General features: G+C 51.5%; 15 protein-coding genes, 1 long non-coding RNA gene and 2 other non-coding genes across 50 annotated transcripts; 11 read left to right on the top strand and 7 right to left on the bottom strand.

Moving 5' to 3' along the window:
• The first annotated feature begins 443 nt into the window (after nucleotides 1–443).
• TSNAXIP1 (translin associated factor X interacting protein 1) lies at nucleotides 444–8309 on the top strand. 3 transcript variants are annotated; one of them, XM_037408984.1, is made up of 6 exons: nucleotides 444–648; nucleotides 1535–1582; nucleotides 2341–2517; nucleotides 5208–5338; nucleotides 6783–6889; nucleotides 8050–8309. In XM_037408984.1, the coding sequence occupies exons 1-6, from the start codon at nucleotides 459–461 to the stop codon at nucleotides 8267–8269; spliced, it is 873 nt and encodes a 290-aa protein (XP_037264881.1). In that variant the 5' UTR covers nucleotides 444–458; the 3' UTR covers nucleotides 8270–8309. The 3 variants fall into 3 exon arrangements, with proteins under 3 accessions (XP_037264881.1, XP_037264880.1, XP_037264878.1); XM_037408983.1 differs by lacking the exon at nucleotides 1535–1582 and having other exon boundaries at nucleotides 444–711; nucleotides 2341–2502; XM_037408981.1 differs by lacking the exon at nucleotides 1535–1582 and having other exon boundaries at nucleotides 444–711.
• On the top strand, nucleotides 2548–3556 carry LOC119157761. The gene is made up of 2 exons (XR_005107642.1): nucleotides 2548–2913; nucleotides 3421–3556. It is a non-coding gene; the product is annotated as an uncharacterized LOC119157761 (long non-coding RNA).
• Nucleotides 8310–10871: 2562 nt separating the features above from the next.
• Nucleotides 10872–40377, bottom strand: CENPT (centromere protein T). Of its 8 annotated transcripts, XM_037408973.1 has the most exons (14): nucleotides 40317–40375; nucleotides 33040–35870; nucleotides 31730–31856; nucleotides 31323–31416; nucleotides 29189–29322; nucleotides 27712–27748; nucleotides 26399–26541; nucleotides 25555–25965; nucleotides 21664–21840; nucleotides 20682–20882; nucleotides 18505–18634; nucleotides 15698–15862; nucleotides 14861–14965; nucleotides 10872–11186 (listed from the first exon to the last, which is right to left on the bottom strand). In XM_037408973.1, exons 2-14 carry the CDS (start codon nucleotides 33508–33510, stop codon nucleotides 10964–10966), a joined length of 2418 nt encoding a protein of 805 aa, XP_037264870.1. In that variant the 5' UTR covers nucleotides 33511–35870; nucleotides 40317–40375; the 3' UTR covers nucleotides 10872–10963. The 8 variants fall into 8 exon arrangements, with proteins under 8 accessions (XP_037264870.1, XP_037264874.1, XP_037264871.1 ...); XM_037408977.1 differs by lacking the exon at nucleotides 21664–21840 and having other exon boundaries at nucleotides 40317–40377; XM_037408974.1 differs by lacking the exon at nucleotides 40317–40375 and having other exon boundaries at nucleotides 18544–18634.
• Nucleotides 40378–40791: 414 nt separating this feature from the next.
• Nucleotides 40792–67199, top strand: NUTF2 (nuclear transport factor 2). 5 transcript variants are annotated; one of them, XM_037408989.1, is made up of 6 exons: nucleotides 40832–40894; nucleotides 42856–42910; nucleotides 51059–51183; nucleotides 54610–54681; nucleotides 58660–58758; nucleotides 66674–67199. In XM_037408989.1, the coding sequence occupies exons 3-6, from the start codon at nucleotides 51085–51087 to the stop codon at nucleotides 66785–66787; spliced, it is 384 nt and encodes a 127-aa protein (XP_037264886.1). In that variant the 5' UTR covers nucleotides 40832–40894; nucleotides 42856–42910; nucleotides 51059–51084; the 3' UTR covers nucleotides 66788–67199. The 5 variants fall into 5 exon arrangements, with proteins under 5 accessions (XP_037264883.1, XP_037264886.1, XP_037264884.1 ...); XM_037408987.1 differs by lacking the exon at nucleotides 40832–40894 and adding an exon at nucleotides 41913–42053; XM_037408986.1 differs by lacking the exon at nucleotides 42856–42910 and having other exon boundaries at nucleotides 40792–40894.
• Nucleotides 67200–69646: 2447 nt separating this feature from the next.
• Nucleotides 69647–105194, top strand: EDC4 (enhancer of mRNA decapping 4). Its single transcript, XM_037409144.1, has 29 exons — nucleotides 69647–69797; nucleotides 73945–74101; nucleotides 75192–75303; nucleotides 76465–76564; nucleotides 77994–78183; nucleotides 79201–79348; nucleotides 79888–79992; nucleotides 80925–81034; nucleotides 81619–81702; nucleotides 82230–82325; nucleotides 83353–83455; nucleotides 83930–84110; nucleotides 84855–84927; nucleotides 85371–85462; nucleotides 86117–86313; nucleotides 88540–88628; nucleotides 89443–89596; nucleotides 90275–90738; nucleotides 92401–92502; nucleotides 93495–93647; nucleotides 95029–95065; nucleotides 96036–96216; nucleotides 98157–98312; nucleotides 99067–99182; nucleotides 99844–100009; nucleotides 101210–101396; nucleotides 102651–102870; nucleotides 103576–103739; nucleotides 104828–105194. The coding sequence occupies exons 1-29, from the start codon at nucleotides 69722–69724 to the stop codon at nucleotides 105018–105020; spliced, it is 4206 nt and encodes a 1401-aa protein (XP_037265041.1). The 5' UTR covers nucleotides 69647–69721; the 3' UTR covers nucleotides 105021–105194.
• A 762-nt stretch (nucleotides 105195–105956) lies between these two features.
• On the top strand, nucleotides 105957–109176 carry NRN1L (neuritin 1 like). The gene is made up of 3 exons (XM_037409602.1): nucleotides 105957–106089; nucleotides 108074–108233; nucleotides 108326–109176. Exons 1-3 carry the CDS (start codon nucleotides 106032–106034, stop codon nucleotides 108588–108590), a joined length of 483 nt encoding a protein of 160 aa, XP_037265499.1. The 5' UTR covers nucleotides 105957–106031; the 3' UTR covers nucleotides 108591–109176.
• Nucleotides 109177–116045: 6869 nt separating this feature from the next.
• Nucleotides 116046–154412, top strand: PSKH1 (protein serine kinase H1). Of its 5 annotated transcripts, none has more exons than XR_005107664.1 (5): nucleotides 116046–116090; nucleotides 117848–118002; nucleotides 119124–120155; nucleotides 147588–151289; nucleotides 151655–154412. XR_005107664.1 is itself a non-coding variant. In XM_037409034.1 (5 exons), the coding sequence occupies exons 3-4, from the start codon at nucleotides 119211–119213 to the stop codon at nucleotides 121458–121460; spliced, it is 1029 nt and encodes a 342-aa protein (XP_037264931.1). In that variant the 5' UTR covers nucleotides 116046–116090; nucleotides 117848–118002; nucleotides 119124–119210; the 3' UTR covers nucleotides 121461–121494; nucleotides 147588–147666. The 5 variants fall into 5 exon arrangements, 4 of the variants coding, with proteins under 4 accessions (XP_037264931.1, XP_037264927.1, XP_037264929.1 ...); XM_037409034.1 differs by lacking the exon at nucleotides 151655–154412 and adding an exon at nucleotides 121377–121494 and having other exon boundaries at nucleotides 147588–147666; XM_037409030.1 differs by having other exon boundaries at nucleotides 147588–154412.
• CTRL (chymotrypsin like) lies at nucleotides 153716–159456 on the bottom strand. The gene is made up of 7 exons (XM_037409035.1): nucleotides 158643–159456; nucleotides 158384–158487; nucleotides 158121–158200; nucleotides 157785–157866; nucleotides 157501–157681; nucleotides 156989–157122; nucleotides 153716–156828 (listed from the first exon to the last, which is right to left on the bottom strand). The coding sequence occupies exons 1-7, from the start codon at nucleotides 158752–158754 to the stop codon at nucleotides 156667–156669; spliced, it is 855 nt and encodes a 284-aa protein (XP_037264932.1). The 5' UTR covers nucleotides 158755–159456; the 3' UTR covers nucleotides 153716–156666.
• A 123-nt stretch (nucleotides 159457–159579) lies between these two features.
• EXOC3L1 (exocyst complex component 3 like 1) lies at nucleotides 159580–168810 on the bottom strand. 3 transcript variants are annotated; one of them, XM_037409021.1, is made up of 13 exons: nucleotides 168702–168810; nucleotides 167582–167742; nucleotides 166142–166361; nucleotides 165174–165834; nucleotides 164880–164997; nucleotides 164564–164689; nucleotides 164351–164451; nucleotides 163801–163911; nucleotides 163535–163664; nucleotides 162376–162498; nucleotides 161880–162035; nucleotides 161330–161454; nucleotides 159580–160831 (listed from the first exon to the last, which is right to left on the bottom strand). In XM_037409021.1, exons 1-13 carry the CDS (start codon nucleotides 168742–168744, stop codon nucleotides 160645–160647), a joined length of 2262 nt encoding a protein of 753 aa, XP_037264918.1. In that variant the 5' UTR covers nucleotides 168745–168810; the 3' UTR covers nucleotides 159580–160644. The 3 variants fall into 3 exon arrangements, 2 of the variants coding, with proteins under 2 accessions (XP_037264918.1, XP_037264919.1); XR_005107662.1 differs by lacking the exon at nucleotides 159580–160831 and adding an exon at nucleotides 161589–161759 and having other exon boundaries at nucleotides 161369–161454; XM_037409022.1 differs by lacking the exons at nucleotides 167582–167742; nucleotides 168702–168810 and having other exon boundaries at nucleotides 165174–165805; nucleotides 166142–166302.
• Nucleotides 168811–169306: 496 nt separating this feature from the next.
• On the top strand, nucleotides 169307–183970 carry E2F4 (E2F transcription factor 4). Of its 2 annotated transcripts, none has more exons than XR_005107663.1 (10): nucleotides 169307–169752; nucleotides 171473–171582; nucleotides 172067–172228; nucleotides 172755–172798; nucleotides 175492–175553; nucleotides 175885–176170; nucleotides 177248–177439; nucleotides 178603–178650; nucleotides 179483–181298; nucleotides 181643–181720. XR_005107663.1 is itself a non-coding variant. In XM_037409029.1 (10 exons), the coding sequence occupies exons 1-10, from the start codon at nucleotides 169333–169335 to the stop codon at nucleotides 181756–181758; spliced, it is 1485 nt and encodes a 494-aa protein (XP_037264926.1). In that variant the 5' UTR covers nucleotides 169307–169332; the 3' UTR covers nucleotides 181759–183970. The 2 variants fall into 2 exon arrangements, 1 of the variants encoding a protein (XP_037264926.1); XM_037409029.1 differs by having other exon boundaries at nucleotides 181254–181298; nucleotides 181643–183970.
• Nucleotides 183971–184073: 103 nt separating this feature from the next.
• Nucleotides 184074–193299, top strand: ELMO3 (engulfment and cell motility 3). Of its 6 annotated transcripts, XM_037409023.1 has the most exons (20): nucleotides 184074–184371; nucleotides 184442–184482; nucleotides 184568–184640; nucleotides 184715–184765; nucleotides 185249–185418; nucleotides 186291–186390; nucleotides 186495–186646; nucleotides 187447–187525; nucleotides 188175–188225; nucleotides 188570–188692; nucleotides 188869–189000; nucleotides 189273–189377; nucleotides 189923–190031; nucleotides 190238–190374; nucleotides 190487–190650; nucleotides 190767–190879; nucleotides 191137–191241; nucleotides 191508–191590; nucleotides 191832–191912; nucleotides 192085–193299. In XM_037409023.1, the coding sequence occupies exons 1-20, from the start codon at nucleotides 184294–184296 to the stop codon at nucleotides 192295–192297; spliced, it is 2160 nt and encodes a 719-aa protein (XP_037264920.1). In that variant the 5' UTR covers nucleotides 184074–184293; the 3' UTR covers nucleotides 192298–193299. The 6 variants fall into 6 exon arrangements, with proteins under 6 accessions (XP_037264920.1, XP_037264921.1, XP_037264922.1 ...); XM_037409024.1 differs by lacking the exon at nucleotides 184715–184765; XM_037409025.1 differs by lacking the exon at nucleotides 189923–190031 and having other exon boundaries at nucleotides 190282–190374.
• A 719-nt stretch (nucleotides 193300–194018) lies between these two features.
• Nucleotides 194019–199562, top strand: TMEM208 (transmembrane protein 208). Of its 2 annotated transcripts, XM_037409018.1 has the most exons (6): nucleotides 194019–194113; nucleotides 194194–194289; nucleotides 194386–194445; nucleotides 194620–194756; nucleotides 198021–198105; nucleotides 199125–199562. In XM_037409018.1, exons 1-6 carry the CDS (start codon nucleotides 194108–194110, stop codon nucleotides 199260–199262), a joined length of 522 nt encoding a protein of 173 aa, XP_037264915.1. In that variant the 5' UTR covers nucleotides 194019–194107; the 3' UTR covers nucleotides 199263–199562. The 2 variants fall into 2 exon arrangements, with proteins under 2 accessions (XP_037264915.1, XP_037264916.1); XM_037409019.1 differs by lacking the exon at nucleotides 194386–194445 and having other exon boundaries at nucleotides 199125–199561.
• Nucleotides 199563–200030: 468 nt separating this feature from the next.
• LOC119157771 (uncharacterized protein KIAA0895-like) lies at nucleotides 200031–214203 on the bottom strand. Of its 2 annotated transcripts, none has more exons than XM_037409016.1 (6): nucleotides 213735–214203; nucleotides 210040–210183; nucleotides 203149–203281; nucleotides 202425–202730; nucleotides 201638–201735; nucleotides 200031–201116 (listed from the first exon to the last, which is right to left on the bottom strand). In XM_037409016.1, exons 1-6 carry the CDS (start codon nucleotides 214146–214148, stop codon nucleotides 200952–200954), a joined length of 1260 nt encoding a protein of 419 aa, XP_037264913.1. In that variant the 5' UTR covers nucleotides 214149–214203; the 3' UTR covers nucleotides 200031–200951. The 2 variants fall into 2 exon arrangements, with proteins under 2 accessions (XP_037264913.1, XP_037264914.1); XM_037409017.1 differs by lacking the exon at nucleotides 213735–214203 and adding an exon at nucleotides 212915–213689.
• Nucleotides 214204–214896: 693 nt separating this feature from the next.
• On the bottom strand, nucleotides 214897–222178 carry LCAT (lecithin-cholesterol acyltransferase). Its single transcript, XM_037409307.1, has 6 exons — nucleotides 221939–222178; nucleotides 218867–219023; nucleotides 218295–218410; nucleotides 217880–217975; nucleotides 217385–217609; nucleotides 214897–216068 (listed from the first exon to the last, which is right to left on the bottom strand). The coding sequence occupies exons 1-6, from the start codon at nucleotides 222084–222086 to the stop codon at nucleotides 215446–215448; spliced, it is 1365 nt and encodes a 454-aa protein (XP_037265204.1). The 5' UTR covers nucleotides 222087–222178; the 3' UTR covers nucleotides 214897–215445.
• Nucleotides 222179–225002: 2824 nt separating this feature from the next.
• Nucleotides 225003–225075, top strand: TRNAK-UUU. Its single transcript has one exon. It is a non-coding gene; the product is annotated as a tRNA-Lys (tRNA).
• Nucleotides 225076–227170: 2095 nt separating this feature from the next.
• Nucleotides 227171–227242, bottom strand: TRNAH-GUG. Its single transcript has one exon. It is a non-coding gene; the product is annotated as a tRNA-His (tRNA).
• Nucleotides 227243–229201: 1959 nt separating this feature from the next.
• On the bottom strand, nucleotides 229202–236687 carry LOC119157858 (C-factor-like). Of its 6 annotated transcripts, none has more exons than XM_037409212.1 (8): nucleotides 236519–236687; nucleotides 235956–236034; nucleotides 231508–231663; nucleotides 230847–230898; nucleotides 230415–230602; nucleotides 229984–230142; nucleotides 229634–229753; nucleotides 229202–229396 (listed from the first exon to the last, which is right to left on the bottom strand). In XM_037409212.1, exons 3-8 carry the CDS (start codon nucleotides 231607–231609, stop codon nucleotides 229283–229285), a joined length of 735 nt encoding a protein of 244 aa, XP_037265109.1. In that variant the 5' UTR covers nucleotides 231610–231663; nucleotides 235956–236034; nucleotides 236519–236687; the 3' UTR covers nucleotides 229202–229282. The 6 variants fall into 6 exon arrangements, with proteins under 6 accessions (XP_037265109.1, XP_037265108.1, XP_037265111.1 ...); XM_037409211.1 differs by having other exon boundaries at nucleotides 231508–231646; XM_037409214.1 differs by lacking the exon at nucleotides 235956–236034.
• A 2586-nt stretch (nucleotides 236688–239273) lies between these two features.
• On the top strand, nucleotides 239274–244429 carry LOC119157860 (C-factor-like). The gene is made up of 6 exons (XM_037409217.1): nucleotides 239274–239449; nucleotides 241564–241615; nucleotides 242377–242567; nucleotides 242888–243046; nucleotides 243344–243454; nucleotides 244144–244429. Exons 1-6 carry the CDS (start codon nucleotides 239303–239305, stop codon nucleotides 244255–244257), a joined length of 774 nt encoding a protein of 257 aa, XP_037265114.1. The 5' UTR covers nucleotides 239274–239302; the 3' UTR covers nucleotides 244258–244429.
• Nucleotides 244430–256521: the final 12092 nt, after the last annotated feature.

Raw genomic sequence — 256521 nt, 5'->3', positions numbered from 1 at the left:
GGAAAAAAAAGCGTATGCCTGGTCTCTCGAGTGATTATTATTTTTTATTTTTTTTTTTTATTTTTCTCTAGACTAGTGGAATCGAGAATGTTCGCTGTAAGAACTTCATCCACCGGGATGGGAAGCCAGGCAACTTCCGAACGGGCCGTGGGCAGAGTTCCCTTCTTGATGCCGTGCCTCTAATAAACTGTGCAGTCTCGTTAGCTAGACGGGCTGCAGTACCCAATTTTTTTCGCCAGGTGGCAGCGCGGCCTCCCAGGCGGAGTAAGGGCAGCGCATGCGCAGACGCGGCTTGGCGCCGAAGGGGCGGGGCTTCCGGCCCCGTGCGTCTGGGCCGATGACGCAATCCCGCTTTGGCGCATGCGCAGAAGGGCTGTCTGGCCAAGGAAGGTCGGCGCATGCGCAGAAGCGGCTTTGACCCTTAGGGGCGGGGCTTCCGGCCCCCTGCGTCTGGGCCGATGACGCAATCCGGGTTTGGCGCATGCGCAGAAGCCTTTCTGGCCGACCGAGGGCGGCGCATGCGCAGAAGCGGCTTTGACCCCCTAGGGGCGGGGCTTCCGGCCTCGTGCGTAGGGGCAGATGGCGCATCCGGCCCGGGAAAGGTGGGTTCACTCCCGGCCCGCGCGGCGCGCTGGAGCGGCCGTGGAGGTGCGGAGCCTTCGCCGGGAGCCCGGAAGACTTTCGGGCCGGGACGTGCGGCGGCGCGCTCGGGCTGAAGGGCGGCCGGGGGCCGGCGGGCAGCGGCCCGGTCGGGGGGGATGTGGCGGCCCGGCGCTCGGCCGCGGCAGGGAGCGCCTGGTGCCGGCGGCGGGCGGGCTGAGGCAGGCGGGCGGCCCGGCCCGGGACCGGCGGGGCTGCCGCCGGTTCTCGTCTCCCCGGCAGGGACGGTGGTCAGCGGGCTCCTCACGGGGCTGCCCTTTTTTGGGTGGGTTTTTTTTTGGTTTTTTTTTTTTTTTGTGTCTCTCGGAGCCGCGCCGCTACCTCGGCGAGGAGCGGCGGCAGGCAGGGCGGCCCCGGTGCTCGCTCGTGGCGGCGGCGCCCGGGAGAGGGGTCGGCCCGCGCCGCCCCGCCGCCCACCCGCCGCCGCCTGCGGGCTGCCCGGGCAGCCGCCGCAGCCCTGCGCGGGGCTTTGTCTTTCCCCCAGCCGCTGGCCTGAGCCGTGGCAGGCGGCTGGGGCTGCCGGCCCCCGCGGGCCGCAGAGAGGCTGCCTCGGGGCCTGCGGTAACGCTGTCGCGGGGGGGGGGGGGGGTGTGTGTGTGTGTGTGTGTGGCTCAGGAGCCTCTTCCCGCCCCTGCGAGCGGGCCAGAGCAAGAAAAGTCAGCCGGCAGCGGAATCCCCAGCCGTCGCCCCCGACTGCTGCTTTCTCCGCAAGCCTTTTAACTGCCGGGGAGGGCTGGGAGGCAGCGGCAGCTCAGGTGTCTGGCTGATCTTGTGTCGTGACAGTCAGCTCCGGGGCCGGAGCAGCCGAGGGGAAGAGGCCTTTTGGTTTGCTTCCCAGCGAAACGGGGGTCTTTTGTTTTCCCTTTGTCCCTAGGTTCGTCCGGAAGCGTCCGTCGACAAGTCAAGGGGAGCGGAACCGAAGGTCGCTGGAGATGTTACTTTGCCACGCGTGCCTCGTGCTTGCGAGTCGGACTGCTGACTACGGAGGGATCACTTTTGTAGCCGCCGAGGGCCCGCGAGGCTCCGTGTGCCCGCCGCTGCCGAGTGCTGCGCTGCGGCTCGGGCAACGGCCGGGGAGGAATTGTCGGTCCCTCGTGGTAACGCAGCCGGGCCTGCTAGGCGCTTAGAGCCGCGCGTCCGGCCGGGCAGTATTGTTTTCCGAGGCTGTAAAGGAGCCCGAGGTATAAACCCGCTTGACGTTTCCGTACGGCGGTGCGCTTTGTCGGAGAGCTCGGCCGTACTGACGGAGCTGGCACAGGGTTCCCGCGGGACTCCGGCTTTGCCCGTCTCGTGGAAAGGCTCCAGAGCCTGCTTGGGAAGCCGCTTGACAAGGCACGGCTTTGCCGTGATTTTTACGCCGGAATTCCGACGGTAACGCCAATGCCACGTGTTAGCCTTTCTCCAGCAGCTCTTCAAAGCAGAGTGAGCCTTAAGAATCGGATTGCCTTTTAACGAAATTCGAAACAAAGCGGCGGGGTGAAGCGGCTGGAAGCGTCCTGCCAGTCTGCCGTGGGTATCGCTGCCGTGCGTGTTACCTGCCTGTCTGCCGATCGCTCCTGCCTCTTGTTGTGGCCCGGTAATTCCTCTGGGGAAGGCGTTGGGCTCTGACTGCAGCGCACCCCGACTCCCTCCTGACCCCGGCGAGACGTGATGGGTGTTTGCCTTCCTCCCCTTTCACAGGGCCTCGGCTGTTGCGTGCAGAGAAGCTGTCAGCCTTGCGAGAGAGCACGCCGCCGGCAAGCGCATCGTGGTGCTTCGGTACCGAGCTGAGGCCGCAGGCGTCCGTCTTTTGTTTGCGGAAAGGGATCGCGAGGAAAGGTTGCTGGCCTCGGAGGGGGAGAGGTGGCGGGGGAACAGGTAGGAGGCAGCTCTTTCAACCGGTTTTAGGCTTAACTCCTGGGTGCCTGAGCACGGTTCTGGGCTTCGGGGGGTTGGCTTTCGGCTTTTCGCCTTCAGCGCGTCCTCCGTCACCGCTGTCGGCGCGCGCTGAGCTGCGGCTCAGGGGACTGCGGCGATACAGGCCGTGTGCGTGCCAGCCGTCCTCGAGGCTAGAGCTGTATTCTGCTTGTTACCCTGATGAAAGCGTTTCTTTTTTTCTAGGGGGCGTTCCCACAAGGCAGTGGTGTGGAGCCGAAGGGGACTGCGATGGAACGGTGACGGAGCCGTTTGGACCGAGTCTTGAAGATAGATCGCTCGGGTTTTTGTCCGAGGAAACTTCGTCTCGAGACGGTCCTATCGCTCGCTGGCAACGTGGTAGGAAACTGCTTTGTTGATCTTGACGGCGCAGTGTGTTGGGAGTATTAAGATTCCTCGAGAGATCAGAAGCGAGTAGGTTGTTTCTCTAAGGGAAAGGGGAATAGGCCTGTATCGTTAAAGGAAAGACTCAGAGTGGGTTTTGTTTCTCTTAAGTACAAAGCGCCCCATCTCAAGGGATTGCAAAGTCTGAAACGATGGTTCAAAAGCAGACTTGTGCTGTTTGCAAAGCGTCTGTTGCACTGCTCAAAGACAAAAGACGCTCACCCGAGAAAGTTTTTGGAAACCGATGTCCGATAGGCACGGGGAAAGAGCTGGAGAGGTTTACGTATCGTCTGTCGAATTCTGTTCTCTTTCGTGCCCTTCCATTTTACAATAAAAACTTTCGTGACCCCTTTTCCCGTTCAGGCACTGTTGCTAGTGTTTTTATAAGGGGGGAAAAAAAAAGCGTATGCCTGGTCTCTCGAGTGATTATTATTTTTTATTTTTTTTTTTATTTTTCTCTAGACTAGTGGAATCGAGAATGTTCGCTGTAAGAACTTCATCCACCGGGATGGGAAGCCAGGCAACTTCCGAACGGGCCGTGGGCAGAGTTCCCTTCTTGATGCCGTGCCTCTAATAAACTGTGCAGTCTCGTTAGCTAGACGGGCTGCAGTACCCAATTTTTTTCGCCAGGTGTCAGCGCGGCCTCCCAGGCGGAGTAAGGGCAGCGCATGCGCAGACGCGGCTTGGCGCCGAAGGGGCGGGGCTTCCGGCCCCGTGCGTCTGGGCCGATGACGCAATCCCGCTTTGGCGCATGCGCAGAAGGGCTGTCTGGCCAAGGAAGGTCGGCGCATGCGCAGAAGCGGCTTTGACCCTTAGGGGCGGGGCTTCCGGCCCCCTGCGTCTGGGCCGATGACGCAATCCGGGTTTGGCGCATGCGCAGAAGCCTTTCTGGCCGACCGAGGGCGGCGCATGCGCAGAAGCGGCTTTGACCCCCTAGGGGCGGGGCTTCCGGCCTCGTGCGTAGGGGCAGATGGCGCATCCGGCCCGGGAAAGGTGGGTTCACTCCCGGCCCGCGCGGCGCGCTGGAGCGGCCGTGGAGGTGCGGAGCCTTCGCCGGGAGCCCGGAAGACTTTCGGGCCGGGACGTGCGGCGGCGCGCTCGGGCTGAAGGGCGGCCGGGGGCCGGCGGGCAGCGGCCCGGTCGGGGGGGATGTGGCGGCCCGGCGCTCGGCCGCGGCAGGGAGCGCCTGGTGCCGGCGGCGGGCGGGCTGAGGCAGGCGGGCGGCCCGGCCCGGGACCGGCGGGGCTGCCGCCGGTTCTCGTCTCCCCGGCAGGGACGGTGGTCAGCGGGCTCCTCATGGGGCTGCCCTTTTTTGGGTGGGTTTTTTTTTGGGTTTTTTTTTTTTTTGTGTCTCTCGGAGCCGCGCCGCTACCTCGGCGAGGAGCGGCGGCAGGCAGGGCGGCCCCGGTGCTCGCTCGTGGCGGCGGCGCCCGGGAGAGGGGTCGGCCCGCGCCGCCCCGCCGCCCACCCGCCGCCGCCTGCGGGCTGCCCGGGCAGCCGCCGCAGCCCTGCGCGGGGCTTTGTCTTTCCCCCAGCCGCTGGCCTGAGCCGTGGCAGGCGGCTGGGGCTGCCGGCCCCCGCGGGCCGCAGAGAGGCTGCCTCGGGGCCTGCGGTAACGCTGTCGCGGGGGGGGGGGTGTGTGTGTGTGTCTGTGTGTGGCTCAGGAGCCTCTTCCCGCCCCTGCGAGCGGGCCAGAGCAAGAAAAGTCAGCCGGCAGCGGAATCCCCAGCCGTCGCCCCCGACTGCTGCTTTCTCCGCAAGCCTTTTAACTGCCGGGGAGGGCTGGGAGGCAGCGGCAGCTCAGGTGTCTGGCTGATCTTGTGTCGTGACAGTCAGCTCCGGGGCCGGAGCAGCCGAGGGGAAGAGGCCTTTTGGTTTGCTTCCCAGCGAAACGTGTGCGTGCCAACCGTCCTCAAGGCTAGAGCTGTATTCTACCCTAAGAGAAACTTTCCATAATACTATGCTTCCGTTAGGACGCAATTTTCTCGAGTTCCCCCCACCTCAGGGTGATTTTCCCACACCCCTAACCCCAACCCCTAAGCCCACCTGCAACACCCCATTTTCTCCTAGGCTTTTAGGAGTGCCCTGAGAGGTGCTTGCAGGGTGTTCCATTTTGCCTTAGACAGCTTAGGAGACCAACCAAATGCCTGGAGATCTGTATCTATCGTTAGGCTCCTAGTGGGATTCACACAAAACCAGTATGTGTGGGCACGTTCTCCTAGCAGCTCGGTGTCTTTTTGCTGTTGCAGCGGTGATTCCAGGCGGAGCTGACCAGTGGGGTTCTCTGGCTGAGGGGAAGACCAGCAGTCAGCTGGTGGATGTTCTTCTGGAAGAAATAGCAACGGGAGCTCTAAGAGAGAGAAATGGCTTCCCTGCATGGGTATGTGGAAGCTTTCTTCACTGCTTGTTTCCACTGAGATTAATTGGTAATAAATACCCATTAGGAAGGTGGGAGAATTACTTTCACAGCCGGTGTCTTCAATATTCACCTTCTTCTTAGTGTAAACACTGAAAACTTTAAAGCCAGGGAAACTCAGGTGCACTAGAAAAGCTGAAACGGTGAGCATACTGAAGACATAGCTGAAGTAGCCACACTTTACAATGATGCCACGTGAACCACCGGACATGCAGGTATTTCTAGTGGGCTCGAGCCCCTGCTAATGCTGCGCTATATGGCCAAGTCAAAGGAACAGCTTCCTGCTGCTGAAAAGCCTCATCCTCCTCCCCTCTCCCTGCCCCGGTACTGGTGGCCGTGACCGGGAAGTGTCCAGCAGAGCAGTATTTGGGTTTTCCCGGGTTACTTCTCTGCTGACGAGATTAATGCAGACAAGCGCCAGAATGACTAAGTAGCAAGACTACATTGTAAGGAATGACTGCTTCTTGTGGCATGAGGAAGTTCATTCAACTCACAATGTCCCATTGCACCGTACCCCAGCACATGGGGGAAGCAGGCAATGATACAGGGACAAGGAAGCGTTGCAAGAATTCTTCACGTCATACTAAGCACGACTGTATCCAGAGGTTCTCTCTGGGATAGAGTAGCATTTCTTTGATCCTTCGACATCTTTTCCTCAGCCTTTCCAGAAGCTTGAACTGTTTTCCCTGCCATTCCTGAAAGGTATTTCCAAGGAAGATCTTTCCTTTTCTGGTTTTGTTGGGCAGAACCTCTCAGAGAGTCCCATTTTTTTTCCACCCTGGAGCACTCGAGACAAGTTGCAAAGGTGCTGACAGATGTGTTTTGTAGTACTGCGAGACCCACACAAATGACCTATCCCTAATTTAATCCCTAAGGTGCTGACAGATGTGTTTTGTAGTACTGCGAGACCCACACAAATGACCTATCCCTAATTTAATCCCTAAATCCCTAAAAGAAATGTAATCCTTAATTAAATCTCTACTTTAATCCCTAAAATTTAAGTAACGTCAGTTTAATTCTTTGAATAAGGATAAGTTGTCAATGAGGTCTTCAGTGCTGTACCTGCTTGCATCAACTAGTTCTTGGATTGGCTCTTTCCTTTTCAGGAGAATGGGATTAAATTAGGGATTAAATTAGTTTTATCAGACTAGCTAGGTTTATCAGACTAACAAAGCTGGAGTGCCCACCACAAGCTCTAACACCTGAAGGCCCTCTGCAGACAATGGCAGTGCAAGCTTGTGCCTTTTCTGTGATGGGAGTTTTTCCCATGTTCTTTCTCTTTATTTCCACTTTTCACGTGGAAATTCCATTTCTAGGAGAGCCGCGTTATTTTCGTGCACATTGAGAGGCAGCTCCTATGCAGACCGGAACACATGTTCGGTGCTAACACAGCTGTAATTTCTTTCAGGAGGAGGAGGGGAGCGCTGAAGCTTTCGTGGCCAAGCCCCGGAGCCAGGATGTCGGGGAGAAGCAGGAGTATCTGAGCCAGCTGAAGAACAAGCTGGGAGATCTACTGTAAGTATGGAGGGAAGGGGCTGATGGGGACAGTAGCTCAGGACCGCGCGTGCAGAGGGAACCCCGCAGTGGACGCAGTGTGCGTGGCCAGCGCAGGCCTCCCTGCGCTACAGGGCTGTGCCCGTTGCAGTGAATGCCGAGACCTGGCTGAGCCCGGCTCTGCGGAACACTGCGAGCAGCAGTCCCCGACCCAAAGAACTTTGGCGTGGCAGACAGCGAGCAGAGATCCGTTGTACCACTAATCCCCTTCGGTACAGTGCTCCTCTGTCGCGACGGAGGGAAGACACAGTCAATCAATATGAGTGATCAGCAGACTTCGTTTATTGTACCTTACAGTCACCTTTTATGCCTTGTTATAATTAGCTCATACGTATTACAAAAGTTAAGCTCATTATTGGTGAGTTGCCTAAATATCAAGCCCACCCCTAGTTTCTCTTCTGTAGTTATCTGTTCCCACCTGCAACATTCTTTTCCCACCGAAATCTTCCTGTTATTGTGTAACAAGAACAGCCAAAGGCAGCGTATTTGTGCTTTACTTCAGATAAGCTGAGAGCGATGCGCATTTTTGTCCAGCCAGCTAGACTATGTTTATGTGAACTTTTCCAGCTAGCCAGTTATCCACACTCCTCAGCTCTCCAAAAATAGCGGTAAAATCCTGTACATCTTCAGAGACTGGTTCTGAGGAGTGGGAAGAGCAAATAGGACTGACAACGGGTGCAAATCTGAGAAATAATTCCACCTCAAAACAAGAGGCAATTACTGCATTGAAAAAAAGTCTGGTGCCACACCGAGCACCGAGGAGAACGCCAGAGGTGGGCAGGTGCCTGTGAAGTGAAATCCTGTCCAACGTGGGCACTGGATTAGCAAGAAGTACAGTTCTGTAATAAGGGATATCAATGCACAATAGAGTGAAATTAAGGTCTTCCCAGGTTATCATCAATCTAAGATTTCTTAACTTCCATTCAGTTTGACGTTTAGCATTCACCAGTCTTTATTGCACATGTGTTTAACAACGGGATGCTAGTAGAGGCAGAGATGACTGTATTAAAAGACATCTCTGCTCTGCATTTCGGGCAGCATGGATTCTCACTGTGACACAAGTAAGTAAATGTTCTTTTCACATACCACAACGTAATGGTGACTGTGTTGTTTTGGAACAGAGAGGGGAAGGCAGATGATCTGAAGACTGCTTTCTGTGCGATTGATCCCGGTATCGACGATCAGACGCTAGATACCTACATTGACCTGCCAGACCAAGAAGATGTGCCTGTGGAAACTGCACTCGAGAGGCTGCTTGCTGGATATGCGAGACGAGTAGGGCCCTCGCCCAGGGAGGGAAGCACGACAGGCTTTGGAGGGGAGGAAGGAGACTTCCAATAATAAGAATAAATGGACTGTTTGATCTACAGGTTTGGGTGCCAAGCCGAGAGTTGGAGTTACTGCGTTAAATACTTCTTCCCATGGCATATGGAGGTACAGCTCGTAAGAGCTGAGTGGGCGGGCTAGCTTGAGCTATCGGAAGCACTTTCATCTTAAGCAGCACAGCACTCCAGGACAATTTTACAGCCTCTGCAGAGTCATTTTAGCTCAGCAAGACCTGTGGTGGGAGGCTGCCTGATCCCCAGACAGAGGCTTCACACCCCCGGGGCGCCGAGGCACTTCAGGGTGTCAGGCGCTCTGCTTGGTGACACAAGAGCTGTGCTCCACAGCCATTGCTGGAACCTGAGAAGCCACCGTCAGGCTCCAGGCTGCAGCGTCGCTGCTTTGGCCCTTGGCCCTTACAGTCCCTTGTCTCAAAGAAAGAGGGTTTCAAAGATTCCTTTGCAAAATAAGGTGCCGGTTGCAAGCAAAAGGTGAGGTCAGCCCACACGAAGTCTGCTATCGTGTCTGTCCCCGAGGAGACTTTTGTCTTGGTGTGGCTGCTGTTGTCCAGTATGGAATCACTCAACAGACGTTCAAGTGCTGCCCCACGAGTAGATTTAACCAAACTCTGAGCTGCAAAAGTCATCCAAGCATAGAAAAACTGAAATCAGTCCCTTGCTTCGAGGAAGGCACCACGTGCCCTTTGGTAACTTTACTCAGTTGTCCCTACTCATAGTGTCCGCTTTGCCCTGCACATAGCCCTCTCTAGGGAGAGGAGGGAGGGTTCTGGAAACAAAAAAGACTGTAGGAAAACAGCTCTGCTGTGGTCATGCCTGAATTGCCAAGTAACTGGAGCAAACCTGAGAAGCAAAACCCTTTCTTCTTCTTGCGATGTAGGCATATGAAAAGTAGAAAGGGGTAAGCTGAAACCCAAAGACACCTTCCTGATAAAGCACTAGTTTTGTAAACTTGCCAAAACTGATTGCATTTGTAAAGCGGGAAGGCACCACAGCTGGTGTGGCACAGCATGTGCCACCCAGAGGTACGAGGCCCTGGGGCTTTCTGCCTTAATACTAGAACCTGGTGCCAGGCATTTCCAACACAAGTCACAAAATAGCAGGAAAGGAGCTAGAAAAGGATTGAAAGGGAGATGCATCGTCTGGCTAGAAATCAAATGGCCTAACTGCGGGTATCTCTAGGAGTACTCTGAAAGGAGCAGGTGGAATACAGCACAATTCAGTGTATCTAAAAAGGACAGGGCACTGAACCACCACAGAAGTGTTTGGTAGGTGAACATCAAATCTGCAAAGCTTTTCAAGCAAGCCTGTGATGGGGAGGCAGAGAAGGCAGTGGGCTACGGACAGCAGAGCCACTCGTTCTGCTTCACCCAGAGGACTTTAGATGCCAAAAGTTCACAGCTGTTCACTGTGCAGGCATCTCTTTCTTTTGCCCTTCCAGTTAACGTTAGGACTTGAACAATGTGTCCCTAAAAGTCTTGAGTCTGGTTAATCCTGACTTCAGTGCAGCTAGAAGCTGAACACATCTCGGGAGAAGACAAAGACCAGGTGGGGAGTCTCACCTCCCTCAGCACTCCCAGCTCTCAAAGCCCCTTCGTCCACCTTCATCTGGAAGCCAAGCAGGGCAGGACCCTGGCCACCAACATGTGTCCCAGCAGCACGGCTGCAGGAGGTGGTGGCAACAACGGAGGGAGAAGAGGAAACCAGCAGTTTCCTGGGAAGTTCTCTCCTTAGGAAGCGCAGGTTCTCAGGGTGCTTCAGCGACAGAGAAAAGGAGGTGCAAACTTCATTACTACTTCAGATCAACATTTTCAAACTCAGGCATGCAAAGCCTCGAGGACACACTTGAAATATCCCATAGTATCCAAAAATGTATTTTAAAAAGTACAAATTTTGCAGCATGTTTGTCCCAAACAACAAAGCCATTTCCTTTGGGGAAGGAGGGGGGGGGGGGGGGGGGCGGGAATACCCTTTGTTGTGGAATTCTGGTTTTTAAAAAAATACTTGAAAAATGACTGACCTTCGTATTGGTATGGCCTGCCAAAGAGGTTTTAACTGTGTTGGCCATCATTTCCTTCAGTGTTGTGCAAAACCCGCGTAACTTGCAAGTGTTGCTGCCAAGAGCTGGGCTGGATTTCCAGGGGTCCTTATGAACAGCGCCACTTGGCCCTTTGTGCCATCATGGTTTTAGGAACCTGCACCGTGCGCGCAGCTTAGTCCAGAGACAAGTGTCCATATCGTAGTGGGATTTAGGACAGGGCTACGATGGGGAAAAGCAGCAACTGGAGGCTGGCAGGCGTGCTGTGTGACCAGCCGCCCGGCTGCACCGATGGTCCTGCCTCGGAGCCTTGGAAGAGGCAGCAGCAGGATGATGTTTGCGCAGAGCTCCGAGTTACCCCAATGGGGCGTGCCGCCCATGCTCGGCCCTGCTCTGCCTGACCGAGGGAGGCTGCAGAGCTGCAGCCTTGAGCTGTCCCTTCTGCACAGACATCTGGAAATTAATCAATCCATTTGAATTTGAATCCATTTGACTCAAGTCTAAGTCAAATTAATCAATTTAAAGGATCAAGGTTTTTCATCTTCAAGACAAGAGATCGCAAGAATCAGGAGAAAAAATAACATTAATTTTTCTCAGAAATTAAGCATCATGTCTCTCCTTGGAAATAACAGACTAGCTAAATAAAAGGAAACCGCGCTAGTGTGTTAGGCTGCCCCCCCTGGAAAGACAGCAGAGAAAGCACGCCGATGAAGAGCGCGCAAGTGGAGGTCTGATATCTGCATCCGTCCCTCCGAATGTGGAACATGTGATCGTTGTCATTCCTTCCTTACCAGCTTCTGAAGGGTTTTCCAAAGTCACAGTCCTTTGCACCCAAAGTCTTTGCTGTGGCTGACCTTGTTCCTGGCATGGTTTAGGTTCGCTGTAAGCAGTAAAATCACACACAACAATTTTGCTTTAATCATTGCCCTACTTGAGGGACATGAGGGAGCACAGCACGGAGCAGCTCCTCTGTGCAGCAACTGCTGTATGAAAGCGTGGGTGGGAAGCTGAGCGGCACCATGGCTCATGGCGGGCGCAGAGTGGCAGAAACCACCCAGGTGCATCAAATGCACAGAGGGTTCATTTCCACTTGTCACTAGCAGAGTCACTGTGTGGGTCTCACAGCTTTGGATCATGACACGGGACACTACTGCACCCACGGAGTGCAACCAGACCTCGCTTCACAGGGAGCTGGTGGTCACCCGCCGTCTTGGTGGCACCGCCAGGCAGGAGGTGGCTTCCCGGATACATTTCTGTACCTGGAGCTGGGGGCAGCACCAGGGCTGGCAGGAAACAGCTGGGGAAGCCCAAGGTGGTGGTTTAGCCACAGCTGGCGGCCAGTCACCCACCCAGCTGCTCTTGCCCTCCTCAACAGGATGACGGGAAAAAATTAGATGGAAAAATCTTACGGGTTGAGATGAAGGCAGGGAGATCGGTCAGTGGGTATCGTCACAGGCAACATAGGCTTGACTTGGGCATGATCAGTTTAATTTATTGCCAATTAAGAATCAAGTAGGACAGTAAGAAACAAAACTAAAAGGATCTTCCCCCCACCCCTCCTTCCCAGGCTCAGCTCCTCGCTGCCAAGCGGGGCAGAGGGGATGTGGAACCACAGCTGTCAGTCAGCCCCTCGTCTCTGCTGCCCTCTCCTCACACTCTCCCCGTGGGGTCCCTTCCATGGGACACAATCCTTCAGGAGCCATTCCGGCACGGGTCCCCAGGGTCCCTGCCAGCAAACCTGCACAGGCTCCAGCCTCCTACAGGGCAGGTCTGCCTGCTGGCACGGGGTCCTGGTGGGCTGCAGGGAGCCACCCCACTTCCCCACCATGCCACGGGCCACAGCAGGGTCTCCACCCCAGCACCTCCTCCCCGCAGCCTCGGTGCTGCAGGGTTGTTTCTCTCTGTTTTCTCCTGACTCCTCCCTCCGACAGCTGCTATGCAGCATTTTTGCCCTTTCTTAGACAACCCCCCCAACCCACTACCACAGCCTGGGCACAAAACCCAGCACAGTGGCAACTCCAGCTGAGTCAGTCCCTCCCAGTCTGCCTACCACGCGGTACACCAGAGCACTTCATCTCTCAAACAGTTTTAAATTACTGCTTGCTAATTCCCCGTAAGTTTTAGTTACATATATAAATTAAGTATAAAGTGTATTGTGCCGTTTCAGTTTACCTCAGCAAACAGCTGTGGTCACAGGGGGACTATGACCGGCTCCTGGTACAGGAGACCAGACCTATGCAGGGGGCCAAAGCCCCTGCCCTAGAAAAAAACACAGCTGTAACAAGGATCTGCTCCTTTCTGGAAGGTAGCACATAGCTCTTCTTTGAGCAAACAACTAATTGGTACAAAGAGCACCACCACAGCTGAGTGTCTGTTAGGAACACTCTGAACACCACAATGCAGCACCAGGGAACACAGAATTCCTCAGAATATATACAATACTTTATTTATCAGAGCTGTACAAGTATTCAGTGGTAATATAAAAAAAGTCAGGGTGGTCAAAATTACTTGTAATAACGGTTGGTGAGACCCAGCAGGCGGGTGTGAGAGCCACAGCCCAGCCTGCACTGGTTCAAGATGACGTCAACCACTTATCGCCCCACTAGTTACTCGTATGAAACCACCACAGGGAGCAATTCCATGGAATAACCCACAGGCAGCCTTGGCCAGGAGAGTGGCCTCACACCCATGGGGGCCATCCCCACCAGAGGGGCATGTTCATTTGCTGGGGATCACTTTATTTCCACTCGCAGCAACTGGAATCAGGAGCTTCCTGTACTCCAGGGGGAAGTAACGCTCGATCAGCACATGCAGCGGCATCTTGTCTGTCACTAGCCCTTGTCTGGTCATAAAGGGGAGAGCAGAGAACAAACACAGCTGTTAATGAAAAGTGTTTGCACTCAAACTTGCCATCAGGGTAATGTTTTTTGTTTTCTTGCAGGGACATTTTTGCATTTAACAGCTGAAACGCTGTGGCTGCTTGTGACAGAAGAGCTGCAGACTTCTATTTGCAGGCAGCCCCCTTGGGTGACACATTTGGTTCTGTGCGGCGCGGGCACCAGGCTTGCCTACAGGTGAAAGCTGAGCAGGAGGGTTACAGCAGAGCAGCCCCCCACGGAGGCAAGTGCTTATCACAGCGAGAGTCCCCACACCAACCTAGACCAAAGTATATACTCGCTGCTTTTTAAATTCACAAGCCACCTGCCATGGGATACATTTTACCATGTAAAGACACACGCAGAATAATGCAACAGAAGCAAATAGCTCATTACTCGGCAGATTTTTTACATTCACAGTTCAGAGGTGGCTGGCATTATCCAATGCAGTTTTCTAGTACACCATGTAGCTGATGGCCCCGAAAACATCAGCATCTCCTAGCCTTGTAGGGAGACAAAAAAAAAAAAAAAAAAAAGCAGGACCGATTCATGCTTTCCTCACAGAAGGAACAGAAATACTGTTATTCACAAACCAGCAACAATTACTGATCCCTTTATGAGGCTGTGGAAAGGCATAAGGACATCTAGAAAAAGGTAAAGTGAGCATACAGAATCCTCAGACCCGGCCAACTAAACCATCGTGCCTCTCAGCCTGTTCACACCAACTTCAGCCCACACCTGTCAGGTAGGAAAATGCAAATCTCTGGCTCGAGACAGCAACAGATTCTTAAGCAGCAGCACCAGCTCCACCTACACGAAGCCCATGCAGAACCTGTGCCTTTAATCAGGTGTGCCTGCACAATCCCTCCAATGCCTTTAACATCACACCTGGAACTCTGCCAGTGGAAAGAGACAAGGAGTAACAACCCAGAGCACTGACTCTCAACAAGGAGTGATGAATTTGTTTCAGGCCCCACAGAGTTTTACAGAGGACTCCCAAGCCAAGAACAAATCCCTTGTGTTCTGGTCACGGGCCAAATTAAATTCAGGCACCAGATGGGGCAGCTGAGGGAGCCCACAGGAAAGACCAGCAATGAGAAGACTCTGAGAACAGTTCAGCCAGGCTGCTGGCGAGCAGAAAACCGTTGTTAGAAGCCAGCCCTGGCCTGTCAGGCTGGAGGCTCCTTCTCCTGCTCTGGAGAGGAACTGTCAGCTTGAACCCCAAGTCCCAGCTTCCGCAGAAGCAGGAAGAATATTGCAGGAAGAGTATTTTATTTGGAAGAGTAAGGAATCAAAACAGACCACAAAGCATGTGAAAATGCTCATGCTATTTCAGTTGCAAGTGCTTTTAGCAAAGAGAGATTGCTCCGGGATGCAAATGGTGCAGCCTAGCCTTGTGACCATTACTCTGCTTCTACTGACGCTACTCATTTCCCAGTCATAACTGCTTCATACCTTCCTCTTGGACCTCCACCACCGTCATCATGGAGTATAAAACCCCAAGCCCACAAATGCCCTCCTGCGATGGAAGGCCAAGTGGCATCATGCCAAGTAAATCACAAGACACCACACTTACTGCAGAAGTATTGCTAGCGCACACCCTGACGGCGCATCTTACCAGGCTGTCAATGCCCCACTGGACATTAACTACACAGGTTAATAAAAACCCTCCCTTTACCTTCTCATGAGGACTTCCAGGTCCTCCATCTCCACTGTCTTCCTGCCCGCATGGTGGATGTAAGCTTCCAGATCGTTGCTTAGCTGCATGAAATATTTCTCTGAGCTGAAGGAGGATTGAAGAGGGAAATAAAATCAGACTGTGGAGTGGGCAAACACCAGCTTCTCGCCCGCTTCTGTAGGGCAAGCTGCACTAGAGCTGCTCACTGTGCAGGTCACAGCCTGCCAGCAAAAAACATGGGAGAAGAAACTCCCCAGCCCACAAACAAAGTCTGGCTTCTCAGCCTGGGCTCCCAGGAACTTCACAGTCAAGGCAGCTGTGGAACAGCTGCACAGCTGACAAGCAAAACCTTTCCCAAACTTCCCACACATGCAAGAACAGGGGTTGGCACCAGCAAAAAATCAACACTGAGGCTTAGACTATCGTGACACTGTTCCAACAATCCACGGATTTCACTCGTGAAGGTAACATGGGTCTACAGATTCAGGAGGCTGAGAAGCCTGGATTCAGAGGTAACACTGCCCAGCTGGAACACCTGCACCCTGCCCAGCACAACCACCATTCTCCCGAGCCGTCCTGCTCACAGGGAATGCTAGTGATGAGGAGACTGTGAGTGGTGCAATTTGTACTGGCCCGGGAGCACCTAGCACGTTTCTGTCCTAGTTTCAATCAGACCTCCTGTGACTCTCCCCAGCTGAACAGGGAGGGCTGTCAGCTTGCAGCAAGTGCTCCTGACAGGTTTGTTATTTCAGGAGAGAAAAGAAAGGAAAAAAAAGACTAAATAGAGCAGGGAGAATCATAGAATCATAGGAAGAGGAGCAGTTTGTTGCTGCTTACCATTTCTGAACAATTTTGAGGGCATCTCTGGCCACTGGCATTTTCACATAATGGCTAAATATCTTCTTTATCAAACTGCTTGCTATTTCAGGCTCACTTGTTTTCCTCTGTGACACACCCGAGCCCTTTGGAACACGGTTAGCCTGCAGCGGCTGCTGGGGAGACCTTTGAGGAAAAAAATGAAAATTCACACATCAAATGAACGCCCACAAGGAAAGCCAGAGACCACCAGGCTGAATCTGGGCAAACCTTACACCAAATTACAAGAGGCAAGAACTACCTCAAGCTCTAATTCTTTCTCCCTCACAATTCTTCAAAACCCTCACACCTATGAAGTGCAGTCTGCAAACAGTTCACATGGCATCATGGGAGAAGCAATCCAGGCTCGTTTCCTTGAGAGAAGCATGCTAGCTAGCATCACAAGTAGTCAACAAGGTCTAATTCTCTCCAACACATAAATGGAATTTTCCCTGCATCCCTGTAGTACTTGCTCTCCAGGAGTCCACAGACTTTGAGACATCCACAGGTCACCTCTGTATCTGCAGACAGAAGAGTCTGGTCTGCAGCACAGACTTTTACGCTATTACAAACATTTTGTTTAGCAGGTGTTTTTTGTGGGTTTTGGGTTTTAGTTGGTTGTTTTGTTGGTGAGTTATTGTGGGGTCTTTTTTCCTCAAACAAGACTGTGAGCCTCTGTTTTCCATTCTAAAAAGGGAAAATCATAATATAAAAAAAGGGAAGTGAAAGCCCTGGATTCACTCATAGACAAGTGGAAAATATCTAGAATCTCAGGCCAACGCATGCAAAGCCTACAGAGGGGGTGCATGTATCATTCAGTTCCCCCTGCAGCCCACCTGCATGTTTTCCTGTTAGAACCTCAGGGGCAGGCCAAAGAGGTCAGCCCCAGAGAGGAAGTACGTGTTGCAATGAGACAAAACAATCATGATTTGAGTCATCTTGGCTACAGCTTCTGTGCCTCCCTTTACCTGTTTGTGAATGATTCTATACAGGAATGTTCAGTTTGCAGAATCAGGGCAAAACCTTTGAAGTTTAGCAACTTCAGTGCTGGGCTCCCCAGTTCACGAGAGACAGGGAACTGCTGGAGGGGGGCAGGGGAGGCTACAAAGATGATGAGGGGACAGGAGAATCTCCCTGATGAGGAAAGGCTGAGAGAGCTGGGGCTGTTCAGCCTGGGGAAGAGAAGGCTGAGAGGGGACCTCATCAATGCCTGCAAATATCTCAAGGGCCAGTGTCAGGAGGACGGGGCCAGGCTCTTTTCAGTGGCACCCAGCGACAGGACAAGGGGCAGCGGGCACAAACGGCAACACAAGAAGTTCCTTCTGAATATGAGGAAGAAGAACTTTACCTTGAGGGTGACGGAGCCCTGGCACAGGCTGCCCAGAGAGGCTGTGCCGTCTCCTTCTCTGGAGATATTCAAACTTGCCTGGATGCAGCTCTGGAGAACTGCTTCAGCAGGGGCTAGGCTGGGGGGGGGGCTCCAGGGGTCCCTTCCAGCCCCCACCATGCTGTGATTCTACGTGACTGTATGAGACTGCGGTGTTTCTAAATGAAAATTTCTGTGGCACTAATCTGGTATAGTTGATCACAGTAGAATTGTACCAGCATAGATTATTTTATAGCAAGATGCCTTAACTGTAGGTCTCTCACAGTTATGGCTCCACTAAATAACCTAGAGTATTCCTTTAACCCAAGTACTGCTATCTCAGGAAGCACGCAGGCCAAGTCAGAGCCAGACTGTATTCCATAAAGCACTAAAAAACATGGACTTGTGCAACGGCATCCTTTAATTGAGGCTCTGAACCTGTAATTATGACCATCTGTTGCCTCAGCACAGCTTGAAAACCTGAAAAATCTGTCAGTCCAGAAATTCCTGTACAGCGCATGCATCCAAATACATGGACTTCTTTTGCCAACGAGGACTAGCACTCTCTACAGAGCAATTAGTATTCAGACATTCCCTATATATGAAGGGCACATCCCAGTGCAAAATCCCAAAACAAATCCACATTCCCTCAGTTATAACACCGCTCCACTTTGGCAGAGTTATTAGAGACTCCTGTTTCTATTTTATAAATGTATTTTACTATTCATGATGACAGCAATCATCCAGCACCTTCTGTTTACAGCAGTAAAGGGCACAAGAATTTGGTTTTATTGTTTATTCCTTCATCTAGAGTCATGGGCTAGAAAAATTCCTTCTGTTCCCTAGGACCCCCTGTTAGTGGTTCTGACAAAGCTTCACCAAATTTCTAGTTAAGAGGGTGACAACTGTTAATTAATTTGGAATACTGCAGGGGACTGGTTCACTTTCTGCCTCTAGACGAACTTCATTTTATACTCAGCACATGGCAACTGCATACAGCTTTAGGCTTCTAAAATCAGCGCAAATATGCCATTTCGTAAGATCAGTGTAACATAATCCATCAATCCCCCTCTTCCGTGAGGGCCTCTGCATCCCATGCTGCAGTCTATGGGTCCAGAGTAGCTTACCAGTTTAAAAACTCCTAGGAAAAGATTTTGGCCTTCAGCACAAGAAACTATTACAAGAATGCTCATTGGAAAGACTTGAGGCATCACATCTGCTCTGGGAGAGTACTGACATCCACTTGATAGAACTCTTTATTCAGCTGCTAAGGCAGTGAACTAACTAAAGGCTTCAGGGCTGCTTACTGCCCGCTACAGCTGACAAAGCACAAAACAGCCGACAAAGCTGGGCTCGGCTCCCTCCCCTACACTTACACCCCAGGTACGCCACCAGGCCGCTGCTGAAGGTGCCTTACACTTACCTGGCAGCAGCAGGTTTTGCAGGACGTGGAGCTGACAACTTGGGAGCAGCAGGTTTTGCAGGATGTGGAGTTGACAGTAGTGGCTTGTAGGCTACAGCACGGACAAATGTGGGTGTCTTCATGGAATCCCCTAGGGGAAAAAAGAAAGGTACGTGAGGAACTGAGCTCTGTTTTCAGAGTTCTTGCAGCAAGCAGCGCTGTAGCACAGACAGAAGCCCAGCCAGCTTTTTGCATCTGTCTGGTGCCGCAGTGCCGGTGCTCAGGCTGTGGCTCCAAGGCACCCTGAGCCAGCACGACTGCTGGCTGTGCCATCCCACCCTCCACACCTCCTGCCACAATGGCTGGTGGCTTCCCTTGAGCCCTGTGCTGGGCCAGCAGGCTGGGCAGGGTGTAGGAACACACACCCGGGGCCGGGCTGGGGCTGACAGCTGGGTTGACTTAGGCTGCAGCCTCTTTTCCCAGAAAGAACTTCAAAGTCTGCAAGATACCTTATTGCCATCCTGCTAAATCAGTGGCAAATTCTCCTGAACACAGGGACAAGTAGAGCAACAGAATCACAAGACCAGCACCAATCAATGTGCATCTCCCGTATTCACAGATTTTTCATAAACTCCCTCCAGCTAAGGCTCAGGCTCACCTCTTCTCTGCTGTAAACTAACCATAGCAGTTTCCTCCAAGTCTAATCTGCATCTTCTAACTCTACTCTTGAACTTTTAAAGTTCTTAACAAGCGAGTCCAGGAAAGAAAAGAATGTTAACAGAACTGAAATACTGAGCAGCACCCTGTCTAGAAGAGGAGTGGTCATGGAGGGCTTCCTGCCTGCCAGCTTCCCTTGCAAGCCAAGGACAGAGCAAGAACCCAGCATATCTGGTAATGGTGTCAACTTTGCAACCCCCCCCGTAAGAACCAGGCCATCCGCCCTGTTACAGAAGACAAGCCCAGCTACCAGAGGCCTCGGGTACCGAGAGTTAAACTCCACAACTGAGAGGGTCAGGGGTCTCTCAAACAAAGCAGGGCTGGGTGAACTACCATGGTCCCTCGCATTAGCTTCTTCTGAGGAAGCATTTCTGTGCACTGGAGGAACTGGGAGCATGATGCAGGGGAAGAGATTAGTTATGCTGAGGTTTCTGAGATAAGTTTTATGACTTATGAAGAGTGCATAATTTCTCATCTTCCAGCTTTTTCTTCTTCTCTTTGTCCAACAAGACCTGTGAGATGCTACTCTTACTGCTCTACCCTATCAGCAGAGATCTCTTCATCAACATCTTTCCATTTCTTCTTCATACAGCTGTGGTAAAGATAAGCACACTGACACACTACTGTTGACACTATAAGAACACCTACAAATTTCCTCATGGCAAAAGTGTACCAGATCATGTGTCACCTTTCGCCCTTCCACACTGCAGAAATACATACAGGCATTGGTGTTTTCACTACAGGTGAATTTCCCCACAAAGCCTCAAATCCTGGCAACGGGATTCTTTTAGGATGCCCTTAGTTCACCTTTTTATTTCAGGGTGTATCGTACGTCACAGAACTGTTAAGATCAGACCCAAAAGACGCCACTAAAACACACTCCGAGCATTCTCAAATGTGGCCTTGATCAAAGAGAACTCAGTCTGATGTATACATTCTTCCAAAAGGCTTAAGCACTCTTGGGGAAACAGAGCAGACTGATCCAGCATCTGAAGACCTGTTCAGAAACAGACACTTCCTCCTGGCTTTCTGGAAAACCAGCCTATGCTTTTGGTTAACTGGGAAGTTAAGTTTGTAACTACAAAATAGGGGTTCTAAATTAGGTTTCAAGTCTGGAGTCATATACATGGCTGTGTAAAGAGAAGTTAAACGTTAAGACATTAAAAAGTCTGCATGAAGTTAGAAGTCAAGCAGGAAGGAAGAATAAAATGAAGGATATCCCTATGTCACTGCGTAAAAACAGTTTTGCCTATTTGTGTGCTTCCATTACCTTCACCTCAAAAGTATGAGATGATCTAGGTCCCTGAAGCACCTGATGAGCCAGTAAGAATCTGGCCCTAGGAAGTGCAGCCAACAGCTTCCCCTCCACTGACATACTAAATAGTTAACAACATTATTAACCTACATTGTTCCTCAATCAAGATGTAACAGGGAAAAATTTCTCCAACTGCTTTCTGCTACTTCTGCAATAGTTTTCTTACCTTCACTCTCAGGGTCTTCAGCTTCATCCTCAGTGGGCCCTTCTTCCATACCATCCAATTCTATCTTGATAGCCTGGTCCTCTAGCTCATCTGCTTGTTCAACAGCTTCCTTCAATAACTTCATCCCAGATTTTTCAGAGGAGGAAGTGTGGGAATGCCTGTCCAGACTTTCACCTCCAACACTTTTGGTGATCTCATGTTCTAGATTTCCAAAACAGGACAGACACATCACTGAAACAAGTATCACAGCCAAAGTTTCAGAGCACTCATAAGAAAAAAAACCATCTTTCCATTCCTGGCAACATTGCCACTTATCATATTCCTGTCTCCAAGGATTAGGGTGTCCATACACTAAGCCAGATAAACTAAAGTACTGATGACTTCTCAACTTTTCCCTCTGTTACATCTAGGCATGCAGAGGTCCCACAAAAAAAAAAAAAAAAAAAAAAAAAAAGCACTTGGTAGAAGCCCAGGAAGTTTGAGTAAAATGTTTATCTGAGCTCCTTTTAAATGAACTTCCTTTCATAAGTATTTTTATCTCAAAAGAAGTCTTACCAAAGCCTTATGCAGCATGTTGAACACAGAAGACCTAGCAATTCAGGAAAAGTAACTTAAGAGATGCCAACTCGCCAACATAATCAGAGGGTCTCCAATTTTATCAATTGATAAAATTGGCCAATATTTTATCAACTGCTAAAACTGATTTGATTCTAGAACTTCCATTACTAAATTTTAATTAAAGATGCCTTCTGCAATTATATATTTCTAAACACTACTGCCAATGCAATTTTAGTTTCCGTTTGCACAGAACACAGTCCTTTCAGCTTAATATGCCAAATTTAGTCTGTTTTCCCAGTATTTAGCCCAGATTCCAGAATGCAAAGAGAGTTAACAAGTCCCTCTCCCAGCACTGATGCCAATAATGCAGCTTGAGAGGCCTCTGGCATTAGAGACACTCTGTAGTATTAGAGGTTGTCCTCACCAGCTTTGGGAGAGCCTGGGTGTTCAACACTGCCTTCTGCTATTCCCCCTTCTTCTGAAGAGGACACTTCTGGTTCAGCTCTGGCATCCTGTGCCACAGTTATCTGCAATTCTCCTTTCTCCCTCAGTGTCTTCTCCAAATCTTCAGAATATCCAGCATTTGCATGATGCTCTGCAGCTAAAATAGGAAATTCTATCATCGACCTTAGCTATAAAAAAACCCTCTCAATCAACCACCTGCATACAGTTTAAAAGACGTTGAAACTGACTCATGATAAGCAAATGGCGACAACCATAAGCTATAAGGGAAGCAGATGCAGTTCCCAAAAGTTTACAGCTAAGAAATGAACAACTTCTCCAGCATCTACTCTACAGCCACCTAACTAGCGTGCACATTAGATCCCAGCGCAGGAATTTTACTTTTCAGTAAGCAGAGCTTCTCCAGATCCGTCATCTCTACATCTATTCTCACTCTTGGCAATTGTGCAAAAGAGCAATTTCTTTTCCTTTAGGTCTAGCAATATGCTGAGTTTGTGCTCAGCTTCTCCTCCCCATTTCCTCGGCTTTTCTGAATAAACCATTTTATTCAGCCTTTCTGAATAAACCATGCAGAGATACACTGCAGTATAAAGACGAGAGCGCCCAGCAGTGGTTTTAGCCATCCCAGACAAGCCTCTGGCAGGAAGAATGAGGAGAAATAAATGGATACACAATTTGCATGTCTTTAGATGACTTCAGCTACCAAAGTAGCTACTTACTGAAGAGTACTTTAGTACTCCTTTTCCCTGCGTACTAAGTCTATAGTCTGCATGTCTGTTACCATGTAGCTCAATTCCAGCAGAAACCCACACAGGTAATTATTTGGAGAAATCTTACTGGGAACTCTCATAGTACTGTTGCTTGCTGACAGGTTTGGAAATCTTGGCTGAATCCAGAACCAGAAGCTGTAAAAGTGGATTTTTACCACCCCCTCCAGTGACTGGGAGTTTTCACACTCAAAAGTACAAGTGTCAAAGTCTTGCAAGCCCCAAGCCCCAGTGAAGGGGACAAGGAAGTCTGGCCAAAGGTGGTGCAAAAGATCAGTAATACCAATCTCACTAACCAGAACATAGGGCTCGCTACACCAATGCAGGGCAGTATCTTGCCTAGTTACATGAAATATTAACTAGCTTTGTGAGGGGAAGACAAAAGCTCAACTCAACACTAAGTCTGCCTAAGGCAGACAGGCACCAGTGCTTCTCCCACAATACTGCATCACTGCTGGGATCCAGTACTCCATCAGTAGCATCTGGTACTCCACTGTTACATTCAAGCATGATTTTTACCGATTTCTTTACTTGTTGCTAGTAGCAATACCTCCTGTAGTTTGGTATAACCTGCCAGCCTTTAGTGCCAGTTGCTCCTCTCGAATTTCTGCGCTGACAGACCAGGAAGCTGCTTGGCTGAATCATCTCCTTCAATGCTGCCCATGGCTTTTCTTTTTAAACCTCTTGTATTTCACTACCACTGTCCTTTTTCCGGGCTGAGCAGTTCTTAGCTTTAGTTATCCAAGACTGCAGACACTACTCCACATATTTGATTATTGCTAATGGTAAAACTGTTTTTCTCTGCACCTTCTTTCTCCAGTTCTGTTAAATCTATTTAGAGATGGAGAGGTTAGAACTGCTTGCAGTATTCGAAAGGTGAGCATGACAATTATTTCAGCAGTGGCACGGTGACGTTTCATCATCTTCCTTTCATAAGAATTTTTACATGTTACTTGCTTTCCTGACCATCCCCCCCAAGCTCTGAGCTGGTGTTCACAGAACTAACAATACTGAGGTGACTTTCATCAGTCTCAAGAGTCACAGCCCATTTAAACTCCACAGGTGCACCCAAGTAAAACTGTAACAGGACAACAGATTCAAGAAAGATTACAGGATGCCAAGCTTACACAACTGTAAATTTAGAACTGAAGAATATCTGCTGCCTTAATGAACTACTCTCAAAGAACTGTTTAGAACAAAAGGCTGTATCTTCATAATAAAAAAACATAACTAATTTTGCTGATACACCTGGTATGTGCAAGCAATTACTTATGGGCACTGCAAGTATTCAGTTTCAAATTCTAATAACAAAACTGTTGGTGCTACAGTGTGTTCAGTTTCCATACTGACATAAGGTAATTCATACGAAGCTTTAGACATAGTTAAGCCCCAGGCAAGTTAAACTGCATGACAATGGTCTTCTCATTTCCGGACACTGTCAAAGGAACACTGGGAAAGACTTAAAAAGGATCCTAAACTGGAGTCTAGAAAGTGAAATTCAACAAAACACGCAACTTTTGTCCACATATACCCAAAGCTTTATGTAATGACTGGGTAACACCTGCCACCCTCAGCATCCATGCAGAGCTTTTACCATACTTTTCCCTTGCAACACGGAAAGCACTTCTTACCCTCTCTGAAAATCCCCTCCTGTTACGCTTTGTTCATTGCATTAGCCACCTCTTCTTCTGTATTGCTTACATCTAGGTCTTCAGTTATATGGGACACAACTTCCTTCAAAGATAGGCTGAAAGATCTCTCAGGCTTTAGAGTGACTGAGGATCCCAAACATTTACTTCAACTTCTGGACGGCAAAGAGCAGCTCTGGAGAGGACTTGTCAGAAGAGGACTAATCTTTTTCTGTTGATCTCTTCCCTTATCCTTTCCAAACAACTGTTCCCACCAAGCTTGCCACAGACAACACTCTAGAAGCAGAGTATGGTGCAACAGTCCACCAGGCTTTAATTAATTTCAAAGCTTTCTACAGCAAGAACTCTTCTCCTGACCTGAGCAGTACTGAATACACCAACCATTCTTTAAATACAGTTTCTGTGGCCCTTCTGACATAGGATCATATAAAATCCTGAATGAAAAAGAAACAGTAGTTGTTCATACTTCATGGCAAGCATTGGGAGTTTTGATATAAGAACTGCATGAAGCTATTTACTACAGCAGATCCTATCCTGGCTAGCCGCCTCAGGTCACTAAGCAGAAAATTTTAGGGTTACAACTGTGCCTCGGGACCTGGTCTATGCAATATGAAGAAAATGTGATCCTATTTACAGGGAAATAAATGCAGAAGAGAGATACCAGGCACCTGAGAAAAACTGGCAAGTGACAGGGCTTGCAAAGCATTGCTACAGTGACCAGGGACGTGATTAACTCTGTCCAAGGGATTTTTAAAGCCCTGGAGGCAACAAGGCAGTTAGCTGTGAAATATAAATGACCGTATCAGGGTAAAAGTTTAGATTAGTAACCTCCTGACACTCCAAACTGTCAACAATTCCTACATTTTATCTCCTTATCTCACCATATTTGTGACCAATTTACGGCGTCCACTTCTGGGCTCCCCAGTACAAGAGAGAGATGGACGTACTGGAGAGTGTCCAGCAAAGGGCCATGAGAAACTTAAGGGACTGGAGCACCTCTCATAGGAGGAAAGGCTGAAGGAGCCAGACTGTTCAGCCCGGAGAAGAGAAGGCTCAGGGAAGATCTCACCAATATAGGCAGGTACCTGGGGGAAGGGTGTCAAGCAGATGGAGCCAGGCTCTTTTAGTGGTGTCCAGTGCCAGGAGAAGAGGCAACGGGCACAGACTAGAAGACAGGAGGCTCTGTCTGAACATAAGGAAACTCTTTTCACTGTGAGGGTGACTGAGCACTGGCAAAGGTGGCCCAGGGTTTGCAGTCTCCATCCTTGGAGACACGTAAAAGCTGCCTGGATGCAGCCCTGGGGAATCTGCTCCAGGTGGCCCTGCTTGAGCAGAGGGGCTGGAGAAGATGGCCTCCCAAGGTCCTTTCTTACCTCAACCCTTCTGTGATTTCAGGTAATACCTGCTAAGCCCCAAGCCCTAACCCATAGTACTCACTGCCAACTGCCACCTCTTCTGAAACAGAAAGCTGTTTCATTGGGTTACTCTGCTGGGAATGACTGTGCTTATCTTCTTGCTGGTTTGCAGGTGTTCCTGGAGAAAGAGGAGTCATTCTGCCAGCATGCTCATGATCAAGGATTAAGTTCTCAGAATTTCTTGGTGTCCTTCTTGTATCTGTGCCCACCAGCCTTGTTTCCTCTTGAGCAGCATCAGAAATCTTGCTTCTCTGTGCTGAAGTTTTTGAATTCAATAGCTGTGGTTCAAGAACAGAAAGCTTATTTTGGCTCTGATCATCAAACTGAGGCTGAACAAAGAGCTCTGTGTTACTCAGCATGATTTCCACGTCACTGGTCAGCACGGTGGTTTGAATCTCAGATGCTGTTTGTGAGTCCACAAGATACTTCTGTGCTGTTTAGGAAGTTTTAAAACAAATTCTATGTGAAAAACTGTTCAAGGCCACAGGGACACACATTTATTACCAGGACTTGCATAATTCAACCAAATTTTATTCTTCCTCCAGAGATCAAACACTGAAACCGTATCACCACACTTCGGTGCCCCTAACTTTCTCTACAAACCATCTCCCCCATACCCAGTTATGAACACCATCCCAAACGATTCCTGTAGTATAAATCACCAAACTGGGTAGGGCGCACATTTAAGTGCATAGAATCAAAGCAACCACAGATGCAGAACCTCATTCTAATCTTGCATCCCAAATTACACTGGACTTCTGTGAACGTGCTAGTAGCATTCAAATCGTACAATACAGACCACTACTTCTAAAAGCCACCTTATATAAGGCCCACCCTCCCAAAACAGGTAGTAACACAAAAGAAACCTTTTCTTTTCAGCATGTTCTGTTCCACTCCACCTTCAAAAGCTTCTATGTCAATAGCTCTGCGATTTTTTGGCCTCCGGAGCAAGCCTCTCTTTTCAACAGTGTCTGGTGGGATCACGGTACCAAGAGACATGCTAAGAGACCTGTGAAAAAAGAGAAGGAAAGAAATGATTTTCCGAACTTACACACTCCTCTTTTACCCTCAAATTACAGACACAGTGCCACTAACAGACATTTCACAAATCCCTTCACTAGGAGGAATTTCCCAAAAATACCTTTGAAGAATGCATGCCAGTCTACTTTAAACAAATAGTTTAATTTCATGATACCACCTAACATCAGGATATGTATAACAGAGATCAGGAAACAGACATTTTATAGCCTCCTACCTCAAGAGTGCTGCAACAATATCTGTCAAAAGGTTCAGAAATTTTAAACATTTTAAATAGCAAAAAAAGAAAAAGGAAAATAAAACATTTCAGAGTAAAGACATCCTCTAGATGACAGCAGGGTGGTAGGAGGACTTCAGAACAAGTCTAAGAAGCTGCTTAGTATCAGTATTCACAGCAAAGTACAGCTACCAACACCCTGTTAACTTCTTTGAGATGGGAGCTAAGACAGCAACAGGCAAAGTACAGGAAAAAATGTATCTCATTGTATGTATTTTGCATCCTAAAGAGACTGGCCATGCTCAGCTACCTCCTGTCACTCTCCCTAGGCAGTCTGATCAAAAAAGGGGGTTCAAAGGATTCAGGGATAGGAAGTACAGAACGCAGCCCTATAAATCACCTTGCTTGGCACTGCAGGCAAGGGCTGCAGTAAGAAAGGTGAAATAAATTGCTCACCATGGCTAAGATCAATAGCAAATTATACAGGCAACACAGGAAAATAAGTTCTTTGACTTGCTAAAAAACTTTTAAAGTCCAAGAAAGTTGGACTAAAGACTGTGTAGATGCAACTGATGTGATGGGTCAAATAACAGGCAGAGGTAATAGTCTAAGGTATATTGTGTACTGATTTATTGCTGGAAACATTAGAATGAAAGGAAAAAGAGAACAATCCTAGTAAGTAAAGAGGAGCAACAGTAGCGATACCAGCTAGACCAAACTGGGCATACAGAGCCACATTTTCTGAAAACCACAAGGTTTAACATCTTCAAATTCCATCACCAGAGTGGGAGACGATTGCGTTCGTAATAACACAAGTCTTTATCCTGAACCTAGGTATCTGGGTTCTTCACACTACAGAGGTGATGAATCAAGGCATCTATAGTTAGGACAGCAAGAATTTAAGACGTTTTAGTTCAAACTCACCGAGCCAAAGCGGTGCTGCTGTCCAGCGTTGACCGAGCTAGAAAAAGTTGGTGACGCATTAGCTGAGAACTTACCCTCTACACAGCAGGCGACAACAATACCTCAATGTATCTTCCTCTTTCTAGAATCAGTTATACTACAATCCTCAAAAGTAACATTTTGGTGAGAACAAAATTAAGGTGACAGGTTTGCTTTGCAATTGCTTGTCTGTGTTTCAGAACTGCATATTAGAATTCTAATAAGCGATTTCTGAAAGGGTAATAAAACAGTTATTTCGAAGAAAATTTGATATGGTACATGCCCTCATACTCAGTAATACTAATCTTACCACGTTAATAGCAAGATGCTAGACTAGGGCCTCAGTCACAACCACCCTTCAGCAATCCAAGTCAAACATTAAAGCATCTGGAAGCTTTAGAAGTACAGATAATTGCTCCACAGACTGTTGGTGAAACTGGAACTCAAACCTTGCTTACTCACAAAATCGCAAAAATCCAAAAGCAGATCTGGAGAGCAGGGACATAATCATGCTCATATTAGAAAATACTAGAGCATGCACCTTCTGGTTTTGCAGAGCTGCCCGCAGCTTATCAGAAGATATTCAGATTGGGTACCAGGCTAAAAAAAAGACAAGTTGATTTCTTGACCAGAAGTGAGGCCAGGTGGGATCCAACTCCAGATTAAACCATCCGAACACAGCTGTCTATATTCCCATTAGTCAAGCACAATTAATCCAATGTAGGCATCTGCTTTAGGGTGAGCTGAATCGCCCTCCATACTCCACCAACTAGATCACCCCTGAACTTCAGCAGGACTTCAGTTGCACGTACACACAGACCCAGAGCATCTATAACTCGGAGCTGAGGTACTGGTGTGTGTAATCTGGAGCTGAATCCCACCCTTGAAATGTACTCCAGTTGCTACTGCCAATAGGATATGGAAACCAAGGTGAGGTGTTTTAACTGCCTCTGTTAAACTGCAACTAAAATGAAAGTTGTATTTACCAAATTTGCAAATTTATGTTTAAAGGGAAGACTTACTGCAATACTACATTATTCCTTTCATAAAACTGCAAGACACTTTTTTCCTCAAGCAAGAACTTTATAACTTATTTGATATAATTGCAATGAAAAGTATGCAGCCTGTTGTATTTTCAAGTTTCTGCGATTGAGGGGAAGACAGAGATTGCTTCTTTTGGAGACACTCCAAAACTCAAAGAGTATCAAGTTGCAAAAATATTCCAGAAGGTATATACGGTTAAGGGAGAGCCTGTAACTTGGCTCAAAAAGGCTTATTTTAATTTGATAGGAGGAGCTTTTACCTCCTCCGCTAACGCCTTCACAAAAAACAGTGCAATCTTACTTCCAAACATGCAACTGCCCAGCTGAGAAGCTACTAAGAACTAAACTGCAGCAGATGAAAATTAGTTGACAGCAAACACAGAGCTGAACAAGGTGATTTTTTACTGCAGCCTTGCCTTGGTTCTGGGGAAGCCGTTCATCTGCTGCTCTCTCAAATTCAGAAACGCTGATTTTCCTTCTCTTCTTAGTCATACGGAATGTGGCAATAGATGCATCCTCAGGAACAAGGTCTGGCAGTTGCATTTCCCCCCTACCAATACAAAGCAAGCCTTTAACAAAGGACAGCATTATTCCTTAGCTACCTTTGAAAGGTCCCTGTAACATCACTGAAAAGCAAATTAAAATTATTTGACCTTGCTGCAGCAGAAGTAAGGAACTAATCCGTGATTAGCTCAGCAAAGCAAGAACGTGTGTCATTCCCTCCTACTAAATCAAAGTAAATGCTCAAAAGAGAATCAAAACTTGAGTGGTTATTCAGAACAACAGGGCTGAGAAAGGTCAGACTAAGAGTAAAAGCTTGGACTTCCAAGAAGCTCCATCCATAGCTCTCCTTCTAACAGCACACAGGGGCTATTAGGCTTGCCAATCATTACAATGTAAATAAAGTCATCATCACCATGAAACATTACGTACCACCAAGCGCACTGGCACATAGAACAGGCACATAATACCCCAGTCAGGCACCGGGATCAGTATCAGAAAGCGAGTTTCTGAGTTGTTTTCCCCTCACTGAGCACTTCCAAGAATCCCCTCTAATCAACGTCACATTCAGGCAGCAAGCTGCTGCCTGCACGCCACACCACGTCCCACAGAACTAGAGCAGAGCGTCCCTCCCAACAGCCAGGACCTGCATGCAGCAGATGCAGCATTCTGTATCCTTTTGGTACAAACAAGGTGGCTTCAAGATAGCAAGAACTGTAAGGGACTCCCTGTTTACAGGTCTTTTCCCCTTACAAAATAGGTTTTTTACTACTCACAAATGCAGCTAGGTTTTGTTTCTTACCATGAGTATAATGTAAGCCTAAGCATTAGAATTAACTGGCTTGTAATGGGGAACAAATGTAAAGCAGTGGGAAAGGGGAAAAAAAAAAAAATTTGCTCATTTTTTCACATCTGTCCTGGAACATGCTATTACAACCAGGGAAAGCAGTGACTTCCCAAATTCAAGAAAGTTCACGTCAACTAAAAGGCGGCTGTGAGGAAGGTTTTGAAACAAGTCTACACCTGTTTACAGCTAGCTAACGTATGGAATATAAAACCCTGCAAAGACCCAACCGTCTTGTCTTTTCATTTAAGAAAGGTTGATGAGAAGCACAAAAACCTTCAAGAACTACAAAAAGAAAAATCAATAAAGAATTAAAATAACATTACTCATCTAGTCTGAATTAAAAAAACACACAAATAAACAAGCCGCCCCACTTAACAGAAAACTCAGATGTCTACTCCTCTACTAAAAAAAATGTGAAAGACAGAAGTTTGCTTAATATTTTATATGGTCTGTTTAAGGCTACTTACAGTCAATGCAAAAGGTTTAGCTATAAAATCACATTATTTGGAAGTCTATTTTGCAGTACACAAAAACAAGCCCTACCACTTCCTTCTATTTCATAACGAAGTGGAAGTAAATGAACCACACTTCAGCCTCTCCAGTCCAGTCAGGCCTATAAAATATTAATGGCCGCTAAACACAAATAAGAGCATCTGAGCCTCAGGCAAACCTCACCTCTGAGCTACCCTACAGGAAGGAAGTTAAACCACGCACCCCAAAACAAGGACAACCAAGAAGTAGTAATACCATGAAAAGCTGCAGCAGCCTGTGTTTTAAATACAAAACACAGCCATCACTCATTTATGCCCCTGCATTGTCAGTACATGGCCTGTAGCCTTGGGGAAATCCAAGAATTTCTGTCTTAGTCTCTGTCACAGACAGCTAAGAAAAGTATGCTTCCATCAGGAGCCTTACTTTAATCAGCACTTCTGCCACAACAATTTTATTAAAAGCCTGCATTTAAGAAAGGGGACAAGCAAATACTTGCAGTATTTCCTATTTGGTCCCTCAGTCCCAGTGATTCCTATGTGACTTTTAAAGCTGGAAAATTATTTTTGAAAATCCCACCTGACAGAATGTAATTCTGATCACTGAAACAGCAGTAGAGAAATCCTGCTCCCCAATCCCATTGTAGGAACTGCACTGTACCTGGTAGTGTAAAAAACAGGAAGTAAAAATGAAAATTTAAAAAAAGTACTTACATGTTGGAAATCCTCTTAGCTGGGAGTTCCCATACAGGTCCTTCTGTTTCTTCATGTTTAGATATCCTAAGTGCCAGAGGTGAAACTTGTGGCTCTGCCAACAAATGAAAACATTTCCTTTCCACAATTCAATCCAGCAAGAATGCCAAAACGCAGCAGACTGTCAGATCTACGCTACATTTTGTAACTTACATTTACTAATCGGTTAAAATACTGACTTGGTAAAAACTATTTGGGTTCTAACTCCCAGGAAGGCTGGCATGTACAGTGACAAAGCCAGCAGTACAGACAAACGGCAGCACGGCGGTTCCACGAGCCACAGCAGACCTGAGCTGAAGTTCACAACAGCACGTGCCTCTAATTACACTGTCCTTCTGTTCTCTGCTTTCCTGAAAAACAGTACTTACGGGTCTGGATGATTCTCTTGAGCATATTCCGTGGGGTGTCATTGTCAAGATCAGGGAACACAGCTGGTCTCTGCTTCACCAAGGTGCTTCTGCCAGAATTCTTGTCCTTTCCTGAACCAGGTATGTTCTGAAGAGAGAAATCACAGAGACACATAGTTCCAAACTTGTACCTTCCATCATTACAAAGCAACCTTGACATCAAAAGCATTCATCATCTGTCTCCTAATAAAAATCTAAGCTAGCTAACACAAAACATTTTCGAAATACACTTTCTAAAAAGAAATCATGCACGTGCACTGCACACTTTGGTTTTGGACAGAAGACAATTCACAACAGTGTATCGTTGAGGCGGGTTTCAGTGAGCAACTCAGGCAAAAGCCTGAGGGACTTGAAAGCACAGCCCCCGGCCCTGCTGCACCTCACGGCCCTCCAACCCTCACAGCCCCCCGGCCGCCCCCCTCACGGCTCCTCCGGCCCCGTCTAGTCTCCAACCTAAAGCAACCCAAAACTGCGCAACGGAGCCGCCCAGCCGAGGCGCGGGGCGGTAAGGGCCCTGGCTGCGGGGCGAGCACCGAACTGCGCGGTTTGGGCCCACGCCCCGGTTTAACGGCAAACGAGAACAAGGCAGCGTCCGCCGGCTAGCCCCAAGGGCCGCGCCCCGCCGCGGCCCCCCCGCCGCGGAACCGCCGGGCCCTGCCCGCCACCTTGGCCGCTGCCCGCGCCGTGAGGTGGCCACTGCGGCGGGCCCGAGGGGGCCTGTCGGCCATCGCTGGGTAACGGCCGCGCCGTCCGGCCGTGCCACCTCTCGCGAGATCAGGGCGGGGCGGGGCGGGGCGGTGCCTCCGGGAGCGGTGGGCGGCGGGGGCGGGGGCGCAGCGCAGTGTGGGGCGAGTAGTTCCGGCGCCGTGCCGCCGCCGCGGTGCATTGTGGTCCGCGTAGTTCCGGTGCGGCCGCGGCGGGCGGCGTTGGCGGGCGGCGAGAGGCCGCCGTTGGCCTTGTGGGATCTGTAGTTCCGCGGGGGCCCCCCGCGCCCGCTCTCCCCGCCGCCGGGGCTGCCCAGGGGTCCCCCCGGCAGCTCGGGAGGCCGCCCCGCCATGCCGGGCTTCACCTGCTGCGTGCCGGGCTGCTACAACAACTCGCACCGCGACAAGGCGCTGCACTTCTACACCTTCCCCAAGGACGAGGAGCTGCGGCGCCTCTGGCTGAAGAACGTCTCCCGGGCGGGCGTCAGCGGCTGCTTCAGCACCTTCCAGCCCACCACGGGCCACCGCGTCTGCAGCGAGCACTTCCAGGGCGGCCGCAAGTCCTACCTGGTGCGGGTCCCCACCATATTCCCGCTGCGCGGCGTCAACGAGCGCAAGGCGCAGCGGGCCGCCCGCCGCCCCCGCCCCGCCGCCGCTGCTGCTGCCACCGCCGCCCAGGGCCCCGGTGCTGCCGCCCCCACCGAGGCCCCGGCAGGGGGCGCGGCCGAAGATGTGAAGCCCATCGACCTGACGGTGCAGGTGGAGCTCGGGTCCGGGGCGACCGCTGGGCCCGGCCCCGGGAGGCTCCCGGCGGCGGTGGGGGAGGAGGGCCCGGTGGAGGGCGGCCCCCCGGACCACTCGTACTCGCTGTCGTCGGGCACCACGTCGGAGGAGCTGCTGAGGAAGTTGAATGAGCAGCGCGACATCATTGCGCTGCTGGAGGTGAAGATGAAGGAGATGAAGGGCAGCATCCGCCGCCTGCGCCTGGCCGAGGCCCAGCTCCGTGAGGAGATTCGCGAGAAGGACCGGCTGCTCCATGCCGCCAGCGCTGGCACCCGCAAGCGCCACGGCCTCTGAGGGCTGCCGGGGCCCGGCCTGGCCCAGGGCTCCGCACCTCCGAGCCCCTGCCGCCCTCTGCCAGGTTCCCGGACAGAACGGAGATGGGGCCCCTGGCTCGCGCTGCCCGCTCCCTCTTGCCCCATCAAAGCAGCCCACCGCTGGGCCAGCCCGTGCCACTGGATTTCCCTGCCTAGATGGGGCGGCCACTGTCAGCTCAGTGCTGAGCCCCTTTATCAATCCGACGTTACCCCAGAGCTAGTGCTGCTGGCACCCTGTCCCTGCCGGACCTAGCAGCGCTCCCCCCATGCCAGCAGTGGCAGAAAGCGCTTCTCTCAGTGTGGATGGGACCCGTGTCACCACTAAGCAGACGCAGGGTACCGGTTTTCAGCAAGTAAACTTGCTCTGCGTTACATAAAGTAGAGGCAACACTACCCCCTGGAGAAGGCGTGTTGGGAAGCGCAGTTGGCACCGTACCCTTCCTAGGATCGAACAACGATGCCGCACATGGCCTCGCTTAGCAGAGGCACGAGGAAAGCTTTAGAAACCCTCTCAGGGTAATGTGTTTCTTCAGTAAATTACTGATGCCATAAAAGACTGCTGTTTCTAGCGTGAAAGAATCCTCAGATTAAAGTAGTACTTGTACTGTGTAGTTTCTGCTTTCTTCGCAGTACATACGTATTTGTTACAGATGTCTCGATGCTCTCAACACTAGTAAGGATTACAATCTGGTACAAAGAACTCGGTGGCATTTGACAGCTGTAGTTTATCTCATTGGCTTAAGAACTCTCTCTAATGAAACGGAGGCTTTGTAACACGTTGGAATTTAAATCCTTGGCTTTCTTTCAGAGAACTGGGATGAAACAGAAGCGAAGCAAGTTTCTCTGCAGTGGTTGCAAACCCTTGCTGTCTAATCCTAAACTAGTTGGCATGACTAATAATCTGTACATTAGGCAAGACCTTACTGAAACATGTTTGCGTGTTCTAAACCAAGATTTTTAAGAATATTGTAACAAATTATGTGGAATGATTGTGTAGTTTCTATTTCTAGCCAGCATTAGTCCCCTTACTTTTCAGGAACAGGAAACCAAATCAGTGTTGGCTGGAAAGAGGGTTGGAGTGAGGGCAGCAAGGCTACTAATTTGGCTTGAATATGTACTTCCAGGTTAGCCAGTGGAGCAGATACATCCACTTTGGTATCTGGCGCTTTGGAGGAGGAGGAGGAAGAGGAGGGTATCTGGTGCACCTGCATAGTAGCTATATGGCGATGTGTACTTAGCGGGTACAGCTTCAGGAGTGATGGAGGTGGAAAACAAAAGGCAGTTCACCACGATGTGCCCGTAATTACATTCAAGGGAGGAATGCCCAGGTGTCTTCTGGGTCTCTGAGAGCTTTCTCCTGTAATCAGAGTGCGTTGCAGTCAGTAGATCAGGATGTCAGTTTTACTGAATTTTATAGAAGTTATTTTCTAAATGTAGAAAGTATCTTTAGTTTGAAAATAATGTAATCTTTGTAACACTGGCTAATGTAGCTTTACAACTGTAAGTTTCGTACTCTGTATAACGGAACAAAAGGGCACAGCGCAATTTGGTAGCTGCAGGTTTATCGATCTTGTAGCCCGTTCAGCTAAAGGCATTGGTTGTCACAGCCTGCTGTGTGATGCATGGGTCATTTTTCTATTAACGTGTGTACTGAGTTGGATGGTTGACTGTAAGGATACTACAGGTCTATTCATGTACTAAGTATTTCTCATTATTTCATTTTAATTTATTTGCTCCAGTCTAGATACGTAGCTTTTCACTTCAGCTCCATGGTATACTGATTTTCCTGCGAGTCAAGTAAGCAGCAATTTTTTTTTTTCTTGGTTGGTTGGTTGGTTTGATTTTTCTTTTTTTGTAGGGAAGGCAGGTACCTGCTACACCATCTGATTTAACATATGTAATTGGTCCAGCAGATCTATAGGCTCCCATCAAGACAATAGGCAGCACAACATCCCTCCTCACAAATGAGACTGGTTGTGCGTCCTAGCTTCTTGAGAATGTGCGTGTCGTAACAGTCGTGGTACTTTTTCTACCATTGGAATGCACTTCAGGATGTTCAGCCATTTGGCCTGCTGGACTGGTTAACTGCTGGACTGTTCAGCTTCTCCAGGTTACACTGAGGTGCTAACATGCTTAATTTTAATAAAGTATATTTTGTTTTGTTATGTTTCCTGCTTCCGTGCTGTGTATGTGTATATATATTTCTGAAAGGTCAGTGGCTGTAGCTTGTCTTCTCTTTTGCACCATTTGTTTATTCTTCATGAATTCCACAGCTGTAACAGCACAAATATCTTTACATTCCTGTAGGGTGAGGAAGAGAAGTTAGAGTTCTGTTCAGGGTGTTACATTCCTGCCCACACAGGGGTTACACACACAGGAGTTACAGCTGTTCCTATGAGCAAAGGGCTGTTAGGACAGGATTTCTATCTAAATAGCCAGGAGGAATTTGAGCAGTGAAAACCAGGCTTCCCTTCCTTCCGCTGGAGGGACAACAGGACTCTCCCACATTATGTGTAGTGGAGGAAGGAGAAGGGACAGCCTCTGTGAAGCAGCCTAGCGCAGGGAAGAGCTAGCACATAGTATCTCTGAATTTGTAACTCCACTTCTCAGAGTTCCTAATTTCAGATTGTTTTAGAGCTATTAGTCTTGAACAATCGTAAGCAGCAAAAAAATTCAGCTGGGCCTCAAGCATCACATTTTCAGGTTGAACTGGGAATATTACGTGAAGCAGTGTGGCAAAAGCAAACACTTTTTCTCATGCACACTTCCCTGTTTGCCACTAAATTAAGGCAAGCGAGTAATGGTACTGGCAGTGAATTAAGAGGCTAATTCTGTAGGAAAGCTTCTTAGTATGCTAACAGACTGCATTACTGCTCTATGCAAATGCTTTTTCTGCCACTTCAGCTCCTCACCTTTCTGCATCCTGTATTCTAATCTTACCTATATCCTCGCCATATTTTTCTTCTACCAGCTTCAGCTATTGTTGGTTGCCACATTCCTCTGTGTGTATATTATCAAACGTTAGCCCTCCAAGGGGAGTTGAAGAATCTTTAAAATAGCTTTTATGGTTCTAAGGGAAAACCTTGATTTCATGTTTATAACAGTCAATCACTCCTAAAGATTAATAGTAATGTCCTTTCTGGGTTCTGTGCCTATTTTTAATTTTTTCTGTAGTAACAGGGTAGCCTTTAACCTAGAGGGTTAATAATTTTATTTTACTTAAGACGATGCATTCTTGCTCATCGTCCTCAAGCTGTAGGGCTCAAGTGCTAAACAAGTCACATGTTCCCTAAGTAGCCTGTATCCAGTGTCATGATACAAGCTCACCAACCAGTTCAGCTTTCCAGTTACACAAGAAATCTAGAAATATAACTCCATCTATGGCACATTTGGCCACGCACTCCTAAACTCCTGACAGCATGGATGAGGCTAACGCAGGATGCCTATAATGGGGAGAGCTGCTAGTCAGGCTATCAGCTGGCTGATGGCATTTTCGACATCTGTAGAAAGTTCCTGGTTGTTCCTTCCCTGGTTTCCCAAACCAGCTGACAAAATCACACCATGACTGGTTGAAGCTCAGGCTACACTGAGTAAAAACAGCATTCTAACATTCACAGTCTTCACCTAATGGCTCTATGCATGTATGCAAGCTATGCGATCCAAACGTCCAGATTAAACAGAAGAACTGTTTTTCCAAAGGTGGCGTTACCTCATCACCTGGCTCTACCTGAAGCATTTGCACTTCCAAGGACTAAGGTTTTTGAACTTTAATAAGGTAAAAATCAGACTTTGTGAGAACGGAGGATAAAAAGAGTTTTGGCGATGGGGCCCTGTGAGAGCAAGGTGGTGAGCTGTAGCCTGAGCTCTGTGTTAAGTTCTTCATGATCAGATATGGATGGGAAAGGACAGAGGGGCTCTTATGTGACAAGAAAAGTTAACAAGCTGAACCAAATGGGAGAAAGACAGAGAAGCTTCTCTCCAATGCAAACCACTCTTCTGTAGGTGAAATCCTAACCAATTTCTTTGCACATGCACAAGGCTTGCTCAGTTCACCTTTATTTCAGAGATCAGGATCACTCCCATTACATTTTGGGCAGACAACTATTTTCATGACTTCTAACACAGCATCTTTCGCAGGGTGAGTTTCTCCATGAGGACTATCCTTTGGTGTTCTGCCCAAACTCTTCACCTGCAGTTCTTCTCTGCCATTGTTGGAAGCCATTGTGTTGGAGGTCAGTGTGTTCCCATGCCAGCTCCACCTCTGTCTCCCCATCTTGAATCCTGCCTCCAGCTTCAGAAACTGCCTCCTCTTACAGCCCTTCCCACTGTTCCTACCTTTGCCCAGGGCCCTGATGTGACAGGGCAGAAATTACTGTGCCAGTGAACATCATTATGCAGAGGCTGGGGACTCCTCTGGGAACTAGTGTGCTAGAAAGCATAGACTGATAGACTGGATGGCAGATATCTCTCTGATACAGCCTCAGACCTCTCTGCTCTCTATACAGACAGCAGAAATGCTGAAATTCTGGGCTAAATCAGGGATAAATTGAGACAAACAGTGCCACCAACCCCAACCTTCTGCTCCTTGTTCTTACTTTCCTTCTCTGCATCTCACATGGCCTTTTTTTTACCCTCATTACAAGGGCTGTTGAGGCCCATTCTTGGGGCTGGCTCCCCTCGCTATTCTTGATCAGAGCCCAGGTAGTCTGGTGGGCTCATTGTATCATTCCCAGATCCAGAAAGCAGCAGCTGCTGCCTCCCAGGACCAACAGTAAAGGAGGAAGCATCCAAAGCTTTCACATTCCTCCTGAGCAGAACACGGGAGCACTCCCAGGATCCCAGTGTCACAAATTCATCACTATCTAAGGGCTGGGTGAGAACCAGGCAATGAAAATTTGCTCCACTCTGATCAGGATGGATGCTACTGAGCCAAGTGTACACTTCTGTCATGCACTTCATAGCACAGTCCCATCTTCATTGCCTTGATGATTCTATGGTTTTTCGATTGCAAGATTTTTAGGGTAAAAAATGTCTCTCTTGTCCACTTACAGTGACCAGCAAAGCAGGGCTTTGAAGCTGCCTGGGCTCCTAAGTGATACCCCTCTTAATCTCTGCTAAAAAAATAAAGAATCGGCATCATTCAGCTGCTGGCCTATCAGTTCTCACTTCAAAAGGCTGGTTGTTTCCCCACAGAAATACAACAGTTCAGATAGGGGTGCTGGGACAGCCCAGAGACCAGATGGGCAACCACAAGGCACCAGCTGCATCTGTGCCTGTTCCACAACTCATCTGGAAATCACTGTGTGGGAAAAGGAGAAAAATGGCGTGCTCTTGCAGGCAGCGAGGTTACCATCTGCTGACGGACCTTCACCACTTCCCTTCTCTCTGGAAACACACTTTCTGATGGAATATGATTTAGGAACGGCTCTCACACAAGCAAAACATTCCTAAACCCAGCTACCTTCTCCTCAGGATGCTCCATTCAGCCCCCAGCATCTCATTTCTACTTTTCTTCCCAAATCATACAGCAATTCTCCCTCAAAAAATTAAAAACAACACTGCACAGAGCAGAAAGGGGCAACTAGCAATACCTACTGCACTGTAGTGGCAACTACAGGAACAGCAGAAGGAAAATCAACACGATGCTATCCTAAAGCCTGCAAGTTCCAGGCCTGAGTCCTATGTTTGGAACAGACTCTGCAACACATCAGCTAGAAGAAGGGACGCCGGGAGGTCCATATCATGCAAATCCTTCTCATGTCTTTTCATCTGGTCAGGCTGGCCGTGCACAAACTCTGTAAATAACACCTGTGTAAATGTCACTGGCTCTACAATTTAAAAATTTAAAAAAAAGAGTTTGTTCATGATACAAATCCTTGAGCTGAGTCCACAAAGAACTGTGATCAGGACAATGCCAGTCATTCCACCGACATCTTCCCCCCGCTGTGGGAGAGACATCAGTCACAGCCACAAGGTACAGAGCACCTGAACGCATCTCAGACTGGCAGCTGGAGATCTGACAATGCCATGACAAAGGCAATGAAAAAGCTTAGCATTTTCTCCCAGACTTGAACCAGCACCTCAGTCATAAAAAATGTCAGAGAGAAGGGGGGCGGTGGGGGGAAATCACTTATTTCTTGTTCAGCTTCTCTTCACCTGGGCTCAGTGGAGTATCAGCTGCCTGCAGTCTCTGTTTCCAGGCCATGTGGGATAAGAAGCCATGAGATAGTGACCAACAGAGTGTTGGCAATCAGGTTTGCCTTTTTCCAACAGGACAAACTTGTTGGAAGACAGTGCAACATCAAGAGTCCAAGAAGGAGGCTCAGTGTCCACCACCTCCATCTCCTTCCCAGCACTGCTTTCAGCAGCAAGTCTGGGCAGATGCTCTGCCGACCCATCTCTGTGCAGGGCTGCGCAGTGCCAGCGCTCTATGGAGCAGACAGGTACCGCTTGGGTTTGCCAGCAGGACCTGGGGACCTCCCAAGCTGGGCCAAAGCACCAGGACAGGGCAGCTGCTGCCCTTCCAGGCACGGCCCTGTGAGCTAAACCACAAGGAAAGCTGTGGCACCCCAGAGCGCCCGGGGCTGCTGCTGGGGTGGGCGCGCAGGCTTCCAGGAGGCCCAATAATCAGGATTTATCTGAAGGCATTTTTCTACAACCCAACACCTCCAGTGCTAACTTCTTTCACTGCAAACAAGCCAAGCGCGTACTTTAAAAAAAAAAAAAAAAATATTTTCTTCCACCCACTGTATAGCTCTTGTTAGGAGAGCTACAGCTCCCTCGGGACGTGGAGTTGTGGCCGCGGCTCGTTGCCCGCTTCCTCGCCCCGGGCCGCTGGGCCGCCGCGGCGGAAGCCCTTCCGGGGGCAGGGGAAGGAGCCCTGCCCAGGGGCAGCCCCTCACCGCCACAGGCCCTAGGCGGGCTGCGTGTCCCCGCAAGCCGCCAAGGCCCTCTTACAGAGCGGCGGCGGCAGCGGTTACCCGCCTGGCACGCGGTACCCCTCTAAAGCGGGGACGCTCGCCTTCCCCGCCCCCGCCCTTCCCTGCTCCGCCACCATCCCACAGTGCTCCGGGACGCCTCCGGCGGGGCCAGCACCGCACGGTCCCTTTTCCCTTCATTCAAATGAGGCGAGGCGGACGGCGGCGCGGGGGACGCCGGGAGGTGTAGTCCTCTTCGCCCCTCCCGGCGCGCTGCGACGGCCGGCGAGAGCTCGCTGTCCCGGCATGCGGCGGGGCGGGCGGGGCGGGGCGGAGAGCGCGGGCGAGTGAGGCTGAGGGGGTTCGCGCCGCGCACGGTGCCGCCGCCGCCATAGTGGGAGCCGCGGGGTGAGTACGCGGGGGCGGGGCGGCGGCGGGAGCGGGCTCGACTGCCCGCCGCTCGGCACATGGCGCCGCTCTACTCCGCGCTCTCTGGCCGCGGGGGACCCCGTGGCGCGGCCACAGCGCTGCCGCGGGCAGCCGTGGGCTAGGCTTTGGGTGGCAGCCGACGGCCGGAGCCGCCCTGACCTTCCCCGTCTTTGAGGCGCCGGCAGCGCGGGGCCCCCAGGGGCGGCGGCCGTGGCCCGGCGCCCGCACCTACGGGCTGAGGGAGCCGCGGTGCCGCCCGGGGCTGTGGGGGCCCGGGCGGGGCCCCGCCGGCGGGCGGTGGGCTGAGGCGGGTGGGGAGGCCCGCGGGCCGGCCCCTCCGGGCGGGACGCGAGGCCTCTACCGGGACGAGCCCGGGCTGCGGGCTGAGGGAGCGGAGCCCCGCGGCGGGGCCCGGACGGTGAAGGCTGAGCCTCAGCAGCCACCGGCAGTTCCCTGCCGGCCGCCCCGGTGTGCCCGGGCTGGGCCGGCGGCAGCGGGCCGGCCGCCCGTCGCCGCTCCTGCCTGCCTGCCGGCGGCAGGGTTCGATGCCCGGCGGTGGAGGGGGAGCGGCTGGGGGCGGTTCGTGCGGCCTGAGCGCGGCCCCTGGGCCTCGGTGCCCCGCGGTGTCGGTGGCCTGGCTGTGGGGCCGGCTGCCGGCAGGCTGTGCGAGGGACGGGCTTCATCTGGTGTGGTTGAATCACTTTGTCACGTAGAAAACGAAAGGGTCCGCGCTTTCTCGGAGCAAAATGAGCAAAACTGCTTGTGCTCAGCGACCTGCCATAGCCGTCTGTTTTTTTCCTTGGAGTTGCCAGTTTGATTCTACAAGAGATTATTGTTTTCTGCCATCTCTATAGCTGTTGTCGCTTTTCAGCTTTAAAACCGATCAAAACCAGCAAAAAACTGCAGCAGCAAGGAGCATATGTTGCATTTCGTTAATATACAGTAGCTTTCTGAAGACGTTGCGTCCCAAGACCCTGTTCTTGCATTTCAAATATAGCTTCCTGTCGAAGGCGGGCTGTAACAGTGCTTCAGCTGTTCGGTCTCGTTTGAAGCCCATCATTTCCAGTGTGAATGTATCTTCTAGAGCTGGATTTGTGGCATACACGTTGTATTCCAGTTGAACTCAAACAAAACCCAGGTAAATGCTTGAAATTGAATTGGTTGCAGAAGTGTTGCTCAGAAGTCAAATCTGATTCATTAATCAGCTGCCTGCTGAAGTTGATCATCTTGGTTTCACTTTTTTTTCTGGGAGGAGTTGAATTTAGGCAATGCTTTCTGTGTTTGTGTGTGGTGAGTCGTAAGTTTTCTTATAGCAGCAACAAAAGAGAAAGGTGTTTCACAGATCTCTGTGTAGAAGTAGAGGAATTACTGTATATAGTATCATTATCAGTGAAACATGTAATCTAATTTGAAATGCAATGATATTTTGGCTCACTTTTGGGCTGTTAACACTGGGGTCCCAATTGTTACTTCACGTTCTTCTCTAAAAAGGCTGCAAGTTGCCTGGTAGATGGTTTGAAATGTATTTGTTTTTAACACCTGTGTTTGCTCAGTTCTTCATGAAATGCAAATAGCAACAACTTTCTGCAGTTTTCTCTGCTGGGTTTTCTTTTGTCTCTGTCATGAATAATAGTGTTGTCTGGTGGTGTAGAGTATGTCTTGTGTAAGGATTGCAATATATCCTAATAGCTTGCAATGTTGTAAATATAATTTCTTTCAGTTCTAGATATTGTGGCTTCACAGATGGTTTTGATATTCATATTTGTGTGTGACCAGTTTGTGCACTTACATACCATGTTTTTGGACACAGGACTATTGTGTGTTGCAGCGGGGTGGGGGAAGGAAGCAAAACAGGAGGGAAAATGTGTGGGTTTTGGAAGTGTAAGGTTAGTTTGGTAGATACCATAGGAAAGGTTTCGGCGATATTTTTTTTTCCCCAGGTGTATCTTGGAAATTTGGAGCTCAAGCAAAGACCATGATACCAGTTGTATGGAGGTGAGGTACAACAAGCCTTGCTTACACACATGGAAAGCTTGCAGATCGTAGAGCATGTTGGAGATAATTTTTTATATTTTGAATGCTGCCAATCAATAATAGAGAACGCTGTGGCTAAACCTTAAGTTATGGGGCAGTATACATATATCATTATCTTGGTCCTCTCGCATTTAACCCTGCACTAGTTTAATTTACCTAGAGTTACATTTTCAGATGTGGCTGCCCTTGTGCTAATTTGGAGCTGTTTTTTCACAATGGCTACTTTGACAAAAGTACAACAGTGGTTGTTTTCAAATGTGCCAAACTTTAGTTGTGAACCACAAGAGAACTTGCAAGGGCTAAGTTGCAGTTGTTGTTGGAAATTCTATTTAGAATAAAAATTATTACTGTATATTCTTTTGCTTCTGAGTTCATGAAGGAACCTGTTTAAGTTTTAAGTAATGATTTGATAGAGAAGAACAGATTATAACAAAAATATGGTGTATTTGCTTCTATAACTTTAAAATTGGCTCCTAATTTTCTTTTAACCTGAAACAGTTGTTGTGATAGTTGGATAGATAGAAATATCTTTTATTCTGCTGTTTCCTGGAGATTAAATGTTATGTTACTGTTCCTGTAAGGTAAAGAAAAATGTGGTGCAGCAGTTCTCCCTTTCAGCTCCCCAGTGCCTCCTCTGTTACTATAAAACTGAGCAGTCTTGGGTTCATCCCGAGGAAAAGAAATGCGACTTAAGCCTTGTGCACTTGAGTTCAGTTTCTGGCTTGCATAAAGAATACTGTGGGAAAAATGGCAGATGTATATAGCATTGTGGCTATTGCTTAACAACAAAACATTATGCCTTCCTCTCCAATTATATGTAACATGTGACTCTCAAATATATAGACAAATATTACCTGGACTAACTTTGTGACTCTGTTGGCTTGCCACGTTGCAGATAGGATGAGCATCAAGCTGTAGGCACAGTGAAAGATTTTCCAGAGTCCTCCCTGTATATTTGGTTTACAAATGGCCTTGTCCTTGCTGACATCTGTAACCAAAAAAATATACTTTGGGTTGGCATAATTCCTGCATTAATTTGGTTTAATGAAGTAGGAGCAGAGGAATAAAAAGACTGAGAAAGGGAAAGTCAATTTATTTTCCATATTTTTCAGAGGGAAACAGTCTGCATCTTGTCATTCATTCCTTCCCTTTCTGGCCTTCCACTGTTTGCATATCTAGACTTAATTATTTTTAGATCTGAAAGTGTCTTTAGAATAATGTAATTTCTCACAGCGTAGCCCTTAGCAATTACGATATGAAGGTCTTTGTTGAATTTTCGGATTGCTAGCCTCTGTGGATCTGTTGGCTACTGTGGAGATGATAGCAAAGATACTGAAGAGAAGCACTTCTTTCAGTCTCTGAATGCATGAATTTGCTCCTCAGCTGGGAATTAATACAGGTTTTTAAATGGGAGAAAGATTGACCACTAAATAGGAGTTTATCAGAAAGAGGTACAGTGTGTTAAGATAAATGATGGATGATATGTGATGTCCCTGAGTAAGTTCCAGTATTTCATCATCCCTGTGTTCATGTGCATTCTGCCTGGCCAGGGCTTCTTTAGTTCAGAGAAGAGAAGGCTTGAAATGGGGCTTAGTCATAGCCTCTAATGACTGTCAGGCTGTTATCAGGAAAATGGAATGAGGCTTTTCACAGAGGTAGTTGGTAGGAGAACAGGAGACAAGGGGCACAAATTGGAATAGAAGGAATTCTGGTTGGACATGAGAGAGCTGCTCTCTGCATGAGGACAGTCAAGCATTGGAGCAGGTTGCCTGCAGGGGCTACGTAGTCTCCATCATCAGGGCTTTTTGGGATCAAAGTGGATAAAGGTGTGTGCAACCTGATCTGATCTAGCTGACCCTGCTTTGAGCTGGAGGGAGATCCCTTACAACCTGAGTTATTCTGTGATAATTTGTGTAGCTTTTACTGTTGAGAGTGTATGCCTTTGCTGAAGGAAAATGATGTTATCGAGTGATTCTTGGTGTAGCTGAATAGATGATCTGTTTGAAGGAAGATTTAACTGGTCCTGTGATGCTGGTTCCATTGTGTTCCTAGCAAGTGTGCACAGGAGACACTTCTATCTTTCCAAGTTTCAGTGGTAATGGAAAAGAGATTGAAGCAAAAATAGTCTTAAAAGCTGTTTGCTGCTTTAATTTTTTTTACTGCAGTCTGAAGACTAGTCACTTTTTTTTTAATCTGAGCAATCAAAAATACATGCGTGGTAGAAATTGCGTGAATAACAGGAACTGAAAAAAACAAGAGCTCTTCCATTGGCCTTATTTGCTCATGTTAATCAGTAGTGAAGGGTGCAGCAACTGATGGTGTAAATCATGTTTGCCATGGGTTTGCATGTGCCCCTGCACCAGCCAGCACTGATTTAAAGGGAGCCTTGGTGCTCTCTTGTTATGCTGATTTTCATGTCTTCCAGAAAATGTGCTTGAATTCGATCTTAAGAGAGTTTTAACTTCAGTGCAGTGGTGTGTAGGGCCAGCTTTAATGTCCAGGGAGCGTGGTTTATTTATGCTTTGATTTTGTATAGAATAAGTGTAGTCATAACTGGATAATAGATGATGACACACACCCCACACCCCCCAGCATGTTAGAGTGTATTGGTTTGAAGTTTTTCCTTTTTAAATTCAGTGTTTTCTTTCTTGATGTTCCGCAGATCGGAAGGTCTTTACTGAGTTTATTTGCCTGTGATGGTCGTTCATTGATTCTTTGAATACAGCTTGCTTTTTAAAATGTGGCTGTCCCTGGGAGACCACCCTCATTTGCTTTAGCAATTTACATTATAATGTACTGTGCTCATGCTAGGTTTTGTTGACTCTTTCAGAAAATGTAGGATTTTTCTAGAAGTGCAGGTCTGCCATGCTTGAATTCAAAAAGAATTTTGTTCAAGCAGTAAGCTTACATATGTCCAGGTCTGATAATGGAGTAAAAACAACCACTGGTTGAAACAATTATTTGGTCTTTCTCTATGTTGCAGAGTTGTGATGATAGCCCACCTGCTCCAGATGTCACTGGTGCTTACGTGCAGGTGACTCTTTCTACTTTTGCCAAGTAAAAGGGTGGCTTTTCCTCAAGTTACACCTCCAAGTAGCTCCTGGTGATTGTGCTTCAGCAGAAAGATGAACTTTGTGCTGTAGCGTGCTGACACAGAATTGTTTCCACATTGTTTTGTGGTTTCTTGTTTGTTGAAGGAAGCAATGGGAAGAGGTTTCATCCAGACCTTTTGCAGAATCAGGTCTTCTAAGAACTGTGTTCCCTTTTAGGAGTTATAGGCAGTCTTGCTGTGTTCGTGCTGATCTCTCACACTTTGAGTTAAGGCAGAGAAGGAAGAGGGATGAGGGTAGATAGGAACACCTAAGCTGGGACAAGCAGTGGAAAAGATTGTGTGGGTTTGAATTTTGCGGACAGAAGAATCTGCTGCCTGAGGCCAATGTAACCTTAGTCTAATTCAAGGTCACTCATGGCCCACGTGAAGGCTCTGTTCTCTTCGAGTCCTTTTCTCATACCTTGATGCGTCTTCTCTCTTGGTGCTGCTGCTGCTTTCTGGGTCGTGCCGCTTCACATGATATTGGTGCCATCTGCTGCATGCCAAAGCAGGTGAGGGAGAGGCTTAGTTCAGGCAGTTGTCCCCCTCCTGGACTAGCATGGTTGGTGGCACAGGACACAACAAGCCGGAGGAGCCTGTGGGGAAGTGGGGAGAGAGGCTTCAGCGTGCAGTGTTGCCTTGTGTGATTTGGCAAGGTCGAGGAGCAACAGAAGCATTGGGCAGTATGTTCTGTGCGGGCTGGGCTGTCGGAGTTGTGGGGCCCTGGGGAAGGCCTGTTGATGTTGGGAGCCTGTGACTGCATGTAGGAAGGCCTGGTGGTATGTGGAACTGGGAAGTTCTGCATGGCTTAGGGTATGAATTCCCTCTTGCAAGATGCTGAACATGGGAGCTTTGCTGTGCGTTCAGAGATGCGGTGTACACCAAGGCATTGTGCAGCAGTGGCAGGGCCACGCCAAGGGATGAACATTGGATGAAGATACTGGGGACACCATGGTACCTTGTAAGAAGCTTGGTGAGAGATGTGTAGAGGACTGGAGTTTACACTTGAGGATGTGTCAGTGTGTGGCCTGGCAAAGGTATTGGAAATTTTGATTTAGACTTCACTGTGGAAAAGTCCCCCGTGGAGCAGCAGCGATTCCAGTTCTGCAGCGTCAGCGTATACCTGTTGAAGAGGGAGCTGCTGGCAGCTGCAGTTTTTGTGCACTGTACTAGGTTTTGGCTTGAGCACTGACTGCTGGGTGGTATTTGAGGTGGGCATAAATTCTCTAATATGAGCAGATTCCAAAAAATTTAGTAATGTGGATTAAAGTATTACACTTTTGTGTTGGTAGCTCAGCTTTGCGGCTGTGCTTCTGTGAAGAAGCTGTTAATCGAATGGACTGTGATGATCTTAAGTCAATGTGATGAGGTAGTTTTGGTTTGAAGTGACAAAAGAAAGAAAATTAATTAGGTTAAGGAATTATGTCTCCTTTTCCATGGGGAGTGAAGGTGGAATATCCAGTAATACACTTATACAGTGGTAACTTTCAGCAGCAGTGCCACATCTTATGTGCCTTCTGGCTTATTGAAACTTCTTTTATCTGGCTTAATATTAACTGAATATTCTTGCCTCTGTAATCAAATGTTGAGTGAACCACAGATAGATTTGGCTGGATGGCTCTGAGGTACATCTGTGTTATCCTGGTGTTTGACAACATCAGAGCATATGCATTCTTCCTAGCTTTAGAATAGATCTTAAAAGCCTTTTATATTACATTTATCCCATTAAAACAGCCTGATAAATGTATGAATACAATGTTACATGGATTGTATCTCACTGAAAAGGACTGGGCTTGATGACACAGATAGTTCCTACTTGTTCTTTCTTTAGGTACATCTCTAAGCTTCTTACATCTGTGATGACAGGTGGAGAACATAAGACAGCATGGAGGAAAAGGTGACAAATCAGAAAAGGAAAATAGAAACCTTTCCAGGGAGAGCGAGAGTGTTCAGCAAAACCATATATGAATGGCACAGGAAAAAAAGCAAGGTTGTGACAAACAAAACCAAGGATCATTAATTTCAGCAGCATTTTTTGTTTTGTCTGGTTCTCACTTCTGGCAAAATCAGCATTATAACTGGTCAAATTTACGCTGATTTGTTTGTGTGTAATGGTGTTTTACCTGCCAAAATACAAATATGTTTTTTTAGAAGGAGATAGCAAGCTAGCATACTAATTCTTAGTTTTAGAAACTATACTACTACTTTCTGTATTTAAAATATGAATTCCTTAATTTCTTGCCTCAAAGGCTTTCTCACAGAACAGAAGGCATCTGGTGCTTGAGTGAGGCTGTTGTGCCTTGAGGAGTTGAAAGCCTCTGGGTCTAAACTAGGTGCAGTGGTAGCTAGCATACGGCTTGATCTGGAGTTCATATGATGGTACAGTGAGCTGTTAAAGGTGAATACACGTTGTGTGTGTGTATATATATATAAAAAATAATTTAGCTTCAGGAGAATAAGCTGATGTGGTTTTGCTGTTCACTACTTCATCTTAGTGTTAGGTGTGTGGCGGTTTAACATTGATACCATCAACTAGATTTGCACTTGAATGTTTAGGAAGGATATCAGAGTGATGAGAGTTCATGGGTTGAAGTTGAAGCTATGACAGTCTGTAGAAAGTGACTAGAAGAGATTTTTTCACTTGGACTGATTGTTGGCTCTGCCACAGCTATCCCAAACTACACCTCTAGGTACCTGCAGGTCTGGAGTGGAAACAGCAGACTTCAAAACTAAATATTAGTACTTCTGGTTTTCCAAATAAGATGTGAGAGTGCCCTAACAACCACGGAGTTGGTGTGATGGTTTTAAGGGGGTTTTCTTTCAACGTAAACCCCTTTAATGCAGGCTGAAGTTGTTACATTTCTACATCTGCTCTGGGTTAGGCTGGTATGTGGCAATTGTGGTTTTGCAGTCAATACAACTTTTTCTGTTGTAAAGTAGGTTCGTTGTTCAGGGTGTGCATGTGTTTTGGTTTTTTTAAACCTATTGTACTTGGATGGGTTTTTAATTTGTGATCTGTTTTCCCAGAGGAGTGGCTGCACTGGGTAAAACTTCCTCAGACTGAGTCATATATTGCAAGTATTAGTGGAGCGTGTGATGGTGACTGATGCCAGATAGATGTTTTTTTTTTTGAGCAGTTCAGATATTTATGTGGCAACAAGTCTTTGAATTTCTAGTCTCTGTTGGTGTGCAGGGTTTCTGAGTTTGATGTTGACCATGTTGCGTGGGATATTTCTATGTTAAGTTCATTTTTTATCTCAGCCTTGAATAAAATGCATTTCTAAGATGCACTTGAGAACTAGCATGCAGCCAGCATCAGTTGGATGTCAAAATCCACGGAGTCTGTGGCATGCTTTTGGAGTGCATTATCACAACCAGAACTCTTCCTGCTGAACCTCTCCTTTTTTCACAGGCTGGAAAACATCCCTTTCTCAGCAAGGGAGGGCCACCTTGACAGTTCTCTGGGCTGTCACGTTCTCAGCTCCACAGATGCCAGCCATTTTCTCCCTCAAATAGTCTGGGTGTCTAAGCTCTAGCAGTTGTTCTTGGTTTGTATTTTACTTAGGTAGTTGAAATTACCAGCCTGAAAACCTGTATGTTTGTTACCTCCTGTTATGCCATTGATCTAATAAAAGACAGTTGCTGTTCTGTAAGTCTGGCCGATTTTGTGTAACCTTAAAACTTCTGGGCTAGGGTTTGAACTCATTTCAGTTCCCATTTGTATGAGGAAAACAGCCAAAGGCGTAAAATATGAGAAGAGCTTTCTTGGCTGACTTTGCACACAAAGCTAGGCCTGGTAATAATACTTGCTGTGGAGATCTTGGGGAATATGGTTTTTTGCTTCTCTTAGGAATTTGTCAAACCTTAAAGACGTGTGTGAGTAATTGACATCTAAAGGAAGCCAAAATAACTGTCGTGTCATGTGTTCTAAAATGGAATCTCATGCCTTTCCAGACTAGTGGTGCAGTACAGATCTCTAGTTCCAGGGTTCCTGGTCAGGGATTGCAGAGGGACTAGTAGTAGTCTGACAATTCTTGACATTTAGCAAGTGTAGTTTAGTTTGCTTAAGTAAAATCAGATCTTAAAATGTCATGTAGCGGGTTTTGAGCAAAACATCATGTTTTGAATCTTAGCACAATCCTTTAGCCTTTCAGGTGTCAGGATAAAGTAAAAATGAATTTGCTTTCTTGAAAAATTTAATGACATGGTAAAGCGATCATCGGTAGTGATCATGCACAAGGTGGTTTCTAGACTGGGTCTATCTGGACTGCTGCATGTGCTGTATGTTTGTTTAATCCCCCTAGTTTGGAGGGACTCATGTTCAGAAGCGTGCACTGCCTCTTGAGCTTCCAGTGCCTTCACTGGGAACAGCAGATTCTCACTACTATGAAAAATCACGTTTGTACCTTGAAATTGCTACAGGTTCACAGAGAACATTGTTGAGTGTACTTCAGCCTTAGTGACAGCATAGAAAAGGAAAGTAAGCTTGCATTAAGCAGAGAGCTGGTTAATTAACTCCTGTTGTGTAGCATTGAAAGAAACTTCCTTACACAATGGCCTATGGATGGTGAAATACCTGGGGAGCTGAACAGGTAAATCAGTTGGTGTGAGCCACTTGCAGACACTACATATTAATATGTCAGTTGTTTACAGTAGACAAGATCAAGTTGAAGTAGCAAACACTCACCAACTTTTTCAGTGGTGTAATTTTTGAAATGTTTGAATAGAAGGTGCTAACAACTAATTTTTGTTCTTGTTCTCCGCTTTCATACATGATTTGTGACCACACTGCAATAGCTCTAGAAATCACCCAATACTGTAATAAGAAATTAAACTATATGATTGCTAAGATATTTACTTACAAAAGTCTAGGACACAGAGATGAGACTTGTCCTACTTCTTCCAAAGAAAAATTCTAGCCAGCTGAGAGGATCTGTGTTTACTGATGCTTAATACTCAAGCCAAGTGTTATGCTTAATTGTGTGACCTTTCTAATTATTTTTTTGTTTGCTTTATAGTCACTGGCTTTAGGTGAGGATTCAGAATGGGAGACAAGCCTATCTGGGAGCAGATTGGGTCCAGCTTTGTACAACATTACTACCAGCTTTTTGATGCAGACAGGACTCAGTTAGGAGCAATATATGTAAGTATCTCTAAAAAGGGAGTAACACTCTCTTCTGTTATCTGTCTGGGTTTCCCTGTTTTGATGGGTGGAAGTGCACAGGGTGGGATGGTGGGTTTTATTCAGACTCCAGAATGTCAATCAATGCAATCACACTTACTCAACTTTCGTTTATTGCATTTCTTTTACACTTCACTACTTCTGTTTTGAGCTTTGTCAGCCTTACCTATAGGCGGTTAGACACATAAAAGCCCCAGCTGACTGTAGGCAGTGGCTTGCAGTGGAGGGGGCTGATGATGATCCTGTGACTAAATTCTCTGTAAAAGCAAATATGTTAGCTTTATTTTGCCATTAATTTACAGGTGTGGATTTGCTTGGATCCCTCTTGAAGTGGGATGCAATGTATGCCCTACTCTGTGTTTAGCAGTTCTTGCAGGTGTTTCTTGAATCTCATGCTGTATTAATCCTCAGAACATTAAAATATATTTTAAATCTTGAATCCAGTTTAAATACTTAGAATTTTTAAAATAAATCTAATTTCAGTTTAAATTTCTTCAAAAATCAGATTTTTATTTTTGCCCCTTATTTTGGGCAAAGTAGATTTGGCTTCCAGAGTTAAAGAATGTAGTTAACAAACCCAGGGAACATCAGCTCTTAGTTCTGGGGGAAGGTTCCCACAGAGCATGCAGAGTGCACTGCCTGTGCAGCTGGTTACTGGTGGTGAGGAATGCTGCTGGGTGGCTGAGGCACCTCAGCTAGACACTCAAGTCTTACAAGTCTTCAGCAGCATATCCTGGTTTTCTGTTCTTTTTTCATCTGCTGGATGAGTTGTATGCGGCTTCACCAAGCTCTTGAGGATTGAAACTGTTGCATGATCACCATCTGACACCCCTCCTTATACTGGCACTGATAGCACTTGCGCTTTGGTTTGTTCTGTATTTGCTGTCTACTAGATTGTTGCATTATAATTTCTTGGCCAGAATGTACACAGAGCCTCTAAACCAAGAAAAACAAGCAGCCTGTGTTCAATCCACAGCTCCACATAGGAAGGCACCTAGCAGTTTTTGTCATATTATTACCCAAACGCATTCAGTCTCACACACCTCGGAAGACTGGTGTTAAGTACAGGCTAATTTAAATTCCTGGAAACATGGCCCTCCACACAATGAACTCCTGGCTTTTTTTCCACCCTTAGAGTCTTTCTACCTTTCATCATTCAGTGGAGATGCCTCTGCAAATGTAGTCAGGAAAACTATAATGCAGGTCACTGATACGTGGTGTTCTGTGGAGTTCCAAAACTATGGAGGACTGGGACCCTGTTTTGTGTGGCTGAAATGCACCAAGGTCACAACTTGTCTAAATTAGGGGAGGTTCTGCAGAAATGTGCTTTTGCTGCTGAGTTTTTTGCCTTGAGACACCCTGTGGCAGCAAACATTTCATAGCATGCAGAAATGCAGCAGGGAGCACTTGGATTTGTTTTGCATTCCTGTATCACTGCTTCCACCCAAAGGTTCAGTTTTCTCCTTTAGCAGTGTAATATCCAAGTCAATTGAGCTTTTGTCACTTATTCCAGGTAGGCATCTGGGCCAGTCACTTTTGCCATGAATTGCTTGAGTTACGTGAGTTGGAGTACTAGGTCAAAGACTGGTTTTACAGTTATCCCCCTGCAGCTGTTTTGCAGGAAGATGCTGTAGCGACATTTTTCCTTTGCTTTGAGTGTGTGGCTACTTATAATGAAATACTGTCTTATGCCATTTTTTCATCTGTAGGGCTTTTGGGATAAACGAGGAGTTGCTTTTTGTTCTTGAAGCAATTCCAGATTGTTGATACAGTAAGTGGCTAAGGAACGCAACCTATAGCAGAGAGTCAGGTGGATGCTGATTAGGTACAATGGGAAGTTGTAGTGTGTTCCAGGAAGAGCATATTTCCTCACCAACTTCATCTATGTCCTCTGCTGCACTTTGAAACATCAGGAGGGTCCTACACTACTGTGTGCTCACCTGCTCATTGCTGAAGTGGATTCAGTCAGGCAGGTTCTAGGTCCCCTCTTTTGGGGAAGGCTTTTCTGGCTTTCCATATTTGAAGGTTGTGCTGTGAATACTTGAGAGGATAGCCTCATTCCCTGGTACCATCACTTGGCTTCTCAAGTCACCAGCATCGGGGGTTGATGTCATGCAAGATGCAGGTGGCGTCAGCCAGATGACTTGATATGTGACTTTAGATTACATGATCAAAGGCTGTTTCCTCCTGAAAGAAATGTGTCCAAACTCAAGAGGAGACTGTATTCAGGGGCTCTTCGTGCAGTGTTCAGTTGCATCTGTGACCCTGAAATGCTTTGTGATGTTGCCCTGGTCCCCTTTGTTCTTTTGGCTTTTGCTGCACTGTGTAGTTCCTTCTGTTGATATGTGGAGGACCAAAAGCTTTTTTTACAGTGGTTGTGACTTCTGCAGGTTTAGCACAGCCTGCGTGGCTGAAGTGGCTTTTTGATGTGTGGGTCAAGCACAAGGCCAGGGAAATCTACCAGAGGGCATACAAATGGAGTTCTTTGGAATCTGCCGTTTTCTGCTGAGACATTCAGAGCTTCGGTGAGAGTTGAAGACTGGATGGGAAAGAGCTGGGAATCATGTTCCTGGTGGTATTTAAACTCAAAAAGGTGGAAGGAATAGCCATCTGTGATAGGGTATGCAGGAACTTGGGCTATCAGGTGTAAGTTGAGCATGCTGTTTGGAGATGGCAGCAGGCAGGCTTTGAGCTCTGCGGAAACCAGTTTAAGTGGTCTGTTTGCCAAGGTTTACAACTGGATTTGAGAAGGCAGAGCTATGTCAGCAGTAGGATATTGTGACTGTGGTTTAAACAGAGTATCCTAAGCTGAATAGAAAGTTTCTTGCCTGTTGCTGTTGCACCTGATGTAGCATGCTCAGAACACCCTCCCTTGTATGCTGGAAGTCCTTGTAGGTTGAAGCACCTTAATTACTTCACGCCACACAGAGTGGTCTGTTAGAAAACTTTGAGAGGCACATTCTACTTTTCTGGGCGTGAGTAGGATAAGCATATCAGTACCTGAGAGGAAACAAAAAACAAACTGGTGGCGCAGCTTATTTTGTCAGATTTCTTCATATATTTTTCTGTCTCTGAGTGCTTGACTTCGTGTCCATAGGATTATTTTTTTTTTTATCCTTTAGATTTACTTCTGAAAGCTAACTTTGATCCAGCAGGAAATTTTTTTTTTGATGGTGGAATCATGATAATGAAATTTAGTCTGCTTAATTTCTAGCTGGTTTATTCCAAACATTTCCAGTTGTTCTTTGTGGTTTCTTTCCATCTCCCTTTGAGGTAGTTTCAAAATAGTTGGATTCTAAGGATATATGCCAAGTAAACAAAGTTTCTTACAAGGATTGCTAAAGGGTTACCTAGGCATGTTTATGATTGCTTTTCTTTTCCCCCCAGATTGATGCATCATGCCTTACGTGGGAAGGACAGCAGTTCCAGGGCAAAGCAGCTATTGTTGAAAAACTCTCTGTAAGTCTGTAATCTTTACTGAATGTTTTGGGAAACAGTTCTGAAGAATATAAATTAATTGCTTCTGAAAAATTGAGTTAGACTTCAGCAGTCTAAAAATCTTGAATATGGGACTTGTGCTTCCAACTTCTCATCTTCAGAAAATGTTACTTAAGATTTAATCCTATGTAGTGGGATGTTCCATTGGTGGCTCTAATGGTGGAATGTTAATGGACTCCATTAGTTTGCAAGGTTATATTGTGACTGCAATTGCATTTGATATGATTCCTTTATTTTTTTAGAAAAGTATAGTTCCTAAGATGATCCTGTGATCTAGAGGAATGAAGGGTGGGGTTTTGTTATTTTAAAGCATGCCAAGAAAATAGCAATATCAGACCTGTTATTTGGATCTGCCTGTGACACAGAGGCTAAACACGTTATTGCAGGGAACAATTTGTTTTCTGACACACAAGCTGCAAATAAGTTCTGTAGTGGAGAACCTGACTTATTCTCAGTGCAGCATGTGTCGGCTGTTCAGATAGGAGTGTTTACAGTACAGGACTTTGAAACCCGTGTTTCTTTTTGAGAAAATGAGAGGAAAGCAGTTCTTATGCATAGAGACTGAAACACTGTGTTCATTGTTAAACTTGAAGTTTTATCTTTTTGAGTAAATCCATGCTTCTGTTATAAAACCGCATGTACTTACAAGCTGTCATGAGACTAGAAAGTGTGTTTCTCTTGCCAGATATGTGGAGGGCATGCTTTAGGTCCTTGGGCATTCTGCTCAGAGCATGGTATAGCAGGCAGATATGCCATTTTTATTACACATTGAGAAGAAAAATGTTTGCAACTTGGACACTTGTCTTATTGCACAGATACTGCTCCTGTGTTTTGGAATCGCTGCGTTCATCCAGGACATCTTTAACAGTGAAGGGTGAGGTTTGCCCTTGGATCTGTGTTTTAGGTGCCTGCATTGCCTTTGAGAAGGCCATGCAGCTCAGAAATAGCAGTTTGCAACTGCGTGTCTCTAGGTGAGGGGATACTCAAGCTCCAGGGTTGGTTGGTTGTGTACTCGGTGTTCTTTAGACTTCTGGGCTAGCAGCCATTTACATATCCAACCAGCTAAGCAATTGCTTGGCTACAGTGTCTCAGATGGCAGCCTTGGATCTGGCTCAGTGCAGATCGGCCCCTTTCCCACTGGAGCATTACTCATCTTTACCTTCCCTGTCTGTGGTGCAAGTTGAACTTTCTGGATTCATTTGCCTGCTGCACAGTCTTGCTTGCTAAGTGGAGGCGTGCTACGTTGCCTTAGGGAAACTTCTGATTTGTATCAATCTGCCTAAAGTAAGGAAGAAACGCAGTAAAATTATTCCATGCCCTTCCACTGCTATGGCTCATTATGGGGGCTGTATCAACTTACCATGACTCTTAACGTCGTTTCAGCATACCTCTGTAAGCACTGAGCTAGCTGGGCTCTGTTTGCTCTTTCAGCTTAATGTGCTCACCTACCGTTTGTGCTTCTGGAGCTTCCTAGTCAGTTGAGCAGATCACTGGAAGTTTGACACTGAATTTTTTTTGCACTTCTGCAGTCTGGTGTTCTTCAGTGCCTGGCTGATTAATCAAAGTAAGCACCAAAAGGCAAGATTGTAATTTACAGCAAGTTCTCTGCTGTGTAACAACGATATGGCACCTTTTCAGTCTACTCTGTTAGATGATGCTAATACAGGAGGGCAAGGTTGTACAGATGTTGCTTTGCCAGCACTGGGGCACGTGTATCTTTTTACAGAGTGGGAGTTGACACTTGTTCCTTGTGTCTTGGTGTTGGACTTAGGAGTTGTTTCAAATAAGAGTGCCTGTCCTAATCAGGGGGCAGCCTGATTTACATTGAGATTTTGAGATAACCCTGTAGTTCTGCAAGCCTCCTGGACCAAGGAGGAAGCTGGGACAGGGAGCTTGGTTGCTTAGGATTGAGTTTAAGCTACTCTTGCAGAATTGCTCTTACCTGACTTCAAGGAGGATTCCAGTTTTAGTAGTGAAAGCCCAGACAAGTTTTTGGGTCAGAGGACACTAAAAGCCTTGGTGGTTGTGTGGCTTCTTGCTTCTTAGTTGCTTTTGTTGTATTAGATGCTTCTCTCCAGTACAGATGGATGTCCATAAGCAACTGTCCTTTGAGGTGGCTTCTGACTATCCTAAAAATCAGTGATCTTTCCTATCAGCTGACCCAACTCTTTCCAGTTGGGATTTCCCACACTTCATCACCCAAGTAGCTCACTCGGCTGGCCAGCCATTGGGGTCATTTTCTCTGAAGGGGGCAATCAGGTACTTGACACAGGCACTGTCTCACGCAGCCTTGTCTTTGGCTCCTTGTCACCATTTGGCAGAGCTCTTGACTCCAAAGTCTGTCCTTCCTCCCTGTTTTCTCTCCGCAGTCTCACCTCTCATTGGCGTCTTGTCACACTGAAAGCTGGGTTCTGGATACAGACACATTTGTTCCCTTTGATCCCTCTGCCTCTTCAAGAGACTTCTTGTGGAACTTGTTCAACAAGAAGCTGTTTTGCTGAGGTGGGACCAGGCTTTGTAGTACTTTTTTGTCAAAGGAAGGGTGTGCGGTGTCCCAGCCTAAGCTTGTGCAGGCTGTGTGGGTACATTGTACATTTAAGTTTGGGATGGTGACCCTGGAAAATACTTTACTGGTAGTTCAGAAAAGACTGCTCTGGATATTTTTTTTTGTGTGTGTGTGTGTTACTAAATGTCTGTTCCATATTACAAACCATTTGGCTCACTTTGCAGTTCATGGTGGGATTGTTCTCCCAGCCAAGAGGAAACACTGCAGACTTTATTAGAGAGTGTTCTTGAATAGTGTCCCTCTGATTCGAGGGCTGTTCTGTATGCTCCCTTTGCTTCCCCAGGTACTGATCCTCCCACAGTTTGTGTTCTGTAAGGATTTAGCTTCCTGGTATTCTTCCTAGAGCCTTATCCTTGTAGAGCCAGGACTGTACTTCACATCCTTGACAGTACAGCTTGGGTCTCCTGTTCTTGTACCTTGGCCTTCTAGCAGTCTTTCAGGCTCCTTCCACTAGACTGAAATGCAGAACTTGTCAAAAGTAGATGTTTGGGTCTGCCTTAACCTGTTAACAAATCAAGGGAACAGTGCAACAGCATCAAAGTATAACCTAGGGTTTCAATAACCACATACTGCTGTCCTGTGTAAGTGCATGGACTCTGGGTGTCAGCCATGTGGTCACTCAGACCTCCATCTATGCTGAACTGCCACTTCTGAAGCATCTAGCATTAATGCAGCTTTAGACAGAACAGTGCCAAAATTGCATTTGTGTGACAGGACTCTGAGAATGCCCTAGATATTTGGTGTTCGCTGCTTGGAATTGTCCATAGTTGGAATGTGAATGTGGTCTAAGTCAAAAGAGGAATTTCTCCACAGTGTCTGGTGTTTCTCGAGGTGTGTTTCTTGCACGCTTAACTCCAGACACCCTTGCCTTGGATACGTGAGCATCAAGGGAACAAAAACCGGGGAAACGTGGGTATGTGGATTTCAAGTCTTGAACACTGGTTCTCGGTCAACCATGTTTATCTTCTATTCATAGCCACTTTAATACAATAAAGAAGAAAATGTTGAGTTGTCTGGTAAACACCAAGTATTAGGTCATACAATCCTTTAACGCTGTTCAGAGCAGAGAAACTTTGTGCCTTTATCACATGAATTTTCGGCTTACAGATGATCTGAAGCTCTTCAGGCAGTGTAATTAGACTATGGAAAGGTACTGTTTGCTGGATATGGTGACATTATTTCATGTCTCACTGCTTGAAAAATAGCTGTTACGATCAACCCAGCCTGAGTAGTGCTGACTTGCAACAACTGTCCATGCAGTGCTACCAAAACAGTCTAACACTTCATAATGTTGGTTTTGCTCAATCATTGTTTTGTAAGTTAAACAATACAATGACTGTACATTTTCTGATTTTGCTTTCCTTTCATTGCAGAGCCTCCCTTTCCAAAAAATACAACACAGCATCACAGCACAAGACCACCAGCCTACACCTGACAGCTGTATACTCAGTATGGTAGTGGGACAGCTTAAGGTAAACTCTTTCCATTACAGTTTAACAAATGCTTATGTCTTAGATTTTTTGCAGGATTCCAAATCTGATTTCTGAAAACATTGAAATGCTCTCTTGGGTGGGGAAGGAACACTGGTAAGCTTGCATTGGGATGGGATTCTTTTGCTGTTCAAGCTGTCAAGAAATTGCTCAGCCCTTCAGATAACTAGGACTAGGTAAACCACCTGTAATTAGACAATCATATGTTCCTGCCAAGCAAAGTATCATGGTTTTTACTGTGTACATAAATGTCATGGGCTCTGGAAGCATCAGTTTCCCTTACTCTGGTGCAGTACAGTTTCAGTATCCTCTGTTGCATTTAAAAGCAGACTTTTTTTTTTGGTTGCTGATAACCCTTCAGTAAGACCATGCCTTATCTTTACTATCATGGGACACAAGAATACAGTCCTGGTGTTAATGCCGTCCAGTACCTCTGTAGTCAAAACTGGTTCAGCCATGGGAGCATTGCCTGTGAGATCAAATGCTTATTGTTGTAACAGCTGCTTCTTGTGAAAAAATCAGATTATTTTTCAGGCTGTAGTATGATTACACTACTGTTTGTTATACCACTGAACTCAAACTCACCCAGCCTCCTGTTCTTTTGAGGAGATGTTCCATCTTAATATACCAGGGCCATAGACTTTTAAATAAACGAGACTACTTATTAATGAAAGAAATTGATCTGGGATCTGCAAAAAATTTCCTTTATATAAAAAGTCAGCTGTAGGCAGAACTTCTCACAGTGGGCAAGTTTTATTTAAAAAGTATGGAATTACATATCAATAGTTAAAACTATCATAGTTTTGTCAGAGTTTGGTCCAGCCAGGCTGCCAAGTCAGGACTCTGACACCATCCAGTCTTTAGAGTAACTTCAGCCCAGTTTTTTTTTAAAAAGAGCTGTTTAGGTTTCCTTTTCCTGTTAACTCTGAATGACACTTCCAGGATCAAAACATTCGAACTTCCACTGACTGTACTGTTAACTAAGCAAACACAGGACTGAAAGTTTGAATCTGCTTGCTTAGCTATTCTCCTTACTTGTTTTGGGCTGGGCAATTGAGAAGAGCAGTTCCCAGTGTATTGCGTCCACTTCTGAGCCTAACGTAGATAGCTTTGGCTTTCATTAAAGTTGCTCCTGCTTCCTAGCTGCGAGTTGGATTCCAGCTTTCTTGTTGCTCAATCCCACCTGCACACACTCCACTGAGGACAGTCACACGTGGCCACGGAAAGCACTGAGTTGCAGGACAGGTATGAAGTCAGACATGCTGATCTCATCTCTATTACTCTTGGGTGTGCACAAAACTCAAATAATGTGGCCAAATTTTTACTCTGTCTTGGGCCGGGCCAGTCACATCTTCACTTTATTTTGCACAGTCATGTTTTTAAGGTTATTGCATAATTATCAAGCAGATCATGGCTTGCAGCAGCGATTGTGTTGAATCCTGTGGCAAGACACCAATTTCTTAAAGATTCTGTAAAGCTTTTGGGGTTTTCTCATCCTTTAGTACTGTAATTAAGGTTGTAGATGCAGTCTAGGAGCTTTCCATAAATACCATGGCTTGGAGCAGTATGTCTTTCTGTGTTTTTATCTGAATAATTTCAGTTTGCAGAAATTATTCAGAATAATTCAGGGACTATGTGTAGGTTGTCTAGGTATTAGGAAAGAATGTGCTGGATTGAAGTATACCTATTGTCATGAGCAAATTCAACTGCTTGTGAATTTTTAGTGGCAGAAGTAACATTTTTCCACTCTTCTTGTGTATGTGTCTCCAGTCTTAGCTTTAAAAAGCATGGTTTAATGCCTGGAAATCTGGCTTCTCACTGAGGAAGTGGCCAGAAAGTCAAAGTCAGCTTAAAACTTTGACTTCTTGGTTCTGCCTTGTGTGATACTTGTACAGGTGGACAAATGAAATAATCACTAATAGTCTGTAGCATGACACAAACATGAGCCTGCCAATATATGTAGAGAATACTTGTGCTAATACATATGTGTTGACTCAGTCCTGTTCTAGTTACAGGACAGTAACTGAGAACAACTGCATTCAGTTAGTGCATTTTAACAAGTGGCTTATCTGTAGCTCCAGTGGAGCAGGCTATGCTTTAACATGCAAACATAGAGCTGCATACTTGGCTTTATTTAAAGGTTACCTTCTTAATATATATATTATTAAAATATACCAGCTTGTATCTGTTGGTCTTGGGGAAAACTGTAGAGAAATTTGCATAAGGAAGGGCACTTCCAATACCATCAGTAGCAGAATTTGAAGGGAAAAGCCATGCTTCCTGCTTACTATTCAGTTATCCTTTTCATGGGGCTGTGAGCAGAATTCTTCAAAGCCCAGTACAATTAATGCATATGCTTTTGAATCGTCTGTGGTTTTTCAAAACTTGATTTGTTTTATGTAATGGAGGAGCATATGTTATGCATTTAATAGAGCAATCCAAGAAAATAATGCTAAAATACCTGTAACATTCCCTTTCTAATAAGTCATTCTTGGCATGATATTTAAATGGATTTTCTGAGGCCTTAGTTGCTTGAATTGCTAGTCCCGAAAGTTCAGTGGAAACTTGTTCTGAAGTGAGCTAGGCACATCCTGCATTTCTTCCTTAAACCATTATATTTCAATCTTGTTTGCTTTTAGAAAAGCAGAAAACCTTCTGCTCTCCCTGCATATATTGTGGGATGAACTGCTACCAAATTGTCACAAAGGCCTCAGCTCTCTTCACTGCACAAGAATAGTTCTGAAGAAATAATGGGGCCAAGACTGTTAATGTTAAACTCTGTATTTCCTTTACTAAAGTGTTATGCCTTAAGTAAACTTGCAGGTTTAGGTTGTTTTAAGCCTTTTGGCCTTCCTTGCTGGAAGGGGGTTTAACTGAGGTCAGTTGAAATCGCCACTGCCCTGTGACAAGATCAGCCTCTGTGGTGGTGCACTCTACAGCCCATCGTGCTAATAGCAATGTGAGCTGGGGCGGGGAGGCAGTATCTATGGCAGCAGAACAATCATCTGAACTGAGGGGACCATACAGAATAGCTTCTTGTAAAAGATGTTGGAGAGTAATAGAGTATCTAAGTAGGGTGAATATCACCAGTGAGGACCTAACTTGCAGGCAGAAGCTGTACAGTAGTCGCTTTCATTCAAAAGCATATTTACGAGTAAACATATGAAAGATCCTCTTTAATAGATGTTGGTGTAAGTAGTAATGGGGTTTTTTAACCTTTTGTAGAAGTATAATATACCTCCTCTTATTCTAATTCTATTCTAATTTTTTTATTGCTATTCATTGTCTGGGTGCATGCTTGCTTGCTTCAACTAGGAAGAGTAGGCATCAGTTTAAGTCTGTAGGAGTGAGTTTTGTTTAGTGTGCTGTTACTTTGCCAATATTCATCCAGAATGTCACCCAGTATTTTCAGTGTGCTTCACCTAGTAACATATTTCTCCTGTCGTGCTTAGGCAGATGATGACCAGGTTCTAGGCTTCCACCAAACCTTTTTGTTGAAAAGTTTTCAAGGTGCCTGGGTGTGCACCAACGAAGTCTTCAGGCTAGCTCTCCACAACGTTTAACCCTCTGCCTTACCTCTCTTCCATGCAGTCCTCGCTGTCCTGGTTGAGTAAGGAGTGCTCTCTTCTCGCTTTTCTGTCACTTGGGATCGGCTGAGAAGCATGGCTGTGGCTTGCGCGTTCTCAGAGCAATGTGGCAGATATGTGGCGCTCTCCGGGCGTGTGAATTTTGAAGTGACTGTTGCAGAATTAATTGTGAATAACTAATTGTTATGCAGTGTTTCCTAGTCTTAAAAGGGAAAGGAAATTTGCAATTAAAATCACCGGATGTTTTTTGTAACGCATGCTGAACACTTAAAGCCTTGCTTAAAGCCTGTTAAATGAGGCTTAACATCTGAAAGAGCCTGCTATCTAAAGTAATTAGCCTTCCCTCTGAGGTAAGAGTGGTTGCAACCCTGCAGTTCAATTCAACAGTTGCTGCGGGGTGCTGGTGGAAGAGTAAAACTGTCTGAGCAGGCAAGAGGAGAAAAGTCGTGCAGTTAAACTTGGATTGCAAAGTAGTGTTGCATCAGGTACTCTGACATGACCCACAGGTCTGTGAAGCTGAGGATTTCTACAGATTTGAGCCTCCAGGTCAGAAGGGCCGTAGAAAAACTGGAAGAGATCAAAAAGCTGCCAAGATTGCCAGTGTTCAGAGGCTGTGAAGCTGGCAGAGGAGGCAGCTGAGGGCAATCTGCCTGAAATGTAGGTGGAAAGCAGTTGGGTACTTCTACAACCTGAAAGTAAACTGTTCTTGGTGGTACTAGACAGTAACAAGGGTCAGTGGTTGCAAACCGTAACTTGAGAGGTTCTGATTGGACACAGGGAAGATTTTCACTGGAAGGCTGAAACCCTGGGAAATGGTCCCTGGACACCACCTTGTGAAATACCTGGTTTTGCAGGCTTGGAAAAGCTAGACAAAGCTGTGGTTGACTTAGTGAAAGATGTCCCTGCTCATGGTAGGGGGGTTGGACTAGATGGTCTTTGTAGGTCCCTTCCTACCCAAACCATTCTGTAGTCCATGCTCATGCTGAGCATGAGGCTGGCCTGGAAACTACAGGATCCTTCCAATCTGATTCTGTGACTTGTTATTTTAACTCAAGGTTGTCGTGAAAGAATTTGAACTGCATAAAAGAAGGCTTTGTAGGAAAAAGAAAGCCTCTGTGTTTCAAGCCTGGTCCCACATCTGGAATGCAAATTTTGAGTTGGACATAGCTGAATTTGGAGTGGAAAGTAAGGGTAAAGAATTTCAGTGATGTTATCTGAGCTGTGATGAAGATACAAACCAAAACGGGATAGGATTAGTCTATGCCTTCTAGTAGAGCATCTCAAGTCACTCAACTGTGGGTCTTTGCTATGTGTTAATAGCACATACTCAGAATTTTGGGAATGGACTATAAATTATTTACTTCACCTTAAAAGTAGTCTAGAATTATCCTTGTTTTTAAAGTATACTGCTCCTCTATACTGTGAAGATATTACATGAAAGGAATAAAAAAAAGCAATAATGTATGACTTTGTTGTGGGAATTTGCCATCTGTACAAGAGGAAGTGTTTGGGGAAGGAATTCCCTTTTCTTTTAATCTTTTTTCATGTGTCCCATCCTGAATTGGGCAAGAAAGGAGGAAATTCTCCTCAAGCCAAAGCAGTAAGAGCTGCAGTGCAGCCAGGCTTATCAGAAATTGAGGAAATGTACACTAAAACTAGTCTGGTGGTAAGGGTTTTGTCCAGAGGTATGCTTTTAAAGTGTACTCATGTCAGTAACAACATGCTCAAATTTGGTGTGAAAACTACTTACGCAACTTGTCATAGATGCCTCAGTGACCTAAAAAGAAGAGACTGTAGGGCATCTGAGAGTATTCTAAATGCTTATGAACAGTTGCGATTGGAAATTATTCAAGCTGAAATGATTCTGCCTGGCTGATTTAAACTAAGCCATTAGAAAGCAGCTGACACAAATATTAATTAATTCCAACTTAGACAAAAGGGATAGCATTAAGATGTTTTACAAAGTAGTATGTCCATGTACAGCGCTCTGATACTACTCAGTTTGGTTTTTTTTAACGATTCCTTCATGTCTAGGAACCTACCAACTCTCAAGCAGTAGTGAGACTACGCTAGGATGTAAGTGTTGTATTTGAGACCTAGGAAAAGCTAGAAGAGGTAGAAACCCATGGGTTTCAGTGCACAGGCCACCTCTTCAGCATGGATATGCAAGCATCTTTTCTGGGCAGATGTAACAATGGTAATGCTTAATAGTTACCCTGAAATAATTGGCATCACTAGTATCATGGGCAGATGAACTAGATGGATGGCTGGTCTAATTCTGCATAATTGCTCATGTTCACACTGTGCTGATTACAGCGACTCTGCCTAATCCAAAAGGTGTATACCTATGTGACAAAAAGCTGCCCGGTTCATCAGCCTGTTGGAACAGTGATTTCATTGGCACTTGTCTTGCGCATTTTTCTTTCATTCATCTACTGAACAATTAACTTGTTCATACTTCTGGCCTTACCTGTTGCCTTCTTAATTTCTGCCTGTAGTAGTTTCCTCATACACTTTGTCCTTCATGGTTTTACAGGAATTTATCTTGCCTGTTCTCTCCACCCTGATCACATTTTTGCAAGCTAGAGTCTCATACTCAATTTACAGGAAACAGTCCTGTAGCTTTCTTGTCCTGTTCTGGCCTTTCCTTATTGTATCACTTTTTTAAAATGATAAGAAATGCATGCAGGATTTTATATGTGGGTGCTCTCTGTGCATTTACGTAGTTGCTTACTTATGGGTTTTAGATCTCTGTTCCTTTCCTAATAACTGCTAACGCGGTGCTTGCCTTGATAGTTTTTGGGCTCTCAGCTGGTTTAAAAAAAAAATTAAAAATTTTCCATCGTGACTTCAGTATCACTTTCCTGAGAGGCCACAGCTAATCTAGGACCCTTTTTGGGTTTCCTCTGTGGATTAGCATACACATACTGAAACCACACTTGACCTACACCACTTTATTTCCAAGGCAGTTGTAACTGTGAAATCCTTGCAGTGGTTTTGGATTGGAATGCTGTTTTTACATGCACTTGATCCTACCAGTGCTCCGGCAGACTTGCTGTTTTGTGATATAACTGATGCCCTTAGCAAGTTGCTTCTCAAAGCTGACTTATATCATAGTCAATTTGTCACTTACATGAATATTACTTTCCTAAGTAAACACTTATTTTTTGCTTATTCTGTGGTCTGCTTTGCTCTTCAGCCTTCTCATTTGCTGTTCTTGGTGGGCAGCAGCAGAGCATTGTGAATACATATTCAGCACTTTGACAGTCTGTTTCATGTGCTGCTCTGGCTGCTGCTCTTCAATGCTTTTTTTTTCCTTTCCTTTTTTTTTTTTTTGGTGCATTTCCCCCCCTTTTCTGAAGCTGAATAGTTGTGTACTGAAAGAATAGAGCTTAAAATCCTCCAAAAATGCTGAATTGAATACGCTATGGTCAGTATCAGAAGATTTTGTAGCTTGGTCGTGTGCACTGTTCAGATGGAGTCCTGTTGTGGGATTTCCAGCCAATATGGGAATCACTTGTGTTATTTTGAGGCTTTAATTCCTGCATGATGTCTCTGAGGAGGCTGGTAAACGTTAGGTGGGAGAACTAGTGTCCCTCTAATACTATTTTTCTACTTCTGTAGTAATATAATAAATATTGTGCAGGCACTATACAAGTCCCCCTAGATGAATTGTCAAAGGCAGGAATTGAGGCACTGCTGCAGAGATTCTCTGTGCTTAGGACATCTTGTTGCAGCTATAGCAAATATTGTGCTTCCTTCAAGCTGTCCCCGGACAGTGGAAGTGGGAAGCACTACGTTGCTGGCTAGCTGTACCTGCTCTGGGAAAGCTTTCAAAAACCTATGTCACTACTTGGATCATTCAGGCAATACTGTTGATATCAGCTTCTCCAGAAACTCCCTGCTGTCATCAATCCAAAGTACAGCAGCTAAAAACTAATTTTGAAACGCCTTGTTTTATGCTCATTTCCTGGGGAAGGCCCAGAGAAAACTTGTGATTCAACACTGAGGCAGGTGTGCTCTTATCAATCAACATTGTGAAGCTGCTGGAATGAGACGTCTGCAAGTCTTCCAGAAAACCCCAACTTCAGAGGTTGTTGCAGGATTTCTGTGTCATTGGGCCCTAGGTGTTAGTCTGCAAAGCACCTTGGAACAGAACCTCTGGTTTTATTAGTGTCTCTTAAGGTACTACGCATCTTAAAGCATGTGACATCACTGTTAACATTAGTTTTTAAGTTATCTTATGACAAGTTTTGGAATACATTTCTCAAAAAAGAACTCTTTGAACTATTTTTCCTCTCTTTCTACAGGCTGATGAAGATCCTATCATGGGATTCCACCAGATATTTCTATTAAAGAACATCAACGATGCCTGGGTTTGCACCAATGACATGTTCAGGCTAGCATTGCACAACTTTGGCTGAGCTGGCAACCCCGAGGCACCCATACTTTTTTTTTTCTCCTCTTCTCTTACTAGTATTATTCACACTCACAGAACATTCCAAATATCATACACAAACCTGCAGCACTGCAGAGCGTGAGCAAGCAAGACCTGTGACCTGCCCTTCTGCTGAGTTTACATTGTCACTAGATGAGTTTCTTGTGCATGATGTTTGGAAGTTAGACTTAGCTGCATTTGACAAGAGAAATTTGTGTTGTACCAGCATGCCTCGGAAAGAATATAATGCAAAAGGTTGTTGTTTATGTACTGACAAGATGCTCTATAACCCAAAGAAATGAAAGAACAGCAGCCTGTACAGCCCAGATACTGATTTGTTCAGATGTTTCAATGCTACATTACACAATAAAATAATGAGATTTTCTTAACAGTTTAAATTGTTTTAATGAGTTGGATATGGAGTATATGATATCGCTTGCTTTGGATATCCTGTGTCTGCTTGGTGGGGAAACGCTTGTGAACTTAAAGCTTGAATGGGATAGTTTTACCAGCGAGGGCAGTGCAGGCATGCCCTCAGCCGTACAACTCCTTTTTCCCTCCCTCTTGGCAGCTTTTACAACAGAGACTTCTAGCTCAGTTTTTAACATTGACAGGTTAGTTCTCAGCTGTTGTGTTTTACCAACACATGCCTCAAATAATACACAAGGATGACCACAGTCACACAGTAGTTAATGTAGTCGTGAAATCTGTTGCATTCACCATCAAAGCTAAACTGGACAGCTGTGTTTTCCTTATAGGCAGATGCACAGGATGTCAGTCTAGCACTGCCCTCCTGGAGTTGGTGTCCAGCTCTAATCCCCTGGCCAGATTTGTGCTCTACATTGCCTTTCTAGCATCACTTCATTATAATTTGAGCTGGTTGGTAGTACTGTGTTTGCTGTGCAGGGTTTTAGTGTGGTTAGCTGTCATGTGTCCTCAGCCCTGGAGGTGGTGGTATTCCACCAGGGGAGGAATTTATTAAATTTCTCTTCCCAGCATATGAGGTGGCACAGGAGCAGAATCACACTTGCTTTACCTTCAGACCTCACTAAGCTATTAGGCCCCAGTTTTCAAGGGATCAGCATGCCTCGCTGAGCTTGCCTTTAAAGTGTATATCAAGGAGAAGTGCTGGGTCCTGCACGTGGGTCACAGCAACCTCATGCAACTCAGGCTTTGGGTAGAGCAGCTGGAAAGCTGCCTGATGGAAAAGAGCCTGGGGGTGTTGGGTGACAGCTGGCTGAACATGAGCCAGCAGTGTGCCAAGATGGCCAACAGCATCCTGGCTTGTGTCTGAAACAGCGCGGCCAGCAGGACCAGCGCAGTGATCATCCCCTTGTATTCACCCCTGGTGGGGCTGTACCTCAAATCCTGTGGGATGTTTTGGGCCCTTCACTAGAAGAGGGACATAGGGGTGCTGGAGCGTGTCCAGAGGTGGGTGAAGGGGCTGGGGCACAAATCTGATGAGGAACTGCTGAGGGAGCTGGGGGGGTTCAGCCTGGAGAGCAGGGGGCTCAGGGGGATCCTTCTCACTCCCTCCAGCTGCCTGCCAGGGGCTGTAGGCAGGGGGGTCGGTCTCTGCTCCCAGGTAACAAGTGACGGGACAAGAGGGAACGGCCTCAGGCTGCGCCAGGGGAGGGTTAGGTTGGGTATCGGAAACGTTTCTTCCCTGGGAGGGAAGAAGTGTTGAAGCACTGGCACAGGCTGCCCAGGGAGGCGGTGGGGCCACCAGCCCTGCGGGTGTTTAAAAAACGCCTGGACAGGGTGCCTGGGGCCGTGGGCTAGTGGTGGCCTTGGCAGCACTGGGTTAGCGGGTGGACTCTATGGTCTTGAGGGTCTTTTCCAACCTGAACGATTCTGTGGTTCTCTCTGAACTTGGCACTTCCCTTTCTGAGACTGGCCAGGGAAGCCGCGGGGGCCTCAGGCCGGCCATTTCCCGGAGCCGGCTGCTCTGGCCGCTGAAGTGGGACAGGGCTTGCTGGGAGGCTGAGGTTGGGGCCCTCCCATCGGGTACCGAAGCGTTCCCGTACATCCCCCGCTGGAAACCCAGGGCTGTTCTGGTGCTGCTGGGGAAGTGGCGCTTGGAGCCGATGGCTGGGAGAGAGGAGCAGCGTCCGGAGCCAGAGGTTTACAGGGAGCCAGGCCCGGGCAGGTGCAGGGCTGGCCATCCCTGTGTGGGGCTGCGCAAGCCGGGGGAGCTGCTTTCAAGGGCAGTTTCAAGGGACGGTGCATGTGGCAGGCATAAGTTTAAAAACATCTGAACTGAGATTCTTTCAGGCCGTTAAACGGGACCCGCACGGTTGTCCCCTGAAATTGGTCACCTAGATCTTTCAGGGGCTCTTTTCCCCACCTTTCGCCATGCTCCCACTCCTTGCCGGGAAGACACAAACACCGCATTCCTGTATCAGCATCGGTCAGCAGCTTTGACACCCGCAGGCCACTTCTGTCGCCCCACTCATCTGCTGTCCCAGCTGTCCCCGCACCCGCGGTGAACGCGGGCCTCGGCTGAGCCGCACAGCGCGGGCCCGAGCCCGGCGGCCGGCGTGGGGGAACGGCCGAGACAGGAAAACCGGGGCGCGGGGCCGGCGGCGGTGGGAGGCTGTAACCCTCCGGAACGGCCCGGCGGAAGGAGCAAGGGCTCGCGCGCACCCTGACGCTGCCGGCCCTGGCGGGACCCCGCGAGGAGGAGGAAGGGGCGGTGGGGAAGAGCTCGCCGCCTCCCACCGCCGCCGGTCCCGGCCCTGCTGCCCGCCCCGGGGCCGGCCCGGCTCCGCCCCCGCTGCGCCCGGAACGCTGCGTCCCGGAGGAGCTTTCCGGCCGGCGCGGCGCGGCCTGGACCGGAGGCGGAAGCGTGGGTGGCGGGCCGGGCTGGGGCAGTGCGGTGGCGGCGGGCCGGGCGGCGGCGGGAAGCGAACTGGGCCCCATGGCCTCCTCCAGCATCGACATCGAGGACGCCACCCAGCACCTGCGGGACATCCTCAAGCTGGACCGGCCGGGAGGTGAGGGGCCGGGTGCGGCGGGCCTGGCCGGGGTGGGGTCACTGCACTGGGCCGGCGACCGCGCCGCCCTGCCCCGGGACTCCCCTCGGTCGCCGCGCCGGGGCCTTGCCGTGTGCCAGGTGGCCGCGTGCCAGGTGGCCGCGCTCCGGGCCCGGCCCGCTTCCCCTCGGGGCGCCGTCGACATCGGCCTCCGCCGGCAGCGTCCCGCCCAGGGTGGGGGGTCCCGCTCGGCCCTGCCGCCCTTCCCGCAGCGCCCGGTGCCGGTGGGGAGCGGTGCCGGTGGCCCGGGCTGAGCCCCCGGCCCGCGGGGAGGGCCGCGGTGGCGGGGCGGAGCGGGACCGCGGGCTGGCGCGGCTGTGGGCCTGCGGGCCCTGCCCCTGGGAGCCCGGCGGCGCTGCCCCCCAGCCGCCCCTCCCCCCCCCCCCCCCGGCCGCGGCTCCCGCCGCTGCTGCGGCGCGGTGAGTAACCCGGGGGCTTCGCTGGGCTTGGCGCGGGGGGCTGTCGGGCCCTCCGGGATCGCTGCCATCCTCACCCTTCCCGCAAACTTTTCGCTCTCCCCCTTGAAGGCGAAACGAGATTGCAAACCGCTTTCTAAAGCGCCTGCGAGTCTGCTCCTTTGACCCCGAGCTCCTCGGAGCTCTGCGGGCCCCCTCCTGCCCGCAGTGGGGAGCCGAGCCTTGGGAGCCAGCCTGTTCCTGCTCCCCCGGAGCCCCTCGCTCTCGCCCCCCTCAGAGCTTTTTGACCCTACCGTGGCATTTCATGCAAACCTGATGAGCTAATGGTCCAAAGGAGGCTGAGACCGTGGATGTTTTGCAAAAAAACCTTAGCTTCTTTGTAGAAGACAGAATTGATGCCCATGTTGCGCTCCTATTGAGGGAAGGGCAGGAATAACAGCTTTTAAGCATCCTGAGAGTTGGTACGAATGTGCTACCTCCAAAGCAACTGTCGTGTGTGCTGCCTTTTGCTTGGCCTAAAGGCTGGACGAAGGGTTGATGTGGCAGAGGTGCAGGGGCATGGGAGCAGATGGGGCAAACCTACAGGAAGTCGCCTTCGTTAATTTTACTGCCCATAGAGAAACTTACCGTTACTGGAAGTAGTCTCTTTTGTTTCTAGAGCGCTTGTGTGTTTCAAGATTACAATTCTTATAAGAAAATACATTTTTCCGTCACAGTGCAGCACTCTGTACTTGAAAGACTGAAAGGCGCAGGGATGGGGAATGCTTGTTTCACAAGCAATTTCTGAAATGAAACAATGCTTTATGGTAATGGTTGGAGTTGTTTCTGTTCTCTCAAGGTGAGAGCAGCTTTCCCCTGAAGCAGCTTCTCTTGCTGGTTGAAGCAAAGGAGTTAGTTATTTATTATTAGTTATTTATTGTTGTTTTTCTTCTCTTACTCACTCCCTTTATACCTGCTCCGTCAGCTCTAGTGCACAAGAAGGTGCTTGTTGAGAAGAAAAGGAGTAAATGGACAGTAAGTCAAGCAGTAAGGAACCTGTGGTGGTTGTTCACAGAAATCACTGCTTGGGTAAGAGCAAATAGACTTGAAGGAACTGGGCATGATAAAGTGAACAGCAAGAGTATGCATACGTTAACTGAAAGCCTCTGAAAATCCTGTTAGGATGTCAGAGGAAGGGGAAACTGGGATCCTTCAAGGCTTTTGAAAGAGAATATAAGCAGCCTCATGAAATGTATGTGTAGGTCTAGTCTTGTCTGGCACAAAGTTGCTGTGGTCAAGGTCCTCTTTAGTTCTAGTTTCTATTATACCCTGGCTTTTACTTGCAGATTTTAATACCCAGAAGAGACCAGCATGGCTTCTTTCCAACGCTATTGCCACAAAGAAGATTTTGCAGTACTAGGTGCCCATAGCTATGAGCAGCATTACATTAGTCTGGGTGCTGTCCAGGCAGGGGACAAGAAACACTCCCTGCTCTGAGGAGTTTGCAACTGTCACAATACTTTTTTAGTTGTGCTGGGTTTGGTGATAGTGGAAATGCGATCCACTGCCCTAGTCTCTCTGAACACTGTTTTCTCCCAGTTTCAGCAAACATCCATTGCTCTGTTAGCCCTTGCCATTTTTTTTTTTTTAATGCCATGTCCTCGGCAAGGTGGAGCTGCATGATCAAACTCTGGGGCACGTAGACAGACCATCAGTGCCAGCATGCTATGGAGTCCCTGCTGGGGTTGTGGGCAGGACCCAGGTTTTAACATGGGCTCACTGTTCAGTACAGAGTAGCATCCTCTGGTGCAGGTGACAGCAGGAGCAGGAAGAGTTCAGTATCTCAGCTCTGACTGCTCCTGCTTTCCTTCTCTTTGAAAAGATAATTAATACGACCTCATTTCTTTCCCTTTGAGGCCTAGATCTACCAGTCTAGGTTAACATTTTGGTTTTGTTCGTGTACCTACTAAACACTGAGCTATTTCCCTTCTTTTATACCTTCAGGATTGTGCACAGGCAGCTTGTCTGTGCTTGTCTGGCTCTCCCTAAGACAGAGTGATGGGCTAAGCCCATTCCTGAGCTTCGGTGTACTGTTCTTGTGCCCATCAGCCTCTGGGGTGTGTTTTCCTCCTTCCCTTTCCCATGGCGCAAACGTCACTGTCCTGTTGTCCATAAAAGAGAGAGATGTGAAGCATTCCTGTTGCTGCAAATAGGGAAAAGAGTGTATCACCTTTCTCTGGCAGCCTGGATGCTTTTTCTGTAGTGGATATTTTCCTGCTCTTGGTTGCAAAGGATAAATTGCAGTTGATGGAAGGAGCTGCAACTGGACAAGCACCCACCATATGCTATAGGAGTAAGGGGTGCATCTTAATGCTGCAGTAGCAAGCACAGCACAAATGTTAGGTGGTTACACAGGATCGCGTTTGCTGGCCTTGAAGTTTCTTCATGCTGTGTGAGTGCTGCTTTCTTCATGCAGTGCAGGTAAACTGAGGTGAGTGCCCAGATGGTCTCTGCGTCAGGATACCCTGTTGCTGCACAGGCTTTTTGTGGCCATAGCATAGTCGCTGATTTAATGGCTGTTCATAAACAGGCAAGTTTTAAATATAGTTGCAGTTATTTCTGTAGGCGGCAGCACTCATCCTGGTACACTAAAGCCTGTTTGGTAACTGAAAGCTTGCCTTGCGTTCAAAGGACATACCTCTTGCCCCCAGTTACATTTGGGTTTGTTACATGTGAGAGTAGTAGTGGAGCTTCTGGTCCTGGGAGCAGCCATTTTGCAATGGCAACAGCTCCACAGCAGTTGTTACCTGGCAACAGTATATGAAATTTCAGTTTTCAAAACCAGTGAAAATTTCAAGCGAGGATTTTGTTGAGACACGAGGCTTTGACTTCACTGTGCTGATGTGTAAGTGCAGATGGAGTGGGCTTGTGCTCTATGTACCTTGCTAGTGAAACAGAGGAGTCTCCTTCACCACCTCTTGCATCTGGTCCTTCTAAAAGCCTTCAGAAGGTATGGAGGCCACCAGGCAACTTGTGCTAGGCCAAATATATGAAGTCAGGGCACGTGCATCCTCAAAGCACAGCTGAAACTCTGAACGAATAGTTGCTTTATGTAGAACTTGAGTGCTGTAAACTTCTATGTCACTAATCAACCAAGGGAAAAATGCAGGAATTGCCTAGGGACAGCTGCGTAGTTCCATAGCCAGTGGACTTTGAGGTCAGGTCTCGCACTCAGAAGCCAGTTTTGGAGTAACAAATTTAGCATTTCCAGCCAACCCCAAGTGTTGCAACGAGCCGCTGTGTTGCTGGACTTCGGAGATCTCTCTGCAGATGTGAGGGTTAGAAATGACCTTTCAGGAACCTTTTGATCTGGTACTTGATTCAGGAAATCTGAATTACCAGCTTAGTCTTTCTGATCCAAGACTATTTGATCCTCCTCGAAGCTGGTCAGTTCCTTGTACCTGTTCTTGGGTGTTTTTCTGGTCTGCTGGGATTGCTTGTGCAAGAACAGAGCTGTGACTTCACTTGTTTGTGTTTCTTACATGGGAGGTCTCTCACGCATCGTTTTTGGAGAATACTTTTCCCAACTAATTCAGTGTATTCTGCCTGGCAGACCAGTAGAACCTGACAGAACAGCCTGGAGGGAGTGTATTTCACTCAGTGCTATTTCTTTTAAATAGATGTTGTGCACAGTTGGCCATGCTTTTCCCTAGGTTCGGTGAATGAGAACCGGAGACCGTCAAATTCCTATAACGGAGACCTGAATGGACTGCTGGTGCCTGATCCCATTGCAGCTGGAGATGGACCTTCTTTGGCTAAGCCGGCGCATCGCAGCATTTCTCTGGGAGCCCTGCAGGAGAAACAAGTCATGTAAGTTTTGTCGAAGAAAGGCTGAGTGTGAATAGGAAAACGATCGAAAATGAGTTCTGGTTAGCCTGGACAAGCACGCTGGGAATCTGAAGAGTTTTACATCGAGTTCAGGTGACAGCTGTGAGTCAGTGCTGCTGGTCAGAGCTTTTGTAGTTTTTGTGAGGCTGGTGTGTGGAGCCTGCCATCCTTCTGCTTAGGAAGTGCAGAATATTGGCAGAGCTGTTTGGAGAGAAGGGGAGCAGAACTAGTCGCATGGCAGACATTGTAAATAAGGTTGGAGGTAAATTAGCAGGGCTCTGGGTGAAACGGCATTCTCAGTAGACCTCCAGCTGGACTCCTTCAGGGACCCAAGGTACCTGAGGGTAACTTTTACCAGTTCGCAGTATGGTAGACCTTGTGCTTGTCGAAGTATTGCTGTCCGCATGACATAAAGCAGGACAAATGATCCTGAGCTGGATTTCTGTCTAACTCTTTGCTGAGTTGTGCATACACGTCAATGCATTTTGGCCAATACTTGTGCTTTTACTGCTTATATGCAAGAGAACATATGCATATAGAATACTTTGGATTTGTCATGGGAGTAATAACACAAATCCACATCAGTCTAATTAGTATAATGCTTGGCTTCATGTGCTGACTCTTAACATTAGAGCTCGTGTAAATAGCTTTTGTTTGGGTTCTCTGGTCATAGTTTTGTGAGAGGCTGCTGTGAGAACCACGAGCAGCATGCACTGTGGTTGATGAGGTTCAACTGACTGACTTTGGTCTCTTTGCACCTTCCAGTGTTGGGTCGTAGTCAAGGCTACTTTAACCAAATGTAGGTCTGTGCTCAAGTCATATGGACTGGAGGATTTTAAGCTGAAGAAACTGGGTGCTTGGCACTGACAAACCTGTGACACATGGAGAAAGGAGGGTCTTGACTGAAAGTAGATTCTCTTTTCAGTTGTTCAGCTCAGACTTCCTGGATGCACAGATACTCCTGCATTGGTGTTAAAATTACGAATAGCAAATATCTGACCTCTTTTCGCTTCCTGTGACTCCTGTCTGATGGTGAATTTTTTTTACCTCCCCCTTTTGTTTTTCTTAAAAGCTGCCTTTCAGGTGATGACAGCTCCACTTGCATAGTGATATCAGCAAAAGATGTGGAGATAGTGGCCAGCAGTGATTCCAGCATCACCAGTAAGGCCAGAGGGAGTAACAAGGTAAGGAGCAAGAGGAAAGCGTAGTTCTGTGGTTTTGGGGATTTTTTTGGGTCATGTGAGCTCATGCTTGAATATTTTTAAACAGCAATTACTGTCCCTTTTCCTGTGTTATAGGAGCTTTAAATTAAGTAGAAGTTTGTCAAAGAGCTTAAAGAGGGGCAAAAATTTGGAGTGGTGTCTTGTCAGTGGTTGTTACTCTTATTTCAGAATCTGGCCAAGTTATCCTCTAATTTTCAGGAATAAGTCCATGACCTAAGCTGTAGATTCACGGGAAGGTGTCATTCCTTCACAAGCAAGCTTTTCCTGCTGTTGTTTCTTCACTGGAAGGTCTTCACAGTGGGGGGCGTTTGGGAGAACCGAAACAAAAATTCTTCATGGTTTGCTAGCTTCAGTCCTGCTGAGGGCTCCACCCAGCAGATCCAACATGCAGAAGAACCAATATGCTGATACCAGAACTAGTGCTGTAGCAGAATACTAAGACATGCTCAGAAGAAATGCTAGGCATTAGGAGAGAACGCTCTGGTCTTCATCTTCTTGGCCCTTTTCCATACTATATCATTTTTTTCCTTAATGTGCAGTGAATTAAGGGACCACAGAGATAGTAAATAAATACTGTACCATGTTAATGTACTGTACACTGTTTTTTGTAGAAAATTCTGAAGATAAAAATGACAGGGAGGATCACTGCTGTAATTTCCATAGTATTTCTTAATTCTTTGCTCAGAGATACCAAATAAGACCAGACTCTCAGTTTCTTGGAAAGCAGTATTAAAACTATGCAAGTGCCTATGCAGCAAATATGTTTCTGTATTTCAAAAAAAGTTTCTAAGAATGAGAATCCTGACACTAATGCTAATGAAGAGATAAGGGCTGCTTTGCTGTAGTTGCAGGGTAGCGTGGTGTTCTGCAGCATGACAAATCCATTGCAAGAAGGCATGCGCTCCATGAAAGGAGACATTCATCAGCCTCCAGAAGTTTGAATGTTCAGGGCTCTGCTACCTGGCATTCAAGTGCAATTCTCCTTACCAACTGGTGCTTCTAACAGTTCCCTATTAAACATTACAGATCTTCCCTGGAGAAAATTGTATATTTGGCAGGTTTATTGCAGGAAAAAGTTAATTCCAGACATTTCTCATGTTTTGTTTTCTTTCTCCTGAGCAGGTGAAAATACAGCCTGTTGCTAGATATGACTGGGAGCAGAAATATTATTATGGCAATCTGATAGCTGTTTCAAACTCTTACCTGGCTTATGCCATTAGAGGTGAGATACCTTCTCTGTCTTGGATGTGATTTGTATTATTTTGCTCTGTGTATCTCTAAAAGAGGCAAAGTTTGCATCAGAAGAAGGTAAATGTCAGTAATTGAAGCACATCTTGCAATACTCGGAGTGCTGTTGACTATATTGGTTTTGCTGGACAGTAAGCTGATGTTCCGATTAGTCCTCTAATTAAATATTTCTGCTGCAAACAAGCTTCTCTGTAGCTAAGCACAGAAACAGCCCTGCCTGTGGTAATTTGAGCAGATAAATGTTTGCGATGGATTTGCTTGCATAAATTTAGAGTTGAGTTTAAGGCTAAATATAGAGGAGCCAAAGAGCAATGCATATGCAGTGTATTTTGCAATAGAAAGGGAGAGAAGAGCAGAACAATGCAGGGAAATACTGTTTCATAACATATATGAAACAAATGAACACTTAGTCATCTGCAATGTCTCTGTTCTCATATAAGCACATAGTGTTTAGAGCTCAGTCAGCTCTTTCCTTTCTTCTCAGTTCTAGCCCCCTTTCAGTTTGTCTGGCCTTTTATGAAATCTACAACTCTGCTACTGTGTTTTTTTTCCTAGCTGAGATTATTTTAGAGCAGCTTTAGGGTGTCTCACCCTTTTAAAAAGTATTAAAGCTTGGGTGCAGTAACACTCTGGAAAGCTGAGTGGTCTGCTAGGGCTGGCGTGGGCATCAAGAAGTGGAAGCAATATGGTCTCCAGAAGATTGCCTGTGCCACAGTGACGTTTGTCTGAAATGGGGAAGCTTTGCTTGGGGTGTGTGTGCTCTAAAGCATGTTCTTTTCAGTAATGCAAGCCAAAAGCAGTGCTTTTTGCCAGGTGAATGTTTATGATTTTTACATTCCCCTTACAGAACATGTATTTGAGCTAGCTGCCTCTCAGTGACTCTTTTTCTCCGGTTACTGCAAATGAAAATGCAGTTAAAACTAATTCACTGTCACTGAAGGTCAGCCTTGGAGGTTTGGAAGCTTTATCATGAGCTTGGGCTAAAGATTTAGGCCTTACATTAGTGAAGGCATCTTTCATGAGGCTAACCCTGGGTATTATGGGAAGTCAATTTCTGTTGCGTTCTTTTCAAGTAGAACAACTTAGAATTTGTGGTGCTTGAGAAACAGAAGATAAGGGGAATTAAGCTTCCCTTAAATACACTGCCCCTTATAGGGGCAGGCAAAGTCCTCCTTGATGCTGCCGTTCCAGTCTTTGCGCCAAATCTGAGAAGTGCAGTGAATATTTGTGCCTGTGTTGAAAGTGCTTGTTAACGTGGTACCTGTTGATATGGGTTTTCAGAGTGCTGCCTGTGGCAGCTGACGGCAGGATGGGCGCTAGAAATGCTGACGGTTGGGAGCAAAGGCAGTCCTGCGGGGAACCACACAGATCAACGGTGACTTCTCCCTCTGTCTTTTCTGCAGCTGCCAGTAATGGCTCCGCTATGGTGCGGGTGTTGAGCATCAGCACTGCTGAGCGGACCTTGCTGAAAGGATTCACAGGTGGTGTGGCAGACCTGGCTTTTGCTCATCTCAACTCCAACCAGCTGGCATGCCTGGATGAGGCTGGCAACCTTTTTGTCTGGCGCCTGGCCATGGATAAAGAAAAGATCCAGTATCTTGTCAGAAGATATGCTCATATGCGTCTTTGTGTGGTAGTTAATGTGAATACAACCTCCAAACTGCAACTTATTTGTAGCCTTTCCAGAATAGCAGCTTGCAGGGGGAAGGTCAATAGTTCTGCCCCTTCCAGAGTATCAGTCACCCTGTGCCTGTATTCAGCCCAGTTATTACTTGAAATGGCATGTAACTTGAAATTCTAGGGCTGACGTGTTGGTGTTCCTTTCTGGTCCAAGCAAAAACAGAAGTGTCAGTCTGTGTTAGCTGGCCTTGCAGATGGGTGGTGTTACCTCAACTGTGCGATGGTTTTTTACTCACATTTGTCTAGCTCTTTTCTTAGTTACTTTTCTGGGGAAGAGGACGTAATAGTTCCTTCCCACTCACTATCTTCCTTCCAAACCTTCTTCTGGTGGTTCTGAAATTTCAGTGTTTCATTCATTGCCCTAAATCTTTGCCTTTTAATTGCTAGGAGTGACTGCTTAGTACTTTTGGGAAGCATGTCAGTCTGTGGGATATGTCATTGTAGGTTGTGGCTTCTGAATTTTAATTGTATACCATCACTTCAAAAGCAACTGGAGCAAAGGCAGTAGTAGTTGTTTAAGGTCTGATCTGTAGGGGTGGACTAGAGCACTCAGCCTGGGGCAGTGTGTTAGCTTTCCTGTCTTTCTGTGGTAGTGTTGTGACACTAGCTGAAATCAGTTAATCTATCCACCAGCAGTTGCATGGATTGCACATTCAGATGTGGCTGTGTGCCCCTGTTGTGCTTACCCTGTCTGCAGCCTGCAAGAGAAAATTATGAGACTTAACCTTTGGAAGCTTAACCTCTTCTGCCAGCAGAGAAACGGTAGCTTGTCTGCTTTCTTAGCAGAATCCTTTTACCTAGTTTCATTTGAATCAGTGAGCCAAAAAATCTTGAGGTTTTACAGTATTTAAGAGGGCCAAGCCTGAATAGGTTATTGCTGAGCATTAATAACACAGCCAGAATGTTACATTTCTTAACCATGGTGATCAGAGAGGAGATCTTGGTTAACATCAAGCGACCTGAGAATACACCCTTGAACACCTCTCGACGAATCATCTGGTGCCCTTTCATTCCGGATGATAATGAGGAGAGTGGTGAAGAGGGAAGTCAGACGTTGGCATTGTTGCATGAGGACAGGGTAAGGAAACCCTATTCTTGAAACATTGTCCCTTATTACCATTAGCAGGAGAGAATCTAATGAAGGAAAGAGCTCATATGGTTAGGGTTGTAAAGGCTCCTGTCTAGTCCATGTTGAGGATCCTCCCTAATATGAGATGTGGGATTCTTCTCCTCTGAGGAGAGGTCATACTGATCTTTCTTTGGGCCTCAGGAAGATGGAAAGTGATCATTTCTGCTCGCCATCAAATAGCCAGGACCACTAGAAACAATGTGGAGGGCCAGAGGCATTGCTCTTCTGTTGAGGCTGAGCCAGTATGTAGGGGAGGGAGGGGGCTTGGAGCAGCAGCCACAATTGCCAAGAGCAATTCCCTGCATTTATGTATGGCTGGATGCCAGGAATCTAATGGCCAAATTGGGTGAAAATGGGAAGGTTTATGTCACGTACTTGCCGTTGGGCTGGTATGTCAGGATATGAGATAGTGGATCTAAAAAAATCTCCACTGGATCAGACCAGTAGTTGTGGAAATAAACCTGTGTGCCTGCATGTTTGTTTTCCAGGCAGAGGTGTGGGATTTGGACCTTATCCGAACGAACAACAGCTCCTGGCCGGTGGAGGTGCCTAGCATCAAAGAAGGCTTCATCGTAGTGAAAGGCCACAGCACGGTAGTAAAGCTTTTTTTTTTTTTCTTCTTTTTTTCTTCACTGCCATCACACAGGTCATCGCTGAGGTTTTCTTTGTGTCCTGGTGTCTCAGGAGCTCTAGTTCTTAGGATGGTTGGCTGTAAAAAAACCAACCCAGTTTCTTACTCACCCACACTATCACCCACAACCTACTGGCTCTGTGCACATGCTGTTGGTAAGTAACCTCTGTTTAAGGAGCTGAGGTGAATGTGTAGTCATTTGCTTTGAAAATGGCTCTTGGAAAATCTTACCTGTGTTTCCAAGGGCCTGTTTGACAGCCTGGGCTGTATTTCAACTGTCTTGTTGTATCTCCTGGTAAATGGCACACTTAACAATGCTGTGGTTTACTGCTGGATAGGAAGGAGATAATTAAGCCCGGTGTCAACTTTAGTTTTTCTATGATTTCTCCAGTGACTGTAGTTCTAGATGTGAATGCAGTGGACCAGGACTGCAGCTGAGTATCCAGTAGGCAATATTTTGAATATAAAAGAAACAACTGGAAAGAGTCCAGTTTTGCTTCTTGAACAGGATGATGACAAACTATTTTTATCGCTTAGATGAAACAATAATGATTGTGAAAAGCCACAAGATCCTAAAAGAAAACGAACTGCGTTCATAACATGAGTAACTGTAGGAACAGTAGCAGCACAATCTGTTGTACTTAAACTTGCTGTCCGGAAAAGGTGATTGTTATTATTACCAAAAAAAAAAAAAAAAAAAAAAGTCCTGTCAGTTCTTCTGTGAAGGGTTAAGCTGTCTAGTGATGTGTCTGTCGGAAATCGTTCTGATCTCCTGCACTATTGGACTGTTAGTCAAATTCCTGTTTGAAGAGAGTAGTCTGTCTTCCTGTGAAATAAAAAAAGCTATATAATGACTTTTCTGTGTCTTCCCTCTCCCCCTACCCCTCTGTGTAGTGCCTCAGTGAGGGAGCACTTTCTCCGGATGGAACTGTGTTGGCCACAGCAAGTCATGATGGTTTTGTCAAATTCTGGCAGATCTATATTGAGGGGCAAGATGAGCCAAGGTAACTGGAGAATTAGAAAATGAAGGATCTTGGAACTGAGAGCAGCAATTTATCTGTGAGAATTTCCTTGTTACAGAATCTTCTGTGATGTTAATTCTCAGGACATTATAAAGATACAGGGTGAATGTTTGTAAAGTACTTTGTTGCTGAAGAGCTGTATCGATGACTTTCGCACAAGGTTTGGTGAGCTTAGGGAAAAAGCAAAGAGCTGTGTCTGGAAACCAGAGTTCTGTGCTTTGCACAGGCTGTAGCCAGACTCTTTTGCACTGTCTCTGTAAATGCAGAAAGCTACTCTGAGCTGTTCCTCTCGATGCTGACTTCTTTTATGTATTGCACCCTGGTTAAAACACCAAACCAAATGGCAACATGTGATTATATTTATTTTTTAATCACAATTTATGTCTGCATGGGCTATGATGTCCTTATTTTATATAAGCCTGTAAACAGCTACAAGTTGGTAACACTTGGTGGCTGCTGACTTAATGCTGCCTTTGGACAAGGAATAATGTGTTCAGTGCCCACCTCTTGTCTTCCTCATTTACCACTCCCTGCACACTTGGATGTTTTCTCTGATTCTTTCCCAGGTGTCTTCATGAGTGGAAACCCCATGATGGTAGGCCTCTTTCCTGCCTGCTGTTTTGTGACAACCATAAAAAACAAGACCCAGAGTAAGTTCCAAATCCAGTACTTGAAGTATCAAAGTTTGGTAGTGTCTTCTAACTCTACCTTTGGAGGGTTCCTTGTAACCGCATGGTACTTGTAAAAGTTTAGCTTTGTGGCAGGAGCAAGTCCTGTTCCCTTTGTAGTCAATTTTCTAGGGATGGAGAAATAAATAAGGCTCTGGAGCACAGCCTAAAGTGACCTTAATCTTAGTGTCAAGTCCATGAATAAATTGATGAGTCCTTTCAGATGTGTGGTATGGTCGGTTTGAACCAGCCTGCTACCCTCCAAATTCAACTGCAGTTGGTTAAAAGAATAGCTTTTTATTTTTATTCTTTCTTCAGTCAGTTGTGGCCTTAAGGTTCTTGAGAGCTGTAGTGGTTTCTAATCTCCCTCGGAAGCAGAAGTTTTCTGCAAACTTTAGGATGCAGTTGGGCAAAATCAGCTATGGGCAGCTTGTGAGGAACTTTTCTGTGAAATGTCCATATCGGAAGGACCATATCTTTAAGAGAACTTGTGTCTGTTGTGCTTGCAGGGTTCCCTTCTGGAGATTTCTCATTACAGGAGCAGATCAGAACAGAGAACTGAAGATGTGGTGCACTGTGTCTTGGACCTGTCTGCAAACTGTCCGGTAGGTGTTGGTGTGCCAGCTCCTGTGAAGGGTTGGGCTTACTTCGAGCAGTGGATTGTAACAAAGGTCTCAAATTCCAGGTATACTTAATTTACAAAGGTGGTCCTTGATCTCCGAAGGAGTCTACTCTAGCCCCAGGTAGAGGCACCTCCTGTGCCAGCCTGACCTGTGTTGAAAGCTGTCAGGGCTGTGGCAGACTGTAAGGTCGACCTTCAGCGAGGCCGGGGAGGTTGATACTTCATACAGTCTCCTTGGTGTTACTGAGACCTGTTGGTTTTGCTTTGTTCCATAGAGTATAGACATACCTGCAGCATGAGGAGAGGCATTCCAAAACTGCACACCTTGAGTGCTTTCTTCTGTAAAAATAGTAGATATTCAATGAGCAGTCTAGGATCTTTTCCTATTACTGCTTTTTCTGATTTAAATTATGAGGAGCTGTTATGTTGACAGAGCTGAAGCAATTGTACAGGGATTATTTGCTGAGCCGTATAGGTCCAGAAATTCAAATTCTGCTTTAGTCCATTTCTTCACTCAGCTTATGTTCCCTAATTTTAGGTTTCTGCTGGTGGGTCATGGCCTGTCTGATGACATGAATGCTTAAGGCCATATCTGAATTGTCCTCTTAAAGCAAGAAGAATATGGCATACAGCCGAGTGCTGCTTTTTCTGCCTCATACTACAGAAGGTCAAAAACCTGTAGAAGAGTTATTTTGTTTTGGTGGATTTTTGTTTTTAAATCTGTAGCATTGGCTTTTGTCCTCCTATGAATGTGGGACATGTCATCTTTCATATAAATGTTCAGAATCCATAACTTAATCCTATTGTGTGATCTCTCTGCTGGTCTCTCAGCTGAAGTCAGCACTGATTTCTGCAATGATGTTTTAGTTCTAGTGGGTGGTTGCACTGTAATATGGCTGTAAACTTTTGAAGATACATATTTTTTTAAATGCAGATTCATAGCAGTTGTTCTAGTTGTGCTAATCTACCTTGCTTTCTTCACCTCCCGTCCCTCTTATTTATGGATCTAGCTTTTCTCCTGACATCTTCAGCTCCATGAGTATTCTTCCCAGCCTGAAAGTCTGCCTGGATCTCTCTGCTGAATATCTGATACTGAGCGATGTCCAGAGAAAAGTAGGTGGTTCATTTTGTTGCTGGCTGTGTGGGTGATGGTAACAGGAGAAACGGCCTTCTGTGTGGCTGGTTCTGCTGCCTAGGTCTAGGATTTGCATGTTAATAGCTAAAAATGTAGAGATTGGCCTCAGCTATTTCACCATAAGATGACAAATGTAACAATTCATCTGATTAATCCTGAGGAGCCTTGAGCAGTGTCTCTCACCCTTAAGTAAAGCTCTCATTTGGAGACACCTGTGTCTGGCACAGTAGGATTGAGTTCCTGATCAACATTGGCTCAGATGGGAGTGTGCTTATTGTGGTTCTCTTGGGTGTTCTGTTTCAAATTCAAATGGCCCAGACTTTGTTCCTCGTATTATTTCCGTTGTCCCAAACCTAGTTCAGGGGCTAGGCTTTGTAGCCCACACACACACATACATGGTCTGCTCTGAAAGTCTGAAAGTCTGAAAGACTTACTGTTTCTGATCCTTCCAGGTTTTGTATGTGATGGAGCTGATGCAGAACCAAGAGGAGGGCAAGGCTTACTTCAGCTCCATCTCAGAGTTCCTCCTCACCCACCCAGTCCTCAGCTTTGGCATCCAGGCAGTGAGCCGCTGTCGGTTAAGGCACACTGAAGTGCTCCCAGCAGAAGAGGAAAATGACAACTTGAGTGTGGGTAGGTGATGAAGAGAATTGGGCTGCTGTGAGGTCAGGATTTCTTTCTTTGATGGTTCTGGCTTTCCTAAGAAAGGCCGGTCTCTTCTCCCAAGTAACAAGCGGTAGGGCACTGATACGGGTAGCAAGTCAGGAGCAGACTGCGACTGAAACTTCAGGTCCCTGATTGGTGCTCATGTGATTAGGACAATTTGCATAGGAATGCCAATTAATTTTTTTGTGGGGAGTGAGGTTTATCTTTTCTTGTTGGCCTGCTTAGCTTTGGTGAGACTGGTACAGGGTACTGAGTGAATGTTGTCAGTGTTGGCTGATGGGAAGTCATCGCAGAGTTCTTCATAACTATAGTTGTCTACAACCGGGAAGGATGTTTGAGCCCTGTTCCGAACTTCTGTTTGATATAAGCTAGTGTGTCTCCAAATATATCCAACTGGTCACTGCAACAGCCAGTCGAGGCAGTTCCAGACCTCAGCTTCTTCCTTTTTACCTAGTGAAGTATCTTTTATTCTCAAGCCCCTCTTCCTTGAGGCTTATTTGGCTGGATTACAGCAAATGTGATTGTTGTCACACTGAAAAGTAAAGGGAGTGTAGGATATGTTTTTTCCTTATCAGGGCAAATTCGCCTCTGAAGTGGAGAAGTTACAAAGCTGTATCATGCTGGTTCTCTGCTAGTTCATTTGCTATGATGGTTTTCTAGTACTTTGCAGTTCCCTTCCAACTTCATGTTTTACTTTTGTCTCGCTTCCAGAAGGTGCTCAGGGAGCTGGGGCTGTTGAATCAGCAGCAGGCGTGCTGATAAAACTCTTCTGTGTGCACACCAAGTAAGTACGTGTAGTAGCTACCATGGGCAGCTGTCCATGGCTGTCCTAATCCTGCACTGACCTGTAGAAACTTAACTTACAGGTTCCTTTTGCTTGTAACAAAAATTACTTGGACCCATAGAAACTTGTAGCTGTGGTGTGTTCAGTGTTGCCATACCAGGAAGTAGCCTTGCATGGTGCTGTGGCAAGCTAGTAGTATTTTTGTTGCCATGAGTAAGCAGTGACTTAAGAGTTGTGCTCGTGCTTAAGTGCTGAGGAAGCATCTTTCTAATACCCTGGGTGCCAGAACTGGGAGATGCAGCTGAATGAGTATCAGCTTCTCCGCTTCTGTTTCAGGCAGTAAACACTAAAGCATATTCCAAGAGAATTGGTTCTGTGAAATCTGAGTCTTAGAGTTCTTTCGGTGATTCATAAGCTAATCAGAGATGCCTGTTTTTTTGCAGAGCCCTACAGGATGTGCAGATTAGATTCCAGCCTCTTCATAGCCCTGACATGAGTGCCTCCATGCCTTCCCATGGCTCTCATGAGGAGTTTGGTGAGCATTTGTGTTAAATTGATCTTCAGTGTTGCTGAGCCTTTAAAGGTTGTTGCGGGGGTAGCAGGAGGGCAGCTGTAGGTGCCTCTTTGTAATAGAGTGGTGTCATTGCATAAAGAGTTCTGAATATGGACTGGCTACGAGGCAGGCCACCTGACTAGAGCCTGGTATAAGTATGGAGCATGGGGACATGTTAGGCTAGCAGTGCTAATGCTTTGTGCACGCTTGAGTTCACCTTCCTAGGTGATTTGGCACTTGTGCCAGGAACTTGATGTTTGCCTCTTGTCAGGTGGAAGAGATGAGAGTGACAGCAGAGCTTTGGGAGCAGAGCGGACTGGGCTGCATGTAGTGTGCTTTTTCAGTTTATTCACCATTCTGGGATGTGGCTGTTAACTGGCCTTGCGTTTAGGGAAAAAAGGAAGCTTGGATCACTTATTATCAAAGCCTGATAAAATCTACTCTTTAGCCTACAAGAGTAAGCATAACACAGGATTTGCTTTCTCCTAAGCTTTGACTAGGATGTTGCAGTGGTTTTGCTTGGTCTTTTTGGAATCAAGTATGGCTGGCAATGGCCTAAGTTTGTATACCTTGTGGAATTAAATCTTCAGCTTTTGGGGAAGATGCTGTAAATCTTTTGTATTTCTCCTTTGAAAGCCTTTCCAGACCACATGGCTGATCTGAGCACAGAAGGGCTGGGATCTGAAAAAGGATCGGTGCATGGCTCTCAACCAGACCTGCGGCGCATTGCTGATCTGCCTGTACCAGCAGACTTCCTTTCTCTCTCAAATGATGCCAAACCTAAGCTGATGACTCCAGATGCATTCATGACACCAAGTACATCTCTTCAACAGGTAACCAGAGATCAGCACTGATATTGGTGGTACCAGGGGTGGGTTTGGATTTTGATACTTTTGGGAACTTTTTCTAGGCCATAGTAGCTGATAGGCTATGCTAGCTGAATGCAGAGCAGACAGGAAACACTGTGCATGTGACCAAACTTAGTAAAGACACGCTGGCAAATCTGAAATGCTAGGCTGACCTAAGCTTGTGTTGCAAGTGCTGTGTGTTGCTGCAAAACTGCTGATGTAGCTGTGTTGTGTAGAAATACAGGTTTGCTAAATAACTGCGTTTACGCTTGGAGACTGCTCTTACTGGTTTACCTGTGGTGTTTGGGGTTTTGATAGTAACTACAGTGGAAGACAATATGCCATCTCTGCACATCCTGTCTGATGGGATCTTGTGGGGAATGCATGCCAGAAATGATCAGGTAGGTGGAAGGGACTGTAACATCTTCTGCATGAGATCTGCAAATTGTTAATCCAGAAGCTTGGTGGGTTTTTTCCGAATCTAACACAGCAGACCTTAACTTGTACAGAAAGCTCAGGGGTTTTGGTATCAGGAAGCATGTGAACCATTCCTTAAGATTTGGAGATCTCTGCAAAGGATAACAGCATGTCTTGGTGAAGATTCATAAGCATTTAGTCCTCAGTGGAGCTCTGATAGAGCAGTCAGAAAACATATAATTCGTCTTAATGCTCCATCATGTGTGTGGCCAGCACTGCTGGGCATTTCCAGACACTGTCTGGCACTGACACTGTGCATCTGTCTAACTCAGTGCAGGTTTCTGCTCCCCTTCTTGGCTATGCCAACAAGCAGAAGTGCAGGAGCTTGCTGTTTCTTGGCCACTCTGCATCCCAGTGTCATAATAGTTTGTCTTAAACCCACTCAGATATTGTTGCTTTGTAGCCTGCTTCTGTGCCTTTGTACTGAATCGCTGTACTGGATTTGTAACTCTGTAGTTTTCTCCATGTGCTTTTAGAATGGGAGTAGACATAAATTAAAAAGTATTATTTAAAGTGCATCCTTTCAGAAAAGTGATCTGCAACTTAATGACAGGGTGTGTATTCCAGTGGTGAGAAGCTATGTTGTTTGTTTTCTTTGCCTCCCTGTGAGAAATTAACTGTCAGCAGTTATTTGCTGTGCTGATACAGTTCTTAGAGGCAAGGAGGAGAGTGTGAGCAGCACTCCACGTACACATCATAGGGCAGGGCTTCCCCCTCCAACGCATGGTTGTCACCACAGCTTGAGCATGTACTGGAGGAGCCTGGATGAGGATAGACAGCAGAGGAAGATGGGCAGAAATGGAGTTTATGCTGACTTGACTAATGAGAGTGAGCCACCCTGGTGACAACTTGGAGAACAAAGAATAAATTAAAATCCTCCTAACGGTTTTAATGTTGCTGGCAAAGTTGCTACATGCAGGAGTTATTTTTGTGCCTGAGGGTGGGTAGCCTTCCCAATGCAAAGATGTCCCAAAGGAGCAGAAAGATGGTTGCACATACTGTTTGCTACAAGGAGCACCTTATTCTGTAGTTTAAGCTGTTTAGTTTAAACCTGGCACTTCACTGCTACCTGCTTCATGGCAGGCTTTTTCCTGCTGGACCCAGGACCTGGGAGCACTGTAGGGTGGACATCGCCCTGAGTTCACTCTCTGCTGTAAGCACTGTCAAGTGTAAGAAGCCTGGCCACACTGGCTTTCCCAGCTGAGCACTTGTGTGTTTATCTTGGTGTTCTCTGTAGGTGTTTTTTGGTAGCCAGAAGCAGTAGTGGGGGCCAGCATATCCCATGTGCTCTACACTGCTAGCCAGCTAAGCTAGAGGCATGATACCTCTTCCTGTGCATTGGAGCATTCTACTTCCATGCATCAGTCCAGCAGTGCAGGACCTAAACCCTATACAGACTCTGGCCTCACAAGTGGCAACAGACCTTGACCAGAGCAGTCAAGGTCAAAGAACGAAGTGGGGACCTAGTGCAGAGCCCTGCAGAGTGCCACTTTGTTTTGGGAGAGCAATTCCTCAATAAAAGTAGTCATGGTCCACGTGATGAGGATGTATTGGGGTTTGCCTTTGACCAGCGTCTAAACACCCTAGCAGTACAACTTGACCTATATTTTTTTTTTCTATTCCTCTTCACCGAAGACTCTTCAGCAGTTCTTTTGGAGCCAGCGTTCTCAGGTGACGTTCTGCTGTTGGACTCTTCTGTCACATCCCGACAAAAAACTGTGTGTTTTCTTGCAGATCGCTGTATCTCCAGGCAGCAGTGTTAGTTCCCTGACTGCAGTCACAGCCATGAGTAGCACTTCTGTCGCAGACGCCTCCATGCCCAGGTAAATAGCATGTATGTTAAAGAATATATCTGCAACTGAGCTGATACAGCCCTTCAGGGTGGCGTGGAGCTGTAGTGTATCTTGTAGGAGAGGAGACTGTAACCAGAGTTAGAAACTGGCCTGAGTCCCAAAGTCCCTACACAGGCAACTGTTTGCATCTCTAATGCAGCTTTTGGAGCGTGCCTGTTGTCATTCAAGGGGCCAACAATAGTGTTTCATTTGTGCCTCAAAGGGTTTCTCTTACTGCATCTCAGTTTTGTTGCTTTACATGCTTCTCCCAAAGGGCTGTCATTGTTTACAGGTAAGAGAACACTGCAGCCACCAAGGACAGGGAGATAATTGGGACTGTTAGGAAAAATCTTACTAGTGTCACTAGTGGGTTGGGCTGCCTAACCAGTGAAAACTTCACTTTGGGGGGCTGGGAAAAGGACAGAGACCTATCCTGTAGTGTCCTCGATCTCCCTAAACTCTGTACAGTGTGCACTGAAAGTATAACCGGTCCCTTCTCTCACTGACGCTTGGAATTCCAAGAGATTGCGATGCCCCTCTCTTTTTGTGTTTTTTGATTTGGTGGGTGGGTTGTTTTTTTTTGTTTCCACCTGGTATCTCTTTGGGCTGGATGGGGACTAGGAGATGCAGGTGTTAGTTGACAGGGAGTAGCTGACTGTGGTGGAAAAAGCAAGGGCTTGAAGAACACTAGTGAAGTTTGGGTTGGGCTCCTCCTTTGATCCCATCTCCTCACCTCAAGTGTTTGCTGCAGGTCTGTATCACTGGGTTGGCCTGCTTGATTTTTTTGTCTATCTGTTTCTTGCAGGCCATCAGAAGACTTGACCGTGAGCCCCAAGATGCAGCTAGACACCAGCCTCACGCTGAGTAGCAGCAGCAGCAGCCTCCAAACTAGTCCTAGGAGCCATTCAGTTATTATCCCAGGCCTCCCCGACAAGCTAACACCAAAGGCGCCTGTTCCAGTAAGGCTCCAAATGCTGTTCCCTTCCTCCTCCTTGTGGGCCAAGGGACCTCTCTCTGTGGGCCTATACAAGCTGAAATTAGCCTTACTTAGATGATATTAACAGGGCTAGCGCCTGCCCTTTGGAAAACACAGATGCTGGCACTGATCTGCAGCCAGGTTTACCCATGTTAATGGAACTTGACCGTGTGTAAAACAGTTGCTGAAGACTAGACAGCTCTAGCTTGTGCTGTCGTTGTCACTGGTTGAACATGGTCAGCCTTTGTGTTAGGAGACAGTGCTACCTCGAAAGGTTTCTTCCTCCTTGTTGGTCTGACGAGTCTGAAACAATCATTTCCCATTCCTCAATTTTTCTTTCCAGGTGTAATGTAAAACAGGTTATGACCAAAGCTTGAAATTGAAATAAACTTTTCAGTCCAGGAGGTACTCAGTGTTAAACGTAACATTTTTCCCTCAAAGAGAAGGGATCCTGAAGCAGAGCAGGGAGGTAGAACTGGTGTTACATTTTCTCTTGGAAGTGTGTTCAAACTAGCATCAGCTGAAGTGTGTTGTTAGCACAGGGGTCACAGGAGGAAAGGATATGGCTGGCTGTTTCCAGAGGTGGTTGGTGTAAGATACCAGGGATTCTTGGGATGTCTCCACGTTACCCTGAAGGCTCTTATTTGATTTTTGTATTCAGGTCACACCAGGAAACCCCTCTTTAGCACTGGAACTGCAGGAGGTGGAGCCCTTGGTGGTCCCCCAGGCGTCTCCCACCCGTGAGCGCTCGCCAGACGTCATTTCCTCTGCTTCCACAGCTATGTCCCAAGATATCCCGGAGATTGCTTCCGAGACCTTGCAACGTAGCTTTGCAGCAGCTCCGTCTGGGCTCCCTGCAGAGGTGCTGGAGCCCAGTCACCATGCAGACAGTATGGCATCTGCTGCCTCAGCCTTGCATTTGCTGTCTCCGAGGAACCGGCACAATTCAGAGCACAGCCACCACTCTTTGGACATGCCTCCAGTGGAGGTGGACAGACTGAATGCTCCATCGTTACTGGAGACTGCTTTAACTCAGGAAAATGCATCTTCTGACAGTGTTGTGAGTCAGCCATGGCCAGCAGCTCCTGACATAACCAGAGAAACTAGGAACAGCATGGCAGACAGGTAGGTAATCACTTGGGTTTGTCTTGCTTAGGGCAATTTCTTTGCACTTGCCAAACTGATAGCTTGGTGAAAAGCTCTTGAGGTGTGATTAAACCAGAGCAGTCCTCCATCCCTCCTTTCCTTGGAGGATCTGGTGATTCAGCCTTCCTGCGTGCTTGGTCTGCGTATGCTGTGTCCTGAACTTCCTAGGCCAGCTCTAACAATTTCTGCTCTCTCATATCCCTTGCAGCATAAAGGATCTCTGTTAAGAAGGTGAAAAGTCTGCTTTATTGACCTTCTTGTTCACCTGGGAATGGACAGTTGAGATGGGATTTTTTTATTTTTTTTTTTGTACTCTGGAAATAAAAGCAGTACAAGCTAAAATCTGCCCCAGGGTGATGCGTTCCTGCATGTTTTTGATGAAAGGAGTCAATTGGCACATAATTGACAGGTTAATTATAGCTTAATTGTATATCTCTCTTCTAGGATTGGCTCTGTGCAGCTAGCTTTTTAAATAAAGTGCTTTAAAAGTCGGAAAATGAATGGCAATATCGCTTTGGAGTAAGCATGCAGAACAGTGCAACATCACATAGGCCTGCTTACCAGGAGCAAACTATTACACTGGAGCAGTGCTAGGATTCATCACAGAATTGGTGTCCCTGTCCTGTAGTGGGACAGGAACAGCGAGATACATCTGGCGTCTCCAGAGTCTGTCCGGGCCAGCACTGTATGCACCATGACAGCCTGCAGATACCTTCCTTTTCAACAGGACTAGCAGGCTGAGAGAGTTTGAGGGACAACAATGATGACCCAGGGCTGTTCTCTCACATCAGAATTGCAAGAGAAAGGCCTCACCTTGTGCCTCCACACCTGAGGATGCTGCTTTAGGAAATGGTCTCAATTCTGATGGCTCTGGGGAGGGCACCGAGGCTCTGTCTCTAAGCAGTGTTTTTGCTTTTGCTCATAATTTGAAGTTGAGAAAATGCTTTTATAGGAGTTCGCAACTCCCCTCAATCCCGCTCTGTCTTTGAATTCTTCAGGACTTCTCATAGCAGAATAATCAGGTTTGATATCTCTGGATCTGAGAGGGGTTTGGGCTGTTTTTTGTGGGGTTTTTTTACATTCCAGCTCAATCAAGCCATCAGCCTAGGTGAAAGTAACAAGTACTCACTTCTGTCTAAAGATCTTCCTGCAAGCTGAGTTCAGATACACCTAGTTTACAGCTTGGAAGCACATGCAATTTGCTTTCAAATTTGCACGCTTCCTCAGACACTTGAAAGAACTGAGAAGCACTGATGACTTTTGCCCCAGTGATCAGTATTACTTGAGGAAAAACAAACTGGAGATGAATGCTATTCACTGAAGTATGCTGTACTGCCCATTTTGAGTAGTGGCTTACCTGTCTTGCATGAATGTCTGCTTGGGGATTGTTCTTGGTTATGCATAAAGCATGGCTGAGCTGCTTCTCCCTTCTTAAGGCTCCTGGGAAAACACATGGAAAACTTTTGAATGTTTAGCACTTCTAAGCAACACTTGCTGCTTTCTGGATCCATGCAGATAGTTGTGAGTTTGTTTGGTTTAGACCTTCTATCAGGATCCCTCATGAGAAGTGGAGTGAACAAACATCCAAGCCAAATGATACTTTCATGACGGTATTTTCTGGGCTTTTTTCCCCTCCTCTAGCCCAAGGGATGAAGTTGAAGAAAAGCACAAGAGCTCTTCCTATCATCGACACAGCTACCACCTGCTGCAGCATGACAGCCAGGATGCTAGTGCAGAACAAAGGTACCAGAGTGCTCAGCCCCCTCTCTCGCCCTGCATGGACTCAGTTCAGGCTGCATTCGTGCTTCTGCCCCCAGCAAGCCTTCATGTGTGGGGTGAATGTCTTTGCTTTGTCTCCTGACTTCATGTGTTTATGCAGTCCAGCTTCTTCCGTAATGTTCTGATGACTTCAGCTGATCATGAGATTGGCCTCTGAGCACTGTCAGATTTACTTTCTGTAGGGAAGGGTTTAACTGTGCTGTTCCTAAGAGTGGATCAAGCTTGGTTTATTTGCCAGTGAAAACCTATTAAGGGATAAGTTTCCAAATACCGTGCCTTAAATAAGGTAGTGAGGGTATCTAAGGAGTTAGCTGCTTGCTTTTGACACCTTTGCTCCCTCACAAGCCATCCTAAAGTTCTTGTGGGCACATTCTGTGTGCCTGGCAAGCTCAGCTCTGTTTGACAGCTGTGGGTTCGTTCATAATCCACACTTAAATTCAGACTGAAACGTGCAGTCTATGTTGGATGGCTGGTCAGCAGCTGAAAGACTCCAAGGTACCAAGGATCACGTACTTCCTAGGCTCAGCCTGAACTCTGTTCCCATAATACTTGCTGCATTAAGTGCTTTCTGTCTGTAAAGCTGTAGGGAGATGCTATGCTCGAGTTCCCTGCTGGGTCAGCATCACGTCCTAGGGCTTATGTGCAAGTGTGTGTATGCAGTAAGAGCAGGCATCATTCCACTGCACTGCCTGAGCCATAGTTGTCCCTAATGCAGAGACCCTTCCAGTCTTGTTACGCAGTGCTTGAGCTCAGCCTGAGCAGACCTGGATGAAAACAGAGCAGCATGTGCTGAGCTCTGTGGAGGTCTCTGTGTTAAAGATCAATGTGGCAGGTGTCCTTAGCTGTGTGACTGGCCACGTGTGGATGAAGAGCAGAATGTGAACTCCCTCCCTTCAGTGAAGGCTAACACTGTCCAGTATTGCAAGTGATGTCTCTCCCCTGCTGTTCCTTCGTAGTGATCATGATGATGAAGTCGCAAGCTTGGCTTCTACGTCAGGCGGATTTGGTGCCAAAGCGTCTACGCAGAGGCTGCCTGTGAAGGACTGGAAAGCCAAGGCATCACCCCGGGCTTCCCCAAAACTAAAGCGGAAGGGCAAGAAAGATGACGGGTATGCCGGGCTGGCCAGAGTACAGGTGGCTGTGGGACCAGCTGTGCAGGGTCACAACCTCACATAGCCATTAGCAGTGAGACCAGGGTCTGAGGTTGGGCAACAGCCAAGTGCTCCCAACCCTCACCTTGTTTTGCAAATGGCAGTAACCCCACACTAAGTGTTACTGGTTACTCGGACTCTGACTGCCACTTGGGGATGTGGGAGTAGGTTCTGCACTATGTTTCCAGCTGGGAATCAAAATCCAAAATACAGCCTGGGCTTCGGAAGAATGTGTGGCAGGTAAATTGCACATTGTGGGGGGACACTGGATCCATTTGTTGGTTTCAGTGAAGGCTCCATTGGAACTGTGATGCTGTGAGTATAGCTTAACATGGCCTCCATTTCTAATTGGCTTCTGAACGCTGGCACAGTGCCCTTGTTTGACAATATGTATCATTTGTTACCTGCTTGCTGCCTTTGCTGTTTCTAAACGTGCCCATATGCATGTCTTATAACTGAAAACTGATGACTGGGAAGGTCTGCCCAGAGCAAGTTAGACCAACCTGTCTGCATTAATGTGAGGAGAGCAGCACAGCTGCACAGGGCACTCTCTTCTTGTGTTCCTGTAGCTTCGTGATTTGGATCTCTAGCTGTGCAGATTACAGCAAAGATGGCCTATGGCATTACGTTTCTTGTTGTGGTCCTGTACTATGGCGCCCAGAAGCTCTTAGCCTCTGAAATGACTTTCATTTTTCCTGCCTCAGTCCTTTTTAAGTTGCTGAATGGATGCTGTCTGGGAACAACAAGCATTTACTTTCCTTCTCGTAGCATTTGAGTATTCACATATCTGTGACTTTGATGGAAACGTGCGATATTAGTGGATCAGTTCAGTGTTTTTCTTTATTCTGCTATATATGCTGGAGTGCATAGTTTCTTCACCTTGAGAACTGGAATCATTCTAGATGATTTGAAGCTCATTAATTCTATATTTATTGAATGGGCACTTGGTTTTTCTTTGTGAAGTATTGGGAGACCTTCAAAAGCTGTTTGGCAAAGCCTTCTCTGGCTTTGAATGTGGACAAAACTGAAAAATCGGTGTGCACTGTTCTTTGTAAGGGTCCTCATTAAGACTTGGTTCAAGTCTCCTCCCTACCAAGGGACCAGTCTATAAGGACCTTCAGGGCCTGGGGATAGTGCAGTTGATGGAGTCACAATGCTGCAAGGGCTGGGATTTCAACACCTCCCCATCGCTCTTCGTGTTATACAAGGCAAAACAGAAGTATGAGCTGGAGTGTAAAATCTGAAGCAACTGTAAAATGTGTGATGTGTTTTAGCAGAAGACTTGGGTAATAAGAGCAGTTAATTGACATAATTGAGTTACTACTATTTTTATTTGCAGGGATGTGAACCAGTCACCAAGATCATCTAACAACCAGGTGAGTCAGAGCTGCTCTACAATCCATCCCAAGGGCATGATGCTTCAGCTCTGTTTACTGTCTGACTAAAGACCTGAGAGAAAATTCATCCCAGTTCCTTGAAGCCCCTGCTGTGCCCAAGCAGGAGCAGGCAGAGGTGCGGCTGTGCTGGGGCTTGGCATTACTCTGTTCTCTGACTCACACAGCAGAGAAGGAGCTGCTCCGTGCTGTCCAGACTGATGCTTCCTTCTCACCTTTGCATATCGATGTGCATTTCTGTGTTCTCACAAGCCCTATATCTAAGATGCTACCACTCATTTCCTCTTCCCTGCCAAGATGACTCGCATATGTCGGCAGCAGGGTAAACTGTTCCCAGCAAAGTAAGGGTCAGAGTGGGACTGGCTTGTTGGCATTCCGTGTCTCTGTTGATAGTAACTTCATATCTGGCAGAAAATGCTCTCAGCTGCGTTGCATACACTTCTTAAACTGTCCTTGATATGTGTGTGCCTCCTTCAGATACTTTGAGCAGGTGAAGAGACAACAGTTATAGATGTATACTTCTCCGGTTGTTTGGTTGTTCATAAGTAAGTGGAAAGAGCTGAAAAAGTGTTCTAGGAAACCTCCTTCTTACTCTACTGATTGTACAGCTCTTTCATAAGTGTTTGAGGTAGTTATTTACATTTGCAGGCCTAAACATACTCTTCTCAGTACCTGGCCAAAAGTGAACAGGATCTTTGAAGGGGGTCTTGAATCTAAGCAGTTAATATTTTAAGCAACCATTTATGAATTGCATGTAGAAACTTCATGTACCTTGCTTTATCAGTGTATTTCTTGGGACAAAAGTCTTAGAAATAGAAAATGAGGCCAGCTTAATGCCTGCTTTGTGTATTATGCTTCAGTGCTAGGCACAGGGGTTGACTTAATGCCCTGCAGAAAGCTTGACTGACCTCCGATCCTGTTAGACATGAATGCCTGTCCTCTCCACACATAGGTGACACCAGAGTTCCAGGACGAGCTGATGTGCATATTGAGGAGCCAACAGCGGGAGCTCTCTGACCTGCGTCAGAACCAGATGGAGCTGCTGCAGAGACTCACGGATCACCTTGATGCTATTCAGAGCTCCCTTATGGGCCACGTGGAGAGGGTGATTGACTCCCAGCAGGAGCAGGAGCGTATCCTTGTTGGCAAACATTGTGTGGCAGTTGAGGAGTGGAAGGCTGCAAGGCAGACTAGAGACATGAGGAAGGCTAAGAAAGTTCAAGGATCTTGGCAGAGTCGACTATAGGTGCAGTAAAACTGTCTGGCTGTGATATAACTATTTCAGTTCCTCTCAGTCCCTTTCTAAGGGCAAGAAACTCAGAACAGAGAAGAACTGACACTTTCCTCCATGCCACTAAATCTTCTAGTTACCCATTAAGATGCTAAGTGCCACAATGCTGGAGTAGACTAGAGGTGCACCAAATACGTTATCCTGTCAGTCAGTGGCCAGTTGCACAAAAGTAATTATGGGATGATCCTTTCCTTCCTTTCCTCCTTAAGGCAAGTCAGTACTTGCACCAGAAATAGCATCTGACTGCCATACTGCATAGCTGAATATAGAATTATCTTGTCTGTACCCATATATACATCGTGTGGTCCACAGGTTCCTTATGTACTGTCTGAAAATTACTTTCTTTTGGTGTTTTCAAACCTGCTATTCAATTATTCTTATTGGATTGTGAGTAGCTGGTTCCTGTACATCTTTTGCAGCACTGCATTTGGTCATGTTCCCCAAACTGAGCAGCTCTAGCCTGTTTCATGTCTGAAAGCACTCAGCTTCTGTGACATGACAATGATTTCTGTTTTCTCTGTTAATTGGTCTTGGGTTTTCCTTTTCGACCATCAGGCTGATGTGTTCATAGGCAATTCCGGTAGCTTTCTTCTGAAGTTTGGAGTCTAGAGCTATATTGTAATATTAGAATAACTTTTCCCTATCTGCACAGTTTTGTATCTGCGCTGAATTTTGTCAGCAGCTGAATTGTCCTTTCACTGTTTGTTTTGCTGGGGTTTTTTGGTCTTGTTTTTAAGATGCACGTGCATCTCAGTGTTTGTGTGTCAGCTCCTTCAAGGAGCCTGGTTGCTTCATGAGGTATGACTAGCTTTTATTAAGCCTGGGTTTGCTCCCATGCGCTGTATCGCTATGTTCACCAATTCCATCCTGTAGAAGCTTTTTTTACCAATTTGCTTTTTATGGATATTGAGCTTCCTGGTTTCTGTAGGGTCCTGATTTGGGCTGGGAAGAGGTTAATTTTCTTCATGGCAGCTCATAGGGTGGTACATTTTGGATTTGTGACCAAAACAAGTTTGATAACTCCCTGATGTTTTTTGCTGTTGCTAAACCCTGTCCAGGCCTTGTCTGTTTCTCACATTGCTTCACCAGCGAGCAGGCTGGGGTTGAGCAAGAAGTAGGGAGAAGGCACAGCTGGGACAGCTGACCCCGACTGGCCAAAGGGGTGTCCTGAACCATATAACATTGTGCTCAGCAGTAAAAGCTGGGAGAAAGGAGGAGGAAGAGGGGATGTTTGGAGCAATGGCGTTTGTCTTCCCGAATCACCGTTACATGTGATGGAGCCCTGCTTTCCTGGGGAAGACTGAACACCTGCCCATTGATGGGAAGTAGTAAATGAATTCCTTATTTTCCTTGGCTTGCAGCTTTTGCTTTACCTGTTAAACTGTCTTTATCTCAACCTGTGAGCTTTCTCACTTTTACCTTTCCTGTTCTCTTCCCCCATCCTGCTGCAAAGTGAGTGACTGGCTGTGTGGGGCTGAGCTGCCTATGGAGGCAGTTAACCCACAATACATAGGGAACACTACTGCTGAGCTTCTTTTAGCTGTTTGGCTTTTCTGCCCCAACTTCCAGAGCTCTTCTCTCACCCTGATCACTTGTTTAGGAGCATGCTGTTCTTTACAGGAATGCATCAGCAATGTCATTAGACCTCTCTTTCACCAGAGCTGCAAACTTGCTCTTAACTCAGCTGTTGGAGGCGAGGGTAGCATCCGTCTTTGTGGACAGGAGTGTTGAGAATAGAGAGGAAATCTGTTGTTTGTGCTCCTTAACGTGCCTTCTCATTAGAGAGAAGACTAGACCGAGCACTGACAGAAGGACAGCAGCGCAATGGGCAGCTCCAGGAGCATCTGTCTCAGCAGCTCTCTCAGTCCCTTTCCACTGCTGTGTGCAACCGCCTGGAGAGGACCATTCGCGAGGAGATGAAGAAGACCGTACCCCAGTGTGAGTGTTGCTGCCTAGGTTTTGAAGGTGGTTCCCTACAGCTAGCCCCGTCAGGATTGTAAGCGTGCTGTGTAAAAGTGTTGGCACTATATAAAGTAGGAGTTAGGTTACGTGAAGTCTAGTTACTGCACTTTAAATTGTTGTGGGCCCCACTGTAATCTGAGGAGTTCTGGTTTGGACAGAGTATGAGGCTCCCACGGGGGATGCCCTTCCAGAGACCATGGGTCTGACCTTCCAGTATAACCTGTAAAGTTGCTAGTTTCTGTTCAGTGCAGAAAAGCAGAAGAGGCTAATGAGTTTGGAAATGCTGAGACTCATCTGGAGCAAACTTAAACTTGTCTTTGCCCTTCCTTGACATACTGGCAACAGTCCATGTAAGGAAACATTCAAAGAAATGCTGGTGGGAAAGCCTTCTGCAGCCATTCATGTCCACCCTTCTGCTTGAAGCAGGGCTGCTCACTATTATAGATCAGGTCAGCTGTGACTTTGTTGGGGCAAGTCTTGAAAACCTTCAAGGCTGGAGATGCCATAGCCTCTCCAGTGACTTCCACAGCTGTACCACTTTCCCAGCAAAAAGTTTTTCCTGATGTCCAACCTTGGCTTCCCAGGGCAGAGCTTGTGACCATTGCCCCTTGCTGTGTCATATTCAAGAAGAGTTTGACTTTTTTTTTTTTTTTTTCTTCTTCTTTTGGGGTGTTGAAGTGGGACTCTAGGCTTAAAGGTGCAGCTTTTGACATGTCCATGTTGTGCCTAGGCATTTCCAAGAGCATGGACCCTGTCGCTGGCCAGCTAAGTAACACTATTGCTGCCAAGCTCACGACTGTTGAGGGGACCCTGAAAGAAAGTATCACCAAGCTAGTGAAATCAAAGGTAAGGAGAACCAGACTGTAACTTTTCCTGGGGACATTGGGTTGTCATCTGTCATCTGGGTAGCAATTCCTTACACCTCTTCCCCTCACCTGTATCTCCTGGTAAGGTTAGAGCCAGTGGTCAAAGCTTTTTCCTGGTCTCATCAGGAGAACAAACTTGTTGGATACTCCCCTGCCCACTTTGCTTCATTAGCCCTTTCTTTCATTTACCAAGTTGTTAATTTTCTACTAGAGAAGAGTTTCTCACTACAGCCAGGGCTTTTAGGGCCAACTCCTTCAGCCAGGTTGTGAAAGTTTGAGCTCCCCGCTCCATTCTGCATTCGTACTTTATTTAAGGGAGCAGAAGCTGGTTATGTACTTTTGCAGGGAATGGTGGATTGCAGGAGGGAAGCAGGGGAAGGGGAAAGGAGCCATGCCTGACTGTGCCACCTTCGGGAAATGGTGACGCTCTCAGGCAGCCGCTCAGCAAGCAGATGTTCTGCCTGCTGTGGTCATGGTGCAGCCCAGTCAGTGGAAAGAGCTGAGGGAATACACACTTGTGACACCGGGCTGTCCTTATCTGCTGTGGGTGTGTTGCAGGGACCAACAGTGTTTGTTCACATCTTTAGTCTGCAGCAGGCTGTTGTTAATTTCCTGGAATCTCTTCTGTGTGCGCTTGTAAGAACCTTACAGATACCGTGGTGAGGGCAACAGCCGATACCCTGCAGGGGCCGATCCAGTCAGCTTACAAGGAAGCGTTTCAGAGCGTTGTGTTGCCAGCCTTCGAGAAGAGCTGCCAGTCCATGTTTCAGCAAATCAATGACACCTTTAAGCAGGGCACACAGGAATGTGAGTAGGTTTTCTTTTGAGTTTTCTCTGCACAGCTTATTTGCATTAGTGGCTGACAACAAGTTGGCCTTAGGTCTTTGCCTTTCAGAGTTTCACCGGTAACTCTTTTTAACCTCTTAGCCTGTCTGCGTGCTCTGTTTCACACTTGGGCAACGGAAGCAGAAGTGAGGATATTTTTGTGGGTGGTGCTGCAAGAACAGGGCTTCATCTCTGGTCTTCATTGTCCATGCAGCAAAACATTTGGCCTCATGCTGTGAATCTGTGACTTCATTTGTTGAGTAGTGAAGCCCAGCTGTAGCATTACCCCATCCCTACATCAGGAAGATGACTGATGGAGAGGGTAGCACTTCTACAGCTAGGCACTCAGCTCGGAGGGGTGATGAGTTGGGGAAGGTTTAGAGAAGGGTATGGGGGTGATCGGAGGTTAAATAGTGGCTGAATGGCATAGGCCTGGTCAGGCTGGAAAGAAAAAAAATAAAGAAAATTGTACACCGATGCACTGGAGAAGATCTTTCCTGTTCTCAGGCTTGGGATCCAGTTCCTTGGCCTTCTGGGAGGCCAGGCAGGTGTTACTCTGCAGAGCTGGTTTCCCAGGGGGGCTGAAGTTGGCTAGTGCTAGCCCAGTGAGTTCTGTTGTCCATAGATCTGCAGTGTTTCCAGCTGTTGTTTATTTTGCACCCTTCCTCTTCCTCATAAGTCTTCCACAAGTACATATAGCTCACATTCTTCTCCCTTTCGATCAGACCAATTCATAAAATATTTTAAAATGCAGCTTTTTGATGTCTGCAGACGCCTTGTTCAAGGGTTTGGGGTATTTTTTGCATCAGAAGTATTCCTCCTTTTTCTTCATTGGCATTGAACTCCATCACTAACGCGGATCACAGTTCACACTGTGTATGAAATAAAATAACCTCACTCCCCCCTTTATCTTGCCTTGAACAAAGAATGCCTCTAAAGGTCTGTCATAAGAGGACTCGTGGCTTTGTTGCTGGGTCAGGTAATCCTGCATAATGGGGAAGCTGGAAGCATGGTTTCTAGGTTAGTGTAATGCAGCCCAAAACAAGGCTTGTGTGTTCACCAGGCTCTCCGGCACTCGTACGCTGGGTCAGTAATTGTTTCTGCTGGAGAATGTGTACAGCCTGGCAGCTGGATTTCTGCAAGTACCAGCAGCACAAATGTCTTCCTCTCTGCTTGTTGCAGATATCCAGCAGCTTGAGACTCACTTGAAGAACAGGAAGGTACGAGAGCAGGAGGCCCGGGACCCGCTGCTGAACCAACTCCGACAGCTCATCACCACCTTCCAGAGCACCACGGAGCAGTTGGCTTCCACTGTCGCAGCCAGCGTCCATGCTGAGGTGCAGCATCAGCTGCATATTATCGTGGGCAAGTAAGTTGACAGCTGGGCTTGTGGAAAGAGATGTCAGAGGTATATATGTGTTTGTTAACACAAACCTCACCCTGCTTAGTTGTGGCAAATGGCTTGTTTCCATGAGTACGGCGGGGCTGCTTGTTGGCTCCATGCAGTGTCACTGAGCACGTGAGCGGGTGCGCCCAGTGCTGTGTAGAGCACCACACGGAGACTGCGGAAGGTTTCTAACAACCAGCTGTATCGCTGCTGCATCTGGGAGCTCAGGACCTGCTTCTCTTAGGGTCCCGCGTGTGTGCTGGAGGACAGAAGGACCTAAGGCAGCCCATAAGCACACTCGGGTCTGAACGCTTCCTGAAGATCATTTTGGAACAGGCCTTCTGAAGGCTTTTCTTCTTGACTCTGTGTCCTTAGGCGTACCAACAGTTTTTGCAGGTTACTCTGTCCTCCCAACTGCTCTTGCAGCAAGTCGTGCTTGGCCATCCCAGTGGTGCCTTCAGCACATACACGCTGTGAGGCTGGTGGCAGGTTGCCAGGCACTAAGATTGGCTGGTGGTCACCTGGGGGCAGAATGCCCCTGTCTATTTTAAGCCACTAGAGCATATGTCAGAGCATATTGGGGTCTTCCATGCAGATTAGACTTGCCAGGGAAGGCTACCAGAGTAAATTCTGGTCTTGCTGCATGGGCTGTGCTTGTTCCCAGGGAAGTCCTGATATTCTACCTGCAGAAGAGCAGGTTTGATGCTTGGCACCCTGTGTAAGAGGGGAGGATCTGGGCCTTGGTGGGAGAGGTGTAACATGCAGCAGCAGAGCCTGCACTGTGAACTGGTCTTCTGTGGAAAAGTCACAGGCTCGGTTAAAATGTGTTCTCATTCTGAAGGTGTCATCTGCAGGCTAGGATTCTGCAGTCAACAGATCGGATGTAGGAAGCTGGGCTTGTTTGGGGATAAACCTACAGCTTTAGCCTTGCTTGTAAGCCAGAGACATTAAAGATTTAAAATGCTATATAATGAGAGACTTAGTTCCCTGAAACACCACTTTCCCGCACAGAATCCTAGCATCTTCTGCATGCACCCTGGGACATTGTGGTGTTGGCCACAGAGCTGCCTTGTGCAGCATGTTTCCAGTGCCTCAGAACCATTTGTGTTAACCCTTTGGGAGCCACACTACAATAAGCAAGCAAGCCTGTGTTTTCTTGCTGGTACAAGCTTTGTGCAATGTTGTCCCTCAGCTCTTCATTTTCAGAGTTGCCTTGGGCTTTTTTTTTGTTTTTAGCATGCAGGAGTCTATTTTGGCCCAGGTGCAGAGAGTCATTAAAGGAGAAGTGAGCCTGGCTATGAAGGAGCAGCAGGCAGCTGTCACCTCAAGCATCGTCCAGGCAATGCGCTCAGCAGCCGGGACTCCGATCCCCTCTGCTCACTTGGATTTCCAGTCTCAGCAGACTCACATCCTTCAGCTGCTCCAGCAGGGACACCTCAACCAAGCTTTCCAGCAGGTACCTAAGTTTCCAGCAGTGGGCATTGCTGCCTGTTGGGGGACGGAGTGGGGGGAGAGGGGCTTCTTGAGGTAGAGACGTAAACCTACAACAACTTCTGCAGGAGCTGACTGAAAAGACCTGTGGCAGCGGACTGTTTGAGGGGTGCTGTTGCACTCATGCAGGTCAAGCCATGGAAGTTCCATGTTTCAGTGGTGGTGCAGTTTCTTCTTCCCTGCCCATGCCCTGTCAGGACAGTGTCAGTGCTCCAGTAAGCCAGAGTGTTTTGCGATCAGCAGTGGCACATGGGGCACGCCTGAAGAGCAACAGCTTCATAAGCCTCTCTGGGCAGATCTACCAGCTGGGGCCTGACCTTGCCTTTGCCTTTGAATATGTAGGCAGATCCATTTGAGCTGCTGCAGACAGACTCCTCTGGGAATGGTAGCAATGCCATGCCAGTGGGCTGGCACGGGATGTAGATGTGGCCCTGCTCTGTGCTGCCAACTGTAACCTGCTCCCTGCTGCCTGGTTGTGGTCTGTTCAGCTTAGAACAGACGCAGGTGTCCTCAGAGTGTAGACTGGGAGAGGGTTTGCAGAGAATTCTGCTCCCAGAGGAGGCTGGCAAGCCGTGAAGCTGTCCCAAGACAGAGGGCTGTCTCTGCTCTGTCCTGTCTCCCTCACCTGCCTGTTGTTTCCTCTGCATTTCTAGCTGTATCTTCCTTGCAGGCTCTAACAGCGGCTGACCTCAACTTGGTTTTGTACGTCTGTGAGACTGTGGATACTCAGCAAGTATTTGGCCAGCATCCATGCCCACTGTCCCAGCCTGTGCTGCTCTCTCTCATTCAGCAGCTCTCCTCGGATTTGGGTACTCGTACAGAACTGAAGTTGAAGTGAGTATGATCAGAGTGCTGGGTCTGAACCTATGCAGACCAAGGAACAATTCCCCTGTGGAGGCAAAAGGAGGGATAGTGCCACGTTTCCTGGGCAGTTTAATATCCAGAGTGACTTCTCCCTGTCCTCAGTTCTTAACCCATCACTGGACCTTGCGTCAGCAGTTTCTGGTTGTGACTGCCACAGGTTTGGTGGGACGTGGCAGCAGGAGCTACTGGAAGTCATGTCTTGTTAGATGTTCCAAGCAAAGTTTGTGTGACAGAATAGTGACTGTGCTGATACTTGCCATGAACATTTTTAGTGAGCGCGTCAAAACCCTGTTCTCTGCCCTAAAAAACTTAACTTGTTACAGTCAAAACCCGCAGGTACCTTGGCCTCTATGGAAAAGTGACTTGGAGTTTTTTAATGCAAGTTAACAATAGGGATAAAGCAAGCTAGAAAACCAGAAAAGGAGCTTTACAGACGAGCTGCTAATTAGAGTTAAATTTGCTGCTGTGAAGTTCAAACTGGTCTGTTAGTGAAAACCTAACCTAATTGCAGTGACCACATTGCTTTACTTGGGTTGTGGTTTCAAAGTTTATGGCTCCTCTGAACTTCAGAATGGCTTGTTGGTAAAATTCTTGCTCTTCCCACACCCCTTTCTGGGTAAGACATTGGAAGAAGGCCTTAAATACATCCCTATGTGAAATTAGCCTCACTGGTGAGGATTTTTACTTCCAATAAGTGATTAATTCTGCTAAAAAGACATCAAAGAAAATATCTAGTGCTGTGACCAGGCATGGCCTGTGGCCAAGTGCCACCTCCAGCACTGCAGGGTGTTCTGGCTTGCCATTGTGCCTGGTTTAGGCAGCCAGCTTGTGCTGCACATCCTGCAGGCTGAAAGCTATAGGCTGCCCTTATGTGTTGAAGAAGAGATAAGTGAACTCTGCTGTGAGTCAGTAGCATTTATTTTCTGATGGCTAAACATACTGCATTGAGTTTGGGTGGATGGTGGAGCAGAAATGCGCATCTTCCTTGCTGAAATGAACTGAATCGGAATGGGATTGTGTGTTGGGCTTGGTTCTAACCCTGATCTCTCCTCCTTTAGTTACTTGGAGGAAGCAGTGATGCACCTGGACCACAGTGACCCCATCACCCGAGACCACATGGGGTCGGTCATGAACCAGGTGCGGCAGAAGCTCTTCCAGTTCCTCCAGGTGGAACCCCACAACACGCTGAGCAAGCCTGCCCGTCGTCTCATGATCATGCTTCAGGGCCTGGTCACCCCTGGCATGACCTAGGAGTTCCTGGCTACCTTGTGGGCTGCTCCGTGGAAGCCCACCAGCAGCTCCAGTAGTTACTAACCACGTATGGCTTGTGTTAAGAGCTCTTGCCAGGAAATCTATCAACGTGTGTGTGATGTCTCTAAGGCAAGCGCCATCTGTGTATAGTCCCAAATAGTCACTGAACGCTCACTTGGCTTATTTTTCCTAAATAGCCTCTTTTTGACAGAGTTAAGTCTCTTCTTCACCTGCCCATCCGTCCCCGAGGCCTGGCTGGCAGTCCAAGTCGCATTCGGTAGAAGCTGGTGGATGTCTGAGCCCTCTAGTTTGGCATCTGCCAAGGGCAGTGGGGGCCGAGTGCTGAGCCAGGGGGGCTGCCGTGCTGGCCACAAACCAGCACCCGGTCCTTGGTCGGGGACTCGAGCTGTGCCTCCCTCCTGGGTGATGGGCTGCGGGGCAGGAGGGGGGTCACACCCTGGGCTCTGCGCGGCTGCCATGGGGGCTCCCCAAGCAGGTGTGGGCAAGGGGGGGCTGTATGTGCCCCCCCGGAGCCGCTGGGGTGGTGCTGGGGGTCAGGCCAGCCGGGCAGCAGCCCCTTGTGACCATCAGTTCTGTTGTGTGTTGGAGCATGTCCATGGTTCAGGCGTTGGTTTTGATTTTACACCAAGGTTTTTCTTTTTGTCTAAATTTTGAAATTTTGGGTTTTTTTGAAATAACATTAAAAACAGTTCAATAAACAACTTTTTGAGAAAAAAAAAAAAAAAAAAGCAACACCTCCCCTGGGTCCCTGCTTCTGTTGTGCCACCCGGGGGTCAGGAGGAGGTGGGACCGGGTAGGGCGCGGGCTCCGTCTCTCGGAGGGCGCAGACAGGAGCCGCCCGTTCCGCTCCCCGCGGCGCAGCCCCCTGCCCCTGCCCGCTCGGGGGGGTGGGGCGGGCCGGGGCGGGCCGGGGGCGGTGCGGCGGGGCCGGGGCTGCCGGCGGCGGCGGAGCGGGGAACACACGGCGGCGGTGGCGGCGGAGTCCGCACCATGGACCGCGGCTGGTGGCGGCTGCTGGGGGTCGTGTGCTCGTTGTTGCTGCACCTCGGTGAGTGCCGGGGGCGGGTGGGAGCGGGCCTTCCGGCCGCGGGGCCCCCGCGCCGCCTCAGCCCACTCGCCCCGGGGCTCCGCGATCCGGGGCTGGGCTGTTGGGACCGGGGCAGCGCCCCGAGCCGGCCCTGGCTGCTGACCCCAGGCTGCTGCCAGCTGCCCTCGCCCGGGGAGCACCCAGCAGCCCTGGCACCGGCGTGTCCCTTCCACGCTGCCCCGGTGCTCCCAGAGCCGAGGAGGGACACGGGGGGCTCCAGGCACGGCGCGGGTACCCCGCGGCATCCCTGCCGGAGGAGGGGTGGGGGCCCGGGGGTGCCCCGGGGCCGGCGCTGAGCGGGGGACGAGAACAGCCCGGCCGGGGCGGTTTCCAGGCTCGGAGAGTGGGTGATGGCTCAGAGCCGTCCCCAGGCGCGGGGCGGCTGCGTCGGCACTGGCTCGGCTGCGGGGGCAGCGGGGGGCTGCAGCGCGCTGGGGGCTCCCTGTGTGCCTCTCCCTGGGCTCCCTCCCCGGCCGAGCCGGGGCAGGTTTTTCCTCGTGGTTTGGCCACGGGGTAGCGGAGGCGATTTGCCCTCCTGGCTTCTCCTTCCCGGCTGCCTTGTGCCGAGGGACCGGGGCGGAGGGGAGGGTCGTGCCGGGCGTTAGGGGAGCCCGGGGGGCCGAACCGCAGCCTGTGTCGGGGACCAGCCCCGAGGGAAGGCACCTGCCGGCCGCGGCCGGTGTGTCCCTGCGCTGGGGAAGATGCGCTTGTAGCCCAACTGGGTCAGAAGAGGAACAATGGATCCCCCTTCGGTGCTACCTGCGACATTTGTGACCCACATGGCTGGTGTCACCCCGAGACCTTCCTTGGCGATATGCTCGGGGAGGGGGGTGTCTCGTCGTGAGCACCCGCTGAGCTCCATGACGGGCTGGGGTTCAGGCTCGCCCCGCTGTTAGTCTCGGCCACGGCCCCTTTGCTCGGGGCCTGGTTCCAGGGGCACCGGCGTGGGATGCCAGCGACACGGCACACGGCTCCCTGGAGACATCCTGGCTGCCTCAGCAGCCACCGGGCAACTTTCGCCTGCTTCTGGGGTCACCTTCCCACAGGGATCCCTCCGGGACTGTCCTCGCCTCGCGCCTTTTAAGCATCCTCAGCTTAGAGACCTCCCAGATGCACACCCCCGCGCTTCCAAAAGTCTCCCAACCCCTGTGACTTGGCACAGGAAACCCACCAGCCCTGCGGGACCCCAGGGGCAGAGCCGAGGACTGCGCGGTGTTTCCCTGTCACCCAGCCACACACCAGCTCTTTCTGGGCGTCCCCCGGCCATGGATGCACTCGCAGTCATCCCCAGCACATCCCGTCACCAACTGTCCTGTGGCCAGCACGGGGGTGTGGCCAGTTCCCGTGGTGAATCCTTGCGGAGCAGAGCAGGGAGCTGGGGCTTCACAGAGTGAAACAGCCAGAGTTGCGCTTGTGCCTCTTCCTTTTGTTCTTTCCCTTTTCCCCCTTTCCATTTTTCCCCTTTCCATGTTTCCCCCTTCCCCCTGCACCTTTTTCCCCTTTTCCCCCTCCCGGTTCTGTCCCACTGCAGAAGGAGCAGGTACTCCAGCTTGACAAGCCTTTGCTTTTGGGTTTTTCGTTTTTTTTTTTTTTCTGTTGTAGTCACAAATTAATCTTTGCTGTTAGGGGATAAAAGCCGGGACAGATGGCTCTGGGGAGAGCCCGGGAGGCCGCGGCGGAGCGGCCAGCGTGCCGCGCTCCCCTGCAGCTGATGGCAGCATCGCTGTGGGGTAATTGCATCGTGCCACGTTGGGCTCCTGGGCCAGGAGCAAAGGCTCACCCCAAGTGCCTGGGGAGAAGGATGCCAGGAGTCTGGTGGGATGCGGAAGGGGGTGCCAGCCCCTCACCAGATTTTGGAGCCCGGTGACAGTGGTGCACCCCTGAGCCGGGCAGGTGATGGCCATGGGGGAGTCCATGAGGGCTCAGCTCTGTCTCTCGCCTGCAGCCACCAGCCAGGAGCCCATCAGCATGGCGGGGAAGTGCGACACCATCTACAAGGGCTTTGCTGGCTGCCTCATCAGCCTGGGGGACAGCATGGCCCAGAGTGTTCGGCAGCAGCAGGAGGAGGGCGGGGAGGAGGCACAGGAGCTGGACACCATTTGCAAGTGAGAGTCCCCATCCCTGTTCTGATGGGAGCTGCTGGGATGGCTGGTGACCTGCCACCAGCGGTCCCAGCCACTCCTGCCCATCTCCCCAGGTCCTGGGACGACTTCCACACCTGTGCCAGCGAGGTGCTGTCAAGCTGCCCTGAGGAAGCAGCCGCCATCTGGGAGTCGCTGCGCCAGGAGTCCCGCAAGATCCAGTTCCAGGGGAACCTGCAGGAGCTGTGCAGCACCCAGAGAGGCCTGGCCAGTGCCCGCGGCTCACCAGCTGCTGAGACCAACCACGCCACGCTGCGGGGCTCAGCCACCCCCCTGCGCCCCCACCTGCTGGCCCTGCTGCTGCTGGTGCCCCGGCTCTAGCCCTGCATGCCCGCGGGGTGCCCAGGTGATGCTCCGGGTCGGTTCCCCAGTGCTGGCCGGGCACAGACACCTGTGTTCCCCGCCGAGCCCATCTGCCCCTCAGGCATCCCTCGCAGGGCACAGTCCTCTCCTGCAGCCCTTCAGATGGATTTATATTTATATTAAAAAGACGCTTTTACATTTCTCCCGTCTCTCTGCCATGGGATGCCCCTCACGCCCTTCCCAAGCTCCAGATTTTCTCTGGGGATTGGAGAGGAGATGCTGCCTGGACCAGCCCCCAGGGGGGTCGCCATGGGTCTCTGTGGCTCTGTCACCCAGGCACATTGCCTGTGGCTGTGCTGGGCCCCAGGGAGAGCTGTACCGGGGATTCCCACGGCTCTGCTGCTCCCTGACAGCAGCTTTCAGGGCTAGGCATGAAGGATATTCCCTTTAGAGGTCAGTCAAGTGGTTTCTTTATTTTAAAGGGCATCTTAGAAAAACATGGTGCATGTATTTCTCTTTTCTTTTTGACAGCCAACAGCTTGTCTGATGGGCAACTCCAGTGGCATCAGACAATTTTCTGAAAAAAATCCTATTTTCCATCCCTTTTATTTTGGTCCTGCTGTATTCAGTCTTACTAATGGTCATGAAGGAGATGGGGGTTTGCAGAGAAAAGAGGTGTTTTTGTAGCTGAGATGATATAGGTGAAAAAAACAGGGAACTGAAGCGCTCATCCAGGTCCAAGGGGGACTTGGTGAAGTTAAACCAAGTTGATGTGCTGGAGCTTAACTTGGTTCAGTTTGTGACTATCAGCAGAAGACGCTGTTATTCCCATCTCTGTTGCTGTCATGCGAAAACTTCAGATTTTTTTTTCCTAGCACACTAAAACCCATGGTGGCAAACCAGTACCCCTGCATGTGGGCAAGGTGGCCTCCCCACCCTCTGGGGAGCAGCCTCTCCCCTGACCCACCACCTAAGGGGATATTAAAACTGCTAATGGGCCACCCCATCTATTGCACAGACCAATGGCTGGCTCCCAGCAGTGGGTGGATCTGGCTGGCACGTGGGAAACTGTCCTGCTCTGTAAAGGCAACAGCACCCTGACTGCCAAAATCCTCCGGCCAGTGCCAGTGCCACCATGCCATGGATGGCACGAGGCTCAGCTGCGAGCAGGAGCGATGAGAAAAGCAGCTACATGCCGTGAGTAGCGAGTTGCTGCAGTTTCTTTGATCTCCGGGGTGACTTCAAGGCCGTCCCAGGAACGCTGCCGTGGCTGGTCCCGGCACAGTTGTGGTTTTGCTCCAGGGAAGCCTTTGTGCGCTGGGTGGTGACCGAGAGCCTTTGGTGGGTGAGCAAGAAAATTGTTGCTGTTCTTGTTGAGCCAGGGAAAATTATTGCTTGTTTCATTGCAAAACCTCTTCCTGCAAGGTCCGGTCACTTAGACGTGTGATCCCCAAACCTCTGGGATGTCACCCCGGCTGTGCCGGTCCCCTGCCAGCCTCCGGGGCCAGGAAATGCTGCCTCTGGACTGTTGTGTTGTGGTGCATCCCGGGGGGCTGAGCGATGGCTGCCGCTCCCTCAGCTTTGCAGGGGGACCCCATATTTATTTCATATTATTTATGTCATTAACCAGCCTGGAGCTGGCTTGGGGGGGTGTCAAAACCAGGACTAGAGGGACACAAAGCATCCCACGGGGAGGAGCGAGGACAAGCTGCCGGCAGCCTTTGCTGAGGGACGGTACCGAGCCCAGGGCCAGGTGCCCTGCGGGACATGGGGCAAAACGCCGTCCCTGCTCTCCTTGGCCAGCAGCTGCCGCTCCCCGTGTTTAACGCCAGCGCCGGGGAGATAATCTGCTGATTCTTTTCTTTCCAGTTCCTGACAATCCTGTGTTTAAGGGTGAATTAATGCCGGATCCCCGCAGGGTGGCTAAGAGGATAAACGCTGGCCGGGCGCTGGCCATGCACCGCACAGCACCCGTCGCTCCGATGGCACCTCCGTGGGGCCAGGAGCAATGGGATCCCTGCTTCCCTGCTGCTGGCTGCTCCCCGGTGTCCTGCAGCAGGGTGGTGGGAGGTGGCCAGCAAGCTGGAGGGCCACTGAGACGGTGCTCTGCCAGGCCATCACCACAATGGTGACACTGGCGTGCACCAAACCATGCTGCTCCGATCAGGCCGGGAGTGTGTGCATGCCTGGCAAGACCCGCAGGCACCCGTCAAGTCCTCAGAGTGTTTGATCCTGCACTCAGAGAGACACGCCACACACATCCCATGCCCTGAAAGATGTCACTGCATGTGTCCCACACCTTTGGCTATGTCACCATGTGTCCTGATGCCAGCACATGTCACCACACATGGCCCACACCCTTGGCTATGCCACCGCACATGTCCTGCAGCTGGAAGGTATCACCATATGTGACACTAAAATATGTCACCACACATCCTGCGGGCACCGATGGCTCTGGGGGGCTGGGGCTGGAATTTGGGGATGCTGGGCTAGGACAGGCTGGTGGGTCACTGCTGCTTGGTGACCCTCACGGTGCAAGGGTCCATAGCAAAGCATCACCCTAAACCCACTGTCACTGTCTCACCCTAACCGTCCCTCAAGGAGGTGCCTGCGAGGCCAAGAGTGGCAGTGTGATGGCAAGGACGGGCATACTGACCCCTAGGAGAGCTCTCCAGGTGCTCCAAAACCGGGACAAGCAGCCGGTGTCTGCCCTCCCATTGCACTCAAGGGTTTGTGGCAAGGGTGTGGGACAGTCCCGCAGCCATGTTCTACTGTGGGAAGGGACAATGTCCTTGTCACTGCCCCCAAAACAAACAGCTGGCTCCCCGCACGCTGGCCAGAATCTGCCCAGGCTGACACCTGCAGCCGCTGGACGGGGTGGACGGGGACCAGTGGCCCCCAGCACTGGGAGCCTGTTGAGCACCCAGCGTGCTGTGAAAACCCATCACGCTGGTTATGAAACTCCGGTGACCTACTTTACACTCCCTGCTTTTGTTCTTAATTCCCAGATATGGCTGCTCTCCAGATTTTGCCCATCAAGGCAAATTAATTGGAGTAGATCCTAATTTGCTCTCTGCTATTCTTTGGGCAGAAGATTAAATGCTCTGCAGACATTATCTCCCTCTCTCTTTTCTAAGAGACAAACCTGAATTATTAAAAAAAAAAAAAATAAAAGAAAGAAAAGGGGATAAAGGAAGGCCAAGTTAGGTTGAGTTGATGTTTGAATTCACTTTTTGTAATCACAGAAGAGGCCAGGGAGGCCTCTGCATCCCCAGGCAGCTGGAAGCAGATGGTGACACTATTCTGGGCAGCTGTGTGAGCAAGATGGTGCACGTGGCACAGCGACACGAGGGCCAATCTCCCGGTCACGCAGCCTGCTGCCTCCACCATGCAGTGGTTGCTGAATCCTCCATTCCTTTGCCTAGGGAAATTCCTCCTGGTGAAGCTGCTGGCTGGGGAATGACTCCTCATCTGTGAGGATGTACTTGGGTTTCTCCGGCAGGATGGGCTGGAGCTGTGCCGGGGCCATCAGTGGTGGTGGGATGGCTCTGTGCTCTCCTACAGTCCCCAGTGCCACCATTCCAGTCTGGTGTCCCCACAGAGGAACGTGCCCAGGCACCAGCCTTGCTGGGCAGAGCTGCCTCCAGCATCGCTGGCACCCCAGCACGCTGTGGGGAGAGGGAGAGTCAGGAGCCTTGTGTAGGCTGGAGGACACTGTGTCACAGGGCTGGCAGCTCTCCGAGCTCGTGTGGGGATTTCTGCAGAGCCAAATGTCCAACTTTCCATAAGGAATGCCAAAAGGCAACCTCAATCTCCATGGATCAGATGCAGTGGGAACGGCTGAGCCGGAGTCACCTCTGCCACTGGGGCCGTGCTCAGCCCATGGCCTGGCACCCCGTCTGCACCCAGCTTTGGGGCTTTTTTTCTCCAGAGAGGCATATGGAAAGTTGGATTTCTTTTTTAAGCAGCTTTAATTGAACATCCTCCTCCTCCAACCTCTGCTTAGCCTTGCCGGGACAACCTCTGGCCCAGCATGGCTGCGGAGGGATGGCCTTATAGCTGCATGGGGCTGGGATGCGGCTCAGAGGACATTCAGGTTTCCCGCTTCACCGCATGCCCATTCAATGGCAGATGAGGGACCTCGTCCTCCTCTTCTGGCTTGCTATGGCCTGGCACAGCAGGGAGCCCGGGGCTCCCCGAATTGCCCTGTGCCCTGGACATGCAGCCATGTCCCAGGCAGCTTTGGGGTGCCGGGACATACTGGGGGTGGTGCTGGTCGTTTCCATCTCTCTGCAGGCAACTGCAGCTCGTTGTGCCCCAGTAAGGCTCTGGATTCAGATGGCAGCACTGCAGGCGGCTGTTGGGTGCAAAGGGAGCTCTGGAGTTCCATTGGCTGAGCTCCTGCTCCGAGCACAGTGTGCCCTGGCGCTGGAGCAGGCTGCTCAGGGCTGTTTCTGGGGGAGCTGTGCATCTCCAAGGAGGGAGGATTCTCCACCTCTCCAGATATGCAGCATTGCCCCAGGGGTCCCAGCCTGCCTTTAGCAGCTTTCACAGGAGAAGCTGTGAGGAAGCCACTGGCAGGAGATGCAAAACCCTAAGGGGAATCCATCCTGCCAGAAGGATGGTGGCTCCCAGGAGGGAGCAGCCAGGCTGTGGGGCCATGCCTGCTGCTGCCCCTTTGTGGAGATCCCTGACACTATGGGCTGGATCCTTCCCACAGCACCAGAGGCAGGCTGTGGGTCTTGGAGGGTAGGAGTTGGCGGGGATTTCTGAAGGGGCAAGCAAGGAGGAGCAGGATGCGGCTCCTCTCTCAGGAGAGCAGCATCCTGGAAGGGAGGAGGCAGAACCAGGTGTAAGTCAATCAAGAAACAACGAGAAGGCAACCCATCTGGCTACAAAACAAGCTGTTAGACTGTGCTCTAACAACACTGCTGTATGAGTGCATCAAACACCTGGTATCAGTCCCTTCTTGTAGGAGGGAGAAAAGAACAGCAGGGCTTGGCTGGAGCAGTGCAGGTGGGAGCCCAGTGCCTGGCGGGGCGAGGGGCTGCAGAGCCTGCCCAGCACCTAGGGCTTCGCAGCCCACAGCTGGTGCCCCCAGCTGCAGGATACTTACTGGGCTCATAAACTTCTTGCTGTAACTGGAGAGATGACTCTGAAACGAGTAACAGGTTTCAGGGTTCAACTGACACTGGCCCCAAACTCAAAACAGGTGCCCAAACCAGCAGGCAGTGGATCATGTGGATGGGAGGACAGTTCTGCAAGGTCCCTGCCCACTCTCAAGCTCTGTCCCAGGTGTCACACTTGCCCCCAACCTTCCACAGTGAGCTACGGGTCCTTCCCGGCCTTGTCCCTGGGCAGTCTGCCGGGCGGATATGTTGGTTTTGTGCAGATGTCTGGTGTGACGTTCCCTTGGCTCTGGTGGGTCTCAGAGCACTACCATGGTATAAATAATACAAGAAAGAGCTGCTCTGATTGAAATTCTCAGAAGTCTGTGGTTCTGCCTCAAGAGTTCGATCCATGTTGGCTCTTTGGTATTTTTGTACTGACAATTAGCAGTGGTGATGGACCTGTAACTGCCTCATTTGGTGTTCTCATGAGCCAGGCAGGAAACAAAGCTGTGAGGAAGCAACTAATGGAAGACACAAAACCCTGAGGGAAACTCATCCTCGCAGAGCAGTTAGCCCTGTCCCAGCAGCTGTGGCCGAGGAGAGGCAGCCCACGGCTGTATGCCCATCCATAGCAGCTGGGCTGACGAGGAGAGGCACAAGCTTTTTAATTTGCTGGTGGTATCAAGCTGGGGTGACCTTGAGAAACAGCCTAAAGTAACGGGATCAGCTTTAATAGGGCCACGTGCAAGATTTTACATGTCGGGCACAGGCTAAGCCACCTTCCAGGGACAGTGCAGGGGACATGTGGCTGTGGAAGCACCTCCAGAAACAAAATGTAGGGGTTGTAGGGATGAAAATGTACCAGCAGTGTCATTACTGTGTGGGATGCCAAGAACCGGTTGATTTCCCTCATACAACTCAGCAGATTTGCTGAGCACAGTACAAGCAGCCCCTTCTCAGACCTGTCACACGTTTCTGTACCTTATCTAGAATTATCTAGAATTATCTAGAATTACAGGGAAAGAAGCTGATGACGATAGCATGCATCAGCAGCTATAACTTTCATTATGCTATGACGTACTAAGCATTTTAAACAGTTGAAGAGCCCAGGAGTGTTAAAATAAAACCAGCTATTTTTAAAAGCATGGTAGGACTGTGAAAATAGCCCCTCTCCACCTGAACCGTCTCGGGAATGACGTGACAGCCAGGCTGGAAAACAAGCCCGACAGTGTCGTGTTTCTGTCTTCCCTGGAGAAAGAAGTGCCGTCAGTGTCTTTGCAAGAAGGTGTCATCCTTCATCCTGCTGCTCTCAGGTCATCTAGGGCTGAAATGTGGAGTGTTTGGTTTAAGGTTGGGGAAAGGGTATGAGGAAGAAAGTCCACCAGCAGTTACCAAGCAAGCCTTGTGGGTTTTGTGGCACTTAGTAGCTGGGGAAAAGAAAGCAGAAAGGAATGTGCCTCGTTATTCTGTTGTGCACAAGAGCTAGCCCACAGGGACCAGGTTTTCCCTGCCAAGGGAAAGGGCTGATGCTTCCGGGCAATTTTCTTGCAAAGGGAGTGTTCTTCCAGAGCCCCGAAGCCCAGCGGGGAGCAGCTCTCCCAGGCGCCGCTGGGGATCCATTTGGGCTGGGCTTGGTTCCAAAAGGGCGGCGAGGAGTTGTCCCTCCTTGGGCAGCGGGTCACTGTGGCTGCCCCTCAGAGGCAGGAACGTGGAGAGCAGGAACACCGTGCCCGTCGGGGGGCCTCCTGCTCAGCCCCTGGGGCTGGGGAGGTCCTGGGGCCCACGGGGCTGAGGGGGGTCCCAGGCCCTGTGGGGTGAGAGGGTGTCCCAGAGTGTGTGGGGCTGAGGGGGATCCTGGACCCTGTGGGACTGAGGGGGGATCCCAGGGCCTGTGAGGGTGCCTGGGCCTATAGAGCTGAGAGGATCCAGGGCCCCTGGGGCTGAGGGGGGATCCTGGGGTGTGTAGGGCTGAGGGGGGTCCCGGGGGCCCATGGGGATGAGGGGATTCCGGGGGGCCTGTGGGGTTGAGGGGGTCCTGGGGCCTGTGGCGCTGAGGGGGGTCCCAGGGGTATGTGGGGCTGAGGAGGGCCCATGGGGCTAAGGGGTCCTGGGCCCTGAGGCTGAGGGGTGCCTGTGGAGCTCCCAGGGGCCCGTGGGGCTGAGGGGGGTCCCAGACCCCTGGCGCTGAGGCGGTCCGGGGGAAGGGGGCGATGGCCGGGGCTGGTGTTCCCGGCGGTCCCGGCAGGGGGCAGTATTGTGCGGGGCCGCCGACCAGCGCCCCATCCGCCTCGCCGCGGCCCTGCCCACCGCCGCCTCCGCCAATCGCCGCGCGCGGTGTCCCCGCCCCCTCGTCCGTCCGCGGCGCCGGCGGATGACGTCAGGAGGCGGCGCCGAGCTGTGGGCCGAGGTGAGTAGGGGGTCGACTGCCTCGGGGGGCCGCCCGCTCCGCTCCCCCCGGTCCGGCCCGACCTGGCCCGGCCGCTGCTCCCCCCGGCTCGCTCCCGGGGCGCTGGCGGCTCGGCGCCGCGGCGCAGCCGCGGTGCGGCCCTGGGGGGGCGGGCGCGGCGGGCCCCGGCGCCTCAGCCCTGCCGCTGGGCCGCGGGGGCGGGTGGGCTGGGAGGGGGCCCTGGCCGCCTCCCAGAGCGGTCCTCAGACGGGGCGGGCCGGGCCGGGCCGGTGCTGGCTGGGCCGGGGGGCGAGCCTGCCGCAGGACGAGCTGCCGGCGCTGGCCCGGCGTCCCCACCCGGGGCCCGAACGGCCTGCTTCGGGATGAGTTAAGAGAAACAATCAAGAGTTCTGCAGATCCCGGTTGGTTTGACGGGTTCTGGCCGGCCACCGGCTCCGGCACAGCTGTCTGCGGTGCTGCAGCAGCCTCAGCCCCGGGTTTACCCTTGGAAACCCACCAAAGGCTTCCACTGCCCACCAGGTGACCGGTAGTACCAAATCTTTGTCAGGCAGTAAGAGGCATGTTTGGGATTTGTTAGTGAAAGCAAAGGTAAGGTGCTTTCAGCAATGCTGCATTGGTGGAGGTGTGGTGTGGAGGTTGCAATGTGTGAGCATTTCTTAACGCAGTTAGGAGCTGGCATCTTCAGATTGCCTTACTGGCATCTCACAGAAAAGCAAAATCAAGTAGCCTCAAGTCATGAGATATTTAATGGGCGGTGGAAGGCCTGCTAGGCCTCGGGTGGGTCAGTCAGGCGACTGACAGCCCTTATCCACAGGGATGCCCCCAAGTATTAAACTGTTCAGGCCCTGATATTTCCAGAGAGGTGGAGGATCCTTCTGAATCAGCAGGAGTTGAGGTGTTGCCCTGCTGAGCCCCAGGATGCAGTGGGCAGGTTGTCCAAGGAGAGAAGTGCGTAGACACTGAAGCATAAACTCATGTTCCTTGCTATCACTTACAACTGCAGCCCAGGCATGCTGTCCTCCCTCAAACAGATTGGCACCTGCCCTGTGTGTGATTTCCTGCTCAGGGGGCTTGTAATGCCCCATTTCTCTAATGCATTAGTTCCTTCTCACAAACTCTGGGGGAATATTACACAGGAGCATTTCCACCTGCACTGACATGGTGTTAAGCATTTTGTTGCTGGCTGTGGCATGGAGTTCTGGGCCTCTGTAGGCTTCGCTGAGACCCTTAGGCATAAGAGGAAGAGCCACTGGCATACTGGTGGTTGATGCCTGATGTCAGTTGATGTTATTAGTGGATTTATATACAATGTTTTAAAGCTCAACATTTGATCCTTCTCATTGGTTTTATCTATGGGTGTGAGATTTTACACAAGTGCTTCTCTATGCATGGAATTACTCTGTAATGATCTCCTTTGTGGATGCTCTCATTCCGTTTCTCTGTTAATACATTGTAAGGTACAATAATGCTGGGGAAACTGTCTGTGGTGGGCATTATTCAGGACTTGCTGTAGATTTTTTTGTCATGGTACTTTCATCTGAATGAATGCCCAGTTACAGGACAGCCCCTGTTGAAAGTCAGTTAAGCTTTCTACGAAGCTGGTTTTTGTTTCTGCTTGCTTGCAACCTAGTATAGGCATGTTTGTACATGGTTGGTGTGCTTGACTTCATGGCACTGCCAGGAGGTCTTCCGTAAGAAGTTACTTTGATGTCGGATTTAAATATTGAATCTTAACTAAAGCCTTGTTTTCTTTCCAGTTCAGATGTAGAGTCTAAACAACTTCTGGGTGTCTCTCTGAAACGTTTCTTATTTCTCCACATAATTCTCCTTATGGAAGACCAGCTGGGGTTCCCTTTCTGCTGTTCATGCTGAATAGTTGCTTGGTGAATGAGCAAAGATACACTTGGTGATGGTAAGGCATACAATTACGTTTTAAGGCTAACAGCTTTTCTGTAGCCTTCTGTGAAGGTTCAGGAACTATATTGAGGGCCTCTGAGCCAAGGAGTAGAAATGTAAAACTGCCCAGCTAACTGCCAGGGCGCATGCAGGCAGTTTCTCCATCTCCTAGCTAGTCATATTGTTTTAATCAGCAGATAAAGACTTGCTGAAATGCAGCTGATTTTGTTCTGTTGGAATACAGTGTGGTGAGCAAGACAAGACCTCCTGGTCTGGAACAGCTGGTAGAAATTCTTTTGCTTCCTACACCCAGCTCCATACAGAAAGCCAGACTTGGTACCTGAAGATGTAAAATAAAGCAACACTGAGTCAGGATGTTAAAAGATGTCATAGCCCACCTTGATTTCTTAGGCTTTGGAGGGTGAAGGATTTGCTGACTAAGAGCTGCTCTGGTTCAGTAAGGCCTGCCCTTTTGCGTGGGATGCAGTGAGTTACACATCTTAAAACTAGCCTGTGTCTGTCTCTGTATTCCCTGCCTCCTGTGCAGTTTCACTGATCCCCAGGAGCCAAGTAACGAGAGGTTTAAGACACCAGTACAAGTTCGATATAAAGAAAATCTTGGATTTGTTAAGTGAATAAGTTGCTGAGATACTTTGTAGAGTTTCTAGTGAGAAATTTCAAAACAGTAAGATTCGGAGTGGCTGCTGTCTTATGAAGTTGAACAGATTAAACAAAATTAAGGAAAATGCTCAACTCTTTCCTTAATTTGATTTTTTTATTAAGCAGTTATGCCTGGACAAGAAGACCTTCAGAGGTCTTTTCCGACTTCAACCACTCTGATTCAGTGCTCAGCTGAGAGCAGTAAACAAACTATGTTTAATAAAAAGAGGTACTGTGTGATTTCCACAGACATCTGTTCTGCCCATGACTGTGTTTTTATGGTGCTACCTTCACTTGCTTGTGATGAAAGCAGCAAAGCACCGTGCGTACTCTGTAGGAAAAGTACAGTGAAAATCCCAGATTCTTAATTTGTGGTAGCATGGCTCTTACCGCTTTTCTTTTGGTTTTTTTTTTCCCTTCCCATTTGAAACTTTACTACCTTGATTACTGTTTGTTTCTTCTCATTCTTTTCCTAAGGTTCAAATGTGGGAATTGCCCCAGATGTGGTTGCTTCTGATGCTGCCCTGGGAAAATGCCTTGATAGGGAATTAACACCATTCAGTGATGGGCTGTGGGACAAGCAAGGTGCTTCCCGAGCCCCCCAAAGATGTGCAGCTAGACCTGGTTAAAAAAATTGAACCTTACACAGGCCACAATGACATATACAAGCATTTCATCAAAGATGACTGTGGGACTGTCATCAAAGCTGGCTCTCCCTCACCTCCACATTACGCTAACCCGTATTCTGGGAACCACCTGCCTGCCCACGTGGACCAGCCTGAGCCCCGCAAGAACAAGGTGGCTAAGTACCGCGCCAAATTTGATCCCAGAGTGACAGCCAAGTATGACATCAAAGCTCTTATTGGGAGAGGGAGTTTTAGTCGTGTTGTACGGGTGGAACACAAGGCTACCAAGCAGCCCTATGCAATCAAGATGATAGAGACCAAATATCGGGAGGGGAGGGAAGTGTGTGAGTCGGAGCTTAGTGTGCTAAGGCGGGTTCGCCACACCAATATCATCCAGCTTATTGAGGTGTTTGAGACCCAGGACCGTGTGTACATGGTGATGGAATTGGCAACTGGAGGGGAACTGTTTGATCGCATCATTGCTAAAGGTTCCTTCACAGAGAGGGATGCTACGCGTGTGCTGCAGATGGTGTTAGATGGTGTGAGGTATTTGCATACACTGGGTATCACACACCGGGACTTAAAACCAGAGAATCTGCTGTACTACCATCCAGGAACAGATTCCAAAATCATGATTACGGACTTTGGACTGGCAAGTGCTCGAAAGAAGGGAGATGACTGCCTGATGAAAACCACGTGTGGGACCCCGGAGTACATTGCTCCAGAGATCCTGGTCAGGAAGCCGTACACAAACTCTGTGGACATGTGGGCGCTGGGTGTTATCTCGTACATTCTCCTGAGTGGCACTATGCCCTTTGAAGATGACAACCGCACCCGCTTGTATCGGCAGATCCTGAAAGGAAAATACAGTTACTCAGGCGAGGTGAGTGTGCCAAGGGTTATGGGGAGGGGAGGTCAAGCAAGAAGCTCTCTGTAGGTGGGTCTTTGTGATAACCAGAAGCTGGCTGTTGTGTGCAGGGTGGTAACATGATCAGAGTTAAAAAAATCTGTAATTCACAGCACTGTCAGGGTTGGGAGGGACCCCTGGAGCCCCCCCAGCCCAGCCCCTGCTGAAGCAGCTCTCCCAGAGTGGGCTGCACAGAGCTGCATCCAGGCAGGTTTGAATGCCTCCAGAGAAGCAGACCCCACAGCCTCTCTGGGCAGCCTGTGCCAGGGCTCCGTCACCCTCAAGGTAAAGTTCTTCTTCCTCATATTCAGAAGGAACTTCTTGTGTTGCCGTTTGTGCCCGCTGCCCCTTGTCCTGTCGCTGGGTGCCACTGAAAAGAGCCTGGCCCCGTCCTCCTGACACTGGCCCTTGAGATATTTGCAGGCATTGATGAGGTCCCCTCTCAGCCTTCTCTTCCCCAGGCTGAACAGCCCCAGCTCTCTCAGCCTTTCCTCATCAGGGAGATTCTCCTGTCCCCTCATCATCTTTGTATCCTCCCCTGCCCCCCTCCAGCAGTTCCCCATCTCTCCTGAACTGAGGAGCCCAGCACTGGACCCAGCACTCCAGACGCAGCCTCCCCAGGGCAGAGCAGGGCGGGAGGATCCCCTCCCTCGGCCTGCTGGCCACTCTCCTCCTCATGCACCCCAGGATCCCGTTGGCCCCTTGGCCACGAGGTCACCCTGCTGGCCCACGGGCAACTTGCTGTCCCCCAGCACACTCCCGGGTCCTTCTCCGCAGAGCTGCCTCCCAGCAGGTCAGCCCCAGCTGGTACTGGTGCGTGGGGCTGTCCCTCCCCAGGGGCATGACCTTATGCTTGTCTTTGTTGAACTTCATGAAGTTCCTCTCTGCTCAGCTCTCCAGCCTGCCCAGATCTCACTGAAGAGCAGTGCAGCCTTCTGTGGTGTTAGCCACTCCCCCCGTTATGTCCCATCAGCAGCTTGCTGAGGGCATGCTCAGGCCCTTCATCCAGGTCAGTGATGAAGAAGTTGAACAGGACTGGACCAGTCCTGACCCTGGGGAGCACCAGGAGCTACAGGCCTCCAGCTCGACTCTGCCACAGATCACAGCCCTCTGAGCTCTGCCGTTCAGCCAGTTCTCAATCCACCTTTGGACTGAGTCCTTTCCTGTTTTCTGTCTGCTTTCCAAAACTGTTTCTAGTGCAGCATGGTGAGCTCCTTTAAAAAAAAAAATCTGTGCGTGAAGAAAGATGAGATCTCTTCCCATAAAGCAGAACTGGGATGATTGTGGGTTTCTAGCTGGGGAGACCTCAGCCATGGTAAGCTGCTGTTTGATCCTTTGCTGTTGAAACTTGTGCCAGGGTGAGTGTTTGAAATGTAGCGTGTACATACCTAGTTTGATTCTGATACAAATCCAACTGTAGTCTGAAGAGTACCTTTGCTGAAAGACAAGGTTATGGCAAAGGGGCACTTGCTTCTTCAATCTGGAGGCATGAAAGTTTCTGAAATGGATCCCTGATGTCTCCTGAGCTTAGTATGTGACAAAATTGAGGATTGATGGATAGTTTTCTTGGATAACTACGGAACGAGGACCCTCAGGGGATAGACTTTAGGCAGAAGATGGGTGCCCCCACCTTCCCAGAGTCCCATCGCTCTGCAGAACAGTTGGGTGCCAGGCTGACACAGCTCCTGCTAACTTGCTTCTGGTCGTGGTGGGAGATCTCAGTTATCAGCCAGCTCCTCTACTAGCACAGTTGCCAAGTGTTGGCATAACCTCACTAAGAATCACACCTATAGAAAGTGGAGGCATCCTCATTTGCGAGTTGCGTTTCTGTCTATATTCGTCCCTGGAAATATTAAAAAAACCGAAGGTTTTATAACCTCTCAAGCGTTTCGGTTCTAGAACGCCATGACTTTGTGAGATGAAGCCCACTGGGAAAGTGTTAATGAGTGGCTAAGTTTATGATTCTGAAATGACAGTAAAATAACTGTCAAAAAACCCAAGAGTAAATTCTTGATTACTTTTGTATTTTTAGGTATGCCAAGTATGTTGGCATTTTAATGATGGATGGAAGGAGTCTAACATTTTAAGTTTTTAAATGTATTAAACCACTTTAGGATTGTGTTTAAACAAAAATAAATCACTCTGAAGGGTTTTTAGAGGTGTCAGTAAGTCTTTTATACTTTAAAGCTGTCAGGCTAGCTTGTGTTAATAGTTGGAATCTCCAAGTTAAATGAAACTGAGAGGAATATTGGCATTTGCGTAGGAGGCCACTGAGGAGAGCCCAGACTAGGGCCACCGGGTGCTTGTAGGTTGTATACACAAAGGTAGCATGTGCACCGCAGAGAAAGCATTAGAGTATGTTTTGAAAGTGCCAGTGCACAAGCCTGAAGCGTTTCACTTGTTATCCCACCACAAATTACATACTTGAGGAAGCTGTTATGACAGCTATGCATGACGTGAGTGGTTGTTCTGGAAAGCTGTAGATGTTTTACTGCCTGGAAAACAAGTATGTGTCAGCCAGTAGCCTGTATCTTTTGCCCAGATGCTTTCTGTTCTTCTGAAGCCAGGGAACATGGATGCTTTAATTTACCGGTGTAATTAAGCCTATGGCCCTAAATTGCAGGCATGTTTGACTGTAGCCAGGTATTGGCAGGAGATGCAGGAACAGGCTGCCGGCTTTGTGAATAAATTCTAGGTGAAAACAAAGTGAGCCAGAGATTTAGAGGTATCTGGCATGGTTCCTACAACTGTGCCAGCTTTCTTAATGGTGTCTTTTGGACCTTTAAATGCTTCCAAGTTTCTGATGTTCACAGAAAATTGCTCTTCTGTTTTTTGTGGAACACTGGAAGAAGTGGGAAGAGATAAGGCTGTTGATAAGTTCATCAGACTGATGGAAATGGCAGGAGCAGTACGTCCTGGTTTGTTTGGAACAAGAATGGGCAGAGTACTTGACTGTGTTGCAGAAGGTGTCTGTCTTGGATAGATGCAGAAGCAGAGAGCTCGTGGGAACAACTGCGTTTCTTCTCTGTAATGTGAACTTTGATGATGTGAAGTGGAAGAGGAAATGTTAAAAGAAGCCTGCGAAGTGAAGCGCCCAGAGCTGACAGCTTGAGCTGTGCAGCTCAGGCAAGTTTCAGTGGGGAAGGAGGGAGCCGTCTTCCGAGCTGTGTTGCTGTACCATGTCTCACAGCGGCAGTGCTGTGAATTTGCTGAGAATTGGTGCAGAGTCCCACTTTTTGAAAGGTCTGGCCTCAAAACCTGGTCAGAGAGGACAAAGCTGTATTGAGAGAGGAATAAAAGCCAAGACGCATGCTGACCTGAGAAGTAGCTCCGTCTTCTTGAAAAACAAGTGAGCTCATGCCCAGCTAATGTATTGCTTTCTGACTGGGACCCTCTTACCACCACTCCCCTGTTCCTGGAGTGTGAGGTCTGTTTGAAGAGGCTATTAGCAGATCGATAGAAGAGGTCTCCCATAATAGGTTATTCAGGTACAGCTGACATCACTGCTCTGATTATCTCTTGTATCTCCTTCTGTACTTTCTCAGCTGCTTGGAGTGATGGGTAGGGTGAGGAATGAAGAAAAGCTGGCTTTGTAACTTGGCATACTTTTTTTCCCCGAGCATCTCTTGAGTAAGGGTTACGTGGGCTATTGAGACTGCTACAAAGTCATTCTCTTTCACTTGTTTTGTTAGAACTCGCTAGAAAGAAGATTTGGCAATATTTTAATTGAAGTCTTGGGGATAAAACTGATTTCTGGGGATCTCTTTGTAGCTTAAAAAGTTGTCTGAGGAATAAAGCTGGAATTCCATTCACGGTTTTTTCCTTTGAATTTGAAAGTGCAGAGATGAACATCAGGCCATCGTTATCCTGCTAGGACAGGCTTGCTCTGGTTCTTTTTCAAAGCTTGTCCTTCTGTTGAATACTGATACTTTTATGTTGCTTTAAACACCTGAGAAAATTGCTGGAAGATGTGGAAGATAATATAAGTTATGGTTAAATAGGGAAACTGAGCTAGGGTGTATGTATTGTTCTGGTTTTGATACCTGATCTGGGCAAATAATTTACCCTTTGTGGTCTGTTTTCCTATTCGTAAAACAGGATCAGCTTTTTGTGGTACTTTCTTCATGGGTGGGGTTGTTGTGGGTACATCTCTTAATCAAACAACCAAAAAACTTGTTCTAAATAATGGTGCTAGTGGATACACTGATAAATGTGACGTAAGGAGAGACATATTTGATATATGAAGGAAACTGGTCATTGCAAGGCTGTAGGAGCTCTGCAAGGGACTTAGCCATCATGCAGAGACACGATTGGTTTTTGTGTGGCTTGCTTAGATTTTCCAGTGGTGTTTATTAAAGTTCCTCACCAAGGGCTCTTGAAGGGACTTTGCAGCTCTAATGCGATAGTGGCCTTTGCACAGATCAGCAATTTGCTGAATGTAAGCACAAAGTTGAAATATGTGGTCAGGTCCATGGTGGGGGAAAAAGCAGTGAAGTTGGAAGGATCTGTCCCCTTCTGCCCAAAAGCGATCAGGATGAAGTTTGCTAATGATGTTGCACAGGGGCTAATGATGATGAAAATGAGGTTTCATTTCGTGGTGAAAACGAGGGCTGTGGACTGTAGAAATTTGCCTGAGTTCGAAGAGTAACTGGACAAATCAATGGAGAGAATGACACTAAAAAGTCCCAAGTATGGATAAAGAGGTCCCTAAGCCACAAGTTTTTGAGACTTGGGAGTATAGGGGGAGGGGGTTTGTGTTGTTAATTGCAACATAAGGACTGTTTTCTTGGGCTCTCCCTCTGTATCTGCTGTCGACTGATGTTGGAGACACTATACTGGACTGGTTAGATCTTTGATCCAGTAACCTTCAGTCCTAGGTTAGTCTTGCCTTCTCTCATTTCATCCCTCAGGTGGGTGCTTCATCCCCTCCCAAGAGTTATTGAGCTGAGTAACAGGCAGGCTGCCTGCAGAGCAGGGAGTGCTCCGAGGCTGTGCATGCAGCGTTTGGGACACCTGCCTGTGTGCTGGGGGTGTTCGGTGATCCCATCTGACACTGATGGAGCAGGTACCATGTCTTGTGTGGTTTTAACTTGTGGTTTGGAGGCAGCGTTATTTCAACCAAGTTTGAGAATTGGAAATCAATCCCAAGGCTTATCAACTCCCATGGGCTAATTTTACTTGCTGTATAATAGTTCTTTGGAAAAGCTAGACATGTAAAAAGTGAGGAAGGCAAACATTTCCTGTTAAATGAAAATGCTTTTGAACTCTTAGATTTCAGCCCAGTGCTGGAGTTCCTCTGTAGGTAGGTGGAAAAGCAGGCAACGTATACAGACTACATGGTAATAAGAAGTGCATTTTTGCAGATGATAAAGTTAGTTTAACTTCCCACCCTCCTGCAGGAACATGTTTGTTTGTGGGTTTTGGTTTTTTTTCCCCTTGGGAGAAATGAGTCTTTCTTGACATTATAAATCTATAAAGGAAAGTGTGGTGTGAATTGCATTCTTCTTCTGACTCTATCCTTCTCTGTTTGGTGACTCATTCAGATTTGAAACACGAACACAGAACCTATCTCATTGTCCTGCCTGGCTAGCTTGCTACCTGGTACACTTTCTATGATGGCTTCATTCTGTGACAGCTCCCCTTGCTAGTTAGTGTTGCTGTTTAGAGTTCTGCTTGCTTACTTTCTTTGCACTCCCAACAACACCCCAAGATGCTGTCTTCCCTGTTGCTTCTACGTCAGATGTGCAAGGGTGACAGCAATTTTGGGGATGGCTGGTAACACCTCATGTCTAAGTGTTTAAGTGGTTCTTTCTGATCCCATGAGCGTGTGGTGCCTTTCCCTACTGACTTCACACAGAATATAAACCCTTCTGTTTGTTGAGAAACTTGAGTGCCTTTCATGGGAAGTCATGTTTGGAAACATGTCCCCTTCAAATCAAGGATTCTTGAGGGTCTTCACCAAAGTCTAGTTTATAAGGCTTCCTTGGTCTTCATTTAAAAACTGGCCTTTTCTCTCCATCTAAAGAGCTTACCCTGCAGCCTGGCTCTCATTCTAAGTTTGAACCGTTGTAGCATTGCTTTCTCCTGACTTGACAAGTACTTTCTTGCTCTGTTCTTGCACATGTAGATCTGTGCTGCACATTTTTGTATAGCTTGTTTCCTTGTCCATGTCCACCCAGATTTCTTCTTCTCCACTTTTTTTTTTTTTTTACAGTTGGACTTGAGGATCTTAGAGGTCTTTACCAACATGAATGAATCTATGATTCTGTGATTTGGGTTGCCTTCACTTTCTACCTGGGTTCCTTTGCAGTCTTGGTTCACTGGGTCTGTGGATGCTTGTTTGCAGAGATCCTAATGCTGAGAAGGGAGTGCTGTGGTCTGTTAGACTGTCCCTGACATAGATGGCAGCTTCCTAGGATAACCAACAATACTGGAGACTTGTTCATATACATAGGCTTCAAGCAGTTATAATATGGGAAAATAACTAAGATGCACATAAAAATATTGTAAGTAAAATTTTATAATTTTTGTAGTCTTGTCACCTTTTGAAGTTATGTCAAGTCAAAGGAAGGGCACCTATTTCTAAATCTATATGCTTTTATTTATGATAACTTAAGAAACTGATGGCATTCATGAATTGGTTCTGCTTTTTATTTTGCAACAGAGTGGCAAGTGCCAGTCCAGACAGCATCAGCAAAACAGTTGGTCTGGCTTCCTGCAGTACACTGTTGCAATGCATACCACTGAATTTAAACATTACAGGAAAATTTAGGCACAAAGGGACCTCAGGAAGTCTCTGGTCCAAACCTCTGTTCAGGGCAGGGCTAAAGCTAGATGAGGTTGCTTAGCGCCTTTTTCAATCAAGCTTTGAAAATTTATAAGGATGGAGAAGTCACCACCTCTCTGGTCCTTGTCCCAGGGCAGCCCCAGTCTCGTGGGAGAAGTTTTTCCTTTACATCCAGGCAGAATTTACCTGGTTGCAGCTTGACAGTCATCGTTTCCCTTTTCACTGAGCATCTCAGATGTCTGGTGCGGTGTCATCCTCTTTGTAACTGCCCTGACAGTACCAGCTGGTGCAGTTTGATCCCATCCCATTTCTCCAGCTAGCTGAGGTCCTTCTGGATGGCAGTCCTTCCTTTTTGCGTATCAACTCCTCCTCCAAATCTTGGTCAAAAGCAACAGAGAAACGAGTACTAAAAATTTTAATGGTAAAGAGGGATTTGCAGCTCAAATGGCTTCAGAGGAAAGCCAAAGGAGAGGCTTAACATGCAGATTGTGTGGGCATAGCATTTCTTTTTTCTCTTCTTGAGCATTCAGCATCTTAGTGATTATCTGCCCTAGCTTGACGTTGAAAGTGCCAAGTTAAATGCAGGTATTGAGTAAACAGTGCAGGTGCTGCTATGGATAGATTCAGGCTGAAAGAATGAATTGCCATTAATTACATGAACTACCCTAGTAGATAAGTGGAGTAATGTGAGTGGTGTTCCCACAATAACTCAGTCTACGTAAGTAAAGAAACAAAACGCTCTCCTCAGTTTTCCCTGCCTGCAGGTGATCCCAGAAGCAGGAAAAAAGAAGAGTGCTGGCAGTGCATTGGCAAAGGAACTGTGGCCCTATGTTGTTAGGTGCTGCCTGATAGCAAGATTAAAAATATGAAAAGCCATTTTAAACCAGCTGCTGCATGCTTACATGAGTCCTTACCCCAGCTACATCAGTATGACCACAGAGGGTTTCCAAAGTGTTCTTGTAGTTGTCCTCATTGTGCTGGCTGGTAAGAAGACTTGTAACCCCCCAAATCTCTTGTGACACTAATGCAGTCTTACCAACTTTTAATATTAATTTCCTGCATTTATTCAACTTTCTGAAAGACAATGGGGTACAGCTTGAACCCAGGCTTCTTCTGACTCCATGGGGAAACTAGTTACTGAAATGCCTGTCCCTTTGCAAAGGGACTGATCAGTGATTGTGTTATGAGTGGCCAGATTTCCTATCAAATGACAAACTTGTTCTAAAAGAGGCACAAACAATAAAAAAGTAATTATTCTTGGTAACCTCCTTCCCGTAAAAGTTGCAGATGGAGATGTGTAGTGGCAGAGATCCACAGCAAAAAAAAAAACCAACCCAACTTTGTTTTGCATGCTTGTATTTTAGTGTAGAAAATAATTTCCTGTAGGAGAGGAAAGAAAATTGTACTTGCATATCACAAAAAACACCTCTTCACAATCCCTATCATTTTGCAGGAGAGTTCCAACAGTATAGGACAAACATTCTCAAATTTTGGAGGTGGCTTTTTAAAGAACTGTAAGTTTTGCATTGATGCTGCAGCAGGTGGGATCCTTGACTGTCCAGCTGCCAGTCCCGGAATTGCTTCTGCATGTTTGCACTTCTGGTCACTTAGAATTAATTACATAAGCCTAGGTAATTAAAATAAATAAATCTATTTTTTGTTTTGGTGACAAGTATAACCACTTTAGAAAAAAATACCAGTTCAGAAAAAAAATCAAGTTAATGTTAGCTTTACTTTCTATTTTATACTTTGTTTGCCCCAGAAATTTGTCCAGATTTTTTCCTGCAGTTCATACCTATAGCTTTGTTATACCTCATAAAGCTTTGTATAATATGTTATATGCTAATTAAATTGGTTATAGGGTCACAACTGCCTTGAAAGGGGGAAAACTCTCCCTCTGGTGATTTCCCCCTGGTACATGTCTCCTGTTTAAGAATGGCAGTAAGGCAGCCTGTCTTCCCTAGGTTTGGGCTGGAGTATGTGTCCTGGAAAACATTCAAAGCAGATTTAAAAAACTGCCCGGAACAGAGAAGCACCACTGCCTTCTGATGGTCCTGTTGGTTCTGTTTTGTTGGTTTGTTTTTTTTTTCTGATACAGGAGATAGTCATGTATCTACAAGAGGCCAGGAAAGCTAGTATGTGTGTTTCATTTATTGAAGATTTACCTTTGCACGGTGTCCTGTGCTGCCCTTTGCTCTCAGAGGAGCTCCTTGGAAAGCCACCTTATTCTTCTGGAAGTTCTTCATTGCTGAGTGCCTTGGGAGAGTCTGGATGAAGTGAGACCCTTCGCTCGGGGGGGACCTGGGCCAGTCGTGCTGACCGATGGCGTTGACCTCCCTGGCTGTACCAGCCCCAGTCTTTAGAGCCATTAGAAGCTTTTGCAAGACAGTCGTCACCTTGGCCTCTTGTCTTCATGCCAGAAGAGAGAGGAGGTTTCAAACCAGCAGGGTGGCTAATTTTTTCAGTTGTCTTGGAGTTTCAGTGTCCCAGGCAGCTGAAATATAGCATAAGAAGGAAAACAGGGACAGGGCAGCTGAAGGCACAGTTTTAAACCGTATCTGTGGTATTCATTTGCATGATCATACAAGTCTCTGGGACCACGTTTAAGCCTCCTTGGGGCAAGAAAGTTTTTTACTTACAGCAGCTGCTCTGTTTTTTTCCTGTGAGCCATGTTAGATGAGGTGGTAAAAGTGTTTTACAATAGTCCTATTGTTAGAGAAATGCATGCATTTTTTTCTAAAAATTAGGGATTTTTTTCTATGTAAGGAAGTTTTTTATATAAATTGCTGAGCCCTTTGCCTGGAAAAAGAAAAAAAAATCAATTTACAGAGGAATGTGCTTTTGCATTTCAGATGGCTGTGAGAACACAGTGATTTTTAAGTAGAGCAACAAGAGTGTTGGTGAGATGCAGTCAGATGGCTCTCTGTTGAAAAGGGCACTATACTCTGCTTTGAAGAGCTGAAACACTTGAACAGGATGAAAGCGTGCCTCTCCTAGCCTGGCACAGAACACCGAGGCCAGCCATGTAAATGTACTTCTCTTAGCTTCTGCTCTTTTCTTTTAATGCACTGGGTTAGTGGGTGTGAGTATATGTGGGTTTGTGTCGCACCGTATGTATCTGAGAGCTGAAGTGTTTGTCCAGATCTTTCCTGCTGCAGGAGTGGACATCTTAGGCTCTCTGAAACATGATAAGCTCAGTTAAGCCCTGGAAAATCCTTCAACCTCCTGCATGTGTCATTGACCATGCTGCTGCAATAATTGTGTGCTGTATTAGAAAATACTTTATTTACAAGTAAAGCAACGCCTTTTCCAGTAAAAGGACATTGAAACCTATGTATGCATTTAGAAATTGGTTCCCCTTTGCTTTGGCTGCTTCTTGAGTTGTTTTTTTTAATGTTGTTTCCTCTGCTGGAATTGGTGTCTCAAGGATCTCTCTCAAAATCATTCCTTTTGCCTTTTTACTGTACACTTTAGCTTATGTCACAACTCAGCCATGAAGATAATACCAAATCCCAGGGCAGAGTTAGCAAGGAGAGGGGTGACCTTTCTCTGCGTATGTCTTTCATCTCCATACAGCTGCAGTCTGCAACACCCCATTTAGAGTATATTTCACAGAATCTGGCATGTCATCAGGTCAGTGAATTTTCTGACTGGCTATAGTGGCAGGTGAGTTGGCTGGGCTTTCCCTTCCTTTGGGTTTGTGGTTTCTGTGGCTGGAAGCATCTATTAAAACAACAGGGTGGAGACACCACCTGCCTCACAGTGGTGACTTGTTTGCACTGTAATGCTTGGATTTATTCTGGTGTGTCAGGTGGAGGAGCCCAGGCTGGAAGCTCTGTCTAAGCCTTGAACCTCGAAGGCCCTAGAAACAAAGCAAGCAGGAGAGTCTCCATGGAGAAGGGGAGTGTGGTTTTTTCCCCGTAGTTTCATTCACAGCCCCTTTTCCCTAGGGCTGCTCTCCATACCAGTAGCACCTGTGAGTTCAAGGCAGGAGGAGGGGCAGCAGCTGAGCATTTTGGTTAGGATTTTTGGGTGAATTGACAGGGTTTGGAAAAGTGATGCACAGCATGTGGCACGTAATTATTGTGAGGATGGAGGAAGGCAGGAGCCACATCTGAAGCAAAAGGTCTTGCAATAATGCTGTGATTTGACATACTGTATTTCATTCCTGCATTTCTGGGCCCTATAAAATCCTATTAATGGCAGAATAGTATTTCTGCAGAATCAGGGATGTAGGGATAAAGGGACTGGTAGGGTAGAAACAGAATATTAAGCTCCCTCTATGCAGAATATACATTATTAACAGAAGGGATTTGAACTATCAACTGCCATTGGTGTCTTTGACTCCTTTGCAGTCCCTAAAAACAGACTAGGCAGTTTCCTCTTTTACCTTTTGCTTTCTACCTGTGCCTCAGATGTGTTGTTTTTCCAATACCTTAGTAGGGGTTTGTTTTGAGTGGCAAGGCACGCTGCTGCATGCTTACTTGCTACAGACCAAGGTTTAGCGAGTGAGAACGTCAATTCTGCATCGGAAAAAGCTGTGATCTGCAAGAAATGACTCTTAGCTGCAGGGAGGATGGGGTTTGCTTGACCATGCTACCTCATCTGCATCCAGTGTTTCACTGGGGCTGGCAGATGGGCTATGTTGTATTGAGAGTGCAGGAGGTTTTTACCTTGCTGCCGCCTTGCATTTCCACCAGTGAATGTGGTAGAAACATTGAGTTTCCTAAAAGACCATGGGAAGGAGAAAGAGTAACCGCTTTTACTGCAGCTCTGCAAGCTTTGAGAGGTGATCTGTGCAAACCTGGCCTGTTCTAAATGCAACAGCTGTCCTCTCCTCCCTTTGGGAGATGATGGCTGTGGGGTAGGAGCCTGTGCTTCTGGGCAGAGGTGGGTTTGAAGTTCAGCTGCTCCTGAAGATGGGCTTGTGCTAGGTGCAGCCCTTGAGCTGCAAGCACTCGTCTGGTTCTGTGTCGTCAGTGCTGTGACATGCACAGGAGTTTATCATGGCAGGTTGTGGGGTGAGTGGATGGACATAATATCTTAAACTGCTTCAGCTGAATTTGCTAAATCTGGCCTGCCAAGGACCTAAGGGTGGTATGGCTCCAGTCCATCCTATGGAAATACAAAAGTAGAACAGTGGTACTACTCTAGAGGCACAGGGAGCCCTGACCGACACCTGTAAAACATTTTTAAAGTGAGCTTTCAGGTGGGTGCTGTAAACGTGTTCCACTCTGGAGAAAATTACAGCACCTTCCTTCCTAGCTCCCATCGGAGCCACCAGGCGGAGCACCAGACTCGGAGGCTTTGCAGAGCTGGCACATGGCTGTAGTTCCAGCTGCTGTCCCTGCTGCCCAAAAGCTAGTTTTATTTAATCAAAGCTGAGGTCTGCAAAGAAGGGCTGTGAACATGCACCTTGTGGCAAATCATTTTGCGGCCTGTAATTGACCCTGCCTTAGAGAGAGGCAGTTGAACCTGATATACTTGGAACAACCTGCTATTGAAAGATGTGTCCGTTTTCCTCTGTCCAGCATTTGTGACTTCCCTAGCAGTTGCAGTGTGCTCCTGCCCTAGGATGATACAAAAGAGGAGTCAACCAGCATACATAATGGCATAGGTAGGAAGTCAAGATTTTGTTTTCAAATAGTTAAGATCTCTCTTCAGCTGCAAAACCTGTTTTGGGGAGCTTCTGTTGGTACTGAGCCCGGCAGGGCTAAAAAGGTGCTTCCTAAACCTGGAGTTTTTCTTGGAAGTCTCTTTACCTAATCCCTGAAATCCCTAAATCTGATGAGATTGCAATTGAAGCTTTTGGGCTGGTAGACACAAGAGAACTGGGTTAGTTGTTCTGCACTGGAAGGGGCGGCTCACCCCAACAGCAGCGCATCAGAGCTCCCTGGTTTGGAGCGTGAGCTTCAGGGCTGACGCTTCTGCTGTCTCCATTCTCACCACTCTGCTGCTTTGCCCTCCTGCTGCCCTGAGTGAGTGCTAAGATAGAAATCTGAGGCACGTTTTCCAATACATTTGTTATTTTAAGTGGATGCTTTTATGGATTTTCCTGAAAACTGAGCTTTTACTGATACACCAGATTAGTGCTGATTGGTAAAATGGGAGCCATGCGGACAAGTTGAGGAGAGGCAGAACGTTCTGCTGGTGGCAATTGAGAGATACCCGCTGTTACTGCAGCATATGCTTAACTGCTGGTGCGGACGTATGCCTGGCTGTGTGCCTATAGCTTGTGAGCTTCCATCAGCATGATACACCCTACATATCAAATGCACCCAGCATTTCAGGCACTTTTGAGTGAATAACTGATGAATTTGATTTTTGTACCTAACAAAAGGTAGAATTGAGCTGTCTAAGAGGGGAAGTATTCACATGTTTCCTATCTTTGTCCGTGTCTAAAGAATAATTTCTAAGGGATTCTTTCAGTCTGGTGAGTTTGAGAATGGTTATGTACCTCAGACGTAAGAAAAGTTTCTTGTTATAGTTGTAATGACTCAAAAGACTTCATATACTGTTATATCGGCTGCTGATAGGAATACCTGAGTTACAGTTTCTTATCTCTTTCCACTTAGTCCTTCATATTTTTTTCATTTGCTTTTAGCTTTCCAAGGAAATCTTGATAGCTTTCTTAAGCTACCGTTTTGCTCAAGAGGCAGATATTGCAAAATTAAGGAAAAGTAGCTTGGCTCTTAGATGAGAATGTAAAATCGTTTTATGGCATACACATCTTCCAGAATTCATAGGAGTTCCTGTACCTCTAGTGTTTGGCACAGGGGCTTGGCAAGGCTAGACCTGACATTGGACTTAGCTATTTCATGAAAGTGTTCCACGGTGTCTGAAAAATCCCTGTTTGGAAACCCACAGTAGCACTTGATAGCCTTGCTTTGGAAACCTTCTGTGTGCGCTGGATGTATGCCAGGCACATGGAGCTCCCAAACAGTCAGTATGGGTAAATCCAATGAGTAAGCATGATAACCGTTGTTAACAGAGAATCTGAATTACCCATGTCTGCAGGCAAAGGAGAGGCAGAATTTGAAATATTCCTCATCTTCTGGAAGCAGGGAGCCTTCTCCTGTCCCTTGCTTTGGGCAACCAGCGTTGCCTCACATGTCTTCTGCATCAGCTGATACCTTCTGTGTCAGTGGGTGAGAAGTACTGTGGGGAAAAGGGGGAAACTGTGTTCTCCACTTACTGCTACAAATCATTTTGTCCTCGTCTGCCCTTCATGCTGAGCAAAACTTCTTTGCCTAGAAGCTAGGAAAATAATGTTCTCCAGTCTTCCTGGGGGCAGAAGCCAGCGGACAGATTCTGCTATACGGCACTTTCAAAATCTGCCACGCCACAGGTGAAGCAGGGAGAGCATGGGGACCAAATATTCTATTTCCCCAAACCTGTTGTGTTAAAAAGTGGCTCGTCAACAAAGTAGAATATGTAGTGACCATGGTTCTCTAGAAATTGCCAAAGATCCAGTGGTACTTGGGGGTTTATTGACCAAGCCCAGTGAGGGAGGGGGAGGTATGTTCTTCATATTTGCAGGTGACATTGAATTGGAAGGGCTGTGAAGTGCATTGAATTCCAGATGGCCCTAATGAATTTGAGCAATTCAATAGCAGGTGCAAATGTTTTAAAGTAAGAGTAAATTAGTGCACAAAAATGGGTGAAGAACAGAAGATTAGAAGGTGGTGGCCTGTCAGAAGAGGATCTGCCTATGAATCACAAACTATTATGCCAGACAGCAATATCATACTTGTGGAAAAACACAAATGTACTGAGGTGTATGGACAGAAAGACAGGCTGTGTGTGGTGTAATCCTGCTGTGTTTAGTGGTGGCTGCAGCGTGCCAAGCTCCAGCTCAGACACTTCTAGGCAGTGACCTTCAAAAACACTGCAGGGTAAGCGGAGAGACTTGACAGAAGATCAACAAAAACAATTGTGAGTCAAAAAATCCACACTCTTTGGAAGATTGAAACATTTTTGACTGTTTGACCTAAAGAAAGTGTTGTCATAGCGTTTGCAAATATACAAAAAGCGGCTTCAAAGAGGAAAAGGAATAATCTCTTTTCCAGATTAAGTCAAGCAAGAGCCTTAGATTGCACTTAGAAGGATTCACATTAGACATTTTACAATACTAATGTCTCCCACTTCTAAAAAAAATTTACCCAGAGGATTGCTGAAGCTGTCTTGAAGACCAAGTTAGGCAGTCATCTGTCAGGGATGATGCATCTGTGGTGGATCCTTTAGGGACTGTGGGATGGATTGAATGATCCCTGGATGTCCATTGCAGCCCTGTTTTTATCCTGATTTCCCAAGGAAGGAAAGTTTATGGAATTGTGCTCTTTGTCTTTGTCTCCCACAACTAACTATTTAACTTCTAAGGTCAGTTTCAGCGCAGTTTGAGCAATGTGGAGAATTCAAAGGCCTGAAATTTCTATGAATTTTACAAAATTCAGTGGCTCAGCAGGAGAGAGATCTAAATTCCTATCTTTGCTGCAGGAAAGGTAATTAAGTATCAGTCCAAATTTATCCAGAGAGCTGATCAGCACATGTTTATTTTCGAACGATTTGTGGCACACTTGACCCTGTTAAGTATGTGGGATGGAGCCTGGGCAGTGGTGCATGTAGAAAGGAGGGACATGCTGCTGCCATGGTGGGGGACATGACAGTGCTGTCCAGGGACAGGGAGGAGAAGCACTAGAATCATAGAAACCTCGGTTACAGGAGACCTTGAACCCCATTCAGCTTGAGATGGGACTGTTCCCCATAGTAGATCGTGTTGGCTGTTACTTTGTCTTCCTGAGTCTTGAAAAAGATCTCTGAGGATGGAGATCCCTCACCTTGGTGAGGACCTTTTCCAGGGCTGTACCACCTTTCCCTGGTATCTCCTGATACCAACCTTACAAAGCGCAGCTTCTCCTATTGCCCCTTGTATTGTTTGGACCTGCTGTGTGGCCCTGTAATCCTTGTAACTACTTTCAAATAAATGTAATCTGCTATTAGATTGCCCTTAGACTTCTCTTTGCCATACTGAACAAGCTGAGCTCTTTCCACCCCTTCTTGAAGGCTGTGTGTCACAGACCCCTGGCCATCTTGTCAACTCTCACCCAGATCTTCTCCACAGCCTTCTTCAAATGGGGGATGGCCAGGCTTGACAGTAGTTAGTGTGATTCCACATAGCAAACTGAAAACTTGAGCTTCTTTTTGAAAAAAACAAACAAAAAAAACCCAACCAAACAAAAATCCCAACCCAAAACCCCAAAGCCAACCAATGCAGGAAAGAACAGGGTAAGATAGAACAGGGAGGAAAAATAAAATCCCATCAGTATAAGATTATAGATGCAGAATTAGGTATGTGTAGGCTAGGGATGTTTGAGGGGTCCCTACTATAATTTTTCCTTGTTGTGTATATGCAGTTCCAGTGACATACTTTGTTGTTCAGCAGGATCTGTCTCCTTCACTGAATAGTTCTGGATGCTGAAAGAGACTGAGAAGATAATAAGGAGAAATGCAGTGGAGCGGGATCCGGAACAGTTGTCCTGCTCTGGTTTCTAACAAAAACATCCCAAATAATGCTAGGAAAGACCACTGTAAACCAGTCACCCAGGACTGAAATGTGCTAAAACAAGTGAACCTACTTCTAGTGTCTCCTGTTGTTTTGTGCACTTAAAAATTTTCTAAGTGGCAATAGTTTATATCCACCTTGCCTACCCAAACCAGCACTTTCTGGGAGAGAAACAGGAATGTCATTAGATTGGGCCATACTGGCCTAACTTGGAAAGCACTTAGATACCTAAACGTGGGCTTTCAGGAAATGCTTGGATGGACAAAGGGACATTTTGCCACCTCTGACCCATGCCTGGGTTGGAATCTGATTAAAATTGAAACTGTGACTAAAGAAGAAAGGAAAGCCAAGCCAGGCAGCGGGGCAGGTGCTGCTCTTCTGCTGGAGCCTGGGCACTGCTGGTGGTTTCAGCCCAGCTCCACACCTGCATGGTGCATTTGGTGCTTGGGTTCAAGGAGCCTCCATGCTGTCCCAAGCAGTAGAGGAGAGCTGCTGCCAGCCAGGGAGCAGGGCACAGTTGGACTAACAGCTAAGACTGTCTTAAGATTTACTCCCCCTCATTCCTTCTCTTGTAAGCACCCAGGGCTTGTGCATCAACAGCTTGAAGCCTGTGGGAGTGTGTGTATGTGGAAGGTTATAAGCTTATCTGTTCACCCTCCTCCACTGCACTAATCGTCGTGATAAAAGATATTCTTCCTCCTGGGGGAAGATTTTTCCTCGGTATCGGACACCGCCGTTTCTTGCTTAAACTGTTACTCTGATTTGGTATGTAGAAACAAATGCGTATTAGCTTCAGTTCCAGTTCTTAGCCAATACATCTTTTTGCTGTGTGAACCTCAGGAAGTTCAACAAGGCCAAGTGCAAGGTCCTGCATGTGGGTTGGGGCAATCCCAGGCACAAATACAGTCTGGGCAGAGAGCGGGTTGGGGGTGTTGGCTGGTGAGAAGCTCAGCATGGCCCAGCAATGTGCGCTCGCAGCCCAGAAAGCCACCAGTATCCTGGGCTGCAGCGCCAGCAGGGTGACGGAGGGGATTCACCTCTGCTCTGCTCTGGTGAGACCCCCCTGCAGTGCTGCATCCACCTCTGGGGCCCCCAACATAAGGACGTGGACCTGATGGAGCAGGTCCAGAGGAGGCCACACAGATGGTCCGAGGGCTGGAGCAGCTCTGCTGTGAGGACAGGCTGAGAGCGCTGGGGTTCTTCAGCTTGGAAAAGGCTCCAGGGAGACCCTAGAGCACCTTCCAGTACCTAAAGGGACCTACAAGAAAGCTGGAGAGGGGCTTTTTACAAGGGCATGTAGTGGCAGGACAGGGGGCAGTGGCTTTAAACTGGAAGAAGGGAGATTTACATGAGCTGTTGGGAAGAAATTCTTCACTGTGAGGGTGGCGAGGCACTGGCAGAGGCTGCCCGAGCAGCTGTGGCTGCCCCACTCAAGGCCAGGTTGGACGGGGCTTGGGGCAACCTGGGCTAGTGGAAGGTGTTCCTGCCCATGGCAGGGGGAGTTGAAATTAGATGACCTTTAAGGTCCCTTCCAACCCAAACTGTTCTATGATCTCTTAAGATAATTAAGAATGAGAGATCATAATCCAGATCAAATCTGAATTTTTCTTTGGAGAAAAAAAGCACTGAAGATGTCAGGATACCCAGATGTTACGAATAGATTGAGATAGGTGTTCCCAAGTTTAGTTACGGCAAATGCTATTGTGAACTGGTGCTATAGCAATACCGTTGGAAATTTCTGACTCCTTCCACTGCTTGCCTTTTTTGATGACTGTCTCCAGCAGTCTGTATTCAGTGATCTTGTCTTTTCACCTGTATTCTTTAGAGTCCAGGTCTCTTGACCCTGAGTTTTCTCAATATATGATTTCTCAGTCAAGGCAGTGGTTAAAGTCCCCTGTATCTAACTGTAACTTGCTGACATATTTTGAAGAGATGTGTCTGAAGTGATCCAAGCTAAAACCTGGTATTACCCTATTTTAACATACCAGTTATTTCCCTGGACATTACAGTTAGAAGAGCCATCCCTGGCTGTAGAGAAAAGCTTTGTGTTTTGTGGTTTTTTTGTAGCTGCTGTAATTTTATTGCATGTTTCTAGCTGAATACTCAGTGCTTGTACAGGGAAAATCAGCTGGCTATTTCCATTCAGAAAGCTGGGTTATGGAAGTTCACAGCACCAGATGGCTGCGCATACTTATAATGCTGTGGATTATTAAAGGGCTGTTGTATTTTTCCTCTTTCATCCTTCCTTTATTCCTCCTCCCCACATCAACAAATTAATGCTGAATGCTTGGGAATCCGTCCTGTGCAGACTTCAGCACATTACATCTTTTCATTGGAAACTTCTTGTTCCAGTTCTTTTGAAGTGCTTGGTTTTGATCACCTCTTTGCAACTGCTCGTGGGCTGAGCGATGCCCAGGACTGTGCAAGCCTGTCGTTGTTGGAGCCCCAGCACAGTCCTAGGCTGGTTTAGCACTTGACATCTCATAGTTGCTGTGCCCAGCTTGCACTTTCAGAGCCGACCCTTTCCATTTTCTGAAGTCATGTAAGAACCTCCTAAATTAGACAAAACTGCTACATTAGTGTGAGTGTGTGAAAGATGCAATGCAAAGAATACTTAGGGACCTTTAGTAAAAACTAACAGCCTGTCACTTCTCTACCACCAAAGACATCTGAATTTTAAAATGCAGCTATTCTGAGAAGTGGTAGAAAATGATGTGCCCTGCCTCCACCACCACAGATACATGTTGGATTGAGTTGTTTTTGTGGAGGGGGAAAAAAAGCAAGCCTTTGCTGTCCATATTGGTGATACCTGGCTGCCATCTGTGTCCAGATTGACTTTCTTGTTAATGTTTTTAATGGTCCAGATGTCTTCAGTGGGACTGTAAACAGCAGCAGTGGGTGAGCACAGAGTGGAGGTACGTACAGGGACACGTACACGGTTCTGAGCAGCGGTATGGCCAGGTGTGTCTAGAGGTAGAGCTGTTGCAAGCCTTGCATCCCACGTATGTTCTGCAGGGCAAGAAAGGCTTGTCCTGATGTGTGTAATTACCATCCAGAGCAAACTCCTCTTAAGAATTCTGCCTGCCCAGGTCGGGGTGGTCTTTGCAGCTTCTTGAAGCATGGTGTGTGCGTGGCCAGTCCTCACAGGGGTGCAACTGTGTATCTGGTGGAAGATGTACTGCTGACATCTAGAGACCTCTGAAATCTGATTTTAAAAAAATACTTGGGGCAGGGGGAAAGTAGCTTAGAAACCTGAATATAACAGAAATATTTTAAAGAACTAGTGTCCAACAGGAAAATGGGTTAGAAATGTCTTTGCCATGTATTTTAAGGTAAAAACAAGTAAAAAGCCAGCATAAAACAGTTGTCTTGTTATCTTGTGCAGTGGAAGTTTTGGTTACCGCTGGACAGCAGTGTACGCTCCCATCACAGGCAGGATAAAATTCAGGGACTCTGTTCTGGTATCTGAAATCAGCCCTGAAAGCTGCTCAGCCTGCAGGGTGCTGGTTCCCAGCCCCCCGGGTTAAGTTCAGTTGGACGAGAAGACCCCCGTTGGTCACGCAGGTCAGCGTTTCATTTCAGATGTGTGTGTTGGGAGGTCTCTGCGGTGTGCGCCAGGTTCGTGCTCACTTCAGCTGTAAGTGAAAGAGGCGGGTTGGTTGTTCAGACTGGAGAGTAACATGTTTGTTCCCTGCATGCTGGCATGGACAGCGCCTCAACAGCTTTTATGCTGATGTGAATAATAAGCAGCGGGGGGTGGCGGGATTTAGTCACAGAGGGCCTAGCACTGCACAAAATCACCTAGCCTAAGTGACACCTGGGGGGGATCTCTTGCTTTTCCTCCTCCCCCAGACTCGGAGCCTGAGTCTGAATAAAACAGCACACCTGAGAGCTCTTGAAGGCATTGTGAATGAGGCTGCTTTCCCCCGAGTGTATTATCTAGCAGGGCTGAATTCGTGGGTCAGCAGCGTGCCCTGTGTTTTATGCAGCTTATGAGTTCAGGGGATGCTTTTGTAGGAAATCCTGGTGCGCTTTGGAAGCAGCAGCTGTCATTCCTGGGGGGCCAGAGCTACAGATCTCCACCATGGGAGTTTCTCCCGTTGTCATTAAGGCCGTGAGACAGACTGTGGCATGAATTTTGTACTTGAAGTACTGCTAATTCTGGATTCTGTGCCAGTCACTCACCTGGGCTGATCTAGCTGCCTCTGCAGCCACCTGGTGAATCATGCCAAGGAACGGTGGCTGAGAGCCCCTGCAGCAAACTGACCAGAGGCTCCCTGGTTTGGCTCATTGTGGTTGCACAAACCAAACTGTGTTGGCATGGTGGAGACTGCAGCATCAAATGGGGGTGGTGTGCTTATCTTCTGTGGCATGGAGCGTTGCTGTTAACAGTGACAAGGGCACGATACGAGGGCAGTCCCTCCAACCAGGTGCACATGTTCAACCCAATGTATCTGCTGGGGCAGGCTCACTCCCAATAAATCTTTTTTGTCTTGTAAAACTTTAACGTATCCAACTGATGGTTTTCTGTAGTGAACCTGGCAGGAACCTGTCTGCTGCTATAGGGCTTCTCAGCCTCCCTGGTGCTTTGGGATTGGGATGCAGTATTTTTGACCGAAGAGCAATCTTTTGCAGCTGTGATAACATATTTTGTGCTTAATGTTGTTGTAAAGACCAACTGGCAAGGGAAATTCAGGCCTTTGCAGTTCTGGGTGTCCTCATCCTCCCATTAACATTGTCCTTAGAGCTCATGTCAGTTCTCCTGAAAACAACACGTAACTTGAGTACGAATCAGGAAATCAATATGTATTTTTCCTTCAGTGAGTACTGTCAAGACTAAAAGCAAAGCTTGGAAGTTAGAGGACTGATTCTTCTTTTATTTGCACAGGACTAACCAGAAGATCCCTCTGCGGCTTTGTGTCTCTGGAGAAAATGTCAAGAAGCTTCACTCTGTGTGTGTAGGCTTGTGCACCAAGGGCTGTGCCTGTGGAGTTGAGAAGACCTCTCGGATGACCAGGGAGGAGTTGCTGTTGGCTTGGAGAATGCTGTAGTCAGGCTGAAACAGGTCACCTGTTAGAAATGGATCTGTCTGAAATCTGCCAGGTTGCCATCTCCAACTTCATTCATGGTTTCACCAGGCAGTGAAAGAACTATGAGACTTTGGAGTCTGAGCATCAGTGACCCTGTGCCACATGAGTGACTATGTGGTCCCACTTTAGGTTGTCTATGGAGGTGTGGGGTGCTGAAAGGTGTCACCTGGGCCTGGAGGGATGCAAAGGGACAGGCACTCTGACGAGGAGGGAATTCTGCCAGTAACTGCAATTCTTAGATATATGATGTCCATGTACATCTTTACAGCCCATCTTCCTTCCCCTCTCCCTGAGAAGCCTCTTGGATTCAGTTTTTGCATTGGATAACTGCATGAAAGATAGAAGTGAGGAACGGATGACTGCACAGCTCATCTCAAAGATCATGAGTTACTAATTGCTGGTTTTCTGTTTCAAATATCCTCACAGTCACTAGAGAAAGTTCAGCAGGCTTTCCTGCCTCCTAGGGATCTCTGCATGCCTGAAAGTTTGTGCTAGTTACTAGGTAGGTTGTGGCTTTGTTGATTATTTTTTTTTTTTGTTTTGCTTTGGTTTGCTTTGTTTTTTCTGTAATGTAAGGTTATAGTAGTACTAGGCTTTACTGCATCTCATCTCTTCTGATCTCAGAAACCCAGCAGTCCTGCTCCCGTCTGGTGAACAGAGGGGAGAGTGCCTTAGAGCTGTTGTCCTGTAAGCATGAGCTGTTAAGTCTTCACCAGTGCTTCTTGATCATTAGATAAAGGATAGCAAGATGATGGTAAGATACCCTCCTTCACACCCTGCTGAGCCTGCACTGGAGGGTAAAGACAAACTGTTGTTTCCCTTGGTTGTTGCAGGGACCCTCATTATTTCTGCTGTAGGGTGAGCTGTTTGGGTTTACTTACTGCAGCTCTTTGCCCCACCCCCTTTTTTTTTTCCCTTTTTTTTAATTCTGCTGGATTGTGGTGTTAGCCACTCTGCTAAATTCTGGAGTTACAGACAGACATTACTTTCCAGGGGATGTTCAGTCCTCCAACATGAGGGCCAGTAGTCTCCAGCATTAAACTAGCTTGTCCAGTGTTTGTCTCCTGAGAAATGAGGTTTGTGAAATGGGTATTGCACCAGCTATCCCAGACAGAGGACCTGATTGCAGTTGATTGAAAAGCTGGTCACCTGTAGGAGGTCTCTGCTGGCACTCAGCAAGTACCACTGAGGGCCTGCTCAGAATATGGCTGTTTTGTTTTTTGTTTTGTTTTTTTTTTTATGATATGTAGGAAGAGAACAGAACTACTGTAGTACCTTACCCTCTGGAGGAGTGTAGTCTAACAGGGAACAGCACAGAAGTTACACTCAAACTGCATTACATTTGACATCAGTTCATAGAGGAACTGGAGTGCAAGGTGAACAAGTATTGGTGACTTCTCTTCATTTTTGTGGTATTTTTGTGCCACAAAAGAAAGGAACTTGTCAGTGCAGCAGTGAGATTAAAGGCAAGGCTCTCTGATGGGGTTTAGTTGATGCAGTGTTTCATGGCCACTGGATGGAAGCATTTTCCTTCCAAGCCATTCTCTCTTTCTCTTCAGAGGAGCAAAATCTCATCTAGATTGCTTCAGTCCTGTCATGTGAGTGCACCTCGTGTCTTGCACTCATGTCCTTCTTGGTGTTCCCCAAACACACCAGTGTCAGCCTTCCTCAGCTCTTACACAGCTCCTGCTGCTGCCTTGCAGTATTAGTTGGAAGGGGTCCTGGGGTCTTGCCAAGTTAAAACTGCTGTTTTGCCAACTGATGCAAGGTTTCTGGAGAGTGGATATGTTTCTCCAGGGACCAGGGTTGAAAATTGCTACATTCATTCCACTCAGTGCTTCAGTAGCATGCAGCCTCACTTATTTTTAAAGAAAAGGTTTCAGTGAAATAAAACCAAAGATGTGTATGGTGCAGCAGATAAAATCTCTGGCTGCATAAACAGATCAATAAACTGATTTATGTTTGCTGACCAGAAGAAAAATTTAATTGCAAGTACTCCATATTCAATGTTTCTGATGGCACTAGAGTAATTGGAATAATGAGAAATCCAATTTGCTCCTGTTTGGAGTTTATTGTTCTTTAGGTTTCATTAAACTGGGCTGGTGCAATGCACAGGCCGCTCAAGGCTCAGGCTGGTTATTTACAGTTTGTAGGTTTTCAGAATGATAAGTTCTTCATGGATTTCTTCAAATTCTATATTACCACATTGGCCATCTTTTAATATGACTTGGAATGATGGAAGTAATGTTGTTCCTGGTGTTTAGAGTCTCATTTCACCCTCCAGAATCTCCTGCTCTGTGTTGGACAGCCATTGCTTTACTGAAGGTTGAATGCATCTGGATGGCAAAGTAGCTCTCAGGTTGCCTCAAGGTCCAGGCCGGTGCCATTACTAACATGTGCAAGAGGAAATAATGCTTTCCTGCATGTCCTGGAGGTGTATTTCCCAGAAAAGTATTGTTCTGTCAGTCCTCATGTATTTTTCAATTGAGTGCATCTCTTGCATCTCTGTGGATTTAAGTAGAAAAAGAGAGGATGCAGATCCTGGCATGATTGTATCTCTGTGAGGGACAATATTCAGAAAGGTAAAAGGTTTTAGATAAGATGAGAAGAAACATCCCAGGAAAAACCAACAGGGTTGGAGTTGTGTAAATGTGTTTTCTCTATCTGAGTGGGACAAAAGCTGTTTCAAGGTATCTCAGTCATCTCAATCACTGGCAACAATAATGAAAATGGTGGTAAAGAGTTCTTAAATAGTTATTGCCAGGAGAGTAGAATTTTTCACCAGCATATAATACCACTTTGAGTTAAAGTCAGTAAACTGCATAGACATATGGTTAGCCTAGGCATCTCATTAGTGTTATTTGGGGAGTGGAAAACGAGTCCTCTGTGAAGGAGACAGAATGGGGTGAGCTTTCTGTTCTGCTAGGAGGACGAGGTAAGAAGTGATTGGAAATTAATGGGCTGTGGATGAGTCATGATGAATTTGTGGGTTTAACTGTGTGAGTAGCTGATAAATGAGTAAAAAAAAAAAAGCTACAGAACAGTGTTTTTTAAAAAAGTTTTTGAAGGCTAGCCTGGTAAAAGTGGGGGCAGAACCTCTTGTTGGGTGTTGATTGGCTGCGTCCATCTGTGGAAGAGAGAAGCCAAAGGCCGTCCGTAGCTGGAGGTGTGGAGTTTCATGTGCTGGCAGGTACGGCCCTGGTGTTACCTGAGGTTATGCCGATAAAGACCGAACACAGCAAGTTGATTCTCTTCACTGTTATTTAACAAAGGAAGTGCCTTATCCAGAAGTCTGGTAGGAAATCTATAGACTTGAAACACGATTTAGATCACCCCATGGCAGATTTGGCCCTTTGGTTCTGTTGCTATAAATAGCATAAAGGCTGAGCTCTTCAAAGGGTCCGTAGTTCTGCAAAACAGACCAGTGTGTTCAATTGCAATTGTAACCTTTATTGTAGTTTTTGCTACATTTGAAAAGGTTTTTTGCTATTTTATTTATCCTCTTTATAAATGAACACTATAACAAGTCTCTGATCAAAGATTTTCCCTTTTTAGGGACAAAGATTGTGCTATTCTAACAAGCGCCTGTTTTTTTCTTACATTCACTGTCCAAATGCATTTCGTCAGCTAAGAGAAAGTGATTTAATGCAGGTCATGACAAACTAGTTATATCTGAAAGCAGGAAACAGAAAAGCTTGAATTTTAAGGGTTTTTTTTTTTATTAACTGATTTTGTTCTTGAAACGTGGAGGGGAGTGGATTTTGGATGTGATTTCAAAGCGCAGAAGTGGTGTCTGATCTGCAGGAGAAGGCTGTGCTTCCTTCCTGAGCACTCTGGCTCAAAGTATTTCCATCTCTATCTTGAATACATTCAGGAACGCTTGCAGTTTTTTACTCATGTACCGGTATTTTCTTTATATCAAGTAGTTCATGTCATTTTCACTCTCTTCTCTTCCAGTTATTGACAGTGATTGTATAGCCCACTTTAGCTAAACTGAGTAAGCTGGGCTGTTTTAGTCATCGCTTGTAAAATAAGACTTTCTGTACCCTGGTCATTCTAGCAGCCGGTTCCTTAGCTGGAGTTTCAGTTCTTTTTTCCTGGCCATGCCACTGACTGTCCGGGGCCAGGAGCAGTGCTGTAACTGAGCACCTTGCCTTTCATTATAAAATCCTGCCGTGGATTGGCTCTCCTGCCTGGTGCCTCTGAGTCTTTTGGAAGAGAAAATTGCTTTCAGTAGCAATAAATTGCAAACCTCAAAAAAATCAGGACATACCTTTTTTGAACCTTATGCACAAGAAGAGGTAATCATATCTGACCGTACTGTTGGTGGACCCTGAATTTTAAAATAACTGGGTTCTTTTCTTCCTCAGAAAACGAAGAGAAGAAAGACAGAGAATAGCAGCCTTTTCCTTTTTTAACCACACATGCTGTTTCCGTTATTGTATTGAATCTTCACTTTGTTGCATGAATCTGCTCAGGCTTTTTTTAACGCTGCTTAGGATGTGTCAATAGTGGTGGTTTCAGGAGGGGTGAGACCCACACAACACGCAGCGACTGCAGAAACCTGCTCTTGCCAGTGTCCATTCGACACTTGGGGTTTGTATGCTAGCCATACCTGCCGCCTCCACTCCAGCCTTACTGTGGAGTTTGCCAGTTTTCTTCCTAGCTTTGTCCACAGCCCACCCTTCACCTCATGCTAAAGGTGATGTTCTCACGTTAGCACAAATATGGTATTTTGTCAGAAATTAAGCAATTGCAGCATGCGTGGCTGTAGGTGTTTGTCTTGTTTATGGCTATACTTTGGCGTACTGGGGGATATAGGAGAAATATATTATAGGGCTAATTAACTACTTTGAGCTTGTTTCTTTAAAGCTAGTATTTTGTAAAAAAATCCCTTCCCCTTTCCTTGGTAAGCATTCCTGGAAATTCCTTATCTCTAACATTTATATATACTCAGACTGTTCTATGGGACTGTTTCCAGCTGGGCAGAGTTGGCTGTTCCAGGACTGAGCAGTAGCAACATCTCCTAGATTTCCATGTGGGAGCGAGACAAGAGTACCACAGCAGAAAAATTCTCCCTAGTCTTTGCTTCAGGATTGATGCAGAGGTCGGTGCTGGCTCGCTAGATGTGCACCTTAAAGTGAAGGGTCAGAATAGAACCCCAGGGGTCTGGTGCGAGGATCCAGCCTCTGTGAGCAGTACAGCTAGCACTCCGGCAGTCATGGCCTCATCAGATACAGAGCACTTGGATTGGGGAGGGTCTTCAGTGGGATACAGTGACAGTTCTTTTTGTAATAGCTGGATGATTTTGGAAGGTGATGGGAGTGAGGTGGGAGGCCTCAGGGCCAGCACCTGGAGAGGGGTGTAGGTCTGGGAGCCTGTGTGTGTCTGTGGTACAGCAACGGGAGCAAGCACGGGCGTGCAAGCATGTGACTGAGTGTGTGACTGCTGGTGAAGGTGGAGCTGGACAAGGGGGTGAAGGGATGTGGGAGCTGGGGATATGTGTGTGTGTGTGTCTCTAAGGTCAAGGATGAGACTGCAGGAGGGTCTGGTGGCCAGAGGGACCAGGGAAATCCCAGCCAGCTGCTGCAGTGATGGTTGAGTCTTGGGATTGACTGAGATCGCATGTGTGTGTGTGGAGGTGTCTGTACACTTGAGGAACCTGGGGGGACTGGGATCCAAGGTCAGCTACTGGGTGGGCTGAGCGCCGCTGCTTGGAGGGACCCACCCTGCACCTATGCACCTGTAGTCATTTCCCACTAATTCAGCCTCTCCCTCTAACAGCCTTTTGAAGCAAGTATGTCTCATTTTCCTTGGGCAGAATCTGTTGGTTACACCTTGGAAATTTTGAGGGTGAAAGAGACAACAGAAGAACCAGAATGCCCTGAAGTGCCTTTTGGGCATGGGAGGAATTAATCAGCAGACCTGTGCTGGGATGTTTCTTTCTAATGATCTCTTTCATGTTTCAGCCCTGGCCCAGTGTGTCCAACCTGGCCAAGGATTTCATTGACCGTCTGCTCACGGTGGACCCCAGTGACAGGATGACAGCCCTTCAGGCCCTGAAGCACCCCTGGGTGGTCAGCATGGCAGCATCATCATCCATGAAGAATCTACACCGCTCCATCTCACAAAACCTTCTCAAGAGGGCATCTTCCCGCTGCCAGAGCACCAAATCCGCACAGTCCACCCGCTCCAGCCGCTCCACCAAATCCAACAAATCACGGCGGGTTCGGGAGCGGGAGCTGCGGGAGCTCAACCTGCGCTACCAGCAGCAGTACACTGGCTGAACACTGGGCTGGGACCTGCCAGGCGTCTTTTCAGATGTCTTCTCTGTGGTGTAGGTGTGCAGCATCCTTTGCTGTGCACACTCTCAGTGAGGAACATCCAGGTTCCTCCCTCCCTCCCTCCAGGTGCCCCCTGTATCCATGAGGAGGTGTCCCCCTGTGCAGAGGAAAGGGAACCTCATGGTGGCCATCCCACCCTGTGAGCTTGCCACAGGGTCTTGTGCCAGAAACAGGGGCACAGCTCAGAGCCTCAAGTAATACACAAATCAAGGAGCCACGTGGGGAGAAGAGCTCTTTCTGTAGCCCAGGAGCTTGGTTGTTCACAGTTATTTATTAATTCCAGAGCGCTATATTTCTCTCACTTGCAAACAAAAAAAAATCACTTTATGTGTATGCACATGCATGTGTGTGTGCACATACACGTGTGTGAGGGTGTGTATATGTATTTAAAAGTTGTATATACACAAATTTTGAGCTGCTTTAGTCAGACTCTGTGGTGCCTTTGCAGTGAAGCTGGTATGAGTCACAAACAGTTAGGAGTAGGATAGCTCTGACTCACCGGCGTGCTGCCCACCAGTTCCTCGCTGAAGTGATGCCAGGCAGCAGTTTTCCATGATGGCTGGGAAGCTGCGAGGCTTCCCCCAGGGGCTGCCACCCGCCTGGTGACATCAAGGGCTACTCAAGCTGTGCGAGAGCCGCCGTGCAAATTGGCAGCCATGCTGCAGTACTGTGAGCTCGGAGCTGTAGTCCAGTTCCTTTGAGTGCTCCTGAGGGAGGGGTGGGAGGAGGATTATTGTCCTGCAGGAACTTCACGCTATGCAGAGAGATGTCTTTGGCGGGGCAGGTTTTTCAGGGGTTCCTTGCTGTCCCTCTTGAATTATCCTTCCCTTATTTGTAGCAAGACCCGTGCTTCCCGTGCAGGGTTTGTTCTTGCTGTGCCGCACGGCCCTGTCATGCCTGTGACCTGTTACATGTCCTGTGCCCTTCAGACTAGCAATACCGACCACATCACTTCACCAGAACTTCAGTGGTTCCAGGTATTGTTCCCGGTCTGCAGATTTTACAGGGCTCCCCTGCTTTGCATGCCGGCTCTGCCCCAGTGCCACCATCCCTGTTCTGGGACAGCGAAGTGGTGGTGGGAGCAGTTGGGGTGGCTGCAGACGGCTCCATAGCGTCAGGGTGTCAGGGTCGGGGCTTGAGTAGTGGAGGTGCAATCCTAGAGTGTCAGCAGTGTCAGTACCCTGGAGACGTTGCACAGACACCTTAGAGCTGTTAGGTGTGCCTTAGATTCAACAGGAGAAAGCTGCCTTTCGGGTTTCTTTGTGCTGGATGGTGCCGTGGGGGCTTCTTGTAAAGGGGCTTCCCAGGGGAGGTGAGGGCTCTAGAGTCGGGCTTTATGCAAGCCTGCTGAGATACCTTCCCAACTAGTCAGAGCCATAAAGCGGGGCTGGTGGCACAGTCTCAGGGTGGGCTCAGCCTCTTGTGCCAGCAGAGACAAGAGCTGCAGTGAAGGAGAACGCTGGTTCTTGAAACTTCATATGAAGCCATATGGTTTGCTTCATGCTGTGTGCTTGGAAAGCGCTTGCTTAGCTCTGGGCTAGAGGTGAAGGCTGTGCAAGCTCAAGGGGCTGGCGAGCATGGCCTTTCCATCCAGGATTGATGTCTCTGCTGCTGTGGTTTAGTGTCAGCAAGGTTTTAAGTGGTTGGTCACATCTCCAGGGAGCTCTAACTGCACTAGCCACAGCCACTTCTGGTCAGCAAACAGCAGAGCAGTGCTGCTTCAGGGGGAGAAGACTTGAGTTTTCTGTGCTAAGAGAAAAGAAAGAATTTCTAGGGATGTGCTTCCCAGCCCAAAGCAGGGATGGGCTATAACCACCAAGAGCACAGCCTGGGGCGCCCAAGCGTGTGATAGGGAATACAGCAGAGGAAACCTGTGGACAGGCAGTGTATGTAGCAGGGGTGAATTCTAAATCCTTTGCGTCATTGCATATTATTTTGAAAACTGCATTCTTTTCAGGCTGCCCTTCCTCAAGTGGCCATCCTACTATGTCACACACAGTCTTTCTTCCATCAGCATTAAAGATCACAACAGAATTGCTAAAAACTGGGTTTTTTCAACTCTGTGGACTGCAAAAGAAGTTTCTTCAGCTTCTTTTACCTTCTCCTGTAGTTTTCCCTGGTTTGTTACCATGAACTATAAACTAGATGTGATTTCTGACAAAAGAGGCAGCTTGCCACATTTGCTGCGTAAACAGTTCAGTGCCCCTCATATTACTGCAAACAGCTCTCCAAAAGCAACAACTACTCTAAGAGAAATATCAACTGGAAAATTGTTCTTAGCTTGTACATTAAGAGATGGCAGGATGCTCTCTGAGGGATTCTGGTTTTGAGCCATTACTCAAAGTGTCTTCTACATGTTTGGAGCATCACACCCAGGCACTGTGATCTCTTACCTCCTGGATGCTTTCATGGCCCACCCCAGATTATCTTGCCTGTTTATCCTTAAAACAGGTATTTTGCCCACTCGAGGACATCAAACTGATGAACTGAGCCAAGACCTCTTGAACCTGAGACTTCCCTTTAACCACTAGACCATCAAAATGCACAGGCGTTGTGCAGGTGTCTACCCAAGCTGTTCCCTCCTGCATTCTCTTGGGGGGTGGGGGATAAATGAAGGTGGAGAGGAGGTCAGGATGCTGAGCTCTGGTCTGACCAGGGTGGTTTCTCCACCTTTACAAGGCAGAACAGGAATCCTCTCATCTGTGACAATTTTTGCTTTGTTGCTCTTTTCAGCAATTGGTTTTTCACCAGTAAAAGTTGGGAGTGATGTCATTCGTGGTGAGTTTGGGGTGAAATATATTTTGGGAAGCGAGATGTTGCTATATAGGTTCCAGCCAGCGTCAGGTTTTTGTGATGACACTGGCTGGGAAGTAATTTGGCACTTACCTACATGAGTGATGCTGGAGAGCTGCAGCTTGCCCCTTTGTGGTATGGAGACGTCTGTGGTCTTCAGGCATCCTGCTGCTAGGGAACTGCACCAAAGAGGACCGAGTCCATCCCATAAGGGGCTTTGGGTTTTCTAGAAAAAGAACTCTAGTTCTCTTCACAAATGCAATGTTTTTTTATTGGCATGGAAAAATCAGTGTAAACATGGGGAAAGTCTTTATGGGCTGTCCTTCCATCGTTTGGTTATAGCACTCTTGGCTCAATCGCTCTTCTTTTTCTAAATTCAGTATTTGCAGGAACTGTTACACCCAGACAATAACGTGTGGGCAGAGGAGAGATGAGCAGAGCTCCGTCCAGATGTCCCTCCCTTGGAGTCATCGGTGATCTTTCTGTTTTCACTCTGTCTGGAAGACTGTGATGGTCCAACTGCTGTGTTGCAAGGTCAGCTTAAGAACAGTTCCTGGGGTGCTTTTTATGCTTGCAATTGTGGCACCTTTGCAGCTGGGTCTGGGGTGTCTGGGGACAGGCAAAGTGCTGTAATTTTGAGCCATAGTTAGGTGCCTTCAATGTGTCCTCTAAGAAGCTCTTCACTGTGAATTATCTTGATCATCTGTCTTCATATATGTTCCACAGGAGCCTCTCAGTGCTTGATCTGTCTTAAGTCTCAGGAGTTTACATTTTTCAGGAGCGCCTTGTTTGGGGATTTTGGAAGTGAAAATGTCTGAAATGTTTTTTCTGCTCTTTCATTTAATTTTTAAAATCTCCTTCTTTGGCTTTTAACTGGTAATTCTTTATTTGGCTCACAGGGTTTTTTGGAAGACTTTCTCTGGTACTGAATTAGCCAGGAGAACACAGGTAACAAATGCCTGTTCCAGGGTTCGCTGAGCTGCAGACTTTTTATTAGCTGAGGTGCAAATCTCTGGGCGCTTTTGTTTTCCGTACTTTTGTTCATGCAATGAAAATGAAGTTGGAATGACACCTAGTGGCAAGTTGTAGGTGTCCTTGTTCAAGTACAGCCTTAGTTATGTTCCCACTTTCTGGGTGAGATGTTCTTACAAAGAGGAATCTGGTTTTGATGTACTGAGTGATGGTCTTGGAGCACACCTGCAATCCCTCCAATCCCAGGTGTTCAGCGTGGCACCATTTTCTCCTGTACTCATCCTGAAGAGCAGCATTTTAGCCCACAAAGGGATGAGCGTGATTCCGCAGGCACTCGCTGGAAGGGATGCTGATTGCTGGGGAAAAGACGCATGCAGTCAGCCCCCGGTGTCTCAGTGAGATGCTCGCCAGCACCCTGCCTTGGGGAGGCGTCTTAAGGGACACGAGGAGAAAGCAAAGCCTAAAGATGCCAAGGCTGGAATTGGTAGGTTTGGGATTTTATCCCAGCGTGAGACACAATGGTGCAGCTCAAGGTGTTGCTTCCTGGCGTGTTCTGTTTCAAGGAAATGCATTTTTGAGGAGTAAAGGGAATTATGGTTGGTTTTCTTTTGGAACTTAGCAGTACTGTGTAAAACAATCCCATTGTTTTGTCCTGGGAGTTTGGCTGCGCTCCTGGGGGAGAGAATTACAGCTTCAAAGAATGTGGCCTATTGATGCCTTAATTGTTTATTTTTATTTTTTTGAGGGTTATTGGAAATGAATGTGAAAAGGTTTTGCAGAAATAATGTTAGGTGGTCTACACACTTGCATCCAGATTTTTGAGCAAGTAAGGTATTTTTCTGTGTATTTTGCTCAACCAGCAATTACTTGTCCATGTTCGATTTACTTCTCACCCTTCTCAGGCTTCTAGAAAATTAACATGTCAGCCCAGTGGAGGTAGACACACCCCCCCCCCCTTCTTCAATCCAGAAGTCGTCTGTGCTATCACTGAGGTTGTGACAGCATCCAGATGCTCCTGACAGTTCCTGGACTGCATTGTTCTTGGAAACATACAACCGTACGTGAAGGGCAGCTTTATAGCCTTGTCAGGGGTGTAAGCCCAGACAAAAGGGCTCTGACCTTCTGGCTCCAGTGGTGATGTGGAAACCAGCTGCAGTGCAGGGCCTGCGCTATCTATTTGTTTTGGAAATGATGAACCCTCAAACTCTTAACTTCTTTGGAATTTGGATATTTTCTTCTTCTAGGTCAGATATTTTCTCCTCTGGTAATTCACGTTCTTTCTTACACCCTGCTCCATTTCTCAATCCTGTTTTCTACCTGGGTGTTTGGCTGAAGGACTAATATAGTCAACTTTTATATAATGCACAAACTGGAACAGGAGTCATGGTTAACTCGGCTACTGGGCAGCAACTCTGGACTTGGCTCTGCAGGAGCCATGGTGAGTCCCGTAGCAAGGTCAAAGCATCTGTTCGGTGCCTTGCAGGTGGGAGAAGGCTCCCTTTGAGGATCCTGCAGTGCAGGCTCAGCCCAAGGTGATCTGGCACCACGAAGGACAACTGGTGCACGGCTGTTACAGGCCTCTTATTAGACTGTGTGGGGCCATATTCTTCCTTTAAGTGGTGATACTAAAGATTCAGAAGGTTTGAGGTGGGGTAAATGAAAATCTCGATTGTTTGACTTAGTTTTCTAAACTATGAAAAGCAACACAGAGGTTGGCTTTTTGGGGGGATCACACCCTCTGGAGGGGTTGAAAACCATTCTCTGGCAGCAGTGTGAGCCCTGGGGTTTGCAGGGAGGCTGGCTGTGTCCTGGCCTCTCACCAGCTCGGCTTCATCCTGGAAAATATCACAAAGTGCCTGTACCACTTGGCACCAGATACCCAGCCCCAAGCTGCCTACGCCACTCTTGGGAGGTTTTTGGTGCTTTTTTTGACCACTTGGTTTCCTCTTTCAGCCTGGACTAAGAACACAGCTCTTGGGTGCTCCAGGGGCAGGTACCTGCATGTCAGCTGTGCCTTACTGTGTGGTAAATTTGCCAAAAAAAAAATGTGAAGCAGCAGGGATGCGCAGTGGCAGTGGCATCATGGAGCTTGGTACCTTCCACCCTTGGTGTCCCTGGGGTGGAGGGAGCTCTGCCTGCCTGATGACAGAGCAGCTGTCCTTCCCCCGCTGTCCTCCCCTGCACGATGATACTGTAGAGCCCTCGTGTGTGACAAGCGAGCTACTCGCTGCTGTTGCAAATATTGTTGCACTGTGTTTGTCTGCTGAACGTGGGAGAGATCCACGGCCCCAGTGAGGTGTGTCGGAAACAAGCAGCTCCCATGTGGACGCCGAGATAACGTGAGTTTTCCTGTTGCCTTTCACTGCGGAAAGACACCTCCCGGGAAGCTCTTGGGGCCAGAGGTCTTCTGGCACTTGCTGTTATTTTTGGTCGCCAAATTTCCGGTGCTGGGTTGGAACAGTTTGGAATTAACTCCGATTGCATCCCGTTAATCTCTTAGCGGGTCTGCTTTGAGAAGCACCAAGTTCTGTGACTTGCCTTTGGAGTCTTGTTTTTTACACTAAGGTCTGGCTTGTAGGATGAGGTCTGAACCATTGTAATTAGCCTGTAACATTACGATTAGAGTGTACAGAATTATTTATTTTGTGTACTCAGTCTGCTAAACATGTAAATGTATTCTGTGTACCCCATCGCTCTGCTGTCATTCCTTCTGGTGCATGGATCGCCCGTGGGCCGGCTGCTGGCAGGCACCGCTTTCCAGGCCAGGAGTGATGGGCAGTGAACGCATCGACAGGATGCTGCTCACCCCTCTAATACAGTCTTGGAGCACAACAAGAAGGTACCAAAGTGCCCGTAAAAGAGTTTGCTGGTTTCTTTAACGCAGCTGCCTGGGGCAGACCTCATGCCGGGCTGTGGTGCCCACAGGGGTGCCCTGGGTGAGTGGGGTGCTCAGCCTCTGGCTGGAAGGCAGGGCTTGGAGGCAGAACAGGCGCTCTGGGACATTTTGTTCACTTTTCTTTGGCTGGAAGCCATAGAAAGCTGGGCCATAGAAATACCTTGGTTTGCCTACAGCAGCTCATCACCTCTCTGGTTTCACTCTGTGCATCCAGATGTGCATTTTATGGACCGTCAGGAAAACCTGTATCAAGTGAAAAACACATACCCCTTCTGAACCACCCTCTCCTGGAAAGGAGGTGATTTTGCAGGGACTGGGGGCCCCATCTCAGCAGTGGCAGGGATGACAGCGACCTGAACACAGTGAATGACCCATAGTGCTGCACTTGATCAGTTCCTGTTTGAAGCTCCACGTGGCCACCAGTTTCTTTTGCCCTTGTGGCCCATCCCCACATCACTGACATCCAGCTGTCTGTAAGGGCATTGAGGAGCTAACTAAAGCCAAAAAAGTGTGCTGCCTTCATGTGGTGGGTTTTATTTCAGGTACCACAGAGAGCAAGCACTCTAAATGTCAAGGCAGACCAGTAGGACCGGTGTGTACTGGTCCAACTGCTGCTGCTGGCCTTTGGGGAGGTTTGCAAGGAGCTCGCTCAGCCCTGTGCCCTTCTCCCCTACGTCCCAGAGGGGCTTTCCAGGGCAAAGGAGCCCGAGCCAGCAGCTTCACAGGTTTCTCTGCAAGCCCCAGGGCCCTGCTGTGAGTTTGCTCCAGTTGCTCTTGCTCCCTGCAGAGAAAACCACTACACGAAGCTAAATTTTACCCATCCAAAGTAAAACTTTGAGCCCTGGGCTGCACTTGAGAAGTTTTTGTTTGTGATTTTTTTTTTTTTTTACTCAAGCATAGGGGCCAGACCGTTTGTCTGTACCCTCCATTCATAGTTTATATCCCTTCCCATGGGTATGTCTGTGTAGCATCATGCTTTCTCTGCAACTGCCTCATAGTGATGACAACATTTTGGGGGCTGTGATTAACACAGTAGAGCTTTTATATCACAATCACATCACTGATAAAGAAAAAAAACCCCACAACTTGTGTTGGGTCAGTCTGATCCTGCTCCTCTCCACGGTGTCCTCATGACCAGCTCTTATTTTGAGCTGCCAGGAACCAGGTGGTAATTCACTGACGTGTCTTTTTACTCGCATGTCACCTCGCAAGGTCTGCACCTGCCATTGCCTCAAGAATCTCTTTGGGTGAAAACTCAGCTTTCTTCTGAAAACCTGCCATGTGGCCTTGAATTTTGTTTCCTGCTTCACATTTTCCTTTGGGATGGCCTTCAGTTCCCCGCTCTGTTACCTGGCAGATCTGCACACATGAAGCAGCGTGCTGTTCTCCAGCCGCTGCCTTCCACCTTCCAGAAGAGCTGGAGCTGCTGTCGGCTCTTCTCCCATTCAGCTCTGTGTTCCCAACCTGCTACATGGCTTTAAATTGCCACCAGGGATCTTTTAAGATCCTGTGCACCCACCAGCACCCACCCTCCGTCGCGAGTTGGGGAGGGTGCTGAGCTGCAGCTCCACAGGCCCTGGTGGGGCCAGCTGGTGCTGGAGACCTTGCGGTCGGTGGGAGGACCAGTACAGGTAACTTCGCCCACCCTCAGCGCTGTGGTGGGCTCTGGGCTGGTGCCAGGGTGTAGGTCCATGTACATGAAGACCCCCTGAGCAGCCCTGGAGCCTCTGCCAGCCCTGCTCCCTCTCTACCTACGCATCGTGTCCTGGCTGTGCCCCTTGCCACGGGTCCCAGCTGGGCACAGCTCCGGCACTGGGAAGTGCTGCGGCTTGGGAGAGGAGCGTGGGGTGCCCTGGCCCCCCCTGCGCCTTCCATCCCGGCCTGCTTCACAAGGGGAAAGGAGCCAGAGGCAGCGCTTGGCACAAATGCCGATGCTTTATTACAAAGTGAGGCACCTTGCTTTCAGCTCAGCCCCTTGCCAGCTCTGCCAAGCTCACCACGCCAGGAGCAGCACCCGGCGAAGGGATCCCTCTGTCACCAGCTCTATGCCTGAGAAACAACGTAGTCGATCCAGTTTCGAAACTGGCTCACGCGGGTGTAGATGGCTGGCGTGCGGACATTGCAGTTGCTGTTTCCCCAGGAGACAATGCCAATCAAGGTCCAGACGTTCCCATTCTGGTATACCAGAGGGCCACCAGAGTCACCCTGCAGAGAAGACGCCTCCTGCTTAGTGGCCCCAGCATGTGCTCCAGACTGGTCCCTGCCACCCCGGCCGCGGCCGGGCGCTATAGCCGACATCTCTGGCTCCATAGACCCAAGACCCCACGTGTCCTCCTCCTCCTCCAGCGGGAGTTTGGCTCCTTACCTGGCAGGAGGAGGCACCGACCCCGCCGGCACAGAGCATGGAGCTGGTGATCCGGTTGCCCCAGTACTGCTTGCACTGGTTCAGGGTGATCAAGGGCAGAGTTACCTGCTGCAGGCGGACTGCCAAGGCTTGGGCTGGGGGAAAGAAGCACCATTAAATGGCCCTGGAGTTGGCGGGTCTCCTGGAGCCTTTGGGAGCACACAGGCACCCTGGGTAAGCTCCCACTGTGGCTTCCAAACACGTGGGTGCTGCCATGCAAAGCGCCCTCCCCCTCTGTGCCAGTGTACCCCCCTGCCCCAGGAGGGATCGCCTCGTGCAAGCAGTCCCAAGCAAGGGCGGGCTGGTGCCCGTGCTCAGTCATCCCTGGGGTTGGCATGCATCCACCTCCACCTGTGCTTGCACCAATGCACCCACACACACACACACTGCCCCTGGGCTCCCCCAGACCCTGCAGAGCCACCCAGAAGGGAGGTGGCCACACACGGCCCTCCCTGAAGCTGCGGTGTTCGTACAGTTGGTGTTGGTGCGTCCCCAGCCAGTGGTGACGCACTGGAGGTTGGTGGGCAGAGCCAGGTTGGTGGGGGGCAGGCAGACAGGGGCCACACGGGGTCCCAGCTGGGCAGGCGAGGAGAGCTTCAGCAGGGTGATGTCGTTGTTCAAGGTGTAGGGGTTCCAGCTGGGGTTTGTGATGGCCTGCCGAGAAATTGTGTAACATGCCATCCCTGCCCTGCAGGAGCAGCCCCAGCGCAGAGCTGCAGCCCTGTCCCAGGACTGCAGCCACTTCAGCCTGGCTCACCCTGGACACCGTCTTCACTTGAACAGACTCTGCGTTGGAGCTGCGGTCATATTCCCCGAGGACGACGATGTGGGAGTACGGGCTGCAAGGGGTAAGGGAGTCAGGGGGACACGCGCAGCTGGCACTCGGGGTGGGCACAGCACTGGGGCTGCCACAGGCACAAGGCACTGTGTGCCCAAGGGAAGGCACCGCAGGGAGGAAGCCCCGGGCTGCTCAGTTCCTCGGGTGCTGGCCTCCGAGGCTGTCCCAAATGCCACTTGGCGATGCCCAGCATGCCGCATGCCCCTGTCCCTGCTGGGTGGCACTGGCGTGGGCTGGCTGGACATCGCTCCTCACTTGAATTCGCAGTGGGCAGCCGTGATGACCCAGTTCTCGTTGATCAAGGAGCCGCCGCAGAAGTGGGATCCCGAGCGGGTCTGCAGTGGAAAGAGGGAGGAAGAGCTGGGGCTGAGCCCCCCACAAAGCTGGGGACAGGCAGAGGGTTTCATGGGCCCCCTTGGTGCCTACCCACCTCCCACCCCTGGCGCCCGGCTTGCCATGCCATGCCACCGTGGTGCTTGGGGCAGCAACCCTGCCTGGGGAGCGGGACAGTGCCGTACCTGCAGGGACACCTGCCAGGGCCATGAACCGGGCACCGCATTCTGCCCGTTGATGATCCTCTCACTGTAGTGCACCGAGGGGCTGATGACGGGCACCCCACAGCCTGGCGGGGAGGCAGAGGGGCACAACAGTAACCCCAAAAGCTCAGGGCATGCACACGGGGGCTGCCTGTGCACAGCAGCTCCGTGTCACCATCCCTGGGGTGTCCCGGTCCTGCTGCACCTCAAGTACCTCCCTGTGCCCGCGGGCAGCACTTACTTGAGACAGTGCTGGCAAGGGCCAGGCAGGCAACTGCCCACAGCAACGCCATCCTGGGAGGACATGGCTGTGGCCCCGGGGCCGCGGGCTTTATAGTGGCCAGGAGCCACATGGCTCATGGCTAGGCAGGGTCAAGGTCCCCCTGCTGCCTTCTGCCAGCTGCGGGCAGCAGTGATGGGCCAAACCTGGCACGTACCTCACCCCATGCCAGCAGGGTGGTGGGAACAGGCTGCCAAGAGGCATCCCAGGGTGCTAGGGTTATCGCTGGAATGAGTTATGTCAGTTCTCACCATGGAGCTGGAGAGGGAGAGCACCCAGGGCTGTACTGGGGGCACGGGGGGCTGCTTGTGGGCACACAGCTGGGGGAGCAGTGGGGCTGTACGTGCTGAGATGGATGCCTGGGAGGGTGGCAGGTCACCCTGCCCCCAGGGCCGCTTCAGATCTGTTGGCACTAGGGATGCTTCCCCACGTGGCCACGAAGCCCGGGCCAGCCCGAGCCCAGCTGCACGTTCCCAGGGCCCAGGGCCACCCCCTGACCCTCAGCCCCAGCACAGGTGAGCGTGTCCCAGCGCCAGCCGTGGCAGCTGGGGGGGACAGACACCTTCCCAGGCAGGCGGGAGCTGTGGCCGGTGTGGAGGGCTGGGCAAGCAGGACAGTGGGCACCTCCCCGAGCTGAGGTTGATGCCACCAGCCAAGCATCCCCCAGCACTGCAGCTGCCTGACCCCTCACCCCAGGGCTGCAAAAGCTGGGGAGCTGCATGGTGCTCTCCATCCTGCGCACAGGGGGTACGCAGGTAGTGCCTCCGTCATCCCCCATGGCCCTAGGTGATGCTCCTGGGATGGCACTGGGTGCAGGGGTGATGCTGAGTGTGGGGATGGGTGCCATGCTCTCTGTGCCACCCACACACCCTGGAGAGCAGTGCCTGGACGCTGGTGAGTGATTGCAGAGCTCAGGCCTTTATTTCTGGCAGTGGGGACAGGCAAGGACAGCAGGACCCGGCCTGCCACAAGGGAGGAAGCGTGGCAGAGCATGGAGGTCTCCCAGGATGCTGCAGGGGCTGGGCACAAGGATGCAGGCAGAGGCTTTGCTCCTGCTCTTCGTGTGGCACCTGGGGAGGAGGTGACCAAGGACTGGACAGCAGTGGAGGACGGAGGAAGAGCCAGTGCCCAGGGCGGTGCTGCCCATCACAGACAGGACTTGAACCTGGGGGCAGGAGGCTGCTCGACACCCGAGACACAACCATGATCTCCGAGAGGCTGGAGAGTCTCAGACCCCAGGTCCTGCCTCAGATGCCAGGAGCCGAGCAGGTCGGCAGGAACTTGGAGCCATTCCTTCACACCGGCAGGGTTAGGGTTGACGGCGCTACCCAGGGTGGTGAGACTTCCCTGTGCCCTTCTCTGTGGCTGTGGGCCATGATGAGCTGCCCATCACTGTCCCTGCAGGGCCCAGGCTGGGTGAGCGGCATCAGACCTGGGCTGAGCCATACCAGAGGAAGACCTCCTGTGGCCAAAGCCCCCTTGCAAGCCTGGGTCTAGCACAGCTCCAGTCTGCCTTGGCGCTGGGGTAGTAACAGACGCCATGGCCAGGACACGCTGGCCCAGAGGGCCGTCTGGAGACTCAGGGAAACCCAAATACCTCTGTGGCCCCACAGAGACGTGGGCTTACCCCAGCTGCAGCCTCCTGTCCTTTGCTCTGTGGCTCCTCTTTCTCCTGCAGGCAATAGGCCAGACCTGAGCAGCCCTCAATGAGCAATTCAGCAATGGGTTGACTTTCTCCTGACCCAGGTCCCCTGGGACTGGCACTTGCAGGAGACAGCCAGCTCAGTGAGGCAAGGCCAGAGGAGGATGGCATCTATCCAGACTGTCCCCAGCACAGGGCAAGGTGCTGTGTGTAGGGGATGCCACATGTTACCTCTGTTCTCCCCAAGCACAGCCTCGGAGGTGTCCTGTGTGGCCCATACGTCCGTGGGGGGGAGCGGGGAGCAGGCTGTGGGGCACAGTGTCAGGCACACTTGCCCTTGCGAAGGCAGAAGGGCAGCTCCGGCACAGGGACCAGGATGGTGCTGAAGATGGGCCGGTAACTCTCGGGCAGGACCTGGGGGTGCTGCGCCATCATCTCCAGCACCACGTGCCGCACCTCCTTGGAGACGTCACCCCGGAGATCCAGCAAGGTGGAGATGTGCTCATCACTGGGCAGAGAGCAAGAGATGAGTCCAGGTGCTGCTGGCCCACAGCTCTGTCCACAATGCTCATGTCCCACAAACCTCCCATGATCCAGAGAAGCTGAGCTGAGCCCAGGGGAGAGCTGGTACTCTGCACCAGCCAAACTTTAAAATTTGCCTGAAAATAACTCCACAAACCTTGTGAATTTGGTTTTGACATTTTCTGGGTTTCAGCTGATTCTGACATTTCCAATTTGGTGTTTTGCAATTTCTCACATTTTGTTTGGCTACCAAATATAGATGGGTGAATGCCACAGCAGAATTGCTTTTTCCTTTGTATTTTTGACCTTGGGACTTTGCAAGAGCCCCTCTAATCTGGAGCAGGGGAAAAGGAAACCGCAGGGAGGCAGGGGGAAAAAGCTCAGGTTTCTGCCTGCCCTGCAGTGTAACTGCACAGGGTCCAGCCCAAGCTTCACTTCCCTGGGCACACTCACACCTCCCACGTCTCACAGTGGGGCTTCTTACCTGACATCAGGGTACTTGGTGATGAAGCCCAGCACCTCCAGGCTGAGCAGCGCTGGGTCTTTGAGGCAAATCAGCTCCCGCAGAGCAAAGACAGCCTCCAGGCTCTGCTGGCTCTGGTCCAGACCCTGCAAGGGAGAGCAGCCCCACGTGTAAGACCAGAAGGTCACCATGGCTGCTGGTGAGATGCAGCCCAGTCCTCAGTGCCCATGTCGGGACCTGGACCCTTGCAATTCCTGTCTCCTTGCTCAGCATGTCCCACCTGTTGGGGCTGGCTCATGACTCTGCAGCCTCATCAACCTTCACCGGGCAAGGTAGGTGGTCCCCCAAGTCCCTAATGCAGCCAGTTCCTCCCCTCTTGGCCTCACAGCTGCCCAAGCGTAACAGCCACGTCTTGTTCATGGGCTGATGTACCCACCCCATCTGCTGTGGGCTGGAGGGGAGCAGGAGAGTCATGGAGGTGAGCTACGAGCTCCTTGCACTGACCTTGCTGCGCGATGACCCCCTCCCGTGGCACAGCCGTGGCTCCCCACCGCACCCAGGCACCCCTCACCAGTCCACAGAAGAGCTCCCGGAGCTGCGTGGCGTCCTGCAGCAGGCGGTGGCAGAGCTGGCCCCGCTCCTCCTCGCTCTTGCACACCATCTTCTTCTGCATGAGTGCCCGAAGGTACTGGCTCGCCACCAGGAGCTCGCTCTCCATCAGCAGGAGCTGGGCAGGTGAGAGCTGTTAGCACTGGGCACAGCCTGGGTGTCAGACCACAATTGCCCAGGGAAAGGCAGAGGGGAAGGTGGCCGGATACAACACCAAGCCATGGGGACAACCTGCTGGGAAGCGCCCCCAGACAGAGGGACAGAGAAAGTAGGTGAATCTGAGGAAACCCTGAACACCTCTGCATGGCGGTGCCCTCTGGACTGCTCCGGAGGATGCAAGCCCTCTGGCAAACCCAGCAGCAACTGCATCCCCTGCGCCCCAGCATGGCACCCAACTGCCCAGCCTCCCTGCCCTACAGACAAGCAGCCATTCGAAGGACCCCCTGCAGCAACTGTACCGTGAAGACAGGTTTCCTGACATGGGAGAAGTCCTTTGCATACTTGTCAATCACTTCACACATGTTGCTGACAAGCTGGGACCCGGAGAGCCACTTGCGGGAAGGCAGCTGCAGGCAGAGGGGCTGAAAGAAGCACAGGAGCCGCATACAGTGCCCCGGTTCACATCGCTCTCACAGCACCTGCCAGCTGCAGGGTGGCACGACATACCAGAGCCACTGCCTGCCTGCTGCCTGGCAGCATGGCTGCTTTGTCTTGCAAACCCCCCAGGCTCCTGCTGCCAGCCAAAAGTCAACGAGAAACAGAAGAGCGGTCTAGATCAGGAAATCATGGAACTGCCCCTCCCTGACACCCAGAGATCCACGTTTTGGGGCTTTATCTGGGTCGCTATGCCCCATTCAAGGGTAGCACCTGAGGTCTGGGCACCAAGCTGTTATCCACACACTTGCTTTTAGCCTGTCCTGCTAATTTTATTTTTAATTTCCACTCCTCTCCACTTCCCTTGTGTAGACATATCTTTGGCCAAGGGCTTTGATCTCCTGCCCTGCTGTCCTTGCCTGTCTTCCTGCCTGCAGGCAGACATTCCCTCTATGTCTCTACTGGGGCCACAGCAGTCTCCACGCTGCCTGCGAGCATTTGACCCTTTAGCTGCTCCTTTGTTTTCATGCCATTCAAGCCCTACATAGCAATGCCATTAATTTTTCCAGATTTTTGGTCCAGACTCCAGGAAAGCTAAATTTGACTACACTGGCAGGAAACAACTCAGGCAGTCACACGTGCTTGTATCCTCCGCACAGACATTGCCTCTCTACTGTTGGTTTTCTGCCATGAAACAGCCATAAAAAGGAGCATGAGGCAGCCTGGGCAGGCTGTGGCTCCTGGTCTCTGGTGGTTGGCAGTTTGGGGGCCACAAGCCATCTGCCCCAGAGATACAGGGTAGTGCTGCTGCGCAACAGACATTGGGCGAGCTGCAGGCAGTTTACCAAAGCCTAGGAGCCAGGCTGGCAGAGACGTCTGCAGGATGATACCAGGGCATGGGGTATGCGGTGGGGATTCTGGGCAGGAATAAAGCCATGCCTGGGGGTGTAGTCATAGGGCTGTTCTTGCTGGGGCCAGGTTCGTTGCAGCCCTGCCAGCCTCAGGTGCTGTGGACAAACATACCTGGAGGTCCAGGAGCAGCTCCTCCAGCAGCAGCTGGCAGGCTTTCTTCTGCATCCTGTCCAGAGCAGCCCAGAGGGACGCAGGGACTTCTCTGTGGGCAGCATTGGGGTGCAGGGAGGAGACAGAGGAGCTAGGAGAGAAGGGAGGGGACACATAGCCTGGGAAGCATGGTGGGGACACTGGTCCCGCAGCAGGGTGGTGAGGATGTGGCTTCCTTTTGGGTGGTAAGGTTGCTACAAGAGCTACAAGGTGCTGGTGCATCTTACCTGAGAGCCAGGTTGTTGTTGAGCATGGCCAGTAGGTAGGAGACATAGTACTTGGGTACAGTACGGTCCTTCTGGTGCTCCTTCCCACATTGCACTAGGGCTTCCCGCAGACTGCAACACAGCGAGTCAACCATGGTGGGCAGGCAGAGCCCCGGACGTCTTGCCACAAGGACCTGGAATCTGGGATGCTCTTGGGAGCACGTGGACCTCCCACAACCCTCCCAGCTCACTTGGCTCTTTCCAGCTTCTGCCACCAGGTTGGAGAGGGGCAGGCTGTTGGGCAGGGTGGGACAGCGGGACCCGTTCTGGACCTCCTTGAGGCAGCAGGGCTGGGTGCTACTGGAGTAGCACTTGGGGCAGGCAGACCCTGAGAGCTGATGGCCCCCAAGGGCTGAGACAGTAGTCACACTGGCAGACAGGCTGCCAAGCCTCCTGTGACCTGGATGAGCGCTGGGTGCCCCGTGGCAGATCGCCACCATCAGCCTGTGACACTTGGCCATGGGACCCAGGGTCTGTGAGAAAGGGCAGGGGTCTGAGGGGCTCCACTGACCGGCCCAGAAATGCTTCAAGCTCCTCCAAGGCCATGTTGTAGACCTTCTGCTGCAGAGAACTGGTGATCAAGGAAGCCACCTGGATATTCTCATTCAGCATCTGCAGAGGGAGAGTGCGGACGAGTCTGTGAGAGGCTGCAGGGCACAGCTCCCTTTTTGGGGGCTCCCAGTGTGGCCGTGTCCCAGCTGCACTGGTGGTGCTGGGGACCCACCTGCATGACAATTATGGGCAGGGCTGACTGAAAGAAGCCCTGATGGTCTGTCTCAGGTTCCTCTTCCCTGAACCATTCCTTGAACTCCACCTCCAGGGTCCTCTGCATCCACTCAAGCACACTAGCCTGTGGATGGATGCCCACCATGGTCAGCCCAAGAAGTCAGGTATGACCCCGCCGAGACCCAGCACACAGCCCAGCAGTGGGTCCTGCGCCTTGTCCCACAGGCTCATGGTCTCCTGCTGCTGTCAGAGCAGATGCTGGCTCAGTGGTGGTCACTGGGTCCCCGCACGCATTGACTGTCCCACTCACCCACCTTGACTTTCACCACGTATTTCCTCTCCATCTGATCCACGAGCTCAGGGGACAGGAGGGGGCCCAGAGCAGAAATGTCCACTTCTGGGAGAAGGTCAGGGTGACCCATCATCTCCGGGCTGGAGGGCAGAGGTGGGACAGGGCTGGGAAGAACCTGGATTTTCCAGGAGTTCCTGTCTCTCCCCCTGCCCTCCCGGGGGTCATCCCCAGGCAGCCAGAGCCACTCTCCCAACCCACCCGCATGCTGGTGGACAATCCCGCTCTCCACAAGCTCCCCTGCTCGGTTGGTGCTGACCTGTGGTACACACGCAGTGCCCACTCGAGGAGAAGGAAGAGCGCCTGTTTGTCCAGGTCCTCTTGGAGGATGTCCTGGAGGTGGCTGGTGAGGGCCTGGTGGTAGGTGGCCGTGCAGATGCTGAGGATGTTGTAGTGAGCTGGGACACACTGGACCATCAGGTCCTTCACCACACGCAGCTCGGACACGATGTCCTTCTGCAGCGCTGCCAAGTGCCTGGCCAGCCCTGGCCCCTGTGCGTCCATGCGGCTGGCATGAAAGTGGGCTCCTGTGATGGTGTCCTGAAGAACGTGGTAAAACTTCTGCCTCCAGCCCTTTGGGCGGCCAGGGGGCAGGAAGGTGGCCTCCAGGAGCAGAGTATCATCTATCTTCTCCTCCCGCTCAATGATCCTTACAGCGGTGACAAAGAGTATTGGGTCCTCGCGCACCAGCCGCAGGCTGCTGCCCACGATGTCCCACAGCTGCTTGGCCAGGCTCTCGTTGAGCTCCTGCAGGCCACCAAAGTAGGACAGCACAGTTGCCTGGGCACTGGAGAGCCTGCGGAGGTGCAGCTGGGAGAGGATGTTGTCCCGGAGGTGCTCCATCATCATGAGCTCCGCGTGGGCCTCCAGAAGGTGCTGCCCATGGAGCAGCTGCAGGATATGGGAAAAAACCTCGTGGACTGTGGGAGAGGGAGGAGAGATGCCAGAACTGAGTGTGGGGGGTGAAGGGGGCTGGCACCAGGGCCATGGGTGCGGGTTAGCAGGGAGATGGTGAGGGAAAGATCTGGGGCTCTGGGACACCGTGCTGGATCAGGCCCTAGCGAGGCAATGGTATCTGCATCCACGGAGACTTCCCAAACCCGAACAGCAAAGCTGGAGCAACCTGCTCTAGCTTTGCTGCCAGCCCTGCGCAGAGCCCAGAGTTGGACTGAAGCTCTCCCCAGCACCTTCCAGCCCAAATCCACGAGGACTGGCCCAGTGTCTTACCTGAGAAGAGCTGAGGCAGCACCTGGACCACCGAGGCCAGCTGCACATGCTCTGCCATCAGCACTCGCATCTGCTGGAGGCCCTGGAAGCAGTCTGCGCTGTCGAGCAGGGTCCACCGTGCAGCCCCTAGGTCCTGGCACACGCTCTGCACCTCCTGGGCCGCCGACTGCAGCTGCTCCAGCCCCGCACTTACCCCCTCCAGGTAGGACTGGACAGTTGACTGGGGAGCAGAAGAGGACGGAGGGGTGGTGAAGCAGCTCCCAAGGCTGGAGTACTCACATGCCGTTTGCCCCAGCCCCACCAGGTCTCTCTTGCAGGAGCTCTCCCAGCCCCACAAAGTCACACCTGCCTCTGTCACCATGCCATCACATCACTACATCTCCCAGACCTTCTGCGATGACCCCATCCCATCAGACCAAGCACACCCAGCTTCAGGAAACCTGCTCCAGCAGCAGGAATGGCTCATATGGGGGTGGGGCAAGGGGGACAATGGCTACTGTGCATGAGGTGGGAGAAAGGCATCACTTTGGGGTGACTGAGGCAGCAGGGTGAGCGGTAACCAGATGTTTCCTTTCAGTTTTAAAAGATTACTTTGCTTCTGCAAAATAGTAGCCGGGTCACAGGGCCTCACGTGCCCCCAAGGGGTATTAAGGGCACAAAGCACCTCAGTGGCCACAGGAACCCTCCTCCCGAATAGATTCCCATCTTTTCCAGCCCTGCAGCGGTGCTGGCACATCTGCATGCCCCATCCACCCATTTAACTCCCGGCTCCTGACGCCAAGAAGCACTTTCACGCAGCAGCACCAGAAGCAAGTTGCTTTCTCTGAGGCCACATCACTTAGAAGTTGCCTCCTGGACAATTCGCCCATGGTCAGGGTAGGAGAAACCATCTCCAAAATAATCAGGAGAAGGTTGGGGTGCTCAGACTGGCGTCCTGTGGTTAATTGTTCCTCAGGTTAAACAAAAAAAGGTCACCCTGAGCAGGGAGGTGTGCCGGGGGACTGGGGACAGCCCGTACAGGTGTGTGTAGACAGTGTTTCTCCTGCTGGGCTCGGCAGGCTGGAGCTCTTAGCCTCCCCCAAGCCATGGGGAAGGGAAGCATTTGGTGATGGGATGGGATGGTGATGGGAAGCACTGGCTCCAACACATGGGATGTGCTGAATGCCCTAGGTGTTTTGTTTTGAAGGATGGCTGCAGGCACAGGAGACACATTTACCACTTCAGATGCTGCCCAGGGGTAAGGCAGGAGTTGGTGGTGGGGTTTTTACCAGATCTTTTATCTGAAACAATTGTGTTTCTTCCACCAAATGCCAGCCACAGGACAAGATTTTGCCAGAAGTAGATGCAAAGATGACTCAGCACAGGAGAGGGGATGCTGGCTGGGATCCCTGCTTGGGGAGGCTGCGGGTACCCACGGGGTGGCCTGTGGCAAACACCCACCTTCAGCCGGGACCGGATGGAGCTGTTCCTCTGTGTCTCTCGGCTCCGGTACTGCCCAAGCCCCTCCAGTTTCTCAGGGCGGTAAAACACCCCTGAAGCCCATTTCAGGGCGGCTCCTCTTGCCAGCTTCTCAGCCTTCTCTGCTTCTGGCCACTCCTCATCTGGGGATGAAGCCAGGGGTTAATGAGCACAAGGAAGCCTCTCCTGGAGGGGCAGGAAGGGCCCCTGAGGCCAGAGGCAGGAAGCTGGCCGCCAGCTGACTTCCAAGCACATCCAGATGTGGGAAGCCAGACAGCACGACAGCAAGCGGGTCCTTTTGCAAGGGCCCCCCTGAGATACCACCGCTGCAGACTGGTGTTGTCACAGTGGCTGTGGCAGTGAGAAGGCTGCCCTGGGGAGCTGGCACCCAGCCTGCCAGCTTGGGCTGTCCCCCAGACCAAGTGCATGTCCCCATTGCTGCCCCCAAACACGGTGCTGGGGGGGCTGAGAGGAGTCTGATGTCACCTAGGAAGCCCTCAGCAGGGCTGAGGCTTCAGCAGTGAGTCAGCAGCTATCTCATGAAGGACAGACAGGTTGAGGTGAGGACAGGAGGCTCCCAGTCTCCCAAAGGCACCCATGCAGCTGTGGGGGACCACAGCGTCCCCCTTGACACAGGGTCTGAAGCCATGCCAAAGGCCTTCTGGCCAGAGTGGGGAGGGATGAGAACCAGCACAGTTATCACACGCCAGCCCCCATCCCCAGCGGTTCCATCGTTCCCCCCACCCCATCCCCAGCAACTGTGCAGCCCCGCGGGGATGTCAGCCAGTGCCAAGCCCTGCTGGGAAGCCTGCCCGCACGGGAACCCTCGGGGATGGGGGGGCTTCGGGGGACGCCAGCCCAGCGGCTTTGAGGATAAGCTGTGCGGTGAGCAGCACTGCCCCCAGCGCAGCTATCTCCATCAGGAAGCAGAGCCAGGCCTTCACCCCTCCAAAAACACAAGGCAGCAGCCCCGGCACAGGGAAAAGGTCCAGGGGGTGGCAAGGCAGAGGGCGGGGGAGCCCCCAAACGCGCCGCAAGCAGTAGTATCCCCCCTCTGCCCAGCGCCGCCAGCTCCCCGGGGTGGCCGCACCGTCCCCGTTACCTCTGGGGCTGCGGGCGCGCCCGTCCCCCGCGGACAGGCCCATGGTGTCCGGGCGGCGCGGAGGCGGCCCCCGGCGCTTCCTCAGCCGAGCAGCCGCACTCCTCAGGGCCTCGTTGTGCTCCCGCAGCCGCGCTCAGGACGTCAGGGACGGGGGGGCGGAGGGGCGGAGGAAGGCGCCGGGGCTGCCACAGGCCTGGCCGGGGGGAGTCATCGCGCCCCGTGTGCCCTCACCAGCACCCCCGAGGCGCGCACACGCGGCCCCTCGGCGCGCCCCCTGCACTGCCCCGCTCGCAGCCGGGCTGCCTCGGTGGGGGGCGGCCGGGGGTGCCCACGCCAGGCACCGCGGCCCACCGCCGGGGCCGGGGCAGCCGGGGAAGGCTCTGCCTGCAGCAGCCGGACCCGGAGGCGGGAGAGCTGGGAGAGCCTTCGCGGCCGGGGATGGACCCGGAGACGAGCCCCGGCCACAGGCCGCCTCCCCCAGGCCGGGGTCGGAGGGCCGGGGCCGCGCCGGGGGCCGGACAGCGGCCGGGCGCGGGGAGCAGCAGCGGAGGGCGCCGCGGGACAGCGGCCCGGACGTTTGGCTACGGTACCACAGCGCGGCGGGGGAAGAAGGGACGGACGAGGACACGCGATGCCCGGCCCCGTTTTACCCGGGTCCCCCCGGGCCCTGCCCACGACAGGCAGCCGCCGCTGGCCGTACGGCCGCAGGGAGCCGGGGTGCCGGGCAGCGGGAGGCTCGACGCCACCCACCCCGCACGGAGAGCGCAGGGAGGCCCGGGTAGCAGCGGGTCGCCTCCGGGAGCGGCCCTTGGGCGCCCCCGCCCCGCGCCCGCCCCGGAAGCTCCCGTCGTGCCCCGCGGCCCGGAAGCGGAAGCGCGGCGGGGCTGGAGCCGGCGGCGGGCAGATGGCGGAGTGCGGGCCGCAGCCCCCTGGGGGTGGCAGCGGGGCTGCGGGGGCGCCGAGCCGGCACGAGAAGAGTCTGGGGTTGCTGACCACCAAGTTCGTGTCGCTGCTGCAGGAGGCCAAGGACGGCGTGCTCGACCTCAAGCTGGTGCGGGGGCTGCCGGCGGGTGGCGAGGGGCCCGCCGCGGGCCAGGGCCCTTCTGCTGAGCCAGCGGCGCTCCGGCGGGCCCGGCGCTCCGGGGGCTGAGCCGGGTTTTGAGGGGGAAATCGGGGTAGGGCAGCCCGGTGCGGCAGGCGGAGGGAGAACGGGGTCTGCTGGGGTGCGGCAGAGCTGACAGCCGCGCCAGGGGCGTGCGGAGGGGGCTCCGCACCTGCTGCCTCCTTCCCGGCGGCGCTCCCCGCTCCGTCGGCCTGTCCTAGCCGCTCCGGTGACTCGCGGAGGGAGGAGGCAGCGGACCTTGCCTGACCTTGCAGGCGTTTGTGCGCTTCAGTGGGAACCCCATTTGGCCGTCTCGTTCTCTTCTGCGTTCTTGCCCCACACCAAGGTGCTACCCGATCACCCGCACTGTAACGATCCAGCCCTATAAAGCCTCCGAGACCTATAGAAACAGACACCTACAGAAACTGTTCCTCCCTGCTGTGCTTTGCACCACGGCATACAGCAGGAAGGGGAGTGTGGTCAGATTCATATCCCTTAAAGGTCATCCTTAATGCCTTTATCCTGTGGAGAAGTGCCATGTGGACATGCCTTGCTTCTGCGTTTTGGAGGTTTTCACCTAGAGGAAGTAACTTTGTCTTTGTGGCACGTATGGTACTTAAACCTAGGCCTTTTCTATAGGTGAAGCTCCTTTTCTGTGGTTTATGTAAATACTTCTTACGTGAGTGCGTGTGTGCTTGGACTCTTCACGGGCAGCAGATGAGTGCCAGAAAGCTGTGAAGACACAAGGGCTGGTGGAGTCTCCTGGCTGTAGACTTCTGTCCTCTCCTGTGCCAAAGGGTTGTCTATTTGGATTTGGGCAATATTTTCCTGTTTAAAACGTCCATTAAGTGGATTGGTATTGGTTAGTGTGATTTGATCAGTTATGCGGTGTAGGGTCTCTGAAGTCCCAGTCTGTTACTGTTAGGTAAGAGGGAACATCGTTGCTGTGCTGACCCGCTCTGTATGGTGCCGCTGACATTGTTGGGCCTGGCTGTGCCCACACATGAGTGCAGCACGTGTTAGCCAGTGCTAGGCTGCTGTGTGATAGTGGGAGCAGGTGTATCGGTGCAGTCCAGTGTGTCCAGGAACCTGAGGGGAGGAGAGTCCTGTGAGCAACATAGGGAAGTCCCAGGGCTGCTCAGGAGCTCCTGCCGTACTGCAGTGCTTACTCTCCTCCTGGCTTTGTGTCTTTCAGAGGACTCCGCCTCTTGAAAAGGTGTTGATTCTCTGTGAAGTGGCATCAGATCAGATTTAGAAAAGGCCTTTTGTATGTCAACTTTGCTAAATTGTCAGTTGTGCAGACAGCTCTCTGCATTCCTCTTCTCGTCTCCACCTCTTTTACCTGGAAGGACCACCAAATTTTTAGGCTGCTGAACTAGTGTCTTGTAGCACTGCTTTGCTGCTGAGGAATGGTGATTTTTTGACCCACCATGACCAGGATGGCTGGTCCATAGTGGGGGAGGTTGTGGGGTAAGAAAAGGAATGAAGGGTCAGTGGCTTCTTCTCATGGTCATGGTGACGTTGAGAACATGGCTTTGTAATTTGAGGCGCTGGAGCAAGAGAGGTATGAGATGGCGAGCACAGTGTTTGGCCAGGAGGCAATCTTGACAGGCAGGAAGGAGTGAAACATGACTGAGAGTTTGGAGTTAAGTGTCTAACCTTTTTGCAGGCTGCGGATACCTTGGCTGTGCGACAGAAGCGACGGATCTACGATATCACAAATGTCCTGGAAGGCATCGGGTTGATTGAGAAGAAATCCAAGAACAGTATCCAGTGGAAGTGAGTGACAGAGAAGGTCTAAATCGTTCACAGGTCCCTTCTAGTCCAGGTCTAAGTTACACTGGGATCAAAATACCCTGCTCAGAGCAAGGTTCCTCAGTGGTCTGGGCATGCTTGTACTTTCCTCTCAGCTGGGCTATGCTGATGGTAGTAATGGGGAAAGCCAAAGTACATATGGCATGTCTGTTTTACAGCGGAGTTGTTATTTTGGTACAAGCTAAGTATCTGCAGTGCCTTGGGCTAGAAAAGATGCCTGTCATGGCAGGGGGTGGGGGAGGACTCTGCCAGTCTGCGCAATATAGGAAGGTGTGCTGTGCTGGAAGGTGGGGATGTAGAGTGGGTACAGATGAGGTTTTTTTGGGTGATCTGGCCTTGATCTATGACAGAGGTAGCAGTAAGGGAGATGGCAACCTCTCTGAGAGGTTGGGGCTGGTCTGGGTGCCTCCAGAGGCTGATGCATGTCACTCCTTTTTACTTTGCTCAGAGGGGTGGGTCCTGGCTGCAACACACGTGAAATAGCTCATAAACTTATCGAGCTGAAGGCAGATATAGAGGACCTGGAGCAGCGGGAGCAGGAGCTGGAGCAGCAGAAGATGTGGGTTCAGCAGAGCATAAAAAACGTTACAGAAGACATGCAGAACAGTCGATATCCTTTGTGTGAACTGATTACACTCTCTCTGTGTTTGCTTGCTGGGCTGGAAAGCAGAGCTCTGAGGGCTGGGTTGGTGCTGCCCTACTTGGGGCAGAGGAGTGGTGGTGGTGGTGGTGACCTGTTGTTGCTGGAGGATCTGCTCTAAAGGGTCAGGAGGCAGGCTTTGAAACTAAGGTAACTCTGTCTAGCCTGGGAACCAGCTTTCTTTGCAGTGCATGGCTTCTTGTTTGTCTTTTTGAAGTAAAAAAAACTGTAATGTTTACCAAGGTGAGAAAAGTGTTTCCCTCAGTGTCACAGGTGCCACTTACTTGAGTGCAGGGCCGCTCTTGTGGCTTGCCTGTCTTAGGATGTCAGCTCTGACAAGTATGTAGCTTGCAGACCCCGCCTGCAAACCGCTTTGGTGTGGCATGGAGAGCCTTCTGGGAATAGCGTTTCTTGTGCTCAGGAAGGAAATGCCAGGTGCCCTTTGAGTTCTCTTTCTGTGCAGGAAGCTGCAGCCTTTCTCCTTAACCTTGAAAACATTAGCGTATGTGACGCATGAAGATATCTGCAAATGCTTCACAGGTGAGAAAATGGTGCTCTGTTGTAAAGACATAACACTGCAGTGCAGTCTGTCCCAGCTGCTCTCCTTTCTCCAGGAAAGAGGAGGCAGCAGATCGCAGGCCACCCAACAGCATCAAGTTAAATGTAGCTCTGATGCCATCCTGGGTTTGTGTACCACTGAGTCGTAGCTTTCTTGTCACCATCAGAGGAGGCAGGCAGTTTCTTGTGTTTAAAGGAATAGAGCTGCTGTTCCTAAGGAAGTCTTTTTGCTGGGTGTCACTATGTGGGTGTTTGTGTGTTTTGTTAGAAGCCCTTGATTTTAAGGGCTTGGGTGGAGAATGTTCTAATAATGAGAAAATTTTATTGCATGGTATAAAGTCTGGGTGTAAGCAGGAAAAGAGTATAAAAAGCGGTCCCTCAGCTGCATCATGCCCTCTACCAATAAGAATGCAGGAGGTAGAGAGGAGCAGGACAGAAGGGAGTATGCCACTTGCTGTGACCTCACTCCCTAGTGTACTGCCTTCCTAAAGCTGTGAGGTGCCTGTATAAGAAGCCGTATGTTCTGTCTGTGGGGCAAAAGTGAAGAAAACCCACAGGACTCTCTAGTTTCTTCTCTATTGCCAATTTTAATGATAGTTGTAGGACAAAAAAAAAATCCCCAGTGGCCAGCCTGCAATACAGCAGCCTGCAGTATGTAAACTGTTCTCAGCTGTAGCAGGGGACACCTACCCCTCCTGACCCCAGGCAACCTGCATCTGCTTGCTTGCAGCAAAGGTTGGAGCTACGTATCCTGACCTCCCCCAGTCATGCGTAATCTCACCCGTGTTTGATTCTTTCCTTGTCTCTCCCAAGCGCTCTTCTCACCCTACACTTCATCAGCTTTTCTATTTTTCATCTTTGTCTTTGTGGGCTTTTCTTGTTCACCAGACTTTATGCTGCTCAGGTTCCTGCTGGTAACTTATGCATCACCTCTGCTTTACTGTTTCTTCTGATTTAAGCTAGCACTTTGGGGATTGTGTTTTAGTTTGACAGTGCTTGGGGCCAGATAACTCATAACAGTGTGGAAGAGTTTACTGGAGACCAGCAGACAGCTTATTGCTTGCTTGGTTGATTGCTTTGCATTTTATTGCACCTGTTTTTTGTAAACTGGTTTGCGTCTGAAGTCAGACGTCACCAAAATGTACAAAAACTAGATTTTACTGAGGGCAGATCTTGAATCCCTTCTAGAACAGAGGCTTGATCCATATTTTTCCATTGTCTGTTCAGTTTTCTTGTATGAATATGCCTTATGTCACAATTTTTTCCTCTCCTGAGCATCTGAGCCTTGCAGCAGTTCTTTGTTGGACCTTGTTTGTTTTTGAACTGTTGTTTTTGAGCAGGCTGAATTTCAGCTCCTGGTTTTTCTGATTAACTGCTATTGAACTTGTTTTCTCAAAGTGAGTTAGAGCTTAGAGATTTCTATGCTTGGACTCTTATCAAATATGGATTCATTATTTGGATTAAAAAAGAATAAGAACATGTTATTTTTTAGTGACTGGGAAACATAATTTTCCTGTCTGTTGCTGTGATGCGTTTTGCATTTGCAGAATCAAAAAGGAAGTGGAAACACTGTACAGTGCTTTGTAAAAGTACTGGGATTGTAGCTATCAAAGGAGATAGAAACACAGCACCTGTATTTGAAACAAACCTGGTCTTAATGCTCGAGCTTGTGTCTTTGAGCTTTATTAAGCATTTTTAATGTTTCTTAACAATATATTCCTTAGCTGTAGATTTGTTAAAGGAATCCCATTTTATTGGCAAATCCTGTGATATTTTTAATCCCTGTACCTTTTGCTGATCTGACCTTCAATTGCCTGCCTGAAATTAAGGGATGGGCTCTTCAGCTGTCCACTCCCATTGCTCTGGGCATCTTCTGTGTTAATTGTCAGGTGACACTTAATGCAGAATACCAGTGAAGTGTGAATACTAACCACCCTAAAGTTTAAACATTCATAGTGAAAGCTGCTAACTGCTCAGTCTGAGTATGTCTGATGTTCACAGTGCTGGTATTTCTCTGTTCACATTTCTTTAAACCCGGATATGGGCTGGAAGCTGCTTGCTTCTGACTGCTATGTTATTAGGAGCACAGGTTTTAAGGAGCTGCAGAATGTGAAAGGGAAAGATGCTGTTAGCTGGCTCCCTGTGTGTGCAGGGTCCAATGCAACTAACACCAGGCAGCTCTCCTGCCAGTAGAGACTGGGGTGTGTTCGTTTCAGGTATTAGTGCTCCAGCATGAGGTTGCCATGCTGTTGGCAGCCTAGCTCCCAAGCCATTTGACACCACCTCCCTGCTGGCAGTGCAGCTCTGAGTTGTGTGCTCTTTAGTTTACTATTCACATCTAAAAACCTGTGACAACACTACGAAGGATCCCTTAGGACTTAGATGTTCTTGAATGAATTTAAGCCCTTCTGAGGAAAAGAAAGGTTAGTCCCATTAAGTATGCTGCTAAGAAACTTTAGGGTTGCTTTGTGAGAAACTTTGAAGGTTCATTGTGCCTTAGGCAGCTGGCACATTGGGAGCTGTATGATACGCTCAGCAGCTCGTGTGTAAATAGCAGTCCTCAAGGGAAGGGAGAGCAGGAGATAAGGGGGCTTTGAGGAGGGGCTCTTTGTCAGTGCTTAATTATTGTCAGAACAGTTTGTGCCCACTGAGTGCTGACCAGTCTGTTTTCACAGGAGATACCCTCCTTGCCATACGAGCCCCATCAGGCACACGTTTGGAGGTTCCCATCCCTGAGGTGAGTGATAAATGCATGGCAGGATGCAGGAGTGTGCGTGTTGGGGTGGGGGTTGCTGCTGGATTGACCAGTCGGAGGATTGACGGAGTTGGAGGAACAGGCAACCCAAGGAGGGCTCCAGATATTAAATAATTGCCAGGAAACTATTGTTCGGAAGTATGTGAGCAATTGCAGGAGCGCCAGGGGAGAGGATAGTCCCGGGCATGAGGGCAGTTGTATGTGGAACAGTGCTGACCTGTCTGGACAGCTTGTCTTGCCTCTGGAAAATTCCTATTCTGTTTGAAAAGGGCTTTTAATGTACGGTTGTGTTTTGCTTTTGACTTTTTCTCAGGGCCTAAATGGGCAGAAGAAATATCAAATCCATCTGAAGAGCACAAGTGGCCCCATTGATGTTCTCTTAGTAAACAAAGATGCTTGGAGCTCTCCTCCTGTCGTACTACCTGTCCCTCCCCCTGAAGACCTCATTCAGTGCCAGGCAGTTGCACCCTCAAAACCACAGCTACCACCGCTTGCCCACTTCCAGGAGGCATCTGTTCCCAGCAGCACCCAGCCCTCTACACCGACACCCACCAGCACTCAGGACCATAGCCCTCCCACACAGAAAGCTGCAAGCACAGGTGAGAGGGAGGCTACAGGAGGCAGAAACGGGATGGTGGCTGACAAAGGAGAGAGTACGTTCCTTGGCCTGGCTGAGGCTGGCACTGCTGGTTGTGCAGCACTGTCAGCTCCCAGCAAAGGGGGCACCTCTGCCTTTGCTGCAGTGAGCCTTTCCTTTTGTCTTGGTTAGTGGGACTGGCTGTGTTAATGGAAATAAGACACTTGGATTGAGGGGGTAGTGCCAGCCTGTAGGAGCGGTGGGGGGGGGGAGAGGTTGATCGTGCAGATTTGTTGTTTTACTGTGAAAGGGTCGTTTCAAATCTCGAGTTCAACTTTCAGTTTTAAAAAAGACTGTCAAAAATACTAGATTAGGTTAATTGTAGCTTTGTCCAGCTAAATTTTGAAAGCCTCCAGCAGTGGAGATCCCCAGCTTCCTTGGTGAGCTCTTCCAGGGCTGCAGCACCCTCTCAGAGAATTCAGTTTTCCTGATGTCTGGATCCTTTGAGCTGCATCTTGTGCCTGCTGTGCACATTGCGTTGTTTGTCACCACTGAGGTCTTAATTTTTGTAACTGCCTTTCAGGTAGCTGCAACCTGCTGTTAGATTGCGCTTAGACTTCTTTCTGCCTGACTGAACAAGCCCAGCTCCCTTCACCCCTCCTTGTAGGCCATGTGCCTCAGACTCCTGGCCAGCTTGGTAGCCTTCAGCTGGATCTTCTCCACATCTTTCTTGGGCTGGTGGATGGCCAAAGCTGAACACAGTATTCCAAGTGCAGCCTCAGCCCCAAGCAGGAGGATAGTAACTTCCCTCAGTGTGCTGGCCATGCTTCTCCTGGTGTAGCTTGCTACCTGGCTTGTGTTAATTGCTGTGGGAGCATGTTCTTGGCTTATGCGCAGCCTGGCACCACCAAGACTGCTCTCCAGCAGAACTTGCAGCAGGACCTGGGAGCATTTGCTGGGTGAAAGCAAGAAGCCTCCTTCCTAAGCAGCTGTCTGTGCTTGGCCAGCATCGCCAGTGAGGGCTGTGTCTGTGCTGCAGCTTCTTGCTTTGGGGCTGGTGGGAGGTTACATTCCTTCATGTGTCTGTGGCTCTTTCCAGAATGCGGTGTCCCAGCAGCAGAATCCAAGAGCAGCAGCAACTTTGATCCCCTCGGTGATGCGTCTGCATCAGGCGGCCAGGCGGCCGGGTTAGATACCCAGCCGCTGCAGTCCTCTGCCTCGCTGGACAGCAGCTCCGTCCCACCCAGCCCCTCTACCTCCTTCGAGCCGATCAAGCCCGATCCCACAGGAAGTGAGTATGCACCCTCGTGTCATTTGCTGCTCCAAAAGCAAGCAGGCTGCTGGGCCTGGAGAAAGGAGCTGAACTCTGTTTTGCCTTTGCTGTCAGCCAGACTCTGTAAGGGATGAGTAGGCATTTCCCTCTGAGGGTGCTGGGGAGCCTGGGGAGAAGGTGACTGTGTCATGTCTAGTGTCCTGCCACTTCCTGTGATGTCAGTACTAGACAATCTGTGAGGGACACTTGCGTGACACGTCTCTGCAGTTACATGTAGAATTATTCCCTTTCAGTCCCTTCTGTAGTGCAGGCTCCAATTTTTGAGACTGCACAAAGCTATAGAATTTCCATTTGTCACCGAAAGCACCTTTGTAACTCATGGGGAGTTTTCCTTTAGTAGGGGAGCTCTTGTCTGTTTCCCTTCTTTACTTGGGAATATTTCATCTATCTTTAGTGATCTTGTGGCCTTAATGATCTTGCAGTGTATATTTGGGGAGCTCATTATTGTGCTTGGTGAGGTGAAACAGGCTTTAAAAAAGGAACATTTGAGCTTTATTCCAGGAAATGGCAGGCTGGCCCAAGGACAGAAAAGCATCTTCTAGGCAAGGCACACCACTTTAATGTTTTGAAGCCTACCTTCACTGCAGAAACACTCTAGGTTAGAGGGTAAGAGGAAATCTTATTCAGATGTAGCTCACGCAGTGCTTTTTTCAGGCTTGTGTTTGCTAGCGTGTCTGAGAGAAGCGTGAACTGTCTGTCTTCATCTTGGAGTAATCTTGATTGTGGAACTATGCCTTTGATGTGTGTATAGTTTACCACATCGCAGTGGGCCTGTGCTGACTCTGTGAAGGCATGCCCTCATCCTACAGAAGATACATCGAGGAGTACGGGAGCTGACACTGTGAGGCTTACATACAGGCAATTACTGTAGAGCTGCTGACTGATAATGTTCATGTCCCGAGGCTCCTACAGATTTATTTTAAAGCAGTTGAGCTTAAGTTTCCTATTGCTTACCCTTTCAGCAGAAATATGTGACATGGCGTGTGGGAGCGAGAGTTTCTGGATGGGATTGGATGGTTTGGGTGTGTAAGGAGTACAGTAGGATAGTAGGTGATTATACTGTAAAGCATGTCAAACTCTTCATGTAACGGTGCAAACCATTTGGTTTGTTGTATTTGCAGTACTGGAACTTCCCAAAGAGCTGTCAGACATGTTTGATCCAACGAGAGGTATGTTCAACCCTCACCATGGCTTTGTTCTGTGCCCATCTACCCACAGAAATGGGACAGTTTGTTTTATTCGCTCCCTTTTGGGTTATTTTGGGGATGTGGTTTTGTAAGGTTCTTGTGTTTGTTGGTGGCTGCTGCTTGTCTACTTTTAGCTAGGCACTCTTAAATACCAGTTTCTGTATGTATTTTTCTGTCATTGTGTTGCTAGCAAGCTCTGTTAGAGTTTGCCCTGCAGTGTGCAGATGAGGGCTTTCCTGTCCACCTGCCAACGCTAATCTGTGCTCCGGCTTCCCACGCCCCTTCTCCAACTTGTCTGCACCATGTAAAAGAAAACACCCTGTTAGTCTTGTTTCAGCTGTAGCCTGCCCCCAAGGCCAACCCAAGCAAATAATCAGGGGAGATAGTCTCTCTTCAAGATGTCCCTCAGTGGGTTTGGTGGTGCTAGTTAGTAGTTTTGGAACAATAGGGAAGGGGGTGCTGTTAACTTGTGTCAAGAGTTCTGCCTCTGCCCAAGGAATGTCTGGGTGTCACTGCCTAATGGTGGGACGAACTCCGGGCAGGAGAGGTGGATGAATTTGGTCTAACATAAGCCTAAACTGGGAAACTCTTTTTATCTGCACATTTATTTCCCTTCAGTGCTGGTGGAATACTTTCTAGCCCCACAGCTAGGCAGAGCTGAGTACACACACAAGCACTTTTGTAGTGGTGATGATACATACAACAGCAGCCTCCCTAGTTCTGTGCTCTAGCAGGTGCTTTGTGAAAACGTTGCTTTTGTGTGAAAACCCCGCAGTCCAAATGCACATGCGTGAGCCTCTGGTCTGTGTGCTAGGAGCCCTGGGCCCCGCAGTCAGCCTGGAGAACACCTTTCCTCCTTGTGCAGCACTTGCTGCTGTAGGGTGAGGTCTTGGTAATGACTGAGTACACCTGAAGAGTAAATTTGACTTCACGATGCAAGACAAACTCCTGCGAGGCCCCAGCCTGTGCAGAAGATCTAGCTTAACCCAAACTAACTGTACTATGTGACCATGTGGGCACTATTAAAAAGAAGATGTTTGTCTACAGTAATGTATATTGTTTTATGAAGTATTCTTCCGAATTTGGAGGGGGAAGATAAAGATCCAAGAGTGAAGGACAAAACAGAGGTGACAGCTACAGAGGCAAAGCTCAGGACTGGTTAAAAGCAACACTACAGAGCTCAGAGAAATGGGCCTTGCAGCATGTTCCATGCAGCCTCTCTCATCCCTGTGTGATCCCAGTAATTTTGCCCTGGCACTGGCAGCTGCTTTAAGGGTATGCAGTTTAAGCTGCAAGCGTCTGGAGTACTGCCTTAATGTTTTGTATTGGAATTACTTTTTCTGCATGGTTTTCTCTCTCTTTTAAACGCGTGCTTAATAACTGCTTGTTTTAAACTTGGAAAAAACCTAATTTTGTCACATACATACACCCCCTCCCTGCTGTATTACCAGCCCTGATCTAAGAATGCAGGTCCTGCATTTAATTACAATTTATTGAAGCTGGTATCAGTCCTGTCTAGTTGCTTTGTGTTGAAATACTCCCACCTCGTGGCACTGAGTTAGACTTGTAGGTTCCTGTCCTCTAGGAAATAGCCTGCTGTGGATAAGTGTCTTGAAAATGAGCTTATGGGAGTTCCTTTTATGAAAGCTTATTTCAAGTGTCGGTGTTACATTGTCAGTACAATTAGACTGAGTTAGATACTCACTCTGTTAACTTGGTAAAGGGAGAGAGGCACTCAGAAAGTTTGTTTCAGACGCTTAGTTTCTTAAAGAAACTAAGTTTCTTTCTTAAAGAAAACAGATTGATTTGCATGTGCGTTGTCTGGGTGTTTCTCTGTCTACCCTTCCGGTGCCTTGTCAACCCACTAGCCAAGAATAACAATGCTGGAGGAAGGAATGATTTTTTGGAGATAATTTTTTTACAGTTTTTTGTGGGCAGTAGAAGGGAGAGGAGAGTTAATGGCCCATTAAGGAAAGATATGCAGAGCTCCTATGTTCATTCTGTTTGGCAGCAGACAGACAGCGAATCTGCCAGGATGCACGGCTGGATTAGCTGCAGCATAGCAGTGAGCCAAGGGGAGCAAATTAGGGGGACAAAGGACACAAATCTGGAGGAAACTAGAGGCTCATTAGTTCTGCTGCTTCTGGAACTGCTTGTTTGTTTTTTATTTTTTTCCCCACCCTTAGCAAAGTTGGTGGGTAACTGAGGACTGTGAATATGTCAGGCTTTACCAGCTCAGTTTCTGGTGCATGTTGAAGAATTTCCTTTGGAGGAGCTCGGGGCGCCAGCTTGCATGCCAGTGCTGGGGTAGTGCACTTGAAGGACACTGTCGTCCAGTTGAGCGAAAGCAGTCAGAAACCTCCTGCAGAATTTTTTGATGTAGCTTGAATTGTCTTGACACAGATTTCCCTTTGCCCGCAGCAGGAGGCCCAAGCCTCTGTTTGGCACTGCCAGCTGTGCACGCTGTGCCTGAGCCAGAGGAGGGGGAACAAGGGTGAGGGGCACCCTGGGAGGGGTGGGGAACTACACAGGAGCAGGCCAGGAAAGCAGAGCATGTTGCTTAACCATGCTTGTCTGTTCCCCAGAATGTATGAACTCTGAGCTGCTGGAAGAGCTGATGTCGTCTGAAGGTGAGTCTCTGAGCCTCCCCCTCATGGGGTGGCTGTTCCAGGGGAGGAAGACCATGCTGCATGACTGTACCCAGCTGTCAGTCTTGCGGCTGCAGGCTCACCCGCGTCTTTTCTGGGCCCTGGACACAGACTCTGTTCTGAGTGTCCTGACAGTCCCCGAGAGAGGCGTGAGAACCAGGAGAGCCCATCTCTTCCATATCGCAAGGCTGACTTGAAGCAACCTCAAAGACTGCTACTCTGAGGTGGCCTCCTCGTGGCTCTGCAGCTCAGTGCCCATTGGCAGCTCTTGGGTCAGTGTGGGAGTGCTGAGGTTTGTAACCTGCTGTGGGCTTCTCTTTCCCCAGTGTTTGCTCCCTTGCTCCGCCTCTCCCCTCCACCTGGAGACCACGACTACATCTATAACCTGGATGAGAGCGAAGGCGTCTGTGACCTCTTCGATGTGCCTGTCCTCAACCTCTGACTTCTCAGTGCGGCTGTGCACCTTGCGAACACAGACTGTTTTGTAACTTTGGAAAGTGTCTATTTTTGGATTCCTTTTGTGCTAGAGCTCAATGAGTGAGTGATTCAAAGATGCTCTCGTATGGACTCAGAACCAAGAGATGTGGACTTGCAGGTTGGGAGCCTCCCTGTAGCTGCTGCTTCTTCCTCTGTTGCACGTGTGTGGTGCATGTGCAACTCGCCCTGCCGCATCTCTCTCTCCACTGGATCCTGGGCCTCACTTCAAAGGGTCTGTGTTTTGAGTGTTCCCAGTTCACCCGTAGAGTTTGCCCATGTGCCTCTCCGAGCTTCCTCAAATCTGCATGCCTTGTTTTTTCCTGCACTCCTAGAGGCACTTTGCACCTCCTAGGTACCAGCTGCTACAAGGAGCCCTAATATCGTGGTCAGTTCACAAGTCCGGAGGTAGTTAGCTAGATTTCTCAATGTGAGCAGTTCAGATTGGGGTGGTTATATTTCTGAATGACAATGAGGAAAAGAAAAGAAAAGAAAAAAAAGGCACAAAGTGTCCATTTCTTCCAGTGACTCCAGACCAAGCTGGTATATTTTACGAGAAAACGCACTTTTTTTAGCCAGCTGTGCCTCCTAGTGGGACTCAGGAGTTGAGCGTTCCTAGTAGGACCCGGGAGCTCTGTCTTTCCCTGCTTGTGCATCAGCAGGAATGCTGATTATGCCTTCACCAGTCTGCCGATGCATGAGCCCAGGGGCTCCACTCCTTGTATAGCAGCTGTGCTGTCTCTACAGGGCTAAAGAAGAGGTGCCAGTATATTGGTGGGTTTTTTCCTAATTTTTGTTTTTGCCTGAGTGAAGAGGTGTTTGAAAGGATGAGACTGTTCCAGCTGGTGCCTGTAAGGTACCCCAGGTACATCAGAGCCTGCTCATATTTGCAAATAGCTGTCTTCTCCAACCATTGCACTTGAGCCTTCAACTGTCTAAAAGGTGACCAAGCAGTAACAATTCAGTAGTACTTTGCCGTGACAAGTTATGTAGGTGTTGTCAGAATAGTGCGCTGCTTCACCCCGCCCCCCCCGCCCCCCCCTTTTTCTCTCTTGGCATCTCCTCAGGATCAGGCTTTCTGTATATTTGAATTTGCTTCTGTAGTGTCCGTACCCATGCTCCCAATTCCTGATCCTGTGGCAGGTCTTTACCTAGTGTGATGCTTTCTCCGCATCATTTTTCCACAAGGTTTTCCTCATTGCTTTGGAATGGAACGTCTGCTGTTGGGTCCATTTTATGATTATCAGGTGGTACCAGTCTTGGACCCTGTACAGTTTAGTTGGATAAAATGCCCTGATGGATTTGCGTCGTATTTTGCAAGCCCCAACTTTGGTTGTCAGTCAGATGATGTATTTGTGTCTTCAGTTTTGCACATCTTCCTGCCAATGTGGTAGCAGCAGCTGTCCTGCCGTCCCTGCTGCACAAACTGCCGCAGAGGGGGCCAGGCCAGACGCATGGCTGGCTGTTGCAGAAAGGTAGCTTGCAGCCATCCACTTAACCAGCTGACATTTAACTTCTCCGCTTAGCTGCTCACTGCCTGTGAACCACGCAACCAGCTGGAGCACCAGCAATAAGGGATGTAAAGTCTTTAACTCTCGGAGCCTGCAGAGGTGAGCAGAGTATGCGCTTTGGGACCTGTGTCCCCGAGGTGGCTCCGGGGGCCATCCTGTTCTGCGTGGGACTCCTCCAGAGAAGCTGTTCCTCTCTGCAGCCCCGAATCACCCATGTCCTCTTTGGGAAAAGCGTGAAGAATTCAGGAGGAACAGCGGGATGCTCTAGTGTGACAGCAGGCAGCTGCTGCTGGCAAGACAGCTGTGGCGTGGGCCCCCACGGGGGTGAGCTTCCAGCCCTGAGCTTCCAGCCCGCACGCAGCCAGTCCCTGAGCCTGCTCTCTGCATGGGGCTGCCAGATCCCTCGGTCCCGTGTTAGCTGGGCTCCGTGGCTTTGGTGTAGCTTGAGCTCTTCATGTGCTGCCTGGCCCTCACCCTCCTTCCGCGTGTTCACGTTTCCACCCGTTAGATGACCTTTGGAATAGGATACCTAGAGAAAAATTTACAGTCGCAAATGAACTTTTGATTCATATATAAAGATTATTTTTATACTTTTTTTTGCAAGGAAAGAAAATGGCCTGTGATATTTGTACAGTGTTCTCTGACGTGAATAAACAAAAACTTTCCAGAGTTTCCCGCCCCTGCCTGGCCTGCGCCGCCCCTCGACCGGACGGGCCCCCGCACAGCGCAGCGGCTCCTGCGCCCCCCGGGACTGGGCCCGGCCCGAGGGAGGCCCCGGCCTCGCCGCGGAGGTGGGTCTCGCCGCCCGCGTCAGCTCAGGTGAGGAGGCCGGGCCTGCTTGGGCTGCGGCCGGCACCTCCATCGAGGGTGACGGTGGCGGCAGAGCCTCGGGCCGGCAGCGGGGCCCCTGCGGGAGGCGGTGGCAGCGGCGACCCGGAACTGCGGCGCGGCGGGGCGGGGAGCCGAGCGGTGCCGGTGCCGCCGCGGGGGCCATGCCGCCGCCCAAGGACGTGGTGAAGATCGCCATCCAGATGGTGGGAGCCATCCCGCAGCTCATCGAGCTCCAGCAGGTACTGCCCGGCACCCCCCAGCGCCACCCTGGCCCCCCGCCCCGGCTCATGGCCACCCTCTCGCTTGCAGACCAAGCCCCTGGCCTCGGTGCTCAAGGACGTCTGCGACGCGTGAGTACCGCGGTGAGGGCCGCCCGGGCCCGGCGGCGGCTGGCACTCGCCCTGCGGTGCTGTGACCGGCCGCCCATCGCTTCAGGTGGAGCCTGCCCAACGCCGAGCGCTATGCCCTGCAGTACGCGGACGGGCGGCAGACCTACATCACCGAGTCGGTGAGGCACCCCCCCAGCCCCCCCAGCCCTGCTGGCGTGCACTCGCTGGCTCACTGCTTCCTTGCCCCTTACAGAACCGCGGGGAGATTAAGAATGGGAGCATTTTGCAGCTGACCACCTCTCCGGTACATCCCTCCGTCCCCTCGTCTCCTTCTCCACCGTGTGCTCTGGTGGGATGTCCCCCGGCTGTGGGGTGATGCGGTGCTCCAGGCCCTCAGCCACTGCCTCGCTCGGTGATGTATAGCTCGTGATGGGTCCGCTCGGTGCCTGAGACCCAGCAGAAATAACACGGGGAGGAGACCTGTCCCAGCCTTCATTCTCCCTCAGCAGAGCCTGGGGGAGTTTGAAGAGAAACTAAACTATCCTGAGATGCTTTGGACACGTGGGCCAACTCATCAGGCTTTCTTAGCGTCATGCCAGCTTGACCTCCTTCCTCAGCTCCTCCTGGTCTCTGCTCTGGTGGCTCTGTCTCTTGGTCCAGCTCCTCACCTGGGCTGCTGTAGCCTAAGCCTCCTTCCAAAACCTGTGCTTAAGCTCTTCCAGCCTTCTCCGAGCTTCTCGCTGTCTTTCAATGAGCCCCTTTGGCTTGATTCTGTCCTTCCTGGTAGGACCAAGAAGCAGAGCGGTTGTACAGCGGGATCCAGAGCAACAACTTGGACGTGAAGACTGACTCACTGAAGAAGCTTGCAAGCCTCTCCCAAGATGTTACCTTTGCTCAGGAGTTCATCAACAGGAATGGCTTGAAGCAAATCTTCTCTATTGTGGAAGAAGGGAATGAGTGAGTATCAGAAGAGGACCTTCCTGGTAGTTCTTGACTTTTCTTCTCCCTTGCTAATGCTGCATGAGCTCCATGGGCATTGGCATGGACTCTGTTCGTGTTCCTGGCTTGTCGATCCCTGTGCTGCAGCATGAAGGGCAGTGCCAGTGGCAGGGTGCTTGGCTCTGCAGGCTCCTTACTGGCAGGTAGGTGGTTGTGTCCCCCCACGCTGGCAGCCAGGGAAAGGTCCCTGTGGGTCTGTGGTCCTGACTCCACATGAATGTGCCTAGACATGAAACTCTCACCCCTTTGCTGGCTGGGTCATCTGCAGCCTCATGGGTTTTGCTACCAGGAAACCTCCTGCAATGACCTTAGCCTCTGCTGCTGCTCGTTCCTGCTACCCCAAACGATGCCTCTGCCCTGGGTTTTAGCTGTGAGAGGTCTGCAGGCAGATCAAGAAAACCCTGGTTGCCAAATACTTGTGCCTACTTGACTCTGTCAGGACGTGATGGTGCATCTCCTCTGAGCTCCTGTCTCACAGAGGGCAAGGAGCCTAAAACCAGGCAGCGTGGCATGTGTTTCTTGGAAGTAGGGGGAGGGATTTGGGGTGGTTTGGCTTTCCTGAGGGCTTGACTGCAGTGATCTTTGTACTGTGGTAGCACAGCTTTCCAGTAACTGTTGAACTTCCCCTGCCTCCACTTCCTGGAATGACTAAGCAAAAGCTCCATTTCTTACCCAAGGCTCTCTTTCCTTTCTTCTCCTGCTTGCTGCTCTCTCCGTCTCTAGCTATTTCTAAGGTACCCACCAACGTGCAAGTGTACTCCCATCTTACGGTTGGTGACTGGGGGCTATCTGGGGCCGTCCTCACTGCATTTACTTATCTGTTCTTCCAGTACAGGGGAGATGCTAGTGCACACCCTGAAGGCCTTCATGGAGCTGATGGAGCATGATTTTGTTTCCTGGGAGACCCTTAGTGCAGCCTTCATCAAGAAGGTAAGGGTCTTCTGCAGTCTCCGCAGCCTGTGCCCTTGGGATTCCTTGTTGCCCTCGTCACCCAGGCTCAGCCTGCCATGGACAGATGGTTTTGTGTCTCGTAGGTAGTGAGTTACGTAAATATGAATGCAGTGGATGCATCTATCCAGCAACTCTCCTTGTCCATCTTGGAGAACATGGTGCCTACCAGTCGCCTCCTCTTTGAGCTAGTCAAAAAAGAAGTGACGTTAGATCGTCTCCTTACCCACCTCCAGGTGTAAGTGGGGAGGCCAGAGCACTCTTCGGCTCGAGCACTCTTCGGCTCTATCCCAAAGCCGGTGGGGATGAGGCAAGGGAGGCGATTTCTCCACATCGCTTCTGATTATCCCTGACACAATGTAGTATTGTCCCTTCCTAAACAACTTGTGGGTGGGCAGCCTGTCCTGTCCCCACTGCTGGGGGAGGGATGGACTGGCCTGGAAACCATCCCATTTCCAGGTCAGATTCTTTCATTCATGGCCTTTTCCATTCAGATATTTTAGTTCTTTAAGTGACCTGCCGTTTTTCTGGCATTGGTTCTTCCCTTTCCCCGGTGTATTTAGGAGCAGTAGTGTATTCCCTGCAACTTGGGGGTGATGGTGCTGTTCTGAACAGTCTGTTAAATCCCTCAGCTAAGGGGGGTTCTTTATTCCCTCATCTTTCTCATACCTCTGCATCTTTTCAGTTTGGAGGTTTTCCTTTCTAGAGAATGCAGAGGTTCATGCCCAGGGCTCCTTCCAGACAGTCCTGTCTGTTGCTCACCCTGGGTTTTCCTGCAGCTCCCAAACACTGCACCCATGGGTGCGTGCAGAGCAGTATCTGATCCATCCAGGGCTGCTCTGCAATCACAGCTGTGGGGGCCGTCTCCCCCGCCGGCCCTGCTGTCAGCAGCTGCTCACTCATGGCTCTGTCCTCCCTGGGTCTCCCAGCTCTGTGCAGTGGGGTCCAGCAGTGAAGTGGGGAGAGGACTCTGCTTTGGGGTGGGCAAGACCATCCTCAGAGCTGGTGACTGTCATCCTCATCATACCCCTTCTGCAGGACAGATGCCCAGCTGCAGCTGAAGGCGATGGCCCTGCTCATTGCGCTGCTGCTGGCTGCGACTGATGCTGAGCGGCGGGTAAGGGGCTGTGCTCTGTAGGCAGGGCCTGGGCGATGGCAGGGTGGGGGGCATTGCAGACCCCAGCACCGCAGTGTCCCTGTCACACAGGTGCTCTGCCAAGAAGCCTTTGCTGTCTCACACCCCTTGGAGGAGTTTTGGGGGGGATGCAAGGTCTCAAATGGCAGGAGAGAATTATCACAGCTGGTGGTGGCACAGTGACTGCGATGGCCCTGGCTCAGACCCAGCATCTGGCACATCTGGGCCATCATGGCTGGGCCCCCCTGTGATGGGGTCTTGGGCAGCTGGGCCCTCCACTGTAGTGTTTGTGTTCTCTGGGATGGTGGGGCTGTTAGAGGTGCCCAGAGATGTTTAAAGTCAGCATCCTCGCTCTGCCTCTTCTTGACTGCCACAACCTGTCCTAGAAGCCTGGTGGGGCAGGATCTGTTTGAGCCCGTTTGGAGTGGGATAGTCCTGGCTGCCAGGGCAGTGGAAGCTAGGGGCAGGTCTCCTGCTCACCAGTGTCACTCTTGAGACTCCCTGTTCCTTTCTGTCCCCACCCTGCCTGTGGCATAGCAGGGAAGCGGGTCTGCAGAGGGAACACTGACTTTTTTGGGGAAATGGTGATGTGCTGAGCTGGGAAACATCTCACGGCCTCTTCCATTCCTAGGACATGATGGACTACCTGAGGGAGAAGAATATCAGGCAGTTTATCCACAAGGTGAGGAGCCGGGGTGATGCAAGGGTCTGCTCTGCACTTCATCCTCTGTGCTTCCTTTCCTCCCCAGCCTTTGGTGACCATGCCTGACTGGGTGCCCTGCGTGCCCTGCACTCCTTCCTTGCCTCCTATGGTTGCTGCTGTGCTGGCACCCACATGCCCAGGGTTGTGCCCCTGGCTGCCTGCATTTCAGTGTACCCAGCTCTCGCCCAGCCCCGAGGGGAGCTGCCCACTTCCTAACACCCCTGTGAGCAGCAGGACCTGCTGGGCTGGGGCTGTTGGGCCTGGGCTTGGAGGAACTGGGAGCAGCAGCCTGAGGGAACATCCTGACTCACGGTCTCCTGTAGAATATCATACACAGCTCCGAGCCGCTGGGGGATGAGATGGCCCATTACTTGTATGTGCTGCAGTCTGTCAGCCTCAACCTGTGTGAGCGTCGCATGAGGACCTCCATGGATCCCTACTCACAGGTCTGGGCACTCTCCTTGCAACTCTGGCCCCAGTCTCTTCTACCTGTGGAAGTAGAGGCGGGTGAAGGTTTGCCTTTGGGTGAACACAGCACATTTGATTTCATCATCAGTTTGTCCTGGGAGAACCTGCTTGCATGAGGCTCACCGGCATCCCCTCCTCTCTGCTTTCCCTCCAGGAACAGCGGGAGCTCCTCCAGTCACTGCGCCAAACCGCCTTTGAGTCGGAAGGTGAGGCGCCTGCCAGCAACTTCAGCACTGAGCGCCGGCGATCCCTGTGTGCCAAGGAGTTCCGCAAGCTGGGCTTCATGGTGAGTCTCCCCTGCAGCCCCTCCCCAGCTGCACGCTGGCTTTGCCACCCACCCTGGGCAGAACCTTCTGATGGTTCCCTAATCCTGGTGTCCCTGTGGACACTCATGGGCCACCATGCAGTACCTCCCTCCTGCTCCCTCGTCACTCCTGAACAACGAGTGCAGCTGAGCTCTTGGGTCTCAAAAGGCAAAACCCCATGGCTGCGTTGGGAGGACTCTGCTGCTTGGAGAAGAAAGCAGGAGCTGCTAAATCACATCTTTTTATGTCCTAGAACAACAGCAACCCAGCAGAGGACCTCCGCCGTGCCCCACCGGGACTCCTTGCCCTCGACAACATGGTGTATTTCTCCAGGCACACCCCCAACGCCTATAGCAGGGTGCGTGCGCTCTGCCAGAGAACTCCCTGGCAGAGAGGTGCTGGTGGATCTCCACCTTCTCTCCCTTTCTCTGTTGCCTGTCCTTGGCCAAACCCAGGCAAGGATGTCCTTTCTGGGCAAGTGTCCTGCTGTTTCCCTGTTTCAGATGGAGCTGAGTCCTCCCTGTGTGTGGGAGCAGTCATTTGAGGCTGGTGGCACTAAGGGTCCCTGTAATTTGTAGTGTTTTGACCACAGATTGGCTTCCAGGCCTTGCTCATGTCTGAGCAGACTGGGGCAACTTGGGCAAAACCAGCCAGCGGCTGCAGAGCGTTGGCCATGCTCCAACCTGCTGTGCTTGTGATTAGCTCCCATGCTGCAGCATGGGAAGGGTGCAGCCAGAGCTGGTTTTTGGGGAGACTTTACTGCTTCTGTTTGGGATGGCTTAACCTGGGGGGACAGCTCGACTAGGAAGTTCAGGAGGAGCATGGAATGTCTGAGCCCTGCTGTTGGGGCAGCTGTCTGGGTCTGTGGCCCATGTAATGTGAGGCAACGACCCTCTCCTCCAGTTTGTCCTTGAGAACAGCAGCCGGGAAGACAAACATGAATGCCCCTTCGCTCGCAGCAGCATCCAGCTCACCCTGATCCTCTGTGAGATCCTGCACGTTGGAGAGCCGTGTATGTGTGCACCCCGGCTTGTCCTTGTCCCTGCCCTGCTGCCTGCCGGCTGGCAGGAGCAAAACCACACTGCCAGGGTAGGGGGCTATGTACATGGGGCCACCAGGCCCTGGCGTGGCCAAAGGCAGGGGAAGGGGAGGTAGGGCTGGACAGAAATCCCCTGGAAAAACTGGGAAGTCTGGCATCATCTGTCCTTCTCACCACAGGCTCGGAGGTGGCTCAGGCCTTTTACCCTATGTTCTTCGGGCAGGATCATTTCTTTGAAGAGCTCTTCTGCATCTGTATCCAGCTGGTGAATAAGACCTGGAAGGAGATGCGTGCTACCCAGGAGGACTTTGACAAGGTGTGAGGGGATGCTGTGGCCCCAGATGGCAGCTGGGGCCATGGGGCTGTGCGTAAATGCAAGGGCTCTGGGGGATGTCACCCGACTGGGGGTGACATCCTGGGCCCCGCAGGTGCTGCAGGTGGTGCGGGAGCAGATCACCAGGACCTTGTCCCTCAAGCCCACCTCCCTGGAGCTATTCAAGACCAGAGTGAATGCACTGAACTACAGCGAGATCCTGAAGCTGCGGCAAACAGAGCGGCTGCACCAGGAGGAGACGCTGGCTGTGCCCGTGCTGTGAGTGGGCTATGGGCAGGGGCCCAGGGCTGTGGTGGGAGATGCTGTGGGGCTGGGAAGGTCAGCAGGTGCCTGTTGAAGTGGCCGTGCTCCTCTTCTGCTGGCTTTCACCCCAGGGAGTTGCGTGAGAGGCTGAAGCCAGAGCTCCTGGAGCTGATCCGACAGCAGCGCCTGCTGCACCTCTGCAAAGGCACCCTCTTCCGCAAGATCAGCAGCCGCCGCAGGCAGGGTGAGTGCCAGCCCTCTGCTCCTGGCTGGGGGTCCCGGGAGGGGGTGCTGAGGCTTGTCCCCTCATCCCCTGCCACCGGGGAAGTTGAAGTTAATCTGCAGGGAGCAGCGCAGCACGCCCAGCTCTCTGGGTGGCTTGGGCTAACCCCGGGGTGGGACCAAATGGGGTGTGCTGATGAGGGGGCAGCTCTGTCCTTGCAGGGAAGGGGACCTCAGCAGGGGGATGCTGAGCATTTCCCAATGGTCCCTCTGCCACAGACAAGCTCTGGTACTGCCGCCTGTCACCCAACCACAAAGTGCTGCACTATGGGGGCGTGGAGGAGGGGGTGCTCTCTCCCCCCATCGAGAGCCTGCCAGAGAAAAGTAAGTGATGGAGAGAATGAGAGGGTGAGAAGGAGGGAGGGGAGCCAGTGCCCACTGGTACCAGGGACTGAGAGCTGTGCGAGTTCAGGCTGGGGTGGGCTGGCTCTCCAAAGGGCACTGCAGGGTGGCTTGAGCCCACACCCCTCGCCCCCCAAGCTGCGGATGGCTGTGAGCCCCCACACACAGGCTCTGCTGGGCTCTGAGCACCAGGGACCTGGGGGAGAGGAGAGGAGGGCAGCCACTCATAACTCCTCTGCTTGCCCCAGTTCCTGTGGCAGACATGAAGATGCTGCTCGTGGGGAAGGAGTGTCTGCACACGAAGGAGAAGAGCTCTGGGAAGCAGAACAAGGTCAGCACTTCCCACTCTGCCTTGCACAGGGGGCCCAGCATGCTCCCCTCCCCAGCTGGTGATGGAGTTTGGTGGTAGGTGGGTGGTGGTGGATGCTTTTTGATGTGGCTTGAGACTGGAGACCTCTTAGGTCTTCTGGGGCACAGAGGAGGGGGCTGGGAGGCAGCTCCTGCTCTGAACCCTGCTGGGGCTGGAAGGAGTCCCACTGAGAAGCCAGCTACCCCCTGTGCTGTCCCTGCAGGACGTCCTGGAGCTGGCCTTTTCCATTGTGTATGATGTGGAGGAATACTGCCTCAGCTTTGTTGCCCCCACCCGGTATGAGGTGAGCTCCAAGGGCCCACTGGGGAGACAGGCTGCGGCCAGGTGTCCTTGCCAGGGGACAGGAGGCAGGGAAGGGAGTTGTGCCTGTGTGTGTCCCTGGGGTGGGAGCCACAGTGAGGGGAGGGGGGGCTGGCAGGGCTGGCACCAGGGACACCTGTGCTCTGCTTCCCCAGTTTTGCCTCTGGACGGATGGGCTGAACGTGCTCTTGGGCAAGGAGATGACAAGCGAGCGAACACAGACGGACCTCGATGTCCTGCTGTCCATGGAGCTCAAGCTGCGGCTCCTAGACCTGGAGAACATCAGCATCCCCGACACACCCCCTCCCATCCCAAAGCCCCCCAGCAACTTAAACTTCTGCTATGACTTCAGCCACGCAGAGCAGTGAGTTCCTCCCTGTGCCCTGTCCCCCTCTGTGCCCCCCCAAATCAAACCCCTTCCTCCAGGTTCTGTCCCTTGTCACCAGACCAAAGGGATGAGCCCAGGCACTGGCTGGGTGCTTGGGCATGTGCTGCCTGCACCTTGCCCACCCTGGGGAGAACTGCTTACCCTTCATTGCTTGTGTCCTGCCCTCCTGCGAGAGCACAGGGATGAGCCACCGAGCATTGGGCTCCTGTTTGAGGTGGCATGACCCAGCTGCTTTTCCCCCCCTGCCACTGGAAGGCCAGATGAAATACTTTCCAGAGAGCTGAACCCCTCTGTGGTGGCGCTTACCCTCCCCTACTGCAGCCAGGCTTTGGGCAGAGAGGGCATGAGTGCAGGCAGGAATAAAGGTACAGGCAGACCTGGGGCAGCTGGAGGTGGGTGCAGCACTACAAAGGTACGAATCTGCACTGTCTGACTCTCCCCACCAGTGTAGGGGATCTTTTCTGGTTAGGAAAGTGGTTAGAAAAAGGATAAAACACTCCTTTCCACTTGGTTTGGCAAGCAGACGGCATCTCCTGAGCACGGTGTGCCTGCCCAGCCAGGTACCTCTCACACTGAAACTTTTTTTGCTGAGCGCTGTGTGCTCCCAGTCCTGGAAGGGGGCTGTTTAGGGTACAAGCACCCTGTCCCCAGCACTCAGCTGGGCAGAGACTCGCTGCCACCGTGCCTGCAGTAAGGAAACAGACTCAGGTCTGCCCGGCACTTGGCGTTGTGCCAGTCACAGTGCCTTCCCCTGCCCTGGGTGGGTACTTGCACACTTCAGTCATGCTGCTGCACTACTGCACCATGACAAGCTACCTCCTCGCTGGCCCCCATGGCTCCCACGCCGGTGCCCTGCACCTCCTTGTGCCTACAGCTTCTCCCAGGGGTACTGCGGTAACAGCTGCAGCTGCAGGTTGCCAGGGCTCTGACTGTACCTCTGCCTCCCGCGCATTGGGACAATAAAACATTTGTGGAGAACTCAGGACCGTGTCCTTTCCAAAGGATTGGGGAAGAGGTCGGGCTGACTGTGGGGCAAAAAAGGGCCAAAGTGGCAAAACTGGGATGGTGCTGCAGTGCTGCGGGAGTGTGAAGAAGCCTGGAGGGTGGCTGGTGGGAAAATTTTGTTCCTGCTCTTGAAGAGCAGGGATTGAGTCAAATCGCCTCCGAGGAAGGTGGCCGTGGGGCTCCAGCCGAGGCTGTTCCCAGCTGGGAAGGCCTGGGGCTGCTGCCAGCGGTCCCGGTGACAAGTCGGCCAGGCTCAGCTCCTGCAAGCAGGCCAGCACCTCTTGGGCCTGAGGCCTGGAGAGCAGCATCCTGGCCACAAAGAGGCTGTTCCAAGGGAGGCTGTTCCAGCTTTTGCCCCACGCGTCCCAGCACCTCCCAGGAGCCGGCGGGAGTGGCGGGGCCCTCGGCCTCAGGCCGGGCTCGGGGTGCCCGGGGTACTGGTGGGGACCTTCCCCTACGAGCCGAGGGGAGGCGACGGGCTGCAGTGGGGCGAGCAGGCACTGGCGCCCCGCGGGCTGCACGGGAAAGGCCACAGGGTGGCCTGGGGCTGGGGAGCGGGGACGGGCGCGGGGGTCCCGGCCGCCCCTGCCCCTGCCCCTGCCCCTGCCCCTGCCCCTGCCCCTGCCCCTGCCCCTGCCCCTGCCCCTGCCCCTGCCCCTGCCCCTGCCCCTGCCCCTGCCCCTGCCCCTGCCCCTGCCCCGCCTGAGGTAGGCCCGGGCCACCGTGTCCGGGGCCCTTCCCGCAGGGCACTTCCGGCGGGGACCGGAAGCGGAGCCGGTGCGGCCATGGCGGTGAGTGGCGGGGCCGGGGATGCGGGCGCCCGGGGGCCCGGGGCGGGCGAGGCCGCTGACCGCCTCTCTTGGCTCCGCAGCCCAAGGGGAAGGCGGGGACCAAGGGGAAGAAGCAGATCTTCGAGGAGAACCGGGAGACGCTGCGCTTCTACCTCCGCATCATCCTGGGGGCCTCCGTGAGTGCGGCCGGGGGCGGGCGGGACGGGGAGGGGAGGTCCAGGCCCCGGGCGGGGCCGGGCAGGGCAGACAGCCGTGCCGTGTTCTCTCCGCAGGGCGTCTACGTCGTGGTGAACCTGGTGATCTTCTACCCCGCTGCCTCCGCCTGGACGTGGGTGAGCGCCCGGCCCGCTGCACGGCTGTCTGCTGCCCCGATGGGGGGCACCTGGGTCCGGCCCGGTGGCCAGCCGGCTCCTTTCCCGGTTGCCGTGATGGGCAAGGCCAGCAGGCCCCGCCACCCTGCCCGGGGATCGCGGCTTTGGCGGCTGACGCGTGTTCCCTTGTTGCAGCTAGCGTTCGTCTTCAGCTCCGTGGTCTATGGCACCAGCTACCGGTCCATGAGCTCCATGGCAAAGCCGTCTTTCACAGACGATGGCAGCCTTGCCGACGGGGGAATTGACCTGAATATGGAGCAGGGGATGGCAGAGTGAGTGTCCACACCCGCACGAGTCCAGGTGAGCAGGACCTGCTGCCTGAGCGTGCATGCAGAGCCAGGGGAGCCCTCAAAGGGGAAGGCCAGGCCTCTGCTCCCACCCCAGCTTGCCCACTGGCATGGGCATGGGGCTGCTGGAAGCCTGTAGCCGTTTTTTCTGGGAACGTACCTAAACTTCTTGTTATCTGAGCGCTTGATCTGGTGCGCACTGGTTGTGAGCTGCTGTGTGGGTAGGTCAGCCTGGAACCTTAGGGCTGAGGCACGCAGGTAGGAGATCCCAGACGCATCAGCTGGAGCAGCTTACAACAGTCTTTCAGTGGAGGAACAGCGCTGACATGCTTCTGCAACACACAGATATGTGTTTTCTTTTTAAACCATCACTGCTTGACAGAGCAGAGGGGCACACACTGCCAGTTACTCCATCCTGGCTGCAAACTGACCATATCTTGAACTGTTCTACACATAAGAAAAACCTGCTTTCTGTCCTAGCCAGCTGCTCTCACCTCCTCAGCCTTTCCTGCCCCTTCTGCTTGTGTGTTCCTCGTGTCTGTCTGCAGACAGTGCCAAGTGTTTGCCTGTCCAATGTTCTTGGTGGTGCTGTAACTTTTTTATTCAGTCAAGGAACACACAACAGTAATCCCTGCAAAGCACTGTTAAATAAAATAAGGAGGTAACAATACTGAAACAGCAGAAATACCTTCTAGATTTACTTGTTTTCCAACGGTAAGCCCCAAAGTAGTTACAGAACACTGCCAGGCAGTTGTGGACACATCAGGCCTTTCTCTCTGTCCTCCCTGCCCTCACCTCTGTCCGTTGGCCCACCTTCCCACCTTCTGCTGGGGTCCTTCAGCACGTGCCCAGTGAGGTACCTGGGGTACTTGTCCCCTTCCCTGCCATGTCCTCGGCCTCCAGTTCCAGGTTTACCTCCACTTTTCCCTTGCTGCCAGGCTTTTGAAGAAACACAGTGGGGCCTGGCTGCCAGCAGAGTTGTCTGCATCACATCAAGTGTTCTTGTGCTGGAAGGGCCATGTATTGATTTAAATATTTTTGGTTTTCTTAACGTAAGTTTTATTTCTGCACCCAGCAGATGCCCAGGGATGTTATCAGCAGTCAGAATGACTTCTGCGGCACAGAACCTGCTGTCTCTGCACAGGATGAGCTCTCGTCTTGTGTTTTTTTTAGTGGAGTAGTAAATCTTGTACCTGCAGCCAGAGTGACTCAGATAAGGGACTCAGCTGAGGGATGAGGTGTCTGTAAAGAAGGGGTTATTTCCAGTGTGTTCTGTGAGCCAGGCGCTTTATGTCCTTTTCATCCTACAGGGACTTTTTCCTGCTGGTCAGCTGAGCACTTTTCTCCAGTTTTACATTGTTTTGGTTCTGAGTGGAAGTGTTAGGTAGTTTGGATACCCTTTTTTGTGAAACACAGCATGGGGCAGTCAGGTAAGGAAGATACAGAAGTTTGATGCTGTCTGGCCTATCCCCTTAGTTGGGGGATGCCTTTGGGAGATGTATAAGGCACCGAGGCAGAGTGGGTGCCCCAGTAACTGCCCTGTGCCTGTGTGTGATGGTGCTGTCAGGGGAAATGACTGACAGGCGTTAGCACAGGGATCCCCTTGCCTGCTCTGAAAAGGTGGTGGGTACAGCTGTAGCACTGCCGCAGTCCTGGTTGCAGTCGTGGTGCTTCCCTTAGTACTGAGGCTCCAAGGTTTTTCTGCCTGAGCAGTACACTGTTGGGGTGAATTTTATGACACGTTAAAGTGAATTGATGCTTGTCCGAGGCATGGGTTGTGCAAAACACGGAGGAGGCGGACCTGTAAAGACAAAACCTGCGCAGCTGAAGTTCCTATCCTTACCCTGTACTTTTGTACCTGAGCCTGTGCAGAGCCCTCAGCCATGAGTGCAAGTCTCAGTAGTTTAAGCTTGCTACATGAACATGAAGTGTTAACAAACACTCAGTGCTCCTCCCACCGGCTGTGTCTGTCTGGTGAAGTGCTCTAAATTAGCTTTGGGGATCAGGGAACCAGTCTGGGCCAGCGGTTACTTTCAGAAAGCGGTGGATGTTTTCTTGCCTCTCAGCTGAGTGTGCTACAGCTGATGAATGCATGCTCTTTTGGAGCAGCTTCTGGAATGCTGCAGATACGAGGGCATTTCTCTCATGCTGCCTGTAACTGAAACAGATGCTTTGTGTTCCTCTGGGGTTGAGGAAAACCGATCTTGCTGGTCTCTGGGAGAGCTGGGTTCATGGGAGCTCTGCCATCACCCTCCTGGCCTCCGGTGATGCATGAGATTTCTGAACTTCAGTGTCTCATCACAGAGCTATTGATGGTGGATTCTGCACTGTCTGGAGTTGATGACAGTGTCCCAGCCTAAACCAGTTGTTTCTGGTCACTTTGCTTTGTGCTGTGCTGGCCAGAATGAGACGAGCTGTTTCATTACCATTGCCTTTGCCTTTGTTTTCTTGACTCTGTTCTTGGATGCGATTCGAGCGTTTCTTACTCCAGCAGATGATGATTTAATGGGAGTGAAAGTTGGCATATTTCTAACCTGTCATGGCACTCCCTGTGGCTTGTGTTGAAAACCTCATCCCTGTTCACCTCTCTTGGGTGTCAGGTCCCGTCCGTCCCCCCCCCCGAGAGTGGTGGCTGAGGTGTGGGCAGCTTGTTCCCCTCCCTGTAGCTGCTCTCAGCTCTGCCTCAGGCTGGTGGGGAAGACCCTGGAGTCGGATAAGCAGGAGGGGAGGGGGAGACATGTGTCGCTGTAGCTCAGCTTGCAGGTGATGGTGTGCATGTCCTTGCAGCACTCCGGCCCTTTGGTGATCCTGAGTGTGTCTGTCAGCCTGTGAAATGGCACAGGGAAGATTCATGCTTCCCTTTATTGCAGCCAGCCACGGGCAGCTATACTTTATGCCATGATACATGTCAAATTGGCAGGTGCTGGCTTCTGTTGTAGGCTGTGAGGGTGGTGGGTTTGTTGCTGATTCCCCCCCCCTCTCCCCCCCCCCATCCCTCAGCTTTCTCAGTGTCCCTTTTCAGAGGGAGCCTAGCTCTTTAGCTCATCAGCTTTATTTCTTTATTTTGTTTTCTGCTCTGATTCTTCTAGATCACCATGTGGGGCAAAGCGCAGGTGCAGGGACAGCTCTTCGGTCGGCTGGGCAGGGTTGCTCCCCGGAGGCAGTGTAGACAGGCTGTGTTGGCAGAGGAGCTGGTGTATTCGGCAGGGGCTAGAACAGAAGGTTAATGTTTTGCTTTTCTTCCCTCAGGCACCTCAAGGATGTGATCCTGCTGACAGCTATAGTCCAAGTGCTGAGCTGCTTCTCGCTTTATGTCTGGTACTTCTGGCTCTTGGTAAGCCCCTGTGGTTTTCCTTATTGCTCTACATTGTCCCTGTCTTTCCCTGTCTTCATGACTGAGGACATTATTTATCCATTTAATTTCAGTGTCCTGTTTCAGACCAAAACTATTTTCTGATAAATTTTTTAATCTCCCTGTCAAATCTTGTTAAAAATGAGGCTGTACAAGGGATAGAAGTCCTGATCCCTCTGGGTCAACCATGCAAAAACTAGGCTGGCCTTGGCCTTTCTCTCTGGTCCTGTGAAAGGGCAGTAAGAAACATGAGGCAGATCAAAGCCATCTTTGTGCTTAGAGTCTTTTTGTGACTGTGACAAACAGCCTGTGTTTCTTCTTGTTTGGTTTTCTCAGTCATTCACCAGCCCAGACTGAGGCCGGGAACTGCTGGACACTGTGCCACTTGGTAGATAAAATGCTGTAGGCTTTGGTCTCCTCTTAACACATCAGACTCTTTCTACTCCTGAAACATTTGTCATGTGCCCCCAGCTAAAACTACTTTTGCAGAAGGACAAAAAGTCTCATGTTAGGTAAAAAAATCCCACAGTTGCTTTGATAAGACAAGGCAATGTTGGGAGCAAAGAAAGTTCTCTCCTTTCAGTCCTTACTCACAAGTTCCTTTCTAGCTGGCCTGGCAGGGGGCAGCCTAGGCTCGCTGTCCCCTGAAGACCATCTCGATCACTTGTTTTTTTAATTCAGAGAAATGCGGGTGTTTTCTGAAGAAGGGAGAGGCAGAATGTCTGGGCAGTTGAATCTTTCTGCATAATTCAGTCCTGATGCTGGTATTTCCATATGTGAAGCCTGATGGCTGTATATGTATGCAAGTTCTTAAACCATATGAAGTCAGGCCATTTATTTTGGACACCTGCCACTGCCTTTGATTTCCATGCATCCTGTGATGCTCCTGATCCAGCCTGTACAGATACTCCAGCTCCTTTGGCTTCCTCAGTAGGTCCAGCCCTCCTGCCTGCAGCACTACCCTGTCAGAGCTGTCCCCAAAGTGACCTGTGTTTTTGCAGGCTCCGGGGCGTGCTCTCTACCTCCTGTGGGTGAACATCCTGGGGCCCTGGCTTACAGCCGACTCTTCACCTGCTGGTCAGGAGCCAAACGAGAAGAAGCAACGCCGACAAGAACGCCGCCAGATGAAGCGCTTCTAGCCCTGGCTGGGGAGATAGATTAACGCTGTCTCTCATCTCCATGCTGTTATTTCATCAGGGATGCGACCGAAACCATCGCAGTAGCTATGCTGCCCTCTGTCATTGCTGCCATTCCACTAGAAAGGCCGCAAGAGACTTCTCTTGGTTGCTTCTTAGCACCAGCCAAGGCCTTGCTCCTTGGGATGACAAGGGGGATGATGCTGGGATATGTGTAAATACCTTTTTAAAGCAGTGCCGTATCGTGTTCCAAGGATTGCAATGCTGAAGGAAATAGTAATAAAAGAGCAGAGTCTAACTGACTGTGCTGGCAGTGCATTCATACAGGGCTGCTCGCAGAGGGGAGTTGATAAAAATGCCAGCATGTTCTTGGAGACCTGGAGTGGAGGAAAGCAAAATCCCTCAAGAGAAGCAGTCTCATCCCTTCCCAGGCTTGCTTTGTGCTGCCCAGCCTGCTACAGCATCTACACCCTGCAGTTTCTGCGAGATTGGAGCGTGGGGGTGCTGTGAACTGGGCTTGCAGCCAAAACTGGTGCTTTTGGGATTGAGCTTGGGAGGATTGAGCCTGGGATCTCTGGAGCCACAAATTGGCCATTGCTACCTTTGCAGGAGCTCAGTGGGACAAAAGGCAACAAAGCTGAACCCAAATCTACACAGGTTTTTTTTGTTTTGTTTTTAAAAAAAGGCTTTCCAAGGGGTGGCACAGCCAGGGTGCCATGACTGCTACAGCAATCATGTGTTGGAGACCAGGAACAGCTCAGGGCTGCTTCCGCTTTTGCCTACTTTGATTTATTAACATTGTCCTTGCCCAGTATGTTGTTTACACGCTCCGGTGACCCCTTCCTGCTACTGACGCACCAGCCTTGAGCCATGCAGCTTTGCCTGTGCAAGTGCGACACACAGTCAGTGCTCACAGTGGTGCCAGCCTGGCTTTTGATGCTACCCACAACCTTTTGCCCACATACTGTTTCCATTACATCATTTTTATTAAACGCTTTTTCCTAACATCAACCCCAGTCCCCACACTGAGTCCTCACAGCCAATCAGAATGGCTGTAGTTGGGGTGCAGAGCACTGGTTAATTGTGGGCAAATAACTGGGTGGGGGAGGGGAGAGCACAGGTTGATATTTGGGGGATTAAAGTCCTTCCTGCTGCTGGCAAGGGGCATGAGGGGAGGGGTTGGGAGTGGGAAACGCATGCACCGGGCACCCAATGGGTACAGGCCAGCCCTTATTCCTTACCAGGGCTGCCAGGTACAGCCCAGAGCCCCCTGCTGTCTGCTAGCCCCGAGGAGGTGCCCCCACTGTGCTGAGAGCACCTCGGTACACTACGGCCACCCTCCACCCACTGCAACTACCCCAGCACAACCTCCTGCACTTCCGGGGCCCCAGTGCATCTCCCCGCTCTGCCCTCGCTCCCTCTCAACCCTCTTCTCCAGCTCCCCAAAGCCACGTGGAGCCACGCAGCAATCTCCAAAATGCACAGGGTGTCAGGGTGGGAAGGGAACACATCAACACTAACCACACCAGCCCTCTCGGCCATGCTACCCTACACAGCAGTACATGCACAGCGGCCACCTGGGCGCAGGGGGAGGCTCAGGCTCTGTCCTCTCCTCCAGGCTCCAGCCCCAATAAATAGCCAGTAACTGGCACCAGTCACACCCTTGGGGTGCCAGTTGTGGGGGGATGCCCCTCAGTCAGGCAGCAGCTGCTCCAGCTCCTCCTCGTTCAGCCCATTGGTGGTGACAATGTGGTCCAACTGCTTCATGTACCGCTCCAGGTCCTGCATGAAATGGGGGATGCGGGCCTTCTCCAGGACCCCAAATTTCTTCAGCCGATTCACATCTTCATAGGAGACCTGATGGGAAGCAGGAAGATGGTCAGCCCCCAGCCCCCCAAACTTTGACAGATGTCTGACCCTGCTGCAGCCCCCTGGTTCACCCCGTCAGGACACACAGAGACACACACACGCACGTGCACGCCTACAGGGAGGCGCTGGCAGAGCTGCTCAGGGGGGTGCTGGATTTGTGAGGATTTGTGGGTTTGGCCATGCTCTGTCACTGCACGGACAGGTGACAGCAGGACTGCTGCAGCTGAGGCAGAGGGCCAGTGGCACAGCTGGCAGAGCTTAACCTGCTGGCTCAAGCATGTCCCCCAAGGTCTCCCACGGAGGAGTACGGATTGTCCCTTTCTTCCGTGCATCCTGCCCAGCACAGCCTTCCCCTGCTCCACCGAGACCCGTAAGAACAGGGAAAGCGCAGAGCTGAAGGGCTGACAGCCCAGGGCTTGTTTTTGGGAAGCCGTGGGACTGAGGGGGGCCATAGGAGCTTTGGGATGGGACAGGGATCCAGGATCAGCTGCTCCCCACCCCAGCGTTACCTTTCCAAGTGCAGCCAGCAGCGGGAAGTCGATGGTCTGCCGATGGCGTAGGATGCGAAGGATCCCATCGAGGTAGACCTGGTCCTTACTGAAACAGCCTGGAAGAGTGGGAAAGGCTGGGAAGTGAGAGTCCAGCTCCCCCAAATGTCTGCTGACCGCAGTAACCAGAGTGATGGCACTGGCTCAGGGTGACACAACTGCACCAGGGCTCAGGCATTGCTGGTGCCATGGCCAGGACCACTGGGTCCCAACAGACGAGCACTGAGAAGCAGTGCACCAGGGACCACGGAGGCAGCAAGAGCTCTTTCCTCTCACTAGAATGCTTTCACCCTTCCTCCCAATACATTTATTTTTTTTAAGGGTAAACCACTACAAGAATCTAGATGCATTTCCAGAAATGCTCATTTTTCCTCTCCTTTGGCTACTGCCTCCCCAGGAGCCTGTGTGAGTCACTCCCATCAGACTGCAACCAACTTACGGGGTTCCCTGGGGGGCCTCATCCACGCCCACTTGACCCTAGGCAGCCAAAGAGCTGCTGTGCTGTGCCAGCATGTAAAAGATCACTGCCATAAAGACAAGTGTAAACCCGCAGGAGTGCGGTGCTGGGGATGGGGAGGGATGCAGGGGTGGGCAGAGCCACCATTTCAAAGGCTGCTGTGCCCACAGGACCAGTGAGACTCAAACCCACCCAACAGCAAAACATCCCCGCCTCTGGTTTGTCTTAAGAACAATAAATTTAAAAAAATCCCTTCCAAACCCCGAAGGCTTTACACCATCCGAGCAGTACCTGGCTGCGAGGTGTCGGTCTGGCCCCGCTTAGCCCGCACGCAGTACTCCCACCGGACACCGGCATCCTGGACGTACTGCTCCAGATCCTGGAAGAGGGCGGAGAAGGAGAGGCGGCTGGCTCGTTCGATGGTGTAGTAGAGCAGGGCTGCCCGCCACAGGAAGGGCTGCTTGCGGAAGAGGACGCTGTGCAGGCTGGCCAAGCCTTCCTCCGTGGGGTTAGCGGGCTTCAGGCTGTACTGCTTGCGGCCCTCAGAGCTGTGCCAGGGCTGGCGGGTGTTGTTCACCCCCCGGATGTAGTGGGTGCCTGGGGAGGGGGAATGGGAGTGAGCACCATCCACCGTGCCCTCCAAAAAGCTGGGCTCTCACCCCCCCTGAGTCACTGGGGTTGAGGCTGAGACCCAGCACCCATGGGTGCCTCTGCCATCCTTGGCTGGAGATGCTGCCATGGGACATCTGCTTGCTCTGGTGCCTGGGGTGGGCAACAGGCACAGCCACATGGGTGGGTGCTGGACACTCCCCACATGGAGAGGCACCCAGGTGGCCTCAACACTTTCCAAAACCCATGCAGGAGCACCCCTCCAGGATGCTCCTTGCAGGACCCAGTAAGTATGACGTTGGCCCGTGGTCCCTGCAGCCCTGGGACTGTTACCTCAGTGACAACAAGAGGATGCTCACAGCATCACCCCACTCTGCCCATCACCCACAGCCACCCCACTGCTGACCGATCTCGTGGCGCAGCATCCCCTCCAGCCAGTGCTGCCGGGCTCCAGCCAGGTTGATGGCCAGTGTCGGCCGGCTGTCCTCCACCATCATCACCGCCTGGGACAGGAGGTCATCCGTGAGCTGCACCACCACCTGCAGAAAAAGAAGGCAACTGCCATCAGCACTGCTGTGGGACAAGATGCTCAGCAGGGTCTTGGCTCTAAGCAGAAGCTGAGATGGTGCCAGATGGTCAGAAAAAGTCACCAGTGCCGTGGTCGGCAACATCCGGCACCGCTGCACCATCACCAGCTTGTGCTGCAGCTCCCCAAAGAAACCACAGAGAGTAGGAGCAGGCAGGGAGAGCACTGCCAGCACTGAGGGTGTACCAAAAGAGATGACCCCACAGGGGTCTGAGGTAATTCCTTTAATCTCTTTACAGCCAGCAAACATGAGCAGGCAGCTCCTGCGTAGCCTCTTCCAGCATCCCTCTGGCTTCAGCATCCCCTGCCCCACCTCATCGCCACAGGCTCCCCACAATTTTATAGCCACACATGACAGGCGTGCTCCAGAGACCTGCCCAGTCCCACCAGCAATGGGATGGCACAGTAAATTTGGTCACCTAAACAACTAACAGCACCCGCTTGGTTATGGATCCAACCTCTAGACACCCCCCAGTAAATATCGCCCAAGGGAACCAAGGCTCTGGCTCCATTTTCATGGACTCTCCTGCAAATTCTCCCTTTCGAGGCTGCAAGACATGGGCAGTGAGGACGGTCCCCCCCAGTGCACCCTCCCGGAGGGAACCACGTCTGCTGGCCAAAGTTCACAGCAGGGCCAGCAATGCACGCGCATGACTGGCAAATATCTTTATATAGAAGAAAACGGCTATTTTGGGAAAGCTGGCTACCGCAAGGGCTGGAGCCAAGACAGCTGCTCTACGTTAACAGGATTTAATGTGCTGGCCAAGCAGCATTTTCTGACCATCTGACTTCAGACCTGCAGCATCGCTGGAGGAGACAGCCCTGGAAGCTCTCACACCTGAGGTCCAGCTGCAGTAATGCTCAGGACACCTTTGGGCACATATCAATTTAATCTCAAAATTCTTCCCCCACATACATATTAACTCTAAAAACATCTATCACTTCACAGCCGACACTTTTCAGGATGAAAATGTGCACACACATTACTATGTGACAATTCTTCTCTTATTTAAAAAGGACAGGAGACTGAGTTTGCTTTAACTCAGATTTATTATTGTGCAAAACCGCTCATGAAAGCCAAGAGCGCAACGTAACAGCAGAGTCTACCACTGGGCAAATGAACAGCATGAAATACTTAAAGACTGCAGTTGCTTACCTGGATTAAAATTTACCAGCGTGAAAAAGAATCCCTCCAATTCTGAGAAAAGACTTGCCAGTTCGCTTCTGACTTATGAGCATCTGTGAGCTTTATTTTTGCTCCAGTAAACAAGTCAAAATAAATAAGGGTTGCAGTTTGCTGCCCTCTCCCACATCCGGCCCTCGGTGACCTGGGACAAACTGAAGCAGGGAACTGATCCAGACTAAAACTGGTCATATGGTCCACCTTCATTTCCAGCAAGATCCTCACACGAGCTCTCACAGGGGGCTCTTGGTGGGGAGAAGACTTTCGGCAGCAGCACCAGCTCCTGCTAACAGCCCCATCAGGGGCTACAACAGGCAGGGAAGGTTTTGGCTTCACCACAAGCAGAAATAAGGAGGTAAGAATGAGCCAGGTTTTGGTATGATTGTAACCAATTCCCATCGATTAGGTCAGCTCCGTGTGATGAGACCATTGCCTGGACATCTGAAATGGCAATCCCAAATGCACCTAGTGGCGGCTGAAATCCTGGTACGTGGGAGGGGATGGGGAGAGCCAGGGGACAGAGTTTAAACCAGAAGAAAGAAGAAGAGGAATACATTCCATTGTCGCAGCGCTTTCCTGTTCCCTCGATGACACTGCAGCACAGAACTGGTGCCCAGACCCTGTGACAGTCCCTGGGTCTTTGCTGCCTGACGTGTGGCTCTTACAGGGAGCCCTGGAGATGATGCACTGTGTCAGACAGAGCTCTGCTGCCAGGATACAGGATGCTTGGCTGGGAGTGGTCCCCAAGGCCAGGTCCACACCTTGCTGCCTTGTCATATTTCACTGCCCCTATATGGAAAAAAACCCACCCCAAAGAGGTTGGAATTTAGGAAACTAGATACAGAAAAACTAACTTCTTCCCCAAGATAAATGCTCTCACTCCTGCTCTGCCCAAGCCTATTTAAAAAAGTACCCCTTCCCACACCACCCTGCTGGCTGCTCCTCTCTGCTTTTCTCCATTTTGCAGTTGCTCATCCTCGGCCAGGTTAAGCTGGCTTCCTCTGGCCACCAGCCTCAGGCGGCAGCGATTCAACAGCTCCAGGGTCCCCATAGGAGGTAGGAGCGGGACCAGCCCAGCTGGTGGGTTTTGGGAGGCTGGTGCTTGCTTGGCATCCCCCGAGCACTTCAAGTTTCCCTTGTGCGAGTTCAAAAGCCATCTCTGAAAACAACGCTTGGAGCACACGTGCAAGAGAAATAATATATAAACCCAGGAGTTTAACCGTATTGGTGGTACACAGATAAATGCTCCACACAGCTCACCTCCTGCTGTTCCAGTGACCTCCAGCCAGCTCTCCCTTCCCATTTGCACTGGCATCTTAATCCCACCCCTGAAGAAATCTCTTTTAATTATAACCCAGACATCTGTCCATCACCTATCCATGGCTTTTTCCTCTGCTGTACTGAGAATGCCATGTCCTGCATCCTATGCCGCATCTTCCCTGCTGTTATTCCAGGCTAGCACCCGGAGCATCCTACCAGGGCTGAGCTTGCCCAATGAGCTGATTTTTATATTATTTGAGGGGTGGGGGGGGCTTTATGCTACAGGACAAGTACTGTCACCAGGCTGGGTACCCCCATCTCGCAATGGCACAGGGCTGCTGTACCCACGACCTGCTCGTACAACTGAAGGCGAGCACCAAACGAGCCCAGACAAACCTTGGAAAGGCAAGTGCTGTCCCGCAACCTTCGCTACCCTGCCTGAACAGAAGGCAGGCTGAACAGCCCAAACCCAATTTTTTTTTCCTTTTTCTTTTCCTATCTGCTATCACCATGCACCAGGTGAGCAAAGAGAAATGCAGCAAGTGGCTGGAAAATAAGAGGCAGCCGACGATGCTGAGGGTGCGATGCTCAGCACCCTCGAGGATGCAATGCTCAGCACTGAAACTAGGTCCTGCACAAGTCCTTTTTCAGCAAGGCAGCAAGAACTGAAACGCGTAACAAAGCACTCTCTGGGACCCGGCATCTGAAGGAAGACCCAAGAGCACAGAAGACTTCAGTGTACAACAAGCTGCACACTGCTGGAGGCTGCACACAGAGGGAAGGGTGTAGCTGAAGTAACCTGGCTGGGTTTTCAGGAATCAAGAAAAACTCCAAGCGAGAACATCCCAAAGCCTTTAGAGGAAGAATTCAAGTCAGAGGGAGCACTTCTGATTATTGTTTTTCCTGCTCTCATGATGAAGAAAAGGTAAAGGCAACAGAAACAGCAACACTCAACCTGATTATATGGAGTGGAAACTATTTTTCGCTGTACAAGAGCTCGATGGCATCAAGTGAAGCAGTTAGGAAGCTGATTCAGGACGAAGAAGCATCAGCAATCGGTGCAACCTGCGGCAGGAGCTCTGCGGCGGTTCACGATCAGGCAGGCAAACCAACAGCAGGGGTTTTGCAGGCAGAAACACTCGCCAGCTCAGGAAGGCACAGGGCTCCCATGGCTGGAGAGAAACTCCCCACCCCTGTCCTAAGGATGCAAAGATCCCAGGACAGAGTGGGGCAGGGGAATGAGGATGGAAACAGACTGATCCAGGGATTGGGAAAGACGCTGCTTGGAGAGGACAAAAGCTCCTGCAGCCACGGGTACAGCTGCAGGTTGCCGTATCCCCACAAGAACCGAAAATGTGAACGTGCCCAGGGGCCACCATGGTGAGACAATGGGCAAAATGCCACAATGTCATTCTTCAGATGTCAGCCTGATGACTTCTTAAGAGGCACTGGCTTGGGTTATTTTATTTTTTCCCTTTATTTGACAACATAGAGATATAGCGTTGTTTTTTCTTATGAAAGAGAGGTGCCAAGAGCCCCGCCGTGCAGAGCCAGCTGCCCGGGAGCAATGGGAAGGGACTCTCAGCACTGCTGGAGACTGCAGCTTCACACAGCCCCATTAGCTGCCTGCAGCCCCTCTCCAGCTGCAGCAGCCCATCCACCCACCGAGCACCACTTGCCTTATTCTGGGACCCTCCAGCTTTGCAGATGCTGTTACAACAGGGGCTGTGACTCCAGCCAAAGTCCTGTTACTGGAGCAGCAACACCAGCTCCCCGGGTCTGTGACCTTGTTCTCAGCAGGATCCCCAGCGCATCCTCATGGTCCACAAAGCTTCTGTTCAGCTTTCAGGGATGTGATGATGGAGAAGGAGCTCATCCCCAGGAACTGAGGGACAACTGCTGACAGCCCCCACGGTGCCGGGGCACAGGCTCCTGCCTCTCCCCAGCTCTGTGGCACTGCTCAGGACCTCACATGCCAAGAAAGCACCAGTACTAAGCAGCTCAGAGGTGGAGGGGCACCACCGATGGGATCCCATGAGATGCTAGCTAGCGCTGTTTGGCTCACATTTCACAACCCCGGGGACTGCCACGCAGTACTCACCAACGGGGCCAGGCCTTTCTCTGCTGCAGGCTGGGAGCTCACCGAAATCCCTAGGGAGACCTCTGAGATCTGGCAGCGTCACCTCGGTCCTGAGCCAGAAGAAAAGCAGAAGAGCTTCAGGATCTGCGGCTTGGACAAAGAAGCTTTTGAAGACACAAAGTTAATTATAGTACAGATACTTACCCACGAGCATGCTGCCTGCAGCGCCGGACAGTGGGATCCTGCCTTCACCCATGATGGGTACCAGGGACAAGGGGCAGCTGCCTGCAGCAACTGCCACCAGCCTGGCACGCCGCCTGCCCCGACTGCCTGCAGGCAGCGACGCAGCAGCGGGTCCGTCTGGGCTAACGCAGCCCCCTGCGCGACAGTTTCTTCCTTAGTTTGTTTGTGGGGTTTTTTAAGCAACCCATCACAATTAGTATGTATCAGCGAAGCAAACAGGACAGCAGAACAGACCAGGCACAGCAGGCTAAAGTGAAGAATCCCAGAGACAGCCACAGGGTGGGGGATACACATCTGAAACCCCCCAGGTCCCTGCCAGGGTTATTGTTTTTGATAATTTAAAATTATCAGCGAAGCAGAAGCTCCGCAGGTTTTCGCCCTGTACAGGGAGCGAGCTTTGGCAACACCGCTGTATTGACAGCAGATGAAACCCTTCCCTCTTCCCTGCACCAGAGCAATTCAGCAAGATTTCTAGCAGGTAGCAACAAACAAACACTTTAGTTGTTTTAAAAGCACTTACCAAAAGTTTCAGATAAAACAGCAATGTACCTTGCATGCCGATGAGCAAACATAATTACTGAACCCTGCATGCCCTTGAGCAAAGGGAAAATTATACAGGGCTGGAAGGAAGCCAGTTGTACACCAATATGGAAGAAAAAAAAAAAAAAAAAAAAAAAAAGTCTTTCTGCCCAGCCAGAGCTGAATTTGGGTTAGATTAATGGAGAAGAGTGGAACAGCTGTATTTAATCAATAAAATCAAGAGACAGACCACAACCAGCAAGTCACAAGCGTGGGTCTGTAAGGCTGCCTGGCTGCATATGGGGACTGGTTCTGGGCACTAAGAGGCAGCTGAGTTATAGGAAGAGATCTGCAGAAATCCTTTCTGTCCTAAGCAAAGGTGCAGGAGGAACCAAGGTGCCAAATCCGCATACCAGGGACACCCCCAGGGGGAATCAGGGCAAACCAAGAGGACTGGAGGCGGAAAGTCCCCTGGCCAGGTGGGACCTCAGGGAACCACTCACTCCCGCTTTTCCAGGCATGGAACGCACTGGGTACCACCAAGCAAGTTGATGCTTCAGGGAAATGCTTGTGAAGGGCCCTGTTTGGAGATGGAGGTGAAAAAACAGAGGTAGGAAAAACAGTGCGGCCAAGAGGCAGCGTGAGGAAGGCCCCCCCTCCCCCAGCCAGCACTGCATAGCCTTCTGCCCCGCAGCCAACAGCCCAAGGCAGCCCTGAAAGACAAAAAAAAGCAAAGCCAGGTCCAGAAACCCTTCTCAGCACTTGAACCAGGACAGTGGAAGCACTTTGCCCACACCTTGCTGGCAGAAGGGGCAAAAAACGCCCCTTAACTGAAGCTGTGGGACATCCCACACCAGGTGCTGCTGGGGGCATGGAGAAACTGGATTAAGAGATGCCGAACTTCTGCCTGGCAACCGTCACGTCCTAACCACGGACCTCCCAGCCTTAAAACCCAAGCTTGGGGTTTCAAAGTGCCGTAACCTGGCAAATCCCACAGGACAGTGGGAAATCTCTCTCCCCAGCTTTGCTTCTGGGCATGCGAGCAAAGGCAGCTGTCGGAGATGCCTGCCATGCACTGCCAACAGCAAGAGATGCATTCCCGACAGTAATTGATGCCTCATGCATGCAGCAAAAGGCTGCTCACATGGCCACGCAGACAAGCAGCAGCTTCTCTCCCTCTCAAGCATAAACTGAATATATTGATATACCCTGAAAAAATCACGAGAAATTGGTGGGGAACCAGCACCCATGTCCTAACGCTGGGGTGTACAGTGAAGGCAGCCAAACTGGAGACAAAAGGACACCACGGATCAGAGTAGAAAAACTTCTTTGTACCCAAAACATTTCTTAATCTGAATCCTTTTTATCAGAAAATAAATATTTTGCAGCTGTATTTTACAAGTAACAAAGCAGGGACACAGATTACCTCTCCCACGCAGCCTTCCTTCTGCATGTACTTTCGGATCACGGACCAGATCTGGCACTTGCTCAGCAGCCTCCCGCCTGTGGCGACCTCGAAGCTCTCGTAGGTGCCATACTTCTCCAGGACAGCACGAATGATCCTGATTGCCTGTTGCATGCAGAAACAAAACATCAGTGCCAGCACCCTCCCTGCTTATAAATACACCTTAAAACCCCACGCACAATTAAACCCAGCGGAGATAATCCCCGATAAACGCCTGTGAAGCAAGATATGGTTTTGCAAGATCTAACAAACCAAGGAGACAGAGCCAGCTGGAGGTAGCCACCAGGCCAGACGGACCCTTAAGGCAATCAGCACAACCCACAGGATATTCTTTCTGCTTTTTATCACCCTTGCAAGCATCTGTTGTGGGTACTGGGCAAAGCAGAAGTGAAACAGCATCATCACAGCATGCTGCCTCTGGAGGTTAAAGCCATGATTTTTTTCATCTTTTCTGCTTTTGGTGCTCCTTTCAAAGTGTAGTGCTTGCACAAAGGGTCTAGCTTATCAGCCTCCTTTTTACTCTGCGAGTTTCTTGTTGGAGTGCTGGACAGCAAGCATGGCAGTAAGGCCATGCATCACCCTTTGCAGCGATGCTGCTTCCTCCTCCTCCAACAGGGTCACAGCACAACCAGCCTGCTGCACACCAACAGCCTTCTAATAAAAGCAGCACATGCTATCTTATTAGCATTAACATTTATAGAGCATCTATAAAATAGGAGCATTTATTAGCACATTTCCTTCTCCAAAAGTGAGTTTTCATTATAGACATTTTCAAGCAATGACTCTCCAGCCTACTAATATATACTCCAAAGTAGATGATGATGACTTTGAACCAGTTCTGGAGTTTTTCCAGCAGTTTGATTGAATCCCTAAACCTGGCTGAGCTGCCGCCGAGCTTCCCAGCCCAGGACCAAGCGCAACTCCTGAATGGTGCGCACTCTACCTCCTGAGCTGAGCAACCCCCTTTGCTCTGAGAGGGGCTCTAGGCAGCGGCGGGAGCCCTGTGGAGCAGGTCCCTTCCCTCCATCATCCCTGAGGTCACTCAGGACCAGGGGATGGGTGCTCAGCACCAGTACAACACTCAAACCACCCAACACTCTGTAAGAGGGGCTTCATGGTCTGCGCCTGACGAGCAGCCTCTTCTACTGCAGCAGAAGGTCCTGATTTTCCTTCCCTAGACAGTATTCTCTACACAGCTGATTTTTATTCTCCAGTTGCTGTGTCTTTCCAGGAGAAGCTTTGTGGGTTTGTTTTGTGCCATTGGTTTGTTTGGATTTTTTGTTTTGTTTGCTGATCCAGATCTTTTTGGCAGCACCATAAGGTACCTCCTGCTGACAGCAGCAGCAAAAAGAACCATTTCTTCCTCCTACCTCTGCTCAGCCACTTGCTTTCTCCCCGCAGGGGACCTAAAGCATGAAGCCAAGAGAAACCCAGCACAGCTGGTGCCCAGGAGTAAGACAACCAAAGAGCATGCTCCTCACCAACCTCCAGCACACTTCCCGCCGGGCAAAATTCCTAAGATACCAAGTTTAGGTTTAGTGTTCCAAGAGGCTGCTGAGCATCCCCAGGCAGCCCAAAATTGTGCACCCACCATATGCAGTGGGATAACAAATCCTCCAGCCCCAGCTCCATACTGGTGCCGCTCACATTCCCATGACAAACCAGGGACGTGATCTCCAGGGTGACGAGCCTCTGTGGGGCTAGAAGAATCCTTCTGGCTTATTTAAATTTTCTACTAAAAAAATAAAATAACCCCCCCAAGCCCATGCATTGAGGCAGCTGGTGGAGCAGCAAGCTGGAAGCAGGGAGCTGGCACTGGTTTGTCTGCTCTTGTCCAAAGATGCTGGCTTAGCAAAAGGTCCCATTTATTTAAGCTCCATGATTAATGCAGGTTTTTAAACTAAAAGCAGTTTATAGCTAATAGCTGGCAAGGAAGAAGGTTTCCTAAAATAAAAGAGACTGGAGGGAGGTTACTGCAGGGGACAAGCAAAGGAACAGTGACATGAATACTGTCCCATCACACAGTCACCAAAGAACTTGCAGAAACATTGGCAGAAACACTCAACACAGTATTTCTTGCAAAGGGCTTTAGGATCCAGGATGAGACCATTCACACTGGTTATGAACACTTAATTTCGGTCATTTGAGGTAAGGCACAGAGGAAGAATTATCTCAATTATTCATCTTTTACTATATTGAAGTCAACTGTACCAAAAGAGAAAGCAAGGAGAGGGAGAAATAGCTTCTGAACAACTCATTTTACAGTATTACTTGGAGACTGAAATGCACTTAAATGCAGGAGGAAAACACTGAAAAAGCCAGCAAGGTCTTTATAGGAGTCAGACTGTCTCCCCTGCAACAGCATCACTTGCACCAGCTTATCCAGGACAGAGGTACGGCAGGCACTGGAAATGACTAACTGCTTAGAAAGCTGTTTACAGAAAGCCTGAATCATCTGGATAATAATTCAGGCAGAGGTATCGGAAGTAACGCAAGAACAAGTAAACATCCAAACAACAATAAATAAATCCGGGAAGAAGCTGTTATTTGAAACACCAGGCAAAAGCTCCCGGTGAGAAGGTGTACAGAAATGCCTCTGGCACGCAAGCGAGAGGTTTGGTTATCAGGTCCCTTGGATGTGGCTGAAAGTGAGAGAGTCCGTGTGGCAGAAAGGATGTTCTTGCCAGAGGTGGGATCCCCAGCCCCACAGCAAAGCGGTGGAGGGGCACAGTGGGGGTCCCGGCCCCAGGAACAGAGCAAAGGGACAGCACAGCTCCACTGCCTGAGGCCAGGACAGGCTCCTCTGCGGGCAGCACGAACCCACCACGAGCCCTACCTGCTGCCCACGCTGCAACCGGGTGCCGCTTGCTCGCTCGCTGCCATCCATGCACCACTTTGACCCGGGCAGGAGCCAGTCGGGAACGTTTTGGTAGCGTATGGGCATTGGAAAAAGTTAAGTGAAATAATACAGACTCCTTCAGCGGAGCCTGCACCAACGATTATCAGCGCTGACTGCATCTGCTGATGCCTTAAGGATGCTGCCACACCGGACAACCTTTAGGCCCCGCAGAACAATGCCAGACTTAACCCCCGGGGCACTGCGGCCCCCCGCCCATGCAGCCCCTCCACTACCTCTGCGGCAACAAGGGCACAGCAACCCCGGCCAGGTGCCCCCAGCGCCCAGCCAGTGCGTGCGTGCGCCCAAGCAGGGGCCGGCTTGGGTGCTGGCAGCATCATCCAGCACCGGCGGGGCTGTCACCGGGCAGAGCTGTCACCAGGCAGGCGCGGGTGCTGGGGGCAGTGTGCAGAAGCTGCTGAGCGGGGCGAGCCGGGGCAGAGCCGGCAGCGGATGCAGGCGGCCCGGCCCCGCCACGGCACGTCCCGGTGGCACCGGGCCGGTGACGCTGCCCTGCACCAGGCCACCCGCACCGGGGGGTGCTGCCCGCACGGGCGGGGGGAAGGCGGGGAGCGGGGGCCCGGGCTCCCCCGGTTCCTCCCTCCTCCTCTGCCTTCTCCCGGGCTGTGCACTCCATCCCGGAGCCGCCGCGCTGCTCCCCGCGGCCGGGCGGCAACGGCACGGGCGGGGGGCCAGGGGCTCGGGCGGCGGTACCGGCGGTACCGACGGGGGGCGCAGGCGGCGCGTGCCCCGCCCTCACCTGAGCGACGAAGCGGTCGGAGGCGGCCCCGTACTTGTCCAGCACGGCGGCGGGCACCGGCTCGGCGTACTCGAACTGCGGGTCGTAGGCGAAGCTGGCTCGGAAGAAGCGCTCCCGTTCGGCCTCCACGTTGCGCGGCCGCAAGGCCACCAGCAGGCAGGGGCTGCGCCGCCCGCCGCCCTCCTCCCCGCGGCCCCGCGCGATGTGGGGCAGCGAGGCGGCGGCGCGCATCCCCCCGCGGCCCCCCGTGCCTTCGCCCCGCCGCGTCCCGGCGCCGGTTTCCGAAAGGCGGCGGGCTCCCCGCGGGCAGCGAGGCGGCGGGGCGCCCGGGCAGGGGCGGGGCGGCGGCGGGGGGCCCGGGCAGGAGCAGAGCGGCGGGCCATGCCGGGGGGCGGCGCGGGGGCCCAACACCATGGCCTCCGGCGCGGCAGCACGTGGGCTGCGCCGGGCCGACCCCCGCGCCTCCGCCCCGAGCACGCGCCGCCGCCCGCCAATCGGCGCCGCGCCCGCAGCGCCGCGGCCAGTAGGAGCGGGGCATGAGGGTGAAGGCCCCGCCCCGCCGCGTTGAGCCCCGCCCCGCGCGGAGCCCGCCCTGCCCGCGGCCGCCAGCGCAGCCCGCGCCCCGCCACCGGGCCTGCCGCACCCCCGGCTGCCTCCTCAGCCCCGCTAGCGCGGCCGGCCCCGGCGCATCACCACCACCAGCTGTGTTGCCGCCCCAGCTGCATCTCCATCCTCGGTTGCATCGCCAGCCCCAGCTGTGTTGCCAGTCCCAGTTGCATTGCCACCCTGTTTGTATCACCAGCCTTGGCTGTGTCGCCAGCCCTGGCTGCATAGCTGCTCTGGCTGTGTCACCACCCCCAGCTGCATCACCGGCCCCAGTTGTGTCGCCAGTCCCCATTGCATTGCCAGGCCTGGTCACATCACCAACCCTGGCTGTGTCACCAGCCCAAGTTGCATTGTCACCCTGGCCCTGTCACCAACCCCAATCATATTGTCACCCCGCTTGTTTTGCCAGGCCTGGTGGCACTGCCAATCCCAGTTGCAATGCAGAGCATGTGGCTCTTCCCAGCAGCTCCGGGGGTGCCTCCGGGCAGTGAGTGCCTGGTTTTGGTTATGGCTGGCTTTACTGACCCACTCTGCAAGGACAAGGCAGGCTCAGCACTCAGAAGCAAAGTGTGTTTATTATTTTGTAAATCTGCTGATTTTGAGTTGGTCTTGCCCAAGGAGCCTAGCTCACTGCCTGCACGCTGGCAGCTGGCAGAGGTGCTCTTGTAAGCCATACCTACCGTGCCACCCCCATGCGACCTCCATGACTGCCCCGGTAAGTCAGAGCCCACACTCCTTACGTGAGTTGCTCTGTCCCAAGTGAGCAGAGGCTACGGCACCGTGGGCTCCACGGCCTCTAAAGTGCCTAAACGTGGCTTGCTAGCAGCAAGGACTTGTGTGTATGCTGTAATTCATAAGTGTGGTGTTAATGAGCTGCCAGCATGGTTAATTATTCACCCGCTAGTGGGAAGTGACAAGCCTCTGAGTATAATTAATCGCCGTTCCCAAAAGAAAAAACACTCAGTGTGGAAGTGGGTGCCAGCCCATCCACCTGAGCTGTCAGTCATGCTCCTTTTCCTTCCAAACTCAGCTCCGAGTCCTTTGCTCCCCTGCATGGCAGCTTGTGGTGGCTACCAGCACAGAGAGAAGCTGGCCCTTGTTCCTTTCAGTTCTTTTTGGGCTCCTGAAGGACCTTGTGCCCAGGTAGGGTCTTCCCCTCCTTCCCCTCCTGCAGGCTGGATCTCACCTGCCCCCACTGCCCTGGCTCCTGTGGGCTCCCCAGCAGGATTTCATTGATGAAACTGAGCGTCAGGTTGCTGAAGACCATGTTAAGGTGGTCGACCCCTCGCAGCTCCTGGACATGCACCTTCTGCTTTTGCTGGTGGCGCCATCGCTTGCACAGCTCCGAACTGCGTGTGTTGACAGTGTCATCCCCATCGCCATAAATCATGTCCACAGGGTCCTCGTAAGGGAAATGCTCATCATATATATAAGTCTCCACGGTGGGGTAGCCTGTGCCATAGAGGCAATAGGTGTCCACCCCAGGAGGGGGTAAGTCCTTCAGCAAGTCCTTCATGTCCTCCCACATGTACCAGCCATCCTCCAGGTTGACGTCAGTGAAGAAGCGTTGGTAATCCCGGTAGGTGTAGTTGTAGGAGGGTGTGGAGATGAAAACGTGGGTCTCGGGCCAGGCCAGGCTTGTTGGGAACATCCAAGGGCTGGTGGTGGTCATGCGCTGCTCTTCACGCAGCTTGATGTTGGACATGAGTGGGATGCCCTGATTGTCACCTGCAGGATGCACAGGGGCTCATCAGAACCATCATGGAAATGTACCCTCGCAACTGGGGCCCCCTGGGCAGCTGTGCTATGATCAGCCCACCCAGCAGTACCTCAGGGCTGCCTCCTGGCTGAGGTATGGTTCCCCCTCAGATCTTCCCCCCCCCCAGCTCAGCCCTGCCCTGCCCACCATCCTACATCCTCTCCTCAGCCGTCTGGCTGCCGATACCCAGAGCAACCTTCCAGGCTCTTCTCTCCGGCATCACACCTCCAGCTGCAGGAGGGCTTGGTGCAGGCAAAGCTGGCCCTGACCAGCCCCGGGCTTTCCAGGACCAGCATGAGCCGGGCCCCATGAGGGTGCTGGCAGCAGGTGGCCAAACTGCACGTCTCCTGCAAGCCTTGGCATTTTTGGTGTGTCTGGAGTCCTAAGACCGTGCAACAATCTCAGATGACCTTTAAAATGTCTCTGACTCTTGTGACAACAGAGAAAACTATGAGGAGGTGACTTAAGGCTGATGCAAGGGGCCAGTTGTTAAAAACTTCAAGCACATGATTGCTAATTCCACGTATTTTGGGAGGCTCAGCTTGTGACTTGTAGATTTTCTGGGCTGTCAGCATTAGGCAAGTGATTGTGGCTTTCTGGGCTGTGGAGAGACTAAAGAGGAACTGGGCTAAGGGAGATGAAAGCCTGAAGACAGAAAAGCTTATGGGGGATGGGCTTTGAGATGTGGGGAGAGCCAAGCAAGTGGTGCACTTGAGTGTGAGTGTCCCTTGGGTGACCTCCATGTCCTCTTCTGCAGAAGAGATGGATGGCCTGCAGCAAAGGTCCAGCAGCCTCACTGTCCTGCATGGATGGAGGCGTGTGCATGGCTGGGGAGGTGGGAGAAGAGGGTGAGCGTGTCCTGGGCTGCTTTCCTGGCTCCAGGATGTGTGGGTGGGTGCTTGGGCTTTGCAGGAGCACCCCTAGCCCAGGAGCTGACCCTATGCGTGGTGCAGGCTGTCTGGCAAGAGCCAGGCTGCAGGTGGACCCTTCTGGCAGCAGTTTCCATACACAGAAACCCACCAGCCCCAATCCTGGAAACCAGAGCAAGCTCCGCAGTGCACCCTGGGCCACTCTCCTGCTGCCAGGGCTGCAGCAGGAACCCTCACAGTGCTTTCTGCCTGCAGCAGCAGCAGCACCAGAGCATGGATGCTGCCTCCACAGACCCCTCAACCATCTGTCCCTCACCTCTTCTACCACTGCGTCCTCTCCCTGCCTACCACCCGCCTTCCATTTCTGCAAGAGGGAAAGCAAGCAAAGAGGTGGCTGCACACAAGGAGTCACCCACCGGACGCCAGGACACGCAGGGGCTTGACGGACCCTCCCCAGGGGGCACCCAGGGAGATGAAACCCCCAATGTACTGATCTTTCCAGGCTTGCGTCTGCTGGAGCAGGAAGTAGAGGATATTCAGGTTGCCCAGGCTGTGCGCGATGAGGAAGACACGTCGCTGGTACTCATCATGCATCTCCTCGATCAGTGCCTTCAGGTTCTGGAAGTATTCGGGCTGCTCCTCTGCAGATAAGAGGGGCACCAGCTCTTGGCCACCTCACTCATGGCCACAGGGCTGACCCTAGGAGCCCCAACCAGAGAGAGGTGTGGGTGCAGAGCCTACAGGTGCCATCACACATTCACACGAGAGCACTGCGAATCGCTGGGCACCCACTGCCACAGGTACCCATCGCTGTCCCGGGGTTCCTCCACACCAGCCGGCTTACCCAGCCCCTGAGAGCCATCCTGCTTCCCTCCCTGCATGGGTGGCCTGCCCACAAACCCCGGACTTACGGGGCCCAACCCTCCAGTCATATGGGGCTGCCCGGACCGTCTGGTCCCTCACGTAGCCGTTGTTCACCAGGTTCTGCACCAGGGTATGCAGGTAACCTATGGGCCAAGAGAACAGGTGGGAATTAGGTCTGTGGTCTTCTCCTGTCAACCTTTTCCACCCTCGTCCTGGTCACGGACACAACGTTCTCTGGTGGCTCCAGCTGGAGGTAGTGGCTCCACGCATCCCATGTGCACTGGGGCCAAGTGTGGGGTGGTCCCTGCCAGCACTCGAAGGGACCATGTCCCCGAGGCCAACATCCCTCACTCCCAGGTGACCTGGGCTCTCTGCACAACCAGTCCCCACTGGAGACATGGGGACACCACTTGCAGGGAGCAGGTGGGATGCCCAGACACCCCATGCCTCTCCCCCTCTCACCTGCCAGCTTGCTCTGATCCAGGTATTCCACGGAATAGGTCTTGCCGAAGCCAGGCACACGGATGTGCACCCCCGGGGCATTGGACATTTTCCGAGAGGTTCGGTTGTACACCACCCTGCGGGGACAGGGTAGAAAGTAACAGAAGAGCCATGTCCCTGCTAGTGGAGATCACTGAGTGGCAGCTTGGACCTGAGCAGCTCTTTCCAAGTCTTGTGTGTGGATGGGGAGGTGGACTGGTGCCAAGCCAGCATCCGTGCCAGTCGCCTGGCACCTTGGGGCAGGCTCTGACGGAGCAGGCAGCGGCAGCCCCTTGCCCTGCAGCCGCGGGCCGGGTGGCAGCATCTCCGGTGGGTGCTGAGGATGGTCTGGCTGGGCACAAGCACGTGGCAGGGACATGGGAAAGGGATGAGCGCTTGGAGCAGGAGCCAGCCAGCTGTATTCCTAAACAGTTCCATGGTGTTCCCATGGCTTTCCATGTGTGCCAGGTCACGGCCAGCAGGGGAGGAGAGGGGAGGGAGATCCCTGGTAGGTCATTTCCCCGGGGAGCTTCCGGGGTGGGAGTGAGCGGTACCTGGTGTTATCGATCCAGCAGTCAACTCCCACTGGCAGGAAGGTGTTGAGGTTAAGCCAGATGGTGAAATAGTCCTCCGTTTTGCGGTAGCACATCCAGTTCACCACGTCCGGCTTGTCTAGCTTGGCTTCCAGCTGGTTCCCGAGACACCCGGGCACTGGAGGCACCGCAGAGGGAGAGAAGAGCTAGCTACAGACCCCATCCCGCTGGCTCCATGGGGCTGCCCAGCCCAGCGCGTCCCCTGGCCCCCCAAGCAGGACTCCCCTGGGGCTGCCCAGCCGGGGATGCCTGCAGCACCCTCAGAGAGCAGCCTGCTCTGCATAGCAGTGAGGGTGCTCGGAGCCCGCAGGCGGGGTGAGCATGGAGGTGGTGCTAAAAACACATCCTCAGGGACCCCTCGAGCAGCCCTTCCCATAGGGTGACCCCCAGAGCTGCCAGCCTTGGCCCAAATGTGCCAAGCCCCAGCAGCACGAGGCATCCCAGGTTATTGCCCTTGCCTGGCTGCATTTCCATCCTCATCTCCTCCCACCCTGCCCCACCACATGTTCAGCACCTTGTCCTGGGGTAATGGGACCATTCAAGGATGCACAGGGTCCCCAGGGAGGTGAAAGTCACCCTGCTGATGGCTCATGAAGCCCATGTACTGTTTTCCTGAACTTTAAACCCTCTGCACAGGCTGAACAAGGTCTCTGAAATAGCTTGGCGCCAAGCGGAACTGTACACTGGAAATTCAGTACAAATAGCGTGTATGGTAAACACAGCGTGGTTTTTACAAGTTCACAGGTGACATCTGCGACCTGGGCTTCCTTGATGGAAGGTGACCATCACTGGAGTGTTTGGTCTGCCTCTTCAGTGTGGTTCCCAGCAGAGATAGGAGACCCATCCCGGTGCCACCCCGTTATGTGTGCCTGCACTGGGGACAGACAGCATGGGGAGCATTCCCAGCTGGTGTGCAGGAGCCAAGAGCCAGCTCCTGATGCCAACGCTGACCCCGAGGGTGACAACAAGAGGTGAAGGGACTGCAGGGGACAGTGGCTGCAAGCCTGGTGGAATGGGAGCCCTGGGTGATGAATCTTGTGCCCCAGTGGGTCCCAGGACTGTCCCACAATGCACAGCTGGAGATGGTGTGGACCTTCAGTGCTACTGCAGGCACTGTCTGCTATATGTCCTGCATAAGGCGCTTCCCCCAAGGACACCACGAGCCGCTTTGTGGCCTAATGTCCCTATAGATGCCTGCCCTGTGCTGTGCTTGGACCCAGACCTGGGCTTTGCTGTGGCTGTGGGACCTGACAAACACGGCAGGGTGGGAGCCATGCCACCTGGCACAGGGGCTAAAGGATGCAGGTGAGGAGCATCTTTGACCTGAGAAGGTCCCCACCAGCCTCAGGTTTCCCTGCACCCTGAAGTCCATGGGCACAGGTGTTCTGGGGAGTGGCAGTGCTGTCCCTGTCACAGGGTGCGAGGGCAGCCTGGCCTAGAGATTCTCTAACCCATGTCACCCGCAAACCCGTGGTGCCTGCAGCATGGCAGGGGCATGGCCGAGGGGTGCAGGGACATGTCTGCAGCCTCTGAAAGCCTCGTCCCATGCGAGAGGGGACAAAGATGTAGTAGTTGCCTCCCTCAATCTGCTTCACAGCTCCCTCACCTCACATCTCCCCAGGGATACGGAGAGGGTCTAATCTTGCCTTCAAAGCACCTGGTTGGGGATCAGGCCATGCAGTGAACCCTGACATAGGAGACCCCAGGCAGGGATGGGCAGAGAGGATCTCCCCAGGCAGTGAGAAGAACAGGACCATGAGCTGCTCTGATGGCTCCCGAGGGTGCACAGCCAGCATCCCTGCCCCCGGCGCACAGCCCTGAGCTCTGCCTCCCTTCCAGAGGACATTAGGTAATTATTAAGGGAGTTCCTGTGGGGGCAGAGGGGTTATCGATGGTCCCAAGGGCACTGGGGGTTTCCAGGACACCCGGCCCAGGGGGATGGGCTACACACGGATGCCGAGTGGCACATGTGGCAGCCGGACCCAGCTGGGCATGGGGCAGAGGCTGAGGCTGGTACTGGGGACACAATGAGATGCTCTGACCATCACAGGTTGTCCCGAGAAGAGGCACCTGGTGATGGCCAACCAGGGCTTCTGGCCACCAGCATGGCCACGGAGGACCAGCCCCAGGACACTGAGGCTCCAAACACTGTCCCCTGCTCTCTGATGCCGCTGGGAAGGGAGTTTGCAGGGATCAGCCTTTGGCAATGCAGCAGGGGTGTTCTGCTTTTTCTCTTCTCTTTTTAAAGGGGAAACTCAGCTTGGTTCAAATAAAAGGAGAAAAACCCCAACTCTGCTCAGCAGAGGTTTTATGGCAAAATCCTAGCTTGACTCTCCAGCAGTGGCACAGGGGACAAAGGGAGGCAGAGCCAGGCAGGGTGGAGGTACCAGCTGGTGGCTGCTGCTCCCACCTCCCCGAGGAGATGCCCCAGCCTCTCCTTTCACCTCCCCGGGCACCTCTGCCTGTCGACTCACTCCCCTGTATGCCATCCCCCAGGCAGGATGGACGTTGGGTGGCATATGAGATGCACGCCCTTCTGCAGCAGCAGAGGATGACTTAACCATCACCTGGGAGTGGTCGAAGACATGGGACGGTGTGGGCTTTGGGGAAGCAAGAGGTGGTGGATACTGGCCCACTGCACCAGTGGCTGCAGCCGTGGGAAGCAGCAGACAAGGGTGTGTTGCAGCCCCCATCCCTCTGCTAGCAGAGTCCCCCCAGAACCGAGCAAGCCCTGAAACACCCTCTGAGCTAGCTGTTAGATATTAGAGCCCCATGTGCTTTCTGGGGTGCCCAGCCTGTCCCCCAAGCTCTGGGCAGCTGTGACCGGGGCATAGCCAGCCCTGCATCCCCAGTCCAGCAGGTGGGAGGGGATCTGGGAGCTGTGTGTCACCCCTCCTTGCTGGCTCCAGCTCCAGCCTGCAAAGGGTCACTGCAGCCACAGCACCCCAACCTCACCACTGGCTCCGGGGGGCCATGTGGCACCCAGCGTGTCCACCCTTACCCCGTGTGCTGCCTGTGACAGCCTGACCTTACCGAGTACCACGGGTGGCGTGCTGTTGGTCGGGGGCGCTTCTGGGGTGGTCGTGGGTGGGAAGAGGACATTGAAGAGCCAGAACTGGGACGTGGGCTGCAGGAGAAGCGACAGCGTCAACAACACAACCCTGGCGCCGCTGCTCCCCATGGCGAGCTCAGCCAGGATCCTCTGGACGTCTCCAAGAAAAACAGCCTTTTATATTTTTTACGCAGGTCCAGCCAAGAGGCACCCGGGCTGCAGGGGAGGGGAGAGCTGCAAGGGGCTGGCCATGATGGGGAGGAGGGACGGGGAGGGCCGAAGGACTGGCCTTGTGGCCATGCCATGCCCTGCCAAGGCAGCCCAGCCGTGCCCAGGGGCTTTTTGCGCCCCCAGTACCCTGCCTGGGGGTGCTGGCAGAGTGAGCACGTAAATCTAGCAGCCTCCTGGTGCCTCAGCATCCCTCCACTGTGTGCTGCGGTTGTGGCTGCAACGCGCTTCCCCCTGCATGGTGTCCCTGGGGTAACCCATGGGGCTACTCAGGGCTGCCCACCCCCTGCCTGCTCCCTGCCCATCCCCTGCGCGCTCTCTGCCTGGGTGAATACAGCACCTCTCAGTTCCTCTTGCCCTTGGCAGTGCAGGAGGATCTGGGCTGTTGACGTGGCCAGGAGGTCCCCAAACCTCTGGGAGAAGACATCGGGGCTAGGACAGGTGAGGACACATCTGGGAAGCCCCTCATGCCACACGGCAGCAGCACATCCCCCAATGCCACCCTGGACACTGCCCCTTGCCCCACGCCCCCCTGCCCAGGCTGTCCCACACTGTGGCCCCCTGCCAGGCGCTCGGCCCTGGGACCCTGCAACTCCTGGCTGCTGCAGGCTTTGGGTTCCCACAGGTGACCCCTCGGTACCAGCCCTGGCTGGGGGGACCCCCTGCAGCCCCCAGCCTGCACAGGGAGGGCTCTGGTGGCCCTGCCTGCACCGGGGACTGGGGACCCTGGGGAACCCTGCACAGGACAGAAGGGGCCAGGGGGCAGGGGGGGCGATCCCAGGTGCCCCTCCCCAGGAGGGAGGAGCCAGTCCCTTCCTGAGTCCCCCTCCAACCGTCCAGCCCCTGCCCAGTGCTCACCCTTCCTGGAGCACCAACTGGGAGCTGCTGGCAGGTCCCCAGGGATCCTGGGGCACAGTCCAGCCCTAGGGGGAGGAAGAAGAGGGTGACATCTCTGCTTCAGGTGGGCTTTTTCAGGTGTTTTTGCGATGTGCAGCCAGAGTGCCTGCTCTGAAGGCATCTGTGCTGCGTTTCAGAAGGAGGGGGTTACGAATCCATGTGAGGATGCAGAAAATGGCTCCACGTGCCCATGCAACCCTCACCTACTCCTTTGGGAGACTCCATCCCCCTGACACAGCCAGTATCCTAGTGTGCCCAAGCCTTGCTCTGCCCCAGGAAAGCCTTACTAACCCTGCAAAGGAAGGATGAACAAACTGACTGTGGAGATGCCGAGGTCAGATCCAGGGTGCAGGGGCTGCTCATCCCATCTCAGGGGTCAGCAACACCCTTGGGCTGAGCTCTGTGGCACCAGCTGAGCATGCAGGGCTCAGGGGAGGAAGGATCTGGGGATCATGCTCTCCTTGGCAGACAGAAACCTGAGGACACCCAGGAAGCATGAACAGGAGCAATAAGAAATCTCTGCTCACCTCAAGTCCTGCCCCATCCTCCACCTTTGTCAGGCTCTCCGCCCTACAGCCCCTCACTGGGCAGCCCCTTGCTTGGCAGGGTGTCTACTTACCCCAGGGCTTATTATGGCAGAGTTTAACTTTTCTTCTTAGAATTGTTGGTCTTTGCATTCAGACTGGCAGTGATGCCTGCACAGGGTCAGGGCTGTGGGCAGAGGAGATGCTCTCCTTGCTTTGGGCTGCCTGGAGAGCCATGTGCAGGGCTGTGTGCCCAGGGAGGGGCTGTGCAATGGGGGAAATTACTTTTTTATTTATTTTTGAAATGCATTAGCAGAAAGTCAGCAGAATGGCATGGCCGTATGCCTGGCCAAACCTCTGCCCCTGAACCTGATGCTGGCTGGAGAGGCCAGAGGAAAGCATTTGAAAAGCAGAGGTGAATGGTGCTGAGCCATGGTGGTGGCCCAGCTGCTCATGGGCTTGCTCCAGCCTTCCCAGTGTGCTCCCGTGGGGCAATGGGCCGGTGCTGAGCGGAGGATGCTGCCGGGGGGAGTTCATGCTCACCTGGAGCATGGCCTTTTGATCCTCCGGGTGCAAATCCTTCCTATCATCTTCCTTCCCAGCATCTTGCTGGAGCTGGGCCCTGGGGCAGAAAGTGCTGCCTCCCACCTCCTCTCACTCCGTGGGGATGGGAGGCGTTCCTTCCCTCTGGACCAGGAGAGGAGCAAAAGGCTTCAGCAGAGTGGGCTGGCTTCAGAAAAGTCATCCTCTCCTGCTGAAGGGAAGATGTCTTCGGGTCCGTCGGACCCACCCCTAGCCGCCCCTCTCCCCGGCCGGACCCCCCCTCCCCCCGGGCCGCCCCTCTCCCCGGCCGGACCTCTGCCTCCCGCGGGTGGCGGTGCAGGGGCGAGGGGCGGCGCAGGGGCGGAGGGCATTTCACAGCCGCCCCCCCAGTCCCTCGCCCGCCCGCCCGCCGGCGCATCTCCGCGGCACCGGCGCCTTCCCGGGGCGCGTCCCCGCGGCAGGATCGGGCCCCCGGCGGGGCCAGCCCGGGCCGTGCCCCGCAGCCGAGTGCTGAGCCCGGGTGTGCGGGGAGCGGGCGCTGGGCGGTTCACAGCCCGCTGCGGCTGCGGTGCTGCTTTTCTCTTCCTCCTCCGCCTCCTCCTGCTCTTCCTCCTCCGCCTCCCCCTCCCCCTCCTCGCTACTTTGGCTTTTGGCTCCCCCCGGGAGGACAAACCCGGTGCTGGTACGCGCCGGGGCAGGGCGGGGGTCCCGGGGGTCCCTGTCTTGCAAGGCCGCCCCCCGCTGCGGTGGGTCCCTCGGGGCGGGCCGGGTGTGTCCCGCGTTGTCCCCCCGTGCCCCAGCGAGGGGGGGTCCGCGGGGTCCGTCCGGAGCGTCCCGCCCCCCCCGGGCGGGAGCCTGGATAGCTCAGCTGGGAGAGCATCAGACTTTTAATCTGAGGGTCCAGGGTTCAAGCCCCTGTTCAGGCGAAGGCGTTATCCTTTAGGAGCCCGTGAGCCAGAGCCTGCTCCCCCCAGATGCCCCAAGCCACCCTCCCCAGGAGCCGGGGTCCTGCTGGCTCCTACTTTTGCTGCGTGCCAGGACCAGAGGCACCACCCTCCCCAGGAGCCGGGGTCCTGCTGGCTCCTACTTTTGCTGCGTGCCAGGACCAGAGGCACCACCCTCCCCAGGAGCCGGGGTCCTGCTGGCTCCTACTTTTGCTGCGTGCCAGGACCAGAGGCGATGGGCACACACTGGACCACAGGAGGTTCCCCCTGAACATCAGGAGATACTTTCACTGGGAGGGGAACAGAGCACTGGCACAGTTTGCCCAGGAAGGCTGTGGAGTCTCCACCCTTGGAGATGCTCAAAAGCCACCTGGACACAGCCCTGGGCAACCAGCTCTGGCTGGCCCTGCCTGAGCAGGGGCTGGACCAGATGACCTCCAGAGGTCCTGGCCAACCTCAGCCATCCTGTAATTCTGTTGTCTACCATCCCAAACCCACTCCAACCAAAGCAGAGCCCTGCGTCGTTTTAAGGATGGCTCATGTGAGAACAGAGGCAGCAGCAACCCATGGGGCCACCACACTGCTTCTGTACATGTGCACATACACTTCAGGTTATTTTTGCGAAATAGAAAGTCTTTTAACAGAAAATTGAGTGATTTTGGTTGAAAACTATCCCCTCTGGGATTCTGACGTTTTCCAACCTGAACATCCATCAGCTACTCAAGCACAGTATGTTATTCTTCAGATAAGCTTAATGGCCTTATAGCCCAAACTGACTTTCTGGGGGGAAAAAAGTGATGGAGAAATTATGTATTTCCTTGTGTTTCTGCTTTTCAGCTGTGTAAAAGTGGGACAGGTACTGCTGCTGATAAAGGTCAACTTCTCTAGATGTTTGTCTTCTTTCTGTATTATCTTTAGAGGGGAAAATGGTTTTTGAGCTTGTTCTTAGTAAAGAAAGATGTGTTTTCAGTAAAAGAGTAAATGAAGATCGGAGGGTCATGAAGTTGTGCAAGCAGTGCCCTGTAAACTGCAGATCCTTAAGGTAAATGTGTCACGAGAATTTTGCTCTCCATTTTGTGATACAGAGAAGGTATGTAAGAAAAATAGTTTATCTGGTGGAATGAAAAATCCTCCCTCTCCCCCTGCCAAGCACAAGTCCTGCAGATACCTGAGCCAGCCCGGGTGGCAGTAGTCCCCCGCTACTTTCAGGTGCCCCCCCAGTGGTGGGTCAGCTGAGACTCGCTGCCTGGGTAGAGTCTCCTTCACCAGCTGAGCCCCGAGTGCCACCCGTGTGCTACCTTGGGCAGCTCGTTGTCATTTCTTCTTTGAAAGCTGTTGTCCAGCGTGAGTTCTGCACAGCCGTCAGGAGAGGGCACCCGGACCAAGCGAACGGGTGTCTCCACGGTCTGAAGGGTCCTGAAGAGCCAAGGCAACAGTTTCACAGGCTCCCTCAAGCTGAAGCCCCTCCTGGTGCACCCCAGAGATCTCCACCTGCCTCTGGCTCCCCGACCCACAGTGTGTCAGGGTCACCCCTAAGCTCGGGGCGGGGGGGCTTCGCCTCTATTGTGAAAGCATCCCTGGAGGTGCTGCAGCCACAATCCTGCTCCCCAGGAGCTGGGCGTGCTGGTAGCGTGGCTGATCCTCCTTCTTCAGGTGATGGCTATGGCCAACCCTTCCCAGCCTGGAGGGCAGGGGCAGGGAGCTGAGCCATCTCCTCTCGCTCTGCAGAGCAGCCACAGCATCTCCTGGTCCCCTTTTTTTGCAAACCGTAGAGGAAGCGTGAGGGAAAGGTGGAAAGGTGGGTGGTTTATTCTCAGTTCTCAAGCTTTGCCTGGAAAATGGAGAAGCTGAAGTGCTTTCCCCCAAGTGTCACTGATGCCCCACAGGACAGACCCTGTGCAATGACTACAGGTGGGGAAATCATTGTAGGCATGAGTCTGGCCATGCTTAGGAGCAGAGAGCCCACCCGAGCTTGTGGCCCCCTCTGAGGGCACGGGGTCTTTGCAAACCACCCTCCTCCTCCTCCTCGCAGCTCAGCCCAGCCCAGCCTTGTGCACCGGGTGGCTGCCAAAAGTATTGCTGTGACTCGGATTCGAACCGAGGTTGCTGCGGCCACAACGCAGAGTACTGACCACTATACGATCACAGCAGGAGCCCTGCCACACGCTGGGACCACAAGGAGGAGAGCACCTGCACTGGCCCCTTCCCTGGCACCGGGCACCCAGCCTGGCCCAGAGGAAAATAAACCCCCCCACACACACTAATTTATTAAGGCAGCTACAAACAGACTTGGATGCTGCTGCTCAGAACCTCAGTCACCTCGAACGAGGCTGTAAATGGTGCAAAATGCTGATAATGCCAGGCTGGTACCCAGGGATCGAGGCTACTGCAAAGGACAGCGCTGTCAAGGGGATATCGTGCCATGGGGCATCATACTATAATGCAGCAAATTTAGAGTTATAATAGTTTCAGCTAAGTCTAAGTTATATGAGGTGAGTAATTAATTTCTTAGTGTCATAAGTGTGTGATGCAACAGAATTGCTGCAATTTGGTTTAAAAAACAACAAATGGTAGCAGGATCTCCATGGGGAGCTGAGTGATGTGGGAAGGAGCTGGACAGGGAGGTCCCGGTAACATAGGGTGTCCTCAGGGCACCCTTATCCTTCTCTGTGCCTGCTTCACCCAAGTGTAAGCATGGAGCTTGAGACAGCAGCACCCAGGACTGAGCATTTCAGGTGGGTTGTGCTGATGCTTTACCCCAGGGCAAAGTCCCGTTGCCCACCCCCACAGCCATTTTTTGGCTGGGAAGTGTCCCCCCTCCTGCCCACCCATGCCCCAGGTCATGCTGGCACGGCGGTGCCTCTTCTAGGCTGCCCAGAACATGGTGACGAGGTGCATGGCTGCAGACTTCCAAGACAAGGGCATCTTGTGCGCGGCCATCCATCCCGGCTGGGTGAAGACCGACATGGGGACGGAGAAGGTACTGGGCTGTGCAGGGGAGGGTCAGCAGGACTCCTGCTGTGCCCCCAGCTCTCAGGGAGGGCAGGGGCACTCAGGGCAGGGGATGTTGTGTCATGCTGTGATGCCAGGACCATCTCCTGGGGCAGAGCAGGCAGGGAGCGGGCAGCACGTGCCAAGTGCCAAGCACACGGGATAGCCAGCCCCGTTGGCACCCTCAGCACGGACAGCAGGGGGGTGGCAGGGGGGGGAAATGCCCCCACGAGCACCGTGGGTGCTGCTCCCCGGGCCATGCACCCTCCTGCCTGCCCAGGGCCGGCTGCTTTCCGTGCTGCTCGCAGCCTGCAGCAGTGACACTGGCCCTGTCCTCCCCTGCAGGCGCCCCTGATGGTGGAGCGCAGCATGCGGGGCATCCTGGCCGTGCTGGCCAGCCTCTCGCAGGACACCTCCGGAGCCTTCCTCGACTGGGCAGGGAGCAGCCTGCCCTGGTGACGGGCGCGCAGGCGGCACCTCTTGCCTGCGCCTCAGCCCCCCACTCGCCCCTTGGCACGGGCCTCTGCTCGCCCCCAGCCGCCCCGGGCTGCCAGGGAGCGGGAAGGGCATGGGAAGCAGCTTCGCTCCCCTTGGCCGGCCCACGCGCGGCCCTGCAGCCCCCTGTACCCCCCACCTCTGTAAACACCGGGAGCTGATACCTCTGCTCTGTCTCTGCGCCCCCAGCCCCAAACGCCTGGGCTGAGCCCAGCGCATGGTCCCTGCACGCTGCCCGCGCACGTCTGTCCGTCTGTCCCACCGCGGCCGAGCATCCCCCAGCTGAGGGGAGAGGGCAGCTGGTCCCTGTGCCCCCAGCCCCTCGGGCACCCCGGGCTGAACACCCGGGTGTGCCCCGCAGCTGGGCAGGGGGAGAGCCGGCCCTGTGCATCAGGACATCCCGCCTTTCTCCTCCAGGGAGAGGGGCTCTGTCCTGGCTCCGGTGCCTCCCGGGGGGCACGTCTCTGGGGGTCGGTGACGGTGTCACTGGACACACAGGCTGCGACTCATGGGGACACCAGTGACAGCTGCGGGTCAAGCGGGCAGCTGGGGCACCGACACAGCCCGCGGTGATGAGGGGGTGCTCGGGCAGGGGCCTGGCAGTGCACAGCATAGCCGGGGGTCTCAGGCAGGGCTTTATTGAGGATGCAGGGCAGGCGGGAGCAGCGGCCAGGGCCCCACTGCCAGGAGTCTGGCCGGCACCTCACCAGGGCAGGACCTTCCCTTCCCAGTCCAGGAAGGTGCCGGTGTCCTTCTCGGAGAGGGAGGAGAGCACCTTCAGCATCCCTCGCACGCTGGCATCCACCGTCAAGGGGGCCTGCGGGGCGGAGGGGGAGAGGCAGCCCCTGCCCCAGGGCTGGCCAAGGGCTGCCCTGCAGCAGCCGGGGCCAGGGGCAGGAGCCGCTCGGAGCACCGGGAGAGCCGAGGGGATGGGGCCACAGGCACCCAGGACCAGGGCAGGGGACGGGGCGGGCAGGGGCTCAGGGCAGCGGCTCCCTCCCACGGGAAAACCGTCCCAGGGGCTCCGATGGACCCGCCGAGGTGAAACTCCTACCACGTTTCCGACGGAGTCCCCCATGTCAGTTTGCACCCAGCCAGGGTGGAGAGCAGCGCAGAGGACACCGTGCGCCCGGTACCCCAGGGACTGGCACTTGGTCAGCATGTTCAGGGCAGCCTGCGGGGAGACAGGGCAGGGTCGTCGGTGGGAAGGGTCGGCTGGCTGCAAGGGGACATGTGCAGACCCTACTGAGGGCCAGGCACAAGAATGTGCCATGAGAGGGACCCAGTGACTGATGGGACCTCAGCCACGGTGCAGAGAGGTGCAGGAACTGGGAGAGGAAACATTTGAAGGTTTGTGGAGTTGTTTGCTAAGAAGGTGAGACCCTTATTCAGTACAGCACATACCTTGCTGCAGCGGTACGAGACAGCTTGTATCTGATCCCATAAATAGACTTCCTTAATGGAGCCCCCATAGCTGGATATGTTGATGACGGCTGCCTTGCTGCAGCTTAGCCCTGAGCCCGGGCTCCCTTGGGCAGCCTTCTTCAGCAAGGGCAGGAACGCCTGCGAGGAGAGAGGAGAGAGGGGCACACGTGGAGGGGCACAGGGGAGGACCAGCTCCTTCCACAGTGGGCAACATTGGCACCAGCACCGGAGCATCCTCCCTCCTCTTCCCCCTGCCCCAGCCTGCCAGGCTCCAGCTCCTGAGCTCCAGCCCACTGCTCCACGAGCCTCTCACTGACCGAGAGCCCATCAGGCACCAGAGCGGAGGCAGGACCCCCTCCCACCCACCCTTCGTGCCCCCTGGGACAGCCCAGCTCAGGTGAGGGTCTCACCTGGCCCAGCAGCAGGGGCCCAACCGTGTTGGTGGTGTAAATCTGGGTCATGTTCTCTGGCGTCTCGTCATCAAGTGTGTTATTTATCACCATCCCAGCGTTGTTGATGAGGAGGTTCAGCCCCGAGCCCCCCACGTGCTCCCCAACTCTGGCTGCAGCTGCCTTGATGCTGGTGGGGTCGGTGACCTCTGCAGAGCTGATGCAGGGGAGGTCAGCACCCACGTCCCCGTGGTGGTCTGGGATCCCCTGTGTGTCCCCCAGGACAGCAGCACCAGGTGTCCCCAAAGGCAGCGACCTATCAGTGTGGCTCCCTTATGGCACTGGGCTCCCAGGGTGTGCACAGCACCAGGGCACTTGCCGGCACTGCACGGGACTGTGGTGCCAGGTGGAGAGGGGAACCGGGGCGAGGGACCCCCACCTCGGGGCACCTACCGAGCAGGATGATGACCAGGTTGGCGTGATTGGAGGCCACATTCTGTAAGTCCTGAGAGAGAGGGCACCGTGTGGGTACGGAGAGGCAGGAGGGGCTGCGCCGAGGCTCAGCCTTTCCCAGACAAAGCCTGTGTCACGCCAGCTCTGTGCCTGCACCCAGCACCCTGCTCCGGCTGTCCTGCTCCCGACGGATGGGGCTCCATGCCTCCCACACTTGCTACATGCCACTGTCCCCTCTGCACATCCCATGCACAGCTGGTCCCACCACTGTCCCAACCCGGCCGCCCTGTGCTGCAGGTGCCCAGCTGCAGCCCAAGCCCTTTGCAGACCCCCTCCTGGCTCTACCCTGCCGCCCTGGCACCCAGCGCCCCCCCCAGCACAGCCCACTGCCGCCCAGCCCAGCCTCACCTGCGCTCGCTGCCCCCTGGGGTCTCGGCAAGTCGCAAAGACCCACTTGGGTGGGTTTCGCATCCCCAGGAAATGCCGGACGAGCCCCAGGCCGATCCCCCGGTTGGCCCCCGTCACCAGAACGGAGTGGATGCAAAGCTCTCCCATATTGCTTCTCCTCCCTCTACTTCAGCTTGTGTTGTTTGCTCAGCTCCTTAATGCTTCTTTATAGCGTGCTCCACAGCCACCCCACCCACGCAGGGCTTGCACAAACCTTTGGCTCCAGGTACAACCCCTCCAGCTCTTCAAACTCTCTATGACAGGGATCCTGGATGGGATCCAGCCTCATTACCAAAGGGCAAAAATCACTTGGCATTATCAGGCGAACTCAAATGACCTTGGGAAACCTGGCCCTGTAATCGAGGAGAGGCTGTTGTGGGTGGGAAAGGAGGGAGCAGTATGTGAGGGGGGTGTGGGATGCTCCATGGCTCATAGCTTCATGAACGTCCTGTGGGCTAGACGGACTTTCCACATCATACCAGGCTGTGCCTCAGAGAACACGAGCAGATGTTCTCTGCCTTACCTGGCCTCTTCCAAGCCAATGCCCATTCAATGGATGTCCCATGAATGACCCATGGAGCGGTGCCCACCCAGCATTGTCTACTGGCAGAAGTGGACCCTGCACTAGTTGCACATCACCACACTGCTGCTCAAGCGCTCCATCCCCTGGGGTGCAGCCCTAAGTTGAGCAGTCCCTCTGCCTGGAGCCCCAGAGGACTCAGGTGGCCAGGATGTTCCCCTGCAAAGAGAAATGCCTTGCTCAAAGCCCCATTCTCCACCTCACCCATACACGTGGGGCACTGACAGTTCTGTGCTATCACCAGTAAAGCCCAGTGATGTGCAATACCTCAAGTGATGTGTTACAGATTTGCAGGGCTGGGGCTGGTGTGTGTGCATATCATCTGTTCCTGTTCCCCTGCAAGTGAAGACACGCACCCAGAAACCTCTTGCCAACCCCTTGCTTTCATGTGCTGAGTCCCAGAGCCATTGCACGAGCTTCTGGGCAGCAATGGAGACACTGACACTGCTGATGGGTCACTTTCTCCCCCAGAATGTCTTGGCAGTAGCGTTAAACAGAGCCGCTGCCTCCCAGCTGCAGTGCCAGGGGAGCCCTCGTGCTCCAGCTGCAGCTGCTTTCCTCCTCCCCACTCCTGCTCATTTTCTGGGGCTCAGCTGGCAGACACTGTGAGGCAGGCACGTCCTCCCTACAGACCTGGGTCCATCCTGCCCAGCGCATCCTCCCCAAACCCAATAGGGGGGATGCAGCTTGGGGCGGCGGTAAGGATGCCCATTTTATGGTCCAGCTATGCCATCCCCTCATTCCTACACTTGCTTCTGACTTGGTCCTGCTCTGAGACTGCAGCATTCTCATATTGCCACTGCATTCACCTTCCCCCCACAAAAAAACCCCTACTTTGAAGTATGGATGTGCCGAAGTTCGGTCCCAGGGAGCCCTCTGCACCTCAGGCCAGTTGCATGGTCACCACAGTGCCACCAAACCAGGCAGTTCTGCCCTGCCTCAGTCACCTCCCCATCTAATGTTTGGGTAGCTGTCTCAAGGGCTCAGTCACACAGAATCACAGCATGGTCGGGGCTGGAAGGGACCCCTGGAGCCCCCCCAGCCCAGCCCCTGCTGAAGCAGCTCTCCCAGAGTGGGCTGCACAGAGCTGCATCCAGGCAGGTTTGAATGCCTCCAGAGAAGCAGACCCCACAGCCTCTCTGGGCAGCCTGTGCCAGGGCTCCGTCACCCTCAAGGTAAAGTTCTTCTTCCTCATATTCAGAAGGAACTTCTTGTGTTGCCGTTTGTGCCCGCTGCCCCTTGTCCTGTCGCTGGGTGCCACTGAAAAGAGCCTGGCCCCGTCCTCCTGACACTGGCCCTTGAGATATTTGCAGGCATTGATGAGGTCCCCTCTCAGCCTTCTCTTCCCCAGGCTGAACAGCCCCAGCTCTCTCAGCCTTTCCTCATCAGGGAGATTCTCCTGTCCCCTCATCATCTTTGTATCCTCCCCTGCCCCCCTCCAGCAGTTCCCCATCTCTCCTGAACTGAGGAGCCCAGCACTGGACCCAGCACTCCAGACGCAGCCTCCCCAGGGCAGAGCAGGGCGGGAGGATCCCCTCCCTCGGCCTGCTGGCCACTCTCCTCCTCATGCACCCCAGGATCCCGTTGGCCCCTTGGCCACGAGGTCACCCTGCTGGCCCACGGGCAACTTGCTGTCCCCCAGCACACTCCCGGGTCCTTCTCCGCAGAGCTGCCTCCCAGCAGGTCAGCCCCAGCTGGTACTGGTGCGTGGGGCTGACCCAGGCTCTGAATGCCTCTAGGTACAACGGAGGGGAGGATGCTGCCACCAGCCCCACCCAAGGTAGGGATGGAGCCCCGTTACGGTGGCAGCACCTCCTGTGCTTCTTCCATCTGATGCAGCATGGCCCAGCTGCATGAGGGATCGTGCCTCCCACCCCCACCTGCCCTCACCAGGCTCTCCGCCAGGCCACAACTCAGGTGGCCACAGCACCCATTGATCCAGCACCAGACAGGTGAGTAGTTTTTATCAAATTAGCACAGACCACATCTAGATCTGGACATCATGCCTTCGAGAAATATTCACATCAACAGCAATCAGTTCTTTCCCAGATATGCTAAAAATGAACTGAACGCATATAAAGCATGTTCCTTTTCCAAAAGGCATATTTACAAGCAGCAGTGATTTAAGGACATATTTTGCAAGTAGAGACATGCCACAAACCACAGGGGAAGGCTTCTCTGATTTGTTTTTGCTAGGTCTTAACACAGAAGTTTGCAATTTCTGTGGTGATGGTGCTGAAATATTATCACCACGTATCTGTTAGAGAGAACTGAATTTTGTTCATCCCATCACAACACTTTGGTGTGAGATACTAAATCTTTTGATACACCTGTTCCACCAGCTGGATCTGGCTGCACGTCTCCCTCCAGTGTAATTCCCCCTGTGCCCCAGCACGTGCAATACCCCGCACTGCATGTACCCCCTGCACACGGAGAGCCGCAGCCCTCCTCTGCTGCCATAGCAAGCAAACTCTGTCTGCAGATGTTCAATTGCCTTCACATCTGTCGTGGTTTAACCCCGGCCAGCAACCAAGCACCACACAGCCAGTTGCTCACTTCCCCTCACTCAGAGGGATGGAGAGGAGAGTCGGAAAGGAATGTAAAAGTCAAGGGTTGAGATAAGAACAATTTAATAATTTTAAAAGAATAAAGATGTAAGAACAATAATACTAACAATAATAATAATAATAATAGCAAAATGGAAAGGTGGGGAAAAAGGGTAAAGCAAAAGCCGCGCATAGCAAGAAAAGCAAAGCAAGGAATCCATTCCCCACTCCCCACAGGTAGGCAGGTGCTCGGCCATGCCCAGGGAATCAGGGCTCCATCACGCGTGACAGTTACTCGGGAAGACAAACACCATAATGCCAGGTGTCCCCCCCTTCCTTCTTCCCCCAGTTTATACACTCAGCATGACGCCATATGGTATGGAATACCTCTTTGGCTAGCTTGGGTCACCTGTCGTGGCTGTGTTCCCTCCCAATTTCCCATCCCCCCCCAGCCCTCTGGCTGGCAGGGCCCAAGGAACTGAAAAGTCCTTGATTTAGTATAAACATCACCCAGCAACAACTAAAAGCGTCAGTGTCCTATCAACATTGTTCTCACATCAGAGCCAAAACACAGCACTGTACTAGTGCTAAGAAGAAAATTAACTCTAGCCCAGCTGAAACCAGGATAACATCCTTGGAGCAAAATTTACCGATCTGTTTTACTCAGTGTAGACCCAGAGATAAAGCCCAGAGCACGTGACAGAAATGCACACAAACGCACCATGTTTCTGCTTCAGTGAATGAAAAATAGTCATTGTCAACAGGTGATAGCCAACGCTTCCTCCTCTGGATCCTGGCGTAAATGTTCCCTGCCAACATATTTGTTTAGTCCCCCTGCCGTTATTAAGACTTTGCCTACAGGTACAATACCAGCACGTTAAGCACATTTCGTTCACTTGGGTAACCTCGCAGCAACCAAGACTTTTTTTTACCCTTCTACTGCTTGTAGCTTTTCTTGCATGGCAAGGCGCCTTTCTGTGATCCCCCTGGTACCTTCTGCACCAGCACCTCACGAACTGCTCTTGCTTGATGGCCACCCAGTGCTGTGCTGTCCAGCTTCCAGGTGAAATACTCCTCTGCAGGAACACGACAGCCATCGGGTCCTTCCCTCCTGCACAGCTGCAGCTGGCGTTTGGGAGCTGATCACAGACCTGCCCTCCTGCCCCTTCCTCAGCCTGCCAAGTCCCTGAGCTCTACACATTTAATTTTTTCCCAGTTTTCCCTCCTGAGGCCAATCAGACCTCCTGCTTTGCTGATTCTCCACGTTGGGCTGAGACACTTCTTTTGCCTGGTGAGTTCCTACCCCTTAGCAGCAGTGCAGAGCTCTGGGTCTTCCAGCTCCTGCCTCCGACTGATGTCCCCCTGCGGACCCTGATGGTTGTCCCCACTTCAGCACACCTCCTGGATTGCAGTGCTGGCTTTCAGGCTCTGATAGGTCATTTCAATAGCCTTTTCTACATTTTTACTTTTTAATGACCACAGCTATACTTGCTCATATATGCCATTTGAGTGAGAGTTCTGCTCCTCCAAACAGACCTCCATGGTTTTCTTCTTCTAGGCAGAGGATGAGGCCATCACCCACGGTCTGTTAGAAACCTCCACAGTGCCTCAGAACCTGACAGCATCAGAAACAAAAGAATAACTTTTTACATCTCCTATTTTTGCTGTGTCATCGCATTTTTGCAGCTTTCCACTGTTTTGGAGTTGGAACCTGGTAAGACGGACTTTGCCCTGGGATCTCATGCTGCGCCGCTGGCACGAAGCGCTGCTTCCCGAGGGTCCAAGCCCAGCTGCCAGCCTTGCCCTGCTTACAGCCAGCCGTGCTGCTGCCATCGCCGGCCGCTGGAAGGGACCTCGGGCCAGCTCCCAGCAGGGGCTCAGATGCTGCTTCTGCTCTGAAATGTTATTGCATGGCCCAAAACTTGGGCTGCGCACTAAGGTCCTTCTGCACGCTCCCCTCCTGCAACCCCTCAGGCAGCTGCTTTTCCCAGTTGGGGGCTTTCCATCTCATCCCACCGGGAAGGCTGAGCACCAGTTTGCCAGTTTTCCCAGTTCCTCCACTACCAAGTGGCTGAAAGCTGAGGCATGCTCACGCTTACCTGGGCATCTCCATGAAGGGCCATGACAGTGCTGCTTACAGCAGTAAGCAGGAATGGGCTCCTCTTTCCAACCCCGGGGAGCAGGGGGCAACACGATTACCTTTAGTACATTTAATGCAAGTAAGAACAAACTCGCTACTATTTAACAAGCCTATTTGCTCCACAGTGCATTCAGGGCTGTTCCAGCCACGTTATCACATGTTAATCATTTGCTGAAGAATCAATAGAGAGTGAGGAATGAATCAAGGAGCAGGGTAAGACCTACCCAGCCCTGAAATTGTTTGGAGCTGAGCAGGTCGTACACCCAACTGACTTGGGTTTTTTTCCAGCTGAAGAGGATTAGTGACATCTCATTGCAAAGGGATCTCACAGGTGAGAGCCTGCAAAGGGCAGGGGTCCAAGTAAGGTTTCTCACGGCCCCTTTCCATAGCTTTGCCATTTTCCCAGCAGACCAGTGCAGGTTACAGCTGCATCCTTGTATCAGAGCCGGCCTGGAGCCCAGGAGCACAGACCGCTGGCAGCAGGGAAAGCAGATGCAAAGCCTGCAGGACCCTGGCAGGGCAAATGGTGAGAAGAATCCAAGGCAGAGGCAGGTTTCCAAACAGCCTCTGCCCAGTGCAGAGAACAGCTACAGGAACCACTGGGTCTCTTAAGATCCAGATGAACCTGTGGGGAACTGTACGCCACTTGTGGCTACCTCAGGCAGGGAGTAAAGACGTTCCTCCTTTTCCAAGCTTCTGGTGGGTTCTCAGCAGTGAGACTTGTTCATCCATAGGGAACATTCCTGCACCACATCCTGTTTCTGTGGGATGCGTCAGGGCGGGACGTTACTTGTAAGGCTCAGGTGGCTGTACCAGGGGCTGCTGCATGGAGAGGGCTCTCGCAGCTGGGGTCTGTGGGGACATGGGGACAGCAAAGCTGTGTCTGCAGGATGCCAAGGTTATGGATGCCAAGAATGCCCCAAGGTTAGGTGGGGCTGAGGGCAGCGTTTATACACTCAAGCGCTCCAAAATTCAGTAATAACAGAATTGGGCTTTACCAGGCAGCAGGAAGTTACTGAGGCCTGCTGTAAAGAAACGAAAGCACTTGGGTCAGCCTTTGTTTTTTGGTTTTGTTGCATTTCTCTTTATTACCTTCTAGAAGCCTCACAACAGTTAACTAACAAGATTTTTAAAAAATAAATATAATCCCCTATTTGTGACATGAACTGAGGCATAAAGGTGGGTGAAGCAATGTCCATGTTGGGGAGCATCCCGTTCAAGCCTGTCTTTTTTCACAGCTCATGTTTGTATTCAGAACAGGCTCCTGCTGCCCTCAGCTGTGGCTGCACATGAACCGTCTCCACACAGCAGATCACAGGGGATGTCTGTATCCAAGGCTGTTTGAAACAAGTACCTGGGAAGAGTTTGTTAACGTAATTTGCCTGCATTGTGCAGGCTCTCTGTGGAATAGGTGGCCAAAAGCCCACTCCTCGGTGCAGTTCATGGTGGTGTTTACTTGTGCCCCGCTGTCCTGGTTTGCTACCTGTCTGCCAGTCTTTGCAACAGATGGAGCAGCACTTCCAGTGACAAGCCACCTAATTAATGGCCTCAGCACAGAATGAGGCAGGAAAAGGAGAATGGGATCTTCAATCCAAATACATGCTGTAAGGACAGTTTCTGTTTCTTAGTATAATCCAAGATTTATATCTAGTAAATTCCAATTTCTGTATCATTGCTCAAAGCAAGAAGGTTCTCAAAGCGTTTTATATCCCAAAGCAAACTGGGCAGCAGAAGCTCTGGAGCTGCAGTGGAGCAGGATAAAGTTCACACAAATCACCTGATGCTACCACCAGACTATTTAGTTTCCAATTTTTTTATTGGTATTAGAGTTGGTTTGTCTAGCATTTGGCAGACAAGGATGAAAATAAGCAACAGAGCTAAGGGTGCTCCTATAAATCAGAGCTGCTCAGTCATTACTTCACTGTTGAGCTCCTGGCTGTGTACTATCAGTAACGGGATTTTAATGTTGTTTGTGCATCTGGTTTTCCATATAACAGCTGAAAACAAACATCAACACCCACCCTGGGCTGGTGGCAGAGCTGGTACACAGGCCTCCAGCTGACGCTGATGGCTTCTTTCCTGTTTTCCCTTTCCCTTCTCACCCTATTGCCCCATCCTCAGATGCCACCAAGACTTTTCTTTGCTTTCCTCCTTTCCATGGCGAATCCAAGCAAAACGTCCCCCCGATGCCACAGCCCCCCTCCCCCCCCCGGCAGCCCACTTGCTCAATCGATTGTGTCTGGCCATCATGGAGCGAGCGGGATCAGGTGCCTTCACAGGTCTGTACCTGCCTGATAAAACAGGGGGTGCGGCTACCTTCCTCCCCCACCTGGGGGAAATCGAAGGTGCTGGGGCCCCCACCCCAGCCATGCTGTAAGCCTGCACCCCAGCCTTGGGAAGGGATGGGGGTCCCTTCTAGCCCCCCTAGAGCATCGCTGCAGGACCACTGCTCCTCGCCGAGGGGGGCCGCAGAACTGGGGCGCAGCTGGTGCTGAATGTTCGGGGGGAAGGGGAAACGGGAGGCTGCGGGGTTGGGGCTGGGGGCAGCTGGGGCTTGGGGGGCAGAGCTTGGCGGAGCGGGGCGGCCAGGGGGCGGGGCGGCCAGGGGGGCGGGACGGGGCCGGGCGGCTGGGCGGGGGCGGGGCCGGGCGGGGGCGGTGCGGGGCCCGGGGGGCGGTGCGGGGGGCGGGACTGTGCCGGGGGCGGCGCGGGGACCGGGGCCGGGCGGCGGGGCAGGGGGGCGATGGCGGCGGTGCGGGCGCGCACGGTGCTGCTGACCGGCGCCAACCGCGGCATCGGGCTGGAGCTGGTGAAGCAGCTGCTGAGGGCGCCGCGCCCGCCCGCCTGGATCTTCGCGACCTGCCGGGACCCCGAGGGGCCGCGGGCCCAGGTCAGTGCGGGGGGCAGGGGTGTCGGCACCGCCCCGGGCACGGGCAGCGCCCTTAGTGACACGCTCGGTTGGCTTCGCCGGCGTGACGGGGGCGGCGCGGGGCTGAGGGTCCGGTGCCTGCGCCGTGCCCTGCCCGCTGTGAGCCCGCCCAGGGGCCGCCGCGCTGCGGGCGAGGGACGAGCCGGGCCACCCGCCCGCGCTGCGGAGCCTCCTGAGGCCACGCTGGCTGCGCCCCAGCTCGCCCGGCCGTGCTAGCGCCCGGCCCGTGTGCCGCCGGCACCGCGCTGGGCCGGGGCAGCGGCGGGGATGCTCCTCTGCCCATTCTGCGCCGTGTTACCGCTCTCTGGGGGTTCGTTAACTGGTGGCCCGTGGGGCCGGGGAATCCCCGCTCCCCCGCTTTCCACTTCCCTAAGATGGGAGAGACTCTCCTGTGTCCCGTTGGGCTCAGGTGGGAGAGGCTCACCCGCCTTGCTTCAGCAGGAGTCCCAGCGGCTTTCCGCAGGGCCAGCTGCAGGTTTTCTCTGCTTGCCCGTGACCCGCTGCCACACCGGCAGGGAGATCTGCTCTCTGGTGGATCCTGGCTCCAGTGGATCGGTTTGCCTCACCTCGCAGCTCGGCTGTACGCAGGGGTCGGTGTGGTGCGCGGCAGGGATCGTGCCTTCGGAAGTCCTTGAGATGCTCTTCGTGTGCTCGCTGCCACCTTTATCCTGGCTCAGGAGCAGGGACAGTGCAGTGAGAATCCGCCCTGCTGCCAGCCCAGGGGTGTGCACATCCTGCTGTTGCTGGTGCCCGAGCTGGTTGGGTCCAGGCTAGCTGAGGTCTTACTTTTGCCCCATTCTCACAACCCCACCCCTCCACCCCCCAATAACTTGCTGGATTTGGGCACTGATGAGGTCAGAGGACTTCTTGCAGGGCTGGACTGGAGCCGGTTTCTCCCCAAGGTGGTCCATGTGCATCGCTGTCCAACAGGGGATGCTTCTCTAAGCCCTGTCCAACTGTGGTAGGGTGAGGACAGTGTCTTCAGGGTGCTGCTGCTGAAGTCCATGACCACAGGAGACCGAGGACAGAGTGATCCTCCATCAGGCTGGTGCCACATCGCTCCTCCTGCCCCTTTGTGCCCAGATCAGGTGTTGGGGTGGGTGAGGTCAGATTTATGCTTGGATGGTGTGAGGCTGTTGAGGCCAGCAGCTGGGCAGAACAGGAGGAGAACCATCTGTTGGCCATCACAAACCATTTAGATGGGGTTTCTGTCTTTTCCTGTGCTCAGGAGTAATATGGAAACACAGGGTCTGGTGGGGAAGCCCAGAGAATGGAGGTGGATCACAGCCAGTGCCAGCAGCTCTCCTGCTCCGTGTTGATAGGATGGGTCCCCTCACAAGAAGCCACCAATTTGTGTAGCATCTCTGCAGCATTCTCTGTGGGATTGTTCATAAGAGGCTTCTAGTTCTATTAGTGCTCATTTTAGATGCATTGAATGTGGTATTTTGGTTTCTGTTGCCTAAAACCTGCTATAGTTGAAGAAGGCTCAGCAAAGAGCTGCTAGGAACTGCGAAGTTGAAAGTTTGCATTCTGGAAAGGGCTTCTGAATCCTCCATTTTGGTGAAAATAATCAATAAATATGTGCCGAGAGGCTTATTTCACTTGAGGGTGTGAGATGCAGTGTCCAGAGCAGAGTGGATCCTGGGAATGAGCTATTTGGATCCAGATGTAACTTCCCCAAAGGTCAAGTCTGATGCTGGCACTCAGCCATTCCTCCTCCATCTCACTTCCAGCAGCCTCTGGGAGACACTTCTGGCCATAGCCCTGGCCAGTTTGCATTGTTTCCCGGGTGAGCTGGTCCTTAATAGTTTGCTCTCATCCTTTGCTGTGGCTCTGGCTTGGTGGTACACACAGGCCCTTTGGGAGAATGGCCATAGTATCCTGCAGCTGTGGCTGCGCTGTGCTCAAAGCCTGGAAGAAGCCTGAGAACCTAGGCAGATCACCAGTCCAGCCATTCACAAAAGCTGAGTAACATCTGGAAGAAGTTTCCTTAGGGGTGGGCCATCACTGGTGCCCCAGGATGGTGCTTGGCATCACCTCTGCCTTGTGCTGGCTGTTTCCATGTCTCTTTGCAGGAGCTGAGAGACCTGGCATCCAAACACCCAAACCTGGTTCTTGTGAAGCTGGGTAGGTTCACCCTGCCTCTGAGCTGGTAAACTCAGCTGTGCTTGCACCATTTCTCCCTCGCTCCCTGCCTTCAGGCTCTACATGGGGGATTCTGTAGAGCTGCTTCAAGTCCTGCTGCCAGAAGCCCAGCTGCTCCAGACCTGTCTCAGCCCCGGTACCCCATTCCCTGGAGCTTCCTTACCCCACAGCCACGGGACCAGGAGGTTCTTCAGACCCACTCTGGGCAGCTTCCAGCTTCCCCAGCCGAGTGGCCGCGTCCTTGCTCTACCATGCAGCTGAGCTGCCTTGATCCCAAGTCCCAGGCAGGACCAGGAGGGCTCCGGCAGGAAGGCGGCTCCTGTGCGATCGGCCCTTGGAGCTGTAGGACCTGTCAGAGCCACTCCACAGCGGGTCCCAGCACAGCCCCTGTGGGGACTGTCCCCCTCAGAGACCACGCCGGGTTCTGCAGCGTGGGAGCCACAGCGGTGCCTTGCCACCGCGGGGCTGCCCCCAGAGGGGCTCTGCCCGGTGGGCTACCCCCAGGGCACCCAGGGTCGGGGTCCTGCTGCTGGCGGGGCGCCCTGCGCTGGGGCAGGGGCGCAGCTCGGCGGCTCGTGGTGCCGGGGCGCGGGGTGCTGGTCGCACAGCGCCACCTGGTGCCCGCAGGCGGAAGGCCACGCGGGTCGGGATGCGTGAGCTTGTTCCTCAGCATCCGACCCTCCCTCTTCTCCCCAGCCCCCCCGCGCGGACCCCCGGCTCTCAGACCTTCTCTTCCCCTGCAGACGTGGCGAACCCCTCGGCTGTCACTGCCGCTGCCAAGGTGGTGGAGGGGAAGCTGAACGGCGCGGGCTTGAACCTGCTGATAAACAACGCCGGCATCTACACCCCGACCGCATCACTGGAGACGGTGGACGCTGAAGACATGATAAGAACGTACAAGACCAATGCGGTGGGGCCCATGATAATGGCCCAGGTATGGATGGAGCTCGCCATGGAGGGGGAATTTTGCTCCAGCTTGAGGGTAGCCTGGGCTGCCTGTGGTCACGATGGAGGGCTTTGCCAAGTTTCCCAGGGCTGCAGGAGGGAGGGGACCGTGCAGGGCTGAGCTCCCAGCCCAAGCCCTCTGTAGCCCCCATGTTGTGCTGGGCTAACTGGGAGCAGGTGAGCCACTACAGCAAAACACCTGGGCTCTCCTGGCCTCCTGCTGTTCTTCCCCATCCTCCCTGCCCTTGCAGTTGCCATAAGTGTGGCTGGCTCGAGGCACAGGCATCCCATAAGGTTGCTTCTCCCCAGGTGTTCCTGCCCCTGTTGAAGAAGGCTGCCCGGGACAGTACAGAAAAGGGACTGAGCTGCAGCAAGGCAGCCATCATCAACATCTCTACCATCTTGGGGTCCATTGAGAAAACTCCCGAGTCCTTCTTCCACCCTGTCATCTCCTACCGCTGCAGCAAGGTATGGGAGACTGGAGACCTGCTTGTGCTCATGAGCTCGGTGGGAGTCAGCGCTGCCCCTTGCCTGGCATGATCTCAGGGAAGCATCTGAGATCACGAGATGGAGGGCCTGATCTGTGCTCCCCAGGCTCCCTGGGCATCTCCGTGCCCAGCTGCTGCCCACCTAAGGGAGACACACACTGTCTCTCGAAGACCTGGCATTGCTTGTTCTCCCTCACTATGAGGCAGCGATGAGAGGGAGCCTGGTGTGCGGAGCTTTTTATCACCCATGGCTGATGCTTCTTCCTTCCTCACCCAGGCTGCTCTCAACATGCTCACCAAGTGCCAGGCTCTGACCTATGGGGAAGCCGGGATCCTCTGCGTGGCACTTCACCCTGGCTGGGTGAAAACTGACATGGGCAGCCAGGAGGTGGGTTCCAGCTGAGTGGGTTGAGGGGAGAACCCATGGGGGGAACCCAAGCCTACAGACTTCCCCAGGAGTTGCCTTGAGTGACTGACATGGCTCTTGGGACGAGGGATCCATGTGAGAATGAGCTGCCTCTTGGGCTGCAAGTTGCCTGCCTCTGTGCTGGGCCGCTGCAGAATGTGTGGGTGCTGCCTGGGAAATAGCATCAGCACATATCCAGGGTGAGCAGAGGCTGGTCTGGGAGGGAAGGTGCTTTGGGCAGCCTGGAGATGCGCAGACAATCTGAATCTGACAGAACAGGGCGGAAAGGAGCAGCGTGATTGCATCCTGTGCCCCCTTCCTTGAAGAACAGCAGGTCCGTGAGGTCTCCCCTCATCCTGCAGGATCCCTGTTTTGGGGTGGGGGTGGTCCCTGAAACACTGGAGTTTTGCGAAGACTGCACGTAGTGTCCCACTTGCAGCATGGATCTCTTATGTGTCCTACTGGGTTAAACCTGCAGCTGGCTTCCCAGCTGGAGCCACCTCTGCCCAAGCCATCAGTGAGCACAACAGGCTTGTCCCACCTCCCACGGCCCCCTGCTCAGTCTGGGTGGAAGAAGCCCGCTGCCGATGTGCACACACTAAGCGGGTGCTGGCGGATGACTGGGAGTGATGCCGGTTCTCGGCCCTGCTCCTCACTTGTGCCCATTGCAGGCTGACCTGACAGTGGACACAAGTGTGCGGGGGCTGCTCTCTGTGCTGCCGATCCTCTCTGAGAAACACAGCGGCACTCTGCTCAACTGGGAAGGTAAAGCTATTCCTTGGTGACCACTGTCTGTCCCTGCGAGGGACCCTGCAGTGCCAGGGGACTCTGTGTGCCCTGGAGCACCGGGATGCTCAGCCCTGCAAGGGACCTACTTGGGACTCCACCGAGCGTGCAGGGCAGCCTGTAATCCCTGCCTTCATGTTGCTAATAAAGTCAATTAGTACCTGTGCCTTCTCCCTGCTGAGACTTTCTCTGCCTTGGCCTGGAGCTGGTGCCTTCAAAAACTAACCCAGTGTTATAGCAGTCTGCCTGCCTTGCCTTTGGCTGCTCTGAGCCAAGGGGAGGTCCCAGGGAAGGTGGCCAGCCCAAAGCCCTGCTGTCCCTCCTGACTGCTGAATGTGCCTGGGTCTGCCTGGTCTCTGCGATGCTTCCACCCCAAGCACAGTATGTCTTTGCTACAGATTTCTTGTGGGGAGTTTGTGCTGGACATCGTCTTTGGGAGCAGTATTAGGGCTGGAACGGGAAGGCCAAGCACCACAGTCAAGTTTGTCAGTTCCAGGCAGCCAGCTCTTCCCATGGTGGAGCCCCAGCTGGGCACGGCACCCCTGGGTGGGGGAAATCTGGTCCCATGGGGGAGCACAGCATGGGAACAGCACTTCTGTGGGATGGAGGAGCTGGGAACCTTAGTAAGATGGGCTGGGCAGCCCTGGACTGTGGGAATTTTGCCCGGGAGGTGGTAACATCCCTGAAGGAAAGGACTTTGGGGTGGTGCTGGCTTTTCTCAGGGGGTTCTACCCATTCTGGAAAGAGCTTCTCTTTGGGGAGCATGGGGAAAAGGAGCTGGGGCTCCTGCAAATCCAAGCCTAGGCTCAGGTGGGCAGAGCAACCTGGCTTGGAGAGGCAAACCCACTGCTCCTTCCCTCAGGCCACCACTTCCTCCTCCTCCTCTGGAGGATCGGCTGCACCTCCTCTGTCCCTCTGGGTCTGGCTTTCTCTGGGGTTGTGCCTCTCCCTGTAGCGGGGGCTTGCCTGGCAGCACCAGCTTTGCTGGGAATTTCGAGGCCATGCACGGCTCTGTGAAGGAGCCCCCCTGTTTCTCAACCAGGAGCACAAATGCTGAAGCCCTCATCCCCTGCTCCAGGCAGACAGAGCATCAGGGCAGACTCCTGGGCTGGGACCACGTCTCTGCCCCACTGAGGTGAGCTGTGCTCCAGGAAGCCCTGACACCCACAGCCCAGTGAGTCACAGGCACCAGAGAGTTTTTCTGCCTTGCTGGCTCCAGTTCCTCCCAAGGCAGTGGCATTTTGGTAGCAGCGACTTTTAAGAGGCTGGGTGGGCAAGGGGACAGCAGGGGGTGTCTGCAGCCTGGGCTTGGGGACAGGGTGCCTGTGGCTGGAGGTAGCAGGGCTGCCAGAGCTGGGACCCCTGTGCCCTTGTACCCCCTCTTGGGGGTCCCAAGCAGCCCAAGTGCCCAGTGAGGGGTAGGAGGAGAGGCAAGATGCCCCTGTGAAATTCAGGGGTGCTGGGAGCATCCCCAGATGGAGACAGTGTCCCTTACTTTGCAGGGACTTTCCATAATGGAGGGACACGTCCTTTCTGAAGCAATTGCAGGAGCTGGGACACCTGGGTGCCCACTTCTCTCCAGGAGCTGGGGCTCCGCTGCCCCGTCCCTGGCATGGGGCTAATGCCAACCCATGTCTGGCTGTGCCAAAGGAGGCCAAGACCCTGGGCTGCTTAGAGCTCACTGTCTTCCCCATGTGCAGGCTGACCGTGCTTTTCCAAGCCTGTGCTGTTCTTCCCAAGGCCCTTGGGGGCCGGTGCTGCCAGCACAGCTGTGGGGAACCATACCCATGCAAGGGACCTGATGCTGCTCGGGTGCTCCCTGGCGGGGAGGTGCTGGCCTTGGCTTTCCCCTCCTGGGCTCAGCTCAGCAAACAGAGCCATGCTAGAGATGGGGAGCAATGCTGCTGCCCTGGCCAAGAGCTGCTTCATCCTTGGGGAAGCTGTGAACCATCTGGGCTCCAGCCACCTGATTTCCCATGCAAACGCTCACTCATCTTTGCTCTTTTCTTTCCCAGCTCATACCTGTGGCCAGAGGAGTCAGGGCACCTCCCCGAGCATTTGTCAGCACTGTGATGGCAGCAGGAGGAGAGAAATCCCTCGTGAGGAATGGCTATGGGACAGGAGCATGGGTGAAGGGCCTGATCCTTCAGCTGTATGGCTGTGCTCAGCCTAGCAGTGCTCCACAGACATGGCCAAGCCTCTACTGAGCGCCCTTCCTGCCCCTTGGCAGAGGCTCTTCTGCCCTGGTTGCTCCACACAAGCCAGCTGGACCCAGCCAGTCACCATGGGTGGCTGTGCCCATCTCCATGTTCCTCCCTTCTGCCCCATGCCATGTCCTGGATCCTTGTGGCTGAGTTTGGCAGGGATCCCATCACTGCCCGCAGGCAGCTTATAGCCCCCACTGTGATCATTGCCAGCCCCACAATAATCTGTCTCCTCTGGGAACACAGGGAGAGATGGGACTACTGAAAGCTGGGAGAAGCTTCATCAGCTTGGCTGATGGTCTGCAGTGCTGGTGACACAGGATGGCTGCCCACCCACTATGGCAGTGGGGTTCTGGCTGAGCTCAAGAGGCTGATAAATCTGTGAGTATATCTCTCTGCCCCCAGGGACCTGGGACATCACAGCGTGGGCAGGTCACCGGGGGCGTGAGTAGCCCTGTGTGCCAGAAGTGGGAGAAGGAATAGGAAGCTCTGCAGGTGAAGTCCACTCTGGCGTTACTGGAAGCTCATCTGCTGGGGCTGAGAATAAACCTTGAGGGGCTGCTGGATGTTGAAGCACCATGAGCATCAGCCTGTAGGCAGCCGGGGCAGTGGTCTTTCCTTTGGGTGCTGGGACCACAGGCTAATTGCCGTGCAGAGCCAAGTGACGGCAGGTCAGTCCAATCCTATTTTTCAAACCAACAGGAGGCTGGGGCAGGATGACCCAGCTTGGAGCCCTGCAACAGGGAATCACCCTTGGTGAGTGCTTTGCCATCATGAGGGAGGCTAGCTGCTCCTCAGAAGCCCATCCTCCTCCAAGACAAGGCTTATCCCAGGGAGCACGTGCTGGAGCTGAGCTGCCAGGGACTGTGCCAGCTGTGGTAACTTGGAGGCCAGGAATGCCCGAGCACCTTAAGGTGCTCCAGGACATGTGTTCCTCAAAAAGCCTCAGTGAGAGGACAGATGGGCAGGTCTCCCTCCTCAAACACTTGCCAAGTGGTGCTGGCTTTTCCTTTGCACAAGTTCTGGGTGTTTGTGCTCATGCAGCTGATTATCTCCGTTTCCTCTCCTGCCTGATGTTTCCTGCCGTGCTTGCTCCCTTTTGCCGGCTTTGTGTCAGGCTTATCTCCTGGCTCTGGGCAGTGTCAGACCTCAGTGCCCCCCCTGCCCACCATGAGGGCAAGACTCAGCCCTGGGTGCCATGCCCTGTGTCCTTTCAGTGGGCTGCAGCACAGCACTCCAGGAGACACTTAGAATGTCAGCTCTACCTGGCCATTTAGCAGCTCCTTGGGAGCATGGGCAAGCTGGGACAGAGCAAGGGTGGTTTAGGATCCATTTACCTTTAGCAGCTGAGCCGTCTCTATTCTGAAGCTGGGGGACAGGTGCCAACTGGCCCCAGTGCGTTGCTGCAGGGGGCTGCTGAGTCCAGCAGCAGCGAAATCTGAGCAACCCCTTGGGGACCCTTCACACAGGGGTGCAAGAGGGCACGGGGACACATCTGGGGACTTCCAGGGACCACAGGCAGGGAGGTGGTCACCCAGAGCAGCTCAGACTGCCTCCGCCAGCCCCTGTGGGGCCATAGTAGCACTTGGGGCAAACGTATCTCTGCTCTGGGGAGCCTGGCAGCTCTCCAGGATTGACCTCAGTGGTGAGGAGGGGCCATATTTTCCAGGCTTTTCCACCAGCTGCCATCCTTCAGACCAGAGCCACAGCAAATACTTGTTGCACCAGGAGCTGGGGTCAGGCAGGTCCGTGGGGAGGACATGGGGAGTCCTGGCAGGACTTGCCAGGATGAGGGTGAGACCCATTTGGGGAGGCAACGTGCCGTGCCCGAGTGGGGCAAACAGCAGCAGGCAGAGCCCCCATGACAGGCAAAGCCAGCTCCAGGAGGAGAGGGTCAAAAGAGGAGGCTGGGAACGGAAAAGGGCTGTTCCTGTGACACAGATGCAGCTGTGGAGGTGGAGCAGCGGGCAGGAGGCAGGTCACAAACAGCCAGCACACAACGAAGCGCTGGGACAGCAGCCAGTGTGGCAGGGGTGGCCAGCCGCAGCAGCTCCAGGTGTGGCAGACCTTCGCTGGCCAGGGCAGGACTAGGAGCAGAGGCAACTAGAACTGCAGGGGCCTCAGCCAGGACCTGCAGATCCCCTCGGCAGGAGTCTTCTTCCAAGCTCTTCATTCTGCCAAGGTGTGGGCATTGTCCATGGCATGGGGGGGACGGGGCAGCAGGATAGTCACGGTGGGGACATTCCCGTTCCTGGTGGCACCGCGGTCCCATGACTCAGGGTGCCTGGTGACCGTTTCCAGAGCCACCAGCAGTGGGGAAGGCTGGATCACCTGGGGACATGCAGTGTCAGGGGGTGCTGGGGGCCAGGGTTGCCATCGAAGTACGGCACCCAGCCTGGGAGCATGAGAAACGTGGCTCGGGAGGAAGCACATCCCGGTCCCTGCAGCACATGGGCTGCCGAGGAAGCCAAGTGTGGCCAGCAGATAAAGTGCTGAGGCTTCCTCCGGCATGGCCGCAGCTGTGGGCTGGGGTTGCTCCATCGCTATCTGCCCCCGCGGAGCCCCGTGCATCCCTTCTCCCGGTTCCGGTTATCGTTAGCCGGGAGGAAGCAGCTCACCAAGTCCCACCTCGGGCTTTTAACCTGCTGCTGCCCGGCCTGCTGCTCTCTGCTGCCGCCAGCCAGGGACGGGAAGGCTCCGCAGCTGCCTGGGAGGATGGTTTGGCACTGGGAGCTTGCTGCAGGCTCTACCACCCTGGGGACCAGCAGGTTGCCCCTGAACCACGCTGTATCCCACAGCCACTCCTGCAAAGGGCGGACGCTGGTGTTGCTGTTTCTGGGTGCAGAGAGAAGGTCCTGAAGGCTTCAGGTGCCAATGATTCCCTCCTTGTTCTCTCTTCCCCTTTTAGCTGGTCAGGTCCTGCCTGTTGCTTCCTCTGGAAGCCCCCCTGGTCTGCTGGGGGGACACCATGGAGGCAGCAGCTTTACTAGCTGTGCCCAGATTTAACCCAGATACCCAATAAATGGTTTGGAGGAAATTCATCTTGGGGAAGAAAATTGCAGCACTCCACCAGCTTCGTTTGATGAGCTGGGGTTTAACTGAACCCCAGGGTCACCAGAGGTGCTACCTGCCACTCCTTGGGTAAGTGGAAATCAGACAGACATCCCAGCAACCTTCTCCAGATTGTTGTCTTCTGCAACTGAACTCTCCCAAATTTTGCTTCCCCTCCACCCCCCTTCCCCTCCTTCTTGTCTGGCAGGGAGGGGACCTTAGTGTCCTGTTGGCACAGGCTGTGGCTGTGTCCTCCCTGGTGATGAGCGCTGTGGGACACCTTTCCTGAGCATTGGTGCCCATGCAGGGGCAGAGGTAGGTTGCCCAGCTGCTCAGCCTGCCAGAGTGATGCAGAGATGTTCCATGTCTCCTGTAAACCTACGGCATATGTTGATGTGCCCATAACACTGCCCAGTGCCCCATGTGCACCCCCAGCACAAACCAGCAGCTGGTCAGGGCTAGCCTGCTCCGTGCCCTGGGGCCCTGGCACAGCCACATGTGAATCTTAAAAAAAAACCACATTCAGGTGCTGGGTGAGCCACGCTGCCGCCTGAATGCCACATGGGAACATGCACGCTGGGTTGCAGCGAGGTGCTCACCCATCCTGCTGCAGCCGGGCTGCTGCCCACAAAAAGGGTGACACCGCCAGAGCGAGCCCTTGGCCGTCAGACCCAGTGCAGCTTTGAAGGGTCCTGCTGGGGCTTTGGTGCAGGTCAGCCTCTCCCTGCTCTTCCCCGGCACCAGCTGGGCCTGAATTTCCAGCTCTGGCAGAACAAGTTCCTGGGAGGCTATGCCTGGAGCTGGTGCTGCACTGAGCTGCCAGCGTGCCTGTGCGGTGCCATGGGCAGGGACGGGGGTCTGCAGGGGTGGCAGCTGGGGTTAAGCTGCCCAGGGCATGCCATAAGCTGGGGGGGCCTCCCTGCTGCTCGCCTGCAGGGCAGGGCTTGCTGGAGGGGTTGTCCCCTTGGTCCCAGCACATCAGTACCCAAATGCATCTGTGCAAATGTGGTGAGTGGCACAGGGACTTCAGGGATGTCCTTGGAGATCAGCAGATACCCTTCCCACCCTCTCTAGCCACATGGGTTTTGTCCCAGTCTTGGCCAGGACATGGCTGGGTCCCACTCAGGTCCCAGCCCTGTTTCCCTAGAGCATCCTTCCCCCCTTGTTGGCTCTAGGGAGTGGACTGAGACCCAGTGATGGCAAGAACATGGATCCAAGCTCACTTCGATGAGCTCTTCCTGCTGTGTCCCTCTCCTTGGAGCCAGGGAAGTGACGCTGGGGAAGAACTTGGCTCCTCTTGTTTGTTATTACAGGATAAAGTTACCCTTTAAAACAGAGCCAGTGCTGCCAGGGCTGCATACCATCCGGGAACATCACTCCTTCCAAGGGCTCCAACACACTTCTTGTTATTGTGCTTGTTGCAGAGCCAGCCCGCTCCCAGCCCTGGGCACAGTGAGGGGGAACCAGATGGGGGGATCCACAAAGGAGCCTTGAGGCTCTTTTCCCACCCTGGGAAAGCTGGAAGCAAAGGAGAAAGGCTTCTCTCCAGAGAGGGAGAGCTCTTCTGGCTCTGGGATAGGTGGGGAAGAAGGACCAGGGAGCAAGGGAAAGGCAGGGGGAGCTGGATGTGGCTGGAGTGTGCTGTTGTCCCCCCACAGAAGGGCTAGGAATGCTGCCCTCCCTGTGGCTCAGCTGGGGACCCTCTCAAGTGGACAGACCACTGGTTCCCACTGGGGAAATCGCTGTGCATGGGCAGGGAGATGGCATGCAGCTGGCACCCATCTCACCACCCTACGAGTCCAGCACCAGCTCGGCATTGCCAGGCAATGTGCAGCCAGGAAGAGGGGTGGCTTCTGCTTCGAGCTCCAGCCTCTGTCCCTGGCAGTCCCAGATCCAGGGGACCCCCTCTCCTGTGAGCTGGCACCCCTGCGCCCCAAACTTTTGCAGACATAGGGGTTCCTCAACAGTACCCTGGCCATCCCACCCACACCATCCCCCCTGGAGAGGGCTGGGGGCTTGCTTAGGGCTTGACTCCTCCCTACACTGAGCCATGACGTGCCTGTGGGGTAGAGGGGAAGGAAGCCGGCCTGGTGGAGCTGAGCCAGGGAGAGCTTCCTGGCAGCGAGCTCCAGCCTCCAGCGCCTTCCATGCTGCTGCAGATGGCTCCGGATGGGATGGAAAGCAGAGGGCTGCGAGAGCCCTTTCCAGCCATTCCCCAGTCCGGCATCCACCCGCTTGGTGCTGGGTGGGAGGTGAACGCCAGCTGGTGACACAGTGCTGGGGCCCTGACGCTGCTGCGCCAGCAGGGTGTCGGAGGGAAGCCTGACTCATTGCCGGCAGGAGAATATGAGACTTGGACATGTAAACAGAGCTGGCCCCGGCGTGCGAAGGCATGTGACAGACACAGGAGAGACCGGCTGGAGCCACGGCCCAGGGCTGGTGGCATCCACACATGTGCTAGAGGTGTGTGAGAGGGGGCTTGGCCTGCAGAGAGCCAGAATGGGTCCGCTCCCACGCCCTCCTAATGCTCAGGGGAGCATCACTTGGGTGGGGAGAATGCAGCAGCGTCTGTGCTATCAGAATGTCACCCCTCTGCCAGCCCTAAAAGCAACCAATTTTACCCCTGGTCTGCCTGTTTGGCTGTGACCACTTTCTTCCAGGGACACCCATCCCAGTGGGGACAAATCTGGACCAGCAGCTCAGGACAGGCAGAAGAGGTGCAGGATGAGGGCAAAGCTCCTGAGATGCCATCTCGTGGTGCCAGTGCCAGGAGCAGAGTGCAGCTTGTGGTGTCAGAAGGTGTCCCTGCATCTTCTCTTCTGAAGGGATGCGATAAGCACAAAAGTGCTGGGCTTGGGAACATGGAGGCTCACCTGGTGCCTGTTCCCGTCCCAGGAGCACTGATGGCTCGGAAACTTCCCAGCTGTCCAACACGCTCTCCAGCGCATGATTTCCCCTTGGGTTTATATGTGCCTTGCTGCAGAGTCTGGGCTGGGAGAGTTGCAGGCCAGCGGGGAGAGGAGATGATTACAGCCACTTCCTATCCTTGCTTACCCTGTGCAGCCGGTTTCATTTCCTTAATCCCCATCCCAGCATTTTCTTTGTTGTTTTTGGAGGGGAGGGATCATTTGCTGAAGGCTGGTGCGCGCTGCAGGGAGTGCGTGCACGCTCTGGGAGACCAGCGTGGGTGCCCGCTGGCTGGCCCTGCATGGAGCCACGCTGTGCTTTTGGGCACAGCGGGTGCTGCTTACTACGGGATGGGGACCCCACTTCAGCAGTGCCTGGGACCACCATGGAGCAGATCAGGGCACGCGTGGTGTTCCCTGCGCTGCTCTGGGAGGACCATGTTTGTGTGCATTTGCAAACAGCTCTGCCAGACATGCAAACTCAGCCTTGCCAGAGCATCCCATGCTCTGAATTGCCTTTTCCTCTTGCGTCCCCTATGGCACCAGCGTGCCTGGCCTGAGCCAGCTTTGGGGCAAGGTATTTCTGCCGCAGCCGATTCAATGAGCTTTACTGGGTGCAATGCTGAAACCTCAGGCTGCTGATGCTGCACCGTGGCCAGCCGTGCCAGCATCCTTGCCACTGTCTGTCTGTGCTGAGCTGGGCTGGTTGCTGGGCTTACCCATGACCTCAGCTTTCCTGCTCAGTGTCAGACAGTACCCAAGGGACTGCAGGAATCTTGTGAATCATGAATACTTTTGGAGTGATTCCTCCTCTGGGGTGTGTGTGAGATGGTTCCTACTGCGCTGAGGTGGGAAGGCTGTCTGGTTGCAGGAGGTGACGTGGTCCTAGGGCACATTCAGTGCCCCCAGGCTGAGCCAGTGGAGGGGTTGGAGATGCTGCCTGCCACCTTCCCAGTGTGGAGAAGGGAGACAGGAGAGGGGACAGCCGGCTGGTGGCCATAGGGAGAGTCTGGACTAGCCCATGGTGCCCTTCTGCAGCTCCTTGCCTTCCTTGGACCATGCTGGAGCTGAACCTGGTGCAGTTGCAATCTGGATGTTCTGGCTTTGCTGCAAAGCCCTGACTTGCTGCCTGCTTGCCAGCCAGAGTCAGGGCTAGTTGGCTGGCACCCAGTGCCAGCCAACACCAGGGAGGTTTATGGCCGTTCCAGGGATGTCCTTGCCTCCTTTCTCCTGGCCCTGCAGGCAGGCAAAGTGTGAGGACAGGCAGCTCTGCCCCCCAGAGAGGGACAGGCTGGGTCAGGGCTGTGCCCCAGACTGCTGCCACTTGAGCGCTGGCCCTGAGCACACCGGGGAAGGGTTTCCAGCAGCACTGAGGACCTGCTGGCACAGCCCTTCCCTGCTGCTGGCCAGTTCCAGAGCGTGGCTGGGGCTGATGAGTCAGCTGGAGCGGCAGCTCCATTGCTCATGCTGCACCAGCACCGCCCGGGCTCCCTTAGCTTTTTCCCAGGTTGTGTTCCCCAAAAAATGAGCAGCTGGAGGGATGAGAAGCCCAGAGCCGGGATGCCAGATGCTCAGCTCTGAGCCTGCGGCAGGGACCTGCCGAGCTGAGGCACCTCAGCTGCTCTCGGGAGTGACAGCTGGGCTCTGAGTGTGCTCAGCACGTGTGGCTGTCCTGGCACAAGGCTTGGGGCTCTGGCCTGCCTTACTGGCTTGCTCCAACGCTGAGCAGGAATGCTGAGCATGCAGCAGCTCCAGGGCAGCCATGGAGGGAGGCAGGCAGGCTTGGAGCCAGGGCTGGCCTCCTGCCCTCGGGAGAGAGGGGAGAGGAAGATGTGGCTGCAGGCCCAGCCTGCTGCGAGAAGAGCAGTTTGGGCAGAGACCCGTGGTATGGGGCTCCGCTGATGGCCCAGACCTTCCTCTGCATCACTGCAGGCAGATGCAGGCAGCAGGCACAGCTGGTGGCTAAGGCTGCCAGGGAGAGGGGAGTGTGCTTGGAGTGGTCCTGGGTCACCAAACTCCCCAGTAAGGTGCGATCTGGTGCTGGGAGGTGCTGGGCGATGCCTGCTGCTGCTCAGACAGGGTGCCCTTGCGCTCAGGGACTCCTGCCTCACCAGCACCCAAAGCATGGGCAGGGACAAGAAGCCTCCTCCAGTGGCTGGGGCCCAGGACTATCCCTATCCATGCTGGGAAGGTTAACCCTTGCCTGCCCCTAGGCATCATCCCTGCTTAAAAGCAGGAGGGGGGTTTTGGGGAGCAGGCAGGCCAGGGGGTGCTGTGGGGACTCAGGCGGTGAGCCTGCCCTTTTTATTTGCAGAGCTGGTCTGCGCCAAGCAAGCTCCTGGTGACCTACAATAGCCTAAGTGGTGTGCCAGCCCGAGCCTTGGCAGAGGCAGTGTTTAGCTCAACATCCCCAGCCTGGCAGGGCAGGCAGGCGTGTGGCTGAGGGAGCAGTGCTGCAGGCAGCCCTGCTGGCCCCAGCCTCGCTGCGCTCCCCTCTCCCGATGCCTGCAGAGCAATGCAGCTGCTCCCTGCCGTGGCAGCAGCAGCCGGGAACAGTGGTTTACCTTGCAATGGTGCTGTGGGTCAGCCCGCCTCCAGGCACCCCAAATGTTTACTGAGGGGGTGGTCAAACCCTGGAACAGGCTTTCTGGAGAGGTGGTTGGTGCCCCAAGCCTGTCAGTGTTTAAGAGGCACTTGGACAGTGCCCTTAATAACATGCTTTATCTTTTGGTCGGCCCTGAAGTGGTCAGGCAGTTGGACCAGATGATTGTTGTAGGTCCCTTCCAAGTGAAATATTCGACCCTATCCGACCCTGTCCTATCCCACTCTAAATGCTCACTACCTGAAGACAGACCTTGCTGCAAGAGAGCTGGTAGGACCAGCTTGGTGGTCTTCAGCTGGGCTGCGTGATCACAGGCAAGCTGTGGTGGGCACTAGGCAGCCCACCAAGCCAGCTGCTCACCTGCAGCCTGGGGCACAAGGAGGATCAGAGGCAGCCATGCAGTGCTTCCAAGTACCCACTGCACCATGCCAGTTGCAGCTGCACGCCAAGGCCCCATGGCCACCTTGCTGGTGTGGTGGCAGGTTGGCAGGGAGCCTGCAGAGGTGGCCAGAGTGCTGACCCAGAGTTGGTAGGGCTGGGAGGACTTGGTGAGGGTGACCCAAGGGACTCCAGGAGTTTCGAGGTCACCAAAAGCTTCCTTTGAGTGCTACATGCAGTCAGCTTCCCCCTTATTTTTTCAGCAGGAGCCCTGGCAGGGACGCTGGCAGTGTGTCTGTATGGGGCAAGTCCCGAGAACTCAGCAGAACATCACTGCATGGACTTTGACCATCCACACAGCCTGCTCAGTGGTGTTAGCAGAGGAGGTTTCCTGCCTCCCCCCAGTTAACCTCACCCCCCAGCCCATGCAGCAAGATCTGGCTGGCCTTGGAGAGCTTCTGGGGCTAAGTGAGGTGGTGACACCATCCACAGGGTATGGGTGGGATCCAACCCCCACTTGGCCCATGTGGGATGCTGGATGAAGTGATGACAGTGTGGCATGGCAGTCCTGACCACACCAGGCATGTGGCAGGCCATCCTAGTGGGACAGGGACCGGGTGGCGCTGGTACCTGGGTTGGTTGATCAAGCAGCTGGCTTGATGGATACACACACGCTCTCTGCGTGTCCATGTTGGCCCTTTGGTTTGCCTTTTCCCTGGTGGCTATGGGACCTGCTGTTCTCTCTCCCATCTGTGCATTGCTTCTCCTTCCCTGTATAACTGGGCCAGCCTGGAGGGGTGGGCTGGGAGCTGGGACATCTCGGTTCTTACCAAGCATCCTTGGCAGCAGCAAGCACTCCACCTTCAGTGTGGCCCCAGGAGAGCAACAGGGGTGTAATGATTTCCTCATCGCTGACATTGCCCTGCTCTGCTGAGCTCTGAGACCTGATGACGGTCTAACTAGTGCTTTTGCATCATGGGGCTGGCTGGAGTGCTGTGTTGCCTCGTCCTTGCATGGAGGATGTCTCACCAGGGCTGCAAAGGCATCAGTCCCATTTAAAACTGGGTCGACTCAATATGATCTAGGACAGGCAGGAGAAAGATGAGCTTGGGAGGAAGGAGA

This window comes from Falco rusticolus, chromosome 15, assembly GCF_015220075.1.
Source record: "Falco rusticolus isolate bFalRus1 chromosome 15, bFalRus1.pri, whole genome shotgun sequence".
Lineage (NCBI taxonomy): Eukaryota > Metazoa > Chordata > Aves > Falconiformes > Falconidae > Falco > Falco rusticolus.
The sequence above is the reverse complement of the archived record's forward strand: the minus strand, read 5'-3'. Positions and strand labels throughout refer to the sequence as shown.

Excerpts from the sequence above, each read along its gene's own strand:
- CTRL (XM_037409035.1), bottom strand. The coding sequence starts at position 158,754 with ATGTGGCTCCTGGCCACTATAAAGCCCGCGGCCCCGGGGCCACAGCCA. Across the intron at positions 157,867-158,120 it reads GCTGCCCACTGCGAATTCAA|CCCGTACTCCCACATCGTCG; the intron begins GTGAGGAGCGAT and ends TACCCCTTGCAG. Across the intron at positions 157,682-157,784 it reads AAGTGAAGACGGTGTCCAGG|GCCATCACAAACCCCAGCTG; the intron begins GTGAGCCAGGCT and ends ATTTCTCGGCAG.
- ELMO3 (XM_037409023.1), top strand. The coding sequence starts at position 184,294 with ATGCCGCCGCCCAAGGACGTGGTGAAGATCGCCATCCAGATGGTGGGA. Across the intron at positions 188,226-188,569 it reads TCAGGCAGTTTATCCACAAG|AATATCATACACAGCTCCGA; the intron begins GTGAGGAGCCGG and ends GGTCTCCTGTAG. Across the intron at positions 189,001-189,272 it reads TCCGCAAGCTGGGCTTCATG|AACAACAGCAACCCAGCAGA; the intron begins GTGAGTCTCCCC and ends TTTATGTCCTAG.
- LOC119157860 (XM_037409217.1), top strand. The coding sequence starts at position 239,303 with ATGGCGGCGGTGCGGGCGCGCACGGTGCTGCTGACCGGCGCCAACCGC. Across the intron at positions 242,568-242,887 it reads GGCCCATGATAATGGCCCAG|GTGTTCCTGCCCCTGTTGAA; the intron begins GTATGGATGGAG and ends GCTTCTCCCCAG. Across the intron at positions 243,455-244,143 it reads CTGACATGGGCAGCCAGGAG|GCTGACCTGACAGTGGACAC; the intron begins GTGGGTTCCAGC and ends TGCCCATTGCAG.
- EDC4 (XM_037409144.1), top strand. The coding sequence starts at position 69,722 with ATGGCCTCCTCCAGCATCGACATCGAGGACGCCACCCAGCACCTGCGG. Across the intron at positions 78,184-79,200 it reads ATGGATAAAGAAAAGATCCA|AGAGGAGATCTTGGTTAACA; the intron begins GTATCTTGTCAG and ends CATGGTGATCAG. Across the intron at positions 102,871-103,575 it reads TCAACCAAGCTTTCCAGCAG|GCTCTAACAGCGGCTGACCT; the intron begins GTACCTAAGTTT and ends TCTTCCTTGCAG.
- TSNAXIP1 (XM_037408981.1), top strand. The coding sequence starts at position 459 with ATGACGCAATCCGGGTTTGGCGCATGCGCAGAAGCCTTTCTGGCCGAC. Across the intron at positions 5,339-6,782 it reads GAAATGGCTTCCCTGCATGG|GAGGAGGAGGGGAGCGCTGA; the intron begins GTATGTGGAAGC and ends AATTTCTTTCAG. Across the intron at positions 6,890-8,049 it reads AACAAGCTGGGAGATCTACT|AGAGGGGAAGGCAGATGATC; the intron begins GTAAGTATGGAG and ends GTTTTGGAACAG.
- EXOC3L1 (XM_037409021.1), bottom strand. The coding sequence starts at position 168,744 with ATGGGCCTGTCCGCGGGGGACGGGCGCGCCCGCAGCCCCAGAG. Across the intron at positions 162,499-163,534 it reads AGCTGCTCCTGGACCTCCAG|CCCCTCTGCCTGCAGCTGCC; the intron begins GTATGTTTGTCC and ends TGCTTCTTTCAG. Across the intron at positions 161,455-161,879 it reads GGGAGCTCTTCTGTGGACTG|GGTCTGGACCAGAGCCAGCA; the intron begins GTGAGGGGTGCC and ends TCTCCCTTGCAG.
- NRN1L (XM_037409602.1), top strand. The coding sequence starts at position 106,032 with ATGGACCGCGGCTGGTGGCGGCTGCTGGGGGTCGTGTGCTCGTTGTTG. Across the intron at positions 106,090-108,073 it reads CTCGTTGTTGCTGCACCTCG|CCACCAGCCAGGAGCCCATC; the intron begins GTGAGTGCCGGG and ends TCTCGCCTGCAG. Across the intron at positions 108,234-108,325 it reads GAGCTGGACACCATTTGCAA|GTCCTGGGACGACTTCCACA; the intron begins GTGAGAGTCCCC and ends CCATCTCCCCAG.
- TMEM208 (XM_037409018.1), top strand. Across the intron at positions 194,290-194,385 it reads GCATCATCCTGGGGGCCTCC|GGCGTCTACGTCGTGGTGAA; the intron begins GTGAGTGCGGCC and ends TTCTCTCCGCAG. Across the intron at positions 194,446-194,619 it reads CTGCCTCCGCCTGGACGTGG|CTAGCGTTCGTCTTCAGCTC; the intron begins GTGAGCGCCCGG and ends CCCTTGTTGCAG.
- LOC119157858 (XM_037409210.1), bottom strand. The coding sequence starts at position 231,401 with ATGGGAGAGCTTTGCATCCACTCCGTTCTGGTGACGGGGGCCAACCGG. Across the intron at positions 230,899-231,254 it reads CCAGGGGGCAGCGAGCGCAG|GACTTACAGAATGTGGCCTC; the intron begins GTGAGGCTGGGC and ends CCTCTCTCTCAG. Across the intron at positions 229,754-229,983 it reads TCTCGTACCGCTGCAGCAAG|GCTGCCCTGAACATGCTGAC; the intron begins GTATGTGCTGTA and ends GTCTCCCCGCAG.
- NUTF2 (XM_037408985.1), top strand. The coding sequence starts at position 54,614 with ATGCATCATGCCTTACGTGGGAAGGACAGCAGTTCCAGGGCAAAGCAG. Across the intron at positions 54,682-57,089 it reads CTATTGTTGAAAAACTCTCT|TCTCACCTCTCATTGGCGTC; the intron begins GTAAGTCTGTAA and ends TTCTCTCCGCAG. Across the intron at positions 57,223-58,659 it reads CAAGAAGCTGTTTTGCTGAG|AGCCTCCCTTTCCAAAAAAT; the intron begins GTGGGACCAGGC and ends CTTTCATTGCAG.
- CENPT (XM_037408973.1), bottom strand. The coding sequence starts at position 33,510 with ATGGAGCAGCCGGTCCTTCTCGCGAATCTCCTCACGGAGCTGGGCCTC. Across the intron at positions 31,417-31,729 it reads CAAGAGAATCATCCAGACCC|AGCCACAAGTTTCACCTCTG; the intron begins GTAAGTACTGTT and ends ATTTGTTGGCAG. Across the intron at positions 14,966-15,697 it reads CTCAAAATTGTTCAGAAATG|CTCAGAGAAATATTTCATGC; the intron begins GTAAGCAGCAAC and ends ATCCTCCTTCAG.
- E2F4 (XM_037409029.1), top strand. The coding sequence starts at position 169,333 with ATGCCCGGCCCCGTTTTACCCGGGTCCCCCCGGGCCCTGCCCACGACA. Across the intron at positions 172,799-175,491 it reads TATCTGCAAATGCTTCACAG|GAGATACCCTCCTTGCCATA; the intron begins GTGAGAAAATGG and ends CTGTTTTCACAG. Across the intron at positions 175,554-175,884 it reads TGGAGGTTCCCATCCCTGAG|GGCCTAAATGGGCAGAAGAA; the intron begins GTGAGTGATAAA and ends ACTTTTTCTCAG.
- LCAT (XM_037409307.1), bottom strand. The coding sequence starts at position 222,086 with ATGGGGAGCAGCGGCGCCAGGGTTGTGTTGTTGACGCTGTCGCTTCTC. Across the intron at positions 219,024-221,938 it reads CACGCCACCCGTGGTACTCG|TGCCCGGGTGTCTCGGGAAC; the intron begins GTAAGGTCAGGC and ends CGGTGCCTCCAG. Across the intron at positions 217,976-218,294 it reads GGATCAGAGCAAGCTGGCAG|GTTACCTGCATACCCTGGTG; the intron begins GTGAGAGGGGGA and ends CTTGGCCCATAG.
- PSKH1 (XM_037409030.1), top strand. The coding sequence starts at position 119,211 with ATGGGCTGTGGGACAAGCAAGGTGCTTCCCGAGCCCCCCAAAGATGTG. Across the intron at positions 120,156-147,587 it reads AATACAGTTACTCAGGCGAG|CCCTGGCCCAGTGTGTCCAA; the intron begins GTGAGTGTGCCA and ends TTCATGTTTCAG.
- LOC119157771 (XM_037409016.1), bottom strand. The coding sequence starts at position 214,148 with ATGGTGTTGGGCCCCCGCGCCGCCCCCCGGCATGGCCCGCCGCTCTGC. Across the intron at positions 202,731-203,148 it reads GATGCTGCGCCACGAGATCG|GCACCCACTACATCCGGGGG; the intron begins GTCAGCAGTGGG and ends CCCCCTCCCCAG. Across the intron at positions 201,736-202,424 it reads GACCGACACCTCGCAGCCAG|GCTGTTTCAGTAAGGACCAG; the intron begins GTACTGCTCGGA and ends CCACTCTTCCAG.